The sequence below is a fragment of the Schistocerca piceifrons genome, chromosome 4 (genome assembly GCF_021461385.2).
Source record: "Schistocerca piceifrons isolate TAMUIC-IGC-003096 chromosome 4, iqSchPice1.1, whole genome shotgun sequence".
Taxonomy (NCBI): Eukaryota; Metazoa; Arthropoda; class Insecta; order Orthoptera; family Acrididae; genus Schistocerca; species Schistocerca piceifrons.
In genome coordinates, this window is record NC_060141.1 from 423,416,576 (window position 1) to 423,704,933 (window position 288,358).

Below are 288,358 nucleotides of genomic sequence, written 5' to 3' on the forward strand. Positions count from 1 at the left end.
AATTAAGACACATTTATTGTCTTGTTAAGGCAGCCATCCTAGCCCCTATTAAGATATTTCTGTGATATAATTGAAAGATTGTGTGCAGTGTGTCAGTGACCAGACAAAGCCTGAAAATATTATGAAAAGAACATTTACTTTTATTAACTGATGGGGAGGTGGAGGGAAGGTCAGAAAAAGTTTAAACAGTTTATGAATATCCTTGCAATAATGCATCAAATTCAATAACAGTAAAGAAAACAAATATACAGTGTATTTAAAAGAATGTGTACAATTTTTTACATTAAATAGTAGGCCCCTTGCTGATCAAAATATAGAAAAAAGGTTCTTTAAACATGTGTCTGGGAAAAAAAATACTTGTTGAGGTATGGGCTATTCTGCCCTTACAATACCCATCCATGTGTTGACACTGCAGCAGATGCTCAGTGTAGTCGCTGTGCATTCTTACACATCCTTCAGCAATTCTTCTCAAAGAACCACAAATTTGGGTGAACCCACTAAGCTGCCCTCAGATTTCATCACATCCTGTAATGTGTGCAGTATGATAATGAGTGTGGAATGCAGCAATTCTTTTAAATGTCCCCATAGCCAGAAATCTAATCAATTAATGTCAAATGACAGGGAGACCATACTACTGGTCTTCTTCAACAGATTGCATTTTCATTAAATGTTTGTCTTTGGTACTGCCATATGAGGTGTAGAAAATGGTGTGGTGTCCTGTCATGCATAAACTACATCCATTGCATTCCTGCAAAGGTAATGTTCTCCAGTAGGACAGAATTAGGTGACAAACAGCATCTCTTAATTTTTCCAGTAAATGTGTCTGTCACTGCTGTGCCCACACTGATACTGAAGCATACCTGATGCCTTGCTTTCATGATTGCTCAAGGATCTATGTTTACCCACACATGAACACTGTCGTAATTCATTGCACCCCATGTGTGAATCCTACCTTGTCTGTAAATAAAATATAACCTGTGGTCTGTGAATCATGAACACTCCATCTTAGAACCCATTAGCAGGAATGTGGTGTGGCTTGGTGGTCTTGTGCCCTGAGAGCCTGCATGTGCTGTAAGTGCTATGGTCATGTAGGAGCGCAGTTTCTGCATTCAGCAGCTACAACTATTTGCACACTTGTTTCAGCATTACTGTCTAGTCTTTGCAACACCCACTGTTTCATATCCAACAGATCTACTATGTGTTATATTAATTTTAAAAAATACATATAATAGAGGGAAACATTCCACATGGGAAAAATATATCTAAAAACAAAGATGAAGTAACTTACCAAATGAAAGCGTTAGCATGTTGATAGAGACACAAACAAACACACACACACACAGACATTTCAAGCTTTCGCAACACACGGTTGCTTCATCAGCAAAGAGGGAAGGAGAGGGAAAGATGAAAGGATGTGGGTTTTAAGGGAGAGGGTAAGGAGTCATTCCAATCCCAGGAGCGGAAAGACTTACCCTAGGGGGAAAAAAGGACAGGTACACACACACACACACACACACACAAAACACACACACACACACACATCCATCTGCACATATACAGAAACATGCAGCACATATATAAGTGATACATTATGTGTTTTTTAAAAGTGATAGTTCCCTCCCCAGGGAGAAGAGACTGGTAGGTTGAGGGAGGTTAAAAGGAAGGAGCAAGTCACTCATACCTCTTGAAATTACTGGTGTCTCTATAAACATGGCTCACAGTCTTAAATAAATCTCCTATATGCAACAATCACAATTTATTACTCTATGATATTACTCTTCCAGTGACAGCATGCCATAGTGTGGACAGGGTAATCAGCTCACTGCTTTGAGCACAAAATTATGAATATTGGTCATGTGGCATTGCAACATACACAGACCATACCAAATCAGATAACAGCTACCTTCATATGTCCGATGATTCATAGCTTCACCATTACAGACATTCTCATATGAGCCAGCCTGCCACTACAACCAAGCAATGTCACTGCTTGACATGTGACAAAATATTATGTCCACTACATGTTTGACATTCACCAAAGGCAGTAAAATTTTGTGCCACAGTTTCTACTGTTAATAGCTTATTACCATGTTAATTTTAGCATCATATTGATAGCACTTTTTGAAACACATGAAATTATATAAAATATAAAATTTAGAGCTTTCATGAGAAAGTCAGTAAAAGACATTTTCATTAGGTAAAAGTGAGTGAAAAAGTTTGACGATGTATCCAGTCTTTCAATAACACTATAAATCATTTTTCTATAATATGCAATAATTTGCATTTGTATTGACATTATGATTTATGTGAAAATAATGCCAATTTAAGTTATTTTATTGCCTGAGTGAGTGTGGGACTAAATGTATGTAATGTGATAGGTGAATCTTTGTAATTGTAAGTAACTGGCTCTATAAGAGAGTGAGATTGTGGATACGTGTTATGTATTTGATACATGCACATCAAGGAAATTGTGAACTGTAAGAAACCGGTTTACGGTATTTTTGAATTATAAAATGTACTTCAGTAGTTCAGAGATTTGTTTGTTTATCTGAAACATATTATTTAACAATTTTGTCTAAAGTATTTGGTAATGCAATTGGTTTACGACAAAAAATGTTGGATGGTGTAAACTGAAATCTAAAGCTGATTGGCTACGTTGGGATTCAGCCAATCAGATGTGAGTGATTTTGTGCACTGTAGGAGCAGGATTTGGTGTGTCAGTCTTGGGGTTTAAGTACTGAGCTTGTGTTATGATCGGATGTGTTGCACTGAGTTCTGTGAAGATGTACTGATTATGAGTAATCATGAAATTTAGGAGACTGAAACATATTGGAAGCAGATTAACAATGAACATAAATGATGATTATGCAAATTCTGTTTTTTTTCTGTGCAAACTGTGATTTTACCTAAAATTCAGAATGGTGTGCTAACATGACTGAGAACTTACAGTGTGAAGGGAACATTTTTCAACACTGTAAGGGCATTCTAACCATAGATATCTGTGTGTCTTTTTAGTAACAAGTCAAGAGAAAACTTTTAAAGTGGTTACTAGAGGGTGCACATGTTGTAGGTGAGAAGGTTGTATTGCAATGTGTAAATAGAATGGACTTGGTAGTATAAATGTGTACTTAAAAATGACAAGGTATCAGTTTTTTCATTCAATGACTGTCATTCAAAAATGGCTCTGAGCACTATGGGACTCAACTGCTGAGGTCATTAGTCCCCTAGAACTTAGAACTAGTTAAACCTAACTAACCTAAGGACATCACAAACATCCATGCCTGAGGCAGGATTCGAACCTGCGACCGTAGCGGTCTTGCGGTTCCAGACTGCAGCGCCTTTAACCGCACGGCCACTTCGGCCGGCAACTGTCATTCATTTGGTAGTTAATTAGACCTGTAGCTTCAACCTTTTTGTGCCCTATTGACACATGCAGTGCAGCTAGCTGTTGCAACAACATTATGAAAAGGATAGGTTGTTATGCACTGTAAATATGACACATTGAGTTGCAGACAGGCACAATGAAAAGACTAATGCACACAGCTTCAGCCAAAATCTTCTTCAGAAAAGAAAACAAAACACTCGCACAATTACACAAGCAACCACACCTCACATATACATGACTGCTCTCTCAGGCCAGAGAGCAATAGTGTAGTGTTGAGTGGAAGTAGCAACTCGGCAGGGGGAGGGGGGGAGGGGGTGACACAGCAGGGCATGATTGGGGAGATAGAGGGGTCAGAGTGCTACCTGATGGAGCATGCAGGGACTAGATGGTGGTAAGATAAGGCAATGTAGCATGGCATCGGGAGGCTGTGGTGGACAGGGGGACTGAAAAGCAGCAGCCAAGGGGAAAGACCGGTGCCATTGGCAGAGAATAGAGCATGATGAGCATGGCAATGTGAATTGTGAGAAGGTTATTGGACAGATGGGTGGAAGCTTTTGGGTGATGGGTGTAGGGGCAGCAGGTTACTTTAGGCTGAGGCTGGGATGATTTTGGGTGTGGAGAATATGTGCAGTTCAGAGAAGCTGTTGGTTGCAGGCTTTCAGATAATAATGATGGCGTGGTGTGACCCTCAACTACGTACCCTCTGACTCAGAGTTGAAATATTAAAACTTTTGGCTGGTTTCGTTGTCTAGGGTCTGGGGTATGTAGTTGCCACGTCACTGGCCAAATACTGCTGAGTCTGCAGTATACAATATGAATATACACATGAATCGAATTGTCAGAGGTTCCTATCCCTTGGCAACTGTGAATTTTGAATGAATAGATGATTATAAATGAAAGATTGCACTTAAATAAAATCTGCAGGTGCTATTCTTAATGACTTTAAATGATGAGTATGATAGCAGACATACTGATAAGAATGCCGTTTATTACTACAAAACACTTATCGGTGTTGATGGTCCAGCAATTAAATAAAATTTAAGTTGAATAACAGGGAAACAATAGATTCCTACTTCACATAATTAGTTAGAAGCAACGACACAGCTTGCAAGATATTCACATCTAAATGCATACTATGTCTTCACTGCAGAAGCCATGGAAATCTCACAAGCGCACAGGTCAGCACTATGAAATATTTCTATGTCTCGTGACCACACGCAAACTGCTCCACTCTCCAAGTCTTTCCCGCGACTGTACATCTGTTGTCCATACTGTCCAGAACTCCTCATGTCCTGTGTGACTGTTCAGAACTCCTCATGTCCTCCATACATCTGTCCATGTGTCCCTTTTGGAAACGATCACTGTGATTGGCTAGAGCACTCCCACACTGTCTACAAGCCAACTCACACTCACAAACATAATGAAACTCGTTCAAAATACTGGATTTACATTTAAATAACTTGAAATTAAATAAATATTCCTACGAATGGATCATAAACATGCTCTAACACACATTATTAAATACATAAACAAATTAAATAAACATATATCAAAGGAGTAGAACAGAAGTAAGCCAGTAGACTAATGCCTCTGTGCTTTCTAAACCACAGTAAATAATTGACCAATTTCTTCATAAGCAATATAAACAATAAATATATTTATAAGGAATAAATATATTTGTAAATAATATATAATATTATATATAAACGACGAATAAATATATTTATAAGCAAACTGCTACCATTTTTTTGTGTAACTGTGGAGTACTTATGGCCTGACATGATCTATAGCAACTTTGACCTCCAATAACTCATGCACTATTCAAGTTACATGCCTGTAATTTATACCGATTTAGGTTTACACTGTGCTCTGCTCTCTGTGAAGACCACTGGTCTTTTTCCCTCACTACTGCTCTCCTTTAACACTCCTAGTCCCCCAACCTCCCCCCTCCCCCATAGCCTCCCGATGCTGTACTAGGCAGCCTTGTCTGGCTACCATCCAGCCCCTGCACTGTCCTTTAGGTAGTGCTGACTACTCTGCTCCCTCTCCCCCCACTCATACCATGCTATCCCTTCCCCTTCCCCGTCTCACTCCAGACTGCTGCTTATGTTCAACATGACACCACAGCATTCCATCAATAATGGCCACAGAGAGTGGTCATGTATGCTTAAGGTGTTCTCGCTTGTGGGAATGTGTGTGTTTTTTCTTTTCTTTTCTGAAGAAGGCTTTGACTGAAAGGTGAGTGCCTAACAGTCTTTTGACTGTACCTTCCTGCATCTCAAAGTGTCACCTTCATGGTGAGTAATAATCTATCGTTTTTATAATATTGTTGATATTCCAACATGGACTTCTTATTATTAGTTTTTATTACAGCTTTTCTATTTGAAAACACTGTATATTCTGCCAGTACTGTTGTGTGTCTACAGAGGAAGTCTTTAAAGGTGTGTGAATGTCGTCTGCAAGGCAAACTGTGACACTACAATCAGAGGAGTATATTATAGTCCCTGACTGAGTCATAATTGTCATGAGTATGTCAAAAGTTGTTCCACCTGTATGAAAGGGAGATGAGAGAAGATACGGCAGCTTGGTCACCTCTGCCTGAATTTAACTGACATCTTTTCATCCAATGACTCTTAATTGCCTTTCATCCAGTAAATGACGCCTTGATGCCATTTGATGAAACTGAAGATACCTGCTGTTTTCTCTTACTCTTACAGTACTAACTTCCAGCCTACTCTCCACCTAACAATAATATGACAGTTGATGCAAACAGAGTGCAGCATTACTAGTTTATATGTTGTTGCTGTGGTAACAACATACTATAACTGCATGTCAATATTAAGTTGTTTTTTGACTTTTTCCTAATTCATGGAGGCTGTGTTTGCATTGTTATTCTTTCAACACATGTGTAACTGGATGAATTGGCACTTTTTAACAAGGCATAAGTGAAGTAAGTTTTTTCTTCTTGACTTCTAGCATATTTTCTTCAGAAGGAGTTCATATTCCCAACAAAAATCTGCAACAGCATGCTAATCTCCAACTGTGTACTTGGCACACATTATTTTATTTTCAGACTTTGTTATGAAGCTGAAATATGTGCATCTGTGATATTAAATTTTTAAAATCTCTGTTGTTAATAGATCTCCCTTCAGGCACATTTATCCAAGCATTATTTCTACCACATCTGTTGTCAGAATAGGACCTGCCTTTAAGTAGTAATATATTTTGGGTGTTAATGATGAGTGATTTACAAACTAATCTGAAAGACTACAAATATTTCCCCAACCTTTATTGACATATTTTACAAACTTCATCAAAAATATATGAATCACAGAGGAGTATGATTGTGCATGAGTAATTTTCTAAGATAGCATTTCAATTTTGCACTTTCTTATTCAAAGATTAACGACAGATTTCTGAAGAAGAGACTTCAATACCAGGTGATTATCACGATACAGACTACATTTCAATACACACTTCCTAAAATTCTTCTAACATATTATCAGATGAATCATTAGCTACTTCTGCATAATCCCTTTCAAGTGCTGCTAGATCTTCACGAGCTTCACCAAATTCACCCTCTTCCATTCCTTCTGCAACATACCAGTGAACAAAAGCACGTCTGTTGTACATCAAGTCAAATTTGTGATTCAACTTTGCCCAAGCTTCTGCTATAGCAGTTGTGTTACTTAGTAGAGAAACAGCTCTTTGGACTTGTGCAAGATCAGCTCCTGGCACTGCTGTTGGAGGCTGATAGTTGATGCCAATCTGGAAATAAAATTGTTTGTAGTATGTATATATATATTTTAAGTGTACATTAATTTTTTTGCCTGGTTGCAGACAGACTAATAAAAATTGAAAATATTTGTAGTCATTTGAAAGCAATCAGTTTCATCATGAGTAATTACGACCAACATTTACAGAGGCAATTGACATGTTAGATGAAATGCTTCAAGCATCATTGACCATTGTCACTAAATAATCAGTAACTTGTGTATTGTGGCTGTAGTTATTTATAATGAGAGCACAAACAAAAGTGTACCCAGGACCTAGGACCAAAACTGGGAATGGTGTGGGTAGGGTGAGGTGGGGTGGGGAGGGGGAAGTTAAGAGGAGGGAACTTACGTTATATTAACAGTGAATGACAAAACAGTCTTGAGCTCTTATAATCAGTGGCTCTGGGTGCACTTGCTGCTAGTCAGTATCCCTATACAGATCCCCACTGGGAAATTTTGAACTGGTAAGAGGAATGTTGATTCCTTGCTACACTATCTGCAGAGAGCAGCAAGCAGTTAATAGTCTGTAGTAACTTCAACGTAAATTTTCTTAAGGATTCTAAAAGGAAGAATGAGCTGGAATCCTTATTTGGATCCCACAATTTGTGCTCAGTAATTAACTTTTCAACACAGGTGTACAAAGACAGTAGGATTCTAACTGATAAAGTTTTCTTTGGCAAAGCTCAAAGCAAGAAAACAACTGTTTACCCAGTAACAAATACTCTCTCTGATCATGATGCACTGTTAGTTAGGATAAATAAGAGAATGCCTTGCAGAATCGATACTCCTCAGTGGAAATCAGTTAGAGTAATTAATGACTGCAGGACAAATGTTTCTATGAGTAGCTTACAAGAAATGATCTGGGATGAAATTTGTAATGAACCAAATGCTAACATAAAATTTAATCTATTCCATGATAAATTAATATCATTATTTGAACATAGCTTTCTGTATAAGCTAATCAGAAAGAACATTAAACAGCCACGTAAAAAACCGTGGATCAACTGAGGGATTAAAGCAGCTTGTGAGAGGAAAAGGGAAAGATATCTGCTAGCAAGGTCAAGTAGAGATCCAGCAGTATTTGTAGACTACAGAAACTACTCAAAATTACTAACAAAGTTATTAGAAATCAAGGAATATGCACATTGTATCAGAAATAAGAAATTATGACAACAGACTTCAGTTTTTTTTTATTTTTTTATTCTACAAAAACTGATAGGTTGCAAGAAGTAGTTACTAGAAGTTAAGGAACTCCTTTATTTTAATAATGCATTTCAAGTGTGCCCCATCATCAGATGATCTGCTAAATTAATAAAAAAATTTTAAATTACAAATGTGAACACATGCAGAAATGTATTTATTCAGGCACAATGATTTGAAACCAAAATTCATAATTTACAGAAATATGCACTACAATGCATATGAATACAATGCTGCGACAAATAGTCTTTTGACTTATAAAGACATGAAGTTACTATATTCAAGTAAAGACAGAAATACTGATATGACATTTAGACAGCTAGCAGAGAAACAAATATAGCAACTTGTAAAGGGACATCCTCCTCTAGTGTTACTTTACCTCAACAGAAGTAGTTGATACCAAAAATATTTTTGATTTTTAAAACAGTTCAATATTGTCTCAGCTGTTTTTCTAAAAAAAATTCATATGATTTTGTATATGATGTATTTTAATTCAAGTTAAAATCCATAAAAAGAAATTTTATTTGTTACAATCGATACTTACTAGCTCTGTATGTAGTTTTTTTTTTTTTTTTTTTTTTTTTTTTTTTTTTTTTTTTTTTTTTTTTTTTTTTTTTTTTTTTTTTAGAAATATTTGAAATTACAAGATATTTGGCACACTTAAAAATTCTATTATTAACTATGCAATTTTGTGCTACTTATTATGTTTATTTCTGGATTCATTTATAAAATAACAATATAAATTAATAGAAATTCATTTGTCAAAAGAATTTGTAAACACTTGGAATACTGTTAGTACTGCAGAGCAATGTAGTATTGGGCATGCCTCTGACGTGATCAGACATGTCTTTGTAATTTGGAATAACAATGCAATTTCAGCTTTGTTTATGTGAACATTCAATAGACAGTGTGATATAGAAAAATATGACACAATAAATTATTGTGAAGAAACAAAAATCTGAACAGACTTACTTCAAAACTTATTATGTCAATGGAAATCATGAGAACTTATAATGTTATAATGTTTAGCTTTAAAAATCAGCCCCTAGATGTGAAGAACTGGAGACAACTATGAGAAAAGAAGATAAGTAAAAAGGTTACTGTAAATCTTACTTCTCTCATAGCTTATTAACAGACTTAACCATAAAGACAGAGACAATCGACAAGTGATGTGAGTAAGGGGTAGGTTACAAGCTCTCTACACTGCATAAGTAAACTTGCTTACACTAGATGGTAGGTGGGTCATAGTGCTATAGCTTGACAGTACAGGATAATACACTATTACTTTTTAATAAGATTTATTTTATGGTACAAACAGATATTTACACAAATTTAAAGTGGGGTGTATTTCATGCCAACATATAGGCAATGAAACACACACTTAAGACAAACAGTAAGAGATAAAAGTTCAAGTAAACCTACAGACAAGTGATTTAATTCTGTTTTTAAGTATATAATCAGTGTTGCAATTCAGGATAAGTGTGAATGTTGCCATAGGATAGTTAAAGAGGGAGTGGTAGGTGTAGATTGGAGTTGGAATTTTATTGTGGTGACTATAGTGGGCAACTGAGTGGGAGACACAGTGAGGTTGTTCCATGGTACTGTAGGCTATGCAAAAAAGACAAGAGAATCACTAAAAGGAGGCATAGATTTGTGCCTTTCAGGCTTAATTCAAACATGTGAAATTTTAACTAGATAGGCTGAAGAAGGAAGAAGATCATGGGAACTGGGTAAAGGTAACAAGCAATGGGCAAAAGGGGGACAGCCCCTTCAACTTTTTCATCTACATTTGAGCTCACAGTAGAGAATAAATTTGACTTGCTACCTGAAGTAGGAGGAGAAGAGCCTCATCCAACTGTACGTCACAGTAGTGTGCAACAGACTTCTTGCAAAGAAACCTAGTCTAGGTTGGAATTAAAAGATAGTAGGAAGAAAAGAATCTCACCACTAGGTAGTAGCCGTAGGAGGGGTGTAGGCTAGATGGTACAGGACAAATCAGGAACAGGATACCAAGTCAAAAGTATTGTGAAGCCAAGTGCTAGCCTCAGACAGGTGACAGAAGAGTGGGGATTTTAGGCAAGTATTTTGGCAAAGAGAAACAGGTTACTGTAGTAAGTGGAGTGGGGAATATACTGGCCAAAGACAGAAATTACAGCATTAGGGGTGATCTGTATGAAATAGGAGTAACAACTACACACATAGCAATGTGAGTTTTGTGGAGCTCCTGTATTTCCATGACCATCCATAGGACAACACTGCTGAGAGTTGTGTGAACACTAAGTTGAGCAGACTGCTGCTGACTGAAATAAAAACTCATATGAGTGTGGTGTTACTGCTACAATTGGGAGATGAAGATATACTAGAGACGGTTCACACCTGAATAACACCCATCTCACAAACAAAGATCCCTGTGGTTACTGGTGTCAGAGAGTCACCTTTTTAGGTTAGGATCAGGATTAAGGCACATTGTTTTGAAAGAAGTCAAAATAACACAAGAGTCCCACAAAATGCTTAAGAATGCACAGAAAAGTAAGGTTAGCTTATTTCATCAAAATATTAGAGGACTGAGTAATAAAGCAGAAGAGCTCCTTGTCTGTTTGGAAAATTTAGAAAGTTCTGAAAAGATGGATATCCTATGCTTATCTGAGCACCACATAATCACAGGGTTAAATATGTTACATCTAAAAGATTAGACTCGAGGAGCTTACTCATGCAGAACTAATATGGGAAAAGGAGGAGTTGTTACATATATTGAGATGGGATGTAAGTTCAGAAACATTGAGGCTAATAGAGCCTGTAGTGATCAGCACATAGAAGTGTGTGCTTGGGAATTAATGCTGGAAATAATTAACTTTTAACTATAATCATGTATAGATTATCACTGTGGAATATTAAACTATTCTTGAGGAATCTGGATTCCTTACTATGCTATCTGTCAGACATCAGCAAACAGTTATTAATCTGTGGTAATTTCAATGTAGATTTTCTTAAGGTTTCTGAAAGGAAAAATGACCTGGAAACCTTATTTGGATCCTACAATTTGATCTCCATAATTAACTTTTAAACATGGACAGATAAAGACAGTAGGAAACTTACTGATAATGTTTTCTTTGGTGAAGCTCAAAGCAAGAAAATAACTGTTTATCCAGTAGCAAATGCTCTCTCTCATCTTGAAACACTGTTAGTTAGGATAACTAAGATAGTGCCTTTCAGAATGGATATTCCACAGCGGAAATCAATTAAAATAATTAACGACTGCAGGACAAATGTTTTTATGAATGGTTTACAAGAAATGACCTGGGATGAACCAAATGGTAACATAAAATTTAATCTATTACATGATAATTCATATCATTATTTGAAAATAGCTTTCTGCATAAGCTAATCACAAAGATTAGGTCCAGCAATGGCTGTAGACTACAGAAACTACTCAAAATTACTAAAAACATTATTAAATAGTCAAGAAACATGCACATTATGTCACAAGTAAGTAATTCTGGCAACAGACTTAAGCCTGTATGTGATGTAGTGAAGTCAGAGACAGGACAACCAGCCACAGACATGATAACATCACTATTGAACTGAATGTAAGGGCTTACGAGTCATAGGCAGAAAATATATTTCATAATCATTTCTTAAATGTAATAGAAAGCACAGGGACTAATAGCTTAAGAGAAGAATCACAGCAATATGTTGAGAAAGCATGTGTCACAGAATTCAGTCAGATGAATGTATCAACAACTTCTCCTTTTGAAATTAAGAAAATTACACTTTCTCTCAAAAATAAAAGCTCATCTGGTTCTGGTGGTGTTTCCAATAGTGACTAAAAATTTGTTCCACCATATAGTAAGCCCTGTCTTATCTGAAATATGTAACGTGTCACTAACATAAGGCACTTTTTCAGAGAGACCCCTCTATTAGAAAGGTGATACGAGAGGTGTCAATAATTAGCAACCAATTTCATTGCTGACATCATTTTCCAAAATTTTTGAGTAGATGATGAATTCTAGAATAATATCTCTCCTCATCAACAATAATATCCTCAGCAAATCACAATTTAGATTTCAGAAGAGTTGTTCTGCTGAGAATGCCATTTACATGTTCTCTTGAAATGTGCCAATTCTCCATCCCTATTCCAATCCTAGTCCCAATCCTGCATCCAATGGGCCAATCCCCTGTGGTCAGCCCATGTGCAAGACCTGTCCCATACATCAACCCACCACCTCCTGCTGCAATCCTGTCCCAGGCATTTCTTACTCTATAAAAGGCAAATCCATGCATGAAAGTAGCCATGTTATGTATCAGCTATACTGTGGGCATGGCAAGCAACCAGTTGTCTAACTGCAGGAATGTTCACTGCCAAACTGTGGCAAACCACAAACTTGACCATCAATTTTCCAAACATGCTGCACACCACAACACAAATGACTTCAACAGGTGCTTCACTATGCAGACATTTGGGTACTTCCTTCCATCACAAGTTTTTCTGAACTACACAGAAGGGAACTGTCTGCTCAGCATATCCTGTGGCCTTGCAATACCCCTGGCCTTAACCTCCAATAACCTCATCCCACTGCCTCACCTTACCCTTTCCCTTCTCTCTTCTGCCCACACCACTTCTTCCCCACCTAGATAGTGCACTACCTTCTCCACCACTCTTCCACCTCCCTCCCCCTCCTTTCCCCTCTTTCCCTCCTTTTAACCCCTCTTCCATCTCTTGCTCCTCCCTTTCTCCCTCTTCATTGTCACCTTCTTCTCCTTTTCCTGCTTCCTTCCTCCTTTCCCTCTTGCTACATCTGTTTTTGCTGTACCCTCTATACAGTTACAATTTTGTTGTGGAGTCATTGAGTCATCTACCCTGAGACCTGTCTCTTTCCTGTTACACCCTCTATGCACCCTTCCCTACCACCTCCACATCTCCATCAGCTCAGGCAACTGCTTGCAACACTTGGTTATCAATAATCAGCCTTACTGTGGCCATAGGAATGTGCGTCTGCTTGTCTGTTTGTCATGTGTGAATGTGTGTACTTTTGCTAAAAATAAAAAAATAAAAAATAAAGAAAGAGCTTAAAAACTAATGTGAATGCTGTTCCTGTTACAAGTTTCTGTGCTTCACACATTGGTTTGTTATATGTGAGTGCTTCTTGTTTCATTATATTACTTACGGTATTAAATACATTATAACCATTATTTTTTCTATTATAATGTGTATATTTTAATAACTTTTCCTAATATACTAGCAAAATATAGCAGATATTGTACTACCTCCTTATATAAGTTTACCTCTGCATATATAAAAAAAAGGATGACCTGTATGTAATCTAGAGACTACGCTGATGGGAAAAATAAAAAATAATTAATATAGAGTAATGAAATTTTGGGAATACACTCATGTAACTAACATGTTTACTTGATTAACACTGGAAGATTGCAGGTTAATATACGGGTGAGACATGCCATTGCAAATGTGGATTGCTAGTACATCCATAGCCAGTGTAACCACCAGAATGTTGAAAGTAAGCATGCAAACATGCTTGCCTTGTGTTGTACAGGCGCAAGATGTCAGTTTGTGGGATGGCATTCTATGTTTGTTGCACTTGTTTGGTCAGTACAGGGACGGTTAATACTGTTTGTGGACGATGCTGGAGTTGTTGACTGATAATGTCCCATATGTGTTCAATTGGAGAAGACCTGGTGACTGAGCAGGCCATGCCAACATATAAACACTCTTAGAGCATGTTGGGTTACAACAGCAGTATGTGGGTGAGCATTGTCCTGTTGGAAAACATTCCCTGGAATGCTGTTCTGAATGGCAGGACAAAAGGTCAAATCAATAGACTGACGTACAGATTTGTGGTCAGAATGCGTGGTATAACTACATGAGTGCTCCTACTGTCATACAAATTTGCACCCCACATCATTACTCCAGCTGCAGGTACAATGTGTCTAGCACACAGACAGATTTGTTGCAGGTCCTCAAAATCGTGTCCTCCCAACCAACACACAGCCATTACTGGCACTGAAGCAGAACCAGATTTTATCAGAAAGCACAGCAGATCTCTACCCTGCCCTCCAATGAGCTCTCACTTTACACCACAGAAGTCGCAAAAGGCAGTGGTTTTGGGGTCAGTGGAATGCATGCTATGGGGCGTCTGGCTTGGAACTGACCTAGAAAAAACCAATTTTTAACAGTTCATTGTATCACTATGGCGCCTGCTGCTGCAGATGCAGTACCATGCACCAGACCCATATGCCAAACATGATGGTCTTCAATCTCTGTAGTGCCACATGGATGTCTGGAGTCTGGTCTTCTTGTGACCATACATTCTCAGGACCACTATTACCAGCACTCATGTGCAGTGGCTACCTTCCTGCCAAGTCTTTCTGGAGTATCACAGAAGGAACATTCAACTTTTTGTAGCTTTACTAGACGATCTTGTTCAATTGTTCAAATTCACCAAGTTGTCGATAATGGCATGCCTTAAAAGCATTCTTGACTAACATCAACTCACCATGTCCAGTTTCAAAGGTAATTTACGCTCACAACAGTTTGTATTTAAAGCAAACCTGATTTGCATCCTCATAGTAGTACTTGTAGCAACAGTCTTATGAAACTGGTGTGAAATTTGAAGTGACACTATCTTTGAGATATAGAAACATGCCTATCAACTTTTGTTATGTCACACAACTCCTTCTTGGTGTTGCAGTTTTTTTCTGTCAGAGTCTTAGAGAAATGTGGAAAAATGAAAGATAATGTCATTGAAGTAGATATGTTGCACCACCATCCAGTGGTGCAAATTTCTTTTGCCTGTAAACAAATAAGAATAGAATATTGTTTGCCTATAAACAAAAGAGGAATAGTTAAACCAATATCCAGCATTCAACAAAAAGAAAAAAAAGTATTCTATTTCAAATTCAACCACCAACTACTAATCACAGTCACAGTCACTATTTGTTATTATTGAGGATGGAGGCTTTGATATGATTTTTGCGATTGATTGAATAGTACAGGAGTACTGTGAAAATATTCTCCATCCACAAATACCATATACACTAATTTTCATAGTGATCAGCTGAATGGTATAGAAGCTGATGTGCTGCAGCACAATCTAGTGGTGAGTTACAGCAAAGCAGATAGCATCATATCCTTCTCTATGAAAAAATACATACACATTCGAACTTCATGGTGACTGGTCAAACATTGTCAAAGTCTATTAATATCAAACAGACATACCAACATCCATTTCTATACACAAAGTTGAGGTAATTTTTGTGTAATGTAAATAGTATGGGGTCTATGCTTCATATGGCAAATACATAAATTATCTTTATCCATTTACAAAATTATATTAATCTCTTCAGTAATTCAGTTTTAAAATGGGATTACTGAATAATTTTTTTGAGAAACTATGTCCAATTATTGTTACAGAATGCCATTCATTTTACATCAGTATTTCCTTAGTTAAACACCACATGTCAATCTAACTTTTGCATCATGTTCTTGTTTTGCATAGAAATGACTCAGCCACTACAGTTTTCTTTTTTACTAGTTGTCTTTAAGGCCTGATAAGGCACTGAAAATGATGTAAATACTTTTTCTCAAATAGAACATTGTTCAGAAAAGAGTTCCAAGTGGGAGACCTACTAACTTTGCATACAAAATATGAAAAATTTACACCTAAGTCAGGCTGTAACAGCTGAATAACATTTCCAACTTGCTTTTTCTTTCAGAATCTTTTAAGTAATATTCACCAACTATTAACTGTTTCTTTTTGTCTTACATGTAGCTTCAAAAATGAATTTAAACTTTACATAAATATCTGTAAGTTCCCCAGTGTTGATCTATGAGAACTTGTAATTATAATAGTTCTATTCTTCAATAAAAGCTCAGAAACAGACATTTCTATACCTTCATCTATGTAAAAACAGAATGTTCAAATACTTTTGACTTCACATTCTATTTACAAATTTTTGGTAACTTATTCTCTTTCTGTGCTGACTCCATTAGAAGATGTTGCTAAACTAAAAGCACTTGTAATTTATCTTTTATAAGTCTGTGGTTTCATGATATGATTCTGTAATTCTTCTAAACAAGTGGCACATCAAGTTTTTTCTCAGTCTTTATTATTCTTGCCAGATAGTGATATGGAGCATCTGGCTGTGGTTGTCTCACCACTGAGAGCTCTACCAGCATAAAATTGAGACATACACTGCTGTACATCTAATAGCCAACACATCTGTGGATGAGTAATTTCCCTAAAATAATTAAGGCAAATATTAAGAAGGTTTCTTTGGAAAGGACAGCTGATTTCCTTCCACATACTTTCCCAATCTGAAACTGTACTCCATCTCTAATAACTTTATCATTGACAGCATATTGAACCCTGATTTTTCTTCTTTCTTCCTTTTATCCATGGATAAAACAGCTGGCTCAGTAAACAACAGTCAGTGATATATTTACTATTGAATATTACATCTTCTTAAAGCCTGAGCCAGTTTTCTGACCTATACTATGAAATCTGCTTTCTACCCAGATTTATTTTTGATTGGTTCATGTTAAATTAGTGTTTTAATTTGTGTTACATTCTTGGACTTTCTTGGTATATTCTTATATGGGATTATTATTTAATCTATGATGGTCTGGTGTTCTTAATTTCATATCATATGCATCTGTTTAGGCCGACCCAACGCTATCATTCAATAATTTATATTCAGTTGTTTAGTGCAAATATAAAATTGGTGACTATATATTAAGTGATGATTGTAAAGTATGTGCATATGATTTAATAGTGTAATTAATGTCCAGGATGGCACTGGAACAATTATTAAGCTGTCACTTCCGTCATGCAGCCCAAATCCATCACCTGATTCTTAGTCCTCCAGAACAGTACTTAATCAAAATATACCATAGACAAATGACAAACCAATCTCATATACACAAATAATGTGATTAGCAATCAGTGTAAATGTCAGTCTCCCAGACAGCTAAATTTCTTTTAGATTGTTTCAAGACACATTACATGGTTAAATTTGTTTCTGTTACCATAAATCTGGATGTATGCCCACAGAGTACTTATGATGACCTCAGAAAACAGATGTGGCTCTGACATACTGAGTGGGATGCCACAATGGCTATCATACAGGACTTGCATTTGGGAGGATGGAAGTTCAGATAGCCATCCAGCCATCTGATTTAGTTTTTCCATGATTTCCTTAAATTTTTCAAGGCAGATGGCAGGGTGGTTCCTTTGAAAGAGCATGGCCAGTTTCCTACTATATCTTTTCATAAGCTGAGTTTGTTCTTCATCCCTAATGGCCTCACTGTTGATGGGGCTCTAGTCTTCCTTCTTTCATTATTGGCTATGCCATCTTGGTGATATGAGGTAAAGAACATAGTTCTGGTCCAGGTCTAGAAAAAAAAAAAAAAAATGTTCTTGGAAATCTAATCTTGGGGATGGGGGGGGGGGGGGGGGGAGGTGAAAAAAAAAGACTGGAGTGTAATAGAAGCTTGGTAAGGATGCCCCTACCTATTGTCAATGAAGATTTATACCAGTCTACTGGATCACTAGTGCTGCACATGACATACTGTACACTTCTTACCTATAGTGAACAAACTATTCCAGAAATAGGGAAAACAGTCATTTCCACAAGCCATAAGAAAGTTACTTGCAAATTAACAATACTAACAATAGCAAATCCTAAGATGTCCAAAATTTTTCATCTAGATATCTTCATCTTATTTGGATTCTAAGTTCAAGATGCAGTTAGTCTCGGTTCAGAAGTCTCCCCTTTTGTCAGTCTTGAAGCTAGAGTTCAATATATTTTCGAATCAAGTTTGGGTTGTGCCAATAAATCACATCATGTTGAAATCATCCACATTATTATGCTTTTGTATAGCTAAAATATTTTAATTTGTAACATGGGATAAATGAAGTAAGGAATTATGCTAAGTGGATAAACATATACAAAAAAGGCAAGTATGTGTACATAGAGACACATTTTTCTCCATGTCCATCCACTGCCATTCAGTCAAGGTTGTGGTGGCAGTTAGTGCTATGTATCCTACAATTAGTAAGGGAGTTTGGCTGCAGTGGGTGAAAGTAGATCAGTGTGTGTGGTAAAAATCAGTTTCTCACACGTTTTCTTTAAGAACAGCATCTACAATAACACTATTATCAATAATTGCAATAATTATTAATAATTATAATTATTAAAAAAGCTATTAGGGTGCCCATTGTACACTGTGGACTGGCAGTACACCTGTGGACTGTTCACTCAACTATTAATAGAATTATGTTGTTATAGAGTTAATTATTTTAAAAAATTATGACTTAAATCTTTCACAACTTTTTAAAATTATTGTGAATTTTCTAGCAAGTTCAAACATTTGCTCCCTTGGAAAATTCTGAAATGTTAAAAAAATTTTAGATTTTCATTCTTGAAGATGTGTAAGGCTTAATTCTCATGAAATTTCTTCAGTTTCTGAACTCAAACATATCTGAATGTTGGAGAAATCTAAATCTAATACATCAAATTTTGATCATTGATGTAAGTTGCAGGTTGGCCTGTTTTGCCAGTCACATTTTAACAACTATCAAGAGAGGATGAAAGTGAAAAGTATCAAAAAGTAAAAAGTGAATATTCAAATAGTAGAGCGATTTTGAAAAAAAAAAAAAAAATTGTATATTGAAACAACTAAATTAGTTTGAGACATGTACACACACACACACACACACACACACACACACACACACACACACACACACACACACACAAATTTGTGTTCAGAAAAAACAATTTGAAAGACTAGAGATAGGATGTTCAATTCACAGGACATGTACTGCTTGGCTATAATTAAACTTCCATTGTTCAACACGTTAAAATATGGAAACTAATTACCATATGAGTACCAAACTCAGTAGCAGTAATGTCCAGAGTATGGGGTGCATGATTTCCATACATCACAGTGCCAGTGTCCAGTTCCAACTATGACCACCAGGTGCTGTGATCAGTCATTGTGATTCGGAGTCTCACACAAATGACCAGTTGTAGTGCACTTGTCGACATATCAACACAAGCTTGGAGAAACAGAGCAGGGCATTATTGGTGAAGCTCTGTCATCAAAATAACAGTAATGCTGCTGCTCCACATCGAGATTACAGAAGGGTCCTCTTTCTCCATCTGCTGAGTGGAGCACGATGAAGAAGTCTGAATCAACTGGAGGACTGGACATTGCTCTGGGACGAGGCCGATGACTGGTTGTACCACAGGTGGTCTATGAAATTGCTATGGCTATGGCAGAGAATGCTGCACACAATTCTCAAACATCAGGCATTGAGTGTGCTGTGTCACGACACTTGAACATCCTGTGGTCCACCATATGGAAGGTGCTTTGAACAATTCTCAAATGGTATCTGTACACCATCCATATCATACAGCAGCTTGCACTACAGGATGCAAAAGGAGGTGTTGACCTCACTCTCCACTTTTTCACAAGGACTGAAGTTGATGAGGACTGGCTCTGGACCATCCTCTGGACAGATGAAGCTCATTTTTCTCTGATGGGTAAGGTGAACACACAGAACTGCCGGGTCTGTGGATGTTCACCTCCTATCACTGTGCATAAAGTTCCTCTGTATGGCGAACATGTCACCGTATGTTGTGGCTTCATGGCTATGTTCATCATTGGCCCATCCTTCTATGAACAGGTTGACACTCAAGGATCAAAGACATTCAGTATGACTGGCCAGCATGTCACACCCGTCCTATGGGAGGAAGACGCATTGTACTCAACAGTTTTCACGCAAGGTGGGGCCTCACCACACATTGCTTGTGAAGTTCACTTTCTTCTCCAAAACACATTTGGAAATGACTGAATTATGAACTGATCATTTCCAAATGCTTAGCGAGCACCATCATCTGATCTCACACCCTGTGGTTTCTGGTTGTGGGGCTACCTGAAGGACAGGATTTACCAGGGGAATATTCACACATGTGCTGATCTGAAACACAGCATATCAAGAGAGGTAGCCAGCATACATACAGATATGCTTCATTCTGCAATCTTGGGCTTTCAGACTCTTCTGGACACTGATGAGCACCATATTGAGCCCCTTTTGTAGAAATGGTAATGGTATGATGCACCACAGCAGCATATTAAAAGTGTTTCAATTGAATTGATTCTGCACATTAATGCTACCAAGTTTGGTACTCACATGGTACTTAGTTTCTGCGTTATAATATGTTAAATAGGGAAAGTTTAATTATAACCACCTGATACCTTAGTATGTTCTACAAAAATGATTAGTATTTGAAACATGATGGCCTGCGAATTCAAGGTCAACATCAAAATCGTGATGCAACACCACCATCTGGTAAAATGTGCCTGTGGCTCTTGTTGTCACAATAAACTGAAGATAATGTATCAGTGTGACTTGAGCACAAGTGCAGGATGCCTTGCAGGAGTGGGCGTGAACTGTACCATCAAATCAGTGAGTTTAAAAAAGGGCACATTATTGGCATGAGAGAATGTGATGCATCCATTCAGAAAATTGCTGCTCATGTGAAATTTTTTGACAGTGTAACAGATGTGTGCAAAATGGTTCACAGGAGGCTGTAGAACACGATGAGATGGGTCAGGTTGCACCAACCAGACCACCCCACTTGAAGATCAACACCTTGTCTGTGTCCTCTTTAGCTCTGACACAACAGTGGAACAGTGTAACACACTGTTCACTACCACAGGTGAGTGCTCTCACTGTTTATTAAGGCATGGGTTACGTGCGCCTTGTCCACTTCTCTGCCTCCCTTTGACAAATGTGCAGAAAAATGCTAGATGGCAATGGTGTATAGAACAACATCCCTGGGCACAGGAATGGCATCAGATAGTACATCCAGGTTCTGTTTGTTTCAAAATGATGGCCACATTTTGATTCATTGCAGACAGGTGAAGCGGTATCACAGTGACTGTATTCGCACAAGACATACAGCACCAACTCAAGGCCTTATGGCATGGGGGTGCTATTGGGTACAGCCACAAATTAGAAGTAATCCATGTCTAGGGCACTGTGATTAGTACGACCTATGTGAATGACATCCTGCAACCATAGCCATACCCTTTCTACACAACACCCTAGACACCATTGTTCAGCAAGACAATGCACGACCATATGTTGCTACATGACCACATGCCTCCATGGCATCACAGGATGTCAGCCTTTTGCCCTGACCTGCCAGACCACCAGACTTGATACCAATTGAAAATGTATGGGATATGGTGAAACAATAGGTGTAGCTCTGTGACTCATTGCCAACCACCACAGATGAACCTTGGAACCAGGCGAATGCAGCAATGATGGCTAAACCACAGGATGCCATTCACACATTATATGCATCAATGCCACCATACATGGAACAAGCCATCAGGGACCATGGTGGACCCTGTGCCTAGTAGACAACAGGACACATGCTACACTGAGGTCACTGAAATGCTGATCATTTCTGCAGAGCACACTGATGTACATGTCCTGTGAATATGAACGTCCTATCTTTAGTCATTCAAGTTGTTCTGTTTTTATGTGTTTTGTGTTTTGTTAAAAATTTTTTCAAGTGAGTATAAAGCTTTTTTTTTGCTTTTACTATTTACTGGTAATGACTTACTTTTTATGAATTTAGTTTTCAGAGTAGTTGTATCAAATAAAATTCCAAAGTGTAAGACAGTGTTTACACAATCTTATGTGAATTGATAAAGAAGAAAAGCTGCACATAGAAACAAAACAGGAGAAGAAAGAGAAAGACATGCAACAAATAAGAAAAAGTTGAAGAGAAGAACAAAAAGCAGACATTAGCAAAGAGGTGTGAATTATAGTATGTTTAATTAGAAACCATGCATCAACTAACTGACATCAAATTCAAACATAATAAAGAAAGAATGGGCATTCTATGTGAACAAAATTGGCATTGTTAACAAGACCATCCAAAAGATGATTCCAGGGCAAAGAAAATTTACATGTTGGTCGATATCACGACTGATGAAAATGAAACTGTAAATTTCCCTACTGATTTTTTAAATTCATTGTATGTTTCAGGAATGCCATTACACAGTCTCAAATTGAAGGTTGCTTCACCACTTATTTTACTGTGGAATCTGAATTTGCTGAAAATATGTAATGGTACAATACTCTTAATCAAACAACTGGAAAATAGTATCACTGAAATCAGTATATTGACTGGCAAAGAAAAATGTCAGACAGTATTTATACTGGGAATACCTTTAATATCAACAGGATTGCCCTTCAGTTTAAGGTGATTGCAATTTCTATTAAAGGTGGCTTACAGCATAATGATCAACAAAACACAGGGCTGGACAGCCAGATACTAAAGTGTTAATGTATGGGAATCATGCTTTTCACACGGCCAGTTGTATGTTGCTTTCTCATGAACTGGATCACATCAAAATTTGCTCATTTTTAGTCCAGGCAATAAAATTACAAGTATAGTGTACAAGCAAGTGCTGTGAAAAAATCAAAATATAAATATGTACACGCAATGAAATATTAAATTTCTTATTGAATTAAGTAAATTTTGATTCTGACCTGTTTTATTTAACTAATAATATTTTATTGTATTGTTGGTAATTAATTAGAACACAGTATATACAGCATATGCTTAGAGGAATATACATCTCTATATATCTGATAGGGAAAATGGTCCTCATGGCATCAACTGCATAATACATTCTGACCCAAGCGAAACAATGGTCCTTGCCATTGGTCATCTTCTTTAAGGCAAATTGGTAATTGTTAATCAATGAAAATTACAAATTGAAGTTCGACAACAATATTAAATGATAGATTGCTAGTCAACACAAAGAGGATGCATTGATTATTACTCATACACACATAGCTACAGTCTGCAGCCACTCAGGCCTGACTGCCAATTGTGCCTGCATCTGACATGAGCACCAATCTGGAATAGATGGTGAAGGTAAGGAGGAGGCATGTGGTGCAGAGGGGTAGGTAGCAGCGTAGGGATGAGTGAAGATGTTGTGCTGCTGTGGTAGCAAGCAGGGACATGTTTGGGACAAGGTAGAACAATTAGGTGCAGAGATGGAAGCCTGGGCTAGTGGAGTGGGAGTGGGAGAGAGGGAGAAGAGACATACAGAAGAGGAAAAGGCTATCAGGTGCATTGGTGGAATAGAAGGTGTTTATAGTACTGGAGTGGGAACATGGAAGGAGGTGGATGACAATGTCTAACATGGGTTGAAGCCATGTGGCTTCCGAGAATGAAGGATATGTTGTAGGACAAATTCCCTTCTGTGCAATTCCAAAAAGCTGGTATTGATAGGAAGTACCTACATCTACAGCTACACACATTCCCCACAAGCCATGTACAATGGGTGGCAGAGGATAGCCTGTACCATTATTACTTATTTCTTTTCCTGTTGTGATTGCAAAGAGAGTGAGGCAAAAATGACTGTCTATATTCATTTGTACAAGCTCTAATTTCTCTTATCTTATCTCTGTGGCCATTATACGAAGTTTATGTTAGTACTTTAATGGCTGTTAAATCCTTCTGTAGTCAAGCTTCAAATACCAGTTCTCTAAATTTTCTCAATAGTGTTCATCAAAAATAATGTCACCTTCCCTCTAGATGTTCCCATTTGAGTTTTTGAAACATCTCCATAATACTTGCATGCTGTTCGAACCTACAGGTAACAAACCTAGCGGCCTACCTCTCGATTGCTTCAATGTCTTCCTTCAATCAAAACTGGTATGGGTGCCAAACACTTAAGCAGTAGTAAAGAACGGGTTGTGCTAGTGCCCTATATGTGGTCTCCTTTACAGGTGTACCACACTTACCTAAAATTATCCCAACAAATCAAAGTTGTCCACTCCACTTTCCTACAACAATCCTTCATTGCTCATTCCATTTCACATTGCTTCACAGTGTCGTGCCTAGATATTTAATCGATATCACTGTGTCAAGCACCACACTACTAATGCTGTATTTCAACATTATGAGTTTGTTTTTCCTACCCATCTGCATTTTTCTACATTTAGAACTAGCTGCCATCCATCACACTAACTAGAAATTTTGTGTCAATTAGCTTGTATCCTTTAACACTCACTCAATGACAACACCATCCTGTACATCACAGCACCATCTGCAAACAGCTGCAGATTGCTGCTCACCCTGTCTGCCAGATTATTTATGTATATAGAAAATAACAGTCATCCAATCAAATTTCCCTGGGTCACCCATGATTCAGATGGTGCAGGCTGTTAAACTGTCATTGATGTTAAGCACATCATGTTAGGCAGCATGTGCAGCAACTGTATGGTCCAACTGCCTCTTGACCATAGTCTGACAGGGGCCATTCATCCAGATTGATAGCTTGTTAGTTGTTATGCCCACATAGAAAGCAGCACAGTGGTTGCAGCCAAGATTGCAGATTACACAGCTGCATCCTCAGGTAGCCCTGCCTTTGATAGGGTAGAAGATGCCTGCGACAGAACTAGAGTAGGTGGTAGAGAAAGGATTTATGGGACACCTGTTGATCTAGGTTTGTTGCAGAGATGCAAACCATGAGGCAAGGGGTTGGGATCAGGGTTGGAGTAGGGATGGACAAGGATAATGTGTAGGTTAGTTTGTTTTCATAGGTTGCCTTGTCTTTGATGGGATGGGAGATGCCCATGACAGGACTGGAGTACTTGGTAGTGGGAAGATGTATGGGACACATATTGCATCTAGGGCTGTTGCCGGGATATGAGCCATGAGGCAAGGGGTTGGGATCAGAGGTGGAGTGGGGATGGACAAGGATACTGTGCAGGTTCAGTGGGTGATGGAATATCACATAGTCCTCATTTCAGCACATGACTGTGTGGTACTGAGTCACAAGAGGTATGTTTTTTTGTGGATGGACAGTGGGAAAGTGGAAGTGGAAGGTGACTGGAACAACAAGGCTAGGGAGATTTGTTTATGAATTAGGCTGGAGGCCTGTAAAGGTCTCAGTGAGAACAATATTGTATTTGGAGTGGGACTGCTTCTTGTAACATATGTGACAACCGTGGTTGGGTAGGCTGTGTGGAAAGGATGTATTGGTATGGAGCAGATGGCAGCTGTTGAAGTAGAGGTACTGTTGGCAGTTGGTTGATTTGATGTGGACAGAGATAATGATGCAGCCATCCTTGAGATATAGTGCTGAGGCCCTGGCCATTAGGGATGCTAGTGCACAGGGATTGGTGTGAGGTGGTAAGAGGATGGAACTGTGAAGACTCAGTGGAGAAAATGGATGGTGTCTCTGATATAATAGGGTAGGTTGTAGGTAATAGGCTGAAGGTGGTGGTCCACAAGAACAGAGATTCTCTCAAGGAGAGGGGCAAAATAACTGGTCATAATGTGGCATCCTGGGTGGTTAGGTTTATGAAGTTTAGGAAGCATGTAGAAAGTAGCAGTGAGGGAAGGGTTTGGCACAACAAGAGAGATAGACACAGAAGAGAAGTTCTGGGATCGACCTACAGGTTTGAGGAAGGACTGGCTATCCTGCTGTGTTTGTGGAATGTTGTCACTGTGGCAGGGTTTGTAGGCAAATGTATCTGACAGCTAGCAGAGATTCTTCACCAGGTAACACATGTTACATGCTTTGGTTTGTAACAAGAATGGTGAGCCCTTGTCAGAGGTATGATTATAAGGTTAGGATCAGTTTTTGGTTGGTGGAGTGCAGTTTTTCCTGCAAATGTAAGGTTTGTTTCCATGTTTAGGGATTTAGGTATTGATGGTGAGATAAGGTTTGAGATTATGAAAGTCTGTGAAGTTAACAAGGGGTAATTTGGGGGGCAGTGGGGCTGGATCATGTCTGGATGGAGGAGTGAACTGAGCCAGGAAGGGTTCAATATTGCTTTGAATTGTGTCTGACCGGTAGAGTTGTTGGCAAAATAGTGTTCCCACTATAGGAATCAAGAAAAGAAGAGAAGGTCTTTAGCAAGTCCAGCATGACTGAGTTTCAGAGTGGAACAAAAGGCAAGATCTCTGGAAAATGATGGTACTTCTGGTATGGGACAGAGGCTATTGAAGGACAGATTCATTACAGGGTTTCATGTCTGTTTCAGTTCTGTGTTCTGTATAGTCATGGGAGGGAGTTTCTGAGTGTGTGGTAAATGTCAGCTATGAGGGCAGGAGGGAGAGGTTGAGTGGAGGCTATTTCGATGTGGTGGACAGTGGTAACCCAAGGTGGAATTAGGAGGTTAACAGCTGGAGAGTGTGTATTGTGCAAAGAAGTTTGGCCATGATTTATATGGTTTTGCAGGACTGTCTTGGTGAGGGCTATGGACAGGCAGAATTTGAACATGGAGAGGTCATTGGGGCAGGTAGGGTTGCCTGCCTGACTCAGTTCACTCCTCCAGCCCACAGTGATCCATCCCAACTGCCCCCAAATCTTCCATTGTTAATTTTCCAGAATTTCCTAACTTCATACGGTGCCTCACCATCACAATACAAACCTCTAAACATCCACAGAAAAAACTGCACTCCACCAACTAAAATATGATCTGCCTTACTAACATACCTGCCAACAATGGCTCCACCACTGTGGTTATGAACTGCAGGGATTACCTGGTGGAGGGCCTCTGCCAGTTGCCAGATACACCCAGCTACCAAGCCTGCCACAGTGACCCCATTCTGCAAACACAGCAGGATCACCAGTCCCTCCTCAGATCTGTAGGTCCATCCCCAAACCTTCCCCCTCAGTCTGTCTCTCCCTCAACTTCTACTACTTACCTCACTCCTGTTTTCTCCATGCTTGCTAAAGTCCATAAACCCAACTAGCTAGGATGCCCCTTTGTGGCCAGTTACAGCGCCCTCTATGAGAGAACGTTTGCTCTTATGGACCAACACCTTCAGCCTACTACCTGTAACCTACACTTCTATACAAAAGACACCAATCAGTTCCTCCACCGATTCTCCACAGTTCCTGTTCCTTTGCCACCTGGCCTCCTGCTTATCACAGTCAGTGCCACCTACCTTAGCACTAACATCCCCATTGCACATGGCCTTGCCAATCCTGAACACTACCTCTCCCAACACTCAACTGATTCCAAATCTACAACCTGCTTCTTGGTCACCTTTAGTGACTATATCCTCATGCACAATTCTCCTTTGAAGGCAGCACCTACAGTGAATTACAAGATACAGCAATGGGCATCTGCATGGCACCATACTGTGATGACCCGTTCATGGATCATCTGGAGAAATCCTTCCTAACCACCCAGAATCTCAAACCTCTCACCTGGTTCAGATTCACTTATGAAATATTCGTGATCTGGACTGAGGGTGAGAACACCCTATTCCTCCAGGACCTCAACACATTTTCCCCCATTCACTTCACCTGATCCTCCTCAACTCCACAAGCCTTCTTCCTTGATGTTGACCTGCACCTCAGGGATAGCTGCATCTCTACCACCATCCCATCAAACCTATCAGTCACAAACAATATCTCTACTTTGGCAGCTGCCAGCCATTACATATCAAGAATTCCCTTCTGTACAGCCTAATCACCCATGGCTGATGCATTTGTAGTGACAAGCAGTCCCTCTCCAAATATGAGTAAGGTCTTCCTGAAATCTTGACAGATCTTCCAACCCTGTCCAGAAACAGATCTCCTAGACCTTGTATCTCCAGTCACCAACCATTTCCACATTCCCACTGTCCAGCCACAAAAGAGCATTCCTTCATGACTCAGTAACACCCAGGACTGAAGCAACTAAATCACATTCCCTGCCAGGGTCTTGGCTATCTCTCGTCATATGCTGAAATTAAGAATATCCTACCCACTATGCTCCCCACCCCTCCTACAGTGGTATTCCAACACCCACCAAACCTACTCAGCATCCTTGTCCACCCCTACTCCACCTCTCATTCCACCCCATTGGTTCATGGCTTGTATCCTGGCAAAAGCCCTAGATGCAAAGATGCAATACATGTTCCATACATCCTCTCACTAGCACCGACTCCAGTCCCGTCATGGGCATCTCCTATTGCATCAAAAGCAGGGCTAGCTGTGAAAGCACCCATGAATTGCCTGAGTACAAATGGCAGCTCCACCAATGCAGTGCCTTTTCTACCTTGTATAGGTATACGACCACGATCTGTGTATGTGCTTATGACTATCCCATGACTCTTTGTCATCTCAGTCTATTTGCCTTCTAATTATTTGGCCACTTTTTCTTCTGGACATAGACTTGCATAGGTATATATCTCTGAACATGAATTTGAACACTGAAAAGTTCTGGATGGAACAGCAATATGAGAAGGATAAATTCGTACTCACCACATAGAGCAGACAGAGAGTCGCAGACAGACAATTAAAGACTGCTAATTTTTTAGCTTTCAAGCAAAAAAGTCCTTCTTCTTCAGGAACAGAAAACATGTAAGTATGATAGTCTCTCTCTCTCTCTCTCTCTCTCTCTCTCTCTCACACACACACACACACACACACACACACACACACACACACACACACATGGTGCTGTCTACAGCTGCTTTGGCCTGATTGTAGGCAGGGCCTGCATCTGACATGAGCAGTAATCTGGGGTGGGTGGTAGGATTAAAGAGGAAGCACATTATCCTCATCCATCCCAATTCCACCTCTGATCCCAACTCCTTGCCCCATGGCTTGTAGCATTGCAACAGCCTTAGTTGCAAAACAGGTCCCATACATCCTCTCACTATCGCCTACTCCAGTCCTGTCACAGGAATCTTCTATCCCATTAAAGGCAGAACAACATGTGAAAGCAGCCATATGATTTAGAATCTAAGGTGCAACCACTGTGCTGCTTTCTGTGTGGGCATGACAATTGACAAGTTGTCTGTCTGCATGAATGGCTGCCACCAAACTGTGGGTAAGAGACAGCTGGACCACCTAGTAACTAAACCTGCTGCCCAACATGTTGTGCTTCATATGAATGACTGCTTAGTAGCCTGCATCATCTGGATCCTTCCTACCTACATCATCTTTTCTAGCTTTGCAACTCTGCAGTCCTATCCTGTCCCCGCCGCATCCTCAATCACTCCCACAGAAAAACATCATCTTCTCCCACCCCTATCCTGCTCTCCTATCCCTTCTCCACCCCATGCTTCCTCTTTAATCCTACCACCCACCCCAGATTACTGCTCATGTCAGATGCAGGCCCTGCCTACAATCAGGCCAGAGCAGCGGTAGACAGTACCATGTGTGTGTGTGTGTGTGTGTGTGTGTGTGTGTGTGTGTGTGTGTGTGTGTGTGTGTGTGACTATCATACTTACATGTTTTCTGTTCCTGAAGAAGAAGGACTTTTTTGCTTGAAAGCTAAAAAAATTAGCAGTCTTTAATTGTCTGTCTGCGACTCACTGTCTGCTCTATGTGGTGAGTACGAATTTATCCTTCTCATATTGCTGTTCAATCCAGAACTTTTCAGTGTTCAAATTCATGTTCAGAGATATATACCTATGCATGTCTATGTCCAGAAAAAAAGTGGCCAAGTAATTAGAAGGCAAATACACTGAGATGACAAAGAGTCATGGGATAGTCATAAGCACATACACAGATCATGGTCGTATACCTATACAAGGTAGAAAAGGCAGTGCATTGGTGGAGCTGCCATTTGTACTCAGGCAATTCATGTCCAATGTGATTATGGCTGTATGATGGGAATGAACAGTCTGTGAATGTGGAATGGTAGTTGGAGCTAGACACATGAGACATTCCATTTTGGAAACTATTAGGGAATTCAGTGTTCTGAGATTCACAGTGTCAAAAGTGTGCAGAGAATATCGAATTTCAGGCATTACCTTTCACCATGGACAATGGAGAGGCCAATGGCCTTTGCTTAACAACCAACAGCAATAGCATTTGCATAGAGCTGTCAGTGCTAACAGATAAGCAAAAATGTATGAAATAACCACAGAAGTCAATGTGGGACATCCGATAAACATATCTGTTAGAACTGTTTGGCAAATTTGGCATTGATGGACTATGGCAGCAATCTTTCCTAACAGCATGGCATCACCTGTAGTGCTTTTACTGGGCTTGCGACAATATCAGTTTGACCCTAGAGGACTCAGAAACTGTGGGCTTGTCAGATAAGTCCTAGTTTCGGTTGGAATGGGCTGATGGCAGGATTTAAGTATGGCACAGACCACATGAAGCCATGGACCCAAGTTGTCAACAAGGCACTGTAATGGTGTGGACTGGACTGGGTCCTCTGATCCGACTGAACTGATGATTGACTGAAAGTGATTATGTTTGGCTACTTGGAGACCATTTAAAGCCATTCATGGATCTCATGTTCCAAAACAATGATGGCATTGTGCCATGTCACTGGGCCACAACAGTTCGTGACTGGTTTGAAGAACAGTCTGGCCAATTTAAGCAAATGATGTGGCCACCCAGATCACTCAACATGAATCCCATCAAACATTCATGGGACATAATCGAGAGGTTAGTTTGTGCACAAAATCCTGCATAGGCAATGCTCTTGCAATTATTGATGTCTATAAGGCAGCATGGCTCAATATGTATACAGAGAACTTCCAATGGCTTACTAAGTCCATGCCAAATTGAATTCTGCACTAAGCTGGGAAAAGGAAAGGATATCTGACATGAAATTAGGAAGTATCGCATGACTTTTGTCACCCAGAGTATTATTCAAAGACAGACTTGGAAAATGCCTATCTGCAATTATTTCAAAAAGGTAATAGTTATTTATGCCTTTTTTGTGTCTATCAAGACATCTCATTTGGAGTTGCAAAAGACCCTGCAGTGTGTCAGTGCTATTTAAAGCAACCAATACATAAAATTCCTGTGTCCAATCTATTTTGGTGACATCATTGTAACAGAACAACTCAAGAAAATTATATGAAAAGACAGAAAATCAATTTGCACTTTGTAAATCAATGGTTTCAACTATAATTTGCAGACATGCCCTTTTTTCAACCTATAATGGAATATATTATGCAGAAAGGTTTGTGACAATATCAGCAGCAGGTAAAGCAAATGACAAACTACTTGCCTCCAATAATCTTGAAGAATTGAAATTGTTTTTCAGCAAGGTGCTGAAGTTATTCAGATATCTCTTACATCAAAGAAGTAAAAAAGATGCCAAATTTTTAAGGTCTCAGGACTGTCAGAAGCTGTTATGCAGCTTACAAACTTGTATTAAATCAGCTCATCATCTAGCCTTGTTTAACCAAAAGAAACATTTCATTCTAATGGTAGATGTGTCCAAGTACAGCATTGGAACAATCCTTTCACTCAAAACTGAGAATGGTTCAGGACAACCAATATCATATGTATTAAAAACATTAACAATGCCGAGAATTGAAAGATAGACTACAGCACCTGGATGTTTATGGTATTTTTATAAGACACAAAATTTTATGTCTTAGGACTGCTTACCCATCATCTACTTGTTTGAAACATACACCTACTGTTAGAGAAAATGGTTCAGAAAATGGAAAAATGGTGTGCTACCTGAATAAATTTTAATATTCCATTCATTATAGCAATGTGGTTCAACACTTCAAGCTCATGCCCTATCACATCTTCCAATGAGTCCAGATGTTGAGCCTGATGCTAAAGAGTGTAATAGGACACCGTCCTCTAACATTATCTTTTTCTTATAGAAATAACAATACCATGTATACTATCAATTCTTGTATAGAGGGACATTATATCAGCTGTCTAACTGAATGAATATCATATGATATTGTGTACAATGGATGTTATTTCAGACTAAAATGTATAAAAAGAAATTAATTTGTTACAATCAATATGTACTAATGGTTAAAATTACTTTTCTTTTAAAAATATTTGAAATTATGAAATTTCTGGCATACTTAAAATTCATATTATTAATTGCACAATCTAATGCTAACTACTAAATTTATTTCTGAATTCATGTATAAAATAATGATATATTTTAGTGAAGATTCTTCTTTGGTCAAGAAAGTTTGTAAACTCTTTTAGTTTGTAAATTCTTTGGAATATGGTGAGATCGGCAGAATGTTAGGGGTAGTGGATATGCCTCTGATGAAAGTAGATGAATTTCTGATCTTGTCAATGAATTTCTAATCTTGTCAACAACAATGTGAATTCATGTTCTGAAATGAAATTGTAAATTCAGTGTGATATAAAAGAATGGAATAAAATAAAAAGATGTTCATAGCAACAGGCAAGTCTTCATCAGTTATTCAGTTCAACAAGTACCTGCAACATTATAAAAATTACAGCCTCAAGAATTCACTCTAGACGCAAGAGTTGGAGCCAACAATGAGATAATGAAGATAAGTAAAAAGTTTTTGTTTTTTATACCTTACGCATCTACAAACTTCTGAAACTAATGAAGACACTAAGAGAATTTTAATAGTGATTTGTGGGAGGGTAAGATTATAAGTGCGGGTGTCAGCCATGATCTGTTGACTGATAATGAAGTCTAGTCTGTTGCAGAAGAAGATAAAACAGTAATTTGTATTATTTCCAGTTTTTAAGCGCTGGCAGGTCGATAGACACACAAACAAACACAAACATACACACAAATGTCTGCTTGTGTCTGTACGTGTGGATGGATATGTGCGTGTGTGCGCGTGTATACCTGTCCTTTTTTCCCCCTAAGGTAAGTCTTTCCGCTCCCGGGATTGGAATGACTCCTTACCCTCTCCCTTAAAACCCACTTCCTTTTGTCTTCCCCTCTCCTTCCCTCTTTCGTGATGAGGCAACAGTTTGTTGCGAAAGCTTGAATTTTGTGTGTATGTTTGTGTTTGTTTGTGTGTCTATCGACCTGCCAGCGCTTTCGTTCGGTAAGTCACCTCATCTTTGTTTTTATATACGAGGGTTATTCCAAAAGTAAGGTCCGATTGATTGCCAAATTGAAACCACAGTGAACATCAGAAATGTTTTACTTGTAACAATTAGCTACACCTTTCAGCTACTTCTCTACGTAGTCGCCGTTCTGACTTAGACTTTTGTCATAGCGTTGTACCAACTTTTCAATAGCCTCATCATAGAAGGCAGCCGCCAGTGCTTTCCGCCAATTCTCCACGCTGGCCTACACCTCGTTGTCTGTGTCAAAATGTTGTCTTCAAAGACAGCGGTTCATGTGACCAGAGATGAAACTCAGGGGGAGTCAATTGCGGACTGTATTGTAGGTAATCTAACACTTCCATTTGAAAACGATGCAGGAGCATCTTCATTGCCCCTGCAGAATGCGGCTGAGAATTGTCGTGAAGACGAAACAGCACGACAGTTATGTAATGTTGGCTGCATAGCTTCAGGCGAAATTTCTCACCAGGCCCTCGTACTTGGCGGCAGACACTATTTTCTAGACATCTTTACGCACTCACTGCGAGCTCAGAAATGAGAAGAGCGACGTGATGCTAACTGGGGTTATACTAGAGACACTACCCAACACATCTGTGCAAAGCTTTATCGGATTTTCATAGTCGTTTCCATTTCGCGACCGATCGGACCTTACTTTTGGAATAACCCTCGTATAATTTTTCCCACGTGGAATGTTTCCTTCTATTATATTTCCAGTTTTTATATACATTTGCAAGCTCCAATCACTTTATGAAAGGAGACGTGAGGGCTACCCAACAAAGTTGTATCAACTGTGATGAGATAATATCAACAATGAAGGACTGGATGAATTGAAAGAGGACTTTACAACTATTACAAAGGAGATCAGAAAAGATAAGTACAAATCTATCTCTCTCCCTTTTTATTTATTTTTTACTTTTTTATTTTATTTTTTTTTAACTGTAGGACATAGCCTAGACATGTTTGAACCAAGTGAAAGTGTAGTCAGCAAAGAAACAGTGAAAATCAATATTTTGCAGTTGATTTTATTAAAATTAGAGGAAAGGAAGATGGACAATGATAGCAAATTTAGCACAGTTAATTATCAGTTAACAGGAATAAAAACAGATAACAATAGCAAATTTAATGCAGTCAGTGATCAGTTAATGGAAATACGAACTGAAAACAATGATAAAATGGACACGGTAAAATACCAAATAGACCAACTTAGTAATCAGGTTTCAGAGCTAAAAGATGGGTTGTCAGACAGATTAAAAAGTATGAATGGAAAAGTTGATATATTAGAAAATAAATTTATTGTTTTGGAAAATGAGGTAGTTGCACAATCTGCAAATCGGAGAAGAATGTTAATGACATCACAGTTCAATAGAAGGCTGTAGAGGGAAAAATGGAACAGGTCTTTAGTTGTTTAGATCAAAAAATTTTAACTGTTGAAAATGGTATGCCAACTAATGTGAATGTTGTAGACCAAAAAATTTCAATAGTTCAAAAAATTGTATTCATAACAACCTGTACTCAAATAATGGCATTGCATGGTCCAACATTCCAATCAAAAGTTTTCCATCAGACAATTTACATCCAGTGGATTTTCTACACCACTGTAGAGATAGTTTTGACTCAGACATGAATGACGATCAAAAAATTAAATTTCTTAAAAGATGTCTTGAAGGTGAAGCTCTGTCTTGGGTAAATCTAAATTTAGGTCAGTGGGAGACATACCAAAGTTTCGAAAAAAGTTTTTTAAATAAATTTTGGTCAGAAGCTGAATAAGGGAAAATTGAAAGTGAATTTCTGAATGGTCCAAATTATAGGAATAGGGATGGTACAATGAAAGAGTTCTGCAAGAATCAACTTAAAAAATTAATTCATCTTGACAAACTATTTGATGAAATGACATTGATTGATGCAATAAAAAGGATATTACCAGAAATGGTGCAGTGGGATTCAGTACATGGATGTGACGATTGTCTTGAACAATTTTAACAATATGTTGACAGGGTGGATAGGGCAATAGAAAGAAACATGTACCACAATAACCAAAATGATAGAGACCACAATGGTAACAACTACAGAAACAGAGATGATGGTAACTTACATCAGGGTCAAAATGGTAACAGAGACAGAAAATTTGAACATCAGCAGAACAGGAACAATGGGGATAACCATGGGCAATTTAATAGGAGAAGCAATCATAGAGTGGCCATTTGGGAAACAGTGTTCCGCCTCAATGAAGGGCCACAGTTTTGGGGCAAGGAAAAACAGCAAGAACAGGGCCCCCAATTTACACTTACAAGTAGACAATAATAACAGTATTAATAATGTGGCACATGTATATGAAGTTGGACAGAAGGAACATCAGATTTCTCATTTATGTTTTGATCAAAAGTTTTGGAATACTATGCTTAATTGTAGTGATACAGGTGCTAATCATAAATGAGAATGTGAGAGTAATAAGAATTTTGATGTAGTGTGTACAAATGATTTCATCTCTTGGTCAGAAAACAGTTGATGACTGTGTTGGATCTGAAATAGGTGGTATTTTGATACAGATGTGAATAAGAGCTGTGAAATGACTGAGGTTGGTAAGTCAGAGACTGGTAGCTTATTGCAAATGAATGTAGGTGATGTGTGTGACTTCAATCGAGATGAGACTTGTGGCGTCGATGATGTTATTGAGGAAGTAAATTTGGAAGAATATGATGATAATAATGTTAATGACTATCAGGTATTTGTGGAGATTTAAAATAATGAAGTTTCAGAGTTATTTGCGAATACAGGTGACGTAAGTGATGTATGTGATGATGTAAGGGAGAGACATGGAATACCAGCCCAGTCAAAACAGTTTTTCATTAGTTTCATGCAGAGTAATGATCCAAATAGTAAAGGCAAGTAATCTGTGAGCCTAGAGAACAAAGATGAAAATGTTTTGAAGTTTGTATGGGACTATATTGATGATAATGTAGATGAATGTGCATTCTGGAGTAAGTTAGCTGTGGTTAGTCAAAATTTGTATCCAGATTGGTGGAATGAAGTGAAAGAAGATCTAAGTAGGAAATCTAATTTTGACAGTAATATATTTTGTGTTCTTTCTGTAATAAGTGATGCTAGTTGTGCTATGGAATCTGTTCAGTGTGTTCAATCTTTACCTGACAACATGAGTAACCAAAGTAATGCTATGATACCAGTAAAGTTCATAAAATCCTGCAAAAACAGTGTAGATACAGCATTTGATGAAATTGAAAGTGATCTTTTGCTTGAGGTATCTAATAGCAGAGAAGATGATTCAGTTTTTGGATGTCCTTAAGATTGATCAGTGGGAAGGGAACTGTTTGACTGATACAGGTAGTCCAATTTGTGACATACTGTATCTGAGCAAATTACAGACAAGATACAGTATAGCAAGAATTTTGTGGAAATGTCCATTGCACTTGTAAAGATAAGAGGAGCCACAGGTAAGCAAAGCAAGTATGTAAAATGTCAAGTACTGTTAACGTTTAGTATAGAGGACAAGAGATATGAACACGTATGCACAATGATACCTAGTCTAGAACAAAATATTGACTATGTCTGCAATGTCTTTCCACCATTCAATCGTCCAATGTTTACATTCCTTACACCAAACGAGGCATCATTTGGCATTTACCAGCGTGATATGTGGCTTATGAGCAGCCGCTCAACCATGAAATCCAAGTTTTCTCATCTCCCACCTAACTGTCATAGTACTTGCTGTGGATACTGACGCAGTTTGGAATTCCTGTGTGATGGTCTAGATAGATGTCTGCCTATTACATATTATGACCACCTTCAACTGCTGGTGGTCTCTGTCAGTCAACAGAAGAGATTGGCCTGTACACTTTTGTGCTGTACATGTCCATTCACGTTTCCACTTCACTATCACATTGGAAACAGTGGAGCTAGGGATGTTTAGGAGTGTGGAAATCTCACGTACAGACATAAGACACAAGTGACACCCAATCACTCGACCATGCTTTAAGTCCGTGAGGTCTGTGTAGCGCTGCATCCTGCTCTCTCACAATGTCTAATGACTACTGAGGTCACTGATATGGAGTATCTGGCAATAGATAGCAGCATAATGCACCTAATATGAAAAACATGTGTTTTTGGGGGTGTCCAGATACTTTTTATCATGTAGTGTGTCTGTGTGTATTATTAGTCCATAATTTTCATTTCATTTATCTCCATTTATTAACGTTTCATATACTCTCTTTCAAATTCTGAAGGTGGCAGGGGTAAAATACAGGGAGCAAAAGGCTATTTACAATTTCTACAGAAACCAGATGACAGTTATAAGAGTCAAGGGGCATGATAGGGAAGCAGTGGTTGAGAAGGGAGTGACACAAGGTTGTAGCCTATCCCCGATGTTATTCAATCTGTATATTGAGGAAGCAGTAAAGGAAACAAAAGAAAAATTTGAAGTAGGAATTAAAATCAATGGAGAAGAAATAAAAACTTTGAAGTTCGCCAATGACATAGTAATTCTGTCAGAGTCAGCAAAGAACCTGGAAGACCAGCTGAACGGAATGGACAGTGTCTTGAAAGGAGGATATAAGATGAAAATCAACAAAAGCAAAACAAGGATAATGGAATGTAGTCGAATTCAATTGGGTGATGCTGCGGGAATTAGATTAGGAAATGACTATAGTAGTAAATGAGTTTTGGTATTTGGGGATCACAATAACTGATGATAGTCGAAGTAGAGAGGATATAAAATGTAGACTGGCAATGGCAAGGAAAGTGTTTCTGAAGAAGAGAAATTTGTTAACATCGAGTATAGATTTAAGTGACAGGAAGTCGTTTTTGAAAGTATTTGTATGGAGTGTAGCCACGTATAGAAGTGAAATGTGGACAATAAATAGATTAGACAAGAAGAGAATAGAAGCTTTCGAAATGTCGTGCTACAGAAGAACGCTGAAAATTAGATGGGCAGATCACATAAGTAATGAGGAGGTATTGAATAGAATTGGAGAGAAGAGAAATTTGTGGCACAACTAGACTAGAAGAAGGGATCAGTTGGTACGACATGTTCTGAGGCATCAAGGGATCATCAATTTAGTATTGGAGGGCAGCGTGGAGGGTAAAAATCTTAGGAGGAGACCAAGAGATGAATAGACTAAGCAGATTCAGAAGGATGTAGGTTGCAGTAGGTACTGGGAGATGAAGAAGCTTGCACAAGATAGAGCAGCATGGAGAGCTACATCAAACCAGTCACTGGACTGAAGACCACAACAACAACAACAACAACATGTGAATACTTTTTAATCTCACATGACATAAATCCCATACAACTGACTTTAAAAGTTATTAAGGAGAACATATCTCATGTGATGTGAACAAGGTATGGAATGGCATATTTAGCACACAAAACAATGTTTCAGGATTTGATGTGAATTCTAGTCAGTTGGAGCATGTGATGAGAACTCTAAGGAGGAGGCTGAATGATATTGGTGGGTCCACTTTGCACACTGCTGTATGGCTGTACCCTGCTGTCCCAGTCATCTTGCAAGAGATTGTGGGTTGCTGAGTAATTTAATCGAGCATCTGTTGACTGGATCTGTGTTGTGACTGATATTTGTGAATTGTTAGCCAAGACTGCTAAAGACAATGTCATTCAGCATAAATGCATGCAAGGGGGAGTGACTTTCCAATAGGTTATGTTACTTTAAATTGGTATGTATTTTTTTTTTTTTTTTTTTTTTTTTAATCAGGTGTAAATGAATCTTCTAGGTCTTTCTGCATGTAGGTTAGTTTGCGTGGACAATTAGTAAGTAGTGTGTAAGTCATTTAATAGTGTAGACAATAAAACAAAATGTATACATGTGTGCTTTCATACACTGATTTTGGTCCTCAAGTTACTGGATTGTGTCATCATTCAAAGCTGTTTATGACTATGTTTACCTGAATTTATCCTGAGTATTGCAATACTGTATCTGATTGGAACTTGAGTTGTGGGCAGACTCTTGCTTAGCACTGTTTTGGGTACCCCTGGACATCATGACTGTGTGTGTGTGTACTCATGGAGAGCGTACAACCATTGATCCAGTCTAGATGTTTCTTACAATTACTCTTTGCTTATAACTGGACTTATTGATATGATTATGAACTTTATTGATTTTGTTGTGTCCAAGGATTTTTTGCTGGTCGGTCGCCACATCGTAAACTCAGGCCCTAATATTTTTCCATTAGTTTGTTCTTTCATGAGTCAACATATCTGTAAATACTATGGTTTATATGGCTGATTGATTCCTGCTCATGATTGAGTATATTCTTCTGGTATATACCCATTGTGAGTTTTTCGAGTTGGCTCACTCGTCGTACACTTAGGCTCTGAAATTTTTTTCTCTTCCCTTTTGAAAATTCTGAAGCTTTGATTGTATGGATGTTAGTGTACAATACATAATTATAGTAATTTACATTGTCTCTGTAATTATTTCTGTAGTATAGTGGTGTAATGTAGTTATGACTTTGTATTATTTGTTTTGTGATGGTATGTTTCACAGATCTGAAAATCTGAATACCATATCCTTATATATGTATAGATTATGGCTTTTATAGTAGATATTTTTCTTGTGTTCTCTGTAATATGTTATGTATCAGATACTCCTATACATCTACCTGCTATCCTAGGCATCATTTTGTACACTGTTTGGCAAACTTTATAGTCTGTCACAAAATATTATAAACATCCTGTTTCCAAATTTTGTGAGGGAGATATTGTAAAGGTACACCCTCCTCTAACATTATTATTTTTTTATAGAAACTAACTGATACCATGTATACTATCGGTTCTTGTATAGGTGAACATTATATCAACAGCCTAACTGAATGAACTTCATATGATTTTGTACACGGTGGATGATATTTCAGACTAAAATGAATAAAAGAAATTAATTTGTTTCAACTGATAAGTACTAATGGTTAAACTTACACTTCTTTTAAAAATATTTGAAATAACGAAATTTCTGGCATACTTAAAATTCATATTATTAATTGCACAATCTAATGCTAACTATTAAATTTATTTCTGAATTCATTTATACAATAATGATATATTTTAGTGAAGATTGTTCTTTGGTCAACAAAGTTTGTAAACTCTTTTGCTTTGTAAGCTCTTTGGAGTATTGTGAGTTCGGCAGATTGTTAGGTATAGTGGGCTTGCCTCTGATATTGTTGTTGTTGTGGTCTTCAGTCCTGAGACTGGTTTGATGCAGCTCTCCATGCTACTCTATCCTGTGCAAGCTTTTTCATCTCCCAGTACCTACTGCAACCTACATCCTTCTGAATCTGCTTAGTGTATTCATCTCTTGGTCTCCCTCTACGATTTTTACCCTCCACGCTGCCCTCCAATACTAAATTGGTGATCCCTTGATGCCTCAGAACATGTCCTACCAACCGATCCCTTCTTCTGGTCAAGTTGTGCCACAAACTTCTCTTCTCCCCAATCCTATTCAATACTTCCTCATTAGTTATGTGATCTACCCATCTAATCTTCAGCATTCTTCTATAGCACCACATTTCGAAAGCTTCTATTCTCTTCTTGTCCAAACTATTTATCGTCCATGTTTCACTTCCATACATGGCTACACTCCATACAAATACTTTCAGAAATGACTTCCTGACACTTAAATCAATACTGGATGTTAACAAATTTCTCTTCTTCAGGAACGCTTTCCTTGCCATTGCCAGCCTACATTTTATATCCTCTCTACTTCGACCATCATCAGTTATTTTGCTCCCCAAATAGCAAAACTCCTTAACTGCTTTAAGTGCCTCATTTCCTAATCTAATTCCCTCAGCATCACCCGACTTAATTAGACTACATTCCATTATCCTTGTTTTGCTTTTGTTGACGTTCATCTTATATCCTCCTTTCAAGACACTGTCCATTCCATTCAACTGCTCTTCCAAGTCCTTTGCTGTCTCTGACAGAATTACAATGTCATCGGCGAACCTCAAAGTTTTTATTTCTTCTCCATGAATTTTAATACCTACTCCGAATTTTTCTTTTGTTTCCTTTACTGCTTGCTCAATATACAGATTGAACAACATCGGGGAGAGGCTACAACCCTGTCTTACTCCCTTCCCAACCACTGCTTCCCTTTCATGTCCCTCGACTCTTATAACTGCCATCTGGTTTCTGTACAAATTGTAAATAGCCTTTCGCTCCCTGTATTTTACCCCTGCCACCTTTAGAATTTGAAAGAGAGTATTCCAGTCAACATTGTCAAAAGCTTTCTCTAAGTCTACAAATGCTAGAAACGTAGGTTTGCCTTTCCTTAATCTTTCTTCTAAGATAAGTCGTAAGGTCAGTATTGCCTCACGTGTTCCAGTGTTTCTACGGAATCCAAACTGATCTTCCCCGAGGTTGGCTTCTACTAGTTTTTCCATTCGTCTGTAAAGAATTCGTGTTAGTATTTTGCAGCTGTGACTTATTAAGCTGATAGTTCGGTAATTTTCACATCTGTCAACACCTGCTTTCTTTGGGATTGGAATTATTATATTCTTCTTGAAGTCTGAGGGTATTTCGCCTGTTTCATACATCTTGCTCACCAGCTGGTAGAGTTTTGTCAGGACTGGCTCTCCCACGGCCATCAGTAGTTCCAATGGAATATTGTCTACTCCGGGGGCCTTGCTTCGACTCAGGTCTTTCAGTGCTCTGTCAAACTCTTCACGCAGTATTGTATCTCCCATTTCATCTTCATCTACATCCTCTTCCATTTCCATAATATTGTCCTCAAGTACATCGCCCTTGTATAGACCCTCTATATACTCCTTCCACCTTTCTGCTTTCCCTTCTTTGCTTAGAACTGGGTTTCCATCCGAGCTCTTGATATTCATACAAGTCGTTCTCTTATCTCCAAAGGTCTCTTTAATTTTCCTGTAGGCAGTATCTATCTTACCCCTAGTGAGATAGGCCTCTACATCCTTACATTTGTCCTCTAGCCATCCCTGCATAGCCATTTTGCACTTCCTGTCGATCTCATTTTTGAGACGTTTGTATTCCTTTTTGCCTGTTTCACTTACTGCATTTTTATATTTTCTCCTTTCATCAATTAAATTCAATATTTCTTCTGTTACCCAAGGATTTCTACTAGCCCTCGTCTTTTTACCTACTTGATCCTCTGCTGCCTTCACTACTTCATCCCTCAAAGCTACCCATTCTTCTTCTACTGTATTTATTTCCCCCATTCCTGTCAATTGCTCCCTTATGCTCTCCCTGAATCTCTGTACAACCTCTGGTTCTTTTAGTTTATCCAGGTCCCATCTCCTTAAATTCCCACCTTTTTGCAGTTTCTTCAGTTTTAATCTACAGGTCATAACCAATAGATTGTGGTCAGAGTCCACATCTGCCCCTGGAAATGTCTTACAATTTAAAACCTGGTTCCTAAATCTCTGTCTTACCATTATATAATCTATCTGATACCTTTTAGTGGAGATGACATTGAGATGTGAATTGGGAGGGGGTGATAAGACAGAGGAAGAGGAAACTGTTGGGTAGAGGATGTGGTGACAGTGGGTTAAAGGAGATCAAGGACATTAATGTTATGGGAGCAATGGATGTGCTACAAGGATAACTTCCACCTGTTTGGTTTAGAAAAGGAGGTGATTGAGGCAAAGCTTTAAATGGAAAATTATAGCTTCTGGTACTCACCCAACCCTTCAAAATTTGCTAGACAGGCTCAATGGGATGTTGCTCTGCAGTAATTTTTCTTTTACAACTGGAGACTTCCTCTGCTGATTGTGTTCCAGTTTCCAGCCAGGATTTCACATATGCAAGTGGTCAAGTTCAGAAAGAGGAGACCCAGTTAAAATGATGAATGTCAAATCACACACCTGATTCACTAAATGGGCATTTCTTAAGGGGGTTTCAATAATCTTTATGGAGCTAAATGAGCATTTTCACTCAGCTATTGATATAGCAGTAGTGTTGGAAGCACAAAGCAGTGGTAGTAGATCATGAGGCTTCTGTTCACTATTTTTATATTCCTTGTGCTCCCTGAAAGCTCTTATAATTTTCTTGTTACCTGAGATTCTAAATTGTTAGGAGAGATGGACTACAATTTCTTCTCCATACATTCTATCCAGCTTCTTGGGCCATTCATATGTGCTTAACATTGTTAGGAGACAGAGGAGATAATTGTAGCTACTACTATTTTGTAAATCTTGACTCATTTCACTGTAATAAGACTAAGTAGTTAACAATCTTGATTCTAAATTGGCAAAACGACTCCTGTAAAACTACCTGCATGAATGATTTTTATGTTATTGGATATTAATGAAGAAACAGATTTGAATTTACTTAATTTGGTCACACTGTTAGCTACTTTGACATAAAGGCCAGGCTTTTGCTGTAATGACTGAAATACTCTAACAGCACTATTTATCAGTTATCTGCAGTTGGCAGTGTCATTTCCCCTTTTTGAAGATCATATGAAAGATCAATTAATTCTATCAATGCTTCTAATATTATCCCTAAATTTTTCACAAACTCTGCAGTTCCAAAATACAGGGTGACAATTACTGAACTATATGAAATAAAATTGTCATATCTTTTCAACAGTTTATGTTAGGATGTTTAAAGTGCACAGTTGGCCACAGGGAATGATGAAAATTAGAATAGTTTGGTTTAGCAACAAAGCCCACTTTCATTTGGATGGGTTCATCAATAAGCAAAATTGGCACATTTGGGGGACTGAGAATTCACATTTCATGATCGAGAAGTCTCTTCACTCCCAACTGGAGACTGTGTGGTGTGCTATGTCTAGCCATAGAATATTCAGTGCAATATTCCTTGATGGCATGGTGACTACTGAATGGTAAGTGAAGGCTTTGGAAGATGATTTCATCCTCATTATCCAAAGTGACCCTGATTTCAACAAGATGTGGTTCATGCAAGACCTATTGAAGCAGAAGAGTGTTTGATGTCTTGGAGAAGCACACTGGGAACCACAACCTGGCTCTGGGGTACCTAGAGGCCACTGGCATGGGCCTCGATTGGCTGCCATAGTCTCCAAATCTGAACACATTCAACTCCATTATGGAGGCTATATTACAGACAAGGTGTACAGCAACAATCCCAAAACCATTTATGAGCTGGAAACAACCATTCAGGAGGTCATCAACAGCACCGATGTTCCGAGACTTCGGTGGGTGATGCAGAATTTTGCTATTTGTCGGCAGCACATCATCCCCAATGATGGCAGGCATACCAAAAATGTCATAACCTAAATCAGAATATCTGTAGTGACATTCACATGCTGAATAAAGTGTGTGTAGTTTGTAACTAATTTATGTTCTTTTTCATATAGTTCAATAATTGTTACCCAGTATTTTTGTAAAGCAGAATATTTGGCTCTTTCTTTCTGATTTTTTGTAATATCATTCTTAGTCATATCAAATTGGGATAATAAACTTTCAGAATTTTTCCATATAAGTTGCAGAGTTCTTTTAGTTAATGAAAGCGACCAAATAGTGAAAATTTTACCAATATGCAACATTTGTTGTCCCATAGCTTTTGCATAGGTGTTAGCTCTCTTTGATTCTTAGGAGAGTGACTGTATAGAACATACAGCTTTTTTCCACAAATATATGAAAGTAATTTGTTTCATGGACTTCCCTGATGGAATCCTACCAGCTAGCTCTGTCTGTGGTTGGAGAAATGCCAGATTATGACAAAGAGAAATAATTTTTGAAGTTTTCCCTGTGCCCCTAATTCTGCCTATCATCGCTACACCACCATCACATGGAAAACTTGTAAGCCATTCTTCTAAATATTCAAACCACAAACCACGGAAAATCCAGGATGGAATAATGACACTATTATGAAAAGGACAGATTGTTACTCATCGCTTACGGGAGATATTGAGTCACAGACAGGCACAACAAAAAGACTTTCAGCAAAAAGGCCTTCTTCTACAGTAGACAACACACACACACACACACACACACACACACACACACACACACACACACACAACAGAGAGAGAGAGAGAGAGAGAGAGATAGAGAGAGGGAGAGAGCTCTAGATGCAAGGACAATTCACACGCTCAGTGCCTTAGCAGCAAGAGACAGTGGTCATGTGTGTGAGAGTTGTGCTACCATGTGTATTTGTGTGTGTTTGTTTGTTGTCTGCTTTAGAAGAAGGCTTTCTTGCTGAGAGCTCACATTTTAGCAGTCTTCTTGTTGTGCATGTCTATGACTCAACATCTCTATGTGATGAAAATTTGTATTCAATTCAAACCATGACCATGAAGAAAATTTACTTGCTTATATATGTCAGTGCCTCCCCCATGAACCATGGACCTTGCCATTGGTGGGGAGGCTTGCATGCCTCAGCGATACAGACAGCCGTACCGTAGGTGCAACCACAACAGAGGGGTATCTGTTGAGAGGCCAGACAAACGTGTGGTTCCTGAAGAGGGGCAGCAGCCTTCTCAGTAGTTGCAGGGGCAACAGTCTGGATGATTGACTGATCTGGCCTTCTAACACTAACCAAAACGGCCTTGCTGTGCTGGTACTGTGAACGGTTGAAAGCAAGGGGAAACTACAGCCGTAATTTTTCCCGAGGGCATGCAGCTCTACTGTATGGTTAATGATGATGGCGTCCTCTTGGGTAAAATATTCTGGAGGTAAAATAGTTCCCCATTCGGATCTCCAGGCAGGGACTACTCAGGAGGACGTCGTTATCAGGAGAAAGGAAACTGGCATTCTACGTATCGGAGCGTGGAATGTCAGATCCCTTAATCAGGCAGGTAGGTTAGAAAATTTAAAAAGGGAAATGGGTAGGTTAAAGTTAGATATGGTGGGAATTAGTGAAGTTCGGTGGCAGGAGGAACAAGAATTTTGGTCAGGTGAATACAGGATCATAAATACAAAATCAAATAGGGGTAATGCAGGAGTAGCTTTAATAATGAATAGGAAAATAGGAGTGCGGGTAAGCTACTACAAACAGCATAGTCAATGCATTATTGTCGCCAAGATAGACATGAAGCCCACACCTACTACAGTAGTACAAGTTTTTATGCCAACTAGCTCTGCAGATGACAAAGAAATTGAAGAAATGTATGATGAAATAAAAGAAATTATTCAGATAATGAAGGGAGATGAAAATTTAATAGTGATGGGTGACTGGAATTCGGTAGTAGGAAAAGGGAGAGAGGGAAATGTAGTAGGTGAATATGGATTGGGGCTAAGAAATGAAAGAGGAAGCCGCTTGGTAGAATTTTGGACAGAGCATAACTTAATCATAGCTAACACTTGATTCAAGAATCATGAAAGAAGGTTGTATACATGGAAGAACCCTGGAGATACTGACAGGTTTCAGATAGATTATATAATGGTAAGACAGAGATTTAGGAAGCAGGTTTTAAATTGTAAGACATTTCCAGGGGCAGATGTGGAGTCTGACCACAATCTATTGGTTATGAACTGTAGATTAAAACTGAAGAAACTGCAAAAAGGAGGGAATTTAAGGAGATGGAACCTGGATAAACTGACTAAACCAGAGGTTATACAGGGTTTCAGGGAGAGCATAAGGGAACAATTGACAGGAATGGGGGAAATAAATACAGTAGAAGGAGGATGGGTAGCTTTGAGGGATGAAGTAGTGAAGGCAGCAGAGGATCAAGTAGGTAAAAAGATGAGGGCTAGTGGACTCTGACCACAATCTATTGGTTATGAACTGTAGATTAAAACTGAAGAAACTGCAAAAAGGTGGGAATTTAAGGAGATGGGACCTGGATAAACTGAAAGAACCAGAGGTTGTACAGAGTTTCAGGGAGAGCATAAGGGAATAATTGACAGGAATGGGGCAAAGAAATACAGTAGAAGAAGAATGGGTAACTTTGAGGGATGAAATAGTGAACGCAGCAGAGGATCAAATAGTTAAAAAGACAAGGGCTAGTAGAAACCCTTGGGTAACAGAAGAAATATTGAGTATAATTGATGAAAGGAGAAAATATAAAAATGCAGTAAATGAAGCAGGCAAAAAGGAATACAAACATCTCAAAAATGAGATCGACAGGAAGTGCAAAATGGCTAAGCAGGGGTGGCTAGAGGACAAATTTAAGGATGTAGAGGCTTATCTCACTAGGGGTAAGATAGATACTGCCTACAGGAAAATTAAAGAGACCTTTGGAGAAAGGAGAACCACTTGCATGAATATCAAGAGCTTTGATGGAAACCCAGTTCTAACCAAAGAAGGGAAAGCAGAAAGGTGGAAGGAGTACATAGAGGGCCTATACAAGGGCAATGTACTTGAGGACAATATTATGGAAATGGAAGAGGGTGTAGATGAAGATGAAATGGGAGATACGATACTGTGTGAATAGTTTGACAGAGCACTGAAAGACCTGAGTTGAAACAAGGCCCCTGGAGTAGACAACATTCCATTAGAACTACTGACAACCTTGGGAGAACCAGTCCTGACAAAACTCTACCATCTGGTGAGCAAGATGTATGAGACAGGTGAAATACCCTCAGACTTCAAGAAGAATATAATAATCCCAATCCCAAAGAAAGCAGGTGTTGACAGATGTGAAAATTACCGAACTATCAGTTTAATAAGACACAGCTGCAAAATACTAACACGAATTCTATACAGACGAATGGAAAATCTGATAGAAGCCAACCTCGGGGAAGATCAGTTTGGATTCCATAGAAATGTTGGAACACGTGAGGCAATACTGACTCTACAACTTATCTTAGAAGAAAGATTAAGGAAAGGCAAACCTACGTTCCTAGCATTTGTAGACTCAGAGAAAGCTTTTGACAATGTTGATTGGAATACTCTCTTTCAAATTCTGAAGGTGGCAGGGATAAAATACAGAGAGTGAAAGGCTATTTACAATTTGTACAGAAACCAGATGGCAGTTATAAGAGTCGAGGGACATGAAAGGGAAGCAGTGGTTGGGAAGGGAGTGAGACAGGGTTGTAGCCTACCCCGATGTTATTCAATCTGTATATTGAGCAAGCAATAAAGGAAACAAAAGAAAAGTTCAGAGTAGGTATTAAAATCCATGGAGAAGAAATAAAAACTTTGGGGTTTGTGGATGACATTGTAATTCTGACAGAGACAGCAAAGGACTTGGATGAGAAGTTGAACAGAATGGTCAGTGTCTTGAAAGGAGGGTATAAGATGAACATCAACAAAAGCAAAACAAGGATAATGGAATGTAGTCGAATTCAATTGGGTGGTGCTGCAGGAATTAGATTAGGAAATGACTATAGTAGTAAATGAGTTTTGCTATTTGGGAAGCACAATAACTGATGATGGTTGAAGTAGAGAGGATATAAAATGTAGACTGGCAATGGCAAGGAAAGCATTTCTTAAGAGGAGAAATTTGTTAACATCGAGTATAGATTTAAGTGTCAGGAAGTCGTTTCTGAAAGTATTTGTATGGAGTGTAGCCATGTATGGAAGTGAAACATGGATGATAAATTGCGTAGACAAGAAGAGAATAGAAGCTTTCAAAATGTGGTGCTACAGAAGAATGCTGAAGATTAGATGGGTTGATCACATAATTAATGAGGAGGTATTGAATAGAATTGGGGAGAAGAGGAGCTTGTGGCACAATTTGTCTAGAAGAAGGGATCGGTTGGTAGGACATGTTCTGAGACATCGAGGGATCACCAATTTAGTATTGGAGGGCAGCGTGGAGGGTAAAAATCTTAGGAGGAGACTAAGAGATGAATACACTAAGCAGATTCAGAAGGATGTGGGTTGCAGTAGGTACTGGGAGAAGAAGAAGCTTGCACAAGATAGAGCAGCATGGAGAGCTGCATCAAACCAGTCACTGGACTGAACACCACAACAACAACCTCTCCCTCAAAGGAGTAGTTGGGTTTGGCTGAAGGATGTTGGAAGGAGTAGTGTTTGATACCAGAAAGGCCATGAGCATGAGGGATGTTGGTGTATAAAAGGTGGTATTAACAGTGACAAGTGTGGGTCCCAGGAGTTAAAGAGGTGGGTATGGTGAAGAGTCGGTGAAGGAAGTGGTTAGTATCTTAGATGCGAGAAGCTAGGTTACAGGCAATTGCTTCAAGCTGTTGGTCAACAAGATCAGAAATTCTTTCAGTAGGAACACAATAACCAGCTACAATGGGGCTCCAGGATAGGTGGTTTAATGGATTTTGGGGAGCATGTAGAAGGTGGGTGTGTGGGGTGTCATTAGGATGAGGAGGGAAGTGGACTTAGGGGAGGGGTTCTGGGATGAGCATAAGGATTTCAGAAGGGGTTAGAGATTATGTTGGACTTCTGGAACAGGATCACTATGGCAGAGCTTGTACATGGAGGAGTTAGACAGTTGACAGAAGCCTTCTGACAGTATTCACAGTAGTCACTGTGGTTCATCAAGACAGCTGTGGAGCCTTTGTATGCAGGGAGGATGATTAGGTCAGTAGTATCAAAAGTACAATCGTATGGGTTATGAAGTGAAATATGTGAGTGGATTGGGATTCTTTGGTAGGGAGAATGCAGCATACTGTCTTTGATGGAGAATCATTGTCAGATGTATAAGTAAATTCAGTTGTGCCCCATGGAAGTGCACTAGGACCCTTGCTGTTCATTTTATCTATTAATGACTTTGCAGATAATATTAAGAGTAACCTCAGACTGTTTGCAGATTATCTACAATGAAGTATTGTCTGAGAGAAGTTGCATAAATATTCAGTCAGAACTTGATAAGACTTCTAAGTAGTACAAAGATTGGCAAATTGTTTTAAATGTTCATAAATGTAAAATTGTGCATTTTATAAGATGAAAAAATGTAGTATCCTCTGATAAAAAAAACTACTCACCAAGTGGCAGCAGGAGAACACATATATAAAAAAAAACATTTTAGTTATGCAAGCCTTCAGAGCCAGTGGCCCTTCTTCTGGCAGAAGGATTGAAGGGTAAAGAAGAGGGGTACAGGAAAAACACTGGAAACGTTTAGAAAAAGGGGCAGGGTTTGTAAATGTCACCCAGTACCCTGGATCAGGAAAGACTTACCAGACGGATTGGGATGGGAAGACTGATTGTTGGGGACTGCACCAGATTATTTTCATTGTTATAGTATCCTAAGACATTTTCAATTACTCACAGTTGTAATCAAACAACCCATACAAATACCTATTTGTAGCTCTCTGTAGAGAAATGAAATGAAATAGAACACTAGTGAAATACAAACAGTTTACATCAGAGATTGCTTATAAATAATTCACATGACCCATTCTAGAATATTACACATGTGTGTGGGACCCATATCACTTAGGATTAACAGGAGATATTGAACATATAGAGAGAATGGCAGCATGAATGATCAGGTTTGTTTGACACATGGGAGAGTGTCACAGAGATGCTGAAGAAACTGGAGTGGTAGACTCTTGAAGATACATGTAAACTATCCTGAGAAAGCCTGCTAACAAAGTTTCAAGAACCAGCTTTAAATGATAAGTCTAGGAATATACAACAACTCCCTATGTATTGCTCCCTTAGGGAACGGGAAGACAAGATTAGATTAATTAAAGGACGGATGAGGCATTTAAACAATCATTCTTCCTGTGCGCCACATGTGAATGGAAGTGGAAGAAACCATAATAACTGGTGCAATGGGATGCAAAATCAGCCATGTACTTCACAGTGGTTTCCATAGTATAGATGTAGACGCATCTAAAATTAGGTTACATTAAAAACAGAATTTTTTTAATAGCAGTAGCAGTAGGTACTACTTGTTAGGAATCAGATGTTATGTATGTGGTCATGAAATAAGAAGCAAAATGAGTTTACTAAAATGGTTAAAACAAAATTAATGTGGTGAAACTGGTGGAGGTGAAAGTTATATTGCAAAATTTTGAATAGGGGTGAGTGAGGATATTGCATGGGAAATCTCTTTGTGGACATGAAAGGGAAGCAGTGGTTGTGAAGGGAGTGAGACATGGTTGTAGCCTATCCCCGATGTTATTCGGTCTGTATATTGAGCAATCAGTAAAGGAAACAAAAGAAAAATTCGGAGCAGGTATTAAAATACATGGAGAAGAAATAAAAACTGTGAGGTTCGCCGATGACATTGTAATTCTGTCAGAGACAGCAAAGGACCTGGAAGAGCAGTTGAATGGAATGGACAGTGTCTTGAAAGGAGGATATAAGATGAAAATCAACAAAAGCAAAATGAGGATAATGGAATGTAGTCGAATTAAGTTGGGCAATGCTGAGGGAATTAGTTTAGGAAATGAGACACTTAAAGTAGTAAAGGAGTTTTGCTATTTTGGGAGCAAAATAACTGATGATAGTTGAAGTAGAGAGGATACAAAATGTAGACTGGCAATGGCAAGGAAAGCATTTCTGAAGAAGAGAAATCTGTTAACATTGAGTATATATTTAAGTGTCAGGAAGTCGTTTCTGAAAGTATTTGTATGGAGTGTAGCCATGTATGGAAGTGAAACATGGACGATAAATAGTTTGGACAAGAAGAGAATAGAAGCTTTTGAAATGTGGTGCTACAGAAGAATGCTGAAGATTAGATTGGTAGATCGCATAAGTAATGAGGAGGTATTGTATAGAATTGAAGAGAAGAGAAATTTGTGGCACAATTGTGTAGAAGAAGGCATCAGTTGGTAGGACATGTTTTGAGGCATCAAGGGATCACCAATTTAGTATTGGAGGGCAGCGTGGAGGGTAAAAATGGTAGAGGGAGAGCAAGAGATGAATACACTAAGCAGATTCAGAAAGATGTAGGTTGCAGTAGGTTCTGGGAGAAGAAGAAGCTTGCACAGGATAGAGTAGCATGGAGAGCTGCATCAAACCAGTCTCTGGACTGAAGACCACAACAACAACCTCTCCCTCAAAGGAGTAGTTGGGTTTGGCTGAAGGATGTTGGAAGGAGTAGTGTTTGATACCAGAAAGGCCATGAGCATGAGGGATGTTGGTGTATAAAAGGTGGTATTAACAGTGACAAGTGTGGGTCCCAGGAGTTAAAGAGGTGGGTATGGTGAAGAGTAGGTGAAGGAAGTGGTTAGTATCTTAGATGTGAGAGGCTAGGTTACAGGCAATTGCTTCAAGCTGTTGGTCAACAAGATCAGAAATTCTTTCAGTAGGAACACAATAACCAGCTACAATGGGGCTCCAGGATAGGTGGTTTCTTCTTAAGAAATGCTTTCCTTGCCATTGCCAGTCTACATTTTATATCCTCTCTACTTCAACCATCATCAGTTATTTTGCTCCCCAAATAGCAAAACTCCTTTACTACTTTAAGTGTGTCATTTCCTAATCCAATTCCCACAGCATCACCCGACTTCATTCAACTACATTCCATTATCCTCGTTTTACTTTTGTTGACGTTCATCTTATATCCTCCTTTCAAGACACTGTCCATTCTGTTCAACTGCTCTTCCAAGTCCTTTGCTGTCTCTGACAGAATTACAAAGTCATCGGTGAACCTCACAGTTTTTATTTCTTCTCCATGTATTTTAATACCTGCTCTGAATTTTTCTTTTGTTTCCTTTACTGCTTGCTCAATATACAGACTGAATAACATCGGGCATAGGCTACAACCATGTCTCACTCCCTTCACAACCACTGCTTCCCTTTCATGTCCACAAAGAGATTTCCCATGCAATATCCTCACTCACCCCTAATTCTCCCACCACTCCCACAAATCAGCTATGAAGGAATGCACCTCTCATCACCCAGAATCACCCTGGACTGGAACAACTGAACCATATCCTTCGCCAGGGATTCGATTATCTATCATCATGCCCTGAAATGAGAAAAACTTCTACTGAAATTCCTTTACAACCATCCTAAACTGGTGTTCTGTTGCTCACACATCCTACATAACACCATGTTAATCCTCGCACCACCCACACTCCCAACCCCTTGCCACAGGAACCATATTCCTGTGGAAGACCCGGGTACAAAAACTGCCCAATCAATCCACCAAGCAATTCCTACTTCAGTCCTGTCACAGGCTTGTCCTGTCCTATCAGATAAAGGGTCACCTGTGAAAGCAGCCACTTCATACACCAACTCTGGTGTAATCACTGCACAGCTTTTTATGTTAGTATGATAACCAAACAGGGTTCATCAGAAAGAATGGGCATCATCAAACTGTGACCAAAAACAATGTTGATCACCCAATGGCACAACACGCAGCTGAGATCAACAAGCTTGATTTCAATGGCTGCTTCACATCTGGATAGTACCCTTCATCACCAGCTTTCCTAAGTACATAGATGGGAAATATCTTTGCAACACATTCTTTGCTCTGTTAACCCTCCTGACTTCAATCTCCATTAACCAACTGCCTCCACCCCCTCCATCCAACAGTTTCCTCTTCCTCCATCCTGTCATCTCCTCCCAGTTCATGTTTCCATTCACCTTCATTGTGCACCAGTGGATCTGACACCTGTACATCTTATGCCAAGCCTGTGCACCTTCCACCCAACCCTCCCAGAGTCCTAGCAAGAAAACTACCTGCCACCCTCCAAGCTATTAGCTGCCAACCCTAAACTCTCTTCTTGTCTTCCACCTCTCTCCCCTGATTTAATGCTTCTGTTTTTTGATGAGTGGTCTCCTATACTCCCAAGGTACTTGTGTAAAATAAATAAAGTATTTATTCTGCAGATGTGAGTAGTAGGAAAATTGTGTGAAACAGCCACTCATATGGCAGAAGTCTCTTTAAGGATATGCAACTCTCTCTCACTTCCCGGCCTACTTACTCCTTAGTATTTTTCGTGCCTGGTAACAAAAATCTCTTTTGACTACACAAACCCAGTACGATGCGCAAAAATAAATTTTCATGTCTAGGGTTCAGATAGGAGTCATGTACCATAGTGGAAAGATATTCAACAAGTTCCCACCTAGCATAAAGCAAGATACTGTGTTTCCCAATCAGTTCAAAAGAAAACTAAAAACATACCCTTAAGCTACTCTTCCTACAAATTACACTACTGGCCATTAAAATTGCGACACAATGAAGATGAAGCGCTACAGACGCTAAATTTAACTGACAGGAACAAGATACTGTGATATGCAAATGATTAGCTTTTCAGAGCATTCACATGAGGCTGGTGCCAGTGGCGACACCTACAACATGCTGACATGAGGAAAGTTTCCAACCGATTTCTCATACACAAACAGCAGTTGACCGGCATTGCCTGGTGAAATGTTCTTGTGATGCCTCGTGTAAGGAGGAGAAATGTGTACCATCATGTTTCTGACTTTGATAAAGGTTGGATTGTAGCCTATTGTGATTGCGGTTTATTGTATTGTGACATTGCTGCTTGCGTTAGTTGAGATCCAATGACTGTTAGCAGCATATAGAATCGGTGGGTTCAGGAGGGTAATACGGAACACCATGCTGGATCCCAGTGGCCTCATATCACTAGCAGTTGAGATGACAGGCATTTTATCCACATGGAGGTAATGGATCATGCAGCCATGTCTCGATCTCTGAGTCAACAGATGGGGATGTTTGCAAGACAACAATTATGACTGCATGTTGCAGGTCCTGTATGGGCCTTTCTGGATACAGAACAGTTTGATGATGTTTACAGCAGCATGGACTATCAGCTCGGAGACCATGGCTGCAGTTACCCTTCGCGCTGCATCACAGACAGGAGCGCCCGAAATGGTGTACTCAACGATGAACCTGGGTGTACAAATGGCAAAACGTCATTTTTTCGGATGAATCCAGGTTCTGTTTACAGCATCATGATGGTCGCATCAGTGTTTGGCGACATTGCGGTGAACGCACATTGGAAGCGTGTATTCGTCATCACCATACTGGTGTATCACCCGGCGTGATGGTATAGGGTGCCATTGGTTACACATCTTGGTCACCTCTTGTTCGCATTGACGGCACTTTGAACAGTGGACGTTACATTTCAGATGTGTTACGACCCATGGCTCTACCCTTCATTCGATCCCTGCAAAACCCTACATTTCAGCAGGATCATGCATGACTGCATGTTGCAGGTCCTGTATGGGCCTTTCTGGATACAGAAAATGTTCGACTGCTGCCCTGGCCAGCACATTCTCCAGATCTCTCACCAATTGAAAACGTCTGGTCAATGGTGGCCGAGCAACTGGCTTGTCACAATATGCCAGTCATTGCTCTTGATGAACTGTGGTATCGTGTTGAAGCTGCTTGGGCAGCTGTACCTGTACATGCCATCCAAGCTCTGTTTGACTCAATGCCCAGTCATATCAAGGCTGTTATTATGGACAGAGGTGGTTGTTCTGGGTACTGATTTCTCAGGATCTATGCACCCAAACTGCATGAAAATGTAATCACATGTCAGTTGTAGTATAATATATCATCTGCATTTCTTCTTGATGTAGCAATTTTAATGGCCATTAGTGTATCTGAGTATCTAGAGTTAAGGATTGAAAACTCCTGTTAGCTACATAGCAAGCAGCAATATTTACTGTAAAGCTTTTTGAGAAGTCAGTTTCTGTAAACATTATCGGTAATTTAAACTTACTTAACTATTTTGTTTTGAAAATACCAGTATTATCAAGTAAATAATAAGCTAAAAATAGGAAATAAACATCAGCTACTAGTATAACTGATAAGACAAAAACTATTTTCAAAGTTGTAACTTTTTTTAAATTTATATGATTATATTTAGCATAAATAGCATAGTGATAGTTTAATGTAATTTGATAGATAGAAAATCTACTCACCAGTGGTAGCAGGGGAACCCACTAACAAAGGTACTGAAATCTGTGAGCTTTCAGAGATAGTGGCTCCTTCTTCTGGAAGAAGGACTGAAGGGGAAGGAAAAGGGGTGAAGGAAAAGGACTGGTAAGATTCAAGAAATGGGGAGAATTTGAAAAAGTCACCCAGAACACCAGGTCAGGGGAGACTTCCTGGATGGGATGAGAAAGGAACACCAATTTTTGGGGATGGCACCAGATGAGATTAGAAAAACTGAGAGCTTAAAGGTGGAAGATAGGGTAATAATCAAAACAGAGATTATTGACAAAACATTTTGCAACAGCTAGTAAAAGTGGAAAACTAAGTGCATTGTATGTGGTAGAGGTGAGGGATGGGGAAAAATACACAGGTCAGAAAATAAAAGAAAACTAAAAGGGAGTGAAGAAAGAAATAGTTACAGAGAATGTATGTTGAGACCAAAGAAATAAAAGTAAAGTAAGGCCAAGTGGGTGGTGAGAACCAAGCACATCATTAGACAAGTTCCCATCTGCAGAGCTCTGAGGAATTGGTGTCTGAGGAAAGAATTCAGGTGGCACCTGCGGTGAAACAGGCATTGAGGTCATGACTTTCATGAGCTTGCTCTGCAACAGGATATTGTGTGCTGCCAGTATACACCCTCTGCCTATGCCCATTCATCCTATCTGATAACTTGTCGTAGTCAAGCCAATGTAACAGGCCAAACAGTGTTCACATAGCAGTTGGTACATGAAACGTGTCATTTCACGTGTTGCTCTCCCTTTGATAGTACGAGGGTTATTCCAAAAGTAAGGTCCGATTCGCCGTAACTATTGAAATTTGGCGCCAATGACAAAACACGCATGCGCGCCGACTCCCGGCAAGCCTTGCGCGTCAAACGCCGCCATTCGCTTTGTTACTGTTGCTGAGTGTAGTTCACAGTGTCACTTTACAATGTTTAAGACAATTGATCAGCCCGCCGATTGTGAAGTAAGGGCAGTGATACGGTTTTTGTCTGCAAGAAACAATTCAGCGGCGGAAATCCATCGGCAGATTACTGAAGTGTACGGTCCTAACATAATGAGCGACAGTAAAGTGCGCAAGTGGGTGTGAGCTTTTAATGAAGGACGGGATAATGTGCACGATGAACCACGGTGTGGCCGACCATCAGTGATTTCAGACGATTTGGTCAATGCGGTTGACAAAGAAATTCGTGAAGATCGCCGATTCACTATTACAGACGTAGACATGCATTTTCCGATTGTGAGTAGAACAACTTTGTACAGAATTGTGTCTGAACATTTGAAGTTTCACAAATTGTGTGCCCGTTGGGTTCCCAGGCTGCTTACTGAGCCCCAACGAATGAAAAGAATGGCTTTTGCTCTTGATTTTTTGGAGCGATATCATAAGGAAGGTGACAGTCTTTTAGACAATGTTGTCACAGGGGATGAGACATGGGTTTCTCACATCACTCCAGAGTCTAAACGTCAGTCAATGCAATGGCGTCACACGTCATCGCCAGTCAAGGTCAAGGTTATGGCGACTGTGTTCTGGGATAGACGTGGAGTATTGTTAGTCGACTTTATGGAGAGAGGAACAATGATTAATAAAGCCGCCTACTGCGCTACCCTGACTAAACTTCGACGTGCAATCCAGAATAAGCGACGTGGTCTTTTGTCGTCTGGAATCTTATTGTTGCATGACAATGCCAGACCCCACACTGCAAATGAAACGCAAGCTCTGATCAAGAAATTTGGATGGGAACAGATGGACCATCCTCCTTACAGTCTGGACCTGGCGCCAAGTGATTTCCACCTGTTCCGTTACTTAAAGGAGTTTCTCGGCGGCAAGCGCTTCGACACAGATGATGAAGTGAAAGAAGCAGTTAAGGACTGGTTATCGTCACAGGCGGCCGATTTCTATAACATGGGCATTCAAAAGCTTGTTGAACTATGTGACAAATGTTTAAATAAGTATGGAAGTTATGTAGAAAAATAGATAAAGATGTAAGGAATGTAAATAAAACAATTGTTTTGAAAAAACATTTTAGTTTTGATTTTTTTTTTATAACCGGACCTTACTTTTGGAATAACCCTCGTATATGCTTTGCCAGTTACAGGGCTGGCATAGGTGGTGGCAGGATGGTGCTTAGGCCAAGTCTTAAGTTGGGGTGGTCACAGGGGTAGGAGGCATGGACTAGGGAAATGGGTGCAGAAGTAGTACAGGTTCTGACAAGGATACTGCTGAGATTGGGGGCAATGAAAAGCTATTCTAGATGCAGTGGGCAAAATGTCAGACAGAATTGACTGCATTTCAAGCATGATTTTAGAAAGTCATAACCTTTTTGAAGTAGCTGATTAATATATTCAAGACCAGACAATAGTGACAGTTTGTATAGATTATGTTTCTACAATATGCTTGTCTTTTGTTAATGTATACCATTTAAACATGTGGTACAGACTTGGACTTTTTTTGGAATACTCTTATACTTGATTGTGATTCATCTTACAGAGTGTCTGCTGTTTGAGGCTTCATACTGCTGGTATTTGAACATACTCATGATGAGGTACCACCAATGAGCATATATAAAGTTGTATAGTGCAAAATCAAAACAAACATCCAATGGTTTTATTCATTCACTGAAACATGGTGTTCTGAAAATCTGCATGTGAAGGAAGGTTGTCTGGGGTATGGTATGAGTCAAGTTATACATCAACAGCCAGGTGTAGTCACTTCTGCCTTTGTCAGTAAACTAACTGCAGTTTGTAATTAGTGGGAATCTATTTATACTGTCAATTACTAGAATTACTTTTAAGTTATTTTATATATTTACTCAAGGAGAAAAATAATTTTTTTTAGAAAAAAAGGTAGTGCTTCTTCTCTTATAGTGTTAAATTTACTTTACTCAGATAATGATCAGCTTCTTATACATTGCCAACATCAAGAATTGTTTAATACAAACATTAGAGTTTTGGAATTCACAACTTATACTCATCGGGGACAATATGAATTGACAGCAAGTTCAAAAGATGTTTCATATGTTGAATTGATAATACACAAACAACAAGAGTGTGCACACACCAGGCATATACAGGAAGTTAACTAAACGAAGTTGAAATGGAATTCCCCAAAGAAAAGAGAGTGTGTCAAAAACCCAAAAGCTGCTGCAGAGCACTCCTCCACCCACTGGCAGTGGAGAGAGCACAGGGGAGGTCCAGAGGTGAAGGAGCATCTGACGGTGGCAATGACAGTCAGTCAGGAGCCACAATGGTGCAGTGACCAGTAGTGACATGACAGTCTTGAGGGGGAAATGACTGGACCATTTCTGAAGGTAGGTAGAGGTTCTACAAAGACAATACAAACCATGTAGTCCTGGAGCCAATGAGGAGGGCAGAAGGGTTGGCCTGTGTGCGAAACAGGAACTGATTGGCTGCAAACCAGGGAATGTTGCTGGAGGAGAGGAATAAAAATGGTAAGGCAGCTGGTGGTGTTAATGGATGCAGACATGTTGTTCAGGGAGAATGTGGTAGGATCAAAGGAGAGAGATGCAGTTAGTGGATGGGTCATCCAAGCAGTGTGGGGCAGCATGAAGCATGAGGAGCATGCTATCACACAGTTGAAGAGAGAGATAATTGATGTGACATGGTGTAATGTCGATGGAGAATGTGATGATACTGGCGGGCATAGGGTGCAATGACTTGATGTCAGGCAGTTGAAGTGAAGACATTTTTCTCAGAGAATTAAGGAAGAGGGCACCCCTGGGGAGGACTATGTGAGGATCCTGTCATCTGAAGATAAGAGAGGTAAACATATTACATGCAGAACTTTCACTGGGAGACTCATAAGCAGACATCTGTAGACTGTGACACTAGGGGGAGGAATCACCACTGGAAAGGGGCTTGTCCAGAGCATGAGTGGGAGCAAAATCATCATTTAGTGTCCAAGGAGATTTCATCCTGTTGATGGAGACAATCTGATGTTTGCAGTGCAGACAGATGCCTATAATGTAGTCTTTTCAGCCAAGTACTTCGTACAGACCCGAACATGGGGATTGTAAAGTCACATGAACAGAAACATCTCAGAACATGATGAACTCGCAATGAGGCAAGTTTTTATGAATGAACACATGAGGCATGGAGTGAGGGTGGGGAGGAGGAATGTTTATTTGAGCGAGGTGAGAGTGGACTCTTCAAGAAGGGCGGGGAGTGTGGCCAGATGCAGTTAATGACAAACTCAGTGGGGAGAACCAGTGGCTCGCCATATAGAAGCTCAACCAATAAGGAGTTGAGGTCATCTTCAAAAGAGGTGCATATGGTGAGGACATCAGAGGGGTGCTTCTGATCAGGAGCCAGTAGGACATCAGTGCAGCTTTGAGGGTCTGGTGGCACTGCTTGATTAGCCCATTACTCTAGGGATGATAAGCCATTTTGTGGAATTTGTTGGTACCACATGGCACACAATCTGGAAAAGAACAATGTCTCAAACTGCCTCTTCCTGTGAGGTGTTTTTCTTGTTGTGGGTTAATTTTAAGGAACTGATATTTTCTGAGATGCCTAGTCTTTACTTGTTCCCTGTAGTAACAGTTGCCTTCTTTTCTGAATTCCCTGATTGCTGACTTGTTTTCTCTGATGTTGTGCTCCTGCAATGTAGTGCCATGTATTTGACCACCAACTTCTTTTCTGAATGCCGAGGGGCAAATGCTATAAGAGCACTCCCACATTCAAACAACTAACTACAAAATCAAAAACATGGTTTCTGTAATTCTTCTATATTCTTCTGGGCATTGTCATGGAGCAGAAACACCCACCGAACAGCTTCTTGAGAAACTTCACCTTGACATCCTCCAGTTATCTTGTCAGGATATTATGGCAGTATGCTCCTGCGATGGTTTGCTTGTTATGAGCATAATCTGTTAGTACACCACAGTGGTCCCTTGCTCCATGATTGCTGATCTTTACCACTTTTAGTGGTGGTAAATCCAATTGTTTCAACTGACTGCTTTGCTATTTTGTCTTAGGGTCATAATGATACAGCTGGACCCATCCATGCTAAAAATGAAATGATCATATGGCATTTTGTAGCCTGTCTGATGTTGTTTGGCTGCCTGGTCCAAGCCCTTTTATTTGATGCCATTTTGATGATTTGTGTATCAATGAAGATGAAATGGAATTATTGAGACAACACAAGCACCTGTCCATCAAGCAAAGAATATTACTAACCTGGTCAGGAATTGAACTCAGGACCTCATGATCTAGAGACAGTGATGCTACCCACTATCCATGGTGATTAGGTAACTAAAAACATTATCTGGATTTGCCTGACTCAGCAGCAAAATTTCTGATACTATCTTGCCTCAGTGAACTTTAGGGTATGCTCAATCACAGAACCAAGTGACTGGCAATTTTGACTTTATTCATAACGTCTGCAAGATGTTGAAATGTGATCCATGACTGATTTTGAATTTCTCCACTAGTGCCCTGATTGTGATACAGTGGTCTGCAATGCACCAGGGCCTCCATTTCCTTTGAAACTTTCAGCTCTTCACAAAGAGATTGTCTGCCACTTTGTTGTATATCATTCAGGCTTATGTGGCCACATGGGAAGCACCTGCACGACCCAACCATTGTTCCATACAATGGTGTATTGTTGTTGTACACTTCTACCAACTTTTCATTGATTGTTCCATCTTTATTCCCCTTCAAAAGCAAGCAACACATTAACACAGATACACCACTTTGTCAATAGTCCACACAATTTCATTTTGGCACCTCTACCAACATGATGTACTATGATGAGAGTATTTCTTTGGGTATCAAGACTCCAGACATATACCTTTGGACAAAACAGCTTTATTTATTTATTTGTTTGAGGAGGTAATTAAAAATTTATGTGTGTTTTATGTTAAATAACTCTGGGGAAGGACATTATCCGAATGCCCAGCAATGTATTCCATCTTGTTTATACGTGTACCACCTACTCTATAACTCAGCTACAAATGAGTAACTACCATTAATTCTTCCATTATTTGTATTCTACTCAGAATTTCAAGTATCATGTGAATTAATAATCCTCTTTACCAGGTCACGGTGTAGCCTTTTTATTATGTGTTGGATATCATTGACCCCTTTATGGGCCCATTTCTCTTAGAGGTAATCTCTATAAGTCTCCATGATGACTCTGTGTGACATAAACTCCTTTACTATAGATCAGGACATTGAGCAACCATATTAAAGTAGTGTCTTCCTCAAGATACTAAACAAGTTCTGTTCTTTAGATGCTTCACTGATTTTTAAGTGCCATGAAATGTCTCACAGTTTCTTGTTGTAGGTAGGGGGTGGGGGTTGGGTTGTTTGGGGGAGGAGACCAGACAGAGAGATCATCGGTCTCATCAGATTAAGGAACAATGGGGAAGGAAGTCAGCCATGTCCTTTCAAAGGAACCATCCCGGCATTTGCCTGGAGCAATTTAGGGAAATCACGGAAAACCTAAATCAGGATGGCCGGACGCAGGATTGAACCATCGTCCTCCCCAATGTTATAGGTAGGCCGATATATTTTGAAAAGCTGCTGCACTGTCTTTTCACAATCAAAAACATATTCTGGCAAGCTGTTTTTCTTCTATTGCTATTATTTTCCACATTTATTGATAGCAACGGTGACATGCAAGCCCTCTTTGTTGATTGGTTGTTAATACTTCATGGTGGCTTCCACTAAGTCAACGAAGACATTAAAAGGCTGAATACAGGATCCAATAAAGTTCCCACAGAAAGTTAGGAAAGCAAAGAACAAATCATACCAAGTCATGTGTATACGAACAAATGTAATGCTACTTGGGTTCTGTCTGGGTGGTTGTTCACCAACACTTCTTTTATCATAACAGCTGCCAATCTCAGTGGCAAACAGCTGACCTTATGGTTGAGGATTTTTTCATTTCTCATTAATGTAGTGAAGGTGGTTCAGCTAAAATCACTGCTCTCTACAATACATTCTGTTCCACTGCCACACCAAAACAAACATGATGTGTTTCTCTATAATTAGGTAAAGGGACAGCCGAATGATTGAAATTGTACATACCTTGAATCCAGTTGGGCTCCATTTAACAAACTGAATACCAGTCCTTGATTTGAGCATTTCAATAGAAGCATTCACATCCTTGGGTACAACATCCCCTCTATAGAGCAAGCAGCATGCCATGTATTTTCCATTGCGAGGATTGCATTTAACCATCTGGTTGTCAGGCTCAAAACACTCTGCAGTTATCTCAGGAACTGTCATTCCACCATGGAATGACTTATGAGTACACAGTACAGGTGCATATGCTGTTAGTGGAAAGTGGATACGTGGATATGGCACCAGGTTGGTCTGAAATCAGTTTGTTATACAAACTTTGAAATAACATGTGAGTCAAAAAACATTTTAAAACTGATTAAGGTTAATTAATAGGCAGTAAAAATTAATCTAACATATTAAAAGACACAACAGGTCCAACAAGATAACAGCTCTTTATGTATGAATGTATGTACATCTTAATATACAAAAGAAAACAACAGTAAAAGGTCAATTATAACTCCATTAAAAGATCTATGAAAACTGATGGTGGATTATATTTTACCTGAATATAAACTGAACAATAACAAAGAGGGGCCGGCCGAAGTGGCCGCGTGGTTCTGGCACTGCAGTCTGGAACCGCGAGACCGCTACGGTCGCGGGTTTGAATCCTGCCTCGGGCATGGATGTGTGTGATGTCCTTAGGTTAGTTAGGTTTAACTAGTTCTAAGTTCTAGGGGACTAATGACCTCAGCAGTTGAGTCCCATAGTGCTCAGAGCCATTTGAACCATTTGAACCAACAAAGAGGGTAAACAGATAGGCAACTGAAAGATTAAAAAATTTGCTTTCTATCTGGGCTTGACGTCCAACAAGCTGTCTGTCCGCATGAAAGGCCACCAACAATCGGTGGCCAACACAGCTGGACCACCCAGTTGCCGAACATCAGCCCAACACAATGTGCTTCACTTCAAAGACTGCTTTACTGCCTGTGCTATCTAGATCCTTCCTACTAATACCACCTTTACAGAATTGCACAGGTGGGAACTCTGCAATGCATCCTATGTTCCTATAACCCCCGCTGGCCTCAAAATTCACTAGTCCCTTTCCTTCATTCACCTATCCCCTTCACTCCTCCTATACCAGCACTACACAGCCTTCTATTTCACTAATGCACCCGCTAGTCTTTTTCCCCATCTCTACTTCTCTCCTTTTCCATTACCCCCCATCACACACAGATTGCTTTTTCCATCAGGTGTAGCTGCTGTGTGCAGCCTAGCCTCAGAAGCCAGAACAGTAGTCAGGTATGTGTGAGCTGTGCACATCTGAATGTGTGTGATTTTCTACTTTAGAAGAAGGCATTTTGGCTGAAAGTTCAGATGGATAGCAGTCTTTCTGTTGTGCTTGTTTGTGACTCAGCTCCTCTTCTATATAATGAGTAGCAATCTATCCTTTTCATAATGCAGATATCCCAGGACGAGCAACAGAGATTCATGTAATTAAACATTATTTGAAAAAGAAAACAGTTACAACCCAGCCATAATTGCTGACTACTGAAGATCAACAAAGTGTATTTGATAGTGGGGCGATAATAGGAGTAAAATATGCTAGCAGGTTACCTCCTTTATTTCATGATTGTGTTCATGCTATCTTGCTATAATGAGGAATATGGCATGTATTGTACAAAAACAACTCATTTTCTCAGTTAACGTATCATGATAATACTTATGTGCTTTATATTTGTAATTGGGACCACTGATTCTTTTCTTAATGTCATGAAGAAAGTGTCAGGAGAAACAGGTGGAGAAATATAAAAATACTGATTAGAGACATTTTTAAAGAACATACACTTTTCTCACTATTGATTTTCCAGTTTCATATTTGGGCTTACTACCAACAGCTGACCTCTGGATCATTAACATGCATTTTCGTTCTTTCTGTATAATAGTACCTTTTGATTCAATTAGGCCAAGAGTCAGCCATTAGTTGTAGCCTGTCAGCCAAACCAGAAGCTTAATTTCATTGTTTGTTAGCTATTTACAATAATAGACACTAGGAAATGGTTAATAGATTGGAGACTGGAAAAAAGGTGCTAGGTGATGCATCATATAAGCCAAATTCAGAGGACAGAGAGGAAAGTACTGAAGATACTTATTAAATATGATGATTCATATCTGTAGTTTCAATTTTATGGACATAATTAAAATAGATTTATTAAACTATCTGGCTGCATCACTGTACAGTAGTGGTGATTTGATGGTGCACTAACTTTTTTCCTCTGTGGCAGAACTGCCAGAAAATATTAATATCTTGGCTTTTTTGTACTTCGTTTTACTTACTTTGGTTGTTGACTAGTTGGTGTGACACATTCGTCATGGCTGTTACCGTGATTGTCAAAAACTATTTCTTTGTGTTTTGATTTATCTTGTGCCAATAAAAATATTACATAGTGAAAGTAAATGGTGTTTTCGGTGTTATAAGTATAACACATGCCATACTGGGGACCTCCGACGCGCAACATACGTCCGATTCGACAATGTGGCCGTTTACTTTGACATCTCCACATTGCTCACCTTCCGCTCCTTTCGGACTACAACATGATACTAATGGTGCCTCTACACAGTCTTTCCACGGTTTCCTATGCACAACACCACCAACAAATGGGATAACATTGGAAGATAAGTACAACGCTGTGAGTTTTCTCCATCATTAACAATGCCGTTGTGGACTCTTTCAACATCATCAGTGATGTCACCTGCTATGAAATCTCTTTCTACGTTCGTCTATAACAAACCCATCATGAGTGCTGTGCCTAAATTTGTGACTCACAGTGTGTCGTATGTACAACCTCCTGTTACATGTAGTGTGCAACAGTGCCCCAACACTATGAACTTCACAGACTTTTCGAGCCCACAGATTACTTGGAGCTCCCCATATATTGCTGACAAATCGGTTTTGGACAGTCTCTCCCCACCCACTACAAGACTCACTACAAAAACAGATGGTACAAATTTCAGTAACAACAATTACTGGTTGGACAGTCATCCCGCCCTGATTGTTTCCGCAGCCCCGGCTGCGCCTGCCGCGCCTCCCGTGCCAGCCATGTTTAAACCAGCCGCCGCGAGTGACAGCTTCATAGACACCCAGCCACTCCCATCCACTGTGCTATCAAATCTGTTACATCCACAACACAAGAGTGAGAAAATTCCTAAATTACCAAGATCACAATGGACAATCCGCATACGTGGTTTATTTTAGCAGAGACTATATTCACCGCCCTAAACATTGATTCAGACAGTGCTAAATTTATTGCTCTTATTAATGCCCTAGAGGAACATGCTGAGTGGGTACAGGACTTAGTGCTGTCGGCGGCCCCCGCAAATCGTTACGCACTGGCCAAACAACAGATCTGCGGACGCCTAGCTAAGACTATGCAAGAGTCTGTTTTATACATGCTGCAAGATGTACATGTCAAAGACTCGACTCCTTCACAACTGTGGCGACGTATCAGAGCAGTCTTCGATAGCAAAACTATGCCAGATGAAGCTTTACTTTCTTTCTGGGTTGCAAAGCTGCAGCAAGCTATCCAACTGCAGCTACTATCACACGATCAGGAACCTCTACAAGCAAAATTATTGCTGGCCGACGCCGTATATAAGATAACCAACAGAAGAAAGTTATCTACGTGTGCCCCCCTCAATATTACGCCTCCCCTGCATGGCAGAGGCTGATCTTTCCAAAACAACAGACAGAGTACACTGGCTGAGCACCAGATTCCACACCGTCCTTCACCATCCCATACCACAGCTTCAAGTGACGTCCTTCACCTGGTAACAACACAGGATCAGCAAGTTTATCCTCTCTGCTGGTATCACTCCATTTATGGTAATACAGCCAGGAACTGACGCTCACCCTGAGCAATGGTCCAAACACGCACGGCGGGCCACTATAGGTGCACCGGTCCAAACTGTGACGTCACGTCACCTAACAGATCACAGGCTAGTACTTACGAATTATTCTCTCGGACGTTCGTATATCCAGGATATAGCTTCTCAGAAATGGTTTTTAGTGGACACTGGTGCCGATGTGAGCGTCATTCCACATTCAATGGTCACTTCTACAATCACGCATTCGCCTCACCAAATCAGAGCAGCCAACAATTTCTCATTAAAGGTTTATGGTGTAACGCAAATTCACATTTCCTTTGATGATACACATAATTATGAATGGACATTTTCGGTAGTAGAAATCGACGAGCCAGTATTAGGATTGGACTTCTTAACTGCTCACAACTTTTCTTTGGACTTAATTACACCTGCACTCTGCTAAGTGGATTTTAAACAAAAATTTTCAATGAGATTTTCCCCATCCATGCCGACAGAATGCAGCTCGAATACGTCCTGTCAACAAGACAAAGAGACAGTTTCTATTCTATCTAAGGAGGTCAAAGCTGCTGTAGTGAACTTAGTTACACAACGCCTTGAATCGACCAACTGTCCGAAGACAATGCAAAGCTACTTCAAAGTTGTGATGTACTGACTGATGAATTGCGCGGGTTTAGAGAGGAGATCAAGATTAAAAGTAATAACATGCATGAAACTACATGGGACCTGCATACCGCACCGCTGTTTATACGCAGCCACAGCAGCGCATGCCACGACCTGGACAGCGAAGACGGCAACCCGCCCAGCAACCCACCACCCTGCGCTTCACTGTTTGCCTTTCTTCAAAACACAGAGGCGACAGCTGTTACAGGTGACGCCGCACATGCACGCGCAACGATTCCTTCGTGCAGTAACACCATAGTCAATGGAACCCCGCTGGCTGTTGCACAGTGCAGCTCTGTGGACAACACTGCAGCTTTCACTGAACTACTGTTCAGTGATAACGTATTTCAGGTTAGTTCCCTTTCATACTTACCGCGCACCTATGATAAGGTTGCTCCTTCCTGCGTCCTTCCACATATTTCAGCCACACCTATTCACAAAATCAAGGCCATTACTATGGGCGTCTGTCACCGGCTTAACACAACTGAGGGACCGCCCGTTCGTTCTCGCCCCCGACGCCTCAATGCAAAAAAACTTACTGCTGCCAAAGAATGTATTAATGGACTCTTATGCTTGGGTATAGTCCACCCTTTGGACAGCGCGTGGTCTTCCCCAATACATGTCATTCCCAAAAAGAACAATTCCTTTCGACTCTGTGGAGACTATAGGCATTTGAACGCCAGAACAATACTTGATAACTACCCTGTCCCACACCTCCACGATTTTTCACAATCCATGTTTGGTGCCAATTTTTTCTCTGTGTTAGACTGCAAAAAGGCATACCATCAGATCCTGATGGATGCAGAAGATATCCCCAAAACCGCTATCATCACCCTATTTGGACTATATGAATATTTGTTTATGCCTTATGGATTGAAGAATGCCGCCCAGACCTGGCAAAGATTCATTGACACCATTCTATGTGGCCTTAATTTTTGCTATGCCTACCTAGACGACATTATTATTTTCTCCACAACTGCTGAGGAACACAACCAACACCTCCAACAGGTTTTTGATAGATTGGCACGACACGAAGTTGAGATTAATCATGACAAATCCCAACTGGAGAAGCCAGAGGTTATTTTCCTGGGACATTTGGTCAATAATGAGGGCATTCGTCCCACCTCAGATAAGAGTAGAACAAATACTTGACCTTCCCCTTCTCCCTCAAACCTATAAAGAGTTACATAGATACCGCGGAATGGTAATTTTTTTTAGACTCCATGTTCCACATGCGGCATCTCTTCAAGCCCCTCTCACTGAGGCCTTAAAGGGAAAGAATACCACAGCTGACAGACACATAGAATGGGATCAGACCATGCAGTGAGCCTTCGGATTGCTTAAGTACGCCTTGATGAATGCTATTACCCTGTCTCGCCCTCACCCTGATGCCTCCCTGACAATAACCACAGACGCTAGCGATAATGCCATTAGTGCAGTTTTGCAATAGACCCTACCAACAGGTACTACACCCTTGCGTTTCTTTTCAAAAAAGCTCAACGAAACGCAAAGAAAGTGGTCTGCATTTGATCGTGAACTTTATGCCATTTATGAGGCCTTAAAGTACTTTCATACAGATATTGAAGCCCAACTTGTGACAGTTAACACAGATCACAAGCCCCTTGTCGAGGCTCTCCACAAACCAGCATTAGATGTACTACCCAGAAGGTTTCACCATATGGATTTGGTATTATAATATATTTCAGACTTTCAATATATCAGGGGTAATGACAATGTTGCAGCAGACTACCTGTCACACCTGTCCTCCCTGAAGACAGCTATTGATCCTCACCGCTTACACGAGCTCCAGCTATCCGACCCAGAGATACAGCACCTTCTCTCTGACTCTGATACTTCCTTACAAATTGCTCTACTTCCCTTCCCTAATGATGATTGCTCTTTGTATTGTGACATTTAAACAGGTCATCCTCATCCTATAGTCCCTAAAGCTCTTAGGAAAGACGTTTTTGACACAATCCACAATCTCGCTCACCCGAGCATTCGCGCGACTACGCGCCTCATTACAGAGAGATACGTTTGGCCTAATGTAAAAAGAGATTGTAATCGGTGGGTGTGAGCATGCATACCTTGCCAGAGAGCCACAATATACAAACATACTAAGCCCCAATTAGGCAAATTTACTGTGCCCTCAGGTAGATTCCGTCACGTCCATTTGGACATCGTCAGTCCATTACCGATATCTAACAACTTCCATTACTTACTGACCATGATAGATCGTACCACACGTTGGGCCGAGGCTATCCCCATCACGGACATTACAGTCAACACTGTAGCTAACGCTTTTGTCCACCATTGGCTGTCTCGTTTTGGTTGCCCTACTTCACTTACCACAGATGAGGAGAGACAGTTTGAATCTAATCAGTTTAATCACCTCTGTCAACTGTGTGGCATCAACAAATTCAGAACTGCAGCCTATCACCCGCAATCTAACGGCCTAATAGAACGATGGCACCGTACCCTGAAGGTCGCTCTCATGTGTCATTCTTCTTCTTGGACTGAGGCACTCCCCTGGGTCCTTTTAGGTTTGAGGATGGTTTTTAAAGAAGACCTTAAAGCGTTAGTTGCTGAGAGGAAAACATCACACTTCCGGTGGATTTTCTTGATGATCCTCCTCTACTTCCCGAGGATCAACTTCCCGAGTTGGTATGACAGGTTCGACAGCATATCACCAAGTTACGCTTTCCGCAACCTCGATCGCATGCTACCCCTCCGGTTTTCATTCACCCACACCTCATTTCTTGTAACTATGTGATGCTTAGAGAAGACACCGTGCGTCCACCCCTTGCTCCACCCTACACTGGCCCATACTGGGCCCTGTCACGCTCTGAAAATACTTATACGATCCTCTTTAAGAACAAACCATCTGTCATGTCCATTTAGTGCTTGAAACCAGCATGGATCCTTAACGACACCAATATACATGATAATGAATTTGTTTTGCAGGAAACTTCAGATGCCTGTCCTCTCCCTTCTCCACAAGCTAATCAAACACTCTCTGCAAGTCAAGGCCCCCCTCTTCTATACTTCACGCCAGCAGTAATGAACTAGTGTTTCAAGTGAACTTGAGTGACTATGACGTGGACTCTATAAAAATACAACTTGTGCACACTTTTCTTTTTTTATTTGAAATTCAAAACAATTCTGTGCCATCTGACCAGAAAGACATTAAGCTATTAAGTGCTTCAATGTGACTCCTGGTACTTCACAAAATGACATTTCAGCCTATGTAGATTCCAATAATGCTTTATTTATAAGAGTAACCCCCCCTTCTTCTTCGTCTTCCCCAAATCCTCCTACCCCTATTGCTATCACCCATGCTGGCCGCACCGTACGGCCACCTCTCAGACTTCAAGATTACGCCATGCCTTAAATGTTTACCTTCCCTTTATCACTTACTCCTCATCACTCCTCCTATGTGCTCCGCGCTCCTCGGGTGGGGGGGGGGGGGGGGGCTCTGTGGCAGAACTGCCAGAAAATATTAATATCTTTGCTTTTTTGTACTTCGTTTTACTTACTTTGGTTGTTGACTAGTTGGTGTGAGACATTCGTCATGACTGTTACCGTGATTGTCGAAAACTATTTCTTTGTGTTTTGATTTATCTTGTGCCAATAAAAATATTACATAGTGAAAGTAAATGGTGTTTTCTGTGTTATAAGTATAACACACACCATACCTCTTTGATAACTGATTCTAATACATTTAACATTCCCTTAGAATATTTAGAAGCAAGCCCTCCTTTCATGTACAATTATTAGTGTTTCGAATTATAAAAGTCAGTAGTTCACTGTGATGGTAGAAAATGAACACTCTTCTTAAATATGTATTATTAGTTTATTTTTTGTGTATCATTCTAAAACTGTATGTCCAATAACCCCTTGCAATTTTACTCATAATTTGAAGATCTTTGACTTTTTTGCATAGAGTCTTTAGGGGTCCTTAAATCATAATGGCATTATTGCTGCACAGATACCACAAAATTTATAGTTGCAATGCTTTTAAACACAAATATAATCTTCCCTAGAACAAACACGTTTCCTCTCATGTACGAGATAGAAGCTGGAAAGAACAGAGATTTATGTTACTTATGAGGTAGTTTTGCAACATTACATCATAACACCAGTAAGAGAGGCGAAAATTAAATGTTCCTATACTACATGGCAGTGCCCAGTAGTCCATAATTAATATGCATTACCTCACAGAGCATTACACTATATAAAACATTGTCAAAGAATAGATTCAAAAGCCTTCAACCATAAATGCCTCAAAGTACCAGAAAATGCATAAATCAAGTTCTAGTAGCATCAGTGATGAAAAGGTCTCCATTTAAATTGTGGTAAATTGATGATACGTGATTCACACTTTGCCTTGTATACAAAACTTAGCAAAATTTTGCATAACATACTAGATTCCATTGAACACTGCTAGCCATTAAAACTAAAACATCAGGAATGGTAGCAAATAACTTATTGTGCATATGTATTATAGTAAGAAGAATACACAATACATTTGTGGGCAAATGGAGGTATACATGGAGGAAAATTTAGTAAATAGAGCTGCCGTCTCTGGCAGCAAGAGCAGCTTGAACCTGCTGGGCACTGAGGTGAACCTGGCTTGTGTGACAGATGCAGATAAGTCATTCCATGCTGCTTCAACTCCTTGGCAGAGTGCATCAGTCACAGTGCTAGTGAGAAGCTGCACAGAAGTCACTCAGAAACCCATAAGCAGATTTTTGAATGGGTGAGAGATCTGGAGAACATGCTGACCAGGGCAACAGTCAAACACTCTCTCTATTGAAGTAAAGAAAGCACAGGAACATCAGTTCCTGCATTATCTTGTTGAAAGACAACATCATGTAGCCCTTGGAAAAGAGCACAACCACTGGCCTTAACATGTTAGATATGTAACCAGTAACTCCTGTTTATAAAATAGTTTAAATACCAGATTACTTAAAGTGTTAAATATTTGATGTTAAGCACATAACACCTTTAACCCTCGAGCGGGTGCACTGTTTTTCATAACACGAGTGTGTGCGCAGCTCACTTTGTACATGAAAAGAATAGCTTGCCTTATGTTACCAAGGTAAGTCATGTATGATCAAAATCACAGTTTAATCTTAGTTTACTTAAACAAGGAGAAAATAAACTTACATAATATTAGCTAAACTACTGTTTTATTAAACAATAATGAAATAAATTTTCACTATAACTCTCATTTGCCAAGGACAGGTGTTAAATTTATTTATTTATTTTATTATCCATCTTTAGGCATTAAAAATGCAATTGATGTCATCATTTGTGTACATATATGGTTTACATAACTAACAGAAATGGTGTAATACATTGTAGATCATTATTGTCTAATAAGATACAAAAATTTGTCCTTGATGCTGCACAAGGTATTTGCATTATACTTACATGTATAAGTTTAATCTAAGTGAAACTATATTAGTACCAGTACTTAAGATCATCTTTAGTGCACATTATAAACTCTTCTATTGTATAAAAAGCTTTTTCTCTAAGCCATTTCTTTGTGACACTTTTAAACTCATTCAGTGACACATTATGTGCCTCTATTGGCAACATGTTAAATAGTTTTACTCCCATGTACCTGTAACTATCTAGAGTTTTCTTTAGTCTAGCAACTGGGATGTCAATTTGCTGTTTTATACGTGTGTCATGGTGATGGATAGATTGTCGTAGTTTGTGACTGTATTGGTTTTCTTTTGTGTGTATCAGACAGTAATGATGCATTTGAAGCATTAGGCAGTGCAGTTGCGTCAGATCAGCTGCTTATTTGATCACTAATTATCTTGTAGACAACTGCCTCAATGTAGAATTATGTTGCTAGTTTGTAACTGGGGTCATTTTTTTGAACTGATTGTAAATTTTTTATTGCCTAGCTCACTTTGCATTTTATATTACTGCTGCTCACTTGGACGTATGACAATACGATTTATCGCTTTGTTGCCTGAAGCAATACTGAAGGAATATGTATAGATTTGCAGTTGTGAAACAAAAATGGAACTGCACAAAATCATTTTTTTTGCTGCACACTTTATACACAGATGCACCAGCTCAAGGGTTAAAGTTAAAGAAGCAAAATCCTAATAATATTGACTTTATAAGCCTCAGATTATTCACCCAAAGACTAATGAAAAAGTCGAAACCAAAATGTCCTCATACATGGTGAAGTTTTACATCCTGAACAGCAAACATTTAGTAGCAAGGGATAAAATTTTTAATTTCACAATTTTTTGGGTGGTGTCAGCACAAAAAAGTATTGAAAAGGTTTGCAATTAAGTGGAAAGTTAGTTGGAAGTAATTAAGTGCTCTCATTTTCAAATACTGGATGAATATTACAGTCTGGGTAATTTATATGCTATGAGTTCAGCTGCGTGTCCACATGCAACAAAAGTGGTTCCACTTTGGCTGCCACTCAAGTTGCATCATCGAAGTTGCGTGTGGAAACACTCACAATCCTGTGAGGCCACTCAAGTGATGCCACTTTTAGTCATGCCAAAAAAAAGTTAAACTCACATTATCTTTGTGATGGGACTTTCCTTCACTTCTTACACATTACTGTCATTTTGATTTCATTGATTCTGTAGCTAACACATGGATCTGATGGGGTTCTTATTCATATCAGTGTTTTAAAGGTATGCGGTGTCAATGATAGATCACATTAAAGATCTCTCCAAAATGTGTCATTTCTTTCAGTATGGTTTGTTGTGCTACAGTGGCAGGAAGTATGACTTTGGTATGCAAAACAATTATGAGTATGTAATGGTTAACTTATGTTCTGAAATTATATGATGTTTTTGTTATATGATGCATGGATAAGATTTTAGTTAGTAAGCAACTGTTATTGAGTAACTAGTGAAATGTCATTTGGAGTTTCATAGCAGTTCACATAATCTTACAAATAGTGACAGTTAATCCAATGTTGACAATTTATTCAGATTCTAGTGCTAGCAACTTCAATGATCTTAAAAACTTGTGCAGTGAATTTGGGAAAAAAGTTGCAAGGTCTTTGGTGGCAGTATAATTTCAGATTGAGTGTAGTTTTTGACAAAGAAAACCAATTACATTATACTGTCTTTTAGTACATCTGCATGGAGCATAAATCCAAAATTTAATATAGAATAACTTTATCATTTTGTCATATTTTACTGATGCAGAGTGCAAGAGTAAAAATATTATATTTCCAATAAGTTCTCAGTTATAAATATTGAACAAGTAATTGCCAGATGTCAAACAGGTTCTTGTAGTTTCACTCAAACAAGTACGCCATCTGTAATGTCAGTATCAGATGTTTCTATAGAGCTCGACATGCATCTCAACAAGTACTTGAAATTTACTTTTGTTACCTAAAAGTGGTTCATGAATGGATTTTTGTTTATGCATGCTACTTCATTTATGTAACAAAAGAAACAATACATTTCTGAAAATATAATGTAATTGGATAGATAAAAAACCTACTCACCAAGCAGCACAAGAACATGTACAAAAAGGAACATTATAATTAAGCAAGCTTTTGGAGCCAGTGGCTCCTGCTTCCAGCAGAACGGCTGAAGGGAAAGGAAGAGGGATGAAGGAAAAAGACTGGTGAGGCCTAGGAAAAGGGGTATATTTTAGAAAAGTCACCCAGAATCATGGTTCAAGGGAGACTAACCAGATGGGATGAGAAGGAAAGACTATTTGTTGGGAACTGCACCGGATGAGATTTGAAAGCCAGAGAGCTTAAAGGTGGAAGATATGGTAATATGCTAGATAGAGATTACTGCTAAAACATCATGCATGAGTTAATAAGAGTGAAAAGCTAAGTGCATTGTATGTAACAGAGGTGGGAGGGGGAGGGCGAAAAATAGACAGGTAGGAAAATGAAAGATGTAGAAAACTAAAATGGAGTGAAGAAAGGAGTAGTTACTGTGAAGAAATGCTGAGATGGAAGAAAGTAATGTAAATTAAGGCCAGGTAGGTAGCAAGAACCAAACTGGTGTCTGGGGGAAGAATGCAGATGGCAAATTTGGTGAAACAGGCACTGAGGTCACAACTGTCATGTTGTAGAGAATGCTCTGCAACAGGATATTGTGTGTTGCCATTATGCAACTTCTGCTTACACCCACACATTCTAACTGATAATTTGGTGGTAGTCATGTTGATGCAAAAGGCTGAACAGCTGGTATATGGCGTGTTATTTCACAGGTGGCTCTCCCTTTAATAATATACGAGGTGCGGCTAGAAAAAAACTGGACTGATGCTGGAAAAAACATTTATTTACAATTATTTACAATTTCATGTTATCTCCTTCAATGTACTCTCCTCCTCGGTCTCTACACCGCTCCATACGAATTTTCCACTGTTCATAGCAATGATGCAGATCATTTTCGGTAAGTCCATACATTATACTTCCGTCGCTTTTTCTTTTACTGCTTCAACAGTCTCAAATCTAGTTCCTTTCAAAGCTGACTTGACTTTAGGGAAAAGAAAAAAGTCACAGGGGGCCAAATCAGGTGAGTAGGGTGGATGATCTAAGATGGGAATGTTGTGTTTTGCCAAAAACGTCTTCGCTGACAATGCACTGTGAGCTGGGGCATTGTCTTGGTGAAGGATCCATGACTTTTTTTCTCCACAAATCATTCCGTTTTCTCCGTACTCGCTCACGTAGGGTAGCCAGGACGCTAATGTAGTAATGCTGATTCACTGTTTGTCCCTCTGGTACCCAATCAATGTGCACAATCCCTTTGATGTAAAAAAAAAAAAATCATCATTGCCTTGAATTTCGATTTTGACATTCGTGCTTTTTTTTGTCGTGGAGAACCAGGAGTTTTCCAAAGCATTGATTGGCGTTTAGTTTCGGGATCATAAGTAAAAAACCATGATTCATCGCAAGTAATAACATTTTGTAAGAAGGCGGGATCACTTTCAATGTTTTCCAGGATGTCAGAACAAATCATTCTTCGGCGTTCCTTATGTTCAATTGTGGGACACTTTGGAACCATTTTTGAACACACTTTGTTCATGTTGAAACTTTCATGAAGAATCCGCCTAACACTTTCCTTGTCAACTCCTGTTAACTCAGACACTGCTCTGATTGTTAAACGGTGATCTTATCGAACAAGTTTACCGATTTTTTCAATGTTTGCATCAGTTTTTGCTGACAATAGTCTGCCAGTGCGAGTGTCATCACTGGTGTCTTCGCGGCCATCTTTAAATCGTTTAAACCACTCAAACACTTGTGTTCGCGATAAACAATCATCGCCGTACACTTGTTGTAACATTACAAACGTTTCACTTGCAGATTTTCCTAGTTTGAAACAAAATTTGATGTTAACACGCTGTTCTTTCTGTACACTCAACATTTTCCGACGCACAGACAAAACGTCAACTACTTAAAACAGATGCCACGGGCAGACTGAGTGCAGGAGGCAGATGAAACTCGAGCAGTAGGCGGAGAGAGAGTCACGTGACAGGCCACGCGACTTTCAGTCTTATTGCATTCGTTTTATTGTTTCACTAGTACTAGTCCGGTTTTTTTCGAGCCACACCTTGTACGTCTTTCCAGTTGCAGGGCTGGTATAGGTGGTGGTAGAAGGGTTGTGGTAGGAAAAATCTCAGACAGAATGGATCTCATTTCAGGGCATGATTTTAGAAAGTTGTTGCCTTGTCAAAGTAGATGTTTAATACATTACAGATTAGGATAACACTGAGTGACAAGTGGTGTGATCTGAAGTTGATTTTTTGAATGGGTACACTGTACCAGGATTGGATTTGATGGCCATGGAAATCTGCTTTTGAACTAGGCTGGTGGGGCAATTATGTCCAGAGAATGCTGAGGTGAGAATGGTAGTATATTTCTGTAAAGAGTCTGCATCCAAACATATACATTTGCCTCAGATACCAAGGCTGAATTGGAGGACATGTTTGACATGAAAAGGATTCCAACTGTCAAAATGTAAGTACTGTTGTTTGATAGGCTTAATGTGGACAGCAGCATGTAGTTGGCCTTCGGTGAGGAAGAGATCAACACGAAGCAAAGTGGCACAGGATTTGGAATAGGGTGTAGTCTGGCAACACGCAACACCCTTTTGCAGAGCACGCTATATAGCATGGCAGTCATGAGCTCAGTGCCTGTTTCACTACATGCACCATATGGATTCTTCCCCCAGACACCAGTTTCTCAGAACTCTACAGGTGGGACTGAGCACTACAACATGTTATTGGTTCTTGCCACCCACCTGGCCTTACTTTACATTAATTTCTTCCACGTCAGCATTTCTTCACAGTAAGTACTCCTTTCTTCACTCCATTTTAGTTTCCTACATCTTTTATTTTCTTATCTGTCAATTTTTGCCATTCCCCTCCCACCTCTGTTACATACAATGCACTTAGCTTTTCACTCTTATTAACTTAGTTAGGCATGATGTTTTAGCAGTATACTCTAGATTGGATCACAAGAGTTTTTTGTGAGTAGTCTCCTTTGCAGACTGATTACATTTCCCAATAAACCAAAGTCTACAGTCTGTTTTACCTACAACTGAGTCTATGTGATCATTCCATTTCATATCCCTACTAAGTGTTATACCAATGTATTTTTATGAGCTGGCCAATTCCAGCTGGACCCATTGATATTACAGTCATAGGTCACTAATTTTTTTCATTTTCAGAAATTCACAGTTTTACATTTCTGAACATTTAAAGCAAGCTGCTAATCTTTGCACCACTTTGAAATCCTACCAAAATCAGACTGTATATTTATGAAGTTTCTTTCAGACAGTACTTCATCAAAGATAACTGCATCATCTGCAAAATGTCTGACGTTACTATTAATATTGTCTCTGAGGTCATTAACATACAGCATGAACAGCAAGTAAGGGTCCCAATACACTTCCTGGGGGAACAGTTGAAGTTACTTCTACATCTGACAATGTCTCATTATCCAAGGTAACATGCTGCGATCTCCCTGCCAAAAAGTTCTCAAGCCAGTCACAAATGTCACTTGACACCCCATATGATCATAATTTTGACAATAGGTGTACATGTGGTACTGAGTCAAATGCTTTTCAGGAATTAAGAAATACATCTACCTGACTTTCTTTATCCAAATTTTTCAGTATTCCATGTGAGAAAAGTGTGAGTTGGGTTTCACATGACGGATGTTTTTGGAATCCATGCTGGTTGGCATGGAAGAGGCCATTCTGTTCAATATATCTCATTATGTTTGAAGTCAGAATATGTTCTAAGATTCAACAACAAATTGATGTCAAAGATACTGTATGGCAGTTTTGCAGATGACTTCTACTACTCTTCTTGTAGATGGGTGTGACCTGTGCTTTTTCCCAATTACTGGGTGCAATTTTCCATTTGGGGGATCTATAATAGATTATAGATAGAAGAGGAGCTAACTCAGCTGCAAATCTAGCATAGAATCTGATAGGTGTCCCATCAGGCCCTAGAGCTTTGTTCAATTTTAACAATTTCAGCTGTTTCTCAGCACTACTGACACTAATATTAATTTAATTCGGTTTTTTGGTGGTCAAGGATTAAATTAAGGCAATTCTCCTGGGTAAAGGAACATTTGACAACAGAGTTAAGCATTTCAGCTGTTGCTTTGCTACCCTCAATTTCAGTTCCTGTCTCATTTGCTAGGGGCTGGACACTAACTTTGGTGCCACTGACAGCCTTTACATATGACCCAAATTTCTTTAGGTTTTGTGAAAGATCATTTGACAATGTTCTGCTACAGTACTCACTGAAGACTTCATGCATTGCTCACTTTGTAGCCAAATGTAATTCATTCAGCATCTCTCTATCTATAGCCTTTGTTTGACACCTGTTATGCAGCAGTCTGTTTCTTCAGAAGTTTCTTAACTGTGACTGTGTATGAAGGAGGTTCCCTCCCATTATGAACTATTCTATTGGGAACATATCTATCCAGTGCATGGTCAACTATTCTTTTAAACTTGAGCCATAATTCCAAATAATAATGTTGAAGAGGTGTCGATAGGTCAGTGTAATAGTGCAGCTCTCTCAAAAAAGCAAAAGTTTAGCAGTGCAGTGTGCAAGGAATGTAGAAAACGTGTTGGAAAAGGAATTGTGTGTGTAAAGTGTTGCTTCTGGATACATGAAAAGTGTACAAAATTGAACCTAAAGTTCATAAATGATGATTTTTTTGTGGTGCTGCTAGGATTGTTTATGTGACAAAATGGTTGATCTCCAAAGTGAAGTGAATGCAAAAGAAAGTGTTACTCAAATGCTGCAAAAAGAAACTGAGTCCCTCAAAGGAGACTTGTTAGCATTACAAAATGAAAACAGCAAACTTATGCACCAAAAAGACTGTGATTATGGGGGGCTACATAGCCAGAAATGATGGAAATCTGCAGATGTGGAGTGATACAAGCTGTGTTTCAAAAAATGGTAATGATGCGTCCTGTGAAGCAATGCAATGACAATCAGAAGTATTGCTGCCTAGAAATGAATACGTGGAACATATTCACAATGAAAACTGTGACTCAAATGAATCTCAAAAAATGATCGATGTGTTAGTCAGAGAATCCAATGAAGTGAAAATCTGTGCTCATTTTAAGTACATGCCTCCAAAGAAAAATAAGAAATCTTTAGGAAAGTTCACTGAACTTAGCATCTACTCAGATACTCATAGTTGGGCAAATGACATGTCTTGTAATGAGTTTGCAAACACTATTTTCAGTTTAAAAAGTGCCCTGAGTCTGATATAGAACCAAAGAGTAATTTTTATTGGTATACCACATAGGTATGGCCTCACATCAGCTTCATGTGTAAATGCTGACATTACGGAAGCAAACAAGCAGATACAAACAATATGCAAAGTGTTTCCAAATGTAAGATTCCTTGTTGTAGATTTCCTGGAGAGATGCAAATTTACAAGACATGCCATGAACCTTAACAGAAGAGGCAAGTCTCTGCTGTGCAAAATGATTTTTGAAATGTTACAAACATACGAAAAACAGAGTATGAGTGAGTCAGTACCAGCCACTTGTATGAACCACCAATTCGTTGCTGAATGCAACTCTACAAGAAATGACTCTGTCTTGGAGGCAAGAACTGCAGCAGCTGCAGAATCACAAATGACTGCACTTTCATTATCAAACTCAACAAAAATTGCAGCACTGACAAAACCAGCAGCATCTAAACCAACCCAAACAACAACACAAATAACAGCTGAAACACAAGCAACAGAAGTAGAAATGGAATCAATAACAACAACAACAACAACAATAGTAGTTCCACAGCAATCAGCAGAAGAAGCTTCACGAATAATAACACAAAATACTTGTGAAACCAAATGAGCTCCTGTCTGTGTGTCCACTAAAACAAGAAGAGTTCCAGAGAAGAGCAGTGACTTTTTATGGCTGGTACGAGGGAAATTGCTTTAATATCATCAACTGGATCCAGCACCATCAACGAGCAAACCATATTCCATCAGAACAAACAATACATCAAAAATAAGGTAATCCAATTAGAAATAATACCAAATAAAGAAATTCCTGATGTTCTAGCTCTAACAGAACATGGACTAAATGAGCATGAAATTTTAAATATTACCATAGCAGATTACAAAGTAACAGCTAGCTCATGTAGGAGAAATAGTAAAGGAGGGGGAACTGCTATATTAATCCATAACAAGATAAACAGAAACTGTGTACATAGTCTTGATTTATGCAAAAAAATATAATATTGAAAATGTAATGGAAGTAACAGAGCAGAAAATAATTTTAGGTACTTGTCCAAAATACATCTGAAACACCTACAGACCACCAAAAGGATGCATAGACACTTTCACTGAAATTATTGGAGAACTCTTGTATGTCATTCTAAACAAAAACTGCATACTTTTTCTACTAGATGATCTCAACATTAATTCATTAAAAGGTTCAAAGGACAATAGGGAATTCCTTAACACAATGAAAGCATGTGGCTCAAACAAGGCAATATCAAAGCCAACACACACAATTGCAAACACCTGTACACAAATAGATCACATGTCCACAAATCTTAATAATTTTCAGTACAAAAGTGAAGTTATAGAAACAGCCCTGTCAGATCATGATCCAATAAAAATATGCTTAAATTATTCCACCAGAAAAGAAAGGGTACCAAAAAAATGGGAGAGAAGAAACCTAAATGAACATCACCTAACACCCCTTAGGCATAAACTTAGAAAAGAAGGTTAGGAAAAGATTTCACACTGGATCAGAAAGTAACATACTTCATAAATGTCTCTTCTTATTACCTTCAAATAACATGCCCAATAACAAAGACCAGTAGCAAAGTCACAAGCAAAAACAAAAACTGGATAACAAATGGTATTTTAGTCTCTAGAGACAATATAAAAATACTGTACAGAATGTATAAACCAGCAATGACAAAAAATTTAAAATTTGTTATATAAAATACAAAAAAAGTATATGCCAATGTACTGCATGCAGCCACACAACAAGAAGCAAAAACCTACACAAGTAATGCGGACAATAAAAGCAAGGCTTGCTGGTCTATTATAAATATAAATCGTATACCATAAAACCCAGCAAAACACAACAAAATACAATATATGATAAGCAAAAAGGTGATAAAAGAACAGAATAACACTGTCAATCTCTTCAATGACCATTTTGCCACAGTAGGCCAAAAACTAAGAGAAAAGACAAACTGTAGACACAATAGCACATGGAATACATATATTCATGGCTCTATTTCCAGTGACAGAAGAAGAAATACTGCAGATAATAAAAAGTCTAAAACAGACAAAATCATGTGGAACTGATTGAATATCATTGATGTAAATTAAATATTATATGCAGGAACTCAAAAAACCACTAGTACAACTACTCAGCAAGTCATTCATGAAAGGAATTTTTCAAAATTCTTTGAAGACAGCATTGATAAAACCAATACATAAAAAGGGAAATGGATATCAACTGCAAAATTACAGACCCATTGCTCTTTTACCAGTCATATCAAAAACATCTGAACACGCCTATGCTCAGAGGCTCACTGCATTTTTGATGAAATATGGTGTTATCAGTAAAAACTAGTTTGGCTTCCAGAAAGATAAACTTACTATATATGCAATCATAGATCTAATTGAGAATGTCATAACCAACTTAGACTGTACTGATAAATGTGTAGGGGTATTTATAGATTTAACGAAAGCTTTTGACCACGTAGACTATAAAAAATTAGTAGAAATATTAGAGGCATATGGGATAAGAGGGATGCCAGGAAACTGGATCATGTCATGCCTGGAAAACAGGAACCAATGCACAGAAATTACAAAAATGACAGGAGGGAAAATAAGATCTGAATCAAGAATTCTACACTTCTCTGTCCCACTGGGATTCATGCTTGGCCCATTGCTCTTCATTTTATATACAAATCACATCCCAAATACTGTAAATTATGGAAATATAATTACTTATGCAGATGATACAACTCTGCTATTCAAGGCAAATAACACAGAAAATCTGGAAATAAAAGCCAACATAGAAATAAGTAATGTTATCCGAAGCTTTGCTGGAATAGATCTGCATAACAGCACTGCCGAAACACTTTGCTTAAATTTCTGACTAAAAAACCAACACAGTGGAGGTATCAACATTCAAATAGGTGGGTGCCTAACAGAAAATTACAAATGCACAAAAGTCCCTGTGATAATAATCAATGAATATTTAAACTGGGACAAGCACATAGAATACATAAGTGGAAAACTCTGCTCTAGCCCATATGTTCTCCACAAACTTTGCTTCCTAAAAGACATAAATATTATGAAAATTACATACTAATCACTAAGTCATTCCACATTAAGCTATTGCATAATTTTGTGGGGAGGCATCTCCATAACAAACTTAAATAGAGTGTTCAAAATGCAGAAAAGAGCAATAAGAATAATAGCCAACCTTCAGTGGACAGAATCATATCAGGCAGCATTCAAAACTCTCAAAATACTAACACTACAAAGCATTTACCTTTATGAACTCTTGTGCTGGACAAAATTCAAATGAGTATCTGGTACTCAAGATACCAAGCCCCAGCACAACCATGATACTAGGAAATGAAACTTCTTCCACGAACCCAGACATAACACCATGAAATTCAAAACAAAGCCATCCTATGCAGGTCCAAAATCCCTTGAAAAACTTTTTTCATACTTGAGAGAGATAAACAATAAAAATATTTTCAAAAAGTCTCACAAAACATTGTTGATAGAAAACTGTTACTATAGTATAAGTGATTTCGTGTGCATCGTGTGCATAGCAGACTAATCCAAAATTGGAATTGTAATAGTATGTACAAAAATACATGTAGATGAGTTTGAGATGTAAGAAATCTACTAAAGCAAGACAAAGAGCGATGCAATAGTGTGTACTAAATACAATGTATCTTAGAGAACCACAAAATATGTATACATTGAAAACAAAGAAAGGAAAAAAGACCCTCATATATGATATGGTACTAGAATATTGAGGTATACAGCCATAATTTGCTAAATCCTACTTATTAAGCATATTATACTACTTCAATTCTTGAGATAAAAATTTGACTTCACCCTTATAATGTATGTTGTCTACGAATCCAATGAAAATAAATAAATAAATAAATAAAAACATGCTGCTGCCCTGCGCTGAAAGTTTCAAGTTCCTCACAGAGATACAGGTTGACAATTATTGGAAAAAGAAACGTAAATTAGTTAGGAACTACCTTTTTATAATTCTGAACCAACCACAAAGAAAATGTGTTATTGAAACTTGTAAAATAATTTCAAGAATATATCAACAAAGTGAAAACTGAAATGTGTTCGCCGGCTGCTGTGGCCAAGGGGTTCTAGGTGCTTCAGTCTGGAACCATGCGACTACTACGGTCGCAGGTTCGAATCCTGACTTGGGCATGGATCTGTTTGTTGTCCTTAGGTTAGTTAGGTTTAAGTAGTTCTAAGTTTTAGGGGACTGATGACTGCATATGTTAAGAACCATAGTGCTCAGAGCCATTTGACCCATTTTTTGAACTGTGTTCATAGGTTTGATTACAATTGGTACAATAAGATCAAAGCAGTGAAGGAGAATTTTACCAGTTAAGTACCAATTATTTCAATCAATCAACATTTCTGATCTTTCCACTCTGCTCAGTGTGCTGTTATGAAGCACAAAGTATATGCCCTGAAAATCAGCAGAGGCAGAATTTAAATAATTAATTTGAATAAGTAATTATTGTGTGTGGGGGGGGGTCAGAATACGGGCTTTAGTCTGGAATGGAATGAAAGTTATGTTTCTGTGACTAAATGAACAATACTTTTCAGGTACAAAAACCAGGAAGGATGAACAAGAATTAAACATCATCAGCAATGTTAGAGAAGACAACAGAAAGTTGAGTGTAAAAGTGAATTTATTTATTAAAATATATTTTTTGCTTTGTAGTGAACAGAAGTGAAAATGACCATTTTAGGGACTAAAGAAAATTTGGAATAGGAGGAGTGGGGGACAGTGAATTACATAACAATGGGGACAGTGTAATGATTAATAACAGGGACCTAAGTGCAACAGTGAAGGATGAAAATTTATCATTTTTGGAACCTGACTTTCTTGAGAAAGACAGTTAATGGAGAGGTATGAACAACTGGACATGGAAGGAGCAAGATAGATGATTTGAAGCAATCAATGCTAGATACAGGCAGGTCGTTAAAACTGAACATTCAAAAGATGGACCATAATAATGAAGAACTGAATCAAAAGTTTGATCAAATGTCTACTAAATTGGACATGGTTGAGGTATGGGTGGGTCATTTTGAGACACAAGTGGAGGAAGCTGACAAGGGCATTACTAAAAAAAACTGAACAATTAACAGACAAACTTGCAAGTGATAGGGAGAAAACTAAAAAGTGCCTTTGATGAAGTAATTTGAAAATCAATACTGTCAATGAAAATCTAGAGAAAAATATTAACATTGTTGAGGAAAATATGAGTATGAAGCTAATTACTATTACAAGCATCCTGGAAAAGAAAGTAAAATTGGTAGATGAAAAAGTTGAACTTAAACATATAATCAGCAAAAATGATGCAAAAAACATACAAAGTAATTTTTCTGACCTAGCTAAAAAAGTAGAAAACCACAATGCAGACACTGTCGATGGCAACCTAATGAATAAAATAGTATGATGTGGTGTAACACACCAGTCAAAAAACGTTTCTGATGAAGGCACAATGCACCCTGTAGATTTTATGCAGCAGTGTAAAGATAATTTTGTGCCAAACAAGACCAACTGCATGAAAATTAAGTTTGTTAAAAAGTTTCCAGAAGGTGAAGCACAGTCATGGGCAAACCAAAATCTTTGTACTGACATGTCATCTGAAAATTTTGAAAAGAAATATTTAGAGAAATTTTGGCCAGAAACAGAGAAGGCACATATCAAAAATGAATTTTTGAATGTGCCATGGTATACGAAGGGGAGAGACAGTATGAAGCAATTTTGCAGGAGACTGGTACACAAATTAGCACATACTATTAAACATTTTGATGAACTCGCAATGATTGATGTTTTAAGATGTAGATTGCCTGCTCAAATTTAGTCTAGTCTAGCCTATGGACCAGATGACACACTTGAGCAGTGTGACGCTTTGGATAGCACTTTGGAAAGAATAGGAAAATAGCACCATATTTACCATAATTTTACACAAAAAAATGGGAATCAAATTTGGGGAAATAATTAACATAAAAAAGAACACACAGACTATCAACAACATAACAACTTTCCATCAAAGAATCACAGTAGTAATGGAGAAAACAATCAGTATCAAATGGTTCAAATGGCTCTGAGCACTATGGGACTTAACATCTTAGGTCATCAGTCCCCTAGAATTTAGAACTACTTAAACCTAACTAACCTAAGGACATCACACACATCCATGCCCGAGGCAGGATTCGAACCTACAACCGTAGCAGTCCCACGGTTCCGGACTGCAGCGCCTAGAACTGCACGGCCACTGTGGCCGGCCAGTCAGTATCAGTAGAATGGTTATCACAATATGTTTGGCAAAGGAATGACAATATCCTTTCTTTCAGGAGTGCTAGTTCTGCAGGGTTCACAGGAGAGCTTCTGTAAAGTTTGGAAGGTAGGAGACGAGGTACTGGCAGAAGTAAAGCTGTGAGGACGGGGCGTGAGTTGTGCTTAGGTCGCTCAGTTGGTAGAGCACTTGCCCGCGAAAGGCAATGGTCCTGACTTCGAGTCTCAGTCCAGCACACAGTTTTAATCTGCCAGGAAGTTTCAGTGACAATAAACACAGAAACAGACATTGGTGAGATCACTACAATTCTACAGTATACCAAGGTGCAACTATACATGAAGGGGAAAAAAACTAAGTAGGGGTCCAGTGTGCAAGCAAAGTCATAAAATATAATGAATAATTATTTTAAGGAAGTGTATTATCCACTATGTACCATTACAGTAGAGAAGAAGGAATGCTACAACCACAACAAAAAGACACAATTGACTACATACATGATAGCACTGAACATGAAGTAGAAATGAATTTAGTAGATTTTTATGAATGGGCAAAAAACAATATTTTATCAGAACAGGTAATTGAAGTATGTAATAATTTTGGGATCAGTCAAGTTCTGGAGCAACCAAGTAAGCCAGAAGCACACACTGTGTTATGTGAAAGTGACACTCATGAATCTGGATATGAAAATGATGCTATGTTTCAGAGTGATTTGAAAGGCAATGATTTTTGTAGTGATGTTTGTGTTAGTAAATGTGAAGATAATGATGATCTTGTGGAGAAAAGAGGTATTTTGTAAGTTTTAAGGAAAATGTCAAGCTATATGATGATAAGGAGCAGAATGATGTTCATGTTGATGTTGAAGAAATATCCAAAGACTTAGTTGAGAAAACGAGTAATTGTAATGATAGTGTTAAAGCTACTAAGTTCCTGAGTTTAATTTCCAGTAAAAATTTACCTCCCAATGGTGGAGATGATGATGATGATGTCCCATACTCTGAGGAGTGTAGGGGACGATGCGGGAGACCTGCATCACCAACTAGGTGGAGATACTTCACTGAACAGAAGTGAGAGTAATTATAAATTTTTGGCTGAGAATACTAATGTTGAAGTGTTCTTCAATAACTTGCAGTTAAATAGTGGGGCAGTTCATAATGATGAAAATTTTAGAAAAATGTTAATCAATGTGCGTTCAACTTTGTGTCCAAACTGGTGGCACAAAATTAAGTATCATATCTGTAAACAATAAAAGGTAAGTACATGAGTGAAGACTAATGTCAGTTGGGTGAAATTTCTTGGATAAGCGACATTCTAGGTGTGGATAGTACTAGTCATGATTTTTCTGTTAGTGCAAAGAATCTTTGCAATCCAGATAAGAACAGTACAAACATGATACAGACCATAGATGACAGTTTCAAAGAAACTGAAGATGATTAGTCACATGAAAATGTTAACCACAGTGATTATGATGAAATTTGTAGTCCCTCCATTAAAATAAAGATAGAAACATGGGAAGGTATGTGCCTTATCGACACAGGGAGCCAGAAGTCTGGACGATTCTGAGGTCTTAAGCAAGAAAATAAAGGGGGAAAGTGATAATGTTGAATTACCTGTGATTGGAATTAAAATCGGAGGTGTTACATGACAAGTGTGCAGTTTGGATGTCAAATAATGTGAATAAATTTTGTGAAGCATGAAAACTTTTCATTCATTCATCAATGGACCAGGCAGAAGAAACTTAAGTAACATTCACATGAATCATTACAACTTTACAGTTGAAAACTCATGAACCAATTTTTACAAGACCTTATAATGTAGTAATTGCCAGAGGACCAACAGTGGAGAAAGAATTACACAAAATGGCAGTATGTGGTCTTATTGAAAGAAGTACTAGTCCTTGCAATAACCACTTGTTGTAGTTATAAAGAGAGATGGAAGTGTAAGTTTGGTGTTGGATTCCAGACAAACGAATTTTTATACAGAGAACACAGACCACCCTGAAGACACTAATGCATTTTTACATAAATTTAAGGACATAGAATATATCTCAGTCCTTGATGTGATCTCATGATTTCACCTGGTACCCTTAGCAAAAGATTCAAGAAAATATACTGCATTCTTATATAGTGACCGTTGTAATCAATATTGTTTTGTACAACTTGGCTTGAGTTCATCTGTTGCTGAATTTATTAGAGCTTTGGATCATGAGCTTGATAGAGAACTTTCATTCTGACTGACAATCCATGTTGATGACATTTCAGTAAATGGAATGCTTTCAACTTTGGAAACAAGGGGGAATGACTGTTAAATTAAGAAATGTAAATTTGCTATACCAGAACTTAAGTTTTTTGGTCACATTATTACTGAAGATGGAATTCTTGCTGAATCTGAGAAAACAGAAGCCATTTCCAAGCTTCTAGCACCATGTAACAGAAAGCAGTTAAAGTCATTTTTTGGTTTATGTGGATTCTATTGAATGTTTGCCGTTAATCAAAGTTTGAATGCACCATGTTTGAGAAATTTACTAAAGGAGAATGCTGTATGGATGTGGATTGAGGAATGCCAGAAAGCTTTTGAATGAATAAGGAAAGAATTGAACAATGAACACTTTTTACACAGACCTGACTTCAATTTACCTACTAACAGCAGTGGTTATGGACAAGATGCTGAGTTGTTTCAGGAAAAAGAAATTGATGGTAAAATTACACATTGTCAAATTGCTTTTGGAAGTAGGACATTACTCAGACATGAAAAATCTTACACCATGGCTGAAAAAGAGTTATTGGCTATTCACTGGACTTTTGTCAAGTTTCAAAATTAACTGTTAGGCCATAAAATCAAAGTATACTCAGACCACAAAGCATTAAGTTATCTTCAAGAGTGCAGGTTAGACCATGAAAGACTCACAAGATGGTGCATGTTTTTACAGCAATTTGACTATGAAGTAGTATTGTTGTTGTTGTTGTTGTTGTTGTTGTTGTGGTCTTCAGTCCTGAGACTGGTTTGATGCAGCTCTCCATGCTACTCTATCCTGTGCAAGCTACTTCACCTCCCAGTACCTACTGCAACCTACATCCTTTTGAATCTGCTTAGTGTACTGATCTCTTGGTCTCCCTCTACCATTTTTACCCTCCACGCTGCCCTCCAATACTAATTTGGTGATCCCTTGATGCCTCAGAACATGTCCTACCAACCGATCCCTTCTTCTAGTCAAGTTGTGCCACAAACGTCACTTCTCCCCAATCCTATTCAATACCTCCTCATTAGTTATGTGATCTACCAATCTAATCTTCAGCATTCTTCTGTAGCACCACATTTCAAAAGCTTCTATTCTCTTCTTGTTCAAACTAGCTATCGTCCATGTTTCACTTCCATACATGGCCACACTCCATACAAATACTTTCAGAAATGACTTCCTGAGACTTAAATCTATATTTGATGTTAACAAATTTCTCTTCTTCAGAAACGCTTTCCTTGCCATTGCCAGTCTACATTTTATATCCTCTCTACTTCGACCATCATCAGTTATTTTGCTCCTCAAATAGCAAAACTCCTTTACTACTTTAAGTGTCTCATTTCCTAATCTAATTCCCTCAGCATCACCCGACTTAATTCGACTACATTCCATTATCCTCGTTTTGCTTCTGTTGATGTTCATCTTATACCCTCCTTTCAAAACACTATCCATTCCGTTCAACTGCTCTTCCAAGTCCTTTGCTGTCTCTGACAGAATTACAATGGCATCGGCAAACCTCAAAGTTTTTATTACTTCTCCATAGATTTTAATACCTACACCGAATTTTTCTTTTGTTTCTTTCACTCCTTGCTCAATATAAAGATTGAATAACATCGGGGATAGGCTACAACCCTGTCTTACTCCCTTCCTGACCACTGCTTCCCTTTCATGCCCCTCGACTCTTATAACTGCCATCTGGTTTCTGTACAAATTGTAAATAGCTTTTCGTTCCCTGTATTTTACCCCTGCCACCTTCAGAATTTGAAAGAGAGTATTCCACTCAACATTGTCAAAAGCTTTTTCTAAGTCTACAAATGCTAGAAACGTAGGTTTGCCTCTCCTTAATCTAGCTTCCAAGGTAAGTCGTAGGGTCAGTATTGCCTCACGTGTTCCAACATTTCTACGGAATCCAAACTGATCTTCCCCGAGGTCGGCTTCTACCAGTTTTTCCATTTGTCTGTAAAGAATTAGCGTTAGTATTTTGCAGCTGTGTCTTATTAAACTGATAGTTCGGTAATTTTCACATCTGTCAACACCTGCTTTCTTTGGGATTGGAATTATTATATTCTTCTTGAAGTCTGAGGGAATTTCAGCTGTCTAATACATCTTGCTCACCAGATGGTAGAGTTTTGTCAGGACTGGCTCTCCCTAGGCTGCCAGTAGTTCTAATGGAATGTTGTCTACTCCCGGGGCCTTGTTTCGACTTAGGTCTTTCAGTGCTCTGTCAAAATCTTCACGCAGTATCATATCACCCATTTCATCTTCATCTACCTCCTCTTCCATTTCCATAATATTGTCCTCAAGAACATCGCCCCTGTATAGACCCTCTATATATTCCTTCCACCTTTCTGCTTTCCCTTCTTTAGTTAGAACTGGATTTCCATCTGAGCTCTTGATATTCATGCAAGTGGTTCTCTTTTGTCCAAAGGTCTCTTTAATTTTCCTGTAGGCAGTATCTATCTTACCCCTCATGAGATAAGCCTCTACATCCTTACATTTGTCCTCTAGCCATCCCTGCTTAGCCAATTTGCACCTCCTGTCAATCTCATTTTTGAGACGTTTGTATTCCTTTTTGCCTGCTTCATTTACTGCATTTTTATATTTTCTCCATTCATCAATTAAATTCAATATTTCTTCTGTTACCCAAGGATTTCTACTAGCCCTTGTCTTTTTACCTACTTGATCCTCTGCTGCCTTCACTACTTCATCCCTCAAAGCTACCCATCCTCCTTCTACTGTATTTCTTTCCCCCATTCCTGTCAATTGTTCCCTTATGCTCTCCCTGAAACTCTGTACAACCTCTGGTTCTTTCAGTTTATCCAGGTCCCATCTCCTTAAATTCCCACCTTTTTGCAGTTTCTTCAGTTTTAATTTACAGTTCATAACCAATAGATTGTGGTCAGAGTCCACATCTGCCCCTGGAAATGTCTTACAACTTAAAACCTGCTTCCTAAATCTCTGTCTTACCATTATATAATCTCTCTGAAACCTGTCAGTATCTCTAGGGTTCTTCCATGTATACAACCTTCTTTCATGATTCTTGAACCAAGTGTTAGCTATGATTAAGTTGTGCTCTGTCCAAAATTCTACCAAGCGGCTTCCTCTTTCATTTCTTAGCCCCAATCCATATTCACCTACTACGTTTCCCTCTCTCCGTTTTCCTACTACCGAATTCCAGTCACCCATCACTATTAAATTTTCATCTCCCTTCATTATCTGAATAATTTCTTTTATTTCATCATACATTTCTTCAATTTCTTCGTCATCTGCAGTACTAGTTGGCATATAAACTTGTACTACTGTAGTAGGCGTGCGCTTCGTGTCTATCATGGCGACAATAATGCGTTGACTATGCTGTTTGTAGTAGCTTACCCGCACTCCTATTTTCCTATTCATTATTAAAGCTACTCCTGCATTACCCCTATTTGATTTTGTATTTATGATCCTGTATTCACCTGACCAAAAGTCTTGTTCCTCCTGCCACCGAACTTCACTAATTCCCACTATTTCTAACTTTAACCTATCCATTTCCCTTTTTAAATTTTCTATTCTACCTGCCCTATTAAGGGATCTGACATTCCATGCTCCGATCTGTAGAACGCCAGTTTTCTTTCTCCTGATAACGACGTCCTCTTGAGTAGTCCCTGCCCGGAGATCCGAATGGGGGACTATTTTACCTCCGGAATATTTTACCCAAGAGGATGCCATCATCATTTAACCATACAGTAAAGCTGCATGCCCTCGGGAAAAATTACGGCTGTAGTTTCCCCTTGCTTTCAGCCGTTCACAGTACCAGCACAGCAAGGCCGTTTTGGTTAGTGTTAGAAGGCCAGATCAGTCAATCATCCAGACTGTTGCCCCTGCAACTACTGAAAAGGCTGCTGCCCCTCTTCAGGAACCACGCGTTTGTCTGGCCTCTCAACAGGTACCCCTCCGTTGTGGTTGCACCTACGGTACGGCTATCTGTATCGCTGAGGCACTCAAGCCTCCCCACCAACGGCAAGGTCCATAGTTCACGGGGGGGGGGGGGGGGGGGTATGAAGTATTATGAAGTATTATACCTCAAATATACTGGCATTGTCATTGCAGATGCTTTATTTAGGTTATCGTTAAGTGGAATTAATGAATTACATGATCAGGAGGAGAAATAGGAGTATAAGATGAGATGTATGAAGGGTGTTGATAATGAGAAAGTCATTAGAGCCATGTGTAACAGAATCAGATAAATCAAAATCATGATTCAAACTGGAGGTTAGTCTAAAGCTGTTTACATAAGGGGGGTATGAAAAACTGGATAAATTTTACATAGGACACAAGGGTACTCAGTTTAGGGCAGATTCTGACACTGGTAACTGGAAGTTATGTTGACCAGAGGAGGAAGCTGAAAAATTAATCAGGTGCAGCCACAAATCATGTGGACACTGTGTCTTTCAGAAATGCATACAGAAGTTACAAGAGAACATTTATTTTTATAATATGGCTAAAAAAGTAAGGAAAGAATTGTAATCCTGTGATACATGTCAAAGAGAAAAGGTAAGTAATAGAGCATGTCAAAGTGAAATGCAAAAAACCGTTCCTGAACAACCTATGGATTAGGTTGTCATCAACTTATATGGAACTTTGCTGAGAAGTAGAGGTGGTCACAGTTACATTTTTGCCATGGCTGACATTTTTTACAAATTTATAAAACTGTACCCTGTCTGAAATCCCACAAGCAAAGAGATTATTTCTAAGATTGAGAAGGATTAATTTAAAAATGTAGGAAAACCAAAAGCCATTCTCTCAGATAATGGATCACAGTTCATATCTAAAAAGGGAAAAGCATTTATTGGAAGAACAGCAATCTTTTGATTTCCATGTGTAACCCATCATTAAACCCAGCAGAAAGATAAACGAGAGAGATTGGTTGCCTATGTCATACATTTTGTAGACATAAGCACCCTACTAGGTTTGAACACATCAATGGTTTTGAAGGCATCATTAATAGCTTACAACACAGTTCTAGTGGATTTATACCTTTTGAGCTTGTTTCATAAGAAACATGTAAACGTTCTATCAGAGTTGACTGAATACCCACTGTGTATAATTTTGTCTATACAGGAGAGAGAGGAGATTGTCAGAGAAACTATGAAGAAATAAGGAGAGTCATGAAAAAGGAGACATGATGGTAAAGTAAAAGTAACACATTTTAAATGTACTTGTGAAACCACATGAGAGATCCAAAAGCTTAACAGCAGAACTAAAAAAATTCTTTGACATATACATTGGTCCATTCAAAATTGATGACAGTAAAGAAAAGCACATTGTCAGAAGTCTTGTGTTTTTTTTTTTTAAAAAACTGTTTTTCACTGGTAAACAGAAATTTAAATGCTAAACTAGTGGGGATTGATGAACATAGATGTTAAGTCCCATTGTGCTCAGAGCCATTTGAGCTAAACTAGTAACTTTGTATGAATTTTGATGAAATTTGATTCAGGCATTTGTCTTTATCTCTATTTGTGCTGAAGCATATGCACATATGTCATCTAGAGACATGATTCTAACCCTCAGAGGGATGTACACTTCTTTGTACATTATGTGCTCGGTGAGCACAAGATTTTTAGCTGTTATAGTACTGTTTCCTGCTAGTTTTCTGCACTATAGCTCCTTCTGCTATCTTTGAACCTATCACTGTTTTATTCTGCTGTTAATGCTGTCTTTTCTTTTTGAAAATACAAATCATGAAATAACATGTATATATCTGAAAAATGTTTACATATAAAATGTTGTGGATTGATTTAACACTACATAATTAATTTACTGCAATACAAACTTCTAACCTATGCTTTTAACTGTGGTAGGTACATACTCATGAATTATTCTTCTGCAAAATGAAGTATTGGACATTTATCCAGCAGGGTGATAAAATAGCTCTTCTGAGATTGAAATGCTGAGAAACTATCTTAAAACTGAGGATGATGAAATAAATATGTTAATGATAATCTGTATGAACTTATATTAGTTTTCACCATGCAATATTACCATTAAAAGTCTCAGATGTTGTTGCATGAGCAATTTTACTGATTTGTGCCATCAAGCAAAAGGTCTCAGAAGTTTTCTCTGAGTAAATTCTCTCTTTCAGACTTTACTGACTGGTTTTGTTGGTCTGTGCCAGAAGAAATCCTTAAAGCTTCAGAATTATTCTCTTAGTGCATATTCTAGTTTATGTAACTACTCTTAAGAAGTCTCAGAAATAAGCTCTGAGCAAGTCTTTATCATTTATGCATTTGACCTCAAAATAGGTCACTGTACTGTACACTATACATCGTAAAATTTGTGAATATCACACACACACACACACACACACACACACACACACACACACACACATACAACATAACATTCTTTCACTATATTCTTGTTACAAATGACACACATTCATTTAATGTACTCAGTAAGACTTTTACTTCACTGGAAAACCAAAGTAAAAATCAGACATTATTGTCAGGAATAAATATGAGGAACAGAGGTTTGCTATAAAACTAACTAGTCTGTCAGACAGCAGAGAGGTCATTCTACATGATAATAACGTTGTAAATAAATACACTTGTGTACAGAGATGCAGAGAGAATGGAAAGAAAAAGAAAGTAATATTTTTCAAACCTGTGTATACTGAAGACTAAACTGAGAACAAAACTTTTGAGAACTTGAATAACTAGTTGTTAATTAATGGGTTTACATCTACATCTACATTTATACTCCGCAAGCCACCCAACGGTGTGTGGCGGAGGGCACTTTACGTGCCACACTCATTACCTCCCTTTCCTGTTCCAGTCGCGTATGGTTCGCGGGAAGAACGACTGTCTGAAAGCCTCCGTGCGCGCTCTAATCTCTCTAATTTTACATTCGTGATCTCCTCGGGAGGTATAAGTAGGGGGAAGCAATATATTCGATACCTCATCCAGAAACGCACCCTCTCGAAACCTGGCGAGCAAGCTACACTGCGATGCAGAGCGCCTCTCTTGCAGAGTCTGCCACTTGAGCTTATTAAACATCTCTGTAACGCTATCACAGTTACCAAATAACCCTGTGACGAAACGCACCGCTCTTCTTTGGATCTTCTCTATCTCCTCCGCCAACCCGATCTGGTACGGATCCCACACTGATAAGCAATACTCAAGTATAGGTCGAACGAGTGTTTTGTAAGCCACCTCCTTTGTTGATGGACTACATTTTCTAAGCACTCTCCCAATGAATCTCAACCTGGTACCCACCTTACCAACAATTAATTTTATATGATCATTCCACTTCAAATCGTTCCGCACGCATACTCCCAGATATTTTACAGAAGTAACTTCTGCCAGTGTTTGTTCCGCTATCATATAATCATACAATAAGGGATCCTTCTTTCTATGTATTCACAATACATTACATTTGTCTATGTTAAGGGACAGTTGCCACTCCCTGCACCAAGTGCCTATCCGCTGCAGATCTTCCTGCATTTCGCTACAATTTTCTAATGCTGCAACTTCTCTGTATACTACAGCATCATCCGCGAAAAGCCGCATGGAACTTCCGACACTATCTACTAGGTCATTTATATATATTGTGAAAAGCAATGGTAACCATAACACTCCCCTGTGGCACGCCAGAGGTTACCTTAACGTCTGTAGACGTCTCTCTATTGATAACAACATGCTGTGTTCTGTTTGCTAAAAACTCTTCAATCCAGCCACACAGCTGGTCTGATATTCTGTAGGCTCTTTGTTTATCAGGCGACAGTGCGGAACTGTATCGAACGTCTTCCGGAAGTCAAGAAAAATAGCATCTACCTGGGAGCCTGTATCTAATATTTTCTGTTTCCGGAATCCATGTTGATTCCTACATAGTAGATTCTGGGTTTCCAAAAACGACATGATACTCAAGCAAAAAACATGTTCTAAAATTCTACAACAGATCGACGTCAGAGATCTAGGTCTATAGTTTTGCGCATCTGCTCGACGACCCTTCTTGAAGACTGGGACTACCTGTGCTCTTTTCCAATCATTTGGAACCCTCAATTCCCCTAGAGACTTGCGGTACACGACTGTTAGAAGGGGGGCGAGTTCTTTCGCGTACTCTGTGTAGAATCGAATTGGTATCCCATCAGGTCCAGTGGACTTTCCTCTGTTGAGTGATTCCAGTTGCTTTTCTATTCCTTGGACATTTATTTCGATGTAAGCCATTTTTTCGTTTGTACGAGGTTTTAGAGAAGGAACTGCAGTGCGGTCTTCCTCTGTGAAACAGCTTTGGAAAAAGGTGTTTAGTATTTCAGCTTTACGCGTGTCATCCTCTGTTTCAATGCCATCATCATCCCGGAGTGTCTGGATATGCTGTTTCGAGCCACTTACTGATTTAACGTAAGACCAGAACTTCCTAGGATTTTCTGTCAAGTCAGTACATAGAATTTTACTTTCGAATTCACTGAATGCTTCACGCATAGCCATCCTTATGCTAACTTTGACATCGTTTAGCTTCTGTTTGTCTGAGAGGTTTTGGCTGCGTTTAAACTTGGAGTGAAGCTCTCTTTGCTTTCGCAGTAGTTTCCTAACTTTGTTGTTGTACCACGGTGGGTTTTTCCTGTCCCTCACAGTTTTACTCGGCACGTACCTGTCTAAAACGCATTTTACGATTGCCTTGAACTTTTTCCATAAACTCAACATTGTCAGTGTCGGAACAGAAATTTTCGTTTTGATCTGTTAGGTAGTCTGAAATCTGCCTTCTATTACTCTTGCTAAACAGATAAACCTTCCCCCGTTTTTTTATATTCCTATTAACTTCCATATTCAGGGATGCTGCAACGGCCTTATGATCACTGATTTCCTGTTCTGCACATACAGAATCGAAAAGTTTGGGTCTGTTTGCTATCAGTAGGTCCAAGATGTTATCTCCACGAGTCGGTTCTCTGTTTAATTGCTCGAGGTAATTTTCAGATAGTGCACTCAGTATAATGTCACTCGATGCTCTGTCCCTACCACCCATCCTAAACATCTGAGTGTCCCAGTCTATATCTGGTAAATTGAAATCTCCACCTAAGACTATAACATGCTGAGAAAATTTATGTGAAATGTATTCCAAATTTTCTCTCAGTTGTTCTGCCACTAATGCTGCTGAGTCGGGAGGTTGGTAAAAGGAGCCAATTATTAACCTAGCTCGGTTGTTGAGAGTAACCTCCACCCATAATAATTCACAGGAACTATCCACTTCTACTTCACTACAGGATAAACTACTACTAACAGCGAAGAACACTCCACCTATGGTTGCATGCAATCTATCCTTTTTAAATACCATCTGTACCTTTGTAAAAATTTTGGCAGAATTTATCTCTGGCTTCAGCCAGCTTTCTGTACGTATAACGATTTCAGCTTTGGTGCTTTCTATCAGCGCTTGAAGTTCAGGTACTTTACCAATGCAGCTTCGACAGTTGACAATTACAATACCGATTGCTGCTTGGTCCCCGCATGTCCTGCCTTTGCTCCGCACCTGTTGAGGCTGTTGCCCTTTCTGTACTTGCCCAATGCCATCTAACGTAAAAAACCGCCCAGCCCACGCCACACAACCCCTGCTACCCATGTAGCCATTTGTTGCGTGTAGTGGACTCCTGACCTATCCAGCGGAACCCGAAACCCCACCACCCTATGGTGCAAGTCGAGGAATCTGCAGCCCACACGGTCGCAGAACCGTGTCAGCCTCTGATTCAGACCCTCCACTCGGCTCTGTACCAAAGGTCCGCAGCCAGTCCTGTCGACGATGCTGCAGATGGTGAGCTCTGCTTTCATCCCACTAGTGAGACTGGCAGTCTTCACCAAATCAGATAGCTGCCGGAAGCCAGAGAGGATTTCCTCCAATCCATAGCAACACTCATCATTGGTGCCGACATGAGCGACCACCCGCAGATGGGTGCACCCTGTACCCTTCATGGCATCCGGAAGGACCCTTTCCACATCTGGAATGACTCCTCCTGGTATGCATTGGTTTTCTTCCCCTCTCTTGCTGCCATTTCCCTAAGGGGCCCCATTACGCGCCTGACGTTGGAGCTCCCAACTACCAGTAAGCCCACCCTCTGTGACCGCCCGGATCTTGCAGACTGAGGGGCAACCTCTGGAACAGGACAAGAAGCCATGTCAGGCTGAAGATCAGTATCAGCCTGAGGCAGAGCCTGAAACCGGTTCGTCAGACAAACTGGAGAGGCCTTCCATTCAGCCCTCCGGAATGTCTTTCGCCCTCTGCCACACCTTGAGACGACCTCCCACTCTACCACAGGTGAGGGATCAGCCTCAATGCGGGCAGTATCCCGGGCAACCACAGTCGTAGTCTGATCGGGGGATGCGTGGGACGAGCTGGCCATCCCCGACAAACCCCCATCCGGACCCCCACAGTGATGCCCATTGGCAACAGCCTCAAGCTGTGTGACCGAAGCCAACACTGCCTGAAGCTGGGAGCGAATGGATGCCAACTCAGCCTGCATCTGAACACAGCAGTTGCAGTCCCTATCCATGCTAAAAACTGTTGTGCAAAGAACGTCTGAACTAATCAACAGAGAGCGCAAACAAATCGACACAAAATTTAAACTGTTATTAAAATACAAGATTGCCTAGTAAATGCAGTAATGCTGCTACTTGCGCACTGCTGACACACTGCTTGGCGGCGGAAGGAGACTACGCGATTTTACACTACTCAGGTACTAAAACGCGATGCTACAACTCCCAAATACTATAATACACCCAAAATTTATGAATTAAACAATGCAAGTACCAAAAACATGCAAAGAAATTAAGAATTAAACTATGTAACAAATGAGTGAGTGAGGAGTATACGACTTGCTGCTGCAGCTGCTTATCCAACAGCGGCAGAAAAAGTAATAAATGTAATAAATGTAATATTGAGCCAAATTTGAGACAGAAATGATATATTTGGTTATTATAGCAAAGAAATGTTGCGCTGAGGTATGAGGAGGTTGATGGTGTTTTTGGTGTTGTTGCAACCATATTTGTGAGGTAATTTGTGCTGGATAGGTTCTTGTGTTATGGCAAAGAAAATGAAGCTTAAATAAAGTATGCAACAATGGATTCTGCACTTTGGTATAAAAACATTGTTACAGCAAAGTAATGGAGGACAGACAAAAATGCAAGTGTTACTGAAGGTCCCACCCGCTCTAAAAATTATTTATTTATTTATTTATTTATTTATTCTTCGCCCATGGACTCCAGCTGAAAATCCAGCTGAGAGTATTGGGTGTGTCATACAATAGGCTATTAACATCAAACTTGATTTCATTATATATAAATGAGACAGATAATTAAACAGAAATAGTCCATAAACATACAAAGGTATTACATGTTTCACATTATATGTACACACAAATCCAAACAACATACAGAAATGATACTTTTTAAAGGTACATTTCAGTAATGATATAACATATTTAAACACCATCTTAGTATTCACTCAAACTGTATATGCATTTCTCTGTGAGATATAGTTTCAAATGATTTTTAAAACATTTTACATCTGTTTCTTTTTTAATAATTTTGTGGAGTTTATTAAAAAACCTTTTGCCTGCTTCTTCTGGGGCAGTCATAGATAGTTTTAGATTTCTGTTTATCATGTAGTAATTTTCATTTCCTCTTGTACTGTGTTTGTGTACACCTTTATTTAGGAGATGTTTATCGCTCGACCTTACCGCCATTATGCTTTGGTATATGTACAGTGAATATACTGTCATAATATTATAGTGTACAAAAGCTTGCCTACAGGTCTGTCTTGGTAGTATTTTTGCAATGCATCTCACTGCCCTTTTCTGAATTGTGAATATTCTTTTTAGGTAGCCAGCTTGTGCACTTCCCCATATATGAAGTGAATAAGACAAATGTGGGAAGACAAGTCCATAATACATTGATCTGAGGACTTAATCATCCACAGTCTTAGCTGTTTTATGCATGATGAAGATCTGTTTGTTTATCTTTTTACAAGTGCATCTATATGCTCCACCCATGCCAAATGTTTGTCTATTATAGTTCCTAGAAAATTATAATAGACAAACATTTGGCATGGGGGGAGCACATAGATGCACTGTGTAAAAAGATAAACAAACAGATCTTACGAGTTAAGTATAGAATAACAGATACCTGGTGGAATAGTTACAAGCAGCCCACATGCTGCCTGAATTTAGAAGGAAGACAGTAACTAGTATGTCTCACTAATGGAACAAAATTTACAAAGCAATATGTCTATACTTAGACAAAAAATTTAAACAAGTGGTTAATGAACCACACTAAACACAGTGTGATGCTGTTTCTCATTTTTCTTGGTAGTAATTGTTGTTATATTATTTTATTATGTGTTTCATGCTATGTACTTTTTTGTTATTGTCATTGTTGTATTATACCTAATTCAGTGACAACTCCCTTCATGTTTTACAATCCACTGTATCTCATGTTGGCATTCTGTCCTGAAACCTATTTGCGATTGTGACTTGTGTCCTTGCCAGTTACTGGCAAAGTATCATATTTTTTTGTAACTAGCTCCAGAAAAAGTGTAATGATGGTGAAGCATTATGTGGATATGCCATACAATCAATCATTCTAAGGAATCGCAGCAGGAGAAACATGTCAAGGACGAAAGGTCAAATGAGCCCTTCATGAAGAAAAGTAAACGTTACTATCTTGTAGTGTACAAAGCATAAACTTGTAGTCAGACCAGTTTCCTTTATGTTTTTGTCAGCTTTTTACTGAGCACACAATTAATATTCAAAACAAAGCAGCGAATTTCAGATTATCAAACAGCCCATTAATAAAAAAGAGAATTCAGTCACATGCTGTAAACCAAAACTGGATATCAAGTTCAGTCACTGAGGCTAGAGAAAAACTAAGATGGTATGAGTATGCTATGTTAAATGACTTGAGCAATAAAAAATTAAAAGAAGAGTTCAAAAAGTATCAGAAATACTATGTAGACCTCCTAATTTCAGAAAAACAGAAACATTTTGAAAGTGTCATTCAGAACTCAGATAATATCTCCAAAACATCATTGTCACTAGTAAATAGAGAAATAGGTAAATCTGGGAAACATACAACTGAAAATAACTTGCTGATAAACGGCACAGTAGAAACTGATCAGAATAAGATAGCAGATCTATTTAACAATTATTTTGCTTCTGTTGACTCCAGCATAAACAATCAGCTTAAAAATCATAAATACAAATTCAGAGGAACACCAGTGTCAGGAAGTATATTTTTGATGCCAACAAGTAAAGAAGAAATAATTAAAATAGTGAGTAGCTTAAAGAATTCCCATGCAGCAGGATATAATGGTCTTAGTCTGGACACTCTTAAAAAATGTATGCATAAAATTGCATCACCTTTATCAACAGTTATCAATTCTCATATGAAAGATGGCCTATTTCCAGATGAGTTGAAAATTGCTCGAGTTGTGCCTACTTTTAAAAAAGGAAACAAGAATTTAGTAGAAAACATTTGACCCATTTCTGTTCTTCCAATAATACCCAAAATCTTTGAGAAAGTAGTATAGATAAGAATCTGGAACTTCCTGGTATGCAAAAAAAGTGATTTCTAAGGGGCAGTTTGGGTTTGTCAAGGGGTCACCCACCATTACAGCAGCATCCAACTTAATCAAAGGTGTCACTCAAGCAATAGATAATAAAGAACATGTATGTGGCATCTTTCTGGACTTACAAAAATCATTTGACTGTGTTGCTACGACCATATTGCTGGACAAACTGTGGAACTATGGCATTCGAGGCACAGTCCATAATCTGATGAGGTCCTACTTGACAAATAGGAAGCAGTTTGTGTGTATTAGCACTACAGAGGGAGCATACAAATCAAACACCACTGACATAAATTTTGGTATTCCACAGGGGTAAATATTAGGACTACTTCTTTTTACTATTTATGTAAATGATATTCAGTCCATAACAAACCATGCAACAGCTATCTTATATGCAGATGATACCATGTTAATATGCTGCAATCCAAGCTATTCACAGCTCGAAGTGGAATCCAATACTGCAGCAGGCTTAATTCTGCAGTATTTTAATAAATACAGACTAAAATTAAACATCGAACTCGGGACCTTTGCCTTTCGCGGGCAAGTGCTCTACCATCTGAGCTACCAAAGCACGACTCACATGAGTACCGGGCGTGAGTCGTGCTTCGGTAGCTCAGATGGTAGAGCACTTGCCCACGAAAGGCAAAGGTCCCGAGTTCGAGTCTCGGTCGAGCACACAGTTTTAATCTGCCAGGAAGTTTCATATCAGCGCACACTCCACTGCAGAATGAAAATCTCATTCTGTAAAATTAAACACAAATAAATCTGTCTATATTGAATTTGATCTTGGGAGGCAAAAAACTCATGAAAACCAAATCTTAATGGGTGACGAATACAATAAAAAACAATACTCGACCAAATATCTAAGCCAGACACTAGATAAGAGTTAAACTGGTCTGGTCATGAGAATGATATTTGCAAAAAGCTATGTACTACCATGTATGTCCTAAGAAAATTGGCGCCTTTTTGTAACATCACCACTCTGAGGCAAATATATTTTGCACTATTTGAATCCAATCTAAGTTATGGGATAGAAGTATGGGGATCCAGCAGTAAAGGTAATATGAAAAGTGTACTTATCTTACAAAAGAAGGCACTTAGAATTATGGGAAAGAAATGTGCCAGGGAGTCCTGCAGAAATTTGTTTAAAGAATTTAAAATACTAACTGTTCATAACCTGTATGTGCTGAAGATAATCATTATGGCAGTAAACAGTAACAAAACACTTAATAAAGAAATACACGATCACAACACTAGAGGTAGAGAGATACCCCACATCATCTCTCATAGAACAACACTTTATGAGAAAAGCCCTCACTATGCAGGCATAAAACTATTGAATTGCTTCCATCCTAATATCTCCAAATTGCCCATTACAAAACTAAAAATGAAATTAAAATTATGGCTCCTAAACAACCCTGTATATTCAATAGATGAGTTTCTAGATTTAGTACACTCATATGATGGAAGACCATCTATCTAAAAATATATGTAATCTCAGATCTTAGACTGTGTCACAAACTGTAAATATTTGAATGTCAGATATGAATACTGTGTTACAAACTGTAGATTCCTTAATCTAAGAATGGCAATAACAAATTTTTTCATGTATAGTCCATATATGTAGCTCTGTTCTCTCAACTAAATTTAGAAAAAGTTGTGTAGATAAAAGTGCCAGCCAACAATATGTAACCCTAGTAAGTAAGGCCCTGACGTATCCAGAAGACTGGAACAAAAAAAACCTTTTTTTGTAATCAGTTGATGTTGGATCAAAATAAATAAGTAAAAAAAGAAACAAGTCAGATGGAGGCTCATGTACACTTCTACATAGTGATATAAATTATGACACCAGAAACTGTTTTAATTACTTAAATGAAGAATATGTGTTTGAGAGCTGTTGTGTAGAAATAGTGGACTCACTAGCAAATGTTATAATAATATCAATATACAGAATTCCAGGGATGTCAACAACAGAACCATCCTTATCTAAGCTTCAAGTTTTGCTAGAAGACCTTTGTAGAGAAAAAAAGAAAAAAATAATTGTAATAGCTTCAAGATTCTCTGACTTAGTAAAGGAATATGGTTTCAAATTGAATTTATTTGAATCTACCAGAGACAATGGACAATCAGCAACATGTATTGACAATGTTCTAAGTAATTACGTATATGAAGATGTGTATAAATTTTGTATAGATCTAGGTATTTCAGATCACTATGCATTGTTCATTGAGCTGCCACAGACAGACAGGAATGTTTCACGTATGAGAACCCACATGGGCAGGAACTTAAGCAAAGAAAACTTGCTAACATTTAGTCAGAAGATGAAAGAGAAAGCATGGCCTTTTGATCATAGTAACTCTAGTGATGAAAACTGTGAGAAATTCCTAACTACTTTTCTTGTGGTCTTTAATGAAACATTTCCACCTAGACTCTGCAGCAATAAAATAACAAAGAGATTAAAGTGGAGTACCCAGGGCATAAAAATTTCTGGTATACGGAAAAGACAACTGCACAGAGAACTAAAATATAATAAAGATATTAATTTCATTAAATATGTTAGACTCTATAAAATCATATTTAAAAGAGTTGTGAAGTCAGCAAAACAACTGGCAAATAACAGGCTAATCTTAAATCATAAAAATAAGACAAAGGGTGTGTGGTCAGTCATTAAATCTGAGTTAGGTGTTAAAACCCGTAACAAAGAAATTTCAAAAACTGATGTTGAAGGAAATGATATTCTAAGTCCAACTCAAATACCAGAGCACTTTAATGAATTCTTTATAAATGTAGCAAAGTCTGATGTAGATGTAACAGATTATCATAACAAAGTAAATCCTTTTGGCCTAGGTGAAAACTCTGAAAATTTTATAAAATTCTTAAAAGTTTCTATGGGAGACGTAGGCAATGCTATCCTAACATTAAGAAACAAAAAATCTGCAGGTTGGGATGGAATATCCACCAAAGTTATTAACACGGCACACAATAGAATTGTAAATCCACTCGCTCAAATAATAAATCAATGTTTTAAAGAGGACTGTTTCCCAGAGGTACTGAAATGTGCAGAATTCAAACCACACTTCAAGAAGGGATCAAGGGAGATCATGGGAAATTATCATTCCATCTCAATTCTCCCAGTCCTATCTACAATATCTGAAAAATTTGCTGTTGCACAAATCCAAAACTTCATTGCAAAATAGTCTGTAATTCAAAACAATCAATTTGGTTTTCAGCAGGGGAAAAACACCATAGATGCAGTAAACAATTTCATTGAGAAAATAAGTACATCATTAGACAAGAGAAATAAGGTGGCAGAAATTTTCTGCGACCTCACAAAGGCGTTTGATTCTGTAAGCAATGCATTGCATGTTTACAAACTTCAAAAGTATGACATTAGTGGCAGTGCCCTACAATGGCTTAAATCCTACTTATCAAACAGAAAGCAAAGAATTAGCATCTCTTCAAATGGTGCTTATTATTTTTCTGACTGGAAAAAATATCTCAGGGTATTCTACAAGGCTCCATATTAGGCTCAGTCCCATTTCTCTTCTATGTTAATGACTTACCATTAAATATATACGCCCCCGTTAGCTGAGTGGTCAGTGTGGCGGAAAGCCACGCCAAGGGGCCCAGGTATGATTTCCGGCTGTGGCAGGAGATTTTCTCCACTCAAGGACTGGTTGTTGCATTGTCCTCCTCATCATTTCATCCCCATCTCTGACATGAAATTGCCCAATGTGGCGTCGAATGCAATAAGTACTTGCCCTCGGCAGCCGAACTTCCCCGAATGGGGGACTCCCGGCCCACAATGCTGTATTCTCATTTCCATTTTTTACCATTAAATATAGCTCCCCATCAGTTCTGTTCACAGATGATACTTCTGTCTTAGTTGAAGATCAGGATTCGGAAAAAATTCCCAAATCTGTGATCAGTACCCTCAGTACCTTAGAAACTTAGTTTCAGCTAAATGGGTTGAATATAAACATATCTAAGACTCACATGATGCAGTTCAAAACCAAACACTCAAATTATGAGATGATTAAGATTGTACACAACAACCAAGATACAGAAGAAGTTGACGCATTCAAATTCTTAGGTTTAAAAGTAAATAAAAATTTGAGTTGGCAGGCACACATTGAACACCTAGCAAAAAAACTCAGCAGATTTGCATTTGTAATGCAAATATTATCAACCAAAAGGGGCACAGATACACGAAAAGTAGTGTATACAAGCTACTTTGAATCCTTTATTAGGTATGGTACTGGTTTTTGGGGTAACTTGACAAACATAGTGCAGATACTAAAAATACAGAAAAAAATCATTCGAAACATGTGCATTGCAAATCACAAAGAACCATTTTGACCATTATTTAGAAAACTTAAAATATTAACTCTGCCACCCTTATGCATATATGAGTGTATATATTTTTGTGCACCAGACATGAATTATTTGAGGGAAACCATTTTGTCCATTCACATGATACTAGGAACAAAGAAAATTTTATGCTCCCCACCCACCACCTCAGACTGTATGCCCAGGGACTTTAATACATGGGAATGAAAATTTGTAATAAATTAAAAGAGGCCAAGCTGATGCAGACGAATTTAGGTTCGCTTAAAAGAAAGCTATATGACGTACTGACACTGAAGTGTTATTAGTCAGTGGATGAATTCATGCTGGACAAACCCGAAATTTGAGCTGGATACAATGTGTTACATACTCCAAGAAATATCCTTATAGTGTTATTATTAATTTAGTGCTATTAATTATTAATATAAAAATCATTGCAACTGTATTATAAATTTTTGACATGTCTCCTGTATGCAAATGAAACGGATTGCAAATGTATGTCATGAGATGAATAAAACACAATTCAATCCTCAATTCACCAATCTCGTGCTCATATTCTGCCTGGTGGGTTTGTGTAATGAAACTGATCAGACTATATCATGTTCTATGTACCAAGTGTAATTTCCAATACAAGATGTTTTATCAGCCATTTTGCGATAGCCTTTTTTAGTTGTCATAAGTTTTGTAAATATTTCTTATAAAAAATGCTCTTCACTATTTTGATGACTGTGAATGTCAGAGAGGTATGTAACCATAGAGAAATTTAATAATCTTTGACCAATGTGTTGTTTTCCATGTACCAGTATTTAAGAACCTTGGACTATTGGTAGGTAAAGTAAGTTAGTTGCTGTGGAGTAGTTTGGCAAGAGAAGTTGTGTATGGCCACATGTAATCAAATTTGGGTGAGTGGTGCCCATTATATCAAAAGAATCTTTTTTATAAATGTGAACGACAAAGAAAAACTTTTATTTAAATATATTGTGAAATGATTTCAAGGATATATCAATAAAGCAAAAACTGAAACTTGCTTTGTTTTGATTAGAATTAACACAAAAAGTTCAAACTTGCAAATACAAATAATCTGTCAATATTCAACAGGTGAGAGAGAAAGAAGAACCCTAGACGTGAACCACAAGAAACAACGAAGAAGAACCTTACTGGCTAGATGCCAATTATTTTGATCAATCAACATTTCTGAACTTTCCACCCTGTTTGTTCAGTGTGCTGTTATGAAGGACAAAGTACATGCTCTGAAAAACAGCAGAGACAGAATTTAAATAATTAATTTGACTTAGTAATTAGAGGATGGGGGTCACATTACATAGTATGCCATATGGCACCCTGTACCATAATTCCATGTGCAGGACTTCTCTTTGCTCCCACATCAAGGGAAGCTGCAACAGAGGTTGCCATACTAACTGTCTGTGTGGATATTTGTTTCACTGCAAAGGAAAAAGAATCTCTTACCTTCAGAGGCTAGTTGCATGGGACCACTGAGATTCTGCACGGTGTTCAGTATTCTGAACTCAGTGATTCCATATTCACATGACAGTTGTGCGATCTCGACCAGTGTGAGCAACAGTGTCATGGAACAATAAATTTCAGTCCCTGTAGGCCCTAGGGTTGTGACTGTCTAATTCAAATATATGCTAATTACATGTTTCTCTATAAAAGACATAGCTTACTCTTCTTGCAAACAACAAACATTCAAAAGTAATTTCTGAATGAGAAACCTGATGTGCCAGATGCCAGGAAGTGGTATTAAGCTGGATTTGAAAATATTGTCTTCTGTGATGATTTATTCTACATCGTGACCATGCTCAGAATCAGTAAACTGTCTATCTGTTGACTCAAGTGGTTCTTCCAATGCTGTGTCTGCAGCTGTAAGCCACACCATTTATCCCTGACCAACAATAGATTTGCTGTCAACAGTTATGGAAAATATTTTCATGTACCAACAAGTTATCAGTGATCATGAACAAGTTACCTAGTGAATGACAAGGGAGTGTGGGAGAAAGCATTAGTGCTGAATGTTATTATGCACCCACCATGTCATAAAGCTTACATTGCTTTAAAAATGGAATTAATTGCTCGCTGAGCCAAACTGCCAGAACAAAGGGTCAGACAAGCGCTTTACCAAGAAAAGTGAGGCAACAAAACTCTTTAAAATATTGGTGGCATCTACAAAGTATGATAAGACACACTTACACTTTTGAACAATTTGTTTTAAAAATTGCACAACCGCCACTGCCACAAGTTCAAGTAGCATTGATAGTACATGAAGGTTAACCAATTAATATGTTGATAAATTTGGCTGAAAGAGTGCACACAACACTGAAGTTGACAACAACAGTTGCCATGATGTCATCAGCAGATAATGCACCAGCTGGAAACGATGATGCCAGATTGTGTTGCCATAATGCTGTGACACTTGTGGAACATTTATGAATAGTTCCAGATTTTACACACTACAGTTGAGACACTGGTTGAAACAGTTTTGGGTGTAGCAGCAAAGTGGTGGACTTGAATAAGACTGAATAAATACTATTGTCCTAACACACTCCAGTGCTGCAACCCCAAGATTACCTGTAAAATGAGACCAACTTATAATGTTTGCTGGTATCTCAGACAATTTGGTCAATGACAACAGAGGAGCATGTTATTTACTTATTTATTTATTATTTTTTAAAAGTCGATAGATGTTCAATATAAAAATTCAGATTTTTGTAATTACAAATCAAGCTTCTTGCATGATCTGTTGAAATGGCTTGGTCAAAATCTGATATTTGCTGTTGTTACAGGATGTACAGGGTGTTGAGAACCACAAGTTGCTTTCAGTGAGTTAAAGCAAAAGTCAATAAACACAAACTATGCTTTACTTCTGACTGACCGTGTGTGTGTGTGTAGAGAGAGAGAGAGAGAGAGAGAGAGAGAGAGAGAGAGAGAGCAGACATTAGTGGTTTACTCTACAACATCAGCTCTTTGTCAGAGAGAAGTCTGCAGTAAAAGAGTAACTATTAAACTATAAAATGGAAGTTAGTACAAGTGACCCAGAAAAAAAGAAGTAAATGAGGGCTCAGGAGTTAGAAAGTCCAGGTTCGAATGAAAGCATCCAAAAGTCCAACAAGAACATGAAGTGAAAGCTATTGCCTGTTTACATGGGATACCAAATATGCTGGTGAACCCAAAAACCTTACAAGGAAAAGAACAAAGAGCAGTTGATCTCACTTATAATGATATCACAACTTTTTGTCATTATGTGAAGAGTTTAAACACAATGGACTAGGATCAACTCTTACTCAAATACATGATAGCCACATCACCAAAAAGCAGGAACATCAAGAAACAAGCAAAAAGGAGGAATACTGCTTTGACAAACTACAGCAGAAGGACAAAAGATGGCTAGATAGTATCTGAATGCATGGCAACATGTAAAGCAACAAGGGATGTCCAAAGACAGACTCTCAAATTTGGCCAATAATTGTAATAAGGAAGTTACTGACTGAAAACCAAGGTGGTGACTACAGGACTTCCAAAGGTAAGGAGGTTACACAAGCTATAAATAATGATATCAAAACATCTAAGTGTTGAGGGAGCTACTATTCAAGGAAAAAATCCAAATGACAATATTTACAATCAGAGCTGAATACAATCAAAATATAGGAACATTTCTGTAAAAAATGAGAACTTTCACATATTCCTAGTTGGTCTTTACATATTTTGTACTACTGTTCTAATTTGCCATTTAAAGCACCCTATACAGATACCATATTTATATGAATGTACTGTGCCACTGAATGTAATATGCAGCCTCAATTTTCAAAATTAAAATCATAAAAATGGGTTTGTTGGGACATCACTGGCAGGCTAGATTTATTTTATACAACAATGGATGAATACATGAACTCATTGTTAAGTGACACTGTCATTATTAGGAAAGAATGTCTAACTGATTACCTACATGACATGCAAACAAACATACAATAAATACAGGTGTTATTCATCATTATTCACTAATGTCCTTATTATTGGTGTCTTCATTGGAGTCTACATCAGAAACAGATTTACTTCCTCTTTCTCTGTCATCCTTGGTGTCATTCCAGAGTATATCATCTTCACTTCTATCTAGGGTATTTCAAAAACAGCATTTCTTGAATGATTTTATGATCACTGGTGCTTCAATGCTTTTCCAGGCAGCCAACACCCAATGGGCAATAATGTGGGGTGCAGTATGCTTAATTTTTCCTTTTGGGGTCAGTTCACTGTTTGGTTCACAAAACCATTTTTCATACTGTTTCTCAACATAACCTTTGAAAGGTTTTTTGTACTAATGTCCAGGGATTGTAATACATACATCATTCCTCCAGGAATGATAATCAGGTCATTGGGTAGGCTGTGGATCTTCTGTTTTAAATTGTCAGTGAGATGGCCATGAAATGCATCAAGACAAACCATTGATAGTAGTTTGGAAAGCCCACCAGGACAGAGTTCCCATATATTTTGGAGCACGTTAAATGTTAAAGTTTCAGCCATCCATTCCATTCTCTGGATTTCAAGCAGTGCCATCACCCCCTCACAGTTATGCTCTGTTTCTCACAACCTGATGTTTTGGTGGTAACATCTTTATTCCCCTTCTTAATATCCATGTAATTAGATGGCATATCAAACCCAACTGGCATCTCATCAGCATTACCTGTTTGGTCCATTGAAAACTTTTTCTGTTTCTGAAGTTTGATGACATACTCTGAAATTCTTGAAGTTTTTTTTCAAAATCCTGTGGAAGCTTTTGGCATATTGTCATGTAGTGCCATAAAGATAAGCTTGACCTTTCATAAAGTAATCAACCCATGAATGGCTAGCAGTAATATCTTGTCTCAGTGTATTAAAACTGCAGCCATCTCTTTTGCATGGTTTCTTATGATGTCACTAGTCACAGGTTACCCATTCTTTCTCCATTCAAGGACAAATTCTGAAACTACTTCTCCAGTGTCATGATGTCTTCCTTTGCAGGGGCCAATGAATTTCTTTCAGTAGTGGTAGTTGCAAATAATGCCAATTTCCATTTCTTCCATAAGCAAATGTTACTCTCAACTACATTGAGCTCTCATCCCGCACTCCTGTTACCACATTGTTCAGCATAAAGAACTACTTTACGCTTGAAAGTGGCATCATATGATGTTCATCTCTGCTTGCCTTGCATTTTCTGACTGCCTACTGCAAATATACTATGCAGTAATAAGCCAACAATAATGTAATGAAGCTGAGAATTGCAAAAATTCATTGTGCCATAAGGAACAATACCTAAATTTCAAGGATGTTGTTGGTGAATGACGGGTTCAAGTTTATAATGGAATGTAATGCCCCACTGAACCTTAAGCTCACCTCAATTTTGAATTCTGCATTTGATTAAAAAAAAAAATGTGCATTAAATTCACATAAATGTGGTTCATGCTTGTCAGGTGCAGCTAGAATTAGAGCTGTCTAATCTTTGTCTAGCATGTATTCATTAAACCAAGTGGTAATACCTACAATATCATTCTCATGATCAGTGAAAAGAATGAACTTTATTCAAATAGCTCTGATCAATGAATGGAATAGGAGACATTATTTCCAAATGAAATTTTTACTCTGCAGCAGAGTGTGTGCTGATATGAAACTTCTTGGCGATTAAAACTGTGTGCTGGACAGAGACTCGTAATCGGGACCTTTGCCTTTCGTGGGCAAGTGCTCTACCAACTGAGCTACCCAAGCATGACTCATGCCCCATCCTCACAGCTTCACTTCCGCCAGTACCTTGTCTCCTACCTTCCAAATGTCACTGAAGCTCTCCTGCGAGGAAGGAAGGTAGGAGATGAGGTACTGACAGAAGTAAAGCTGTGAAGATGAGGCGTGAGTCATGCTTGGGTAGCTCAGATGGTAGAGCACTTACTTGTGAAAGGTAAATGTCCTGAGTTTGAGTCTCAGTCGAGCATACAGTTTTAATCTGCCAGGAAGTCTCACTCCTCAGCAGAGTGAATATTTCATTCTTGTGACTTCCCCAGTCTGTTGCAAGCCATGTCTTCCAGAAGTGCTAGTTCTGCAGCATCACAGGTGAGCTTCTGTGAAGTCTGGAATGTAGGAGATGAGGTACTGGCAGAAGTAAAGCTGTAAGGATGGGGTGTGAGTCATGCTCGGGTAACTCAGTTGGTAGAGCACTTGCCTGCAAAAGGCAAAGGTCCTGAGTTTGAGTCCCTATCTGGCACACAGTTTTAATCTGCCAGGAATTTTCAGGAGACATTATACTTGAATGTAGAACTGTCTCTGACTGATAAGTAGTAGCTCATAATGGGGAAAACTCTGTAGCTATGTACACATCACAAAGAATGAAAAATGGAATGCAAAATTTAGAGAATGAATACAGTGTCACTGGCTGGTGTGTAATTAATCTGACAGCTGCAACAACAACACATAACACACATAGACAAAGCTTCATCAGCTTCCTTGAGGGAAGTGTAGCCTCACTGAGACAATATGGTGCATGCCATGTCTGGATTGAGTTGTGTGCACTGCTTGCAGTTCTGCATGAAGGCAGTTGTTGCACCTATGGTTGTGATTGTGGTGCTGGTACTGGAAAATGAGGTTGTCTTTGTTGGTGCTCCAGCTGGTAGTGCATCCTGGAAGATGTACACAGGCTTGATATTACCACGAGAAATGATTTCATTCTAGCCTTTCACCACAATGTCCAGTGTACAAGAACCTCTTCTCAAATCTTGGTGTGGACTATTATAAGGAGGTTTTAAGGAAGATTTCATATTCTCCATGAGTAGCATAACATGAGAGCAACTGATCAAATCATGATGCATGTAACTGGGTGGCATGCCACATCTTAGAGCTCTGTGAGGATGGATGCAAGCACTGTGGTCTTTTAGATGATGTTTGAAGTCTGGTTGGCCTTTAGTAGATGGCTGCAGAGAATTTGCATCAGTAAATTCACCTGCTAGAGATAATCCTTTGGCATAAACAAGTTTCAGTGATGAGGGCTTATGTCTGGTTTGTACATGCTCTGCAGACAAATGGGAGCTATAGGAAGAGTGGTCATCCAGTTAGCATCATGACATGTGAGTGCAGCTTTAAGGGAATGACATCATCACTCAATCATACCATTACATGCCAGATGATATAGTTGGTGGTTTTGTGGTGCATGTATCCACAGAACTTTGCAAGTTAGATGAATAACTCAGACTAAAATTGTGGCTGTGATCAGCAGTAATGGGCAGTGAGTAAACAAACTTACAAAACCATGCCAATACAAAAGCAGAAGCTTATGTTCCTGCAGAAATATTGTCTACTGGCACTGCTTCCAACCAGTGAGCAAACTAATCAATCATAATAAGAAGTGTCATTGGCTGTTTGATGGAGGAACAGTCCTATTGCATCAATATACATGTGTGCAAAATGTATAGCTGCGTCGGGGAAATCGCTAACCATCACATGGATGGGGTGAGGCACTTCGCTACATTGGTATTGCACACATGTATGTGTCCACTCACGGCTGTCTTTTTCCAATGCAAGCCAGACAAAATGCTTCAACACCAGACAAAATGTTGTGGTGGCTGTTGAAGGCTTGTCTATGAAATGCAGCTGATAGGAAAGGATGAGGTCTTCCCTAAGAGACATTGCAACACAGCATGATTTCAACAGCAGGCATGTTGACGAGCTGCAACTGTAAACAGATGCAGCATCACTTAGGAAGCTCTGGAGCTTCTGGTCATCTTCTTTTACCTGGACGAGATCTATGAAATCAGTAGGACTTCACACTCTTCTGACACATGGGAGACAATCAGCAACAACATTGTCAATTCTGAAAATGTGCTTGATGTTTGTGCTAAATTGAGCTATTAATTCTAGGTTATTATACTGATGAGATGAGCAATTGTTGCTGTTCCACTTGAAGGCATAGGTCAATGGCTTATGACCTATGTAGATAGTAAATTCCCTCAATTCTATCTGTGCCCAAAGGTCTTGACTGCTTCATACATAGCAAGAAGTTCACAGTCATAGGCAGTCCTCTTCTGCCGTGAAGGTGACAGTTTGTGAGAATAGCAAGTAACTGGTTCTCATGAGCCATCTGACAATTGTTCCAAAATTGCACTGATAGCTCTCTAACCTGCATCCACCACAAGTGCTATGGGTACATTAAACTTGGAGTGTGTGAGAAGCACAACATTCACCACACTCTGTTTTGCAATGCTGAAAGTGGAGAACATCATCATATCTGTCCTCTGAACTGGAGTACTGCCTTTGACCTTTGTGCCAGCAACTGCTCAAGTTAATGGTTCCTGTAGTTCTGCTGAATTTGATACATGGAAATGATACAAACTCAACATTCCTAGGAACCGACATAATTATTTAGCAGTGTTTGGCTTCAGTATCTGCTGGATGGCTTCAACCTTTTCTGATAATATCTGTTATAATAAAAAAATAATACTACTACTACACATATGAATGGAAAGAAAAATTGATCTAAAGTATATTACAATTGCATTATTAGTAATGTTGTGCTTATATGATTTTTGGCTAATTGGACTTTCTCTCTTACATTTCAATTGTAGATGTAGGCAGCAGACTTCAAGGACACCAGTACATGTCAAAAAAAGAAAATCCTCCTTACTTGGTTCCACTTCACTTCAATAAAAATACTTTATACTGATATCAAAACTACTCTTATTTCAAAACCATATATGGTACAAAACACTTGGATCCCATCGTACTTTGAGCCTCACTTCTTAGCAGAAACTTCTACATACAAGCAAAATCATGTACAAGGAAACATGAATGATGATTTTTTTTTCCTTCATTTGTCTGCACCTTACCGTGCATTCATAAGTAACGTCTTTGCCAATGCTTATGGCTGACCGGTGTTTCATTTTTTGCTTTTAATAAATTTTAACTTTATGATATCCTGGGGGTTTTCACCAATTGCCCCCACACTGTGTAATGTCCCACCAGTTAGTGAGCAGTTAAAAATGGTTTAAATACCTGTGAATATCTTGCATTTGGTGTCCCTCAACGACTGCATACATAAGCTAAAATATGCTTGTTCAATAAATACAGGATACCATAATGGATTTCATTACAATGACGTAGGCCACAACTGAAATACAGTAAGTACATAGATTTATTCACTTCAAAACCTGTATCTTATGAGCTCCTGATCAATCTTGGGTGTAATAAGCCTCATTGTTACCACTACAGATGGTAGCACATACTACACTAGCGATATTAAGTAGTCCAGATGCAGTAATCTGATAGAAATGCATGTGTGAGGTCCATTGCATTATTCAACATCAATACTCAACAAAGTATGAATATAAAGTCACATACCATTCTGCCTTTTGCTATATTAAATCAAACTGTTTAACACTCCAAAATAATCTGTCACTGCACTGTTCTAATATGCTGTCCAACACACGAGTTGCTCTATTGTAAATCCAGACCTGAATCATGCACCAAGAATTTATCTCAACTGTATGCACAAATCTGTCCTCTAGTGGGTGCAGCACTCATCTGCACTAACAATACTCAAGGCCGAATATTTATACTCTTCCTACAATGTACTACTGGTTATAATAATGCAAAACATAATTTATAATATGAAATAGTTTAACAACATTATCAAACACTCTATAATAATCCCTACTTTGCTAGAACAAGTTTAAGACATTTTCTAAACACATAAAAATAGCAGAAATAAGCATACTAACAACGCTAAATGATCAATTATCTATGTTTTGTTAATTTCTACCATTTACAGATGATGAGAATGAAACACATTATTCTTTTATCCAAACGTTTTACCTATATTAATTTCTTGAATCTGATTTTGATTGTTTATGGTACAAAGGGTATTGTAACTACTATTGTTTGGTATTGCTATTATCCTTCTAAAAGTGTTTTTCCTATTATTGAAAAGTAATTGAATTTAATTTTTTTCTTTCGTTTTTTTTTCTTTTTACATACCTATTTGCATCTGTTGATGGGGGTTGAGGCCCTTTATTTGTCAGATTCTCTTTTATTTAATGGAATGGATATGTCAGCTTATCCTATGTATGTTAGATCTCTACAAGAAATTAAAAGATTATATAAATTATATGATAGTCCATACATATTTGAATTTAGCATGCTGACAATAATGTTCAGTTTGCTTCTGCAGTGCTGCCATGTTTCGCACTTGTGCACTGGCAGGGCTAAGAACTAGTTACTAATGGTCAACGTGTTAGATGCTATCGTCACACGTGCATGCACTCATTTTCTTAGTGCTGATTTCACACTGAGTGTCACACTTTCACCTGAGTACCACATACTGAAGCAGTGCCACGGTGTTTGTCTTCATTCTGGATGCAGTGGGTGTGTATTTACTTTTATTGTTCAAAAATACAATGCTATGGCAGAAGATCTCCATTTTTATGACCTGGATGTCATTATTACGCACCATAGTCGCATTTTCAGTGGAGAAAACCCTGGCCAACAGCATCTGTCAACAAGGTAAGTATTGGCTCACAGAACTATAGTTCACTTAGTAACGTCTCGAGTGTTGTGAGCCATGATACTCAGAAATTATTTCATTTCACACGCATGTTAATGTCACCACACTTGATCATCCACTTGTTGAATGACACATATAGCAGTCCAAAACATAATATAAATTGCTTGTCTTTAAAGTTCATTTCTTCACATGGAGTTTGGTTTCCAATGCAAATTCATACAAGCATTGAGTTACAACAATGTACATAACATGATAGCTTATACCTATGACTGACATTCCATCCATCACTTATACTACGAACATAAATTTCTTAAGTTTTAAACTGCCATAAAATTTTCATTAACTGGGTTCTGTTACTACAGTTTGTTTGTTAGTTTTAACTTATTGTCATTCACATCACATATACAAATTAAATACATAACACATTATTATGATACAATACCCGCTTATAATACATTTATAGTTCATTTTATAGATAGATGTTTCTCACATATGGGAGCTCATTTCTTCCTTAGGTAGAGGATGGAGAAAAATACTGGAAATAGGACTAAAACATTACACATTGCTAGCCTAACTGCACTTGGCACCACCTCCTTTGTTTGGGAGAGAAGAAAGGAAATACTCATCTACTGGTTCAAGGATTTATGAGGAAATGTTACTTGTACAGTCATGGACTAGTTGCCAAGGGACTTTTGTTTTATGGAAATAATGTGTACTGACTAATCATTCACATAGTATCATGTTGTTTCTTCATGTGCTAGTACTGTTTACTTCAATTCATGTGTAGCTTAGTGTGAAATATGAAGTTTTTATCATCGTAGATTTATCTTTCTCAAATACCTGGAAATGTCATTATTCAAGCTTTGGTTTTTGCAAAAACCACATCCCTAATTGTTGATGTGTAATCTGCAGTGAATAGGTACTGATAAATGTCATGGAAATATACTGCGAGGATGTGTATTTCATTTTTGATTTGGCCTATCACCTTTGTATAAACGTCCTTATAACTATATTGTTTACTTGAGGTGCAGCCTGTTTCTTCATTTGGTACCTGCTACTCTTGACATAATTTTCTTCTTCTGCGCCATGATGAAACTCTGGTCACAGAAAGGAAAAAACTTAAAACTAACTGCATTAGGTAGCATGAAGGCCACTGATAAATTTGGTCATTACGGCCGTCTGCAGATATTTCCATACTTGGTTTAAATTCATAGACATTCATTTATTCTGTTAACCGTTATGATTATTTACCCTGCAAAGAAAATGATTTGACATTTCTTATGGTATTTTGTCATTTCTCCTTAGCTTACATGTCTCTCATATATAAAAAAACAAAGATGATGTGACTTACCGAACGAAAGTGCAGCCAGGTCGATAGACACACAAACAAACACAAACATAAACACAAAATGCAAGCTTTTGCAACAAACGGTTGCTTCATCAGGAAAGAGGGAAGGAGAGGGAAAGATGAAAGGATGTGGGTTTTAAGGGAGAGGGTAAGGAGTCATTCCAATCCCGGGAGTGGAAAGACTTACCTTAGGGGGAAAAAAAGGACAGGTATACACTCGCACACACACACATGTCCATCCGCACATACACAGACACAAGCAGACATTTGTAAAGGCAAAGAGTTTGGGCAGAGATGTCAATCAAGGCGGAAGTACAGAGGCAAAGGTGTTGTTGAAAGACAGGTGAGGTATGAGCGGCAGCAAATTGAAATTAGCGGAGATTGAGGCCTGGCGGATAACGAGAAGAGAGGATGTACTGAAGGGCACCCCTACCTTCTACCTCCTTCATAAAATTCACAAACCCAATCATCCCGGCCGTCCCATTGTAGCTGGCTACCGAGCCCCCACACAACGTATCTCTGCCTATGTAGATCAACACCTTCAACCCATTACATGCAGTCTACCATCCTTCATCAAAGACACCAACCACTTTCTCAAACGCCTGGAATCCTTACCCAGTCTGTTAACCCTGGAAACCATCCTTGTAACCATTGATGCCACTTCCTTATACACAAATATTCTGCACGTCCAGGGCCTCGCTGCGATGGAGCACTTCCTTTCACGCTGATCATCTGCCACCCTACCTAAAACCTCTTTCCTCATTACCTTAGCCAGCTTCATCCTGACCCACAACTTCTTCACTTTCGAAGGCCAGACATACCAACAAATAAAGGAAACAGCCATGGGCACCAGGATGGCACCCTCGTACGCCAACCTATTCATGGGTCGCATAGAGGAAGCCTTCTTGGTTACCCAGGCCTGCCAACCCAAAGTTTGGTACAGATTAATTGATGACATCTTCATGATCTGGACTCACAGTGAAGAAGAACTCTAGAATTTCCTCTCCAACCTCAACTCCTTTGGTTCCATCAGATTCACCTGGTCCTACTCCAAATCCCACACTACTTTCCTTGACGTTGACCTCCATCTATCCAATGGCCAGCTTTACATGTCTGTCCACATCAAACCCACCAACAAGCAACAGTACCTCCATTATGACAGCTGCCACCCATTCCACATCAAACGGTCCCTTCCTTACAGCCTAGGTCTTCATGGCAAACGAATCTGCTCCAGCCCGGAATCCCTGAACCATTACACCAACAACCTGAAAACAGCTTTCGCATCCCGCAACTACCCTCCCAACCTGGTACAGAAGCAAATAACCAGAGCCACTTCCCCATCCCCTCAAACCCAGAACCTCCCACAGAAGAACCCCGAAAGTGTCCCACTTGTGACAGGATACTTTCCGGGACTGGATCAGACTCTGAATGTGGCTCTCCAGCAGGGATACGACTTCCTCAAATCCTGCCCTGAAATGAGATCCATCCTTCATGAAGTCCTCCCCACTCCACCAAGAGTGTCTTTGTGCCGTCCACCTAACCTTCGTAACCTGTTAGTTCATCCCTATGAAATCCCCAAACCACCTTCCCTACCCTCTGGCTCCTACCCTTGTAACCGCCCCCGGTGTAAAACCTGTCCCGTGCACCCTCCCACCACCACCTACTCCAGTCCTGTAACCCGGAAGGTGTACACAATCAAAGGCAGAGACACGTGTGAAAGCACCCACTTGATGTACCAACTGACCTGCCTACACTGTGAAGCTTTCTATGTGGGAATGACCAGCAACAAACTGTCCATTCGCATGAATGGACACAGGTAGACAGTGTTTGTTGGTAATGAGGATCACCCTGTGGCTAAACATGCCTTGGTGCACGGCCAGCACATCTTGGCACAGTGTTACACCGTCCGGGTTATCTGGATACTTCGCACTAACACGAACCTGTCAGAACTCCGGAAATGGGAACTTGCCCTTCAGTATATCCTCTCTTCTCGTTATCCGCCAGGCCTCAATCTCCGCTAATTTCAATTTGCCGCCGCTCATACCTCACCTGTCTTTCAACAACATCTTTGCCTCTGTACTTCTGCCTCGACTGACATCTCTGCCCAAACTCTTTGCCTTTACAAATGTCTGCTTGTGTCTGTGTATGTGCGGATGGATATATGTGTGTGTGTGTGTGTGTGCGAGTGTATACCTGTCCTTTTTTCCCCCTAAGGTAAGTCTTTCCACTCCCGGGATTGGAATGACTCCTTACCCTCTCCCTTATAACCCACATCCTTTCGTCTTTCCCTCTCCTTCCCTCTTTCCTGATGAAGCAACCGTTTGTTGCGAAAGCTTGAATTTTGTGTGTATGTTTGTGTTTGTTTGCGTGTCTATCGACCTGCCAGCACTTTTGCTCGGTAAGTTACATCATCTTTGTTTTCAGATATATTTTTCCCACGTGGAATATTTCCCTCTCTCTCTCGCTCTCTCTCTCTCTCTCTCTCTCTCTCTCTCTCTCTCTCTCTCTCTCTCTCTCTATATATATATATATATATATATATATATATATATATATATAAAAAAAACAAAGATGATGTGACTTACCAAACGAAAGCGCTGGCAGGTCGATAGACACACAAACAAACACAAACATACACACAAAATTCTAGCTTTCGCAACCGACAGTTGCTTCGTCAGGAAAGAGGGAAGGAGGGGGAAAGACGAAAGGATGTGGGTTTTAAGGGAGAGGGTAAGGAGTCATTCCAATCCTGGGAGCAGAAAGACTTACCTTAGGCGGAAAAAAGGACGGGAATACACTCGCACACATGCACATATCCATCCACACATATACAGACACAAGCAGACATATTCAAAGACAAAGAGTTTAGGCAGAGATGTCAGTCGAGGCGGAAGTGCAGAGGCAAAGATGTTGTTGAATGACAGGTGAGGTATGAGTGGCGGCAACTTGAAATTAGCAGAGGTTGAGGCATGGTGGATAACGAGAGGAGAGGATATACTGAAGGGCAAGTTCCCATCTCCGGAATTCTGACAGGTTCGTGTTAGTGTGAAGTATCCAGACAACCCGGACGGTGTAACACTGTGCCAAGATGTGCTGGCCATGCACCAAGGCATGTTTAGCCACAGGGTGATCCTCATTACCAACAAACACTGTCTGCCTGTGTCCATTCATGTGAATGGACTGTTTGTTGCTGGTCATTCCCACATAGAATGCGTCACAGTGTAGGCAGGTCAGTTGGTAAATCAAGTGGGAGCTTTCACATGTGGCTCTGCCTTTGATCGTGTACACCTTCAGGGTTACAGGACTGGAGTAGGTGGTGTTCAGACGGTGCATGGGACAGGTTTTACACCGGGGGCGGTTACAAGGGTAGGAGCCAGAGGGTAGGGAAGGTGGTTTGGGGATTTCATAGGGATGAACTAACAGGTTACGAAGGTTAGGTGGACGGCACAAAGACACTCTTGGTGGAGTGGGGAGGATTTCATGAAGGATGGATCTCATTTCAGGGCAGGATTTGAGGAAGTAGTATCCCTGCTGGAGAGCCCCACATTCAGAGTCTGGTCCAGTCCCGGAAAGTATCCTGTCACAAGTGTGGCACTTTCGTGGTTCTTCTGTGGGAGGTTCTGGGTTTGAGGGGATGAGGAAGTGGCTCTGGTTATTTGCTTCTGTACCAGGTTGGGAGGGTAGTTGCGGGATGCGAAAGCTGTTTTCAGGTTGTTGGTGTAATGGTTCAGGGATTCCGGGCTGGAGCAGATTCGTTTGCCACGAAGACCTAGGCTGTAAGGAAGGGACCGTTTGATGTGGAATGGGTGGCAGCTGTCATAATGGAGGTACTGTTGCTTGTTGGTGGGTTTGATGTGGACGGACGTGTGAAGCTGGCCATTGGACAGATGGAGGTCAACGTCAAGGAAAGTGGCGTGGGATTTGGAGTAGGACCAGGTGAATCTGATGGAACCAAAGGAGTTGAGGTTGGAGAGGAAATTCTGGAGTTCTTCTTCATTGTGAGTCCAGATCATGAAGATGTCATCAATTAATCTGTACCAAACTTTGGGTTGGCAGGCCCAGGTAACCAAGAAGGCTTCCTCTACGCGACCCATGAATAGGTTGGCATACGAGGGGGCCATCCTGGTACCCATGGCTGTTCCCTTTAATTGTTGGTATGTCTGGCCTTCAAAAGTGAAGAAGTTGTGGGTCAGGATGAAGCTGGCTAAGGTAATGAGGAAAGAGGTTTTAGGTAGGGTGGCAGGTGATCAGTGTGAAAGGAAATGCTCCATCACAGCGAGGCCCTGGACGTGCGGAATATTTGTGTATAAGGAAGTGGCATCAATGGTTACAAGGATGGTTTCTGGGGATAAGAGATTGGGTAAGGATTCCAGGCGTTCGAGAAAGTGGTTGGTGTCTTTGATGAAGGATGGTAGACTGCATGTAATGGGTTGAAGGTGTTGATCTATGTAGGCAGAGATACGTTCTGTGGGGGCTTGGTAGCCAGCTACAATGGGACGGCCGGGATGATTCGGTTTGTGAACTTTAGGAAGTAGGTAGAAGGTAGGGGTGCGGGGTGTTGGTGGGGTCAGGAGGTTGATGGAGTCCGGTGAAAGATTTTGCGGGGGGCCTAAGTTTCTGAGGATTCCTTGAAGCTCCACCTGGACATCAGGAATGGGATTATCTTGGCAAAATTTGTATGTGGTGTTGTCTGAAAGCTGACACAGTTATGTACACTATGTACAATTATCGTGTGATAGAAAGAAAAAATTCTACTTCGCTTCATCATTCCATAAAAGCTTTATATCTTTGTGAGGGTGGAGACCCTTGTCTCTCCCTGTTTTCTCATGGACTAATCTGTACATCCCAGGGTATAGCATTTTGCAAATTACATATGGTCCTGAATAGATTAATTGCCACTTATTATTCATTTTACCAAATTTTGTCTATTTAGGGTGCATCCTTAAGAGGACTCGTTGCCAATAAAAAAATTGTGTTACATGTTGCAGTTTCTTATTATAAATGTTCTTTCTATACTCGACTCTGTTTTCTAGTGTAACCATGACTTGTTTGATTTTGTCTTGTAGTGTCATTTATGTAATGGGTACTTTTGGTGTGGGCAACTCCTGCTCATTTGTTTGTTTTGTCCAGAGTAGCAGTTCGTTAGGTGTGAAATCTGTTGAAGAATGTGGAAAGTTATTGACAAACTGCATGAAAGGAGTTATGTATACCACCCATCGGGTGTGTTTATGAGGGGTGTATGTCCTAATAAATTGATTAAATTCTTTAAAGACTCATTCTACTGGGCTTGCTTCTGGGTGAAAAAGGCTTATATGTTTCATGCCCTGTGAGGCCATAATTGTTTCCACTTTTGCCCAACGAAATATGAACCATTATCAGTTAGTAGTACCTTTGGTTTACCTACTCTTATTCAACAGTCTCCCTCAATTCTTTTTCTGATATTTGTGGCTGTTGCATTTTTAATGGCATACACATATTTGTAGCTGTTGCATTTTTAATTGCACACGTATCATGTAATATGTTTTGAGAAAATATCATATAGTGCTAATATGTATTTTACTCCTCCTTTACTTCTTGGATATGGACCAGCTATGTCCAGGGATACTATACCTAGAGGGTGTTTTGTGAGTATTGGGTGTAGCTCAGTATATTTTGACACATTGGACTGTTTTGATTTTGACATACTGCACACTTTCTTTATACCTGTAGAACTTGCCTTCTAAAATGTGGAAACTCAAGTGTTGCAAATTTTTCAGTACATTTGCCTGCCACATAATGTCCCCATATTTCAAGTGTGTGCCTTATAAATTCGTCGATATAATCTTCAGGAATACATGAACACCATTGATAATATTTCTCATGTTTCCTATGAAACAAAACGCCATTGTACTCCTGATACCATTTACTTGCCTTTCCACTTTCATCCTGCTTAAGGTTTTGCATGACTTTACTCAATCTGTGATGTTGCTGTTGTATAATTTTCATTTACTTACAAAACTTATGGTAATCAGACTGTTGTGCTGTACCTTGCATTAATAACGTTTTGATTTCTGCATCCTGCTCTGTTAATTCACCAAATTCCTCTAAAACTTGTGGTAACTAGACAAGGCATCTGCAATAACATTCTGACTTCCTTTAATGTAAATGTTTTGAAATTGAATTCTTGTAAATACAGACACAACAGAGCTAATCTACAATGCAATAGTTTACATGTCAAAGGAAATGACAGTGACTGATGGTCGCAGTAAACTTAGGTGTTCTTGCCCCACAAAAAATATTCAAACTTTTTAAATGCCCATATTACAGCTAAACTTTCCAACTCTGACACAGAGTAAGATCTTTCTGCTTCTGATAATGTACAACTAGCAAAACTGAAGACCTTGTGTACTTCTTTATCTTCTTCTTCTTGCATCTGGAGGAGACATGCCCCCAGCCCAGATGAGGCATCTGTGCATAGACAAAAATCCTTGGGAATATCAGGGTGGCTAAGAATATTTGCATTGACTAATGCCTGATTACTGTTATTAAAGTCCTCCTGACACTTATCATCCCATAAGCAAAGTGTATTTTTTCGTAACAAGTTGAGTAATGCATTACTTACTGTTCATCAGTTGCTAGTCCTAAAAAGGCTTTTAGGTGTTTTTTATTCCTTGGAGCTGGACAGTTGTGTATGGCATAAAACTTGTTTGGATCAAGTAATATACCTTGTTCTGATGCAAAATGTCCTAAAAATTTAACTTGCTCCCTACCAAAACTAGACTTTTTTAATTTGGCTGTTACTCTGTAATCTGCAAATCGTTGAAGTGCCTGTTCAATGAGCCTGATATGTTCTAACCAAGTGGGTGTGGCTATTAGCAAGTCATCTACATAAATAGTGACTTTGCTAAGCAATTCTGGTCCTAAAACTGTGTCCAAAGCAGGTATAAACATGCCTGTGCTAATGTTCAGTCCAAAAGGTAGAACACAGAATTTGTAACTTCTGCCATCACAAATAAATTGAGTATATTTTTGACTTTCTTCATGGAGCTTAATTTGCCAGTAGGACATCTTAAGATTGAGATGCAGAAAAATTTTGTACCATATAGTAAAACTTTAGAAGCTGTTCGTCCAAGTTGTCTGGTCTTATGCATACTGGTACTATAATCTTATTGATGCATCTAGCATAGAGAACTAATCTTACAGAACTATCTGGTTTACTTACTGGTAATATAGGATTACAATACAAATTAATCATATAATTCATTAAAAGCAATAGAAACTGAAAACATAAAAGCAATGGAAACTGAAAACATCCGAAAGGGGTGAGGAAACGAAAGTGGTGATCCAAAATGGAAACTGTAAATATAATGGAACAAGTGAGGCTCTTCAAAATATAAACAAACTCAAAAATTCTATCCTGATGCATCAAAATATAAATGGTTTAGCAGAAAACGTAGAAACTACGTTACTCTAAAATTTATGAACTGCAAGTTATACTTTCTGAACTGGCAAACAAAGGTAGTCTGCTTAAATGAAGACTGGCCCACAAAGGAGATGTATGAACATTCTAAATAAAATTAGTAATTTCAAACTTGCCAGCAGCTTTTGGGGGCTCCTGTATTTTACTGCGTGCCTCCTTAAACTTTAAAGTGAAAGAAGATTTTAGTTATCTAAATGAAGAATGTATTTTTGAAAGCTGTTATGTAGAGCTGCATGATTTAAATACTGTCATAATATCAATTTATAGAATTCCTGGGAGTTCTGCTATTAAATTGTTCTTAGAAAAATTTCAGTATCTCTTAGGTAAATTTTAAAAAGAAAGCAAGAAACAGATAGTGATTGTGGGAGACTTCAACTTAAATACATTAACTGAAAGCAGTGAAATTGAAAAATTTTGTGATTTAATACAAAAATCTCGTTTCAAGTTAAACTTTACTATGTGCACTAGAGAGAACTTGCACTGAGCATCCAGCATAGATAATATTATTACGAATTATCAGTTTGATGATACAAGGAAGTTTTGTGTAGATCTAGGAATATCTGATCACTCAGCTTTGTTTATAGAGCTCCCCAAAACAGAGGAACTAAAATCTGAATCTTATATAATGAGGAATTTTAGCAATGAAAATAGTTGTGATAAGTGTTATAAGCTGGCATTTAGACTGCTGTGATTCAAGCAACAAAATTTTTGATAAATTTTTAGACTGTTTTTTGTATTTATTCAGAGAAACTTTTTTCCCAAAGTGATATCAAAAGAGAGTCAGGAATAGGCGAAATTGGATTACACCAAGCATAAAAATTTCAAGTGCCAGAAAAAGACAGCTACACAATGAGCTCAAAGTAAACAGAAACCCTAAATTTGTAAATTATGTTAAGCGCTATAAGACTATATTCAAAAAAGTGATACTGGCAGCAAAAAAACTGGCAAATATTACATTCATAAACAAAGAAATAAAAGAAAGGCAGTCTGGCCTGTTGTGAAGAGTTGAGAGCCAATGTTAATAGTCAAGAAATTTCTCAAATTTGGTTTTGTGGAGATACTATTGTAAGTAATGTTCAAATGTCAAAGTGCTTCAATGATTTCTTTGTCAATATAGCAAAATCTGATGTAGACATGACAGCCCATCAGAACAATATGATTTTCAGGCACAGAGATGATATACAAAACATTTTTTTTTTAATCCAGAAAAATCACTCAGAAAGATGTGGAAGACACAATATTATCATTAAAAAACAAAAAGTCAGCTGGATGGAATGGAATACCTTCCATGGTAATCAAGGCAGTATGACATATTTTTTCATACCCACTGACTATTTTGTAAACCAGTCCTTTGAAAATGAGTCTTTCCCAGATGTCCTAAAATATGCAGAGATTAAGCCACTATTTAAAAAGGGATCACCAGATGATATGGGAAACTACCGGCCTATCTCTCTCCTCCCTGTTTTTTCTAAAATATTTGAAAAACTTGTGGCAAAACAACTGGAAAATTTCCTTACAGCAAATGACATTATTTGTAAAAATCGGTTTGGTTTTCAAAGAGTAAAAAGCACCATAAGTGCCATCAGAGAATTTACAGAAAAAATAAGCACATCACTAGACCAGGGTAAAAAGTCTCAGGAATATTCTGTGATCTAACAAAAGCCTTTGATTTGGTGAACCACCCATTATTACTTCAAAAACTGAAGAGCTATGGCATTGATACTGCATTACAGTGGTTCAATTCTTATCTGACAGAAAGGAAACAAAGAGTTATTTTAACATCAAATTCAGTTAACTACCACTGTGAATGGAAAACAATTTCCCAATGACTGAAGATACTGCATTACAGTGGTTCAATTCTTATCTGACAGAAAGGAAACAAGGTGTTATTTTAACATCAAATTAACTACCACTGCGAATGGAAAACAATTTCCCAAGGAGTTCCACAGGATTCAATACTGTTCTTGCTGTATATACATGATTTACCATTAAATATTGATGCTCATTCAGTCTTGTTTGCAGATGACACCTCAGTCCTGATAGAAAATGATACAATAGAAAAGATTCCAGATAGTATAGAAAATGTTCTGGGGAAACTGGAATCCTGGTTCCATAAAAATGGACTAAAGCTCAATGTCACTAAGTCCCAGATAATGCAATTTCTCTCTAAATTGTCAGCAACATGTCCTGTACAAATAGCCCATAATAATCAACTGATGACAGAAGTGGGCCATGTGAAATTCTAGGGGCTAAACGTTTATAAAACTTTAAACTGGAAGACATATATAGACTTCCTGGCAACTAGATTAAATTCCCTAGCTTTTGCAATGTTTATTTTATCTGGTGCCACTCGTATGGACACAAGAAAAACAGTCTACCACAGTTATTTTGAACCTGTTATTCGGTATGGTATAATTTTCTGGGGAAACTCTAGAAGCAGTACAAGGCTACTAATTCTGCAGAAGAAAATCACTAAAAAATGTGTGATACCCACAAAAGTGAGTCATGTTGCTCATGGTTCAAGAAATTAAAAATACTAACAATTTCTTCATTCCAGAATGAGATTTTCACTCTGCAGTGGAGTGTGCGCTGATATGAAACTTCCTGGCAGATTAAAATTGTGTGCCCGACCGAGACTCAGTTCGAGTCTCGGTCGGGCACACAATTTTAATCTGCCAGGAAGTTTCATATCAGCGCACACTCCACTGCAGAGTGAAAGTCTCATTCTGGAAACATCCCCCAGGCTGTGGCTAATCCATGTCTTCGCAGTATCCTTTCTTTCAGGAGTGCTAGTTCTGCCAGGTTTGCAGGAGAGCTTCTGTAAAGTTTGGAAGGTAGGAGACGAAATACTGGCAGAAGTAAAGCTGTGAGTACCGGGCATGAGTTGTGCTTCGGTAGCTCAGATGGTAGAGCACTTGCCCGTGAAAGGCAAAGGTCCCGAGTTCGAGTCTCGGTCGGGCACACAGTTTTAATCTGCCAGGAAGTTTCAATTTCTTCATTGCACATTTTTGAAATTTTCGTTTTTGTTTATAATAATCACCATAATCTTGAAAAGTTCTGTTTTAAGCATAGCTATGGTACTCATCACAAGGAAAACTTCAAATTTCATTCACACCACTTAAAGCTTTACGCTCAGACACCACTGTACATGGGGCTACAAATATATATCAAATTAAAAGGAAGAAACATATTAACAATGACCTCAGTTCACTGAAAAGTTTACTCCAAAATATTTTAATAGGGAAATGTTACTACACCATTGATGAAATCACTAAAGACAGTCTGACACTTTGAACAACAAAAATCTATAGCTAATATTGCAGTGTTGTCTGTGTACAACAAAGGAAATTGTTAAATTGTTAATTTATAGTAAATATTGTAGTGTTGTATTTATGAGCATTATTCTTAAAATAGTGTAAAAAGAATTTCTTTAAATCATTATACATTATATTTTTGCTAAACTGGACATGTCTCCTGTACAACAGATCATATGATCTGTACAATGTATGTAATGAGACCAATAAATCACATTTTACATTTTACATCCCTTCCCTCACCACCTCTCATTTTGCCCATGGAATAGGATATCACACTACACAAAATGTTTCATGTGGATAGAATTCAAAGTTATAATCATAGGCTTTGATTACTCCTGGCTCCTTACTGAAAACATTTGCATACTTAAATAACAAGTTAGAAAGTTCTTGTCATTGCATATCATTTAGTACCTGTGATTCACTTAGTTTCTGCTCTACCATTTTGTAACTAGCCTCAGTGTTTGCTTCTTGTTCAGTATCAAATTTGTTTGTGAAATATACTGCTGGAAAGGAATATTGTACAATTACGTTTGACTCTGGTTTGTTTTTATTACTTTCAGCAGGTGTTTTGACTAAATCAATAAAAAAAATCTGATCCTTTACATAAAAGTGCATGTCAATCTTTGTTTTGTATGTTCTAAACATGTCCATGCCAATAATATAATAAGCTATAAGTTTGTCAATTATAAGAAAATTCATGTCACTGTAGAATGTTCAATTTGTAGTGGAATAAATGCCTGATGTTTAACCAATTTAGCCTTACTGCCTGCAGCAGTTTGCACCTAGCAATTTTGGACAGGAAATGTTGGGAATATGCCTCTCTTCTTCAATTCACAGAAAAATACATTTGACATTATGTTGGTAGTTGAACCTGTATCTAAGATTAACTGTGTGTCAATGTTAAATATTTTTGACTTAATGAATGCCTGTATTTGTTCTTCCTGGATTTTCTCTGTTGTATCTAACTCATGCTGATACACATCATCCTTGATGTCACTTTGTTTGTCAACCTTATGGAACATGTTTGTAGTTTTGCTTTGCCCCCACTCCCAGAGAGGTCAATAGCATGGGGCTTAACTATGACCAGTTGGTGTTTTATGACGGTGTAGTGTGACTTAATTCATTACCTGGAGCAAATTCAGTTAGTTGCACTGTGTGGGTACTTCGCCAGTTTGTGTTGTTAGCTGCTGTGCTGTTATTTTGCTGCCTAAAGGTCAGCTGTTATACTATGTAAGGCATGACACTGTTGCTGCACATTGGCCACTGATGCGACTGATTGTTTCTGTTCATGTTCGGCATAGGTCCTTGTGATGGTGGACTGTAATTTGCTCATACATTGAAATTACTCCTGTTGTTTTGGAAATTTCTTTTAAATCGTTTGTTTTTTCCGTTCCCGTTACCGTACTCATTACCTCTGGGTACGTAACATTGCTGCTGTGTGTACCATCCTTGCTGTGTGTTTAGTTCACATTTTACTGGCTGGTTTATGTAACTATGTTATTGTTGTGTCTGATTTTCTGTTGCTCTATTGGGTACAGGTCTTTCCTCATAGATTATTCTTTAATGTGAAATGGTAAACAACTTTTCAAAATTTTTAACATGTCTACCTGTGATATTGGGTTCCTCCAGTAGCTTGTCTTGTTAACATATTTTTCAAAGTATCCACGTAGACTACCGTATTTGCCATTGAATTGTGCGGGGTTGGAAACCTCGTGTCTGAGTCTTTCTTGCACTGCCTCAGACCAGTATTTATCAAGGAAAGCTCGTTCAAATTGGATATAAGTGCTGCAAAATTCAGCCACTTCAGTTGCCCATAAAAGAACGTCACCTTGCATATATCCCACAACAAATCTGATTTTTTGTGCTTCCGTCTAGTTGCGTGGAAATACATGCAAAAACCACTGATAAATACTATTGTGTTCATTCTTTTACCTTCGGTAGTGAATGTAGGAAGCTGTCGATGTCTCAGCAAACCTTCAACTGCAAAAATAGAAATAGATGACATGTGTCATTTTCACTCATATTTATGTTGTTACTGTAGTTACCTGTAATTCTGGTTGTTAATTGTTCAGGTATCAGAGTTATGGGTATGTTTACATTCTGCACTCTGAAAATGTCACTGGTACCTGCTGTGGGACTTGCTACAATTTGTGGATACATATCGACATGTTTCAGTTTGTTCACTGTTGCCTGTGTTTTATTTACTTGCATATTTCAAGATCCAGTAATATTTTCTTCTAAAAGATTGTTGATCCATTTTCCGCGGCTTGTAGGTCAATGTTTACCTTGTTCACTATTTCATTTACTTTTTTCTGAGTAGCCTTTTCTACTACATCTGTGTATAACTTTCACACTCTGTTACTAACTTCTCTGCAATGGTATTACCCTTATCTAACATAACTGCTTCAGCTTAACTAATGATATCACTCAGATTTTCATCGAACTATCCTCTCTCCTTCTTAGCTCATACTGAGTCAATTTCTAATGTTGCTACCCTTAAAGTAAGCACTTCTGCAGCTAGAGATAAGCTTCATAGTCTTTATTTAGTTTCTTAATGACAGTGGTTATCATTTTTACTGCCGAACACTGTGTGGCTTCAATAGTTGTGTTTGTGTTTTTGATTTTCATTATCTGTTGCTCTACTAGATCATAATGGTGGTTAAAAGTATCTATCTTCTGTTTTAGCTCCGTAATGTTACTGTTAACTTCAGAAAGTACTTCATGCTTTACTTGTTTTTTCATACCATATCATTCAATTTTTCGTTGATTTCAGTATGAAAATTTTTGGCTCAGTCATCAGACTTCTGTGAGGCCATGTCTTGCAAATCCTTGAATACTTGTTTTTGCTCTTGTTTCATTGTATTTAGATCTTGTGTGATGGTGTTCAGATCGTGTGTCAAAGTATCAGTTTTGTATTTTGTTTTATATCACTGGAATTGGTGTTCATATTGTGTTTCAAATCACCAAACTTCATGTTTATGTTAGATAATAACTGCCACAGCAATGCTTCAGTTGTACTATTGTGGTTGCTGTCAGCTGTACTTTACAAGTTAATGTTTGTGTTGTGACCAAGTGGTGTTTGTAACGTGTTGTCAAAACTCATATTAGAGTTGCTCTCTAATGTTTCATTCGTGAGTGGTATGTCACTTTGGGAATGCGTGACCTTATCTCGTCAATCGTAGACATTGTTTCGTCAAGGTTATTCTGCTGTGGGGTGTCGCTGTCATTTGTCACACCTGTGACGCTCATCTCTGACCCATTTAAACTTTCTGCACTAGTCATGCATGGTGCCTGAACTTCAATTGTTGGATCGCGCAATTCTATGCCATCTTGGCTGATTGTGTTTTCGCTGTTGCTCTCAACAATGGCCATATATTTTTCTGCCATGTTGTGTGAATATGCAAAAAATAAAAATTTTACAAAAATGTTAAAATTTCTTATGCTATTTATTACACTTGATAATTGTAATTTACCTAATTTCAAAGACTGTTTTCTGTCTACTATGATGTGAAAACTATTGTACTGCAATTCGTTACATTTTACTGACAATATGTATCACAATGAAAAATTTCTGTAAATTTTTCACAGTAAAATTCATGGAAGGGAATGATGAGGAAAAGGCTTCTATCTACATCAAAAGAGGCACTACCAATTGTAACCATGCAAGCAACTTGGGTAGCCATCCTACCTTTGCTGCACTGAATAAAATGGCTTACTATGGAAAATTTTATATAACCTGTGTCCAATTCTTATTCCTTTCCATAATTTTCTCCCCAATTTTTGCCTTTTTGCTTTACTTTCTCCCCGTTGTGTTTCATGTAAACAGAAAATACCGAAATTAGTTTTTATGACTAATAACAATGCCATAGAAATTTCTTACTATAACAATAATTAACAAACCCTATTCACAACCGATGCCCTGAAGTCCTGGTACTCAGATCGCCAGCTGTGTTATAATAATAATAATAATAATAATAATAATAATAATAATACATATATGCATGGAAAGAAAAATTAATCTAAAGTAGATTACAATTGCATTATTAGAAATCTTGTGCTTTAACAATTTCTGGCTAATTGGACTTCATTTTAATTGTAGATACAGGCAACAGACTTCAAGGACACCAGTGCATGTCGAAAGTAATAAAATCCTCCTTACTTGGTTCCACTTCACTTCAGTAAAAAATACTTAATACTGACATCAAAACTTCTCTTATTTCAAACCATATATGATACAAAACACTTGTAGCCCGTCATACTCCAAATCACACTTCTTAACAAGAACTTCTACATATGAGAGAGTCAGAAACAAAATCATGTTCAAGGAAAAATGAATGATGGTTTATTTTTCTTCATTTGTCTGTGCCTTACCGCGCATTCATGATTAACGTTTTTGCCAATACTTATGGTTGATTAGTGTGGCATCTTTTGTTTTCAATAAATTTTAACTTTATGATATCCTGAGGTCTTTCACCAAGTACCTACACAAATGGCTGGGAGCCTGTGTAAGATATCTGATGACCAAGGACAGTAATCTCAGATTGTCTGAACACACACTTAGCTGTGTATAAGGCCATGCCATACTGCTCTAAATGCCTGAATACTTGAGTAAGATGTTGTTGGTTATGCCCCTTGTTGGCCAAGAAGATAAGAATATCATTGAGGTACGCAAAACAATATGGCAGTCCTTGCAGAATTGAATCAATGAATTGTTGCCACATCTGAGCAGCATTTCATAAGCCAAAGATCATGTACATATTCTCAGATAAGCTAATCAGTTGAATAATGCCTTTTTTGAGCATGGTGTTGAACTTGGCTTTAGTAATAGCCATGAAATAGGTTGGCAACTGCTTAGTCTCCATGATACTGGTGGCCCATCAGTAGTTTTAATATGCTGCACTATATTGTGTAGCACTTGTTTAGGAGCACCTGCAGATTAAGTTAAAGCAGGGAACTGCTGTAACAGAGAGGCATACTTACAATCATTCACTTGTGTTAGCGTTGCACTGTGCACTTGCACACACTGACAAAATCCTGCAGTAGACAGTCCAGTAACACTGTCAATGAGCTGAGCATTCATAACATCTGGCAGCAGATGGCAATAAACCAGAAGATCATCACCTATTATTGTTTCTGAGATATCAGCAACAGTGAAGTCCCAGATGAAGAAGCTATGCAGTCCAAAATCCAATTGCACTCTTTTGAGCCATACATCAATTTGGAAGAGTTGTTCATCACTGACAAACAGAAGGCCATCTGTGGTCTGTAATGATGAGCTGAAGTTTATGGTGATAAATCAGGACCAGTGTTTGCCAAATATTTTGGACCAAATCTCCTGTCGCCAATAAACAGTTGCTGCAGTGTTGGCAGGCTGTTAGTTGTGCCTATGAGTGACTACTGCTGGTGTCTGGGAAAGGACCATTTTGCAGTACTCTTTCACAGCTGTTCTCCAGGCTTGTGATGGTACCAGCATAATAGATGCTCTGTATTAGAAGACATAGTACTAGGCAATGAATGGATCCTTGATCTTCTATGCTATCACCCTCTATCATTTCTGATACTGCTCTGAGACAACCACTTGTTGATTTGTTTACTCATTAACTCAACCTTTGCTACTAGAGAGTTGTACTTGGCATGCACAACTGCTGCTGTTGTTGTTGTACTGTTGCAAAACTCTAGTGCTGTGGTACATGAGCAGGAGTGATGGCTTCTAGAATTCTGTATGCAAGCTCTGTAGTGCTGTCCAATGGCATTTCTGTTTTGGATGCTACTATTGCCTTGACTTGAGGTAGTAGGCAGCTGCTTCAAATGACATGCAACAACTTATCTGGAAGAGTACTAGTATCTACCTCGCTCCTTAGCTGCTGAAGGTACTATGGTGGTTTGCTGTCTCCAGTATCCTCTTATGTCAACACTTGATGGTATTATGTCTTCCTGTGAGGCTGCAACTGTTTGATTTAATTCTGTCTTGAGCTTGTCGTGAGAGTTTGCCACTGGTAGTGCAGTTAGGGTGTCCTGTACTTCCGCAGCAAAGCAGTGATCTAGCTGGCTCACTACTACACCAAACTTCATTGAATCAGTAGCGGTGCTGCTGTAATAAAAACTCCTTTCAGCTTGTGTGAATCACAGTAAAGGATTATGCATCCAGAACGGGGGTAAGCGCACAGATAATCTTGATACAGTTGGTTCATTTGTCATCTTGCAAATTTGTTTTAAAATTATGATTGCAGATTAATTCTAGTCAGTTTAAAATCACATCAGGGTCACCATTTGTTGGGTGCAGCTAGAATTACAGCTGTCTGACTTTCAAATAGTGTGTATTTATTAATCCTAGTGGTAGTGCCTGAAATACCGCTGTCATGATCTGTAAAAAGTAGGAACTTAAAACTGAGTAAACGCACCCAACACATAATAACTCTGTGGAATGAATATATTAGAGATGTTATACTTGAAAGCAGAACCACCCCTCAATGATAAGCAGTAGCTCATAAGAGGGAAAAACTCTGTACACATTACGAAGAATGAAAATCAGAATGAAAAAGTCAAAGAATAAACTGTCACCACTGCTGCTGCATTCAGTGTTACTAGCTGGTGCATGATTAAATCTGACAGATGTGACAACAATACACAACACACCTAGCAGAGGACAGCAGTCTGGTGTTACATACTCAAAATAAAAGATTGGTTTAGTGAAATTATAAAAGGAACACAATATGGTGAAAAAGAATCAATTAGTAACAAATCTTCTACAAACTTATTGCAAAAAAGTTCTGTGTAATAATAGAGGAGGAAAATCCAGATGTGGTTAAAATATGTTTTGAAGTAGAACAGAATCAGTTAATACCAAAGCCTCTGTAGGTGGAGTATTTTATTCAAGATGGGTTTGGCTACACAATTTGAGCATCATGGTTCATTTATCAGTAGAGGTTAAGAAAAGGATTGGTTTTTATATTTGGTTCAAAACAGGACTGAAAGTATGCATCCAAGTAGCATCTGTTCTAGTGAATTTTTCAGAAGTCTTGAGGAATACCAGCCAGAAAATTGTCTAAACAAAATTCATTTATTTCTGACTGCTGCACCAATCAAAATCAAAATACAGTAATGATGTGCATACTAATGGCCTTCATGGAAGAGAACAGGAAATTTTATAAGCTGGTAGATTATTTCCCTGTCTTTGGTCACAGGTATATGCCTCCTGACAGAGTGCTGGGTGCTGGTAGAGTGAAAAAAGACTACCAAATAAGGACGATATTCTTTCAGCAACTGAATATTATAGAGTGATGGAACAACATGGTATCGTCAATATAGTAAATAAAGAATGGGAAGCAAAGGATCTGAGGCACAGTGCACAAAAAGCCATACAGTTTAATATGCCTTTCAAAATAACTGCTCAGTGAGTAATATCCAGGGGAGAGGGACACCAGCACTACACTTGTTTTCCAGCCATGTCCTGCATTGTAGCCAGCCACAGCATGCTGGTCACTGCACAACTGCACCCAGGTAATGTCAGCAGCTGTGAATTTTTGTGACTTCCTTCTGCAAGTGCCCCGCACTGAGGAGGGGTTGGAGGGGGTTGGGATCGGTTGCCCCTATGTTAAATTCATGATGTAAAATATTACAAAGTAAGACTCTTTGGTAGTGAGTTTAGCCTCCCATAGGAAGAATATTTTTGACTCACACAGTTCATTGTAAACAATGGTATCATGCACACATGTTTCATTGTCTGTCTATATTTAGCAATAAAGTGTTCGTTAATTGCATTTACTGGTGTTCTGTTTCTTCCTATGAGCATTACCAGCTGGAATTTCCACAGGGTTTTCTGGTTTTATGTCTATGATAAGTTGCTTGCAACAGGAGCACGGAATACACAACACCAAACTGAGACTTAGACCAAGGTGCAATCTTAAACAATGGAAGTTGTTTTACTTACTTGAACATTAGTTTCGATGTGGGGAAAATGCAATATAAAGCACTACTAGTAGTACTTTATACTAATAATAACAAAATAATCTGAGGAACCAAAACATAATGACCACTGTCTACCATGAGGTGACATTGTGGGCATGTAACATGAACAAGTGATAAGAAAAGTGTAGAAGTGTAGCAGAGACACACGGAGAGTCATTCTAGCAAGATGGACTGATGTAAGTGACTTTCACAGAGGGCAGATTGTCATGACGTGATGTCTGAGAATGATCATTTTGAAAATGGTGAAGCTGGTTGGTTGTTCACATGCTACTTTTGAGAGCATCTATGGAAGATGGTTAAAGTTTGATGAAACGATTAGCAGGTGTCAGCTTGTTTGGCACCCAAGCCTCATCAGAGAACATAGAGCTTGGAGACTCTGTAAACTATGATATGCATTGATCTGTGGCAGATTTTACCATAGAGTACAAAGCTGGTACAGGCACAAGTGTTTCGGAGGACATAGTTCAGTACATGTTGTTGAACATGTAGCTCTGCAGCAGACTGGCCCTACATGTTTCTATGTTGGCCCAGTATTCTATGTTTGCCCAGTAATACTGACAATTGCAACTGCAGTGGGAATAGGATAATCAGGATTGGACCATGGATTAATGGAAGTATGTCATCTGCTAGGATGAATTGTGCTTCCTGTTACACCAGATCATTGGTGTGTTTGGATATGCCATCTTCCAGATGAACAGATGCTCAGAATATGCATTACACCATGGACACGGCCCAGCCATTGGGGGGGGGGGGGGGGGGGGAGGTTAGTAATTGAAGGGATCATGATAGCTGTGGGCTATGTGAATTTTATTGTGAATCACTTGCATCCGTTCACGCTTGTTGTCATCCCAGGCAGCTACTACATTTTCTAGCAGGATAGCTGTCTGTGCCAGAAGGCCAGAATTGTTCTACAATTGTTTGAGGAGACTGGTACTGAACTCAGCTGATCTATTGGCACCAAATTTGCCAGATATAAACCCAATGAAACACTTCTGGGTAGCTGTTGGACATCAGCTTAGTGCCAACAAACCACCAGTCCATAATTTACAGGAATTGCATGACCTAGATTTAGAAGGCTGGTGTCACATACCTCCAGATATTAACAAAGAACTATTTGAATACAAGTTTCACAGAATGTATGCGCTACTGTGTTCCAGAGGTGAACTTATACACTACTGAGCAGGTGGTCACAATGTTTTGGCTCATTCTCATGTATAGTTTTGAATGTTAGTATTTAAAATGTATGTTAGAAATCTCTGACTGAATGAACTTATAGAAAGATATCATCACTGAACTGTAGGGAACATGAATTTTTTACAGTGCCATGTAAGCTATGTATATAACTAATAATGCAAAGTTCATCTTGGTACTTACAAGTATTTTGACAATTTTTCAAGAGGAAGTTTCTAACCTGGAATTCATTTAGGTCAACATTAAGTGCACCATCAAAGCGTAGAGAAGCTGTTACTGAAGACACCACTTGACTGATGAGACGATTTAAATTTTTATATGTTGGTCTGTCTATGTCCAATTTCTGTCGACAGATGTCATAGATAGCTTCATTATCTACCATGAAGGAACAATCTGAATATTCCATGTTGCTGTGTGTCATCAGGATTGAATTGTATGGCTCAACGACAGCAGTAGATACCTAAATAAATTAACAAAAATTAAGACCAGATATAACAAACAAAGTACATGTACATATACAGTCATTATTTAAAATTTCCAAGCAGCTAGAGAAAAAATAATACTAGTCAGAAATACCTAAACTGAGAAATATCTGCTGCATAATTACTGGAAAGTAGCTGCCTCCTGTGCTATAACAAAACAAAAATGAACCAACATCACAGTGTTCTGTTTGGCCATAATTGTAAAAGTCGGTATTCTTCTATCACTCCAAGGGAAAAAGAGGACAATTCAACTTATATCATTTAGCCCTTTGATTCTTGTATTATAAATAAGTTCTTTCTAAGAGTAAAAATGAAATAATCTCATGTAGAATAAAGGAGTAACATTTGAATATTAGTAAAGAAACAGTTTTTTCTGTATCCCGGATGAGTTGCTGGCATTATTGTAGCTTGTCTGTTGATTGTATTGACCAACAGTGCAGTTATTGGAAAAACAACATATAAAATGTTATAATTTTGGAGGTTATTATTTACTTCACCGAAGAAATAAAACTTGGCAAAATGTCATTCCCCTAAGACAGTAAAACAAATGATACAGTAAAAGCTTTTCTCTGTTTTCCATTAAACATGCCATGTGCTACTGAAACTAAACAGTAAACATAGCATACAATATAACTGTCTCAAGTCAGCATCTCAGTTATTTAGAAACACTTTCTATTGATTAAATTCATAGTGAGACAGGCAAGGGCCAGATGATACAGCAGCAGTTGTAGTGCAGTATCACATACACCAACAGAGAACCATTACACAAAATGCAGGGCATATGCTAGGCAGTGATAACTTTTTAAGCCTACTGTGATGACAGTGACATAAAAAAAGGTAGACTACAAAATAGTGACAAATAAAATGGGGATGATGATGCAAATGTGTAAAGTAGCTACTGTTCTAAGATCTTCAATAGATGAAGGTAAATGATATTGGGTGGTAGTTCTGTGGATCACTTCTGCTGCTCTTCTTACAGACAAGTGTCATGCTTGCTTTTTTTTCAACTGCTGTTCACATGATTTTCAATGTATTATAGGTAACAGAGGAGCTAAATTAGATACAATTTTTTATACTATCTGGTAGATATTTTATCATGTTTAATTTTAGTGATTTCATTTGTTTCCCAATGACACTGGCACTATACCTATATCATCTATCTTTACGGTGTTGTGAGAACTAAACTTGGGTAATGCTGCTTGAACTTTATTTGTAGAGGAACATTTGGAAAAGGACTTCAGCATTTCTGATTTTGCTTTGGTACCCTCAATTTCAGTTCATGTGTCACCTGTGCTTGTCTTGACACTAACTTTAGTACCACTTACAGCCTTAACATAAGACTAGAATTTCTTTAGATCTTGTGAGTGATGTTTTGATAAGTTTTTTCTATAGCACACCAAAAGCTTCATGTATTGCCCTTTCAGCAACTGAAGCATTTCACATGGGATCTTTCTGTTTGTAATTCTGTACTTTGTTTCACACATGTAATAGTCTCCGTTTCTTCACAAATCTTTACATGGAGGCTCAATCCCATCGTGAAGTTTTCTATTAGGTACAGACCTAAACTGTGCTCAGTCAACTATTATTCTAAACTTGAATGACAGGTCCTGTAGATGCTCCTGCCCAGAGCTAAATATTTCATGTTCTTGCCTGAGATATGATGCTACTGCCATTTCATTTAGTTTACTGAACATGCAAATCTTTCTACTTGTTTTAGTTGCCTTTTCTACTTTGATAATCTTTGCTGCTACAACTCATGGTCAATGATACTACTTGGATACTACTTGGCTCACCAAAACTGGTCATGTCTACTCACTGCCATTAAATCTAATATGTTTCTGTCATGAGTATACAATGTTTCACCACTTCTTGCAATAAACTCGATTACTTAACTTTGTTTCTCCGTGAGGGGATGATATAACTGTACAATAAATAATCCTTACATTATGATTCCTGTCAGGTATTCAATTACTGTGTCAAGACAGTTTTGGTGGTACGCTAATTATTAAAATGATGTAGTCAACACGTTCAAATTACTCTTTAACTAATTTATTCTTCAAAGACAATACGAAAATCTGATATAGGTTTCATACAAAACTGGCCAAAAACTGTTATTATACTATTTAATACTGAGACACTGTGGTTCCGGTGTTGGTCCTCGTAAAACACCCAGCAATTATGAGATCACTTTAAGTATTGTTTAAATTGAACTTAATTAAACTTACACTTGAAATTTATTGGCTCTCATAAGACTGATTACAAATTTAACTTAGCAAATGATGACATCTTTCATGAAAATGCTTTGATTATTTTTCTTAATTGACCCACAATTACACCATAACTTTTGATCCTCCCATGAATTCAGTGTCTTTAAATTGAATTCTACCATTATAACTGCTGCTTTTTTTGTATATTATTCCTAGGAAGGAGGCTTTCAGTCTGTACCTACATCTGGTTTCACAAATTTTTGGTTTATAGAATAATCTTTCTACAAATTGATCAGAATGGAATACTCTTCTGCAAATATATAACTTCGCACAATGTTCACACAATGGTATTGCGATCTCTGAAGTATATGGAATCATACACTATATTTTATGTTATCCTGTTCTACCACATTTCATACTGCTCTCAAAGTATTGCACACAAGAACTGTGGGTGAGACTTTGCTGTGGCATGCATTTACCAGGATAGGAAGTTTGTTGTGCAAAATAACTTTAGCATCTATATTTTTTGGTGAAATGATGTTGCGTTAAATTCTAATCTATTGTTTACATTACATAGACATTTTATGTAAAGTACTGTTCTGACATATCTATCATTACAAAGATTATTAACACTTTTTTCTTAGAAGTGCATTGTGGATCTCCTTTCTCCTCTCCATGAACTTGTATGAACAAGCAAAACTTGTCTTTGAAGTGTCAACATTCCATTTCTCAATTCCACTACAATGTTTTGTTTTTCTCTGAAATAAAACACAGCCTCCATTATCAACAGTACACTCAGAGCATCACTACAGAAAAATATAAACAATTCTAAATGACCAAAATGCATACTTAGGTTTTACAGTTTCTGATATCCTGCAGATAAAAATTCAATGGCTCAAGTAATTGTATTATTACATGGTACAAGTATATGATTAAATCATTTATGTTTCAGACTGTATAATTTCTTTATACATACAGGTTCTTAATAACTATTATCTCTTGCTCAAGCAGTCGGGATGCACATATTGTGAGCATAACCAAGGTTTACAAGATAAAGTACTAATCAAATTCATCACTAATTAGAATGAATTTGACAGTGTCAGTATTAAATGGAGTATAAACGATTTTTTAATTCTTCTTCCAACTTTTCTTTTTTTAATCAATACCATAAAAATAACAATTAAACACTTCTATATCTTCACAGCCTTAAATGTTCTTTTTAACATGACATTTTGTTTCCACAGTGATAAGTGCTTTCTTATGCGAATATATTCCAGTGGTAAATCATTTCAGCCTAGAATACTCCTTTCAAGTAGAAACAGCTCTTCACCTTTCAGTCAACATGATGTACATAAATGTCCAAGCATAATATCTGGAATAAAAATGGCAGTTTTTTTGTATATCATGGCAATAATTACATAACTGTGCACCTACAATGTTAATAACAGACAAATAAATAGTCTCCATCATATTATAATGCTTTGTACCATTAAAGTGAATCGACACTTATTAATCACCTGAGACTGTTACCTCTGATATTATGTAAATAGTATTTATATATGGCATTATGTATAAGTAAACAACATAACAAGACTTTCTATGCAGAAACTGTGATTAAAAATATCATGTATCTCATATAACTATAGAAAATCTAGGATGGAATGTAATAACATTATGAAAAAGTAAGCTGCCACTGACCATATAGCAGAGATATGCAATCAAACATAGGCACAACAAAAAGACTGTCACAGATAATGCTTTCGGCCCATGAGACGTTCATCAAAAATAGATGACAGACTGCGTGTTACATGTTTTTGTTAGATGTGTTTACAGGAAGTAAATGGGGTTGTTAGTTTGTAAGTATCTAGTTGATATTAAAGGTATTCTTGGTTGTACATTGTTTTGGTAATGTCTGTGTGAAATGTATTGGTGCACGTAGCCTTAAATCATATAAGTGTTAAATAGACCCTCGTAACATGTACATTCGACACCTTGAACAGCTGTGAATCATCCAGGACTCACTAGAATAGTTCTTTAGATGTAATTTGAATCCTGAAGACCTAATCCTTTCAGTGATTTGCATATTCATTCTTCACATATACACTTACATAGCTAGGTTTCAAATGCAAAAGCTTATATTATGGCAACATAATGTGACACCTGTCTGCACTTATGAGGTATCTCCATCACAGTAAAAAAGAAAAAGTATCTTCATTTATAAGTGTGTGTTAACTGAAATGTGTACTTGTAGTTTGTAATTTCATGAAACACAATCTGTTAAACAACCTACAACATGGATTTAGAAAAGGGAGATCTACTACAACAGCAGTAGCATCTTTTACACATGAAATATTAAATAAGCTGGACAAAAGTGACAAGGTAATAGGCACTTTCCTAGATATGAGTAAATCCTTTGATACTGGGAATCATACCATTCTTCTGTGTAAGCTAGAAGAGTACGGGTTGAGAGGACTAGCCTTGAAACTACTTACCTCCTATTTGAAAGACAGGAAACAGTGTGTAAAGCCAACTTATCAAAATAATGAGCAGCTCCTAACAACCATATCAAACTTCAGGACACTTCAATGTGGCGTGCCTCAAGGAAGCATACTAGGGCCTTTTCTGTTCCTTGTATATGTAAATAACTTGTTTGAAACCCAAAATTGCATGATCGTAAGCTATGCCGATGACATATCCTTCATCAGCTGTGGCAGTGATATGCAGTCTGCGGCTAACAGTACCGAGATCAGTTTCAATACTCTGTCCGCATACCTTACAGCAAACAAGCTTCTTGAAAATAAAGACAAAATGGTAATAATGAAGTTCATTCACAGTTATAATGCTGCCATAACTGATACTGTATTTACATCCCCATTGGGTCTTGCATATGCAAATTCACATAAATTTTTGGGCATCGTTGTTGATGAATACTTATCATGGAGAGAACATGTAGATAATATTTCCAAGAAAATCAGTAGAAATGTGTATCTACTGAACCGGGTCTCAGCCTTCTTGGACCATGATACTTTAAGGCAAATATATTTTCAGTTAATTCATCCGCACCTTCAGTATGGTTTCAGCTTTCAGCTAACCGATCCATCATCATTCATCCAGCTGACAAGGGTTCCACGACTGTGGTACTTGATCGTCGGCAGTATGTGGCTGAGGAACTGCATCAGCTTTCAGACAACACTACATACAAAGTTTGGCAAGGTAATCCCATTCCTGATGTCCAGGTGGAGCTTCAAAGAATCCTCAGAACCTTAGGCCCCTGCAAAACCTTTCACCTGACTCCATCAACCCACTGACACCACTGACACCCCGCACCCCTACCTTCTACCTACTTCCTAAAATTCACAAACCAAAACATCCCGGCCGCCCCATTGTAGCTGGTTACCAAGCTCCCACAGAACGTATCTCTGCCTACGTAGATCAACACCTTCAACCCATTACATGCAGTCTCCCATCCTTCATCAAAGACATCAACCACTTTCTCGAACGCCTGGAATCCTTACCCAATCTGTTACCCCCAGAAACCATCCTTGTAACCATTGATGCCACTTCCCTATACACAAATATCCTGCACGTCCAGGGTCTCGCCGCGGTGGAGCACTTCCTTTCATGCTGATCACCTGCCACCCTACCTAAAACCTCTTTCCTCATTACCTTAGCCAACTTCATCCTAACTCACAACTTCTTCACTTTTGAAGGTCAGACATACCAACAATTAAAGGGAACAGCCATGGGTACCAGGATGGCCCCCTCATACACCAACCTATTTATGGGTCGCTTAGAGGAAGCCTTCTAGGTTACCCCGGCCTGCCAACCCAAAGTTTGGTACAGATTTATTGATGACATCTTCATGATCCGGACTCACAGTGAAGAAGAACTCCAGAATTTCCTCTCCAACCTCAACTCCTTTGGTTCCATCAGATTCACCTGGTCCTACTCCAAATACCATGCCACTTTCCTCAACGTTGACCTCCATCTGTCCAATGGCCAGCTTCACACGTCCGTCCACATCAAACCCACCAACAAGCAAAAGTACCTCCATTATGACAGCTGCCACCCGTTCCATATCTAATGGTCCCTTCCCTACAGCTTAGGTCTTCGTGGCAAACGAATCTGCTCCAGTCCTGAATCCCTGAACCATTACACCAACAACCTGAAAACAGCTTTCGCATCCCGCAACTAGCCTCCTGACCTGGTACGGAAGCAAATAACCAGAGCCACTTCCTCATCCCCTTAAACCCAGAACCTCCCACAGAAGAACCCCAAAAGAGCCCCACTTGTGACAGGATACTTTCTGGGACTGGATCAGACTCTGAATGTGGCTCTCCAGCAGGGATATGACTTCAACAAATCCTGCCCTGAAACGAGATCCATCCTTCATGAAATCCTCCCCACTCCACCAAGAGTGTCTTTCCACTGTCCACCTAACCTTCATAACCTCTTGGTTCATCCCTATGAAATCCCCAAACCACCTTCCATACCCTCTGGCTCCTACCCTTGTAACCACCCCTGGTGTAAAACCTGTCCCATGCACTCTCCCACCACCACCTACTCCAGTCCTGTAACCCGGAAAGTGTACACGATCAAAGGCAGAGCCACGTGTGAAAGCACCCACGTGATTTACCAACTGACCTGCCTACACTGTGAAGCTTTCTATGTGGGAATGACCAGCAACAAACTGTCCATTCGCATGAATGGACACAGGCAGACAGTGTTTGTTGGTAATGAGGATCACGCTGTGGCTAAACATGCCTTGGTGCACGGCCAGCACATCTTGGCACAGTCTTACACCATCCAGGTTATCTGGATACTTCCCACTGACACCAACCCATCAGAACTCCGGAGATGGGAACTTGCCCTTCAATATATCCTCTCTTCCCGTTACCCATAGGGCCTCAACCTCTGCTAATTTCAAGTTGCCGCCCCTTGCACATCACTTGTCACTCAACATCTTTGCCTCTATACTTCCACCTCAACTGACAGCTCTGCCCAAACCTTTGTCTTTACATATGTCTGCTTGTGTCTGTATATATGCAGATGGATATGTGTGTGTGTGTGTGTGTGTGTGTGTGTGTGTGTGTGTGTGTGTGCGCGCGAGTGTATACCTGTCGGCTTTTCCCCCTAAGGTAAGTCCTTCCGCTCCCGGGATTGGAATGACTCCTTACCCTCTCCCTTAAAACCCACATCCTTTCGTCTTTCCCTCTCCTTCTCTCTTTCCTGATGAAGCAACCGTGGGTTGTGAAAACTTGAAATTTGTGTGTGTGTTTGTATGTTTTTTTTGTGTCTATCTACCAGCGCTTTCTCGTTAGGTAAGTCACAGCATCTTTGTTTTTTAATATAAATAAATAAACATACTGAGTCTTATGTTAGTGTAGTGCTCACAAATGTTTCATTTCTACATCTTAGACTGTACAGATGGGTTAAATCTCTGAATTAATTCAGTATTTACATCATGTCAATAATATTTGTATTTATGTGTCTTCAGGGCATAATCAGTAAGTGTATATGTGACTTAACATCTCTGAACAATTTTCCCTGGAAAACGACTACATATAATTCAGTTCAAAAAATTGGACAAGTGGATCATAATAATGATATTGTATCAAAATCTGAGGAGACTGCAGGAATACTCCAAGTAAAATACCTGTCCTGATTTTTAAGCCTATTTAATAGGATACAAACAAATACAACCACAAGATGTTTAAAAAAACCTAAAAAATGATAAACTAATGTCTAATTCCAAGAATAAACATAAAGGAATCTGGCAAATTGTAAGAAGAAAAATGGGTGGAAGGTAAGGTAATAACAGCAACATTGAGCTGATTGTGAACAACAATGAACTAACTGACCCCATACAAGTGGTTAGTGCTCTCAACCATTAATTCTCAAACATAGCACAGTCATTGATAAATACACATGACAAACAGCCAGATGTAAGAGAGTACAGTCAGATTAAAAAAAATAATCTTGCAAATATAATAATCATGTATCCAGCAACACCTGCGGAATTGTTGAAAATTATAAAAGGATTGCCTAGTAAATATTCAGTTGGAGCTGATGAGATACCTGATGCTATCATGAAAAGTGGTGCAACATTTATTGTGTAACCACATCATCATTTGAGAATGGTGTATTTCCATGTAGTCCAAAACCTGCAAAGAACTGCATAAGAACAGTACATATTGTAAAATTCCTACTTATAAGCCAGTTTCATTTTCGTCAGGCTGCAGCAAAATTATGGAAAAAGTTAATAGGCTTCTTAAACAACGAAAGGCTGATAAATGACTCACAGGATGGGTTCAGAGCTGCAAAGTCAGCCCAGACTGGAACTTACCGTATTTACTCGAATCTAAGCCGCACTTTTTTTCCGGTTTTTGTAGTCCAAAAAACCGCCTGCGGCTTAGAATCGAGTGCAAAGTATGTGGAAGTTCTGAAAAATGTTGGTAGGTGCCGCCACAACTAACTTCTGTCGTCGAATATATGTAGCGCTATGCAGGCATGATTCGCGGGCACAAAGAACAAAACCTCTGCGTCAGTAAATAAATAAAAAAAAGGTGGAGGATGAGCTTTTTTTCTCCGCCCCGAGTTTCGACCATTGCATTTTCATACATTATCCAACGAAGTAAATACAAATTCCGTATTGTTCCTCTTCGAACGTAGCACCATTTCAATGTACTATGAAAATCCGACTGGCAAGACTGTTTGGGATATTTGTCAATATGGCCAACTCTGCTTTCTGAATTTTTTCCTAACTGTGAGAAGAAATGGTTGCTAATAGGAACTTTTATGAATTGTGAATCACATGCAGTATTCTCTTCACCATAAGAATAATACGAATATAAACATTTTGCCATGTATTCTTTCATGTTTGCTGCTATCTCATTTAAATCCTGTCTGCCTAATAAACTACGAAACTAGAGTGAGACAACAGCAGACGCGGAAGAATATACATACAATGTCATATTTATATTCGTATTATTCTTATGCCTAATAGTGATACAGTCAAAAATGAAGCACGGCAATTGACTAGATTTTTAAATCTAAGATGACTCTAATTTCTGTGCACAATGTAATGTACTAAAGAGGCGTCTGCAAAGATTTTCAAACGGAAAAAATTTTCGCTAAATTCTCATTCAGAACATCTTCTATCATACGCAGTCTATTATTTGATTCTTGTTGATCATTATCAAAGAAAGCAGCAGTGTAAGTAGCAACGAATAGCAGTCTCATGCCATTGTTTCGCTAATGAGATGATTCCTTTCTTTGTTTTTTTTTTAATTGTAAGCGCCGGTAGCGTGCACAAAAGCAAGCCATGCCGCGAGCGGCGATAGGCCGTAAACCCTCATTTTCAGAATGCGACAAACAATGCATGACACAGTACAGTAATGCATTTTCAGCTTTGAGTGACGGAAACACCTATAACAAAGAGAACTGCACTTGTCAGATCAAAGAAAAATAAGCAATCAATTCAAACCAGACGAAGCACGTGAAAAAGGAAGGGTACCCGTATAAATATGGACGGAGCACCTGACGCATAACAACGGCTACCTGGTAAAGCTTAACTGCTAAGCTTACGACTCGAACCAAACTACTACAGCTGTATCGTCATTCATTCAACCTAAATTGTGTCTCATATTACAATGGACCAAGTTTGTTTCGATTTGGAAGTGCGGCCTAAAACTTTTCTCTCCCCTTGAATTTCAAGTCTCAGATTTCAGGTGCGGCTTAGATTCGGGAAATTTTTTTTTTCTCGATTTCGAGTCTCATTTTTCAGGTGCGGCTTAGATTCGAGTGCGGCTTAAATTCGAGTAAATACGGTATGTCTTTTTAAATGAAACACTAACAGCAGTGAATGATAAGCAACATTTATCTGGAATATTTATTATCTTAGTTAGTAAAGCCTTTGATGTTCTAGATTATGACATTTTCTTGTATAGTTTAAGTAATTATTGAATTACTGGCCAGTCTGAAAGGTGCATCCAGTCATATCCCAACAATCAGCAAAAGATTACAGAAAAATTCACAGTGACAATGAAACACAAAATATTCTAGTTATTGCCGTAATAAGAAAAAAAAATCAAGTATGGAGTCCCATAAGATTCAATTACGGGGCCTATCATATTTCTACTTGGCTGAGGAAATACAAAATGGAACCATAGTACTCTTTGCAGATGACACTTAAATCACACATTGAGTAAAACCTGCAGGAAACTGCAACATCGGTTATGCATAGCTTAACGCAATGGTTCAGGACCAGTAGACTCACTGTAAGTTCTGGAAGAACTGTGGCAGTTAATTTTCACACAACACAAAATCTCCATCCTGAATATTCTGTTTTCATCATTGAAGGGAAAAAATGTCTCAAATGTGACTTATACAAAATTTTTACGCATAGATAGTCAGGAGCTTTTGAAGTGGGGGATACACCTTAACAATCTGAACAGAAAACTAAAAACATTTACGTAACTGTTAGGATTCTTGCTCAAAATACAAGCTGCTCATTGGGGTTAACAGTGGACCACGATAGTATATAGTCACTGCTATTCTACCGAATAATGTTTTGGGGGAATTAAAAAAATTTATCAAGACGATAAAAAAAGCTAAACATACGGATTCCTTTTTAGAAGTCTGCAAATACTACCTCTGCCTTGTCTGGGTATACATGAAATACAAATTTTTACAAATGGGAGAACAAAATCATCTTCAGACATACCTATGATATACAGGTATATGAAACTAGGCAGAAGCTGAACCTACACATTAGCACAATAAGTACCAAACCTATACAAAAGAGGCTAGTATTGCTTATTTCACTTCATACTATAATTTACTTTGTGTTGACCATGTAGTCTCACTTAATAACTATAAGTAGAAGCAATGTAGTATGTTAGTTTGTACAATTACGCACTCTGTTTATGTTGACCCTGCAGTCACAGTGACTACTGCAATCATGAATTGTACAAATAATGTTAAAAAAATTATTCTTGGACCAAATAAATAAAACTATTGTTATAATAAACATTTGTACAGGTAAGTTAGAGCATTATGCTTCAGTTAACTAGGTAATATTCATATTTATAGGAGATTAATTTGATTGCTTGGTGTAAAGCGTACATCTACATCTACATTTATACACCACAAGCCACCCAACAATGCATGGTGGAGGGCACTTTACCCAACAGTGCATGGTGGAGGGCACTTTACATGCCACTGTCATTACCTCTCTTTCCTGTATGTCGCGTATGGTTCGCGGGAAGAACGACTGCCGGAAAGCTTCCGTGGGTGTTTGAATCTCTCTAATTTTACATTCGTGATCTCCTCGGGAGGTATAAGTAGGGGGAAGCAATATATTCGTTACCTCATCCAGAAACGCAACCTCTCGAAACCTGAACAGCAAGCTACAGTGCGATGCAGAGCCTGCCACTTGAGTTTGCTAAACATCTCCGTAACGCTATCATGCTTACCAAATAACTCTGTGACGAAACGCGCTGCTCTTCTTTGGATCTTCTCTATCTACTCTGTCAACCCGACCTGGTATGGATCCCACACTGATGAGCAATACTCAATAAGTCGAACGAGTGTTTTGTTAGCCACATCCTTTGTTGATGGACTTCATTTTCTAAGGACTCTCCCAATGAATCTCAACCTGGCACCCACCTTACCAACAATTAATTTTATATGATCATTTCACTTCAAATCGTTCCGTACGCTTACTCCCAGATATTTTACAGAGGTAAATGCTACCAGTGTTTGTTCCACTATAATATAATCATACAATAAATGATCCTTCTTTCTATATATTCGCAATACATTACATTTGTCTATGTTAAGGGTCAGTTGCCACTCCCTGCATCAAGTGCCTATCCGCTGCAGATCTTCCTGCATTTCGCTGCAACTTCTCTGTATACTACAGCATCATCCGCGAAAAGCCGCATGGAACTTCCGACACTATCTACTAGGTCATTTATATATACTGTGAAAAGCAATGGTTCCATAGCACTCCCCTGTGGCATGCCAGAGGTTACTTTAACATCTGTAGATGTCTCTCTATGCTGTGTTCTGTTTGCTAAGAACTTTTCAATCCAGCCACACAGCAGGTCTGATATTCTGTAGGCTCTTACTTTGTTTATCAGGCTACAGTGCAGAACTGTATCAAACACCTTCCGGAAGTCAAGGAAAATGGCATCTACCTGGGAGCCTGTATCTAATATTTTCTGGGTCTCATGAACAAATAAAGTGAGTTGGGTCTCACACGATCGCTGTTTCCGGAATCCATGTTGATTCCTACAGAGTAGATTCTGGGTTTCCAGAAATGACATGATACACAAGCAAAAAACATGTTCTAAAATTCTACAACAGATCGATGGCAGAGATATAGGCCTATAGATTTGCACATCTGCTCGACGACCCTTCTTGAAAACTGGAACTACCTGTGCTCTTTTCCAATAATTTGGAACCTTCCGTTCCTTTAGAGACTTGTCGTACACAGCTGTTAGAAGGGGGGCAAGTTCTTTCACGTACTCTGTGTAGAATCAATCTGGTATCCCGTCAGGTCCAGTGGATTTTCCTCTGTTGAGTGATTTCAGTTGCTTTTCTATTCCTTCGACACTTAATTCAAAGTAAGCGAGTTTTTTGTTCATGCGAGGATTTAGAGATGGAACTGCAGTGTAGTCTTCCTCTGTGAAACAGCTTTGGAAAAAGGTGTTTAGTATTTCAGCTTTACATGTGTCATCCTCTGTTTCAATGCCATTATCTTCCCAGAGTGTCTGGATATGCTGTTTCGATCAACTTACTGATTTAACATAAAATCAGAACTTCCTAGGATTTTCTGTCAAGTCAGTACACAGAATTTTTCTTTCGAATTCACAGAACACTTCACACATAGCCCTCCTTTTGCTAACTTTGACATCGTTTAGCTTCTGTTTGTCTGAGAGGTTTTGCCTGCATTTAAATTTGCAGCGAGGCTCTCTTTGCTTTTGCAGTAGTTTCCTAACTTTGTTGTTGAACCACAATGGGTTTTACCTGTCTAAAACGCATTTTATGATTGCCTTGAAATTTTTCCGTAACACTCAACATCGTCAGTGTTGAAACAGAAATTTTTGTTTTGATCTGTTAGGTAGTCTGAATTCTGCTTCCTATTACACTTGCTAAACAGATAAATCTTCCTCCCTTTTTTTATATTCCTATTTACTTCCATATTCAGGTATGCTGCAATGGCCTTATGATCACTGATTCCCTGTTCTGCGCTTACAGAGTCTAAACATTTGGGTCAGTTTGTTATCAGTGGGCCCAAGATGTTATCTCCACGAGTCGGTTCCCTGTTTAATTGCTCGAGGTAATTTTCGGATAGTGCACTCAGTATAATGTCACTCAATGCTCTGTCCCTACCACCTGTCCTAAACATCTGAGTGTCCCAGTCTATATCTGGCAAATTGAAATCTCCACCTAAGACGATATAACATGCTGAAGAAATTTATGTGAAATGTATTCCAGATTTTCTCTCAGTTGTTTTGCCACTAATGCTGCTGAGTCAGGAGGTTGGTAAAAGGAGCCAATTATTAACCTATCTTGGTTGTTGAGTATAACCTCCACCCATAATAATTCACAGGAACTATCCACTTCTATTTCACTACAGGATAAACTACTACTAACCGCAACAAACACGTCACCACCGGTTGCATGCAATCTATCCTTTCTAAACACTGTCTGTGTCTTTGTAAAAATTTTGGCAGAATTTATCACTGGCTTCAGTCAGCTTTCCATACCTACAACGATTTCAGCTTTGGTGCTTTCTATCAGTGCTTGAAGTTCCAGTACTTTACCAACGCAGCTTCGACAGTTTACAATTTCAATACCGATTGCTGCTTGGTCCCCGCATGTCCTGACTTTGCCCCGCACCCTTTGAGGCTGTTGCCCTTTCTGTACTTTCCTGAGGCCATCTAACCTAAAAAACCACCCAGTCTACACCACACAACCCCTACTACCCGTGTAGCCGCCTGCTGTGTGTAGTGGACTCCTGACCTATCCAGCGGAACCCAAAACCCCACCACCCTATGGCGCAAGTCGAGGAATCTGCAGCCCACACGGTCGTAGAACCGTCTCAGCCTCTGATTCAGACCCTCCACTCGGCTCTGTACCAAAGGTCCGCAGTCAGTCCTGTTGACGATGCTGCAGATGGTGAGCTCTGCTTTCATCCCGCTAGCGAGACTGGCAGTCTTCACCAAATCAGATAGCCGCCGGAAGCCAGAGAGGGTTTCCTACGATCCATAGCGACACACATCATTGGTGCCGACATGAGCGACCATGGGTGCACCCTGTACCCTTCATGGCATCCGGAAGGACCCTTTCCACATCTGGAATGACTCCCCCCAGTATGCACACGGAGTGCACATTGGTTTTCTTCCCCTCCCTTGCAGCCATGTCCCTAATGGGCCCCATTACGCACCTGACGTTTAGATGTTCTTCCTCAAATGGTCCACGACCATATGAAAATTCTTGGCTCATTAGAAACAAAACGATACTTCATTTACAAAGTATAATATCAGGTTTAAGTATAGTTATTGTATTCATAAGCATAAGTTATGCAGCAACACCAAGTGTGATGTATCACAAATCACTGAGCTAGTAAAGCAGGTTCTATAAGAGATATGAAAAAAATTTGTACCAACATAACATAGTAACCCTGACATATAAATATTTTTGTGAGTCAGACAGTTGACATATTACAAAATGCATGTGACATGGTTCATAACAGCATACATCAATTATATCATTTCTTATTTTTTTCATGGTGTTGACATAACAAAGTAGATTCATATGAAGAAAGTAAGAAATATATATTATTTAGAATAGAATGAAAGGCAGAACAAAGGCAATGTGCTTCCATCAAAATTTTTGAAATAAGAACCAGATGGCTAGAGACTTAGTGTCTGTCATACACTTGATGCATAAAGATGATGCAGCTCCCTTAGGGTATACATTGATTCTACAAAGGCATGTAACATTACTTATATCAATTAACATTAGTTTATTACTCTTCTGTTATGACAGAACTTATTGTCAATCTTGGTTCCAAGATTACATGGTTTTAATTGTGTAATATTTCTTAACATAAATAACTTTCTTGATTGTGGATAAATTAACCTATAAACATTTGGATGAGGACTCTCAAATATTTCAGGTGGTATGATATAAATGTCAAAAAAATTCTTTATTTCCCCACTGACTGCCTTTGATTTTTCACTTAAACTACACAAGAACAATGTTACTTACTGTAAACTGTGTTTCTTTCAACCTCCTACTATGTCTCTACTTCCTAACATTAGAGTGCTCTTTCGTTTTTCCTGACTATTTATTCTTTTTACTGTGAATAAACACTTGTGAATGCAGGAAATTCTATCATTTCATTTATTAAATTAGCAGGTTTCTTGTTCACATGATCTCATAAGGTGAAAACCAAGGCAATGAATGTTGCAAACTATTTAGAATGTCTACAAAAGTACTTATATCTTCAATCCCATTTTAACACTCTATACTGCAGTAAGTCCTACATAGTCTAACCAGTTTTCATCAAATATCTTTCAATGCAGTTGCTTGATGCTGATATTAATATGTGCTTTATATTTTTCTCCTCTACAAAATTTTTTCATATTTAGAAGCGGACTGAGCTCCATTATCAGTAACAATAGCCTTTGGGAATCCTACATTTCCTAAGTAGTCCTTTTTAATTTTTAGTATTTTGTTTTACTGGTTGATTTCTTCATAGGATGCAATTTAAGTCTACCATAGCCCCCTTTTGCTTATGGCAACTGCCTAAACAAGTTGACTCCTATCAGGTGTCCAAAACACTCATGTAGGCCTACATACGTTATTAGATTTGCTATATACTGTTCCAGCCACACAGATTCCATTTATCATTGTCTGGACTATTTTACCTAAGTAACACTCTCTTGTAGATTTTATAATATTGTTCCACCTTTCCTTTTTGTTTTTTTCCTAAATAACATTATAGAAGCTCCCGATTTTCATAATGGTTTTGGTTTCTCCTTATCTTGTTACAAATCCCTTGATTTCTTTTATATTTATAATTTCTTTAATATACATAATCCTGGAATCCCTTTCTCCTTGATTCCAACTCTTTCCATGTTCACTTCCCAATGATAATCTAGATGATGCACTTGCAATAAGATTTTCCTTAACTTATGTGCATTTCGTTGCATAATCAAGAAAAAGTGCCCACCATTTAATTCTACTGTGATATAATTTGGACTCCTGCAAGTAACACAAAGACTTGTGATCAGAATGTACAATGGTTTTGTGTTCCAGTTAATAATGTCTAAAGCTGGTGAAAGCCCAATGTACAGCCAATACCTCTTTTTGAGTCACAGTTTAACTCTTCTCAATCTTTTAGAATGTTCTGCTTGCAAGGGTTATAGAATAATGTTATAGTCAACCATCTACTACTTTCTCTTGAAATAAATGAACTACCACTCCGCATTACTACTATATGTCGTAAGGCAATTAGTAATGTCAAATCTGGTCTGTGCAAAATTATGCAATCACATAACTGTCTCTTTATGTCAGTGAAAGCTTGCTGATACTCATTAATCCATATCCATAATACACCCTTCTTTAAAAGATTATTCAGAAAAGGTGTGTTCAATACATAATTCCTTACAGATTTCCAAAAAAATTGATTATCCCACGTTTTTTGACTTAGGGGCAGGAAAATTTGCTATGGCAAAATTCCACCCTCAGTAATGCAATGGCCAAGAAATATCAACTGTTTCACACCAAATTTGCACTTTTACATCTTTAATGATATATCTCCTTCCCTTAAGTTTTCCCCTCCTTCCTGTAGTAATCCCAAGTGCTCTTCCTAATTTCTACCAGTAACTAAAGTATCATATACATAAATTACCAAACTGGCAAGTCATTCCTTACCTGAAAAGAAAAATCTAAACCTCTTATAAACTCTGCTGCAGAAACATTTTATCCAAATGGTACAACACACCACTGATAAGATCAGCCACTATACAGAAATGCAGCATACTTCTTAGAATTGGGTTCTAATGATATCTTATGAAAACTAGAGGTTAAGATAAGACTAGTCATGTAAGTTACAGCTCACCTATATTTTCAGGATGGTTAGTTTCTCTCTGTAATATTTTGTTTAAGTGTCTGAAATCCAATGTAAATCTTATCCTGTTGTCTCTTTTACATACCACCATACTTCTTGGGTCCTTATTTGTCCAACAGAATCCTACTCATGCTCAAAATAATTTCCTCACTCAAATTAGGTATCACAAAACTTTCGTGGACAAATTATATGTTGTTAGTTTTAAATGACAAGAATACAAGTTTGTTCACTATTTTACTATGTTTCCCAGTCGCTCCTCTAATCTTAATTCCTATTACAAAAAACTCAACAAAACTTGGACTGTGTTTCATTCCCTCTCTCTTAATTTTTCAGACACTTCACAGACAGGGCTCCCTGTGTCAATCAGTGTCAAGATCATTCTTAAGTCTGTGAATTGTCTTTTATTTAAAAGAAAGCATCAAAAGGCAAGGCCACAATGAACAAAGGACTTCATATATTCTTTAAACAGCAACCAGCTCATATTAGCAGCAAGACATATCAGCTGTGTCCTTACATTAAAAGGCACATGTTGCTTTTGATTACTACAATCTTTTTCTTTAAATATCAACAATCAGTTACCTTCTCTCTTATGTTTCAGTATGAAGGCATGCATTTAGCTCAATAGCAATGTTATATTTGTTCCCTTATTCACACAAAAGATTGTTTTCAGTTTCTTTGAACTCTATATATCTTGTACCTGAACTTGGTTTGTATGTATTTCCACTCTTGGTTGTATGGTATCCACAGACATGTCAGTCTTGTTCTGAGTTCTCTAAATTACCTGTTGTCTCTTAATACCATTCCAGATGCAAGCTTCCACAACCTTTTTCATTGTATCTTTTATTCTATTATCATTGCTTTCATTGCCATAATGATCCTAAACAACCATTAAAATTTTGATATTTGTACATCTTTCACACTCCTTCCCATCTTTACAACTGTTTACTGTTTCATTGATATCAACTGGTGAAGTCTTTCTTTCATTTCTACCACAGTTCTGGCCTCCCTGTAAGTGTACATTGATGTACCCTTAAAAATCTTCCTCTAATACTCCATATTTAATTATTCATAAAATTCAATCTCATTTCCTATTTTCTCTTCAATATCTTCAACAACATCTTCACTATCTCATAACTATTGAATGTCACATATTTTTCACTTTTTTATCTAAGACATCCTATTCACTCTTCTACCATTACTACCTATAATAACTTTAGGTTAGGTTTAGGTTAATTATTCATTCCATAGACCCACAATAGAGGGGATCCTCCTGGGTGTGGAACATGTCAGATAAACACATTACAAACTGTAACTAGAAAAACTTGAGTTTCATTAATTTTAATGATCCTCAGTCAATAAACTGTAATATTATGTACATGAATTAAAATTAAACTTCTAATATTTACAGGTTTAATACTTACATCTGCTTTCATTAAAGCCATAATTCACACAGTAGCTAGTTACTTGGCTATTACGACCTAGTATTGTCAAAAATTAAACCAAATTATTCATTTCAATGATCCTCAGTCAACAGAACCACTGTCAAGTAATGACATTTTAGCTGAATGGCATTATTTCATATGAAGAAGTATAACATATGCAAGGAACATAGGTGACCATGTTATGGTGCCAGTAAGCCTGAACAATTCTGGAATGAACCAAGTGAGCCTTCTGAAGGGGTTTGTAATAGCTACACTGGAAGTACTCAATGGAAAAGACAGTGATGGGTCAATAATAGATCATAATGTCAAGCAAACTGTCAGCACATTTGCATCACATAGCATAATTATTCATTTAAAGGGTAATGGTCAGTCAGCCATGGAGTTATTGTTAGTGCAATACAAAGATTTATTTAATTTTGAAAGTCCATTGCCAGTCATAGCCACAACACAGCATCAGATTCCAGTGTGCCATAAACAAAATAGGTTACTGAAGGCCCTCCAGCCATCGAAAGAATAGTTTGTTGATCAACAGCTTGAAGAATGCATAATAGAACACAGCAACATGATCAGCAAGCATAGTAACTCGATCGAAAAAGTCACTTGATGGAACAAAAAAATGTCAGTTATGTTGTAATTACAAATGTTTAAATGGATGTACAGTAACCGATGCATATCCAGTTCCTAAAAGAACTGAAACTATCGATAACATGGAACCATGTAAATTCTTTTCCACATTAGATTTAAGGAGTGATTATCATCAAATTAAAGACCCTACAGGTCAACTAACAACATGGTGATTCAGGTTAAGTGAGTTTCTGTATGATCCAGCTCACAAGTGTTGTGTGAACCACTCACATGTGGACACACTTAATAGGAAAACTGCAGTGTTACAAGTATCTGGATTAAGACCAACAGACTGGAAGAAGGCAGAAGCAATGGACAAAGAATGCCAATTATAGAGCTATCAGTCTCTTACGCGTGAAGGTTCAATGTTTATGTCAACAAGCAGACCACATGTTGTCTTTCCTGCAGCACTCCAAAGCAAAGTGTTACAATAATCACATGACCAAGCAGTGTCTGGACAAGGAGGTAAAAGAGCTGGTGACAGACAAATTGCAGAGAGATTTTGGAGGAGAACTTGAAATGGTGATGTGGAGCAATAAATTAGAAATTGTGTCCCCTTCTAGGTACATGACTGTTAAGTTCACCAGCTTCAACATTAGAAACAGCAATTTCTCCTTTTGCATCTGCTACATCCTCAATCACTAACTTCTGTAACCCAAATTTGTCAAAATTATCCTCAGTTCCACCCTCTCCCATTAAAAATTCATTATTTTGTACAGTGTTAAGGTTTGTTAATGATCCTGCATCTGGTTCTACTTCCACATTATAAGTAACTTTTTCTGATCTTTTGCACTCATATCAATTTCATCACTTTCCTGTCAAAATTTAATCTATCCATTTCATGTTTATCCATATCTCATAGCCTGTAGGGTCCAAAATTTCTCCCTCTCTCATAATTTGCTTCGTGATAAAAAGACTAATTTCTTCTATTTTTCCTCACCTCCACCTGCAGGCTCCCAAAGGGTCAATCCCTAATTTGCCTAATCATTGTCCTTATTCTCATATCTGTTGTGATTAAATGATCTTTTATTTCCTTCCCAAGATCTGTTCCTATTTTCATGTATTCCACTCACACTTCTGTTTCAGTCATTTCACTGTAGTTCTGTTCTGTCACCTCCTACCTGATAATTATTGCTATAATTTCTTCATTCTCTTCTTCCATAATTACTTGTATTACTGCAGTTTTGATTCCATTCCCTATTCTTGTTTCCACCATGTCCTTTCTGGTTAAAATTATACCTATCATTCTCTTTAATACCCTGTCTAGTTCATATACATACTTCAAAATTTGTTCATTATGACCCATAAATCAAAACTTGCTGCACTTTCCCTAGTAATCTCCTCTTTAATGCATTATTTGTGTAAGCTTATCAAATGTTTCATTGAAGTGGATTAATTGTCTCTGTTACTTCTCACATTATCTCTCTCATACTACCATTCCCTTCTCTGTAAGTTGGTCTATTTAAGCATTCACTTTTGATTCCAGATTGTGCAATTTATGACAAGAATTATCCAGAAAGTTTTTCTAAAAATCACAAAAAGTCATGAATGTGTTGGTTTATTTAGCACAAGAGAGTGCTTCCTCATTCAACACTTTTTTACAAACTTTGTCTTAAGCAAATCAGTCATACCACTAACAAAATTATTCTGACAATGTTGCAGAAAATCATGTGGATGAAGTTTATTATCTCCTGGAAAACTTTTAATTGGCACATTGACCCACATCCCACTATAATCACTATTGAAACTTTTAATAGCAAAATTTTCTTCGAATTCAGCTAGTCCAAACATTACCTAAATTACTATTACATGCATCCACATTGCTAGTTACAACTTTTTCCACCTTCAGAACTTTACTGTTAATTACCAAAATTTGATTTGCAGTTTCACTTTGCAAATTACTGATCTTGTTTCCTATAATTTGATTATTTTGATCAGTTTTGGATCTTAATACATGATGCTCTTGTTTTATCACATTCTGCATTATTTCAAAACTTTTGTCAATATCCTCAACTGTATAAGTAAAATTTGTTTTATATTCAGCTACTTCACCTTCCACTGTACTAACCCAAGAGTTGATTCACTTGTTCTCTGACTCTACAACTAATTTATATTAACTGAGCAGCTCTCTTATTTAAGACACTTGAATAGCAGTATTTAAAATTTCATTCCTTAACTCTTTCAATTCAGTACTTGTGGTATTGATTTCACAACTTAAATCACGTTTTGTCTCTTCAATTCTTCTTCCCAAATCGTTTTTAAGCCATTTTTGACACCTGATTCTTCTGACCATGTCTTTATTCTGATTACTTAATTCATTTTTTATTTCAGTCATTTCTTTAATTTGATTCTTAAATTGCTCCTTTGTAAAGGTCATTAGCTGTTCAAAAACATTAATATTGGGTCCTAAAGGTTCTCTGTGACTAAAATCTCCAAACTGACTGCAAACATTACAAACATTCTCATCCACTGCTCCTTTGTCATGACTCTTAGTTCTACAGTATTCTTCTAAAGTATTTCTGCCACACCAAGACTACTGCTAAGTTCCATATTGTCATTTAAAACTGTTTCATTGTTAACCACTTCTTCCTGGTTTTCCATATCTAATTTGTTTAAACATTTGCAACCCCAAAACAAGTATTTCACATGACCTAATCAGTGTTTTTCACTACAGTACAGAAAAAATATGAAAATTACAGAACTTATCTTAATGATTAATGGAAAATCTCATATAAAGATGTGAAACAAATACTAACAAAGAGATAGAGGGGCTGGCCAGTACTTACCTCAGCTCAGTACAGCTGATAGATACACAAAAAACAGAACCGAAAATTTACGTTCCTAGCTTTCGGAACAAATGTTCCTTCATCAGGGAGGAGAGAGGGGAAAGAAAGGGAAGAAGTGGATTCAGTTACTCACAACCCAGGTTATGAAGCAACAGGGAAAGGAAAACAGGGAGGGTAGCAAGGATGGAGACATGGTTGTCAGAGGGAAGCCAAAGATATTCTACTGTAAGTACTGTGCCAGCTTCAAACCAAAGAGGCTACATACAGAAGTAAAGAGGTATATACACTCCTGGAAATTGAAATAAGAACACCGTGAATTCATTGTCCCAGGAAGGGGAAACTTTATTGACACATTCCTGGGGTCAGATACATCACATGAGCACACTGACAGAACCACAGGCACATAGACACAGGCAACAGAGCATGCACAATGTCGACACTAGTACAGTGTATATCCACCTTTCGCAGCAATGCAGGCTGCTATTCTCCCATGGAGACGATCGTAGAGATGCTGGATGTAGTCCTGTGGAATGGCTTGCCATGCCATTTCCACCTGGTGCCTCAGTTGGACCAGCGTTCGTGCTGGACGTGCAGACCGCGTGAGACGACGCTTCATCCAGTCCCAAACATGCTCAATGGGGGACAGATCCGGAGATCTTGCTGGCCAGGGTAGTTGACTTACACCTTCTAGAGCACGTTGGGTGGCACGGGATACATGCGGACGTGCATTGTCCTGTTGGAACAGCAAGTTCCCTTGCCGGTCTAGGAATGGTAGAACGATGGGTTCGATGATGGTTTGGATGTACCGTGCACTATTCAGTGTCCCCTCGACGATCACCAGTGGTGTACGGCCAGTGTAGGAGATCGCTCCCCACACCATGATGCCGGGTGTTGGCCCTGTGTGCCTCGGTCGTATGCAGTCCTGATTGTGGCGCTCACCTGCACGGCGCCAAACACGCATACGACCATCATTGGCACCAAGGCAGAAGCGACTCTCATCGCTGAAGACGACACGTCTCCATTCGTCCCTCCATTCACGCCTGTCGCGACACCACTGGAGGCGGGCTGCACGATGTTGGGGCGTGAGCGGAAGACGGCCTAACGGTGTGCGGGACCGTAGCCCAGCTTCATGGAGACGGTTGCGAATGGTCCTCGCTGATACCCCAGGAGCAACAGTGTCCCTAATTTGCTGGGAAGTGGCGGTGTGGTCCCCTACGGCACTGCGTAGGATCCTACGGTCTTGGCGTGCATCCGTGCGTCGCTGCGGTCCGGTCCCAGGTCGACGGGCACGTGCACCTTCCGCCGACCACTGGCGACAACATCGATGTACTGTGAAGACCTCACGCCCCATGTGTTGAGCAATTTGGCGGTACGTCCACCCGGCCTCCCGCATGCCCACTATACGCCCTCGCTCAAAGTCCGTCAACTGCACATACGGTTCACGTCCACGCTGTCGCGGCATGCTACCAGTGTTAAAGACTGCAATGGAGCTCCGTATGCCACAGCAAACTGGCTGACACTGACGGCGGTGGTGCACAAATGCTGCGCAGCTAGCGCCATTCGACAGCCAACACCGCGGTTCCTGGTGTGTCCGCTGTGCCGTGCGTGTGATCATTGCTTGTACAGCCCTCTCGCAGTGTCCGGAGCAAGTATGGTGGGTCTGACACACCGGTGTCAATGTGTTCTTTTTTCCATTTCCAGGAGTGTAGTATAAAGATAAACACAACTATGTAGGATGAAAAGATGCGTGAATGGCTAAAGAGGAAAGGGAAAAAGGAGAAGACTGAAGAGTAAATGGGAGTGAGGTTGTTTAACGTAGGTTCAGTCCAGGGGGATGGCGGGATGAAAGGATGTGTTGGAGTGCAAGTTCCCATCTCCGCAGTTCAGAGGGACTGGTGTTGGGCAGGAGAAGCCAAATGGCACATACGGTGTATCAGGTTCCTGGGTCCCTTGAATTATGCTGGGTATTGGACATCTCCTAGGCGGACAGTCAGTCCATCAGTTCTGCTGATGTAAAAGGCTGTGCAGTGCAGGCATGTCAGCTTATAAATGACGTGTAGTTTCACATGTGACTCTGCCTTGAATTGTGTATGTTTTACCAGTAGCGGGGATGGAGTAGGTGGTTGTGGGGGGATGCATGGGGCAGGTTTTGCAGCGGGGTCAGTTACAGGGGTAGGAACCACTGGGTAGAGAAGGTAGTCTGGGAATATTGTGGGGTTTAACAAGGATGTTACAGAGGTTAGGGGGGCGACGAAAGGCAACTCTGGGTGGTGTGGGGAGAATTTTGTCAAGGGATGATCTCATTTCAGGGGTTGACTTGAGAAAGTCATATCCCTGGTGGAGTAATTTGTTGATGTATTCGAGGCCAGGATAATATTGGGTGACAAGGGGGATGCTTCTGTGTGGTCTGGGGGTAGGAACATTGTTGTTGGATGGGGAGGAATGTATCGCTTGGGAGATCTGTTAGTGGACAAGGTTTGCAGGATAGTGTGGGAGATGAAAGCATTGGTCAGGTTATTGGTGTAATTGTTGAGGGATTCGTCACTGGAGCAGATACGTTTGCCACAAATACCTAGGCTGTAGGGAAGGGAGCATTTGATGTGGAATGGATGGCAGCTATCAAAGTGAAGGTACTGTTGTTTGTTTGAGACCCAGTGTTGAACCCTGTCTAGAACAGTTCCGACCACCTTCTCAAAGGGATCCTCCTCCCTTCCCCCAAAACCATCCCTTGCAGACATTTCAGGAATTCCTCACATCCAGTGTTGCCTCCCAGTCCTTCTTGAAGAACATCCCGACAACCCCCAACATCACCCCAGCTGAATACCGTGCCATTAAGGAGCTGAAAACAGACTGCTCTATTGTCATCCTCCCGGCAGATAAAGACTCCACAACTGTGGTACTTGACCGTGTGGAGTACATGGCAGAAGGACTGCGTCAACTCTCTGACACCTCAACCTACAAAGCTGTTACCCAGGATCCCATTCCCCCCATCCAGACTGTGCTGCAGAAAATCCTAAAAATCCAAGGTCCCTCACAAGGCCTCACAACGGCTTCCCTAGACTTACTCACTCCACCTGAGCCATGTACCCCTCCTACCTTCTACCTATTAGCCAAAATCAACAAAGAGAACCATCCTGGCCGTCCCATTGTAGCAGGCTTCAAAGCCCCAACATAACGTATCTGAGCTCTGGTAGCCCAACACCTCCAACCTATCACCTGCAGACTCCCATCCTACATCAAAGACACAAACCACTTCCTAGAACGCCTCAAATCCATTCCCACTCCTCTCCCACCTGAAACCTTTCTTGTCACCATAGATGCTACATCCCTTTACACAAACATCCCACATACCCGTGGTCTCTCTGCCCTTGAGCACTACCTCTCCCAACGCCCACCCGAAGATCTTCCAAAAACCTCGTTCCTTATCACACCTATCAACTTCATCCTCACCCATAATTACTTCACTTTTGAAGGCCAGACCTACAAACACATCAGGGGAATGGCCATGGGAACCAGGATGGCTCCGTCCTATGCCAACCTCTTCATGGGCCACATGGAGGAGGCTTTCCTGAAGACCCAACAGCTGCTTCCCCTGGCCTGGTATAGGTTTATAGATGACATCTTTGTGGTCTGGACTCATGGTGAAGAAACACTCCTTAATTTCCTCCATAACATCAACTCCTTTTCGAATCTGAATTTCACCTGGTCCTTCTCCAAAACCCAAGCCACCTTCCTGGATGTTGACCTTCATCTTGTTGAAACTCACATCCACACCTCTGTCCATATCAAACCCACAAACAAACAACAGTACCTTCACTTTGATAGCTGCCATCCATTCCACATCAAATGCTCCCTTCCCTACAGCCTAGGTATTCGTGGCAAACGTATCTGCTCCAGTGACGAATCCCTCAACAATTACACCAATAACCTGACCAATGCTTTCCTCTCCCGCAACTATCCTGCAGACCTTGTCCACTAACAGATCTCCCGAGCGATACATTCCTCTCCGTCCAACAACAATGTTCCTACCCCCAGACCACACAGAAGCATCCCCCCTGTCACCCAATTTTATCCTGGCCTCGAATACATCAACAAATTACTCCGCCAGGGATATGACTTTCTCAAGTCAACCCCTGAAATGAGATCATCCCTTGACAAAATTCTCCCCCATACCACCCAGAGTTGCCTTTCATCACCCCCCTAACCTCTGTAACATCCTTGTTAAACCCCACAATATTCCCAGACTACCTTCTCTACCCAGTGGTTCCTAACCCTGTAACCGATCCCGCTGCAAAACCTGCCACATGCATCCCCCCACAACCACCTACTCCAGCCCCACTACTGGTAAAAAATACACAATTCAAGGCAGGGCCACATGTGAAACTACACATCATTTATCAGCTGACATGCCTGCACTGCACAGCCTTTTACATCGGTATGACAACAACTAAACTGGCTGAGCGCAGAACTGACGAACTGTCCGCCTAGGAGATGTCCAGTACCCAGTAGCAGAGCATGCCCTCCAGCATAATTCTAGGGACCTAGGAACCTGCTACACTGTATGTGCTATTGGGCTTCTCCCACCCAACACCAGTCCCTCTGAACTGCGGAGATGGGAACTTGCACTCCAACACATCCTTTCATCCCGCCATCCCCCTGGACTGAACCTACGTTAAACAACCTCGCTCCCATTTACTCTTCAATCTTCTCCTCTTTCCCTTTCCTCTTTAGCCATTCATGCATCTTTTCATCCTACATAGTTGTGTTTATCTATATACTATATACCTCTTTACTTCTGTATGTATCCTCTTCAGTTTGAAGCTGGCACATTACTTACAGTAGAATATCTTTGGCTTCCCTCTGACAACCATGTCTCCATCCTTGCTACCCTCCCTGTTTTCCTTTCCCTGTTGCTTCATAACCTGGTTTGTGAGTAACTGAATCCACTTCTTCCCTTTCTTTCCCCTCTCTCCTCCCTGATGAAGGAACATTTGTTCCGAAAGCTAGGAACGTAAATTTTCGGTTCTGTTTTTTGTGTATCTATCAGCTGTACTGAGCTGAGGTAAGTACTGGCCAGCCCCTCTATCTCTTTGTTAGTAGTTGTTTCACAGTATTTATCTTGTTTGTTGTCCATAATGATAATGTCTCACATAATCAATTTTCAGTCAGTAAATTTGTCACTTTGTTTTGGTTGCTTGTCCACCACATTCTCAGCCAGAATTATGCATTTTGTTATCCAGATCATTCCATTTAATTTTATTTTTGTTCTGCTTATCAACATATATTTTCTCCTTCAGACATAAAACTGTAATTTAGAAAATATACCAATCTTGATGTTTCCAGCAAATTTCCATTTCATCTCCACCATTTTACAATGTTCTGCTGTTTCTGTGAATGATCTTGAATACTTAGCTTTCGTAGTAGTTTCTCACTGAATAGGGGATGTAATTATACAATAAATAAATACTCCATCCATTATAATGCATGCGGGATAATTCACTCGGTGCATCAAGACAATTTTTGTGGTACGCTAATCACTTAAATGATATAGTCAACACACTGGAATTCCTCTTTCACTAATTTATTTCTTCAAAGGCATACATCAGAATTTCATCCAGGACTAACATAAAACTGGTGACAACTGTTGTAAAAATACCACGTAGCTAACTGGCAGAATACTGAAGCACTACAGATATCTTTGGTCGTTATATAATAATGAATCATTATGAGATCACCTTAAGTATTCCAGAATGAGATTTTCACTCTGCAGCAGAGTGTACGCTGATATGAAACTTCCTGGCAGATTAAAACTGTGTGCCGGACCGAGACTCGAACTCGGGACCTTTGCTTTTCGTGGGCAAGTGCTCTACCAACTGAGCTACCCAAGCACGACTCACGCCCCGTCCTCACAGCTTTACTTCTGCCAGTACCTCGTCTCCTACCTTCCAAACTTAACAGAAGCTCTCCTGCGAACCTTGCAGAACTAGCACTCCTTTCTTTCAGGAGTGTCTCGGTCCGGCACACAGTTTTAATCTGCCAGGAAGTTTCACCTTAAGTATTGATTAAATTGAATGTAATTAATCTTAAAAATGAAATTTACATGCTATTATAAAACTAGTTACAAATTTTAGCTTAGCACATCATGACAACATCTCTCACATAATTAGTATGTTGAAATACCTTCATTTTCAAATTGAAATTTCATGAAACATACTTTGATCATTTTTGTTAACTGTTTCATAATTGCACCATAACCGGCTTCATTGAACCACAGCCTTTGGTCCTAACATGAATTCAGTGTCTTTACGTTGTTTTCTATCATTATTACTACTGCTCTTTTGTGTACTATTCCTACAAACAATGTTTTCAGTGTGCATTTACATCTAGATTAACATATTTTTATTTTATAGTAAAATCTATCTATTGGTTTAATTTCTTCATAAGTCAATCAGTTTTCATAAATATAGTAATCAATCAATAGAATAATTGAAATTTCTGCATGTAAATAACTTTGTGTAAAATTCACATGATAGTATAATGCTGTACCTTTGGGAGATTGTAATACTATCACTGCTACACAACAAGCAATCAGTTCTAAGCAGTACTCAGAAAAAGTATTTAATATTATTTTGCAAGATTTCTTGCCATGCCCACTAACTAAAAAGCTGTAATTATCTGGATTTGCTGTTGGATGATTAAAGCCTCTTCCAATGACGAGAATGTCATCATGACGGTGGTCACCTGAGGCTTCCTTTAAAGTTTTCAGTTACCTCTGGGGTAAGTTAGATGTCTGACTTGTCTGACAGAATGACCCAACTGTAAGTTTATTTCTACACTTCATTTTGTCTACTGTGACGGATACCACCTCTATTTCTCATTAGCTTATTCTTTCAATATACGCTTGGATGTACTGCAAAAGCTCACTGCTATTAATTTTGGGTTTTAGCTATAGTAGAGTCAGCAAAAGGAGATGCCTGACAGTCTGATGTGCTGTTTCCAGCTGACACCTGCAAAGCAAAAGTGCCTACAGGCGAAAACACTAAAACAGTAATCTATAGAGCTTCAAATAAACTAAGGCACTGCCACAGAGACATATACAAAGTCAGGTTATGTTGAAGTGGCAGTGCAAAGCAGCCATACGAAGCCCATTGCAACTGTCAGGAGTCTTCTATCACTGACTCTACTATACTATTACATGACCTTATTGCTTTTTAAGAGTGCTTAAGAAACCTATCAATTGCTGCAAAGACTTTGGTGACCGACCAGATAATTAGGATATTAATAGTTCCATTGGTGGGGGGGGGCAGGGATTTCTTTTTTCTTACACCAATATTTAGGGGCATCCTACACATATCATTATCTAGAATGGATGGAGAGGTGACTAATCTTAGTCACCCTTGTGTGTGTTACACACGCATTCAGTTACCTGCATAGCAACTTCTGACATTAGTGTGCCCCTGAGCCATTTGGCAGCCTTACATTAATGTTATACAGTAAATGCTACTAAATAAAACTGCTTATGTGAAATGTGGGATCCAGTTCAGTAACAACAAAAATGAAGTCAACAAACAGGTGATGTAACAAAGAAGCTTATTTTGGAAATAAATGCTTTTACAATTGTCATTAGTTGTATTGTAATTATGGAAATTTCTGAATGGAGCAATGTATAAAATAAGGGGAGGTAACTACTCATCTATAGCAGGCTGGTGCACGTAACACAGAGACACATAACAGAAAACAGCATTCACATTAGCTTTTGAGCAATAGCTCTTTTTCTAGCAATAATATACATACTCACTCACATAAGCACACAGACACCAGAACACACATTTCCATGGCCATGGCAAGACTAATAATTAATACCTGATTATTGAAAGCAGTTGCCTGAGGTGAAAGGGGTGGGGAGGGATTAAGGACGGATGCAAGGAGGGTGTAGAGGAGAAGAGGCAGGTCTCCAGACAGATGACTTTGTGGCTTCACAACAAGATGAACAGAGTATAGATGGTACAATAAAAAGAGGCATAGGAAAAGGGAGAGGGGTGTAAGTGAAAGGGAAGGGATAAGAGAAAGGTGAAGATGAAGAGGGAGAAAGGGAGGGGAGAGAGAAGTTAGAGGGGTTGAAAAAGCAAAGGGTGGGAGACGGAGGGAGAGAGGGAGAATTCCTGCATGGTGAGGGATGTGGGTGGGAGGAAGAGTGGTGGGAGAAGGTAGTGCATGATCTGGATGAAGAAGGAGTGGTGTGTATAGAAGAGGGTAGAAAAAAAGCAAAGTGAGGTAGTAGTACAGGTTAGCAGAGTTTTAGGCCAGGGGAATTGTGAGAGCTTGGGATGTGTTGAAGAGACAATAGCCATCTGCTTAGTCCAGAGAAACTTTTGCAGAAAGGGTCTACGTAAATGCCCCACATAGTAAACCAGTTGTTGAATTGATTTGTGTTGTCGTGTGCAGCACGTCTGGCAATAGGATGGTAAAGTCTGAAGTTTGCTCAATTTGGCAGTGGCCATTCATGTGAGTAGACAGTTATCATGCCCACATAGAATACTGTACAGTAATTGCAGCATAGCTGTTATATAACATGGCTGCCTTCACATATAATCCTGCCTTTTATCAGATAAGAAATGCCTGTGACTGGATTGCAGCAGTAAGTGGTGGGTATGTGTATGGGACAGTTCTTGCATCTGGATTGGAATATGGATAGAGAAGGATATTCTGCATGTTGAGTGGGCAGTGGAATACTACTTTCAGGGATAAAGGTAGGATTTTGGATAGAATGTTCCTCATCTCAGGGCATAATGAGAGCTAATGGAGGCCCTGGTGAAGGATTTGGTTGAGATTTTCGAGTCTAGGGTGACACTGGGTGATTAGAGCAGCACTGGTTGGTGGCTTTGGTCATGACAAGTTGTCCACTCATGTGAATGGACAATGTCAAACTGTGGCAAACCACAAAACCATACTGTAGATATTTTAGCAATTACAGTAATCCAAGGTAAGATAATCAAACAAGACATCTATAAGTGTAGGAAATTTCCAATTCATGAAAACTTTACAAATAGTACCTAATGTTAATATGCAAGTATTTTTGGTATTGATTGGTTATTTAAATATAAAGTGATGCTAGTTTTTATGCAGAATTACTGTCTTTGAAGCAATAGCGTTTAAAAAGAGACCAGCAAATAAATGAAAAAAGTGTAGTGGTAAACAGTACACACCTAATTTCTGGTGTGCAATTGAGAAGCAAAGAAGAATTTATAATTGATGTACAGAATTGTAAAAATCAAACACACAATAAAGCTTATGAATCCTACCTCTTAAGAGATGAGCATAATAAAGAATTATACAGTGTTCTTGGACACACCAGCAATTATAGGAGATTACATTTGTCAATTTAAAACAAAAGATGAAACACCATTCTTTTGTAAATATTATCCTGTAACTTTAAGATCTGCAGCACATGAGGAAATAAAAAAGATAATACACAGTAAAATTGTTGCACATGCTGTAAGTGTTCACAACAATTGACTGTTGGTCATAAAGAAAGCTACAAATCAAGTGTGACTGGTCTTAGATGCTTGTACTCTCAACAGACATATTAAAACTGAAAGAGATAGACCTAAGTGTACTGATGACTTGGTAGCTTATTTGAACAATCCAGATATTTCAGTTCCATGAAGTTGACAGCTAGACATTGGAAAGTAAGGTTATACAAAAATTTGAAGCACTATACACATTTCTTGTTTGGCAGAAAGTCATATCAGTTCAGAGTACTGCTTTTTGGGTTAAATACGAGGGCCGTTCAGAAAGTAACCTCCGGTTCATTTAAAAAAATACACTCCTGGAAATGGAAAAAAGAACACATTGACACCGGTGTGTCAGACCCACCATACTTGCTCCGGACACTGCGAGAGGGCTGTACAAGCAATGATCACACGCACGGCACAGCGGACACACCAGGAACCGCGGTGTTGGCCGTCGAATGGCGCTAGCTGCGCAGCATTTGTGCACCGCCGCCGTCAGTGTCAGCCAGTTTGCCGTGGCATGCGGAGCTCCATCGCAGTCTTTAACACTGGTAGCATGCCGCGCCAGCGTGAACGTGAACTGTATGTGCAGTTGACGGACTTTGAGCGAGGGTGTATAGTGGGCATGCGGGAGGCCGGGTGGACGTACCGCCGAATTGCTCAACACGTGGGGCGTGAGGTCTCCACAGTACATCGATGTTGTCGCCAGTGGTCGGCGGAAGGTGCACGTGCCCGTCGACCTGGGACCGGACCGCAGCGACGCACGGATGCACGCCAAGACCGTAGGATCGTACGCAGTGCCGTAGGGGACCGCACCGCCACTTCCCAGCAAATTAGGGACACTGTTGCTCCTGGGGTATCAGCGAGGACCATTCGCAACCGTCTCCATGAAGCTGGGCTACGGTCCCGCACACCGTTAGGCCGTCTTCCGCTCATGCCCCAACATCGTGCAGCCCGCCTCCAGTGGTGTCGCGACAGGCATGAATGGAGGGACGAATGGAGACGTGTCGTCTTCAGCGATGAGAGTCGCTTCTGCCTTGGTGCCAATGATGGTCGTATGCGTGTTTGGCGCCGTGCAGGTGAGCGCCACAATCAGGACTGCATACGACCGAGGCACACAGGGCCAACACCCGGCATCATGGTGTGGGGAGCGATCTCCTACACTGGCCGTACACCACTGGTGATCGTCGAGGGGACACTGAATAGTGCACGGTACATCTAAACCGTCATCGAACCCATCGTTCTACCATTCCTAGACCTGCAAGGGAACTTGCTGTTCCAACAGGACAATGCACGTCTGCATGTATCCCGTGCCACCCAACATGCTCTAGAAGGTGTAAGTCAACTACCCTGGCCAGCAAGATCTCCGGATCTGTCCCCCATTGAGCATGTTTGGAACTGGATGAAGCGTCGTCCCACGTGGTCTGCACGTCCAGCACGAACGCTGGTCCATCTGAGGTGCCAGGTGGAAATGGCATGGCAAGCCGTTCCACAGGACTACATCCAGCATCTCTACGATCGTCTCCATGGGAGAATAGCAGCCTGCATTGCTGCGAAAGGTGGATATACACTGTACTAGTGTCGACATTGTGCATGCTCTGTTGCCTGTGTCTATGTGCCTGTGGTTCTGTCAGTGTGATCATGTGATGTATCTGACCCCAGGAATGTGTCAATAAAGTTTCTCCTTCCTGGGACAATGAATTCACGGTGTTCTTATTTCAATTTCCAGGAGTGTACATCAAGTTAAATAAAAATATTTTAATATATACATCTTACAACTACATCTTTGCACTATTTTTCTACATAGTCTCCATAGCGATTGAGGCACTTATCGTATCACTTCACAAGCTTTGAAATTCCTTCTGCATAAAAATCACCCGCTTGTGCCTGGAGCCAGCCTGTGACCGCAGCTTTGAGCTCTTCGTCGTCATCAAACCGCTGTGACCCGAGCCATTTCTTCAAATGCATGAAGAGGTGATAATCACTTGGCGCCAGGTTTGGGCTGTAAGGTGGATGGTTGATAACGTCCCACTTGAAGGACTCAAGAAGGGCCGTTGTTCTGCGAGCAGAGTGAGGACGGGCGTTATCGTGCAAAAAAACGATACCGGAAGTCAGCATATCACGGCGTTTGTTCTGTATAGCCCGTCATAACTTTTTTATTGTTTCACAGTACACGTCTTGATTAATGGTCGTACCACGTTCCATGAATTCAACCAACAACACCCCTTTGGCATCCCAAAACACCGTTGCCATCAGTTTTCTGGCAGAAAAATCTTGCGAGGCTTTTCTTGGTTTGGTAGGCGAATTTGAATGTGCCCACATCTTTGATTGTTCTTTTGTCTCAGGGTTCACATACTTAATCCAGGTTTCGTCACCAGTCACGATTCTGTTTAACAATGGTTCTCCTTCGTCCTCATAACGTGACAGAAAGTCTAATGCAGAGGCCATTCTTTGAGTTTTGTGGTGGTCGGTAAGAATTTTGGGCACCCATCGTGCACAGAACTTACGGTAACCCAATCTTGCTGTCACTATCTCGTACAAGAGAGTCTTAGAAATCTGTGGAAAACCAGTAGACAACTCCGACATTGAGAAACGTCGATTTTCACGAACTTTTGCATCAACTGTCTGAACGAGTTCGTCGGTCACCAATGATGGTCTACCACTCCTCTCTTCATCATGAACGTTTTCTCGTCCACTTTTAAATAAACGTACCCATTCACGGACAACTCCTTCACTCATAACTCTTGGACCGTACACGGCACAAAGCTCACGATGAATAGCTGCTGCAGAATATCCTTTGGCTGTAAAAAACCTTATGACAGCACGCACTTCACATTTGGCAGGGTTTTCTATTGCAGCACACATTTCAAACTGCCACAAAAACTAAACTAGCGCAGGTACGACGTTCACTCGACCACGGCTTGATGCCGACTGATCTGTTGAGTGCGTGAACGCACAGATGGCGTCGCCACTCCCCCCACAACCCGCACTGTGACCAATCGGAGGTTACTTTCTGAACCGCCCTCGTATTTCAGTTTCTATATTTATTCATGTGTTAAATGGAACTTTGAGGAAACAACTGTTGCAGGAAGTAATTATCTTCATAAATGATATTTTAATATTGTCCAAGACATGGAAAGAGCACGGCACTCTGTTAACAAAAAATCTGCAAAGTTTTACGAGAAAGGTATTAACATTAAACTGTCAAAATCTCATATCAACAGGAATGAATTAAAATTTTCAGGACATCTTGTAGGGGTACAAGGTATCAAGCCCATCCCTGAGCAAAAAAAGATTCTCCAAAAGATGAAATGTAAAACAATTATTCTCTTTCCTCAGACTAGCAGGATTCTATTGAAGATACATGCATGGCCAACTAATGAATGATCCTAGACTATGAACGTTATGAAGGCAAAGAGCTTGATGGATATGGGTGAAGAAGCATCAGAAGCTTTTAAGAAAATTAAAGAAGCATTAGCAAATGCACCTATACTGAACAGTCCTGTGATCCATGAGTGATTTTCAAGGGGAATGGAATCCTGAAGTTTGGGGACATAAGACTATCACTATCACTAGTCTTACTACACATGAATTAAACTACACAGCTACAGAAAAGAAGATATTAGCTATTGTGTGGAGACTTCAAAAATTCCAAACACCAATTTGAGGATCAAGAATAGTTATTTACACTGTCCATCAAGCATCAGCATTCTTAATGGAGAGTAGATTATTATAGAGGGCGATTATAATTAAAGTTAAACTTCCAAAACGCTGTAGAAATAACACCACTGGTCAGAATGGCACCAAATTGCAGTGGAATATTATCGGAGAAGGGAGAAAATGTACGGCAGAAGAAAAAAAAAGTAGTGTGAAAATTGATCAACAGATGGCATTATGTGCATCAGAATACATAAACAAAACCACCCATCATGTGCACGACCCATTGAATTGATAAAAACACACCAGGCACACGGCTTTTCCTCCTTCTGTGTCTGCGATGTTCGCCATGACTGTCTCAATGCAGAATCGCACTCTGCTTGTAAAGCTATGCTACAGGAATGATGACTATGCACATGTTGCTCTTCAGAAGTTCCAGACACTGAAGGGTTTGAAAAAAGGTGTTGGTCTGATGAATGCTGCGGGTGTGAAGAAAATTTTTCAGAAATTCACAAAGACAGGTCCTTTTGGTGTGACCTGGTTGAGGGAGGAAATGAATTGATTCGACGTCAGTGGAAGCAGTGGCCACAGGAATGCAGGAGGAGATGAGTGTTGGTGTGCAAATGTGTAGTGCACGGAGAATTGCCCATGAGCATGGTGCGTAAGTCCTATGAAACATCCTTCTTTTCTATCCATCCAAAATTACCCACGTGCACAGGTTGCCTCCTGTTGACCTGCCAGCAAGAGAGACCTTTGCTTTAGCATCTCTTGCTTGTATGTAAGTGGACAATGATTAGCCGTGGAAGATTTTGTGGACAGATGAAGCCCACTTCCACCTGACAGGATATGTCAATACGCAGAATTGTTGAATATGGGCAATGGAAAATCCACACACAAATCAACCAGTACCACTTCATCCTGCAAATGTCACTGTGTGGTGTGAGTTTACGGCATCTTTTATCATAGGGCCATATTTTTTCAAAGAGGCAGGTGCTTCTGGTCTTGTTACCTGTACCATCACTGGTAAGTGTTATGAGTGTCTTTTGTGCTACCACGTCATTCCAGCTCTCCTACAGTGTGGATATGAGGATGGGATCATTTTTATGCAAGATGATGCTCTTCCGCACATTGAAAATCCAGTTAAGCAGCTACTGAAGTACAATTTGGGAAATACTAGAATTATCAGCTGCCATTTCCCTACAGCCTGGCCATCCTGATCACCTGATCTTAATCCGTGTGACTTCTGGCTGTGGGGCTACCTGAAAGATGTTGCACTCAGTGTTCCAATTGCAAACTTAGCTGCACTGAAGGCATGCAATGTGCAACACATCTGAACGTGACCACGGAAACACTTCAATCAGTTGTGGAACACGCTGTTTCTCAATTTCAACTTGTTGCAGAAAATGGTGGACAGCATATTGAACATGTTTTGTGCCAGTCCCATGGAAATTAATAATCCAATTTGATTTTGATTGATGCTTTTTGGTCTCAGAGCAATTAAAACTGATGTGATTGATGCTTTTTATGGAGTTTTTGGCATCAGGACAAGTAAAAACCGATTTTTCCCATTCGATGTGATATGACCTTGCCATGGTGGATGTGTTTATGTTACTAACAGTACCACACCTGTACACGCATGCACACTGAGTGGTACAGTTTGTTAAACATCAAATGTACACCTTAGGCATTGTTGTATGATTCATTTGTCATTTGTAGTCGACCACTATTAAATTATGGTGCTCACATCGCCATCTATTGCTACATTTTTAACTTCTTTTTTTCTGCCATACATTTTCCTCCTTCTCTGATAATATTCCATTGCAATTTGACATAATTCTGGCCAGTGGTGATATTCCTATAGCGGTTTGAAAGTTTAACTTTAATTATAATCATCCTGTACAACAGTTTATTGAGGTGGGAATTGTTTTTACAAAAATTACAAATAGACATTATTTACATAAAGGGTTCTCAGAAGCAAGATGCCTATGTATTGCCAAAATTACCTTTAGATATGAATTAAATGGACTGAGGGAGCTGGTGTCATTTTTGAAAACAATTTTCTTATATTAAGTTATGCTAATAATGAGATTAGAAACCTAGCCTTAAGAATAAAGCAGGAAATAGAAAAAGATGAAAAAAAAAAAAAAATGAAATGATCATATGGCATTGTTGGCTGGGATGTGCCAGTCGGGTTTGGTCACCAAGTGCACATCTTATTTCAGTTGGCACCATATTGGGCAATGTGCAGCTGATGGTGAGGATGAAATGATGATGAGGACAACACAACACCCAGTGCCCGAGTGGAGAAAATCTCCAACCCGGCTGGGAATCGAACAAAGGTCCAGCGCATGAGAGGCAAGCACATTACCACCCAGCTAAGCTGGTGGACAAAACAGATGAATATTTTTGCATTAAATCTCAACAATGTAAACAGGCATTGCTGTTACCAGCTTAGACAACGTTGTGGATGATAAGTGATAGTTCCCGATTCTGGAGATTAAATACTACTGCATCCAGCTGGAAACTGTGCATACCTCAGTGCACTAAGGAAGATCTGATATGGTTTATCATAAAGGATATGGACATTTTGCTGTTCATAAGTGCATAAGGCATGTGAATAAATTTTATTGCTTTAAAAACTTGTGAAGTACACGATTTTGTTAAAGATGACAATAGACATCTACAATACAAGTTAAATCTAATAATGCCAAAAGGGTAACACAATTTAACTGTTGCTGGTTGTTTTGGACAGTTACCTGTGGGTCAAGCAGGGATCACTTACATCTTTGTATTGACAGAATGTTGGTCGAAGTGCATGAAATTTACCCTATCGAACAAGCTAACTCAGATACTCTAATAAAATGTTTATAAGACTATTTAAAAGGTGAAGGTAAACCTCACTCACTCCTCGTGGATAATGGATCACAATTTACAAGCAACAACTTCAAAGAATTACTAACATGGGAAAGATTAGAACATACAGCTATTTCAGAATATCGCCTGCAATCTGATCCCAGTGAATGAGGAATGAAGGGACTGGACACATGTGTAGAACATATTGTTCTAACAAGCATATCACATGGGCTGAGTTGATTCCTGTGTTACAAACTATTTTGAATAAACTATCCTAAATGTCTACAGGTTGATTACCACTAGGAATTATGAATAAAACTTTCATTAGTGAACCACTATTAAAGCTGTTTCAGCAGATACCTTCAATAGAAATTAAAGGGGAGGACTTCAGTATACAGGGAAGGAACATTTACAAAAACAATCCAAAAACAAGTTACAAAATACAATAAAAAAGCAATTATACCTGCATTCCAAGTTAATGACTTTGTATTAGTTTATATCATAGTTCTAATTTGAAGAAGGAACTAACCAAATTTTTTCCACACTATCAATGACCTTTCAATGTGCTAAGCATACCTCATCTGAAAGCCGTATTCTTAGTAACTCAGAGACTGGTCAAGAAAAGAGATTACACAATATTAACATGTTATACAAATTCATATCCTCAGGAAAATCTTCGTAGATTAGGGAGGTTCACATCTATCGGGTGTCCAAGTTAACTGTTTCAGTATTTGATATTTTGTTTCCCCTGGAGCAGTTTGTTCCACTCTTATTATCCAGTTGTATTTAATGTAACTTCATCTTGTACTGTCCTATCCTAGATGTAAATATGACGTGAAGGTTCAGTGTGGACCTAAATAGTGTAAGGTAATAATAAAAGAATGTTAATTAAGATTTCAACATGTCAAGATATGTGATAGGCACACCAAATAAATGTCAAAGAGGGAAGGAAAGGAAACCATCCCCTATGTGGACTTCAATATGCTAGCGTGCAAGAAATAATTTGGTGAGTGAATTGTTTTGCTGCTGTCTCTATGACTATGTTTCATGTAAGTAAACACTCTGAATAGCAATTTTGCATTGTTTATGATGTGGATAGAATGTGACTGCTTTGATAATAAAGAATAAAAGTAAACCTTATAATCTATTAGGTTTGTGCATAAGTTCATAGTGTTTTTGTTTTGCATATTGGTATCCCAGTTGCTATGGGTTTATTTATTGAGTGTAATTTTTTATTTGTAATTCACTGACACTATTTGAGTTAACATATTTTCATTCTGACATTTGGGGATGGTGAGTGGAGTTGTGAACACTACAAAATGGAGTGCCAAGTGGAGAAATCAGAACATTTCTGCCAGACTCTTCTGTTCAAGTTCAATAGTGGAGTGACAGCAGTGAAGGCAGCCAGAAACATTTGAACCAGGTATGAGGATGATGACATTGGATGCAGTATGGCAAGAAAATGGTTTTCTCATTTTAAAGAGAATCATTTTAACATTAGTGACTCTCTGCATTGAGGAAGACCTTTGGGGTTTGATGAATATAATTTAAAAGCATTAATTCACAAAAATCCACATCAGTGTACTGGAGAATTGGTAAATGTGATGAACAGTAATCATACTATCATGAAGTAATATTTGCATGCAATGGGGAAGGTTCCAAAATTGGGTGTATGGGTACTACATGCTCAAAGTAAAAATAACAAAAAAATCAGTGGGTACTCGTATGTTCATCTCAGCTTGCTCGTCATTTAATTTGCCCATGAACAACACCAACCATTCCTGTCCTGTATCACTGCTGATGATGAGAAATGATATCTTTATTCTACCATAAGGTAAAGGAAGGAATGGCTGGGCCCAAAAAAAGCAGCAATTCCCCATACAAAGACCTGCATGCATCCACAAAAGATAATGTTCTGTGCCTGGTGGAACATTGTTGGTGTGGTGTATTATGTATTACTTCCCTGGAGTGTAACCATCACTGCTGACATTTACTGTCAACAACTGAGATACCTTGCAGACACAATCCAAGAACAACAATCAGGAAGATTTTGTGAAATGATGCTACTCCAAGACAATGCCCACTTGCATTCTGCTATACTGACAGAAATCACTATACAGGAGTTGTGTCATTCCACATCCACCTTATTCACCTGATCTTGCACACTCAGATTTTCATTTGTTCTGCTCTCTGTTGAACAACTTCAATGAACTTCCTTTCAGGATGAAAGTACACATCAAACATGGCTCAATGAGTTCTTCGCCCCAAAACCATATGATTTCTACTGTTGCACAATGAAAAGTTACCCCAGCATTGGCAGACTGTTGTAAATGGTGAAGGAGAATAGATTATTGATGACTAAAGTCTCTGTTAAGTGTGTCTGTCGTGTTTATTAAACTTATGGAAAAATGATATGAACTGCACCAACCCAATAGTAGCAATGAATAGATCCCTGGTGGACAGTCATGATTAACAAGTATTTGTTGTAAGGTGAAGACTACCTGGAGAAGCATTCATGACTGTTATTAGTAACTACTGATAGAATGAATGTAGAAAGAATAACATGAGAGGAAGCTTATTGTTAGATGATTTTATAGGATATATTTAAGTTGTGACATTGCAAGAAGCATAGGTAAAAAGGTACAAAAAGAAGGAGTCAGAAAACATAACTGGGTAGAATAAACATGTTGTGGAGAAACTTTGTCACTGGTATGTGTAAAGATAAGTGTCAGACGCTGTGCATATTGTTAAAGATTGGAGAAGAGAATGATAGGCGAACCCAGGGAAGGGATGCTCGATCCTTTGTCAGGTGAATCCATAGATGGAATGATCTGAACTGTCCCTTTTTTTTCATGGAGGAATTAGAAATAAGGGCGCAGCATTGAAAGGAAAAAAGATATTTACACACTATCTGCCCATAAAAGAAGGTATAAGTGCAGCTCTTATAGGGATGGGAAGCTGTGCAGCAACTGCTAGCCACACTGTTGAAGTATTTTCCAAAATAGTTAAAGGAAAATTGACTTACATTAGCACTGATGATTCTTTGCATTTATGTTTCTGCACATGTTTGACTTACTGCAGATCTCAGATTTGAAATTATAGTGTGTGGTGCACATTTCAATGTCAGCATAAGGGAAAGATGAACCTAACCATTTTCTCTCTAAATAAATTTGAGAAGCATATGCTGTTCATCAGTGAATTAAAAGCACTGTAAATGCTGTTACCTTTGAGTAAGATTACTGTAATAATGATACAGCCTGATCAAGAAATGCAAATATCTCTCAGATTCAGATCTACGAAAAGGAAACAGTGTACATATACAATAATTGGGTGATAGTACAAAGGGAATAAAATACAAATAGAGCAATAAATTGTGACTGACACAGAAGGGTGAGAAGAACAGCCTTGTGCATGGAGTTTCAATAAAGCTACAATTTGCAGCATTGTCTCCAGACCTGATCATGGCTCTTTGGCTCTGAGTCAAGAGGAAGGATTGAACCAGAGACTTTGAAAGTTCTGTGACAAGCTAGGGTGCAACTTCCTGGACTTGCACCACAGGGTTGAGACTTGAACCACAGGACTGAGACTTGCACCACAGGGTTGAGAACTGTAGGATCCCCCTAAATGGGTAAGGTGTGCACTACACATCAGAGGCTGCTGCTCAGGTAGTTGACTGTGTGTGGGGTGCACACAAGGGATTTTTAGATTAGGTGACACTCCATCTAAACCAGATAATGATAGCTGTAGGAAACCTGAAAAAAAATAAATAAAAAAAAAAAAAATTGCTTGCCACAGGTGAGAATATTAAAATCCTAATGATATATTGCCTAAGCATTTGCAACAAAGTGTCACTGTTTGAAGTGCTCATGAAAAGTAGTGAAGCTCATATAATACTAAGTATAGAAAGCTGGTTGAAACCTGAAATTTATAATAGTGAGATTTTTGGGGGAAATTTAAGTGTATATTGAAAGGATAGGAATATGAGTAAAAGGAGGCGATGTATTTGTTGCAGTAGTCAAGAAACTCAACTACCAAGATTAGAAATTGAAGATGCATGTGAGATTGTTTGGATAAGATTCAGTATCAGGGATGGGCATAAAATGGTAATTAGATCCTTATATCACCCACCAAACTCATCTCCTGCTGTAATCAAAAATTTTAGACAAAAGCTCAGTTCACTGATATGTAAGTTCCCCAATCATACTGTAATAATTGGTGGAGGCTTTACCATCCAACAATCAAATGGGAAAATTACAGTTCTGTTAGTGGTGGATGTGATAAGACATCATGTGAAACATTACAAAATTTTTTCTCTGAAAACTTTCTAGAAAAGATAATTTAGAACTCCATTCATGATGGAAGTACTGGATGTAATGGCAAAAAATAGACCTGACCTCTCTGAGGATGTCCACATCAAAACTGGTATCAGTGATCATGACATGGTTGTGGCATCAATGATTACCAAAGTACAAAGAACAAGTAAAACAAGAAGAAAGATACATATGTTCAGTAAATTAGATAAGAAATCCATAGTGTCATATCTCGCTGAGGAGCTTGAAATTTTCAACATGAGGCAGGAACATGTAGAGGAGCTATGGCTCAGGTTTGATGAAATAGCTGACCATGCACTGGATAGATGTGTGCACCATAGAATAGCTTATAACAGGAGGGACCCTCCTCGTTATACAGTCACTGTAAGCAAACTTCTAAAGAAACAGACACTACCACATAATAGATGTAAAACAAAGCATAGTACAATATATATAGAGACATGCTGAATGAAACAAGTTTGGCTGCCAAGAGAGCAATGCATGAAGTCTTCAGAGACTACCATAGCAGAATACTGTCAAATGATCTTTCACAAAACCCAGAGAAATTCTGGTCATGTGTTAAGGCTGTTATCAGCGCCAAAGTCCAGTTCCTAATGAATGACATCGGAACTGAAACTGAGGATAACAAAGCAGAAGCTAAAATGCTTAACTGCATTTTCAAATGTTCCTTTAGAAAGGAAAACCCATGAGAATTGCCCCAATGTAATCCTCATAACACTGAAAAGATGAGTGAAATAACTATTTACGTCAGTGGTGTTGAGAAACAGTTGAAATTATTAAAATTGAACAAAGCTCCAGGCCACAATGGAATCCCTGTCAGATTCTATATTGAATTTGCAGCTGAGTTAGGCCCTCTTCTAAGTATTCTCTATTGTAGGTCCATCAAACTAAAAACCATGCGAGTTCTTGGAAAAAACCACAGGTCACACCTGTCTACAAAAAGGGTAATAGAAGTGATCCACAAAACTGCTGTCCAATATCCTTGACATCGATTTGTTGCAGAATCTCAGAACATGTCTTGAGCTCAAACATAATTAGGTATCTTGAACAGAATAACATCCTCAATGCCAACCAGCATGGATTTTGAAAACATTGATCATATGAAACACATCTCACACTCTTCTCACATGACATACTGAAAGCTTTGAATAAAGGCATTCAGGTAGACATGGTATTTTTTGATTTCCAAAAAGTATTTGACTCAGTACCACACCTCTGCTTATTGTCAAAAGTATGGTCATATAGAGTATTGGGTGAAATTTGTGACTGGATTGGGGACCTTTTGGTAGGGAGGACACAGCGTGTTATCTTGGATGGAGAGTCATAATTGGATGTAGAAGTAACTTCGGGTGTGCCCCAGGGAAGTGTGTTCAGTCCCTTGTTGTTCATGCAATAGCAGATAATATTACTAGTAAAATCAGGATTTTTGCAGATGATGCAGTTATCTATAATGAAGTACTATCTAAAAGAAGTTGCATAAATATGCAGTCTGATCTTGATAAGATTTCAAAGTGGTGCAGGGATTGGCAACTTGTGTTAAATGTTCAGAAATGTAAAATTTCGCACTTCGTAAAACGAAAAATTATGGTATCCTACAACTATAACATCAGTAAGCCAGCTTATACAAATACCTGGGTATAACATTTTGTACAGATATGAACGGCCAGTGTCGGTTGGTCACAGCCAGTGAGCTCCCTGCCGCCGTTGGATAAGCAGCAGCCAGTAGCAAGTCGTACTCTGAGCTCACTTATTTGTTTCATAGTTTAATTCTTAATTTCTTTGTGTGTTTTTGGGTACTTGCATAGCTTAATTCATAAATTTTTGGTGTATTATAATATTTGAGACTTGTAGCATCATGTTTTAGTACCCGTATAGTGTAAATTCGCGTAGTCATCGGTCATCTGCTTGTTTTGAATGGCTTGTGAGATAAAATAGAGGAAAAAAATGTTAGCGATGGATAGGGACTGCGCATGTTGTGTACGGATGCAGGGGAACTGTCCACCATCTGTAAACAGCTGGAAGCTGTGTTAGCCATGGTCAACAGGCTCCGTTGCCCTGGGCTGTGTTGACATTGGGACACCTGAGGTGATCGCTTTGGCACCTCTGGAACCTGTAGCATCGCCTGGGGTCTCTGATGATGCCACTGAGCACTCAGATTTGGATGTCCCTGCCTGTCAACACTTGCCTGACAGTGATTGGCGAACCGTGGCAGGGTTGCAAATCCCTGGGCAGAAGATGAAAGTTAGTGCTGGCCCCAAGGCTGTACCCTTACACCTTCATAACAGATTTGAGGTGCTGTCCACTGCTGAAAGTACTTCTGAGCCATCAAGGGTGGCCTCGTCTGTTGCGGCAGTGCCCGATCTTCCTGAGAGGTCCGGACAAGTGCAGAGGGTGGGATTACTTGTCATTGGGAGCTCCAATGTTAGGTGGGTGATGGAGCACCTTAGGGATATGGCAGCTGAGGACACTAAGAAAGCCAATGTGCACTCTGTGTGCATACTGGGGGGAGTAATCCAAGATGTGGAAAGGGTCCTTCCAGATGCCATGAAGGGTACAGGGTGCAGCCAACTGCAGATGGTGGCTCATGTCGGCATTACTGATGTGTGTCACTATGGATCTGAAGAAATTCTCTCTGGTTTCTGGGGACTATCTGAGTTGGTGAAGACTGCCAGTATTGCTAGCAAGATGAAGGCAGAGCCCACCACCTGCAGCACTGTCAATAAGACTGAATGCGGACCTTTGCTACAGAGCTGAGTGGAGGGTCTGAATCAGAGGCTCAGACAGTTCTGCGACCGTGTAGGCTGCAGATTCCTCGACTTGTGCCATAGGGTGGTGGGGTTTCGGGTTCCACTAAATAGGTCAGGTGTCCACTACACACAGGAGGCGGCTACAAGGGTAGCAGGGGCTGTGTGGCATGGACTGGGCAGTTTTTTTAGGTTAGACAGTCTTGGGAAAGATCAAAAAGGGCTCCAGTCTCAAAGGGTACAGGACAAAGAAACGACGAGAATAGACCTAGCAACAGTCAGTATTGTAGCTGTAAATTGTCGTAGCTGTGTTGGAAAAGTACCAGAGCTTCAAGCACTGATAGAAAGCACTGAATCTGAAATCGTTATAGGAACAGAAATCTGGCTAACGCTGGAGATAAATTCTGCTGAAATTTGTACAAAGGTGCAAACCGTGTTCAGAAAGGACAGATTAAATAAAGTAGGTGGTGGCCTGTTTGTGTCTGTTGGTAATAGTTTATCTTGTAGTGAAGTTGAAATAGACAGTTCCTGCGAATTACTATGGGTAGAGGTTATACTCAACAGCCGTACTAAAATAATAATTGGCTCCTTCTACTGACCCCCTGACTCAGATGATATAATAGCTGAATGCTTCAAAGAACTTGAATCTCATTACAAATAAGTGCCCCACTCATACAGTTATAATTGGTGGAGACTTCAATCTACCCTCAATTTATTGGTGAAAATACGTGTTCAAAGCCAGTGATAGACAGAAAAAAATCTTCCAAAATCTTTCTCTGAGAATTACTTTGAACAATTAGTTCATGAGCCCACACGAATTGTAAATGGTTGCGAAAACACACTTGACCTCTTAGCCACAAATAATCCTGATCTAATAGAGAGCGTCATGACAGATACAGGGATTAGTGAACACAAGGTCATTGTAACGTGGCTCAAAACCATATCAACCAAAACCACTAAAAATAATTGCAAAATATATCTATTTAAAAAAGTAGATAAAAATTTGCTGGATGCCTTCCTAAGAGAGAGTCTCCATTTCTTCCAAAGTAATTATGTAAGTGTAGACCAGATATGGCTCAAATTCAAAGATACAGTATCGACAGCAATAGATAAATTCATACCGCATAAGTTAATAAGAGAGAGGAATGATCCACCATGGTACACAGAACACGTCAGAACACTGTTGCAGAAGCAATGAAAAAAGCATGCCAAATTCAGAAGAATGCAAAATCCCAAAGACTGGCTAAGTTTCACAGAAGCTCGAAATTTAGTGCGGACGTCAATGCGAGATGCTTTTAATAGTTTCCACAATGAAATATTGTTTCAAAATATGGAAGAAAACCCAAAGAGATTCTGGTCATATGTAAAGTAGATCAGTGGCAAAAAACAGTCAATACTGTCACCGTGTGATAGTGATGGAAATGTTACCGATGATGGTGCCACTAAAGCGGAGTTACTAAATACCGTTTTCCGTAATTCCTTTATGAAATAAGACAAAGTAAATAATCCAGAATTCGAAAACAGAACAGCTGTTAGCATGGGTGACATAAAAGTAGATATCTTAGGTGTTGTGAAACAACTCAAATCGCTTAAGAAACACAAGTCTTCCAGTCCAGATGGTATATCAATTAGTTTCCTTTCAGAGAAATCAGACACAATAGCGCCTTTCTTAGCAATCATATACAACTGTTCAATTGATGAAAGGTCTGTTCCTAAATACTGGATAGTAGCACAGATCCCACTATATTCAAGAAAGGAAACAGGAGTGACCCACTGAATTACAGACCCATATCACTGACCTCAATTTGCTGTAGGATTTTGGAGCGTATACTGTACTTGACATTATGAATCACCTTGAAGAAAATGACTTACTGATACATAACCAACATGCATTCAGAAAATATCATTCTTGTTCAACACAGCTAGCTCTTTATTCCCATGAAGTAATGAGTGCTGTCAACAAGGGCTCTCAGATCGATTCCATATTCCTAGATTTCGAGAAGGCTTTTGATACCATTCCTCACAAGTGACTATAAATCAAATTGTGTGCATATGGAGTATCATCTCAGTTGTGTGTCTGGATTCATGATTTCCTCTCCAAAAGGTCACAGTTCATAGTGATAGACGGTAAATCATCGAGTAGAACAGAAGTGATATCTGGTGTTGTGCAAGGTAGTGTCATAGGCCCTCTGCTGTTCCTGATTTACAAGGTGATAATCTGAGCAGCCCCCTTAGATTGTTTGCAGATGACACTGTAATTTACCATCTAGTAAAATCATCAGATGATCAATTCCAATTACAAAATGATCTAGAGAGAATTTCTGTATGGTGCAAAAAGTGACAATTGGCATTAAACAAAGAAAAGTGCGAGATCATCCACATGGGTACCAAAAGAAATCCAATAAATTTTGGGTATACGATAAATCGCACAAATCTAAGGGCTGTCAATTCAACTAAATACCTAGGAATTACAATTATGAGCAACTTAAATTGGTAAGACCACATAGATAATATTGTGGGGATGGTGAAACAAAGACTGCACTTTGTTGTCAGAACACTTAGAAGATGTGACAAACCCACTAAAGAGACAACCTAAATTACAATTGTCCGTCCTCTGCTGGAATATTGCTGTGTGGTATGGGATCCTTACCAGGTAGGATTGACAGATGAAATAAAAAAAATGCAAAGAAGGGCAGCTCGTTTCATGTTATCGCACAATAGGGGTGAGAGTGTCACTGATATGATATGCGAGTTGGGGTGGCAATCACCGAAATAAAGGCAGTTTTCTTTGCAGCGAGATCTATTTACAAAATTTCAGTCACCAACTTTCTCTTCCGAATGCGTAAATATTATGTTGACACCCACCTACGTCGGGAGAAATGATCATCATAATAAAATAAGAGAAATCAGAGCTTGAATGGAAAAATTTAGGTGTTCCTTTTTCCCACACACCATTCGAGAGAGGAATGGTACAGAAGTAGTATGAAAATGGTTTTATGAACCCTCTCCCAGGCAATTAAGTGTGAATTGCAGAGTAACCATGTAGATGTAGATGTAGATATAGAAATGGAATTATCACATTGGTTCAGTTGTGGGTAAAGCAGGTGGTAGACTTTGATTTATTGGTAGAGTACTGGAAAACGGCACTCAATCTACAAAGGAGATTGCTTACAAATCACATGTGACTGGTTCTAGAACATTGCTCAAGTATGTGTGGGACCTGTAACAGATAGGACTAACAGGGGATATATTGAACATACACAGAAATGGGCAGCACAACTGGTCATACAGCAAAGGGCAGCACAAATGGTCACAGGTTTGTTTAATCCTTGGGAGAGTGTCACAGAGATACTGAAGGAACTGAGCTAGAAGACTCTTGAGGATAGACTTAAACTATCCTGAGAAAATATATTGATGAAGTACCAGAACCAGCTTTAAATGATTACTCTAGAAATTTACAACAACCCCCATGTATCGCTCACACAGGGATCACGAGGATAATTTTAGAATAATTAGTGCACACACAGACGCAGTCAAACAATCATTCTTCCCACACTCCATATGTGAATAAACAGGAAGAAACCATAGTAACTGCTACAATGGGATGCACCCACTGCCATCTGCCACATGTTGGTTTTCAGAGTACAGATGCAGGTGTAGATTTATGTATAAGAAGTGTTTTGGTATTAGGGGACCTTTAGTGAAGATAACAATAACAATAATTGAATAAAAGTTAACAATATTTTGAAAAGTATAGATTTGCTACACACCATAAAGATGACACGGTGAATTACACACAGGCACAACAAAAAGATTGTTACACATTTAGCTTTCAGACAGAGCCGTCTTCAGAGAAGAGAACACACATATATTAAAACACACATACATTCATACAAGGTAGCACATCTCATGCACACGTGGTTGCTATCTCCGGTCACTCTGTTCTGGTTTATGAAAGCTTTTTCTTGTTATGCTTGCTATATTCTCTCTGTTAGTTTGTAGCCCTGTATTAATTGTGCTGCATTTTCTTTTGTTGACTGATAATATTTAACCGCACAGTTATTGAAGAATTTAACTACATTATGCCTAATTACTGAAACCTACTCTGAGGTTTGTGTAATCACTTCTACAACAATGATTTCTTATTCATTATGTTTCTATTTGAAGTGACAAATAGTTCACATTGAAATATTGTTTTGTATGTGTTAACAGTGTTTATTAACAACAAGGCAAATACAATGTACATCTATCTTTACGTAATGAATACACTCGTGGCATGGAACTGTGTGACTGCAGTACACACATATTTACTTATTGCTGAGAGTTCTCTCAACACTGTCAATACCATCAATATAAATCTACCACATTCCAAAAATATTGTTTTCTAGTGATCAGTGACACTAGGACATAATATGTGCATATTGAGGGGATGATGCAGTGTTAGTGATTCATTTGTTGCATTCATTGGTCATCAGGCAGGATCAGGAGGCCCATCTGTGTGCCCTGTGAGTTTAAAAGTGAATAGTGTGTACAGTATTAATTCCAGGGTACATCCATGCTCTGCTGACAAGTAGGTACTCCTGCTGAACAGCCTCAGACTTTTGAATGGAGTTGCATTGTGGGTCTGCAGGAGGCTGGATGGGCATACCAAAAGTTCCTGCATACATTGGACACAATGTATCTATAGCGTGTTGCTGCTTTCAGCAGTGGTCTGCAGAACATTCCCACACCCATGGACCCAGTTCTGGACATCCTCATAGTAGAGACACACAATGCGATTGACACTTTATGTGAGTAGTGGTATCCAATTGAACATCATTCAGGAAAGAAATCTGGGCATTGCACCTACTGCATCACTGACTATTGGGAACCACCTGCTTGCTGCAGCATAAATCTGGCCATGAAAGAGTCAAATGGAGAATGGAATGTCACTCTGTTTTCTCAGTGATATAGGTTGGTGAGTGTTGGGTGCATACACAAATGACGTAGGCCTGGAGAATGGCCTATTCTACAATGCAGTCTCCCATGACACACAGGTCCCACCACAGGCTTCATGGTGGGGGTGAGGGGTGAGGGGTGGGGGGTGAGGGGGAGGGGGGCTATCAATTACAACTTTTAGTCAAATTTGGATAAAGGGCCAGTGCCCACTATGTACCACAGGTTGTTATCCCCATTCCATTTCCATTTCTTCAACAGGAAGGTGGTGTGCTTTTTCAGAAGGAAAATGCTTGTACACATATGGCTGCTATGATGCAACAAGCTTTTCGGTGTGTGCAGAAATTGCTCTGATGAGCAAGATCGCCAGATCGCTTGCTAACTGAACTGATGAGATGGGAATTGCTCATTCTGCAGAGCCTGCAAGAACCCTTGCCAAATTGTGACAACATTGTTTCCAAAGACAGGTGCATAGTGTATTGATGAGATTGTTTGGAAACCCTGTACTGTGACAAGTGTGTTTCATTTGGTCTGAATTTGTTACCATATGTACCTACATGAGCAACTGCCTGCCACATCACTTGCCAAAAAAATGGCATTATCCTTGAGGCTGTTTCATTTTTTCCAACAGTGTAGTTGAGAAGTCAATGAATAATGATTATTCTCTTGACAGAGCAGATGTGTTCTTAAGCTTTATATTGGAAATAAAAATCTGTATGGAATAATGTTATGAGGAACAGGTTTTACTCATTTCCAAGAAAGTGTTGGCTAGTGAAAATATTATTGTTTCTAGGAATGTTTTATTTGCAGTGAAGTTTTAATGAAACAGATATTGATACATATTTTCATGACACTGATATTAGGTGAGAGGTAACTCACCAGAAGTAGTGTGTCTCTGTGTTCTAGTAATTTAAACCCCTAAGAGGATGGAATGAGGAATTGAAATTTTTATGAAAGTAAAAACTAAAGAAGTTAAATAGGGGTTAAAAGGTTTTTCGAACATATATTGCTGCTATGGCAATTTTGAAGCTGGAATGATGAAAACTGGTGCTTGGTTTCTTGATCAGAAATAATTAAACATGTGTCTCAGCATTTTTGGAAATTCAACTCCTAAGGGGGGTAAATAGTAGATGAAAACTTTTTTATGAGAAGAAATCATTGCTACATCTTGAAAACTGGTATTTGAATTCTCAGTTAGAAATGGAGAAATATGTTTTAGGGGATGAAAATTTCTATGGAAATAAAAGCACAAGAAAACAAAATGGCAGGATTCCAGATTCACTTTTTTGTCAGAAGTACATTCAGAAAAGAACATGCTTCAATGGCTTTAATTAGCATTACAAGTTCTGAAGGTGTAGCAATCTGTGAATTTAATTAAAGAAAGCTATTTACCAGTCACTATGATAAACTGGCTTTGTCAGAATTGCATAGAAAAAGAAAGGGATCTTTAATACATTAATTTTTCAGTAGGTCTAATATAAGTTTATATAATTATTTTTGTTGTAATTACTATGCAGACTAATCATTGCTGGTGACAAAACAAATACAATGTTTAAAAATCCATTTGAGTTGAGAGAATTCAGTACCAAGTGTAAAACTGGTGCTAATGACTATAGGACCACTTATCTTATTTGTCTCTCTCTCTCTTTTTTAACTTGCTATATGAAATGAAATTAACCTATTAGAACACTTTAATTATGCCAAGATTACCGGCCATTTATAGGGTCATAAACTCTTTTCATTAAATACTACAACCTTATCTGCAGCTTACTTTGTGTAGGCTAGTTAAATTGTTTGCACAGTTTGTAGATTTACCCATGAGCAATGGGAATCATAACATACAAGTTTGATTAAAGAAAGGAAATAAATAAATAAAATAAAATAATATCTGTGCAGTCCACACATTCTACATGAGTGAAGCAGCGTGTGCTAAGCTAGTATGGTATTTACTTAAGAAATACACTGAAATTTTGTGACTCTCTTTGAGTACTTCATTCAATCCACTATTGTTCACAAGTATTGTGAAGAACCAACTTGTATATGTAATGACAGATAAGGAAGTGTTTCTGACAACAAACGTATAGTGTAGAAAGTGGTAAAATGATGATCATTTTTTATTTATCAACAGCTACTACAACAGCAGTAACAACAAGGAATGCAAAACCAATAGTAACAGAAGAACCGGGATGTAGTGAAGTGAACATAAGAACAACAGTGGTGATGGGAGCAGTGTCATTACCACAAACAAGTCAGGAAGCAACAGCTACAGAAGCGGCAACAGTAGAAGATATATCATGTAGCAGTGTGAACAAAAAAAGATCTGTGCCTCCTTCCCATCTAAAGGATTTTTTAATAGAAGGAAGGAAGAAGAAGCGCCCAAGATAAGTAACTATAATTACTTAACAATATTCCACCAGAATGTTCAGTCAATGAGGAACAAAGTGCAACAGTTAGAAATTGAACTAGAAGCCATAGATAGCTTGATAGTCTGCATTACTGAACACTGGTGCAAAGGATCTGAAATTGAATACATAGTTTTACCTTCTTATGAATTAGCATGTTATTATAGCAGAACATTAAATAGGGGTGGGGGCTCATGTATTTATGTGAAAAAAGGACTACAATTCATAGTTAGGAGTGATATGATTTCTTTGAGTGAAGAAAAACATTTTAAACTTTCAGTAATAGAGTTAAAAAAACAAAATACCCTTAAAAATGGTATATACTGTGCTTATATAGGTCTCCTAATGGTGATGTCGAAATCTTTTTCACTAATTAATACAAGTGTTGGACAAAATATGTAATCCTAAAGTACATATTATTATTTGTGGAGATTTAAATATCAATATGCTGAAAATGGGTGAAGTCAGCATGAGGTTCTTGAATATCTTGTACAGTTATGGTATCTCACAATGGATAACAAATGCCACAAGAGTAACCAAACACTCATCTTCAATAATTGACCATATTCTAACAAATGGCTCTGAGCACTATGCGACTTAACTTCTGAGGTCATCAGTCACCTAGAACTTAGAACTACTTAAACCTAAGTAACCTAAGGATATCACACACATCCACGCCCAAGGCAGGATTCGAACCTGTGACTGTAGCGGTCGCTCGGTTCCAGACTGTAGCGCCTAGAACCGCACGGCCACTCCGGCCGGCTATATTCTAACAGATATTAACGATAAATGCTGTGAAGTAACTGTTAAAAACCTTGGGATATCAGACCACTTTGGTCAAAGTGCAAAACTTAAAATATCTACAAAGTTACAAGCAAATGTGCTTAGCTACAGAAGGGTTTTTTGTAAACCAAAAAGGTGTGAATTTGCAACACAGATGACTGGCCAGATATGGTGAGAAGTATATTCAGGAACACATGTAAATGAAAAGTTCAACAAATTCATGAATATATTCAAGTTAAAATTTGAGGAAACATTTCCTAAAGTAGTACTTTCTGTTGGGGGATCTAGTAGGAAGACTTGGGTAACAAAAGGTATCAGAATATCCTCTGAAACACTCAAATATCTGAGATCTATCAAAAATGATAAGAATGACCCAGCCTTCTTACAGTTTTTTCTTAGGTACAAGAGGACATACAGAAAACTGTTGCAGGAAGCAAAGAGAATCCAAAATGAAAAGACCATACAGAACACAAACAATAAAAGCAGAGCCATTTGGAATATAGTAAAACAAGAAACTGGTAACTCAAAATCAAAGCAGATGGACATAAAAATTAGAAATAAAGGTAGTTTAATAGATAATTCTAAGGGCCTGGCTAACTTTATAAACAACTACTTTAGTAATATAGCAATAAAACTGCAAGAAAAGCTTCCTAAAAAACAACACACAATGGCGAAGAACTATGTATCTCACACAATGTAGCATGGAGATGAAATCAGTAGCATTGTACATAAATTCAAGAGTAAATCATCCACAGGTTTAGATGAAGTTTCAATACGTGTACTAAGCAGCATAAAAGAACCCTTAGCAGGCATTATAAATGAGTCGTTCTCACCAGGTTGCTTCCCTAACTATCTAAAGCACGAAAAAATTCTTTCCACACACAAAAAAGGTGATACAGAAAATATAGAGAATTACACACCAATTTCATTGCTGTCTTCTTTTTCAAAAATAATGGAAACTAGTATGAAAAACAGACTTATGGACTACTTAAATAAATACCAACTCCTATGCAAAGAACAGTTTAGTTTCAGGACTGGAAAGGGAACAGAAGCAGCTATAGAAAAATTTACAAGAGTAGTTCTAGAAGCCCTAGATAAAGGAGAACAAGTAACAGGCATTTTCCTAGATCTCAGCAAAGCATTTGCTACAGTTGACCATGAAATACTACTAGGTAAACTTGAAGCACTAGGAATCAGGGGGGTTGTAAATAAATGATTTAGATCTTACCTTACAGACAGAGTGCAGAGGGTGGAGATATCTCAAATTTCAAGTAGCTCAAATTATTTAGTGAAACATCTTTCAGATGAAGAATATTTGAACATTGGAGTACCTCATGGGAGTGTGTTCGGCCCAATACTATTTCTTATTTATATTAATGACTTCCCACAGTGGGTAACGCAAGGAGAAACAGTGTTGTTTGCTGATGACAGTAATTTAATAATTACAGACAGGACACCAGAAATGTTAAATGTAAAAGCTGAAAAGGCACTTAAGGAAGTTCACAACTGGTCAAATAACAACAAAGTAGCCCTTAATGTGAAGAAGACTAATAACATAAACTTCTATATAAAGAAAAAACCGAATATGACAAAACTTAAAGTTCAAAATGAAACTGTAGAGTGTGTAGCCAGCACAAAATTTTTGGGTATGTATATTGATCAACAATTAAAATGGGATGAACATATTAGGATGCTTGGGAAAAAATTAGCACATCATGCTATGCCTTACGAATATTAGTCACTGTGTGCAATAGTTCATGTCAGAGAATGACATACTCTGCACACATCCATTCTATAATAAGTTACGGCATAACATTCTGGGGTGCAGATGCCCAAAATATGAAATATGTGTTCAGATTGCAAAAACGAGCTATCAGAATAATGAGCAAGAGTCACAAAAGAGCACACTGCAGTGAGCTATTTAAAAAGTGGGGTATTCTGACTATCCCAAGTGAATATATCTTGCAAACTACAGTTTTTATGCACAAAAATATTGAGCAATACTTAGCAAACAGCTGCATACATGATCACCAAACCAGAAACAGTAACTGCTTGCACCTAGACAGAATGAATAAAACTAAAACCCAAATCACTATGTTTTACCAAGGTGTCAAGATATACAATAAATTGCCAAAAGAAATCAAAAGCATAAAGGAACTATGTAAATTTAAAGCATTCCTTATAGAATATTTATTAAAAAATAGTTTTTACTCAATTAGAGAATTCATGCAGCATAAAATTTGCATAAATAAATAATCAGGTTGATCAATTATAAAGTGGATATTCTAGATTGTAATTTACCCATACGTGTATTACAGGAGACTTGTGATATATTTCTTTTGATTGAAGCAGGTTCTTCAGCATTACGTAATTCAACAATAAATTGTGTGTGTAATATATACACACACACACACACACACATATATATATATATATATATATATATATATATATATATATATATATATATATATATATATATATATATATATATATATATATATGGTTATAATAGAGGGAAACATTCCACGTAGGAAATATATATCTAAAAACAAAGATGATGTGACTTACCAAATGAAAGTGCTGGCAGGTCGACAGACACACAAACAAACACAAACATACACACAAAATTCAAGCTTTCGCAACAAACTGTTGCCTCATCAGGAAAGAGGGAAGGAGAGGGAAAGACGAAAGGATGTGGGTTTTAAGGGAGAGGGTAAGGAGTCATTCCAATCCCGGGAGCGGAAAGACTTACCTTAGGGTGAAACAAGGACGGGTATACACTCGCACACACACACATATCCATCCACACATATACGTAGCTTGTATATCATTACCTTATATGACAAAATAATGTACAACTCAGCCCATAATGTGCTCAAAACGTTAAAATCTGTTAATAATACAATACATAGCGACTGTGAAAAGAAAGAAGATCGTATAATAGACTGCAAAACTTCAGAAAACTTGAGCACAACAAATAATGCTTTTACTGTATATATACTTGCCGACAGTCTCGGAAAAAGACTTGCAGAAACCCTACATAACTCCGTATGCAGTGTTACTAATGTAATAAAACCTGATGCTCCACTGAAAGACATTGTCAATAACTGCGAAAATCTGAGTATCAAGATAAAGAAAAACGATTGTGTTCTAATCCTAGGGGGCGGAGTAGATGTCTGCTGCAATGATGTATTATCAGCAAGACGAGCGCTAAGAGAGATGCTTGAAAAGTTCAAAAATGTACATGTGATGGTAACCAGCATTCCATATGATTTTTTTTAAAGAAATCTCATGTTAACGAAGAAATAAAAAAAACTAACAGACTGCTTCAGAAAATAACAAAGTGCTACCCAAATTCAACATTTGTCCAGCTAGATTGCAGAAAACAACATTTCATAAACAGTGGAGATCTCCTAAACAGAGCAGGACAACCGTATGTCTGTGCTCAAATTATGACAACAATCAATAATCTCAATGATAAACACAAACTGCCTGGTATCCTCACCATAGCAGTAACTGAGCAAATGGAAATTTGCAAGGAAACATCTAAGATGAGAGAGATACCTAACATACTCTTACCAGTATCGGAAGGAGTGGTAGAATATGGGGTACCAGCAGAAATGTCAGGAACATCCAGCAGAGTTGAAGAGGAAACAATTTCTTCAGATGAGAAAGCCTACAAACCTAGTGTAAACTCATGTGCACCTGAAACCTCCAAGAATGAAGCTGTCAGCACATTCGACGCACTTAATGCCTCATGCTCACTTGTAACTAGGACTGCAACTACACCAATAGCCAAGAACCATTCTACTAGATCCAGAAATTCATCAGCTGTTCTGCAGACATCTCAAAGGAAGAGCCTCAGGATAAGAAGAGCTGCTGTGCATAGTGACTATTTTCTATAGGATCTTCGCAATTCGAAGAAGAAGAAAAGGCTGAATCTTTACAGTGTCAGCAACAAGAAAGTTCAAAAGGTAAATAGTGCAGCAAATCCACTACATGAAACTTTAACAGTTGTATACCAAACTGTGCAGGGACTAGAAAGTAAATTAGCTGAAATAGAAGTTCTATTAACTGACTATCTAAAAGACATTAACATACTATGCATAAGTGAGCACTGGGTAAAAGAAATGCAAGCGTCTAGCATAATTATTCCAAATTTTGAAATGATTAGCAAATTTTGTAGAATCAACCATAAAGGGGATGGGACATGTATTTATGTTAGGACAGGGGTAGAATCAAAAGAAATAAAATGTACACTAAAATGTATAGAAAAAGATTTTGAATACAGTATATGTGAGCTAACCAAATTAAAAATTACTATTGTGTGTTTGTACCGATCACCATTGGGCAACTTTGCCATTTTTTTGGAAAACCTTGATGGACTACTGAATGAACTTAAACATAATGTAATTGTTCTTGGTGATTTTAATGTTAACTTTAAGAATGATTGTAGTAAACAATAGCAACTGTGCAATCTGTTTTTGTGTCATAATATGATGGCAACTGTAAATGAAGTTACCAGATTCAGAAATATGTCTGAAACTATAATAGATCAAGTATTTATAAACAAGGACAAGAGTGAATATAACACTGAAGTAATTGACACTGGTTTCTCGGATCACAAGGGTATCAAATTGAGTTTAAATGTCACATCTTACAAGGACCCTGTTATCAATAACAATTACAGAGAAAGGATATTTATAAATGATGACAGCATAAGAATTTTTAATTACATTCTGGAAAATAACAACTGGGGTAGTGAATAAAGTGGTGATGTCAACACAAAGTTTGACTCATTCCTTGACAGCTACAAACACTGCTTCGACGTTGCCTTTCCTATAAAAAGAGTCAAAACTAAACACAAAACCAAAACATGGGTTACACAGGGAATTAGAAAGTCATCAGACACTCTCAGAAAGTTAAGTAAATCAGTCAGGAAGAATGTAGCACTGAAAGCACATGTGAAATGTTATACAAGCCTGTACAAGAAAGTAATAATTGCACCTAAGAAGCTTGATAATGATTAATATGTTGAGAAAGGTAACAACAAAATGAAGTCAACTTGGGAGGTAATAAGTAAAAATATAGGTAGACACAAAAGAAAAGATATCAGCTTTGTCATTAAAAGTGAGGGTAAAACTGTTAAGGACCCACTTCAGATTGCCAACATATTTAACAAACATTTCACAAATATAGCCATAAATTTAATTAAAACTAAATGCAATTCCAATAGCAAGGTAAAAATCCCCATGAATGACATGACAATGTTCCTTTATCCAGTAACTGAATCAGAGGTATTAAATGCTATAAATAAGTTTTCAGATAAGATAATCAAGTAAGGTTTACTGGTAGCCTACTCAAATAAATATATTACCTTCATTTGTCAGTTTCTAAATATGATATGTTATAGGACTCCCTGAAAACTTTTTATTTCTAGGATAAAAAGCATATTTGAGTCCTGATGTAGCATGTATGCTGCATGTTCCAGTATTATAGAGAATGACAATAGTTTTTTAAATTTAGTATTTTAGTCTTCTTTAACCCAACAACACACTAACTACCATATAAACTTCTCATTCACAGTATCTATGTTCAAGACTGAGGATGTTATACAAGGTGTCCCAAAAGAATACTGATAAGCTTTAGGGGCAGGTTCCTTACACCAAAACAATAAAAAAATATCTAGTAAACCCAGGCTCTAAAATGCTATGCTATGCTATGAGCTATGAGCATTTGTTCAGTAGAAAAGATCTGTTTTCATAGCTCTTAGAGTATGCATTGTAGATGAAATGTTTACTGGATACTTTTTTCTTGGTTTTGTCCATACTACCTCCTCCAAAAATATGGAAAGCAAAGTCCTTGCAGTAGAAGAGATCTGTTTCATAGCATCAAAGATGAACAAGTGCTCATAGCTCTTGAGGTATGCATTTTAGAGCCCATATTTACTAGACTTTTTTTCTAACAATTTACATTCCATCCTGGATTTTCCATTGTTTGATAGACATTTTTTTCTTTTTTTGGTGTAAGGGATCTGTCCTTGAAGCTTGTTGGTGTTTTTATGACACATCCTGAATACTCTAAAAGGCATTGTAACAACACAAAACATAAAAAAAACAGTACTGTATTCTGGTAGCCGTTTACCTGTCACAGAGAACTGCGGCTCCAATCATTTACATTCAAGCTGATGGTGTGTATGTGTATGAAGTGAAGATGACATTTGACGTCTTCTGGGTTCTTCACTTTATTTTTTGTGCAGTGCAATTCTTTTTTTCTGTTCTGAATACTTAACTCAGTTTGCAGTGTCTATCATACAATTTTTCCATGTCTTTATTTCTTTTTCTACTATTGCTCTAACATTTTGTTGATTACTTGTATACTGCTCTGTGTGTAGTTTACCTATGGTATCTTTTCTACTCTCAGTTGGTTGTTCCTTTATTGTGACATAAAAAGATCCATGTTGTTACATTCCATCCTAATACTGTTACAGTCCATTCTGGTTTTTCCATTGTTTGATCTATAGTTTTTTGTTATTTTAATCTATTTTGATTAGTTTTACAGTTACCATTATCACCAAATGCTGATTGTACTATTGCAACAGCACACAATGCTGGTTGTGCTATTACAACAGCATATAATGCTAATACTGCAATAATAAAAAATACAATTATTCCAAATATAAAAAGGCTCTTTTACTACTACCACCACCTTGATTTTCTACAGCAGTTACTGTTCCTGCATCTTATATTACTAATACTGACACTAACAGCCAATACTACTAATATGACTACTTATGATGATGTTAAGATCATTAGCTCTTAGAGAACAGTTAAGCAGCATTTTGTCATATGTACCTTCAGTGTTTCTCTTCTCTGTATTATGACTTGGACACACACAATTTACAACTGTCAAAATGTATCTAATTTCTCTGTATGTTTCTTACCAGATGGACCCCATGGCAATATACTACTGCCTCCAGATAACATGGCGATGGCTTGGAGTGCATCACTTACCTTAGGATGATTCTTCTCATACTTCTTAGATATGCTTGCAACTACTTCCATTACTGCTTCTGTTACAGGGTTAAGTGATCATAGAGGCATGGAGCTTCATTCTCATTCGCTGGTGTCATCAACAGACATTGCTCATCCCTGCTGTGGTGTTTGCTGGCTGTAGGTATGACCTGTTTTATTCTGAGACACCATCAGGTATAAGATTTAAGGTGTCAAAGTTTTCTTCTGCTCTATGCTATAAACATTTTTACTCTTAAAGTCTGCCTAACAGACCTTGCTTTCTACTAGGGAGACACCCCAATAGGGCATGACACGGAGAGCCGATTTTTCCACACTTACAGGTGGTCATTGCCTTCTTACCAATTCCATTCAGATATTTAGGATATGACCCATGTTCAGAAAGGTAGTGGACCACTCCTCTGCTTGGCTCAAAATGTGTTATCTGAAGCATTTTTGATTACATCCTGTGCCGGAGGAATTCCATCTCTGCTGCCATTCTGTGAATATTAAATTCTTAATTGCTAACAATTTGTTGGTGGTTCCCCAAGAATGTAATGTATATTTTTGTACTGTTCTTTCTTCAGCTAATAAGATGGCTTTTTCATATTTATCAGTCCAGGGGACATATGCCCCTTATTACAGTTAGTGCGTGTGTAGATGTGGTCCTAGGGGCTCCATAGGTTCGTAGTAGGATTCCTTGCTGTATTTTTCTCAGTGCAGCAGCAGGTCTGAATACTGATAACCTATGCTTCTGAACCATGCACCATAGCCCATAATTGCAATTATTATTGACTCAGTCCAATTACATCCAGGAACAACTTCTTTGACCCATATTAATAACTGAAACCATTATACAACTACCCCTCCATGCTACAAATTATACATTGACACTGATTGTCCAGCGTTCATTTAGGCTCCGGGAGAACTGTAGAACTTCATGGAAGTTATTAATCCGCAATCTGGGCACCAGGCTGCAGCAGCACAATGCCAATAGGTGGTCAGGCCTGCTGGTGGAATAATATTGTTCTTTTCTTTCCTGCATACTAATTTAACTATCTCCGTATATTTCAGATGTCCATCTGTGAAAATAGCCAAAAAGAAAATCCACTGGAACTGGAACAACGATAACATCTGAAGGAACAGTCCAGAGGGCTTACCAGTCATGGAAGAATGGGAGCCAATGATTCCTGCCAAGATCTTGGAAGTACAGCACTGCCCCTAAGGCAGACGAATAAGAAAATTGTAGAAAAGTTTTCTGAAGGCTGTCATTCGGTTAATAGCTCAAGAATATTTAGTCAGTATGTGACATGTCTCTAACCCTAATGTACATGCAGTGCGTAACTTAATGTACTCTGCTGGCAACAACATGAAGGCGGTGTGCAACAAATGCCAGAATTAGCAGTAGACATAGTACTACATTCTTGGATATGCAAATGATTGGCATTTCATCACAATGGCAAGAACTATATAGAAGTAATGTCACAAACGTACTATATGCAGTGAGTATTTCATTCAGAAATCACAAATGAATGTTGTTGTTTGAGAGAATGTCATGTTATGCCCTGTGTAAAAAGGAGAAAGGAGTGATAGCATGTGTCAGGAGACTGTAGTTAATTGTTTTGTGATACTACTGCTATCATTTGGTCGGCATAAAAATGCGAATAGGGATTCTATGGATTCAGGAGAGCCATATAATGGGTGTATCAGAAATGTTATGACAGATTTCGAGGGGCTATAGAGGATGTCTTGAGGAACGAATTGAGGCTAGGTACACGTGTGTAGAAATGCCATCCAATGACGCTACAGTGCGTCAACATTATAGGCATTGGAGTCTGCCACTAGGCCACCCCTACGGCAGCAAATGTGACTTTGTACTCTGACGGATCAGAAGCGGAATGTCTCCCAATGTTGGTTAATTACTGATTGCCACTATCTCCAGTGGAGAAGATGGAGCTAATTGTTGCATAGAAAGGTCATGTCTACTATTCTCTGTTGCCTCAGTGGATGATGGTTTTGGATACAGGTTTCCATCTGCAGATTGTTTTTCTTCTGGAACTCTCTAAAATCTCCATTGTTGTTAATATGTAGGAGAAAGATAAACTGCGCAATCACTGAATAACAAACAACATTGCGAGGCACTCTGCTTATGACCTGCCAGCTTACAAATCGATGTGATCTGCCGAAGAGGTAGCCTAATGGCTGGTGTCGGTGCCTATAACTTCGATGCTCTGTGGCTTCATTGGATATCTGGACACTGGTTCTTATCTTCTAATTGTTCTCACAACACCCTCTACAACGCATCAAAGTTTGTTGCAACAGTTGTGGGACACCCTATGTAATGTGAAACGTAACAGCCCATAATGCCTATTTAAAATGAACATTTCCCAGTCTAATTCAGGATCACACATGTAAACAAAATATGTAACTCGTCTAGAAAAACTTATAACTGTGAAAATAACTGTTTAATCTATTTCAGTTAGAAGTGTAGATGCTCTGTAAATGAAGGAAAAAATTCCTGTGAAGGGAGTCTCCAGTAATTAATAAAAAATATAAATGAATTATTGTAACTCCTTATTTGAGAGTTTGTTCTCAAATGAAATAACAGACATGTACTAATATCGTAGTGTACTTACTGTTCTGAGCAGACATACATTTATATATGTATTTTCAGTATTTATATGTAAATTTTAATGGTTAATTAATCAAAAAATGATTTTAAACAATGCCACGGATTGTTAAGAAATTATAAATAGTGACTGCCATATTGGCATAGGGAGTCAGTCTGGTTTTAGTTTTTGAGCAGTGAGCATGTAGCTGCTCCTTTTGTATTGTAAGTATTGTTTGCCTTTGTAATAATATTTTTAAATTGTTTTGAAAGTATAATAAAAATGAATAAAACCAATACAAGGTTAAACTTAATCAACTCTCCACTAGTTGTGTTACAGTGACCTTAATGTTCTCAAGACCAGGACTGCAGCAGATAAAGCATAACTATAATCAACTCCATTATTACGAGTAGTTAGAGAAATGTTATAAATGCCATCCAGGATATCAATGGGCCCATTACCTACAACAATACGAACATCCTTGTGGATAGTATCACAACATCTACAGCACCACGGACTGTCAGCACAGCGACCGTTGTCGCTGCTTCCCTCTGTGCGGCAGCAGAGAGAGGCATGCTGGCAGTGAGGCACTTAATGACAACCCTGTACATATGACTGGCACCTCGTCATCTTCTCAGGCGCCCAGTTCTGTGTGTAGCTTTACAATGGAAATATCAACATTTGGAGGCTCCAAGGAAAACGAACATCGCCAGATTTCATTCTTCGTTGTAATGTGGTCCCACCATCTGGGGTGATAGTATGACATACCATTGAACTTACAACACTATCACTGCTGGTTCACATAGTTGGTAATCAAGACAGCAACCATTACATTTATCGATGCATTAAAACCAGTGGCTCTGCCTTCGGGGTCTCCATGCATTATCTTTCCACAAGAAGCCATGTTCCCTATGCTGTCATGATCTACCCTGGTATGGAGATTATTCTACTGTTGCACTGGCCAGGGTGTTCTTCAGATATCTCACCTACAGAAAACACTTGGTCATCAATTGTTGAGAGAAGCATATGCCTCTATTCGCCAGTCATTGCAACTGATGCATAAAGTTGAAGCAGCAGTGAATGGCATAAGTGTACGTCATCCAAGTTGAATTTGACTCAATGTCTAGTCAGATCCCCAAGAAATTTCATAACATATTCTTTCTATTATAATGAACAAAGGGTGGGGCAAATAGAAGTGGCCTGGAGAACAGAGTTCCATGATGCAAAGAAACACAGCAGAGGAAAGGAAATTGAATACCAACCTGACTATAGCAGATGTTGAAAGTTACTACCATTCATGTCTTGGCAATTTTTGGCCCTGGTCTGCATATTCCTGAAGACGGATCGAAGGTGGACTCCTGTAATTGCTGCAGTCTCATCCGAAATGTTCTGCTACAATTCTTGAAGACCATGAGGATTGTTGTAATACACCTTAGATTTGAGGGCTTTCCACACAAAGTTATCACACATTGATGGATCAAGTGAACTGGGTGGACAGCTAGGGCTGCGACCAGCCTGCCCTCTGCTAATAAATCTGTCAGATGTGAATATTGTGTAAATGTGCTCCAGGGTTCGGTCAGCTATATGGACAGTTGCTCCAACCGATTGGAAGTATCTGTAGGTCTTTTCCTCCTCCGTTAATGCCGCCAAAAATGGTTTCAAAATGTTGGCACTACAACATGTCAAGGTCAGCGTATGATGAAAGAAGATCAGACCAGTAATGTAGCTTGCAGACACTGCACACCAAACCCCAACCTTCTGATCATGAAATGGTGTTTCACAGAAGTTCTGTGGATTCTCTGCCGTCCAGAACCTGTGATTCTGTGAGTTGACAGAAACACTCAGGTGAAACTATGATTCATCAGACATAAAGAACACATCCATGTCCAAACCATTCAGTTATCTCAGTGAACAGCCACTCACAAAAATGAAGGCACTGAGGATCGTCTGCTGGGTTTAGTGCATGAACAACAGACACTCGGTAGGGATGCATCTGCAGGTCCACATGGAGTATCCATCTGCATGATCGACATGATATGTCAGTTTCTTGTAACAGGTGTCAGATTGATTTAATAGGACTCTGAAGCATTTTCTGGTGCACATTTTCTGGTGTTTGTGCACGTTTTGTAATTTTTTTTTTATTTGTTCAAAACAGGTTCTGCCTGAAGCCATTTTCGGACTAAGCATTTCATAGCACTATCTGCTGGCACTTTGACACCATTAAACTTCTCAGCAAACTACTAACCATACTATTTCTACGACTTTGTTGTCACATAACTTTCCACAACGAACACACTCTGCTTCACTGTGAGTACCATCCTCCCCTTTGCGCTGCTCCATCCACACTGACACAGCCTGCACTACGCTCTGAACCGATGTAGGTCACATGGCAAAAGGACAAGTGGTGTGCACGTCACAGGATGTGGTTATATTTATACATTCACATCCAGTTGCGTTCACTCATTTGGGCCACTTTTATCCCCCCCCCCCCCCCCCCCCTTGTATATTCTTATGGTGTTACAAATTTAATGCACAGCAGTGTATGAATAAATACTGCAAAATATAGTGAACAGAAGGTACCCTACGATTGCGATTTTGCTGTTGAAGTGCGTCTTGTAGTTTTATCCTTGGTATAACAAACCGTAAGGGAACTGGTGTCTGGAGTTGTGGACACCAGCGATTTGCAGACACAACCAGCTCACGTGCTGAAGGATTTACCTTGTCCCCTCCTTCGCCTTCTGAAACTGCACTCTTATCTACCATGATAGACAAAGCGAAAACGCAAATTGTTCGAATAATAATCCATATTTTCTACTTTATACACAAGCAGAATGCGTTGTTTAGCTTCAGAATATGCCTGAAATAGTATATACGTATCCTCTGTGTCTTTGTACAATATACACACATCAAAAAAAGTTTTTGCACCACCTCAGTTCCCAGAACTTCTGAAGATAGACGTTGACTGTGGATACTGTATCACAGACACAGTTCCTTTGACTGTTCAGAGATGTCACTAAACCCACGCAAAGATGTAAACAACCCTGCATGAGCGGCACCTATTAGGGTATTAGTCGGAAGGGGTCCGATAGCCGATCAGTTCCAGTCTTCCAACACAGAGGTGGTATACGGCTCGTGTTGTCTGTAGTTCAACCATGTGTAGACGGTCAATACTGCGGTTCGATCGCGTCCGCACTGTTACTTTGTGCCAGGAAGGCCTCTCAACAAGGGAAGTGTCCAGGCGTCTCGGAGTGAACCAAAGCGATGGTGTTCGGACATGGAGGTGATACAGAGAGACAGGAACTGTCGATGACATGCCACGCTCAAGTCTCCCAAGGGCTACTACTGCAGTGGATGACTGCTACCTACGGATTATAGCTCGGAGGAACCCTGACAGCAACGTCACCATGTTGAATACTGCGTTTCATGCAGCCACAGGACGTCGTGTTACGAACCAAACTGTGGGCAATAGGCTGCATGAACCCTATCGAACATGCCTGGGATAGACTGAAAACGGCTGTTTATGGACGTCGTGAGCCACCGACAACTCTGAGGAATCTACTCTGAATCGCCGTTGAGGAGTGGGACAATATGGACCAACAGTGCCTTGATGAACTTGTGGATAGTATGCCACGGCGAATACAGGCAAGCATCAATGCAAGAGGACGTGCTACTGGGTATTAGAGGTATCGGTGTGTACAGCAATCTGGACCATGTGTACAGCAATCTGGACCACCACCTCGGAAGGTCTCGCCGTATGGTGGTACAACATGCAATGTGTGGTTCTCATGAGCATGATGTTTATTTCATCTCTGTTCCAATCTTCTGTATAGATTCGGAACTCTCGGAACCGAGGTGATGCAAAACTTTTTCTGATGTGTGTATTTCAAACAAAACAAAATCTAGTTCCTCAGAATGAATTTTTTAAATGTCATTTTGGTTTCATTTTAAATATTGAACACGGTTTTAGTGTGTAGGATTAAATCATGACGGTATCCCACACTGCGGTTGCGGAAAACTGCTTCCCCTTCGAACATTACTAGTATTCATACATTAATTGGTATCTGAAAAGAGCAAGCTAGACTAAAAAATTATAACAAATCGTTAAGAAATTTGGACATTCTCCTGTAGCAAAGTTTAGTTATATGCTGATAAAAATTCATATCTGTGTACACAGGGTGTAACAGGTATAAGTACAGATATTTCTACTGGTGACAGAACAGTAGATTGTACTACTTTTATAAAATAAATAACGACTGCCTTCAGTCACAATAGTGAGTGTATTTCAATGCACGATCCATTTCGGGCCCTGGGGGCTCATCCTCAGGTGCTTTGACAGTCTACATTTTTTTCAGATTTAGGCTAATTCTGGTCTGGTCCAGTATTGGATACATTGTTTTGAATCACAATTTAAATAAGCAATGTTTATGTACATATATACATTTTCCATTCTACAACACAGTCGTAACCACAAATCTTGTTTTGACTTGTGGCTGCAGTGTTTTGACTTGTAGTTACAAATGTGCTGTGGAATGGGAAGTACGTACATGTACATAAAGATGTTGATTCATATTGTGCTTCAAAACAAGGTATCCCATGCTGGAGACAGATCAGACTTAAATCTGAAAAAAAATTGATGTAGGCTGTCAGAGCATCTGAAGATGAGCTCGGAGGGCTTGAAATGCATAGTGCATTGAAATAAAATCACTTTCGTAACGGAAGGCGGTTGTTCTTTATTTTGCGGAAATACATTTATATTTTAATCAATCTACAGGGTGGTTCTTATTAACGTTTAAAAACACCCGAAGCGAAGTAGATGACGCCAAGACAAATAATTTAATATAAGACACGTGGGGCAGCAAATGTCGGGAAACACCCCAAAAGTCGATAACAAATGTTGAATATGTGACGTCACTAGACGATGTGCCTCACTGCACGTGCAGCGGTTGGGCTCGCCGATCCTACCCCCCGCCGCTTGATGGCAGTGCTACGCGTCACTCCATTAGGTTACTCTGTTTTCATTCTCGTATTATCAAATGTGACACGATAGTGCTTGCGTTAGTGGTAACAGGACACTACGATGAAACATTTTACATTTACGAAAACAGAGTAGCCTATCGGAGCGACGTGTAGCGCAGTCCCTTACCAGTGACAGTACTATCAACAAGCCCAACCGCTACACCTGCGAGGTATGTCGTCTGGTGACGTCACATGTTCAATATTTGTCATCCACGTTTCGGACATTTCCCGACATTTGCGACCCCATGTGTCTCATATTCAATTACTTGTCTCAGTGTCGTCTACGTTGCTTCGGGTGTTTTTAAAAGTTAATAAGAACCTAAGAACCTTCAACATCACAGCACGTCAGCGATCGTTAGTTAATATATTAAAAAACTAAAAACCCGCCTCGATTGCGAAAAAAGCACCTTGTGTTAACCCAGGTTTCGGCGTAGATAACTACACCTTCTTCAGAACAACAATAAAACCCACAAGTGCCTAAGAAGACCTTTGTCATTGACAAGTATAGTTTTTGGTGTATTATAGTTTTTGGTGTATTCTAGTGTTCATCCACCTCGTTACACAGGTAGACACAATACAAATGACTTTTCTGTTGAGAAATTTCAGTTACTTCTAACCATTTTTCAAATGTAATTTCCTCTCTAATTACTATGTTTTCTTTCTCATTTCTCTCACGTGGCATCCGGAGACATCCAATATCATTCAGCAAAGTAAAGTGGAGTATGTCGTTCTTTTTTCTCAAGTATTCATATAACCTATGTTTGTTATTGTTATTTGACAGCAGTAGTTAATAAAATAACAACAAAAGCTTAATGGCTCTTTGAAATCTGGTTTCTCGAAATCATGTTTCCAAATGAAAATACTGGCATAACTTTTGGTGGTGTGATGGTGGTTTCACTATATTGAAGAACTGATAATATATAATAATTAATAAATATTGAACATGTGAAGCCCCTTATATACTGACTGTGCCTGGAAAGATAAGAGCACGAATATTTTAAAATGGAGATTTGCAGACACCTCCAGCCTGAGGAAGGCCTTTCGGCACCCCAAGCAATCGGTACACAAATTCCCTGACAAAACTGGTGGCCTCAAATTTCCGGAAAACCCTGTTGTGCGCATATCTCTGTGTCCAAATTTCTCCGGCACTCTAGGGAATCTCCGTGTACCTAATGGTGATACAGAGGCGCGATACTGGTGTCACACGTTGCGCATTTACCTGCGGGGCTGGGTAGACGACGAATTCGAGCTTGGTCTTCTTGCGGAAGGAGTCGGCGAGCCGCTGCATGAGCAACGACGTGAAGCCAGAGCCAGTGCCGCCGCCCAGCGAATGCGACACGATGTAACCCTGCAGTCCGTCGCAGCGCTCCGAGAGTTTGCGCACGCGGTCCATGACGGCATCGATCAACTCGGCGCCCACTGTGTAGTGGCCGCGGGCGTAGTTGTTGGCTGCGTCCTCCTTGCCGGATATCAGCTGCTCTGGGTGGTACAGCTCCCTGTACTGTCCACTGCGCACCTGGTCTGTAGACCAGTCATCTCTCACCACGTTTTTCTCTCAAGTGCGCATGTCCACTCTCTCTCTCTCTCTCTCTCTCTCTCTCTCTCTCACACACACACACATGCTGCTGCAGGACCTTGTGTTCCCTTCCACACTGAACGCTGACGGCATTTTCCCATCTTATTTTCAGCACGATGGAGCCCCTCCACACTAAGGCACTGGTGTCTATGAATGGAACTGCCAGGGAAGTGGGTTGGTCGCTGTGGTCCCATGGAGTAGCCGCCCAGATCCCCTGACTTAACGCCTCTTGGTTTTTATCTATGGGGACATCTTAAGGAGATAGTGTATGCTGAGAGCATCCGTGATTTGAGACACCTGCAGGAACGCACACATGCTTGTGACCAAATTGCAGGAGACACCCTCCTCCGTGTGCAGTCAGAGTGGTTGCGGCGACTACAGTTGTGCATTGCACAGGATGGACAACACGTAGAACATGTGTTTCAGCAGTCGGTATGAAGGTAATTTCCCAACTTTGAATATTAATAACCTCTTAACTGTACAAGATAGATAAAAACAAATTGCACCACTAAATTCCAGAGCTCAAGTGAGTGTTAATTGATGTGTCATACACCCCCCTTCCCATTAAAAAAAATGACTTGAATCCAAAATGGCGGATGTCAAGATGGCGGCCATGAATGACATTCGCTCCAAAAGTTGCGGCCCCACAACAAACCTATATATATACACTCCTGGAAATGGAAAAAAGAACACATTGACACCGGTGTGTCAGACCCACCATACTTGCTCCGGACACTGCGAGAGGGCTGTACAAGCAATGATCACACGAACGGCACAGCGGACACACCAGGAACCGCGGTGTTGGCCGTCGAATGGCGCTAGCTGCGCAGCATATGTGCACCGCCGCCGTCAGTGTCAGCTAGTTTGCCGTGGCATACGGAGCTCCATCGCAGTCTTTAACACTGGTAGCATGCCGCGACAGCGTGGACGTGAACCATATGTGCAGTTGACAGACTTTGAGCGAGGGCGTATAGTGGGCATGCGGGAGGCCAGGTGGACGTACCGCCGAATTGCTCAACACGTGGGGCGTGAGGTCTCCACAGTACATCGATGTTGTCGCCAGTGGTCGGCGGAAGGTGCACGTGCCCGTCGACCTGGGACCGGACCGCAGCGACGCACGGATGCACGCCAAGACCGTAGGATCCTACGCAGTGCCGTAGGGGACCGCACCGCCAACTTCCCAGCAAATTAGGGACACTGTTGCTCCTGGGGGGACGAATGGAGACGTGTCGTCTTCAGCGATGAGAGTCGCTTCTGCCTTGGTGCCAATGATGGTCGTATGCGTGTTTGGCGCCGTGCAGGTGAGCGCCACAATCAGGACTGCATACGACCGAGGCACACAGGGCCAACACCCGGCATCATGGTGTGGGGAGCGATCTCCTACACTGGCCGTACACCACTGGTGATCGTCGAGGGGACACTGAATAGTGCACGGTACATCCAAACCGTCATCGAACCCATCGTTCTACCATTCCTAGACCGGCAAGGGAACTTGCTGTTCCAACAGGACAATGCACGTCCGCATGTATCCCGTGCCACCCAACGTGCTCTAGAAGGTGTAAGTCAACTACCCTGGCCAGCAAGATCTCCGGATCTGTCCCCCATTGAGCATGTTTGGGACTGGATGAAGCGTCGTCTCACGCGGTCTGCTCGTCCAGCACGAACGCTGGTCCAACTGAGGCGCCAGGTGGAAATGGCATGGCAAGCCGTTCCACAGGACTACATCCAGCATCTCTACGATCGTCTCCATGGGAGAATAGCAGCATGCATTGCTGCGAAAGGTGGATATACACTGTACTAGTGCCGACATTGTGCATGCTCTGTTGCCTGTGTCTATGTGCCTGTGGTTCTGTCAGTGTGATCATGTGATGTATCTGACCCCAGGAATGTGTCAATAAAGTTTCCCCTTCCTGGGACAATGAATTCACGGTGTTCTTATTTCAATTTCCAGGAGTGTATATATATACTGTGTGAGTCACGTAAGACGTAACACCTCTTTTATTTCGGGAACGGTTACACATCCCGAAACGCCGTTTTCAGCAAATGTTAAGAGCATCGAGGGGCATCGAAGGGCACATGTTTCTTTTTTTTTTTTTTTGTTTGGTTAATGTTTTTAGGGTTCGTATCAACGGAGACATTCAAGCAAGTATGTTTTTTTATGTGGAACCGTGTAGCGTCCAATGCGACCGATACATCGTTCAGTAACACTTTGATTTAAAAATTCCTGCACTTCCAGATGCCAGTGTGGCGGGGCCCCATCCACTCGGTAAATGAAGTCGTTCGACTCTGTTTCCAACCGTGCGAACATAAAATTCTCAAGCATATCGAGATATGCACGTACCTCGATATGCTTGATAATTTTCTTCTGTAACAGTCGGTTGTGTCAGACACTCGGGGGCGGCCCGGCGATTTGCCTTTACACAGACAACCTGTTTCTCGAAATTTTTTATGCCATCGCCTAATGCTCTGTGCTGTAGGAGAATCCACACCGTACCTAGTACGCAAGTCATTCTGAACAGTTATTACTCACTCGCACCGCGCAAAATGTAGAACACAAAACGCTTTCTGTTGTCCCGACACCATTTTTACTAGAACTGAAGTGGGCGCCCACTGCTGTTACCTAGCGGGAACCATGTAAAACTCGAGAGTTTGCTGTTTCCAAAGGTATGCTGTTCGCGCACATATCACAAATAACATAATAATTATGATTTTTGCAAAAATATACGCTGTACTTTTTTATGGTGAATGTAAAAGAAATGCCGTAAAAATAGTACAGTGGTATTGGGCTATGTATCCGGATCACCAGGGTCCGCCGTGCCAAGCAGTTGCATGAAATATTAAGACGGACAGGCTGTTTGAGCGTCAAAAAGAGAACTGGAAAGAAGATTGCATGCAACTGACAGAGAACAGGAAAAAGGTGTTCTGACTATCACCTAATAGCGTCCGCACAGTAGTATCACAGATATTGCCAAGGAATGTAGAATTATCCAGACGAGTGCCATTCGCATCCTGCATCGACAAATATTCCATACCAATCATCTGTCACTAGATCAGGTACTCGACGACGGAGTGATTTCGAACGTCGTACAGAAATTGATAGGTTTGCCGTTCCGTTTGCCATTCCATCGTGTGCACTTTACCAATGAAGGAACATTTACTAACGACGCTAATGTAAATTTGCACAGCATGCCCTACTAGGCAGCCGAAAATCCACATTGACTTCGTCAGGTGCAACATCAACGGATGTGGAACATAAAAGCATGGTGGGGCATCATAGGAAATTACATTGTGGAACCTTATTTCATCTTAGGCGTTCTAAATGGACATTCGCGCGCACACTTTCTGAAGAACATTCTGTCGTTTCTTCTAGAAGAGGTACCACTGGATATTCGACTGTGTATGTGGCTGCAACACGACTGTTATCCAGCTCACTCGTCCCGTGTTGCAACGGAAATACTGAATGGGAACTTCCTGGACGTTGGATAGGACGAAATTCTGTTGTCAAACCGTTGTGACCGAGCGGTTCTAGGCACTTCAGTCCGGAACGACGCTGCTGCTGCGGTCGCAGGTTCGAATCCTGCCTCGGGCATGGATGTGTGTGATGTCCTTAGGTTAGTTAGGTCCCATAGAGCTTCGAGCCATTTGAACCATCAATTACCTCCCCAGAAATTGCAAAATGAAGTTGACACTTGGAATACACGAAAGGTGGTGCTATTGCACATCCTGATATGCAAGTGTGAATCGCACGTTGCTTGTAATCGCGATATGATTGACGTACTACGATGTAACAAACGCTATACTTATTGCTGTTTACACTGTTATTACGTATACTGGGAAGAATACAGATGTACAGAAAGATACAATGTAAAATAAGGAAAGGGTTTGCTCATTCGTGCTTTATTAAGCTTTACTACAACACTAGAATGGCGTAACAGTAACAAAAAACCCATTTCGTCAGCCATGATAAACATTAGTAGTGGGACAAAGTAGTCGTCACCCCAAGTACCATAATCCAAAATGGCGACGATGACATCATACAATATAGCGACTGTGGCGTCATCTGATGACGTCATCCAAGATGTCGGATTTTGGCGAGAAGATAAGTCAATTGGGATACCTCCACTAACCGAACCCCTCCCCCCCTCTCCCACCTCTCCCCCTGAAAATGGTGGGAAGTTCAAATTCCATCAGGACAATCCAACACACCTCTACGAACCTAAGAAAATAACGCGAAGATAGGGCACTTGGGCTACCCCCACTAACCTAAGTCATCCGACCGCCACCTCTTCCTAGGCATTGCCAGGAAAAGGACTCGGCCTGTGCTGGATGTGTCTTCATTTTGCATGCAGTCTTTATTTAAACTATTTGATCCAGTACAGCCATCCAGTGTATTCACCACGAGGTCTGGAGTCCAACTGACCTAGTACATAATACCACCACCAGGGGGCGCTGTCGTCTATTCCGTGACATAATCCAAGATGGCAGTCTGGCATGGGGGGAAATGGCAGGAAACAGTGTGGCCGCCATAGGTCCAGAGTCCAACTAATCTAGTACACATTACTGCCCCCAGAGGGCACTGTCGTCTGTTTCATGACGTAATCCAAGATGGGGGGAGGGGATGGATGGAAAAAGTGTGGTCATACAATGAAGGCTTTCACGACCGGATGTTTCAGCTGACAAGAATTCTTCCGGGTTGTATGGCCATGGTCCAAAGCTATGTTGGACATCTTCGGAGGCGTTCCTGGTTGTGCTGAGTCTTGCCAACTGACAAGTCAGACATCAAAGAACGGCCTAAATATCGTGGAAAGTGGGTGTGGTTTGTCAAGGATAAAATATAAAAATCGAACGTAGTATGTCAAAGAAAAAAACTTCTCATTGATTCTGTAATGCCTCAGTCCATATATTACTGAGTTTCATAGCTTCTTCTTTTCTGTTAAAATAATCCACATGTTTATATATTTCGATAGCTTCTCTGTATAGCAGTGGATAATAGTTCGTCATAGTACATAAAACTTTAGTTTCCGAAAATTTCACTATGTGATCACCTGACTGAACAGCAGTCAGCCATGGTGGAACAAGGTCTTCAGTTGGGTAATCACGCAGTGAAATTTTCGTAAACTTAACTTTTATGTACTATGATGAACTATTATCCACGACTATACAGAGAAGCTGTCGAAATATATAATCTGGGGATAATTTTAATAGAAATGAAGAAGCTATGAAACTCAGTGATATATGGACTGTGGCGCTACAGAATCGATGAGAAGTTTTTTATCTTTGACATACTATGATTGATAGTTATATTTTATCTTTGACAAGGTTTATCTCTGCTATAATGTTCTATCCAGACCACACCCACTTTCCACGGTATTTAGACCATTCTTCGACATCCAACCCGTCAGTTGGCAAGACTCAGCAAAACCAGGAGCAACTCCGAAGATGTCCAATGTAGCTTTGAATGAAAGATCAGGGATAGAAGAGTTCCATAGACCACAGCCATGGAACCCGGTAGAATTCTCAGCAGCTGAAACAGTGTGGTCGCCATGGGGTCCGGAGACCAACTGACCTAGTACACAGTATTGCCACCAGAGGGCACTGTCGTCTGTTCCATGACATAACCCAAGATGGCTGCCTGGAGGGGAAAATGACTCAGCCTGTGCTGGCCTGCTGGAGAGAGGAGGGAGTGTACCTTATTTATTTTGGAACAATCTATTTAGAGATGGATTTTAGATAGTATATTTATCACACTGATACAAAACACACACTCTCACATGCTTGGGATCACGCCACACAGCCTACAGACCTTTAAACTACTTGTAAATTACTGAAAAACCCCCTGCAGACACACAGACAACTCCTAAATTACGGAAATAATTTCAGTACACAGCACACTGACACGCAAACTTTATGTAAATAATCCAATACACTGATGTGCAGACACAAAATCAACTCGTAAACTGTCAAACAACGAATAGCTCAGCCTACAGACCTGCTCGCAAAATAATGCAAGAGACATGCAAACAAAGTGTGCAGGCACCGTCCGCCCCCCCCCCCCCCCCCATCCCATCCCGTCCACTGGACTGCACAGGAGGCTACTGCATATGCTCCCAGGAGTCGGGTAGCATCGGCAGCTGCCAAGCCACGTACAGGCGCCTAGTTCGGGTCTCTCAAGCATGAGGCTTTGACGTCCCTTTAATACTTGACACCTGAGAAATTCCTCTAGAAATACGTGACAGGGGGCAAAATCAGAACAAATACACTAACAGAATTCGAAACACAGTCTTACACAAGAGAAAAAATACCCAGAATTTTCGGTATCCTACAGCTACAGGTCTGGAGATGTCCTATTGCCACAGTGGCGGATGAGTGACGTCATCCCTGCCAGAGATGCATGGTCTGCTTCAACTTCTCATTGAACACTTGCTTTCTCAGAACTTTCCATACATACCTTGCCTCCATCTTGTTTGAATCAGTTTGTAGATGCTCCTACATCCTGGCACAAAGCATATCTTGTGAAAGAATAGAGCATTATAATTGTATTTTGTACTAATCACCATATCACACTGACAATTAAACCCTGCAAAGTGGCCTACAGATCGTCAAATATATAAAGACTGTTATTCAATTACACTGCTCTCCTACTGAGGACAGGAGCTTGAATATTAGAGCGCAAAACAGATCTCCAACCCAGCAATATCTCACCACGTACCATGTCAATGTAGTAAACATACAATTCGTATCCTGCACCATACAAAATCAGCCCTTTTACATCATTTGTACATATTATTTGAAGACAGATAGCACCGTATACACTTCTGACAGCACTAGATATTTCCCTGCGAGGTTGGCTGTCATCTAACCCAGACAGGTGACAGAGCGCCCTCAGTGGACCAAAGTCACTCTCAGAACAGTTCTACAAATTCAGGCTCATTCCCCCTAGGCACAAACACGTTACTGTTTTGGGTCAGACGTGCTTGCTTTCTCTACACCCATCTCCAGACTCTGGGATTACAAGAACACATGTATTTTTGCATGGTTTGTCATAATATTATACCATTTTTGCGGTACCTCTTGATATCAAGCACACAGCAGTATGCTACCAATCACTTGTGCAACATAATTCCGAAATGTGGACTGTAAATTTTAGCTCGATGGGGCATGCTGTAAACCACTGACTAACTAGAAACTTGTCATGTCTGCGAAGACATTTACGCGGAAACTCGAAAAAATAGGGAAAACTGATATTTCTAATTGCAAATAATGATGTTGGTGATGTAGTAGATTCCAAATCATCACTATAATTTTCAAGGTCAACTAAGGTGTTTCTCATGCCTAGAGAACCGGCAAACTTGTCTTCCACATGCTAGATGCACACACCACAATCAATCTTCTCACAACTAAATAAAGGTGCGAAATGTGCAGAAGCAGTCAACAGCTCAGATTGGTTCAAATGGCTCTGAGCGCTATGGGACTTAACATCTGAGGTCATCAGTCCCCTAGAACTTGGAACTACTTAAACCTAACTAACCTAAGGACATCACACACATCCATGTAAGAGGCAGGATTTGAACCTGCGACCATAGCAGCAGTGTGGTTCCGGACTAAAGAGCCTATAACAGCTCGGCCACAATGGCCGGCTGCAGAAGCACTCAACTGAACAATTGACATGGGGGGGGGGGGGGATAATGGTCCAGTGCAAACGCACCTCCATATTCAATCTTCTCAAACTTCCACACGATCACAAAAGCTATCCAACACATACTAAGTATTAGTTCGCTATTCGGTCGTCTAGAGGGCAACGTGGTTATGTCATCTACATTGATACATCCCAACAGGCCTCTCCATTCGGACAACTCCTACTGTAACAGGTCATCGCCAAGCACACACAGGTAGATCATCATCCTAAGAAATCGGTCACATATATATTTCATCCCTGTACTTACAACTAAATGTTATGATCACGGCCTCAGCTGAATGACATTTGACAATGAGGGAAGTAGTGTGAGTGCTACCACTGCGTCTTAGAAAGAGAGGTTTAACCGTCTTACAAACCGCCAGATGTTAAAAAAACCCGATCCCAACAACTACTGTATGTTACTGTCACAAGAGGTCTTGGTTCTACATGTGCACACTCGTATCCATGTTAAAAGCTGTATCGGCTTTATAAATCCATGTATGGCATTATCTATGAATCACGTGGTTTTTTCAGACAAATACCGAGACTGTGATCGCTGGAGTGTATATTATCAGACCAGCAGTCTGGTTACACGTAGCCCAATGTAAGTGAGAACTGAGTAAGAATCAGAGGAAAACTACACTCCTGGAAATTGAAATAAGAACACCGTGAATTCATTGTCCCAGGAAGGGGAAACTTTATTGACACATTCCTGGGGTCAGATACATCACATGATCACACTGACAGAACCACAGGCACATAGACACAGGCAACAGACCATGCACAATGTCGGCACTAGTACAGTGTATATCCACCTTTCGCAGCAATGCAGGCTGTTATTCTCCCATGGAGACGATCGTAGAGATGCTGGATGTAGTCCTGTGGAACGGCTTGCCATGCCATTTCCACCTGGCGCCTCAGTTGGACCAGCGTTCGTGCTGGACGTGCAGACCGCGTGAGATGACGCTTCATCCAGTCCCAAACATGCTCAATGGGGGACAGATCCGGAGATCTTGCTGGCCAGGGTAGTTGACTTACACCTTCTAGAGCACGTTGGGTGGCACGGGATACATGCGGACGTGCATTGTCCTGTTGGAACAGCAAGTTCCCTTGCCGGTCTAGGAATGGTAGAACGATGGGTTCGATGACGGTTTGGATGTACCGTGCACTATTCAGTGTCCCCTCGACGATCACCAGTGGTGTACGGCCAGTGTAGGAGATCGCTCCCCACACCATGATGCCGGGTGTTGGCCCTGTGTGCCTCAGTCGTATGCAGTCCTGATTGTGGCGCTCACCTGCGCGGCGCCAAACACGCATACGACCATCATTGGCACCAAGGCAGAAGTGACTCTCATCGCTGAAGACGACACGTCTCCATTCGTCCCTCCATTCACGCCTGTCGCGACACCACTGGAGGCGGGCTGCACGATGTTGGGGCGTGAGCGGAAGACGGCCTAACGGTGTGCGGGACCGTAGCCCAGCTTCATGGAGACGGTTGCGAATGGTCCTCGCCGATACCCCAGGAGCAACAGTGTCCCTAATTTGCTGGGAAGTGGCGGTGCGGTCCCCTACGGCACTGCGTACGATCCTACGGTCTTGGCGTGCATCCGTGCGTCGCTGCGGTCCGGTCCCAGGTCGACGGGCACGTGCACCTTCCGCCGACCACTGGCGACAACATCGATGTACTGTGGAGACCTCACGCCCCACGTGTTGAGCAATTCGGCGGTACGTGCACCCGGCCTCCCGCATGCCCACTATACGCCCTCGCACAAAGTCCGTCAACTGCACATACGGTTCACGTCCACGCTGTCGCGGCATGCTACCAGTGTTAAAGACTGCGATGGAGCTCCGTATGCCACGGCAAACTGGCTGACACTGACGGCAGCGGTGCACAAATGCTGCGCAGCTAGCGCCATTCGACGGCCAACACCGCGGTTCCTGGTGTGTCCGCTGTGCCGTGCGTGTGATCATTGCTTGTACAGCCCTCTCGCAGTGTCCGGAGCAAGTATGGTGGGTCTGACACACCGGTGTCAATGTGTTCTTTTTTCCATTTCCAGGAGTGTATATCTACCGCCTTCTGCAACCCGTGTAGAAACAGGCAAAGCTGAGTTACTGTGACAGAACTGTTTTTTGCATTCGACAGAAATGAAGCCTGCTCCTGCAACAAGAGGTAGTACAAAGGACAGTACATGAATTGGTGGAAGGGCGTGGATTCTGTTACTGCATTGAGGTGCTTCTCCAAACTACAAGCAGGTACTATAGATCCACGTCCCTCAGGGCCCATTCACGTCTATCACCCCAATGTTCTATCGTCGTTATTTTATTCCATCCACCAGAAAAAATTATGAACTAGAAAAGCTCCACTAACTTCATCAGATAGAGGACTCGATAAGATTTTTACCGCATCTCTCCTCCCACATATATCGAAAACAAATACCGCATGCATGCTGGCATCGAGCACATGTGACAATCCTATTAAATGTACAGGTAATGATACACTGCACAGACCAGTTTAAAGTTTCATCACCTGTACTGTAGGAGGATGACCGTATCTCGCAGACCACACTGTAAGTCGCAAGAGACACTCCCTGTGACCCTGCGTCATTGTTTGAAACATTGTTTTTTTCTGCTGTAACACGCTTTGTACACTGCCATACATTTTGTTTTTCCGCCACAACTTCGAGGTCTGTGTCAGGTTCTAAACTGACATTAGCATGTTCTGATCCATTGCCTTTTGCAGAAAACTATATGTCGCATGGTGTAAATCATCTTGTTACTCCAGCTACCATACCATGCCACACACACACTGGATGATTTTAAATGAAAGACAGTTACAACATAAGGAAACTGGAAGAGTTTGACTGTATTGTGGAGAGTTTCCAAACTGCTGTGCAAAAGTGATTGACCACCTCTAGATTTAAACTCATCTGTCACAGTAACAAAATATGTGATGGCTGCACATTCCATTTCGACTGATTCCTCTCACATTACAGTCATGTATGCGATCACTGTTTCTGTGCTATCCATCCCAAGAAGGTGTTGTCCCTCCACCAAAACTCTTTCTCCAAGTCAAACAAGCGATCAGTCAATCATTATGTGATAACCAACAGCGTACCAGTGGATGGATGGGATGGGATGGAAAAGATACCCATGATATACTGAATTAATAAGCATTACAGAAGATTGTGTGAACAATTTTACCAATTTTACAGTAATTTCAACAGTGACCAATGATGTGACAACATGTTTCCCAATTTCGGTATCATAGCGAAACCAACCCCTCCCCACTTTGCAAGTATCATTACAAATGTGGATAGATGACTGTGCAGTATGTCCATGTATTGTTAATTCTCGAACACATCTAGCATCAAAGTATATCAGACAACACACTACTTATTTCTAACACCTTGAGCATAGTGCTTAATATACAATCTATCTCTATGCTGATGGGAGTCACAGAGCATTCTGACAGTCTTAGGGTAAAATTAGAGGCTGAAAGACCCCCTTCACACTGTCATTGACCAACCCACCCTGCAGCACTGTTACTGATTTAATCTGCAATCGACCAGAAGTAGATTGCTACATTCCACATCTCGTGAATGAATGGAGCTTGCCAAGTCCTCGCCCATCCAAGGGCACAGGATTTCTCGAGATTCGCCCATGTCGAAGAGGTTAGCACTCCTTGTCGATGTATAATAACAGATTTGGAAGTGTTGTTATGTAATAGCAGACAGTTAAGAAGAACAAGAAACGGGTGATTTTTGTGCGTGATGGAGCTCCAGACAGTTGGTGTTCGAAGTATTTTTAGGTAAATCAACCAAGCTCTCAATTTTAAAGTATTATTCCAGAGTCTAGGATCAGTAATTGGAAGGTACTGGTAAGAGAGAACATAAACACACGCACTCTTAAGGCTACAACGTGCTGCACTTAAAACGGGCTATAATATTATACCGCTTGCATTTCTGACCTAATCAGTCATATGGAATGTAGTGCTGTTAATATTCCAATGTAAGAAATATATTTCAAGCGCGTGACATACATCCTTCTTCCCAGTTTCTCTACTATGAACTACGTTATCGAACCATAAAACGAGAAAGCTACTTCCTTAAAACATTGGCTCTGTGTGATATGAGGAGAATATAGCTTTCCAGAGATGTATAGCATCCACTGTTCACACCCGATCGCGCTTCAGAAATTGTACTATGCCTGCATCAGCCCTATAAAAAATTATGGTTAGTAACGGGGAATACCTCTTGCAAAGAAACAGACAAACACATACCAGCAGCGTCCTACATGTGAAAATTACAAGTCATTCCGCCACTAACTCTGTAAACAGCACATCTGTCATGCAAATGTATACACGAGGATTGCAGTGCCCCACAAGCACCTATCGCTAACTTAGTTATGAAACTGAAGTCTTGATTTTACACCCAAGATGCGACAAGGGGATGGAGTACATCGCATAAATCATAGTTCGTTTTGAGGAATGTGTCACGTTTCATCACACATGAGATAGAAGTCCTCTGATGACAGACAGGTTCACCATTAACGATCACAAGTAGATAGTGCTTTAAATCACGTACAGAACATGTGGCTGTATTTGAGTCGAACGCAGGCTATGTCACGTGACTGATGCATCCTGACAGAACAGTGGAAATATTGACCTACAGCATCTATGCTGGAATATGTCATTTGGTATCTTTGTAATGAAGGGTATGACAACAAAGTGCATAATTCTTGTCACATACTGGCGGGCACGGAATCTTCATTCAAAAATAGTTCCCCACATCTTGGTTTCTGGAATTGGAGGGAATCGCTGATCCCTGGAATCTTACATCAGATCGTGTACAGGACGTTGGCATTAATCTGGCTACCACTGATAAAGGTGAGACTCATCGTTGAACATCGCACGAGGGCACTCAGTATCCCAGGTGACCCTGGGTTTGTATGTTGCAAATCTCTGTTGTCTGTGGTACAGTGTCAGTGGTAAGCGACACTTATCAATTCGAGATCTCAAACCAGCTTACAGCAATCTGCTCCTCACTGTTCGTGGTGACACCGCCTGTAACCTTTGCCCAAATTTCAACTGTGTCACCTCATCAGAGCCAATCTAGTCGTGGCGTAGCCCTTCTGGAAGGACCTACACCTACTCTTCTTGCCACAGTGCTATCCCCAGTCCAACTAGTCACCACTCGTTCTGCAGTTAAGGCACTACAGTGCGATCTGTCGGTATGATACTTCCAGGCCCCTCATGCCAATGAATCGATCTTTCTCAGAGTCCGAAAGATGGCGATAAACTGCACATTCCCGTCCCCTGGGTAATTTGTGTTGTGGCCCAACGTTAGGCACACTCAATAGGCATCATGTACTCAACCATTCCTCATCTTTAGGCGTAGCGATTTTGGTGTGCTGAAAATGAACTCGCATGAGTATGAAACTTCAGCCAACGTATCCCACAGAAAGGGACAAGACAGAGTGTGAGTTTGGTAGAGTTTGGTCAAGGTGTTCATAGTGTAACAGTTCCCATTTCCGTTAGTGTAGTACTAATTAACAATTAGTCAAAGAGCCATTTGATTAGTTTTGTATTTAGTATGTTAGAAAACGGCTGGGAAAAGAGGAAAATAAAACAAAAAGGTAAGTAAAACCGGATTAAAGTACTGTCTGTAAAAAAACAATTTTGAAGACTATCTTTATATGTGCGTTGCGTGACAAAAAAAGCGAAGCATTCACAAAGGGAGGAAGAAACGAAATGAAACTTCACAGTTTGAGATGACATGTAATTATTACAAAATAGAGTCAATTTTGTAAAGAACTTGGCAGTATAATCCTACTTATCAGTACGGCGTTGCACTCCTCCTGGTTTTGATGCGTTGATGTAGTTGAAAATAATGTCATAAAGTCTCTATATTCTTTCTTGAGGCAATCTGGTTCATAACTGTTGTAGATGGACATTGATATCCTGGATATTGGAACGGGGTTGGAGTTGACGTCCAAGATAATCCGATACATATTCTGTCGGGGACAAATTTGAGGAATTTTCTGGACACCACTGTACCTCAACATCGCACAGACAGTCCGTAAAGAGAATTACCATGTATGGACGAGCATTGTTATATTGACAAATGGCACCACCATACTGTCGGATGAGAGGTAACACATAAGGACGTAGGATGTCCATGACATACCATTGTACTGATCTCTCTCATTACTGGCCATGACCGAAGTCATACCCAATGGCTCCCCACACCACGCTGCCAGCAGTAACTGCAAAACACTGGAAGAATAAGGCCCCTCACAGGTCGCCTCTATACTCCCCGAAGACGGTCATGAGGGTAGCACAAAACCGCCATTCATCACTGAACACAATGTGACACTATTCATCAGCAATCCATGCTTCCTAGTCATAGCACCTCTCCAGAAGCAGCCATCTGGGTTGCAATCTTGACGGCAGCCTATACATGGGACAATAATTCCCTAGTAGGACGGGATCGTCATCCCTTCACATCATCTTTCAAAAAACGACCAAATCAGTCCTGTGATAATATCCAATAGTTCCCCACATCTTGGTTTCTGGAGTTGTAGGTTGGTTTTTTGGTGCACAGTAGAGCGATCCTCCCTTGTGGTGGTCACATGTGATCGACCGGAACGTTAATGACGAGTATTTTTGCTCTCACATTGATATGCAGTCCATTGTCATGCAGAGCAACATTGGGTCACTGTCACATCCGAAGACCCCACAAATCTGGGTATCGCACAATTCGACCAACCACCCAAAAAGAGACTCATAATGAGGCCCCTTTCATATCCCATCAGGTGATGATAACGCTGTTTCACATTAGAAGGCGGCATCTCCGTGTTCTTCATAGTGATCACTCAATATCAACGCTGTTCAGGTCCATTATATTAAACCATATCAGGCCTGGTAACAACACTAAACTTTAACAATATTAACGCACTTTGTTTGCCGTTCTACATGTTACAGAGAACCGCAGCTCTAATCATTTACATACCCATCGACGATGTTTACATGTAGGAAGCTACACTGACATCCAATCATGTCTTCTGGGTGGTTTACTTTGTTCGTAAGGCAGTGTATATAAAAAGGAAAGATTACTGTCAGCGTGCTGGTAGTTCTGGTTTATGGCAGCGAGACACGGAGAACCGAGGATTGAACAGCGCACAGTGGAGAGATACCTCTTGAGATTTGTCAAGAGTAAAGGAAAACTAACTAATTTATCAGGGAACAAACTAGGATGGAAGTCATAATTATGATTGTAATGAAAGGGATGTAACTGGGAAGGACATATAACTTAGCACATTTATGGTAGAAGTACCGAGAAGTTTTTTCGTAGTGCTGACTACTCAATATAAGTCGGGTAGATATGCTGGAGCAAACCGGCTCCATGTACGTCGTGACCATGACGCGTGGAGAAGTCTGTATGAGACGTTTTGTCCAGCAGTGAATGTAGAATGGCTAACGAGGATGTTGATGACAACGAATCTCAGAATATAACCTACGAATAGCGTATTCGAGATTAATAGACAACACTAACGTGTGGCTGTGAGGCTTACGTAGCCAAAAGCCAAATGAAAAAAGAGTTTCCTGTATGCAGATGACTTGGCCCTGGCAACTCAAGAGCACAAACTTTGAGACTGTGGAACAAAACCTCAGTATTGCCCTTGAAGTCATCTCCAGCCAAATCCAGTGAAAAGCAAAGTTTGCGCCTTTAATTTGAAGAACAAAGAAGTCTGCCGTAAGCTGTGTGTGATTTGGGAAGAAAAACAGTTGGAACATTGTAATGCTCCAGTTTACCACGGCATTACCTTGTATCGCTCTCTAATCTTCAAGACACCAACATCAAGGGAATGGTTTTATCACCCACCTTTTTGCTTCGTAAGTTAACTGAGTCTGGATGGGTGTCGAGCCTCATAAAGTAAGAGAAACTGTCCCAGCTACTCTGCTGCTGAATATGCTAGTCTTGTGTGGCATAAATCTTCTCACGTAAACTGTCGATAATGCCCTGAATGGAACCTGTAGAGAATACACAGCCTGCTTGAAGCCAAGACCTACCCAGGGGTTGTATCACTTGCAGACATAGCCCTGTCCGATATCAGATGTGAAGTGGCCGCTAATATAGAGCGGCAAAAGGTTTGTGACATCTCAGCGCATCCCATTCATGAACATCGGTCACCATCAGCTTGTCTGAAGTCCAGAATGAGTTTCTTGCAGTATTCTGCTCTGCTTCAATGAGATCCCAGAAAAACCAGAAGTGAAATATGGAAACAAGAGTATCCTGAACACGCGGAACATATCAAAAAGGAAGAAGAATTGCCGTTTCGTTATGAAGTGGAAATCCTCAAACAGACCGCGCAAAGGCACTGCAAGATCCACAGACAACTTCAAGAAATGGGGCATCGTGCGAATATGGGGAGGAAAAAACTTCTAGCCACCTCGTGAATTTCTGCTTATGTCTGGATTCGTGCACGCGGCTGGAACTGGCACTGGCTAAAAGCAACGTCACAACTGTGTCAAAATATTGGTCACAGCTCGTAGAAGTATTGTATGTAGTGTAAACATTTGATTACGTTCATTTGCGTTCTGTGTAATATTTTATATCATTATGTTTTAATTTCTTTGTTTATAACTTGAAGAGCGGCAGCAGCCTTTTCAGTAGTTGCTGGAGTAATAGCCTGCTTCATTGACTGATCTGGCCTTGAAATATCAACCAAAACGTCCTTGCTGTGCTGGTACTGCGAACAGCTGAAAGCAAGAGGAAACTACAGTCATAATTTTTACCGAGGACATGCAGCCCTGCTGTACTGCTCTATGGTTAAATGATGGCATCGTCTTGGGCAAAACATTCCAGAGGCAAAATAGCTCCCTATTCAGATCTCCGGGCAGGAATTACTCAGGAAATGGATTGATTTGACTTAGACATAGTAGGTATTAGTGAAGTTCGGTGGCAGGAGGAACAGTACTTCTGGTCAGGTGAATACAAGGTTATAAATACTAAGTCAAATAGGGGTATTGCAGGAGTGAGTTTAATAATGATAAGGAAATAGGAATGCGGATAAGCTACTGTCAACAGCACAGTGAATGCCTTATCATAGCCAAGATAGACAAGAAGTTGTTCAAATGGCTCTGAGAACTATGGGACTTAACTGCTGTGGTCATCAGTCCCCTAGAACTTAGAACTACTTAAACCTAACTAACCTAAGGACATCACACACATCCATGCCCGAGGCAGGATTCGAACCTGCGACCGTAGTGGTCGCGCGGTTCTAGATTGTAGCGCCTAGAACCGCTCGGCCACTCCGGCCGGGTAGACAAGAAGCCCACACCCACCACAGCAGTACAAGTTTACATGCCGACTAGATCACAGATGACGAAGAGATTGAAGAAATGTTTGATGAGATAAAAGAAATTGTTCAGATAGTTAAAGGAGCCGAAAATTTAACTGATTGGGGACTTGAATCCGATATTAGGAAAAGGAAGAGGAGGAAAAATAGTGGGTGAATATGGACTGAGGAAATGGATTGAAGGAGGAAGCCGCCTGGTAGAATTTTGTACAGAGGATAATTTAGTCATGGTTAACACTTGGTTTATGAATCATAAAAGAACTTGGCATACGTGGAATAGGCCTGGAGACACCGGAAGTTTTCAGATTGATTATATAATGGTTAGACCGAGATTTAGGAGAACCCACCAGGGTAGCCGAGAGCGCTAATGCGCTGCTTCCTGGACTCGGGTAGGCGCGCCGGCCCCGGACCGAAGCCGCCTGGCGGATTAACGACGAGGGCCGGTGTGCCGGCCAGCCTGGATGTGATTTTTAGGCGGTTTTGCACATCCCGCTAGGTGAATACTGGGCTGGTCCCCACGTTCTGTCTCAGTTACATGCATCACAGACATTTGAATCACATCCGCACTATTTCACCATTTACACTAGACGCAGACATTTGGGGTACACTGATTCTGTCCCGGAGGGTACGGGGTGGTGGCAGGAAGGGCATCTGGCCATCCCTCAAACTCACATTGCCAAATCCATTGTAACCACGCCGACCCTGCGATCGCTGCGGGACTATGGCGTAAGCGAAAGAAGAAGAAGAAAAAGAACGAAAGACCGAGATTTAGGAGCCAGATTTTAAATTTTAAGACTTTTCCAGGGGCAGATGTTGACTCTTGACCACAGTTTATTGGTTATGAACTGTAGATGAAAACTGAAGAAACTGGAAAAAGCTAGGAAATTAAGGTGATGGGACCCAGATAGATGAAAAGTGAAGAAATTGGAAAAAGGTAGGAAATTAAGGTGTGGGACCCGGTAAGTTGAAAGAACCAGAGGTCGTTGAGAGTTCAGAGGGAGCATTAGGCAATGGTTGATTAGAACAGGGAAAAGGAATACAGTAGAAGACGAATGACATGAAATTTTGAAGCAGCAGATGATCAGATAAGTAAAAAGACAAGGCATAGTAGATATCCTTGGATAACACGAAAGATATTGAATTTAACCGATGAAAGGAGAAAATTTTAAAGTTCACCAAATGAAGCAGGCGAAAGGGAATACAATGTTTAAAAAATGAGGCTGACAAGAAGTGCAAAATGGCTAAGCAGGAATGGCTAGAGGACAAAAATAAGGATTTAGAGGCATATTTCACAAAGGGAAAGACAGATACCGCCTACAGGAAAATTGAAGAGGCCTTTGGGGAAAAGAGAAGGAGCTGTATGAATATCAAGAACTCAGACGGTAAACCAGTCTTAAGCAAAGAAGGGAAAAATGAAAGGTGGACAGAATATATAGAGTGTTTATACAAAGGAGATGAAATCGAAAACAATATTATAGAAAGAGAAGTGGACGTAGATGAAAATGAGACAGGAGATATGATACTGTGAGAAGCAGTTCATAGAGCTCTGAAAGATCTAGGTCGAAACAAGACTCTGGTGGTAGACTATCGTCCGTCGGAACTTGGGAGACCCAGCCATGTCAAAACTGTTCCATCTGGTGTGCAAGATGTATAAGACAGGCGAAAGATCTTCAGATTTCAAGATGATTGTTGTATTTCCAATTCGAAAGAAAGCAGTTGCTGAGAGGTATACTATGTGATCAAAAGTATCCGAACACCCCCAAAAACATACGTTTTTCGTATTAGGTGCATTGTGCTGCCACCTACTGCCAGGTACTTCGTATCTGCCGCCTCAGTAGTCATTAGCCATCGTGACAGAGCAGAATGGGACGCTCCGCGGAACTCACGGACTTCGAACGTGGTAGGTGATTGGGTGTCATTTGCGTCATACGTCTGCACGAGATATTTCCACGCTCCTAAACATCCCGCGGTCCACTGTTTCCGATGTAATAGTGAAGTGGAAACGTGAAGGGTCACGTACAACACAAAAGCGTACAGGTCGACCTTGTCTGTTGACTGACAGAGACTGCCGACAGTTGAAGAGGTTCGAAATGTGTAATGGACAGGCATCTATCCAGACTGTCACACAGCAGTTCCAAACTGCATGAGGATCCAATGAGAAAACTTGGATTTAATGGTCGAGTGGCTGCTCATAAGCCACACATCACGCCGGTAAATGCCAAACGACTCCTCGCTTGATGTAAGGAGCGTAAACATTGGACGATTGAACGGTGGGAAAACGTTGTGTGGAGTGAGGGATCACGGTACACAATGTGGCGATCCCATGTCAGAGTGTGGGTATGGTAATGCGCGGTGAACGTCACCTGCCAGCGTGTGTAGTGCCAACAGTAAAATTCGGAGGCGATGGTGTTGTGGTGTGGTCGTGTTTTTGCACACCTTGTTGTTTTGCGTGGCACTATAACAGCACAGGCCTACATTGATGTTTTAAGCACCTTCTTGCTTCCCACTGTTGAAGAGCAATTCGGGGATGGCGATTGCACTTTCAACACCATCGAAAACCTGTTAATAGTGCACGGCCGGTGGCGGAATGCTTACACGACTGTAACATCCCTGTAACGGACTAGCCTGCACAGAGTCCTGACCTGAATCCTATAGAACACCTTTGGGATGTTTTGGTACGCCGACTTCGTGCCAGACCTCACCGACCGACATCGATACCTCTCCTCAGTGCAGCACTCCATAAAGAATGGGTTGCCATTCGCCAAGAAACCTTCCACCACCTGATTGAACGTATGTCTGTGAGAGTGGAAGCCGTCATCAAGGCTAAGGGTGGGCCGACACCATACTGAATTAAAGCATTACCGATGGAGGGCGCCACCAACTTGTAAGTCATTTTCAGCCAGGTGTCCGGATACTTTTGATGACATGGTGTATGAGAGTTACAAAACTATCAGTTTAATAAGTCGTGGTTGCAAAATGCTAACACGAATTGTTTAAAGATGAATGAAAAAACTGGTAGAAGCCGACCTCGGGGAAGATCAGTTTGGATTCCGGAGAAACGTAGGAACACGCGAGGCGACACTGAGCCTACGACTTATCTTAGAAGATAGGTTAAGGAAAGGCAAACCTACATTTTAGCGTTTGTATACTTAGAGAAGCTTTTGACAATGTTGACTGGAGTACTCTCTTTGAAATTCTGAAGGTAGCAGGGAAAATACAGGGAGAGAACAGCTATTTATAACTTGTACAGACGCCAGATGACAGTTATAAAGGTCTATGGCCATAAAAAGGGAGGTAGTGGTTGAAAAGGGAGTGAGACAGGGTTGAAGCCTATCCCCGGTGTTGGTCAATACGTACATTGAAACAAAAGAAAAATCTAAAACAGGAATTAAAGTTCAGAGAGACGAAAGAAAAACTTTGAAGTTTGCCGATGATATTACAATTTTGTCAGAGACAAAGGATTTGGAAGAGCAGTTGAATGGAATGGAAAGGAGGATATAAGGTGAATATCAACAAAAGCAAAACAAAGATAATGGAACGTAGTCGAATTAAATTAGATGATGCTAAGGGGATCAGATAAGGAGACGAGAAACGTAAAGTTGTAGATGAGATTTCTATTTGGGCATCAAAATAACTGATGATGGCCGAAGTAGAGCGAAGATGAAACGTAGACTGGCAACGATAAGAAAAGCATTTCTGAAGAAGAGAAATTTTTAACTTCGAACATAGATTTAAATGTTAGGAAGTCTTTTCTGAAGGAATAGCTCTGGAGCGTGGGCATGTATGGAAGTGAAACAAGGATGATAAACAATTTAGATAAAAAGAGAATAGAAGCATTCGAAATGTGGTGCTACGGAAGAATACTGAAGATTAGACGGTGTCGCTCACGTAACTAATGTGGAAGTACTGAACAGAATTGAGGAGACAAGGTATTTATGGCACAACTTGACCAAAAGAAGGGATCTGTTGACAGGACGCATCCTGGGATATAAAGGGATCAGCAATCTAGTATTGGAGACAAGTGTGGGGGGCAGAAATCATACAGGGAGACCAAGAGATGAGTACAGTAAGCAGATTCGGAAGGATGTAGGTTGCAGTAGTTATTCGGAGGTGAAGAGGAGGTATAGGATAGAGCAGCAAGGAGAGCTACACCGAACCAGTCTTCGGAATGAAGGCCACAACAACAACAGCTTGTCAGGTAAATAATTTGTCCACGTATATTTCATATTCTCTGTATTCAATGTCTGCTTTTATTTGGTACTTTTGACACGAGCAAAGGAAGAATTACGGGTGGTGGTCGTGAGTCCGCGTGCAGTGAAGTGAGGTGCTCCTATTGCTGTTGCCATGCCTAGTAAGATACTGTACAGGGGCATGAGATTTAATCCATGATGTTGATAAATAATCTGGCGATTGGTAACTTAATCCTATCATGTATTTTCTGCTTGCTTGCCAAACACTAAATGTGAAAATTTCTTCTCTCGTCAGGAGTCGAACCGCTTGCCTTCGAATCGAGTGCTTTAACGACCTAGGCTATAGAGGCAGAAGAAACTGAGAGCCATCGTGGTTTGGAAAACACTGAGTCAGAAAGGAGAGTGGAGATTTGTGGTGTTCATGTTTCACCTAGGAAAAGATAAGCAACATTAGTGTTCAGCGTCCCGTCGACCACTAGATAATCAGAGAGGGAGCGTGAGATTGGATTGAGGAAGGAAATTGGTTGTTTCCTTTTGAAGGAATAATTACTTTTCCCATCAGCGATTTGGAGAAATCCCGAAAAACCTAAATGGATGGACGAAGATTTGTATCCTCTTGTTTCAGGATACAAGTCCAATGTCTTAAACTTCTTAAAACGGGGGGGGGGGGGGGGGGGGGTGCTTCGTGACACGTGAACGCCCTAGGGGCAAAACTTAAGTATCGTCTTCAATAAGTTCAAGCTACTTCTGCTGGCAAAATAATTTGAATACTGGTAAGTCGGTGAGAGGACTAAGGTATTTTTAAGTTCAAAACTTACACAGTTAAAAAACAATATACATATATATTTAATAATTGAATCATCTTACGTTTTATAACTTGTGGAAAGTGCTAACGATCTTATAGAGGAGCTTCTTCGTGCCATAAGACAGAAATAGTAATCATGAGCCTTCTTTTCCTATTAGGTATGTTTTACTATGAGTTTATTATCTGTATGGAATCAGATATCAGCCAATACGTGACATGACAAGATATATTTTGTTTTCAAAACTGACTGTGTAACAAATGGTAAACAGTTATGGTTTGAAGCCTTATGTTCGGCAAGATTATGGAAAAAGTACATTGTAGAAGGAACTTTGAGAGGAACTCCACACGTAAAGACAACAGACATATCACGACAATTACAATCATTGTATGTCAACAATAAACTTCTTTATGACAGAAAGCGCGACGTACGACAGAAAAAAAAGTATTTTCTTGAAGATGGGGTTTTAATATATCTGAGAAAACGTAAAACGAATTACATACAGATCTTTTAGGTATTTATTAACACAAAGATAAGAAGGACTAAATAGTAACCACGGTAAATTATCGTAAGAATAAAACAGATCTGGATTGAAGATGATAGCTTAAATAAATGGTTCAAATGGCTCTGAGCACTATGGGACTTAACATCTGAGGTCATCAGTCCCCTAGAACTTAGAACTACTTAAACCTAACTAACCTAAGGACACCACACACATCCATGCCCGAGGCAGGATTCGAACCTGCGACCGTAGCGGTCGCGCGGTTCCAGACTGAAGCGCCTAGAACCGCTCGGCCACTCCGGCCGGCCGCATAAATAATTACTAACATAGTTAAATACCGGCTTTGGAATTATCCTCGAATCTTTTTGTACACTTTTTATGTCTTCTATTTGGTGCCGTTTGTTGCTATAGGCAGTTCTGAAAATTCTGGGGATACTACTGATGGAGGAGGTGCAGTAATTCAAACACTGTACCCGTAGTCGGGAGTTGCGGAGTTCAAATTCTCATCCGGTAATCCCCATTTAGATTTCCATTAAGCGCTTAGGCGTACGCTGAGATGATTTCTTCGATTAGTTTGATATTCTTCCCCACCCATTTCCAACTGCTACCGTTCTCTGTCTCTTATGACCACGTTGTCCATGGAACTACAGACGCACTCCCTTTGGAGAGAACTGTGATCTGCCTTATTTTGAATTATAGCTTCTGCAATAGACGTTTGTGCGATAAAGCGACTTTTTGCTTGACTGCGAATATTTTGTCAAGGGAGACCATTAAAATCTGAACAGAAAGCGATTTCACCTGTTACCATGAATGTTTTTTTAAAAAAGGTAGTTTTCTATGCTGTAGTATTCTTGATCCGTAAGAGTATGGTTCCTATTTTTAATTTCGCAGTAAACAGGGTGTTACAAAAAGGTACGGCCAAACTTTCAGGAAACATTCCTCAAACACAAATAAAGAAAAGATGTTATGTGGACATGTGTCCGGAAACGCTTAATTTCCGTGTTAGAGCTCATTTTAGTTTGTTCTTCCACCTACGCTCAATGGAGCACGTTATCATGATTTCATACGGGATACTCTACCTGTACTGCTAGAACATGTGCCTTTACAAGTACAACACAACATGTGGTTCATGCACAATGGAGTTCCTGCACATTTCAGTCGAAGTGTTTGTACGCTTCTCAACAAAGGATTCGGTGACCGATGGATTGGTAGAGGCGGACCAATTCCATGGCCTCCACGCTCTCCTGACCTCAACCCTCTTGACTTTCATTTATGGGGGCAAATTTGAAAGCTCTTGTCTACGCAACCCCAGTACCAAATGTGAGGCTCTTCTGCTCGTATTGTGGACGGCTGTGATACAATACGCCATTCTCCAGGGCTGCATCAGCGCATCAGGGATTCCATGCGACAGTATGTATCCTCGCTAACGGAGGACTGAACATTTCCTGTAACAAAGTGTTTGAAGTCACGCTGGTACGTTCTGTTGCTGTGTGTTTCCATTCCATGATTAATGTGATTTGAAGAGAAGTAATAAAATGAGCTCTAACATGGAAAGTCCACATACCATATTTTCTTTCTTTGTGTGTAAGGAATGTTTCCTGAAAGTTTGGCCGTACCTTTTTGTAACACCCTGTATACATCGGTTCACTATTATTCTACTGGAGATTACTGAGTCAAAAATGTGGCATAAGTGGACACATATTGTTTTAGACCCAACGATTCAACTTATGAGAGGTAAAAAGAGACGAAGAAAAGGATACGTGTATCAGTGCCCAACAATCGGATACCAGTCGTCGGCTTTGACCAGTAACGTAGGGAACGTGCGACAAACATCATGAGCAACATGTTGACCCCAACAACCTATCCACCCGTGAATCAACACACACACACACACACACACACACACACACACACACACACACACACACACAGGCGCACGCGCGGTATAGGAAACTGAGCGGGGAAAAAAGATTTGATCATTACCTATGACCGTAGGTTCTAAATCCAACATGATGGCTCTCGGACTGTGCCTCCCGGCTTCATTTTCAGAGAAGAACGAATTGTGGCAGTTATTTGAATTCGACTGACTGTCTGTAATCTTCATGGTGCCATTAGGCGTCACACCGTGTTCTAGGCAATAGAGCTCCCAACACATATCTCCCATCTGCACTCCTGCTTGGCCAATGTGTATTGAAATGCATTCCCTCTGAAAGTAAATTGAAATCATTTATTATAGAAATCGCCAAGTAGCAGTCACAACTTGATTTTACGATAGTTGTTTCAATAAACTTACCATATTGACTATTTTGGTGACTAAAGGTGAAGAATAAAAAAGAATTTTTATGTACTTGAATTGAGAAAAACGTTACGAAAAATTTTGTTGGTGTGGGGAATATGAGTTGAGCAATATTTTCACTGTTTCAAGTTTTTTCGTTTACATTGCTTTTTCCTTGAAACCAGAGATATGACACTAGAAACTACTCTATGGTTCTCAGGTTACGTGCCTTGACCATTTTCTTTGGTGCAAGATATTTTTCGCTTATTTTTGTACATTCACATCTTTGAATATAGTATCAAAATTCTCGTTTCCTTCTTAACTCTCTTTCAACATTCACTGCTGTTGATTTATTCTGAAAATAGTCATAAGATAATGTTGTTAATGCAGCGTATCTTCTCATTTGACAGAAACGAATACGAAGAGAACTACTATTAAGAATGAGGTAGCCACGTATTGTGCGTTTCAGTTATACAGGGTGTTCGGAAATTCCCGTTACAAATTTCTAGGACTTGTAGAAGGGAGTGAGCACAGAATATTTAGAATAGGAACCGGTGTCTGGGAACGTGACGTTTCCGTTCTACTACGGTTTCAATTCAGAGCTGTAACTCATCCACTTCTGCCCGAGGAACTGAATTAGGCACGACGCAATACAGTTATTAGGTAACAATTCGAAAGGAAACATAACGAAACATCCACTTATCACTTAAGCCCATTTGATTGTATTAACACTTAGACATTACATGGTTACATTATTCCAAAACAAAGAAGAACCCAGCGTACTGTACGTACAGAACAGTACTGATGCGTTACAAAGTGGGTCGATGTCTCTTCAGTTTCCAGTGCAGCAGCCGGAACTTGTGCCCGCAGGTCTTCTTCTACCTTTACAGGAATCTCGTAAATTAAAGTTTGCATACGACCTCACAAGAAGTAGTCGTAGGAGTTAAAACCTGTCTACCCTATTGCGTACCAGAACAAACAATTCCGAGGCTTTTTTCTCTCAGCAGACGTGGAATCGTTACATACTGAATTAAAATAGTCGTAGAAGGGAAACGGTACGTTTCCGGATATGGGCTCCTATTCAGAATTATGGTACTCACTCCTCTCTACACGTCCTAGAAGTTTGTATCGGGAATTTCCGAACAACCTGTAGACTTCGTTACTGTTACCTCATTGTATGTTCGTCAGTCGCGCAACTACGGGTATGGCTGTTACAGTAATTTTTATTGTAGGTTTATTGATTCCTCCGGAGCACATTAAAAAATTACAAGCGCTAGAGATGGACTTCTGGAGAAGATCGGCAAGAATCTCCAGGAAAGAAGAGATAAGGAACACCGAAATAATAAGGAGAATGGAAATAAAAGAAAGAATACATGACGTAATGGATAGGAAGAAATTACAGTGGTACGGGCATGTAAGACGAATGGAGAAAACCAGAATACCAAAATTGATACTGGAGTGGGAACCGGAGGGGAGAAGAAGAAGGGGACGACCTATGACCACCTGGCTCCAAAATGTACAGCACACAATGAGGAGAATGGGCGCAGAGGAAGAGGACACACAAGATCGAAACACCTGGAGGAATATTTTGAAAATATAGTTTAAGAACGTTTATTGTTTGTATCGTAATTTCCAAGTAAATTATTATGTTGGAGATAAACCTCTGTAATCAGGAAAAGCTCAAAATAATAATATAATAATAATTGAAACTTTTTGGTTTCATACCGTAACGAAATAATTGAAACGATTTTTCCAGAAAAATTTCAGAAATCATTAGCAAATAACATTGCTTTTCGATAAGTGTTGTTCACAGTTGGCAATACAATTCGCGGAAAGTTGTCTGTTTAATAGTTAGCTTACACTGTTGTTTAGAAATACTTTACTGCCACGAGTATTCAAGATAAATCAGCCCGTACAACTGGCCTGTAGCATGAAAGTATCTGTGATTTGCGAACAGTTCGAACACACAGCATACCTATCACAATAAATTAAGAACACGGCAGCATGGAAATGGAAATGCCGTCTGGCGAAGGCCTCCCGTAGGGTAGACCGTTCGCCTGGTGCAAGTCTTTCGAGTTGATCCCACTTCGGCGATTTGCCGTCGATGGGGATGAAGTGACGATGATAAGGATAACACAACACCCAGTCCCTGAGCAGAGAAAATCTCCGACCCAGCCGGGAATCGAACCCGGGCCGTTAGGTTTGACATTCTTTTTTCATTTTGTTCGATATAGTTCGTTGCATTTGGTCTATGCGGACGTCACAAGACATCCGTTCAAGTAGATCGTTGATACTTTTTACTCAGTTCTTTTATTACAGAGGGCAAGCAGCCCTGTGACCGAACACGCTGAGATACCGTGCCGGCTACATTCCGTCGCGCTGACCACTCAGCTACCAGGGGCGGACAGTGACAGATTAAAACAGTTTACTGGGCAGAGGTTAGAACCCGAAGTCTTGATTTACAACTTGCGCTGTCTGAGCAAGACCTAGAGAACAGACTCCACAGCTCTGAAAGAAGTTTCGATCTGACATTAATGTTTGCGTCAATTTAAAACTGATACTGATTACAATAATAACACAACTAATATTGCGGAAATCAGACGGCAACAGTAAGGTAAATGAGATGCTGATGTGAAATACTCATATTGAGAGTGTATTGGGAAAGGATGTATTGGTCGCCGAACCAATATATTTTACACGTTGCCGCACTCTTGAGATGGACGGGATTGGGGAGCGAGTTGCTATACCAAACTTACGGACTCTCGGACGACGATGCTTGTATTTACGTTGTGGAATCAATCATATAAAGAGGAGACCGTGTAGAAATTTGACTAAAGAACAAATTAGTGTATGTTTATTGTTTACCTCAATAATATACGGGCTGGTATGCAAAGCCTAAGAACGAAACTAACATTCGTATGATATGTTACTGTCAAGTCAAATAGCCCGATGAAACTTGGACCACATACAGAAAGAACTGCTACAGTTTAGTACAAAAGGCAGCTGAAGGGAATACGCAATGAGATGAACAGAAGTAACACTTTTTTCAAAGATAATACACTACTGGCCATTAAAATTGTTACACCACGAAGATGACGTGCTACAGACGCGAAATTTAACCGACAGGAAGAAGATGCTGAGATATGCAAATGATTAGCTTTTCAGAGCATTCACACAAGGTTGGCGCCGGTGGCGACACCTACAACGTGCTGACACGGGGAAAGTTTCCAACCGATTTCTCATACACGAACAGCAGTTGACCGGTGTTGCCTGGTGAAACGTTGTTGTGATGCCTCGTGTAAGGAGGAGAAATGCGTACCATCACGTTTCCGACTTCGATAAAGGTCGGACTGTAGACTATCGCGATTGCGGATTATCATATCGCGACATTGCTGGTCACGTTGGTCGAGATCCAATGACTGTTAGCAGAATATGGAATCGGCGGGTTCAGGGGGGTAATACGGAACGCCGTGCTGGATCCCAACGGCCTCGTATCACTAGCAGTCCAGGTGACAGGTATCTTATCCGCATGGCTGTAACGGATCGTGCAGACACGTCTAGATCCCTGAGTCAACAGATGGGGACGTTTGCAAGACAACAAACATCTGCACGAACAGTTCAACCACGTTTGCACCAGCAGCATGGACAATCAGCTCGGAGACCATGGCTGCGGTTACCCTTGATGCTGCATCATAGACAGGAGCGCCTGCGATGGTATACTCAACGATGAACCTGGGTGCACGAATGGCAAAACGTCATTTGCTCGGATGAATCCAGGTTCTGTTTACAGCATCATGATGGTCGCATCCGTGTTTGGTGACATCGCGGTGAACGCAAATTGGAAGCGTGTATTCGTCATCGTCATACTGGCGTATCACCCGGCGTGATGGTATGGGGTGCCATCGGTTACACGTCTCGGTCACCTCTTTTCGCATTGACGGCGCTTTGAACAGTGGACGTTACATTTCAGATGTGTTACGACCTGTGGCTCTATCCTTCATTCGATGCCTGCGAAACCCTACATTTCAGCAGGATAATGCACGACCGCATGTTGCAGATCCTGTACGGGCCTTTCTGGATACAGAAAATGTTCGACTGCTGCCCTGGCGAGCACATTCTCCGGATCTCTCACCAATTGAAAACGTCTGGTCAATGGTGGCCGAGCAACTGGCTCGTCACAATACGCCAGCAGCCGCACGGCATTTCCATTACGGCCAGAGGTGGTTGTTCTGGGTACTGATTTCTCACGATCTATGCACCCAAATTGCGTGAAAATGTAATCACGTGTCAGTTCTAGTATAATATATTTGTCCAATGAATACCCGTTTATCATCTGCATTTCTTCTTGGTGTAGCAATTTTAACAGCCAGTAGTGTAATTACACTGAAGTCACCCCGATTGATGATGGTCTCCTAGACATTAGAAACGGCGGGAAATGATTCTTAATAGGGTGTGTAATAATCAAAGACGGTAATGCATTCGGTGCAACGTGCTACGATGTTGGTCACAAGGATGGTAAGGAGTTGTTTTGGCAGTGTGTTCCATTCCTCCGTCTGCGCGGTTGCCAACTGATACTGCACGTGGACGCTCTGCGATACATCTCCTCAGCGCATCCCACACGTTCTCGTTATGTTTTTAATTGGGGGATCGGGCAGGTCAGTCCATTCGCTAAATATACTCGCGTTCCAAGAGCTTCTCCACCTGCAATGTTCGATGCGGTCGCCCGTTGTCATCCATAGAAATGAAATAAGTGCCGAGTGCACCACTTAAGAGATGCACATGGGGAACGAGTCTCACATTAACATTGACCCGTGAGAGTACCGCGTTCAGAGATTTGGTGTTCAATACGCCCATGGAACATTATGCCTCCCACCACAGCATATGAACCACAAAGTCGGCCGTGTTCGACAATTCTGGGCGTACCCTCATATGGCGAAAGGTGGTAAAACGTTATGAACCCAGGAACATTGTGGAACTTGATCGTTGTTGTTATGATCTGTTACAGTCTATGTGCTCAAATTAGTATCCAATGTTTTTAATAATCAAATGTTTCACTTCTGTAATAAGGTGATGCCTGCATGGTATGAACGCCAAGTGTCAATATCAACAACAAACTAAACTAAAAGACGAACTACATATTAATACAGTTAAACACACGTTGGCAATTATTTGTAAAATATCCATAATGAAATTTTGTTCAGTTTCCACACTTTTTAATTGGAATCGATGAATTGAGACTGACAAAGAAAAATCAGTTGTTCTGTACTTCGTTTTCTAATATTCCTTCACTAAAGAACATTAAGGAGTACTGCCCCTACTTAAGTCTGGAACCTCCGAAAAGATAAGTGATAAGTGATACACTCTTCGGTCAGTCCTTGAAGACATTTGGTGCGTTGCCTGGTGAGGAGCCTAGCTGAAACGACACAAATCGAAGGTACTCGACCGTTACTAACAGCCTTACCTCGTTGCCAATGTAGCCTGAATTCGTACGCAAGCGGCACTGACTTAGCATGACGTCTGCTTTTGTTACGAAGGCAAACGTGAGACGCATTGTTTACTACACAAGAAACAGAAGCCAGCACACCGAACACAACACAGAATGACGACAATGGTAGGGTACAGTGCAATGTGTGCTGTATCAAAATTACACAAATGTTTTGCATCATCCTGGTTCCCAGAACTCCTGAAGATAGAAATTGACTGTGGGTACTGCATCACAGACACAGTCGCTTTGACTGTTCAGAGATGTCACTAAACAGACCCAAAGATGTAAACAACCAGGCATGAGCAGCGCCTATTAGACGGAGGTGGTCCGACAGCCGATCAGTTCCACTCATTCCACCAGGAAGGAGCAGAGTTGCCGTTGCATAATATGTAAAGTCGCTAGCCGGTGTTAAAAAATCCGCTAGATATGTAAAATAACGATCCAGCCAGAGTGGCCGTTCGGTTCTAGGCGCTACAGTCTGGAACCGCGAGACCGCTGCGGTCGCAGGTTCGTATCCTGCCTCGGGCATCGATGTGTGTGATGTCCTTAGGTTAGTTAGGTTTAAGTAGTTCTAGGGGACTGATGACCTCTGAAGTCCCATAGTGCTCAGAGCCATTTGAACCATTTTTGTTAAATAACGGTCACTAAAAATCCGCTAGATGTCGCTAAACTTTCTTAAGTGTAAAGATATGTCAGCGGGGGCAGGGGGGGGGGGGGGGAAAGCCGGGATTATTATATTTATTTTCAGAGCTCTTGGGTATTTCCAGACAATAACGCCTACAACATATTTTTAATGGTCCTATTATGCTTTTATTCCAGCGATATTCTAGAAACTTTGTATGAAACACTACAAATCACATTAATTTATTGATAAATTGTACTGAAAGTTTATTATTTTCAACAACAAAATTAGTCTAACATATGCACAGTTAGAAAAATCTGAAAAAAATTAAATTTGTAAATGAAGCCATTAAATGTTCCACTCAATCGAAATTATTCGTGTCTCAAGCTTCCGATCTGTAAAGACAAAATGAAAAGTATGCTTTCAGCTATTAAAATTCTGTAGCTGTAACTTTACTCATGAGATTATTAAGGTAGCTACTCATAAACTCCAACTTTTATTATGAGACAAACCCTGAAATCGCGGAAAAAATCGGCTGTTTCAAATAAAAAGACCAATGCCACTCAAAAAATATATGGAATAGCTAATTTTTTTCGATTTCACGGCTAGCCCCATAGCAGAAGTTGTTCGCAATGATGAGTAAATTCGATTCGACTTTTGATGCAGCATGTCACGATGTATACATTACGCTGCACTTTCATGAAAGAAAACATAATTATTAGCTGAATGCTTTTACCTAAATTTCAAAATCATGTAAGAAGTCTCCGGGATCATCAATTGCGTTAACTGAAGAAGAAGTTGAAGTCTCTCCAATTTCTCTTGGTCTTCCTTTGCCGACTTGGTTAATAAGATCTTCTGGGAGATCATAAGTCGAGCAAGTCATGTTTTTAATCTTGAGTTGGTTTCCGATGAGAAGACGAGAATTTACAGTGTGTTCAGAAAGTCTGTTCCGAAGCTTATTTTTGACAATATTCATGGAGCTAAACACCCTTTCTACTTCGGCGTTTGAATGTGGTAAAGATAGAAAAGCAATAGCGAAATCACTTAAATCCTTCAAGGTGTTTATTCCAGTCACATTTTTATATTCGGCTACATTAACCCCAAAGCTAATAGTGTCCCTGTTTAGCGGATTCCAATCAACGAAGCGAATAGTTTGCCACTGCTGCAAGATTATGTCAATTTTTTCGTCAGAATATCCCATTTCCTTTACAAGATTAGTTAATGACGTGCCTTTTGATTCTTTCAAAATTTTTTCCTCTCAAGAGTGTCATTTTTCTAAAGCTTTGTAGTTGGCTGGAAGTCTTTTTTGGATTTCTTCTCCTAACTTTACGTTAAAATCAATACACCGTTTTTTTATTCCTGCAATACTAACATTATGATTTACTGGAAGCTTCTGCACATGTGACATAAAAAGATATCCGAGGTAGGGGACAGGATTAAGGTTATCTCTTATTTTGAGATCTATGTAGTCTTGATCGGTTGTTGCTGCCGTCGGCAACAGAATTCTATGGCAGACTGAACGTAGCAAAGCCGTCAAACAACAGTTTTACGGGGTTTGCTTTTTCACTCTCAAAGATTTTGATTGTCTGTTGCACCTCACCAAGAATTGTTTTCAAAAAGTACATGTAGAGTCGATTCTGCTCATCTGAGTACATATTATAAAACATCTCCACTGTGTAACATCGATCTTTAGTAGTCTTAAAATGCAATTTTAATTCATCCCACTGGGATAAAATTCTTGCTATAGTCGGTTCGATAGATAGCCATCGTGCGTCACACGCTTTCAGAATTTTTCATGGTGCATCACCGCAATTAATTAGCTGAAAAATATTTTTACACTCAATTTGGCGCTTTGACGAGTGTGAGAACCAGGTGTAGGTTTCACGGACCAAAAAATCTATGTTTCGTGGCAAAGTGATTTATGATGCGTGCGTTACTGCCAACTGTAATGAGTGACATACACAAGGTATCAAAATGAGATGTGTAAGATTGCGTTGCGTTTTCAGAATTGTATACACGCTATGGCTGGAACCAGTCATAACAGCTGCATTATCGGTTCCTATTGCAATTAAATTTTGTAGTTTGTGGCCCTCAGCTTTTAAACACTGTAAAAGTGCCGATACCATTCCAACGGCATCAGAACTCTCCAGGGGCTGCAAAGCTAAAAACGCAGACACTACTTTTTTTTAATTTAAACTGAAATATCTTACGACGATCCCGAGATATTTCCTGATGCTTACATCTGTTGATTCATCTAAATAAACTATGTTTTTGGTCACCTATATCACTTAAAAGCTCCTTTTTGAAATGAGGCGCTAGAATATAATTTATTAGCTCTGTACATTTGGTTCTATGTAATTTCATGTCGTTTGTTGATTTCGAATCCTTAAAGGATTTTTTACACACGTCAGTCAAGTGATCAATGTTGGAAATTGAGCTATGTTCAGCAACGTACAACGCTAACGTACACTCACTGGTACTGCAGAAAATGTCAGTTGCTTGTTTTGAGAAATTAGTTCATATTTTGCTCTATGTTTTTTCGTTTCCAAATGCTTTTTCAAATCGTTAATTTTTGCATACATTTCGGACTGACAACAACTGCAATAGGCTTTAGTTGAGTTACCTGGCACAGGCTTCAACCAATGTTTGAACTCCATGTAGTTTTCCCACTCTTTTCTATAACTCTGGTTGTAGACCTTTCTTTTAGGCGGCAATTCCATGATTTTTTTTATAACTCCGTTAATTCCACACAACTACTATCGTTACACAATGAAAACCGATAATTTGTAAACAACTGCAAGAACTAACGACACCGCAACACATCGATACAACTAAAATGAATATAACATTCCAAACAGTCCAGTTCCAATACAGTATTCTTGTTCTCACTCATTATTGAGTCACGAAGTTCCTACAGTTTTTCTGCAGGTTCGCTACTGCAGTGCCGCCAAGCGGCTGTTCTGTATAAACGCTGCGAAACGATTGTGCGTTTTGTAAATGAAGTGCAAAAGCACATTCAAAATAAAAATGCGGTCGTATTTCTGACTTATTATGGCACTATAAATTGCAGCAGCTTTCAAAATTATCACTTTTTCGATTTCCAAAGAATGCTGTGAGGTATGTGAATAATTATTATAGCAATTTAAAAAAATTCTCATTTTAACGTACTTAACACTTTTAGTCTTGCAAGAAAATATTAACATTTTCTATTCACTTGATTGGCATCAGAACTTTGACACTTAAAGAGAGTGGCAAAAATCTGTTTATCATCTTTTCATGACTTTACTACTACGTAAATGGCTGACCGTTTCTCATATACAAGTAAGCTTGTCAGTTGACAACTTTTCCAATCTGTACCTATTAATATGCTAGTATTTGGTTTCATACTTCAGTTTCATTAAAAAAGAAATGTAAACACAGCTGTGCATTTTTGTATTAGATTAAGGAAATATGTGGATTTTTTTGTACATAATTAAGATAGCCGTGTGTAAGTTTCGAAGAAAATTGTTAAAATTAGCAGGTCGTAAGAAAGTTCATGATAGCAACGAAGCGTTTTGGATCGCTATTGACTACATTATGCGAGTGTAAACGAAGAGTTAATTAAAGTATCTAGCGGATACTGGTGGTGTAAAATTATTTTACGGTAGAATATGCATGCGTTGAGTTTTTCTCCATAGAGTAATCTTTTATTTTCCCTCCCCACAAGGGGAATTGGGGAAGTAAAGGAATGTTAATATTTATTAGGAAGAGAAAATCAGCACAACATTGAGGATGTAGCGGTGATCTATAGCCGAAAGTGACTGAGTTTTAAGACCGACTCATATGCAAAAGATTTAAAAGGTAAGATTTAAAAGATGACTGCCTAAAAAGTCGTAGAAGTCGCTAAAACTTTTTTCCGCTAAAGCCACAATTTTGCCCGCTAAAAGTTCATAAAATCCGCTAGTTCTAGGGACAAAGTCGCTAGAACGGCAACACTGGGAATGCCTATACGGTCAATACCGCGGTTGAACCCCATCCTCATTGTTACTCTGTGTCAGGAAGGGCTCTCAACAAGGGAAGTGTCCAGGCGTCTCGGAGTGAACCAAAGCGATGTTCTTCGGACGTAGAGGAGATACAGAGAGACAGAAACTGTAGATCACATGCCTCGCTCAGGCTGTCCAAGGGCTACTACTGCAGTGGATGACCGCTACCTACGGATTATGGCTCGGAAAAACCCTGACAGCAGCACCACCATGTTGAATAGTGCTTTTCTTGCAGCCAATGGACGTCGCGTTACGTCTCAAACCGTGCGCAGTAGGCTGCATGGTGCTCAACTTCACTCCCGACGTCCATTGCGAAGTCCATCTTTGCAACCACGACACCATGCAGCGAGCGTGGTACAGATGGGCGCAACAACATGCCGGATTAACCGCTCAGGATTGGCATCACGTTCTTTTCGCTGATGAGTGTCGCATATGTCTTCAACCAGAGTCTAGCTGTGGAAGCAACCAGCTACAGGCCCTTGATGATCACCAACGCCGGCTGCCTGAGATCAGCTTTACACAACAGTTTACAACAGTATGGACAGGATTTCCTAAAATACGGGTTAAAAACAATTACTCAATAAACCATTGAGTTAATATAAAATCCCCTTTAAAAGAAATCCACCCGAGTTCGCGACTATGTGACTCAAACAACAAATGGATAAATAATGAAAATCATTTAAATATGATAAAACATACAGTTTGCCCAAACGCCACAGAGATAGTGGGATAACAGTTGTTTGTATTCTGTCAGCTGTTGTGCACAATCGCTTGAGAGCTTCTGTGCGGGCTGTATAAACTGAGAAAAAGTTCAATATTTTCAATATAATACACTCTACGTCGATAGGAAGTAGCATACTTTTTCAAGTTTTATAATCAAATGTCGTCCTATTTACCCACCTGAGGGACTGTAGGTAAGAAAGTATTATGTTGTTTTGTGAATGTTGTGTTAAAGCATTGTGTCTCTTTGGGTCTGTTACATGTATAACGCATTAGTTCCTATCAAGGTAATCCAATGACGATCCACCTACGCGCCAAGAGGTCAGCCGACGGCCATGCTCGGACGACATGCTGGAAGACATTGCCATGAATTACGTTTGCAATATTATTGCAAACTGAAACTAAATGAAGGAATATTGATTTTGTAACCTTTCTGCATTATACGTCCTTGAACGCACAATGAAAGTGCAATAAGCATATTTTGTTTTTTATACGTCATTTTTATCAGCGTGCCATATCGACATATGCTAATAAGAAAGAAAATGGTTATAATTTACGACATTCACGTTCAGAAGTCGATTATTATTCACATTGTCTTATTAAGCGAGAGACGGGAATAACGATTCTATTTAGAACTAACATCAAGCAGTGACTGATATTAATGGCATTAACAAACTTATTACGGGATTATTATGAAGAATAGCGAATAGTACTATCTTTGAAAAATGATTCAAAATATATTAGGAATTTTTACTAATGGAATCAGACAATGTGTGTGTTTCATGAAATCAACCATTTTCTTCGCACTATTATAAGGAAATGCCAGCTACTACTGGTATCAATAGTGAATCAAGAGGCAATTATGGTACCGGATAGTAAAAACAATCTCCAGAAGTTATTGATATTGCCACGTAAAGGAAGGTGTACGTAGATGAGTGACGAACACTAAGTTCACTTAACGAAGGTTTATTCCGCACTTGCACATACATGAGCGCGGAGCGAACTGCCTCCGGCTAGAACATATACGGTATATATACAGCTACAGAACATTCGATTACAATGATTCTTGCCGTTTGTGGATACTTCTAGAATGTACTCGAACCGAATATAGAAATTAAAACTGTACAGTCCAGATGAGTTTTGAACTCACGACTTTCAATGCAACAGTTTAGAACGACATCCACTACACCACGATGCCACTCAGCTTCCTGTGTGACATTGCTCGCTCCTTAAGAGAACAGCGTCCCGGTGTTACGTCGTCCTAGTCCGGGAACGAGTCATCGGTCCTGCATACTCCGCCTCCCGATGACTGATGTTCGCCCTGGCGGTGATTTTCCTTGAACTTCCCTTGCCGCTACGTTCTTCGTTGCCTTTCTACTTGTTGCCTGTCGGTGGAGCTTCGAATTTACACTGGGTTGCAGGATCCTTATAGGGCTACATTCGAAGGACGTGGACCATATCTCTGATCTTTCGTCGTCTTGTCTCGGGGCCGAAGTCTTCAACTTCATAAGTAACATCAGACAACTGTCTTACAACCTTATAAGGTCCAAAGTAGCGCCTGAGGATCTTCTCAGAGAGACCAACCTGCTGAACAGGAGTGAAGATCCAGACGAAGTCACCAGGCTGGTAGACAACAGGGCAGTGGCTCGTGTCATACCTTCGGCGATCGTTTTCTTGAGCCTGCAGCATGCGGAATCGAGCTAACTGCCGAGCTTCCTCGGCTCTGGTTAACACCTGGCCGATGTAGTCGTTGTCCACGTCATCAGGGTGTAACGGAAACACAGTGTCCATCGTCGTCGTCGCCTCATGCCCATGCACCAGGAAAAATGGTGTAAATCCTGTGGTGTCTCGTTTGGCGGTGTTGTAGGTAAACGTCACCAAAGGTAGCACCGTTGCTCTGCTCAACTTTGACGAACATTGAGAACATGTCGTTCAGTAAGCCCGTTAGTTTGCGGATGGTAGGCAGTCGTCATGTGATGACTAATGTTGCACCGACGGTTTATCTCTGTCACAAGATTCGATTGAAAAACTTTTCCTCGATCCGTAATTAACGACCTTGGGGTACTGTGTTTTAATACAATGTCTTCCACGATGAAGTTGGCTACCTCGAATGCTTCGGCTGTTTTCACGGCTTTTGTAATGGCATAGCGCGTCAGATAATCAGTACAAACAATAATCCATCTATTGCCACTAGCAGACGTTGGAAATTGTCCGAGGAGGTCAATCCCAACACGCTGGAAAGGCGTTTCGGCTGGTGGAATTGGTATGAGCCAGCCAGGTGGTTTCTGAAAAACTGCCTTTCTCCTCTGGCACTCTCGACAGTGCGACACATAGTGACGGACACTCCTAAATAAACCTGGCCAGGAAAATCTCTTGCAGATCCTATCCTATGTCTAAATACATCCTAAATGTCCGGCCTCAGGTGTGTCATGGAATTTCTGTAGAACATCTAAGCGCAGGTGTTTAGGAATCACTGGTAGCCACCTCTTTCCAAACGGATCAAAGTTTTTCTTGCAAAGTAATCCATTAACTACCTTAAATTGTCCTTTCACATCCTCTGACAGATTTAAGGCAAGCATAATTTGAGATATCTTGGCGTCCTTTTTCTGCTCAGCAGAGAGATCCTGGAGTGCAGCGAGACAGTCACTATCTTCATCAAAGTCTTGATGATCTTGCACAGGGTTTCTTGAGAAACAGTCGGCATCTTGGTGTTTTCTTCCACTTTTGTACACTATACTCTTGAAGCCGTAGCGCCCACCTGGCGAGTCGTCTGTTGGTTCCTTAAGACCTGTCAACCAACAAAGTGAATGATGGTCTGTAACAACTGTGAATGGCCTTCCATAGAGATACTGTCGAAATCTGCACATGGCCCAGATCACAGCAAGACATTCTCTTTCTGTAGTTGAGTAGTTTCTCTCGGCTTTTGTAAGTGTCCTAGAAGCATGGGCTATAACCTCCTCTTTTCCATACGAAATCTGCACCAGAACAGCACCGATCCCATACCCGCTGGCATCTGTGTGTAGTTCTGTAGGTGCTCTCTCATCGTACAGACCAAGTACAGGGTTAGTAGTCAGAGCTTTTCGCAGTACATCGAAAGAATCTTGTTGAGCACCACCCTAGATAAATCTAGCATCGGCTTTTAACAACTCTTGGAGTGGTCTCGCTTTGATACAAAACGATAGTAATAAGGACACCATCCGAGGAAGCTTCTCACATCTCTAATACTTTTAGGAATAGGAAATTCCGTTAGAGCTCTCACCTTTTCTGGGTCTGGCCGCACACCTTCGTTTGACACAAGGTGTCCAAGTATTTTGATTTCTTTTGCTCCAAAGAGACACTTTCTTGGATTAAGTTTCAGTCCGGTTGTTGGAGACATTTAAGAACGGCCCTCATTCTTTTTATGTGTTCATCAAATGTCTCTGAGAACACTATAATGTTATCTAAATAATAAAGACACATCGTCCATTTCAGGTGACTTAGAAGATTATGCATCATTCGTTCAAAAGTTACTGGTGTATTACACAAACAAAATGGCATTACCTTAAACTCATACAGGCCCTGAGGGGTAATGAATCCAGTTTTCTCACGATCAGCCGCATCTACTTCGATTTGCCAGTATCCCGAGTATATGTCCATGGTTGAGAAAAACTTAGCGCCCTTCAGATATTCTAGTGAATCGTCAATTCGTGGAAGAGGGTAAACGTCCTTTTGACTGTCTCGCTGCACTCCAGGATCTCTCTGCTGACCAGAAAAAGGACGCCAAGATATCTCAAATTATGCTTGCCTTAAATCGGTCAGAGGATGTGAAAGGACAATTTAAGGTAGTTAATGGATTACTTTGCAAGAACAACGTCCTTTTACGTTCTTATCAATCTTCCTGTAATCAACAAAAAAGCGCCAACTGCCACCCTTCTTCCTGACGAGAAACACTGGTGACGACCATGGGCTCCGCGAAGGCTGAGTGATGTCATTCTTCATCATTTTTCTCTACCTTGTCGCGAATTATTCGACGTTCCGTTGCCGACACGTGATATGCTCTCTGGCTTATTGGTTGATGGTCTCCAATGCTAATCCGGTGCTTCGCCATCGATTTGTCTAATTTGCTCTTCATCTGTGGATTGAATCATTCAGAGAACTCTTAATGAATGGCAAGTATCTTCTTCTGTTGTTCCTTAGTGAGATCTCGTGATAGTCGAGCTAGAAAATCCTATATCGCAATGGTAGCGCTAATTTCGTCCACAGACTCGGCATGCGGGGTTTCTATGACGCTCAGCTGTTCTGCAATTAACAGCGCTGCGTTTGCTATGCATATGCGTCTTGGAAGGATCTCCGGTTCTCGGCGACAGTTAACTATCCATAATTCACCGAATCCATTGTTAAACAAGAAGACAGAGGCTGGGATGACCAAGTTATTCTTCAGTGGTAGGCTTCTCTTACATTTCACTACAAGATCCATGGGTTGATGCATGGCATGACACATGACAGCTACCTTTCTAGCACTGACTGCAGGAATGATCACTTCATCCAGCACACATAGTCCCCATACACTCTTTCTGTCCACAGTATCTCATCTCGTCTAGTATAATCTTCGTGCGACCAGAATCTATAATTGCTTGAGAAGCTTTCAAAAAGTCCCATCCGAGAATGACATCATGACTACAATCTTGTAAGACGATGAATTCTGAGGGCCGTGTATGGTCACGTATACCCACGCGAATGACACATCTTCCTGTAGGTTTCACATATTTCCCATTAGCCACCTTTAGCAGAGATGTTTTGCTGTCGACGAATACGGTTTTCTGCAACTGGCGACGGTACTTCTCCGAAATGACTGAATATGATGCTTCAGAGTCCACAAGAGCTTGGGCTGGTCGGCCATCCATGAGGATATCAACTTAGTTTCCTATCATTTTTGTAGTGATCGACGGCCGAGGATTTTTCTCTTAGGCGATCTCAACTCCAAGGAAGGTCGCTTGCAGCGGCTAGGTGATCGGCTGGAGCTTCTTAATGGTGAAGGAGACCTTGATCGGCGTGTTGGGGAGCGTCCTCTCCAGCGGCTAGCTTCCTGCGATGGTGACCTACGTCGTCTTGCACCCACATCCTCTTGTTCATCTTCGTCGTCCCGGAGTTGGCGTCGGCTATGATCGGTATGCTGTCTTCTGGCGCGGGCGTCATCAAATATCCGCCGCCTTTCTCGACAATAGCGCACCACATGTCTCGGTCGTCCGCAGTGGAAACATACTGGTTGGTTATTTTGGGTCCTCCAGACATCAGTCTTCCTTGGTGTCCAAACAGGTTCCTCATGCGGCATTTGTAGGAACGTAACTTCGCCTGGGTCTCGACTTTTTTACCTTTTTAAAAGGAAATGAAGGGCGAGAGATTGGATTCAATGTCTGTTCCACTTCGTCCCTTATGACCGCTTGAAGCGTCTCGTTTTTTTGCTCGCCGTGCAATCCAAGTGCCTTCTGAACTCCCTGTCTCACTATCTGACGAAGAACACTTGTAAAATCAGTTTCTTCCTCCATCACAGACATCGATACGACGTTTGGAAGCCGTTCACACTTCTTGCGGGTAATTCTTTTTTGATACATTGTCTCGATATACTGGCACCATTTTATGAAGTCGTCTGCTGTCGAAACCTCCTTCAGGATTAGGGCTTGATACATGCCATCAGCAACACACTTCATGAGATGTGCAACTTTATCTTCCTCCTTCATTCGAGGATCCACTATTTTACACAGCTCCAAGACGTCTTGAACGTAGGTTGCTGTCATTTGTCCTGGACGCTGTGCCCTGCACTTAAATTTATCTTCAGCCTTGCACTTCTGTCGTTGTGTGTCGCCGAAATACTTGCGCAGTTCCGTTTGGAATACTTGCCAGCTTGTGAACTTCTCCTCGTTGTTCCCATACCTTTGCTTGGCAGTGGCCTCCAAGTAGAGAAATACGTTAGCCAAACACACGGTGTCATCCCATTTGTTAAATTTGGCTGTACGCTCATATACCTTCAGTCACTTGTTTGGATCTTGGCCATCGTCACCAGAGAACCCGGAACGATGTCTCATGTGGTGGTACACAGTTGCTGTCATCGTGACGTCCTCTTCTTCTTCTGTCTCCAATAGACTGCGATCTGTTGGATATGGCTCGAACTCGGGTTTCTCGCCACGTAAACGGCGGTCTCATGGGAGCCACTGTGTCGTCGATAATGTGCGGTAACACAAGTTCCAATACCCAGCGCCTCCACCAGAATAATGTCACGTAGAAGAAGGTGTAATTAGATGAATGTTGAACACTAACTTCACTGAACGAAGGTTTATTCAGCACTTGCACATACAAGAGCGCCGAGCTAACTGCCTCCGGCCAGAACAAGTACAGTATATATACAACTACAGAACATTCCAGTACAATGTCTCTTGCCATTTTTGGATGCTTCTAGAACGTACTCGAACCGAATATAGAAATTAAAACTGTACAGTCCGGATGAGGTTTGAAATCACGACCTTCAGTGCAACAGTTTAGTATCATGTCCACTACACCACGGTGCTCCTCAGCTTCTTCTGTGACAATATTGAAGACTATGTGTATATGTTCCACAATTACCATAAAATCTGGCTGAGTAGTTTTAAAAGTTACAAAACTTTTTCTGGTCACTTCTCAACTGGAAAAACGAATTTTCTGCTGAGTCAGAATTTATTGGATGGTTAGTAATCAAATGCTGGTAAATATCAACAGGTATACGAAATTGAGAAAACCGTAATGAATGTGGGTTTGTGATGTGACGGCATACGGCCATCCCATTTCGTTAACTACTTGAATACTGCCTTATCTAGCATATCTGAAATCAGAACTATGTGGTGAACATCGCAGTAGTCACATCCATTATGCACGTAGTTAACGTTACAGCGTGGAAGTTCTGTACAAATTATATGGTTGAGAAGACCGCACGCACAATGACGGTTTGGGGGAGGGGGTCTTGATGCTCGATTCCTATTTCATCTAGGCACATGGGGTAAAAAGTTTTTGGTTTAGGACGGACCAGCGGCAGTCTGTATAGCCATTCGAATATCCGTCTTACTGTAGCTTGCAAAAGATGTTAATTGGGCTGAAATTAATGGTCAGCTAATGGCATCATTTGCATGTGCACCGTTCGGATTTTCTGTGCATATACATGCCTGGGAGGTGCATCACTTCTGTATTTTAAACTTGTACAAATCGGTAAAAGCTTTGGACTATGGTAGATAAATGGATAAAGCAAAAATGAAATTTTATATCCAATAATATTTATCCGTTGTTAAAATACGTTTGTTTAAAGTCGAGTTAAATGTAACACATTAAATTCATTCTTACGTGAAGTGGATGCATGAAAACGGCTTAAAGTGATTCAAACAAATAAAAAAGGCATTCTTAGGATAAACTGAAATATCATTTTTTGAGTTTTTTGTGCACACAACTTCTGTGTTTCAAATTACGAGCAAAAACACGTTTTTCTGAAAGTTTTTTGAAACGCAAAACTTCTGCACTTTAAAGTTGTTCGATTCAGCTTAAACTTTGAGCGAAGGTAGATAATGGATAAAGTAAAAATTAACCGTTTTTATCCAATAATCCTTATCCGTTGTTGAGATATGGTGGTTTAAAGTTGAGGTAAATGTAGCAAGTAAGAATCGTTCTTACTTGAACTGAATGTGCGGAAATGATTTACAATGATTAAAATTAATAAAAAATGCATTCTTAGGATAAAATTGAAAACCTGCTTTCAAAACCCCAGCTTCATTCGGATTTTATGTGCGAAAACACTTTTTTTTGATGAGCGCCACTTATACGCTTCCATCTTGTGTGACTCGTTTCAAATTTTGGAAGAATGTAGACAGATACGTATAATTATGCTTCCGCAATTGCTTTAGAATAATCTAAGTAATTGTATAGAACGTCTCATTTTCAATATTTTCGATTTCATGGATCTCTGACATGATTTTGATAGAATCACTGAATGATGATGTGGGTAATTTAGTGTTTTCATAATTAATAACATCGACAGATGCACTTACGAGATGCACATCTTTTATATCACTTTTCGTTTCGTCGAGCGATAGAGGGCTTAACAAATTCTTCACTAGAGCTGCAGCTTTCGTGCCGACAGCATGCCTCTTTTTTCTCCGTATTTGGCTATGGAAATATTACTGAGTGAAAAACTGTGTGGCTGCTTGAATCAGGTTTTCTTCTGGGGCGGGTCTATCTAGGCTTATCACAGAATGTAGTGATGTTTGAACTACGTGTGGAGAGCGGTAAATTGCTAATGTGGGAATGAAATAAAAAAGAGCACTTAGAAACTTACGTTGTTATTTTTCTCATGTTGGACAGTAATGGAAGTTTCTAATTACATGGTTTAAACTGTATAACTGACAAATGTCTATTTTCACAATCCACGCACTGCTGCAGTCGTTTTCTGAAATTCTCATGCACCCTTTCAAGCATGTCTTCTGGTATTCTTGCAGTTTCAGCCTCAATGTTGTTCTGTAGGTCTTCCAGGGTGTTGGGTCGGTTGCAATACACCTTTGACTTCAGGTAAACCCACAGAAAAAAAATCGCATGGATCATCGGGTGATCATGCGGATCAGTAGAGATCTCCCATCTGAGAGATAAGCCTTCCAGGAAACGTTAGCCTCAGAAAATTCATGGTAATGCCCGCCGTGTGTGCAATGGCACCGTCTTGATGAAACCAGGTATCCTGTAATTGCACTGCCTCGAAAGTCGGCTGGAAAAACCTTGCAGCATAGTTAAGTAACGATCCTAATTCACAGTTACAGTGCGACGATTTTCCTGGAAAAAGTAAGGGTCAATGATGCCTATTCGTGATATGGCGCACCACACAGTGACGCGGTCTGAGTGCGGGGGTCTCTGGTGAATTTGCCTGAGGTTCGTGTCGCTCCAGTACCGCATATTATGATTGTTTACACACTCATTGAAGTGAAAAATGTGCCTCATCAGGTAAGAACATATTTGCGTCACGGGGTATGGTTACAAGAATGTCTTCACAAGATGTTCTTCATGTTATATAATCTTGTACTGACAATTGCTGGACCACGCACATTTTATACGGGTGAAAATTCAGTTCATTATGAAGAATCCGGTGGAGAGAACGTCTTGAAATGCCAAGGGCAAGTGCGTGTTTCCAAGCTGAGCATTTCGGAGATTGCAGTACTGCTGCTCTAACTCGTTCGAGATTTTGCGGTGTTGTAACGCTTTTCCCAGATCCTCTTCTTACAGATGACACATCCCCTGTTGTCCTGAATGCATTTACCCAATTTAAAATGGATTGCCGTCATGGAACACGTCCGCGCGGGGGTACAGCAAATCGCCAACGAAAAACACGCTGCACTGCAATGATAGAGCGGGAATTTGAGAAATACACTGTAACACAAAATGAATGCTCCTCACGTGTCCACTCCATTATCGCAACTGAACAACAACGGAATACAAACCTCTCGTCTGTCACCCAATCTTCCCTCTATTCGACCAACAGCGCCGTCACAACGTGAATTCTAAAAAACCAATTTACCGCGCTCCACGCTGTGCTAGTCTGGTGTTTCGAGTTATCTTTATATTTTTTGTTTTAGGTTAAGTGGCCATTTATGTCAGAACCACTCTTATTTGCATTCGAAGTTATCGTCGAAAAAATCGTGCACACTACTCCCCAGTCATGATTTTCTCTTTATAAACTGGGTATTGTTTTCAAAATCACTATTAAATGTGCATTTGGTTTTGACATTTTGCATTTGGAAACAAGAAACAGATTGTTGACATTGGGGTTTTGGGCGCTTAACAACGTGATTGTTAGCTCAATTAGTACGTTTAATAGAAGTAGGCAAGAGATACAAAAAAAAAAAAAAAAAATGGTGACGAGTAAAAAATCTTTATAAACATAAATGATAAAAACTTACGTAGGTCATTGTAATGCAGCATCTAGACTTTATATTTCCGGCACAGACGTGTGTAGTAAAATGTACACATGTACAATTGGTTTGCCACCACACAACTCTGCCGAGTGGGACGGTGGCTCGGTGCATGCGATCGTGGATTGTCGGCGGTTTCTCGTTGTTTCTAATAAAGAATAAGAGAAAATAATGTAAAGTGATCAGACGGCCCAATTTGGCCAGGACAGTTCCGGTTTTTGGAGTCCCGACGGGGTTCAGCCGGGACGCCTAAATGTTCCGGTTTTTACAATTCAGATTCAAGTCGGGGTCATGGGATGTTTCAGCATGTAACTTCTCACATTTTTACCAGTGTAAAACTGTTTTACAGTTTATTTCCATATCATATCCCAAACTTAACAAACCACATTTTAAGGTGAGGATTGAAGACAACTGTGTGAGTTGAAATGACATGTTTAATGTCGCAATATTAGCATAGAAATACACACTTTTACACAGTTTTCAATGTGAGAACAAAAAACAATTGTCAGGATAACGCATCTCATCAACATCAAAAAGTGAAATAATCCTAATCATAACAATATGAAATATTAACTCTCAGAAGGTTAAATTTACCTGAACACGACAATATTAAAGTTTAACTAGAAGTTTCTTTACAAAATTGCTCCTACACTTACGACACGAGGTTGGTCAGGATTATGAAAATCGTCCGATTCCGGTTCGAAGTTCGGTACTATTTTTAGGATGATAATCAAGTCTTCGGTGGATGGTTATTTATGTGACAAATTGAGCAAAAGATTACCCGAGGTCGCTCGAGTTTACAGTGGACACAAGCTGGTGAACCAACAAGTTTATGCCTCTGCACGCGGTATTTACCATGCTGCCATGAGCTGTCGTCTGCTAGGCCGCTCTCTTCCACTGAAATTCCTATAAATCTAATTACATCTTTGCTGAATTTTCCAGCAGAAACTTTCCCTATGTTTCTCGTTATGCGAGAGAACAAGAACTCATCCCTAGTCTTAAACTGTGAGATATACACGCACATGGTTGGAGCAGTGTGCATATTATAACGCCCTCTCAGTTCTCGCAAGAACAGTTAACTAATTGGCTGGTTCGTTTCTCCACAGTTGGAACTAAACGATGCTGCAGCTAATTTCTAGCTGGATATCAACCACTGTGAACGCAGTGTTAATGCAAATTACTCCTCTGCGTCGTACAGAGTGTTATGTGCTCCGTTCTGGACTTGACGCCAGTTCAGAGAAGAATTTCCGAAAATCTCCATCTTGTCTTACTCATAGCCGAACTGTTTCTCCACCTGGGTTCTTTCGTTCTTCAAGTCACGGCTTCTTTCTACCAATAGGAGCGTTCCTCTTATTTTGTGGAAACTGTCTCTACCAATCGCAAGGTCCCTACCATTAAACTGCATCAAAACTTTGGCTCTTTTCTCCTTCCTAGCACGTTTCCGCCAATCGGACATTTTGTGCCCGTTCCAGACGCCTAAATGCATACATTGATTCTCTCATGTGTGTACCACTTGCTGGACACATGATCGAAAATGCATCACTGGTCTTGTTTCGTATGCATATGGAATTCCGAAACGCTTTCCGAAAAGCTTTCTTCCCTGTTCTCCCTCAGATGGGCCATTATACTCCCTCTCCCCATCTGAGTCACCTGGTCAACCGTTGACTTTCCGCCTCAGACACCCCTTTAAGTGGTTTCCGTCGTTCCCCCTGTAGCACGGCCTTGCTTTTGCCTCATCCATCTGAATTCCAAACTAAAACGCCTCTCACTGCTTGTTTCAGCTTCCTCTCTAACATGCATATACGAATGGTGTCTTAATTACTGTTGATTGAATGTCATCCCTTTTTGCATTACATGCTGCTAGGCAAATTTGCTCATTACTGTCGAATTAAGTTAGGTGCCATTTCACCTTCCCATTGGAATGTATAAAGCTCTCATGTAAGGTGTGAAACTGACCTTCATTTATTCTGCCACCTTACAACATTATAGAATTCGTTTACACGACCTGTCTGCTGATGCATTCAAGTTTGAGACCTTCAATAAAAGTTGCGCTGAAGTTGGTATTCCTGAGCTGGATTTCCCTAACTGTATCTCTTTCGTGATTGTTTTGTTGGCATGTGTATTGTAGCGCTTACAGATGGTAACCAGCTTCGCAATGCCGAAACATCACTGTGTGTTCAGTTCTGAACTGCAAGAGAGGTAAGTAACGATTCATAATTTAGTGCCATAAACAATGTGGTAACTCTACTTTTAGTTAACCCTCAGATACTATGGATCGTCTCTTACAGCACAACAATTTTTTTCTATTGACTTAACAATGACGCTGTTTGTAGTGGACTTGTTGTTGTTTATGTGGGCATCTTATCTTCTTTGATAAAGGAAGTGGCGAAATGTAAAGAATGTGATGGTGTAGGCTGTTTGGAAATAATTGAACAACAAAGTAGCAGGAAGGGTTTAGCGTCAAAATTAGTTGTTCTGTGTTGATCCTGCAATAAATCTACCTTGAAAATGTCTTCGAACATTGTGCACAATTCATATGATGTGAATTTGAAGTTCGTGTATCCAATGAGCCCGATAGTAAAAGGAAAAAAGGCTGCTCAAACGTTTCATAGTTTGATGGCCCTTCACCCTCCTGCTAGTAGGTTCAGCAAGTACATAAAAATACTTTTAGGTGCCTTGCCAGTTGTATCTAAAGCATATATGAAACGTGCAGTAGAAGAAACTGTAAATATTAGTGGAACCAGGGACGTTACTGTTGGACTTGATGGGACATGGCAACATTGAGGACATCATTCCTTGAATGGTGTCGTATGTGCTCCTTCTCTGGAGAATGGAGAAGTTGTTGATGTTGAGTGCTTATCTAAGTACTGCCACACCTGGCATGGTAACACTGAAGAACATATTGAACATCAGTGTTTTAAGAATTATGGTGGTTACAGTGGAGGTATGTAGTGTGATGGAGCTCTACAAATATTTCAGAGGTCGGTGCCCATTTATATCATTAGATATACGAAGTACCTAAGTAATGGGGACACTAAAGCTTTCAATAAAATTAATGAGTTCAATGTGTATGGTGATACTTTGGTAACAAAACTGGAGTGTTGTGGACATGGGTGCTAGATTGAGAGAAATGAAAGGAAATTTGTTATCTGATGGAAAATCTCTGTCGGGCCGAGGCAGATTGACAGAAACTGAAATAGACGTTCTTCAGAGTTCTTATGGACTGGCCATTAGACAAACTGCACCTCTGAATAATGCAACAGCAATGAGAAAAGCTGTATGGGCCACCTACTTTCATAAGTTGTCCACAGAAGACCACCCTGGTCACGGACTTTGCTCTAAAGGAGCAGATTCTTGGTGTGGTTGCCAAAAAGCAAAAGGAAGTGGTCAAACATACCATCATAAGTATTATCTTCCCGAGCGTGTTATGAATGAAATAAAACCAATTTTTAGAGACCTGAGTGATCCTGTTTTGCTTAGTAAATGTCTTCATGGGGGCACTCAGAATAGAAATGAAAGTTTCAACCATTGCATATGGGAAAGATTACCCAAGAATGTTTTCTTAGGACTAAATACACTAAAAGTTGGTGTACTAGATGCAGTGATACGTTTTAATGATGGAGTGATAGGAAGGTTGGACGTCCTGAGAAATTTAGGCATAAAATGTGGCTCTAATAAGGAAGATCAATTCATTGCGTATGACAGACATTAGGAGCATGAAGCTGAAATATTCACTCCTCAAGTTACCAAAGAAGCAAGAAGTGCTAAAAGTAATGCCAAGAAGATGCTTAAAGATAAAGAAATGCTGCAGGAGACGCTTTAGAAATGTTCTGAGGCACAGCTTATTTGGACTCATATCTTCATTCACAATTTCCCACAAGTTGTGATTTGCAGAATTCAGGTACAAATATTTCCTAAAGTTTATAAAGCATGCTCAAATTTTTTTCTGTAACTTGCAATAGTCCATTCTTATGTAATGGACAAGCTGTATTGCAGAAGCAACTGAATCACGGAAAAAAATAACATTTTTATTAGGAAAAAATTATAAAAATCAAAATCTAAGATGTGATGATTTTTATCCTTTTAATATACATAATAAATGAAATTAAATAGGTCTAGTACCTCAGCCATCATGTCATACATATCTGGTAAAAACCTGATCTCCTTCAAATGTATAACACTGGATTAAATGGTACCTCAATTTTAGGAAGCATTTTGGAAAAAAAATTGCTTTCATTTGTTTGTAATTTTTGTTAATAGCACTAAACAGGTTCAAAAATATTCAAAATACTCCTAATTTGTTTAGAAAGTGTGCTGCATTACCTGAAATCAACAAAAAATCTGTAAAACATATACATTATAAACAGTGCGTGAAAGAAATAGGTGTTGATTTTTACATAATATTGAGCAAGAAAAGTACCCTGTATCCTTAACACGTTGCCTGCCGACTACGAGTTATCTCGTACGAACCAACTAGCCACTGGCGCCAACTGCGAGTTAATTCACAGGAACTAGTTTCTGTATAAAGCCAGCTACGAAAGCATTCGTAGCAAATACGTCTGATTAACCGGTTTTGTGGGTCAGGAACAGGTATAGTAAGTCATCTGGATGTGGTGAAAGAGAATTTTTATTTTCACACTTGGACAAAAAGTAAGAGAAGAGTGCACGCAGAATTTTAGTTCGAGACGGAAAAGGTATACTGTGTGTCGCTAATGGTAATAAAAACAAATTTTTTTAATTGTTAATTGTTTCCAAATTTTTTGTCCTGGCCCTGTTGTATTTTTTGCCTACCCTTCCTGAACCATTGAATTTTTTTTACTTTACAGCAGAGTATTTGAAAGTGCTAACGCCCCCACCGCTAGTTCTTCTCCTGCCTTTCCAGACTGATGACAGCACTTGCGAGAATACAGTCTTTGGCGCAGAGGAGATTCATTACTGAAGTATGTGAGCTCTGTGCGAGTAAACGTTGTCAGCCCTACTGTCAGCCTCACAGTCCGTGCACGTGAACTTTTAAAAAAAGTGATCTGGCATTACAGCTACTGTAAGTAGCAAATAATATGAAATTAAATTCAACTTGTTACTGCCACACAGCTACAGAGCAAAAATTGTTAGATCTAATCACGTTGTCAACAATGAGAAAATGAGTACAAGATTTCTAATGATGCTGCCAAGATCCCAACAGCACTTGCAGGAGGCAAAAAGCTCAAATTCTCGTGTGGCTGATAATGAGAAAAATTAAATCACTTTATGAAGTTTACACAGTATACAATGTATTTCAAGCAGCAGATTTTAACAATAATATGATAATTACAGTTTCACAGTTATATGATCTCAGCTGTCCTCTCTTAGTGAGAAGTACGTAGCTGTTTATTTTTAACTATGAACTCCAAATTTGGTTCAAAAGACGTTATCTTTATCCTTAGGACTGGTTCAACTTCCAATCGGTTTATATAAGCCTATTTATTTCTTTAGGAACACCAATGTTGAAAATCCTGATTCACACTTAATTAAGCCTATTGAATCTAAAGGCATTAGAAATTTCATAACTTGTTCTGCTGAAGCGGGATATCTTGATGACAAGATATCCAAAAATCTGTCACACGACAGCACAGTTATCGAGTCAGCATTTGAATCTGACGATTTACAGGATTCTAAATTGACTGAAAATTGGTTCCTTATCCATATTCCGTTGCTTTTGACTGAAGGAAAATATTACTTCATATTAGTGTCCACCGTCCAATCCCAGCAAATGCTCCTTGACAAGAGCCTCTATATTGTGCAGGAGTGAACCTGCTGACATGACAGTCATAAATATGTGTCAGGTTTATGTTGTCCTGTGTAATAGCTATAATAATATTTCAATTATCTCATACCAATTGTACAGGTATCCTTGAATATGTTTGTGAAATATAGAAAACATCAGTTGTTTTATGCTGTTCACAAAAAAATAATTTCTGATATATTGTTGCATTTCAGTAGCGACATCATCGAAAATGAGCACTGAATTTCCTTTTGCTTTGTCTGGAGGACGGACAGTGATGCTACCAATATATATTGCAAACTTCTTTAATATTATCCATGCTCTCCAGTAATAATTGATAATCAGGCTGGAATATCGTTTTGGAAAATGCACACACATTTTCAAAGTCATAACCTTCTGGATGAGTTAGTAGCATAATTATTATATTCATTTTACCACAATCTAAAAGACCAATAATGATTGCACATATGTTATCGGGTAGGAATGAGCCATTTCTATTACTCTTTTTTTCCTGTAGTATCACATGATCAGTGGCAACTATTAACTCTTTTCAAAGAGGTTGTTTCATCTTTACAGACATGTTGATGTCCATGCAATTACATTAATACATGTGAATTTTATAGAAATAAAAAAAACTCATGACTTATACTTTCTTCATTATTTATAAGCTTTTGCAAATAATTGGATAAATAACTGAAGTTAAATACGATCTGAGGTCTATAACTAAATGTAGTATGTTATGTACATATACATTACCACATGTTGAGGTAGAATAAATTAAAAATGTCTGGTTATACTATCTTTGGTGTGACTAAAACCACAACAAGCGATTTCTATTAAATCCTTCAATAGTATTTTGAACATTTCATATCAAAGTAATATGTTCATTGATAGCACACTGCATAGCATATCTTGCAAATATTAAATTACTAAAAGTATTTTTTAAATGTGTATGTACTTGTTCTTTTTAATATTTTTATTGATTGCTGAAAGTCTCCATCACAAACTGCATAGTGTGTTAATTGGGCTACTGGGGCTTCAGTATGGTGGCTAAACATTGCCATAATCATAAAGGTGTACATATTCATCGATGATAGTATTACTTTACTACTACAAAAGAGGATTTTCAATTATCACAACAAGGCTCAGCTGATTACACCGTGGAATTCCGCAAATGACTCTTTTTGAGTTGTTTGTATTAAGCAATGCAAAGTTTGAACATTGTTACTGCTGGGTCATCTTGTGGTACTATCTCCTTCATCAGTAGGTACTTGCAGATTGTGGTGTCACCGCCAGACACCACACTTGCTAGGTGGTAGCTTAAATCGGCCGCGGTCCATTTAGTACATGTCGGACCCGCGTGTCGCCACTGTGTGATCGCAGACCGAGCGCCACCACAAGGCAGGTCTCGAGATACGGACGAGCACTCGCCCCAGTTGTACGACGACATTGCTAGCGACTATACGGACAAAGCCTTTGCTCTCATTTGCCGAGAGACAGTTAGAATAGCCTTCCGCTAAGTCCATGGCTACGACCTAGCAAGGCGCCATTAGCCTTACATAGTTTGAGAGTTATCATATAAATGTCTCAAGAAGAATGTTGTAAACCAACAAAGAATAAAGTTAAGTATTCGAGGAGCTGCATACTTTTCTTATTAGAAGTCAATGCTTATCCTGTTCCAGACTTCACGCCAGTCGGCGTGTGTGTACGCGTGCCTTTCTTGCGGCTACCCGTCATTGTGGACTGGCTGCATTGTCAGTCCACATCATTGGCGACGAGGGAAAAGTGTTCTTTCTGATTGCTTACATTTACTTGTGTCATGGCTTCGCCAGATGTACTGTCCGAATTTTATCGCTTGCAGAATCAGCAGACGCAGGCGTTATTGGATGCCCTTGGACAGCTCGTCCAGGGTCAATGTGCCATTCAAACCGATGCGGCAGCCGCCGCTTCATCGCTGCCGCCGCCACAACATGCAGTTGCACCGCAGTTTCGCCAGTTTGACCAAACCCACAAGACCTGGACTGAGTGGTCCCGCCAGTTTGGATTTCATCTCGCCCCCTACAGAATTCAAGGTAATGAGCGGCAGCTTTCGTGTGTAGGTGTGTCCACCTACCGTGTGATAGTGAAATTGTTTCCCCGACGCGACGTAGCAACTCTGTCCTACGAAGAAATTTTGTCTGCTTTAGATGCCTATTTCAAAGAAACAGTCAATGTCGTTGCAAAAAGGTATACGTTCTTTCGTACAAAACGTACGGCCGGTCAGACTAATAGGGAGCGGGTTGCGACTTTGCAAGGACTTACTAGGGACTGTGCATTTGAATGTGGCTGTGGCCTTCCTTATTCAGATACAATGGTACGTGATGCAATTGCACAGAACGTTTCTGATGTTCGCATACGGGAGCAAATTTTGAAACTAGTTAATCCCTCCCTTCAACAAGTGATAGACATATTGGATAGACAAGACACACTTGACTGTGCTCAGGACTCTTTTGAAACTTCGCCAGCCGTGTGTAAATTGGATAGGCAAGACACACTTGACTGTGCTCAGAAATCTTTTGAAACATCGCCAGCAGTGTGTAACATTAACCGGTCCACTGGGCGTGCTGTGCGGCCCGGTACACTGCCCTCGCACACATCTGCGCAGCTGCCGCCGCGCTCTAAACCAGGTGTGCCGCGCCAGCACACAAATGCAGTGAAATCATGCCCGCGGTGTGCTACTAGACATTCGCGTGAACATTGCCCGTCACGCCAAGCTATTTGCTTTTTCTGCAGTAGGAAAGGACATATTCAAAGTGTTTGCCAGAAAAAGCTCAGATCAGACAATCACAACCATTCCAGGCCCATTGCTTCGCGCCGGAATCGAACCAAGGACACTCAGGCTTCAAAGTGTTTGCCAGAAAAAGCTCAGATCAGACAATCACAACCATTCCAGGCCCATTGCTTCGCGCCGGAATCGAACCAAGGACACTCAGGCTCGTGGACCTTCGCCCACGGACATTCATGTCGTTACTTCCACCCCGTCCAGTGCCACTTTCTCTAACAGTGACTGTGTTCGTCCCACAAAAAGTGTGCGTCGACGTCGCCGGAAATCACGTTACTTAGCAAGTGATTCTGTACCAGTATCAGTTCCAATTGCACAAAACAGTCGCTCTTGTCGTCAGCAGGACAATAAACTTTTTGTAGATTTGGACTTTAATGGCAAGGTCATACCATTCCAGCTCGATACCGGAGCTGCAGTTTCTTTGCTCAATCACGACACAAACAACTGGGCAAACCTCCGTTGCGTGCCACCAATGTTCAGCTCATTAGTTATTCAGGACAGATTATACCTGTGTTAGGACAGTGCACTCTTCTTGCAACATACAAGGGACAAACAAAACTTGTGTCATTTTACGTTCTTCGTTCTTCTACTGCAGTGAACTTGTTTGGTTTAGATTTATTTCAGTTGTTTAACATGTCTATTGTAAATCAGGTCCTATCAGTGAATCAGACTGTGCCTTCGGACAGTGTTTCTCGCTTATGTGAAGAATTTGCAGACATTTTTGCACCGGGCTTAGGTTGCGCTAAGAATTATGCAGCACATTTGGAACTGAAAGTCAACGCGCAACCGAAATTTTTCAGAGCGCGCAATGTTCCTCACGCATTGCGTGATGAGGTCGCCAGAACATTCAACGATTTAGAATCACAGGCTGTAATTGAACGTGTGCAAGCTTCTCTCTGGGCCTCACCCTTAGTAATTTTGCCAAAACCTTCCGGAAAATTGAAACTTTGCGTGGACTTCAAGGCCACAGTGAATCCACAACTAGTGACTGCTACTTTTCCTTTGCCCCGCCCGGAAGATCTTTTTGATAAACTGTGCCCGGGAAAATATTTTTCAAAGTTGGACCTAGCCGATGCGTACTTGCAAATACCGGTGGACGACGAATCCCAGCGTGTATTGGTGGTTAACACGCATCTTGGATTGTACAGATTCAAAAGACTGCCATTCGGGTGTGCATCCGCCCCTGCATTGTTTCAGCAATATTTACAAACTATTTGTGCGTCGGTCCCTACTGCAGCAAACTATCTGGACGATATAGTGATCTCCGGACAGACGGAAGAAGATCATCTTGCGAACCTACGAACACTATTTCAGGTCTTGCGACAAAATGGTCTTCGCTTGAGGAAGGACAAATGTGTGTTTTTTGCTCGTGACGTACCATACCTGGGACATGTCATCAATGCCCAAGGCATACATCCGAGTCCAGAGCACCTCCGTGCCATACAAGATTTGCCTTCTCCACAAAATGTGAAGCAGCTACAGAGTGTGTTGGGTAAAATTAACTATTATCATCGCTTTCTGCGCAATGCCTCTTCCATTTCAGCTCCGTTTCATCGCTTACGCCGTAAGGGTGTTCCGTTCGTCTGGACGACGGAATGCGAACGCGCCTTTCGCCAGTTGAAATCGGCGTTGCTTTCTAATACTGCCTTACGCCATTCGATCCCCAGAAACCTCTTTTGTTGATGGTAGATGCATCGGATTTCGGGATCGGTGCTGTGCTTGCGCACAAAGTTGGCTCGCATGATCGCCCTATTGCTTTTGCGTCCAAACTGCTCTCGTCTGCCCAAAGAAATTATTCCCAGATAGAGAAAGAAGCTTTGGCTCTCGTGTTTGGTGTTACTAAGTTCCATGATTTCTTGTATGGTCGTCACTTTACCATCATCACAGACCACAAACCTTTAACGTCGCTTTTTCATCCGAACAAGCCTGTACCTCCCCGTACAGCACAGAAATTCATTCGCTGGTCTATTTTCCTCTCGCAGTACCGCTACGATATCTTGTATCGGTCCACTGCTAAGCACGGAAACGCCGATGCGTTGTCCCGTTTGCCTGTTGCTGAGGATAAAGCATTCGATTCTTCCGAACTTGCTTGCATGTTCATTGATTCGGAAACCGATGAAGTGGTCGAATCGTTTCCGATTGATTTTCGTCGTGTAGCTACAGCCACAGCTGCTGACCCTGTCCTTGCTACCGTTTTGCGTTTGGTTGCTACGCAATGGCCTTTGTCAAAGTCTCGGATCGAGAATCCGTTGGTTCTCCGATTTTTTGCTCACAGGGAGAGACTTTTTGTTCGACGTGGTGTTTTGTTGTTGCGTTCTGATAATGATCAGTCCAGAGTCGTGGTCCCACGTTCGTTACAGTCCTCTGTTTTACGGCTTCTTCACCAAGGACATTGGGGTATAGTGCGAACGAAACAACTTGCTCGTCAGCACTGTACTTGGTTCGGAATCGATGCTGCGATTACGAATATGTGTTCTTGCTTGGCGTGTGCCGAACAACAATTCGCACCGCCGCGGAAAGTCTTTGCATGGCCAAAAGCCACTTCCCCTTGGCAACGCTTGCACATTGATTTTGCTGGTCCGTTCTGGAATGCTCGATGGTTGGTTCTGGTGAAAAAATGAAATGTCGTGTGGCTAGGGCCTCCCGTCAGGTAGACCGTTCACCTGGTGCAAGTCTTTCGATTTGACTCCACTTCGGCGACTTGCGCGTCGATGGGAATGAAATGATGATGATTAGGACAACACAACACCCAGTCCCTGAGCGGAGAAAATCTCCGACCTAGCCGAGAATCGAACCCGGGCCCTTAGGAATGATAGTCCGTCGCGCTGACCACTCAGCTACCGGGGCGGACGTTGGTTCTGGTAGATGCCTTCAGTAATTTTCCTTTTGTTGTCCGGATGTCTTCCACGACGTCATCTGCCACCATCCAAGCGTTGTCTGCTATCTTTTGCATTGAAGGTCTTCCGCAGACTATTGTTTCCGACAATGGCCCACAATTCATGTCCGCAGAATTTCGGTCATTCTGCCAGGCCAATGGTATTCAACATCTGACATCCGCGCCGTTTTCGCCTCAGTCAAACGGTGCCGCTGAACGATTGGTCCGGACTTTCAAGTCACAGATGTTGAAGTTGAAAGAGTCGCATTCTCGGGAGGACGCGTTGTTGCTCTTTTTGTCTTCGTATCGCTCTCAGCCCCGAGATGGTCGCTCGCCGGCTGAATTGCTCCATGGTCGTCCTCATCGAACCTTGATGTCTTTGCTGCATCCGCCGCCTCAGGTTCCAGTGCAGCGGCAGACTCCTGCTTTTGCTCCAGGCGACGTAGTATTCTATCGCAACTATCGCGGTTCACGGCGTTGACTCGCAGGGCGCATTCTTCGCTGCCTCGGCCGCGCGATGTATTTGGTTTTGGGGGCCTCTGGTGAGGTGCGTCGGCATCTCAATCAGCTGCGCCTCTGTCGTCGCACGGGTTCTGCCGCTCCCCGTCTGCTTTCAGCGACGGTGCCGTCCAGTCAGCGCCCTGGGGACCCATCTACTGGCTCGCCTCATCCCCAGGTGTTACCGACGATGCCTTCCATTTTGCCCCATTGCGACGCGCCGCCGCAGCCGCCGCCGCCGCCGCCTGTTCTCCAGCCGGCGCCGCCCGCAGTGGACGCTTCGCTGCAGCCGCCAAGCGCCTCCTTGGGTCACGCGCCGCCGATCGCTTCCCGTGACCAGCCGTCCTCCGCCATGGAACTCTTTCCCGCTCCGGACCCCGTGCCGTCATCGCGCCTCGGGTACCCCGACGCAATGGAGGTCGACCCTTCGGCCCCTCCTGTCTCTTTACGGGCGCATACACCGCATGTTGACGTGCACCCTGGACTAGGTTTTCAGGCGTTTCCTAGCTCCCCTCGGACCGAATGGCCGGGTGCGGGTGGCACGGCCTCGCCTGTTGTTAGGCTCCCCACCTCATCGCATACGTCAACATGGGGTCCTCCCCACGGCGGGCGGAAGCCTTATAACACGACCGTTCTCCGATTTGCGGGGGAGGAATGTGGTGTCACCGCCAGACACCACACTTGCTAGGTGGTAGCTTAAATCGGCCGCGGTCCATTTAGCACATGTCGGACCCGCGTGTCGCCACTGTGTGATCGCAGACCGAGCGCCACCACAAGGCAGGTCTCGAGATACGGACGAGCACTCGCCCCAGTTGTACGACGACATTGCTAGCGACTATACGGACAAAGCCTTTGCTCTCATTTGCCGAGAGACAGTTAGAATAGCCTTCCGCTAAGTCCATGGCTACGACCTAGCAAGGCGCCATTAGCCTTACATAGTTTGAGAGTTATCGTATAAATGTTTCAAGAAGAACGTTGTAAACCAACAAAGAATAAAGTTAAGTATTCGAGGAGCTGCATACTTTTCTTATTAGAAGTCAATACTTATCCTGTTCCAGATTTCACGCCAGTCGGCGTGTGTGTACGCGTGCCTTTCTTGCGGCTACCCGTCACTGTGGACTGGCTGCATTGTCAGTCCATATCACAGATATCATCTGAAAAAAATTACAGTAATGAACAACTAATCATATATGCCTTCATCACTAGTATATAACAATGTAATATGTACATGATTCATGTTGTGGTGGTTGTGTCAAAGGATACTTATTTGTACCACCTGAATTGTGTTGTGGTGGCTTTTTCAATAAATACTCATAGCTACCATCTGAAACCACAACAACAGTGAATAACTAAAGTTGCATACAGTGATAGTATATATGAAAGACTGCAATACTTAAATGACTTTGAAATTTTATCTATTCGGGATATTACTAGTAGTAGTAGAAGTTTTATTCATTCATAGGTCTCTTTTTACACAGATACAGGACATGTCAAAGTATTTATAAGTTTAGACCAATTTAAAATAAGCTAATTAGCATACACATAAATTTACAGACTTCTAGTTAGAGAGAATACATACAAATAACTTATTAGATAATGTAATGCCACACTGTTCACTCATATCTCACTATCAGTCACTGCATACACTATACACACATCATTTTGTAACACTTCATTCACTAAACCACAAACACACACACACACTGTTGATCTCTGGGCCATTTTCTGTACTGCAGCTTTCCACTTGCTATCCTGAAAAACTGAGTCAGCATCCCTTTATAATAAGCGAGATGTTGAGCTCAGAAAGAGGAAGAGGTGTTAGTATTGTGCTATACATAGGTCTCTTTTTACACAGATATAGGACATGTCAAAGTATTTACAAGTTTAGACCAATTTAAAATAAGCTAATTAGCATTCTGGAAAATGGAAAAAAAGGAAAAACATAGTGTGAAGGTGTTATGTGGAATAGTGAATGTTTTATAATCATCATTATTATTTATTTGTATAACATTTTTTGCCAAATCCCTACTCTGTTTTATCTAAGTAATCCTTCAGTGTATAAAATGTATTACATAACAAGTACTTTTTAGCTACCTTTTTAAATAAGTGTATTTTTGCAATTTCTTTAATCCCTTTTAGTAATTTATTGCACAGTTTTATTCCTTGGTAGAAAATGCTGTTTTGAATTTTATGTTTTTTTTTTTTGGTAAATGTAATTTGAGTCTAGTTCTTGTTCCATGCTCATTGACAGAGCTGTTTGTGCAGTAATCACCAATGTTATTTTTGATGTGTACAACTGACTGGTAAATGTATCCCCAGTGTTTTGAACAGATCTTTACAATAAGCTCGACTACTATTTTTGGTTATTATTCTTGCCACTTTTCTGGAGTTTGAAAATTGTGCTCATATTTTGTGCATTTGTTCCCCAAAAAATAATGCCATAACTAAGAACTGAGTGTACATGTAGTATGTAACTAAAAGACAATGCATGATACACACTGATTATAGGATTTTAAGGGCATAACATGCTGATGACATTCTGTTTGCAAGTACCTTCGTGTATTCACACCACTTCAACTGAGAATCACTATACATTCCTAGAAATTTTGCAGTCTATAGAGGTGCCATCTACATTTAATTTAACATTGTCATTTTCCCTCTTCAGACTGAAACTCATGGCATTACTTTTATTTATGTTCAATATAACTTTATTACTTGTTGACCAAACCTAAACTTCCTTGAGAGCTTCATTTACTTTCTCTGCGAGGAGTTCTCTTGTTTCCTCCATGACTATAATATTGCTGTCATCAGGAAAGATAATTTTTTCACCCTGAGTAACACTACTGGGAAAGTCATAGATGTACATCAGGAATATTATTGGTCCTAATATGCTAGTGTGTGGAACCCCTATGTTAATGTATTTTGGTTCTGATAAGTGTTTTATTAAATGTTTAGTTCTATTTGAAGTGTGTGTAATCTCTACTCTGTGTACCATACCCTATCTGCTAGGTATGATCGAAACCAGTCATTAGCTACCCCTCTTATTCCTAATGCTTCTAATTTATTTAATAGAATCTTGTGGTCAACTGTATCAAAGGTTTTAGAAAGGTCAAAAAATATGCCTGTAACTCCTCATCTTTGTGAAGAGTACCAAATACAACTTTTGTGAGTTTTACTATAGCTGACTCCATATTTTTGCCACTTTGGAAACCAAACTGTGATTCGCTTAAAAGATTGTATTTATTCAGGTAATTCATTAATCTGTCTTTAATAACTGATTCTATTATTTTTGAGATTGGTGACAGCAGGGAAATGGGCTGGTAATTTTCTGTCTTCTGCAGTACCTTTCTTAGGCAAAGGTACAACTCTTGCCTGTTTTAACTGCTCTGGAAATTTCCCTGATGTGAAGGATTCATTTATTATATTAGTTGAGGGGCCTTGTATAATCTCTATGCATTGTTTCAGTACACACATTGGTACTTCATCTAAGCCTACGGACTTTTTATTTTTAGTTTTTGAACAGTTTTATTGACTTCATTCTCTGTGGTTGAAAGTAATATCATTGTATTTATTGCAACATTATTTACAGGTGTTACATTTGATTTGGGGAAATTTTTCTGTGCCTTCTCTGCAATTGAAAAATGCTCATTTACATTGTTTGCTACCTTATCCCTCACCCTTAACAGTATGTTATTCTGTGTTTGTTTGCCTCACCCTATTTCCTTTTTTATAATATCCCAGACTGCTTTGCTTTTATCCTCTGCATTATATGTTACTTTGTCATTAAATGACTTTTTTGCAGCCATCAGCACTTTTCTATAGATCTATTTGTATCTAAGATAGAAATTTAAGAATTCTGGACCATTGCGACTCTTTGTCATGGAACTGAGGTATTTAAGTGTTTGGTAGGACTTCTTAATACCTGCTGTCATCCATCTGTTTTTGTGAGATGTTGATACAGACATGCATACTTTTGGAAATTACTTTTCAAAGTTCAGTTCCAATAATTTGGAGAATTTAGAGAATTTTGTATTCACATCAGTGTCCTTATCACTTCATCCCAGCTTTGTTTTCGTAGTTCTTTTGAAAAATCTTTTATTTTGGTTTCTGATAGATGTCTTTTGCAGGCTTGTTAAAGGGTATGATTTCATGCCTGATTTTACTGTTGTTATTTGACAGAGGTGGTCTGATAGCCTGAGATCTTTTACAGCTACATCACGTTTTCTGTGACCATATTTGAGGCTACATGATCAATTACTGATGCAGTCATTGTAGAAACCCTTGTTGCACTATTTACAAATAAGGATATGCCAAAACTTTGAAGGATATTTATGAGGGTGTTGTTGGATTCATTTATGATATTAGTGTTGATGTTAATGTCCCACACAGAATTATGTTGACCTTTGTACTTAAGAGTTCATCTAGAACTTCTGTTAATTTATTGAAAAAAGTGTCCACTGTACTAAGGTCATGTCTTGATTTGAACTGTGTTCCTTTTCTGATACAAATTCATGATCCTCCACTTCTTGGAGCAGTTCTGCTCTAAGAGTTTGCCCTTTCATATAACGATAATACAACATGTAAGATTTCTGTGTCTCTACACCAGTACTCAGTAACACAAACCACTGTGCAGTTCAAAGATTGGAGCTCAGCTTCTAATAGATGTATTTTATTTTTTATTGCTTGGAGTTTTAATGGAGGACTGTTAAGTCTGAAATGCCCCATGTTACTCTTTCCAGTATTTTTTTTTTCTTTGTGCCATCTGGTATGTGTGCTATTTGGAGTCTTAAAATCTGTCTTGTGAGTGATTGTTCCAACATTTTTTAAACTACTGGAGATACTCTTAAGGCAGGGGAACCTGTTGTGCACTTCATTTTCACTCTTTAATTTGTACTCTCTAACTGACAGCTGTCCGCCCCCAGTAGCTGAGTGGTCAGCACGACAGAACGTCAATCCTAAGGGCCCGGGTTCGATTCCAGTTGGGTATGAGATTTTCTCCGCTCAGGGACTTTGTGTTCTGTTGTCCTAATCAGCATCATTTCATCCCCATCGCCGCGCAAGTCGCCGAAGTGGCGTCAAATCGAAAGACTTTCACTTGGCGAACAGTCTACCTGACGGGAGGCCCTAGTCACACGATATTTACCTTTATCTTTACTGATAGCTCATCTTCATAGTAGCTATTAACAATAATTATGCGCTATCAGAATAAACTGAAACTGCATGCAGTGGTAGCTGAAACTGTGGTGTCAGTTTCGCAACGGAGCTGTAGGGTGTCAGTTTTGGGATCACAGCCGCCTGGATGCGTCAGTGCCAGCATGACTGTTCTGCTGCTACGGGGTGCTGCATTGTACTGCCTTCAGTTCTATAGTTTTCTTCCTGAGAAAATGCATTACGCAACTACGTTACAGACTGTCATTGTCACATCATTTTTTTCTTTTTTTATCGCCTGTATTTTGAAGCATTTTCTACGGTTACGATTTTTGTTGTTAATCGTATAGCTTCATTCATTGCTGCACGCACACACGCACTGGTACCCCAGAAATGTTCCGAGAAACTTCGAGGGGTTATGGAGGGTATCTTCAGGAACAAATCGACGACAGGAACCCATGTCCAGAAACGCCATCCAACGACGCTACAGAATGTCGAATGTTATAGGCGCCAGCATCTGTGCATAGGGCCACTCCTTTGGCAGCAAACATGACTTTGTACGCTGACGAACCGATTTTATATATATATATATATATATACACTCCTGGAAATTGAAATAAGAACACCGTGAATTCATTGTCCCAGGAAGGGGAAACTTTATTGACACATTCCTGGGGTCAGATACATCACATGATCACACTGACAGAACCACAGGCACATAGACACAGGCAACAGAGCATTCACAATGTCGGCACTAGTACAGTGTATATCCACCTTTCGCAGCAATGCAGGGTGCTATTCTCCCATGGAGACGATCGTAGAGATGCTGGATGTAGTCCTGTGGAACGGCTTGCCATGCCATTTCCACCTGGCGCCTCAGTTGGACCAGCGTTCGTGCTGGACGTGCAGACCGCGTGAGACGACGCTTCATCCAGTCCCAAACATGCTCAATGGGGGACAGATCCGGAGATCTTGCTGGCCAGGGTAGTTGACGTACACCTTCTAGAGCACGTTGGATGGCACGGGATACATGCGGACGTGCATTGTCCTGTTGGAACAGCAAGTTCCCTTGCCGGTCTAGGAATGATAGAACGATGGGTTCGATGACGGTTTGGATGTACCGTGCACTATTCAGTGTCCCCTCGACGATCACCAGTGGTGTACGGCCAGTGTAGGAGATCGCTCCCCACACCATGATGCCGGGTGTTGGCCCTGTGTGCCTCGGTCGTATGCAGTCCTGATTGTGGCGCTCACCTGCACGGCGCCAAACACGCATACGACCATCATTGGCACCAAGGCAGAAGCGACTCTCATCGCTGAAGACGACACGTCTCCATTCGTCCCTCCATTCACGCCTGTTGCGACACCACTGGAGGCGGGCTGCGCGATGTTGGGGCGTGAGCGGAAGACGGCCTAACGGTGTGCGGGACCGTAGCCCAGCTTCATGGAGACGGTTGCGAATGGTCCTCGCCGATACCCCAGGAGCAACAGTGTCCCTAATTTGCTGGGAAGTAGCGGTGTGGTCCTCTACGGCACTGCGTAGGATCCTACGGTCTTGGCGTGCATCCGTGCGTCGCTGCGGTCCGGTCCCAGGTCGACGGGCACGTGCACCTTCCGCCGACCACTGGCGACAACATCGATGTACTGTGGAGACCTCACGCCCCACGTGTTGAGCAATACGGCGGTACGTCCACCCGGCCTCCCGCATACCCACTATACGCCCTCGCTCAAAGTCCGTCAACTGCACATACGGTTCACGTGCACGCTGTCGCGGCATGCTACCAGTGTTAAAGACTGCGATGGAGCTCCGTATGCCACGGCAAACTGGCTGACACTGACGGCGGCGGTGCACAAATGCTGCGCAGCTAGCGCCATTCGACGGCCAACACCGCGGTTCCTGGTGTGTCCGCTTTGCCGTGCGTGTGATCATTGCTTGTACAGCCCTCTCGCAGTGTCCGGAGCAAGTATGGTGGGTCTGACACACCTGTGTCAATGTGTTCTTTTTTCCATTTCCAGGAGTGTATATATATATATAAAATTGGAAAATAAAGAAAAAAATAAATGTTCGAAGCTGTCATCCATCAAGGCAACAGAGAATCGTATTCATAGGAGACAAGGCCTGTCTACGCCATCAGCTGGCTCCATCTTCTACACTGACGATCATGGCAATCAGTCGCGATCACTGGATAACGAACAAAATTGCGAGACGTTCCGCCATCGGTTATTATATATTTTATATTATTTATTCCAATTTATTTTTCTCCTTCATATTGAAAAAATAAAGATTTTAGAGTATTCCTGGAGTAAAATAAACTGCAGATAGAAATCAGTGTCCAAAACCGTCATCCACCAAATTAACAGAGCATTGCATGCATAGGAGACAAGACGTTTCAGCTGGTTCCATCTTCTCCATTCCATATCGTGGCAATCGGTCACGATCGCTGAATAACAAAAGACATTGCGAGACATTACACCACAGTCTTTCAGTGTACAAAGTCACGTTTCCGGCACGTGTTCGTGTCCTCGATTTGTTCCTCTATACACCTTCTGCAACCCCTCGAAGTTGGTCGAAACTTTACCGGAATAGCCCGCACAAGCTACTCATTTCTCCAATACATTTGTGGGCCGGCTAAGCGTTCAAACCTGAAGCTACTTCTTTGCGCTAATTACATGGCTATCACCATACCTTTCGATTGATGACTGATTAAGGTACTCCATATTGCTTACTTTAGTTGCTACCGCCTTAGTTCGATTTTGGTAATAGAAAAAATGGCTCTGAGCACTATGAGACCTAACATCTGTGGTCATCAGTCCCCTAGAACTTAGAACTACTTAAACCTAACCAACCTAAGGACATCACACACATCCATGCCCGAGGCAGGATTCGAACCTGCGACCGTAGCAGTCGCGCGGTTCCGGACTGAGTGCCTAGAACCGCTAGACCACCGCGGCCGGCTTGGTAATAGAGTAAGGGCTGATTGTGAATTCAGATCGGCTGGAGCTACACTTCAGTTCTATATTCAATGTTACTGCCATAATTTTCTGTTGACACTTTCTAAGGTGCCACTCTATTGTTTGCTACAATAGCTTCAAAAAGGGGATGAATATAAGTGTAGTAACTGCAGACATTTATGCCTACTGGAGTTAACGTATAAGTTATATGCCAAAATCCTGAATGCGAGACTAAAAAATACCATGAAAAAAATAATATCTGAAGAAGAACCTGGTTTTAGAAAGGGACTATTAACTACCGACAAGAACGCAATAGGGAAACCCATCCTGCTGTTATTGATTATTGAAGGGCATTTGATAATGTGAACACAGAAATGTTATGGAATATAATAGCTGGAGGAGCTATTAAGAGTCTATACACAAACAGCAAAATTGTTATAGATAAGGGAAATATAGTCATCACACCAATGAACACAAACGTGCCGGCCGGAGTGGCCGAGCGGTTCTAGGCGCTACAGTCTGGAACCGCGCGGCCGCTACGATCGCAGGTTCGAATCCTGCCTCGGGCATGGATGTGTGAGATGTCCTTAGGTTAGTTAGGTTTAAGTAGTTCTAAGTTCTAGGGGACTGATGACCACAGCAGTTAAGTCCCATAGTGCTCAGAGCCATTTGAACCATTTGAACAAACAAAGGTCCAACAATTATGTTGTACTTCTCCAACACTCTTCAATATACACATAGATGATGTCTTCAGTAAATGGAAAAGGTTCATAGAAATAAATATGTTTAGATAGTGACACTAGACTAAATGTAATTTTGTATGCATATGACTTAACTCTAGTTGCAGAGAACAAAACATCTTTCAGCTGGGGGTTTATAAGGTGCAATAGAGAGCCTAATACTACAACCTAACATTGTCCATAATAAAATTACTTCAATAAAAGTAGTCATGAGTTAGTTATGTGTTCCATTGATCAATGTAACAGTAACCATTACGTTGTGGAAAACGTCAAGTACATAAGAAATGCACACATGAATCAAGGTGTTTCTTTTTTAAGCTTAAAATTTTTATTTTCGACCCCATTCTGTTAAATGGCGCAAAATGCATATATTATACCTATAGATTTATTTATTCCTATTCAAGAATTCGTCTGTGGTATAGAAGGAGTCGTCAAGAAGATACGATATCAATTTATTTTGGACTCTTATTGCTGTCTGTCAGACATTTTATTTCATCTGGTAATTTATCGAAAAGTTTTACAGCAGCATATTTTACCCTGTCCTGTGCCAAAGATAGGTTAAGTAGAGGATAGTGTAGTCTTTCTTTTATCTGGTATAATAATGAATGTCACTGTTGTTTTTAAACTGGTCCATCTTGTTGAGAACAAATTTCGCTACTGAGTAAATGCATTGTAAGACTGTTGTAGGATTTCTTAACCTTTTAGACACATGCCTACAAGATGTGCGACTATGAGCCCCACACATTATTCTAAAGGCTTTCTTTTGGTCAGTAAACACTCGTTGCCTAAGTGTCGAGTTACCCCAAAATATTATTCAATATGACATCAGAGAGTGAAAGTATGTAAAGTATGTTTCCTTATTAATTTCTACATCCTTAAAATTGGCAGTTACTGTGACTGCAAAATTTGCTGAACCTAGTCGGTTTAGGAGATCCAAAATATGAATTTTCGAATTGAAATTCTCATCTATATGTACACCCAGAAACTTAGTGTGCTCTACCCTAGCTACTGACTGCTGTTGATGTGTTGTATTCATTGAAGGAGCTGTACACCTTGCGGCAGAAATTTGGATGAACTGTGTTTTTTCAAAGTTCAGAGCAAGCGCATTCACAGAAAACCAAATAATTACTTTTGCAAAGAGATTATTTGTATCATTTTCTATTGGAGTTTTTTACTGGATTAATTATGATGCTTTTATCGTCAGCAAACAATGTCAGTTTAACGTCTTGTTCCAGATAAGAAGGGAGGTCATTCACATATTTCAAGAACAGAAGGGGACCTATGATCGAACCCTCTGGAATACCTAATGTAATTTCATGTGAAACTTCCTTACAGCATTTAAAACATATAAAGAAACTTTTTGCTCCATGTTCTGTAGATATGACTTAAACCACTCATATGCTGTTCCATTTATATCATATAATTGTAATTTCTGTAACATAATGTGATGGTTCACACAATCAAGTGCTTTGGATAAGTCACAGAAAATTCCTATTGGCGACAGTTTACTATTTAAAGACCATATTATGTGGGCAGTGAAACTGTATATTGCTGTCTCAGTGGAGCAGCATTTTTGAAATCGAAACTGTGGTTTACTAAGTATCCCATTACTGTTGACATGGCTAACCACTCTTGCATAAATTACTTTCTCAACAATTTTTTAAAATGCTGTAAGCAACGATACTGGTCAGTAATTATTGACTACTGTGGTGTCCCCATCTTTGTATAGAGGGTTGACAATGGCATATTTTAACCTGCCTGGGAAAATACCTTGAGTCAGTGATGCATTACATAAGTGACTCAGAACATCAGCTGTATTTGCTTGACATTATTTTAATATCTTGTTAGATATGTCATCTATTCCAACAGAACATCTATTTGTCAAAGATTTAATGATTTTTCCTTAAATCACAAGAGACTGTTAGGTAAAAATTAATCTAAGATATCTCAAAACTGACTCTTCCACGTAATGCCTGACTTTTTCTTTTGAACTATTCTGATCAATTTTTCACCTACACTTAGGAATGGTTGTTAAATACATTAGCTACTTGTTTACTGTTGGTTACGATGGTCTGATCCTCTTTAATAGTAGTACTACCCCTCAGTGATTACTTATCCTGTCTCCCTTCTAACAGCATTCCATACTGACTTGATTTTATTGCCTGAGCTGTTAATTTCATCTCTAACATACATATTTCTTGATTTTCTGGCAACTTTTCTCAGGATGTTACAATAATTTTTATAGTATAAAATTTCTTCTGGGTCTTTACTAATTCTTGCTGTCTCATACCGTTTTCTTTTTCTTCCTGAAGACACTTCAATACCTGTAGTAATCGAAGGTTTCTTTTAAAAGTATTTGGTGTTACATTTAGTAACTTTTTGATCAACAATGTTCAAAAAGGTATATAAATTTATCAAGAAATATGTATTATGTAACATTAGCATTTGTCTCATTATATAACATTTCTTACACTTTCTCTGAAGTGCTGTACAGGTACCGGGTTTAGCAACCTTACACTTTTAGTTAATGGTTTCTGAACTAGATTTGGTAAGTTAATCAGTTGTTTGTTCATCATGGTCTTCTTGCTGTACAAATACATTATCTATTAGGGTGCTACAATCTTGAGCTAAATTTGTAGGGAAATTGATCACTGTTTCTAAGTTATATGCCATTAATAACACTTCTAGTTCACTTACCATATCACAACTGTTTAGAAAGTTTACATTGAAATCACCACATCTTCTTTTAGTCTGACAGACAGCATAATAGGGAGCAAACTTTTTTATGAGTCACTCTTAATCTCCTAATGGAGTCCTGTACACTGCTGCTAATATCAACACTGCATTATGTAGCTGCAGTTCACATGCACCAACTTCAAAGTGCTGGTCGACATAAAATTTGCTTACTTCTACAATTTTGTGTTTATATCCTTGTTTTATGTAAATGGTAACTACTCCTTTATTCATGCTAGGTCTGAAAGTGTAAGATTCTAAATTATACCCATTTATCCTGGCACTTTCCGTTCCCACAGCTACATGGTGTTCAGACGGACAGAGTGTAACAATCTCATTCTTATTTTTGAGATCATCTAGACACCTAACAGCTCATCTACTTTATATTTTATTCCCATGATATTTTGATGATGTAAATTGATACTACACTTAGCTTTATCCTTATTTACTGTGCATGAGGCTTCTTTTATTCTATTTTTCTTGATTGTTGTCTGTCTGGACTTCGGCTTTAACCTAAAAAAACAGTCTCCCTGGTCCCATTAACCTCAGGTATCATCCCTTGTGTGACTGTAACTGCTGATAGAGAAGGTAACTTATTTTTCCTCTTCCCCCTGATCGTGTATGTGTTATATATCTCATTCAGCGACCATTTTCGATCTCTTACAGCAGGTGTGAGCAACCTTTAGTGTCTTGTGAGCCTGATTCGTGTACTAACTTAGGCTCACGGACCACATCGTCGCGTGGAAACAACGCTTCTAGTGCATAAAGTGAAAACTATAGTGTCTGTGAGGTTACTGTTTTTGCGGTTTTGCACCGATACTGTCACGCCATGCCAGCAAATTATGCCTGGTAACACGCGTTTGTGAGACTACATTCATTCTGCTCTCACCTGGAATTTTTTTCGTTGGTCAGGCCGAAACCGATCGAGTGGCGAATGCCGGAGGCCGGTTGCCCACCCGTACCTTATAGGCTCATCATCAGACCATTTTACTCCTTGATGACAGCAAATGTCGGAGGCTTGGAGCAGGCCATTCTGGAGAGTCGTGAACACAGCCTGAAATGACATATGCGATCAAGACTGCTTGTATTGAAATAATTTTATTAAAGCTTTATAGGTTGCTGTTGTCACCATGGACAAAAAATTCCTGACATTCCGTCTAGAAGAAAAGAAAGTGATCGTATTTCAGGGCAAGCAACCAGTGAGATATAAAGGAATCTTGAATAATAAAATCCTTGATAAAATTAAACATTTTTAACTTCCAAATATAACCATGACATGGACTAAGAACTACATTAATTTAATTCCAGATGTGTAATGACCATAAAAAGTGTTCAGAATAACTCCAGGAAAAAAAACCAGTTGAAATTTTATAAAGCTGCAGCGGCATTAGAAACCTTAAGTGAAGCATGGGTGACGACAGGACACCAAGGAAGTAAAATACAGGCTCAAGAAATGAGGTTTCTAAGAAGAGTGGAAGGAGGTGGAAGATCATAAGAGATATAATTATCTAAGGAAAGATTTAAGAATACATAACCTAAAAGACTATATCCGTATATTGAGCTAGCAGTAAAGGAAACAAAAGAAAAATTCGGAGTAGGTATTAAAATTCATGGAGAAGAAGTAAAAACTTTGAGGTTCGCCGATGACATTGTAATTCTGTCAGAGACAGCAAAGGACTTGGAAGAGCTGTTGAACAGAATGGACAGTGTCTTGAAAGGAAGACATAAGATGAACATCAACAAAAGCAAAACGAGGATAATGGAATGTAGTCAAATTAAATCGGGTGATGCTGAGGGAATTAGATTAGGAAATGAGACACTTAAAGTAGTAAAGGAGTTTTGCTATTTAGGGAGTAAAATAACTGATGATGGTCGAAGTAGAGAGGATATAAAATGTAGACTGGCAATGGGAAGGAAATCGTTTCTGAAGAAGAGAAATTTGTTAACATCGAGTATAGATTTAAGTGTCAGGAAGTCGTTTCTGAAAGTATTTGTATGGAGTGTAGCCATGTATGGAAGTGAAACATGGACGATAACTAGTTTGGACAAGAAGAGAATAGAAGCTTTCGAAATGTGGTGCTACAGAAGAATGCTTAAGATAAGGTGGGTAGATCACGTAACTAATGAGGAGGTATTGAATAGAAATGGGGAGAAGAGAAGTTTGTGGCACAACTTGACTAGAAGAAGGGATCGGTTGGTAGGACATGTTTTGAGGCATCAAGGGATCACAAATTTAGCATTGGAGGGCAGCGTGGAGGGTAAAAATCGTAGAGGGAGACCAAGAGATGAATACACTAAGCAGATTCCGAAGGATGTAGGTTGCAGTAGGTACTGGGAGATGAAAAAGCTTGCACAGGATAGAGTAGCATGGAGAGCTGCATCAAACCAGTCTCAGGACTGAAGACCACAACAACAACAACAACAACAACAACCTGAAAGAAAAAATAAAGGAAAGTAGAAGAAAATTCAAGGGTCATGTAGACGATGTGGGTGTAGAAAGACTCCCAATAATGGCTCTCAATTACAAATGCACTGGAAGTAGGAAGGCCATCCAAGAGGTGGAGTACCGTAACAAGCAATATGCCTAATACATCAAGTGAAGAAGAAAAAGAGGAAGAAGAAAATGACACTGACAAAGTTTCGTAATTAGTGACTACGAAAGAACATACTGACGTTTCCTTTCGACAAAGAACATTTACAAGGAGGCGTAAACTAGATGTTGCAAAGTTTTTAGATTAGATTAGATGAGATTAGATTCAGTTTTAGTTCCATACACCCAAAAAGTGAGATGATATTCATGGGTGTGGAACATGTCAGAAAGTATGACATAAGAACATAAAACGCTTGAATATAATGCTTACTGCCTTGAACATTTGTCAGGAGATACTCGAAAATAAGCTAATACAATGAAGTAAACTGGGGCAGTTAATATTTACAGAATTAACACACTGCCAGAATGAAACACTGTTATCCACTATTAATAAATTTATCATACGCAAAATACCTAATCTTGACTGTTGTGATGAAGTGTTGTCAAAACTGAAGTCTAACAGATATCTTTACTTAAGCTGACTTAACAGTCTCTGTTAAGATATTCATCTATGGAGTAGAAGGAGTTGCCCATCAAAAAGTCTTTCAAACTCTGTTTAAACCTTGATTTATCTGAAACCAAGTTTTTAATGGTTGCTGGCAATTGATTAAAAATGTGTGTTCATGAATATTGGACACCTTTTTGGACCAAGCCAAGTGATTTTAGGCCTTTATGTAGATTCTTCTTATTCCTAATATTGATACTGTGTACTGAACTATTGGTTGGAAATAGAGATGTATTACTTGCAATTTGAGAAGCAGTGGTTAGAATACAGAGTTCCTTGAACAGGTTTCTATAAGATGTTCCTGAATTTACACCACAAATGATTCTTATCACACACTTTTGCACCCTAAAAACTTTTGCTCGGTTTGATGAGTTGCCCAAGAATATGATCCCATATGACATAATAGAATGACAGTAAGAAAAGTATGCAAGTTATTTTATATTTATATCTCCTACATCTGACATCATTCTCATGGCAAATAAAGACTTGTTTAGGTGTTTAATCAATTCTGTGGTATGCCCTTTCCAATTGAATTTATTGTTGAGTTGTAATCGCAGAAATTTAACACTGTCAACGTCTTCGATCTGCATGTCTTCATACGTTATACTCATGCTTTAAGGAAATCTCTTACAGGCTCTGAACTGCATATAGGGGGTCTTCTCAATGCTTAACGACAAACAAGTAGCTTTAAACCACTTATTAATGTCAGTGAAAATTTGATTAGCAGCTATTTCTAAATCTGTACTTGACTTGCTACTTACTGCAATGTTTGTATCATCTGCAAACAAAACAAACTTAGCATCTGGAAATGAGACAAATGAGAGGTCATTAACATACACAAGAAAAAGCAATGGACCCAAAATCGAACCTTGAGGAACACCACATGTAATTAATTCCCAGTCAGATGAAGACTGACTGCTTACTGCACAGGTATTTTGCAATGACATAATTTGTTTCCTGTTAAATAAATAAGACTCAAACCATTTCGCAGCATTGCTGGTGACTCCATAATACTCTAATTTACTTAGGAGAATGCGGCGGTTCATACAGTCCAAGGCTTTTCACAGGTCACAGAAAATGTGAGTAGCCTGTAATTTATTATCTAATGAAGTTCATTCTCACTGTGAGTGTAAATAGCTTTCTCTATATCAGAACCCATCAGAAATCCAAACTGTGAGTTGGACAGTATATTATTTGCAGTCAGATGCAACCTTTTCAAATATTTTTGAGAAAGCTGGCAAAAGTGAAATTGGTCATTTGTTTGATGGTATCTCTTTATCCCCCTTCATGTAAAGAGGCTTTTACTTCAGCATATTTTAGCCACTCTAGAAATGTTCCGCTGATAAGAGATTGATTACACAAATAACTTAAGACAGAACTTAACTCGCAACTCGCATGAGGACTCATGGATTAACTTTGTTGATATTTTATCATACGCTCTCGAATACTTAGATTTTAAGGATTTTATGATGGATGCTACTTCTCTGGGAGATGTGAGTGTCATTTCCATTTTACTGAAGTTATTTTTAAAGACTGGTCAGAGATACTCCATTGCACTGTTCACTGGACCTGATAACGCCAGGCTGTCAGTAACAGAAATGAAGTAGTAATTTAAGAGGTTTGCAACACTATCTGTACTTGTTACCAAAGTTTGATTTATTTTTAGAGCTATCTGTTCCTTTTCCTTTTTGGCCCCAGCTGTCTCTGTCTTCACAATATCCCATACAGTTTTTATTTTGTTACATGATGTAATTATCTTTTTCTTATAATAAAGCTACTACGATTTCTGGATTACTTGCTTCAATAATTTGCAGTATTCTCTGTAATGCATTACAATTCTAATCTCAGAGCTGTTCTTAGATAGTAGATAGAGTCTCCATTTTGTCCCACATGATATCTTTATTCCTTGTATAATCCATGGTTTAATTTGATTTGTGTGTGAGTTGAGTTACCTTTGGGGGAAAACAATTCTCAAAAGTGGAGGCAACTTTATTAATGAATGCTTTGTATTTTCCATTTGAGTCAGATGTATTGTAAACAATTATCCAGTCCATGTTTTTGAGCAATTTCCTGAATTTCTCAATTTTTGACTCATGTATTACCCTCCTGTACTCAGATTTAATAGTTTTTTATCCTGACAAGTTTCAACATTTAACAGAAGATGCTGCATATCGTGATCCAATAGCCCATTTACTATTAGTTTTGTGATATGACTTTTTTCCCTAGATTTGTCTACAAAGATATTATCAATAGCAGTCTCAGAGCATTTACATATCCTAGTGGCAAAGTTCACAGTAGGAACTAAATTGAATGATAGTGTTACTGACTGCAATAATTGTTCACTGACAGAGCTTTTCAATAAATCCACATTAAAATCTCCAGCAACCACTATTTCCTTTTTATTGCTATGAGGTGGGACAGCAGAGCTTCCAGAATTTTTATGAAGAGGTTAAAATTTCCTGAAGGAGATCTGTATATCTTACTATTATAAAGGACTTACTATGAAATACTACTTCTGTTGCACAAGCTTCTAAATGCTGCTCTGAGCAAAATTTATTAACATCAATATTCTTGAAATCAAAACAGTTTCTGACTTCCTCTACAGAAAAAGGAGCTAACTTGAATCCTGTAACATTTAACATATCTACTGTGACATAATATTGGGTGATAGACTGTTGTTATCATATTTACGCTATAACAGACAACGTGAAATTTAATAGAAAAGCGTTTCAAAATATTCTCTTCCTACAGCAATAGTGTACAGAGCCCTGAATTGAATTATACGATGTATTACTAGAGATCATCATTTTTCACTGCACAGACCTTTCTCGAAACTTGAGTAAGAAGGTCCTGGAGTGTTGCAGGTGCATCTTCAAAGACTCTGTTCTTGGAATAATCCCAAAAGAAATAATCATACGCGACATGATGGGGTCTATAAGGTGGCTATTCCACGCCATCTAAAGCAGCTTGAACGCGAGAATTCACAGTACCCTGGTAGAGCCAGTTCAGTTTCTTGACGTCCCTATGGCGATGGAAATCACTAAATCCGATCCTTTACGACTGAATTTTGTAAGGGAAGGGATTAGCTTTCTCTTTCATTGTCCTCAAGAGGTACAACCGTGACATCCTGAGTTGCTGTGCTGAATGTCCTGGTACCGACCACACACGCTTGAATATTGAGCTCGTGAAAATAAGTACTTAATTTCTGTGATAAATGATAGTTAAGTAAACGTTACACGGTAAGAAAGTTAATTAGAGCCTATTTAATCTTATCTATTCCAAGTCGCACTTGTTTCAAAGTATTTCTCGGAAAAAAAGAAAGAGAAGAAGCACATATCCCAAGGCTCAGTTTCCGCGCACTTTCGACGCAGGTTTTCACACCAACTAAAGACGTTTGCGTAAGAATTAAGTGAGTAATTTTAGTCGTTTTCGTTACGTATATGTAGCAGCACTTTATCGATTCGGGGAATGAAAGTTTTGAAGCTCTGTCTTTCATTTCTTTTAAAACGCATAAAGTGCATATCGCGCATATGCGATCTTAGGTCTAATTTTTCTGGTATACAATTTTGAGTTTTACCTTTGCTTTAAGTGCATTACGTCACTATGTTAATAGTACAGACATATATTACTGTTCCACATACATTTAGTAACTATTGTGGTCTGTAATTAATAGAATATTATTGTTATGGTCTACATAAATTTTGTAAAAAATTGTAAATAACCATGAGCGAGAAGTGTTTTAACTACCATAAGAAAGTTAGTTTTTGGGTTCTGTGCAGCTGTTGTGACAGATGGTTACATAGGGAGAAACGTAGGTGCATGGGAATTGGGGAAGTAAATGGGTATTTCCAAGGTATTGCAAAGTATGTTCAAGAGATAGGAAAATAGCTGAACAGGAAAGGAAGATTAGAACCATTAAGGCAGAAATGGATAGTGCTAGAGAGGAAATGATGATGCTAATGGGGGAAGAAGGGTGAAAGCAGGTGGCAAGTGGTAGCACAAACAACAGATTTGCCTTGTTACCTCAGTTAACTAAGGAATAGGCTCAGGTAGATGTAAGAGTATTTAATGCTTTACAGATTTTCACCAGGAAACCAGCTGTTTCAAGAGAAGTAGAAAGTAGGTGGAAAGTTATATTGTTAGGTAGTAGCCATGAAGAGGTGTGGGCCAGATCTTGCAGGAGAAATTAGGTGACAGGTACCAAGTCACAAGTTTCTTCGTGCCCAATACACTTCTTAGCCAAGTGATAGAGGATGTAGGATATTGTGCAAGGGTTTTACAAAGCAAAGTAATGTTGTGATACGGGTCTGGGCTACAATATTAAGTGTGACCTGATAAAAATAGCATCTGCAATGAACCATACAATTTTTGGCTTGGTTCCTGATTTCATGCAGTATGATCAGCCCTGATCAAGCAGCTTTGCCAAGGGGGTCGGTATAAAGTTAGATCAGCTGATTTGGGTGGATACTTTGTCAAGCATAGGTTCGGGTCCTGTTGTTTCTTTTGATAGGAGAAACTTCACAAGTCGTTGCCTGCATCTCAACATAGGATAAATTTTCTGGGGTGATAGCAATACCTCTAAGGCAGAGGGGCACTGCAACTCACGGGAATACCTCTTTTTTAGGCTAAGATCAGTGTTGAATGATTCAAGGTTCAACGAAATTAAGTTTAATGAGAAGTTCAGACAGGCAGGTAACTGAGATGTTAAAATATCACAAGATTGACACAAAATTACAGCGAAAAATAATGTTAGTATATCGTATCAGAATGTCATGGGATTAAAAAACAAAGTAGGTGAACTACTCTTTTGTTTTGAAGATTTAGAAACTAATGGTGGAATAGATGTACTATGCCTGATGCCTATCTGAACATCATGTAGTCACAGATATGGAAAAGATAATATGGGTGGATATAAGCTTTCAGCACATGTAAGTGGAGATACTACGGAGAAAGAAAGGGTTGCCATATATGTTAAAATTCGTCACAGTGTGAAAAATGTATAAACAAAAAATATATAGCAACATACAGAAGCTTGTGCCTGTGAGCATTGGGAAATTTTCACCTATATCTGAAAAACTTGGATTCTTTGTTGCGCTACCTGTCAGACAGAGGGAAGCAAATTATTATTTGTGAGGATTTCAATGCAGATTTTCTGAAAGAGTCTGATAATAAGCATGACCTCAAAATATTACCTAGTTCTTCAGTCTGACATCAGTTATTGATTTTCCTACTTAGTTAGTACAGGAAAGCAACACACTGATAGATAATGTTTGTATAGACCAATATAAATTTGACCAGATAAAACCTTTCCCCATTAAGAATGGTCCTTCTGATCATTCCGCACAGTATGTGACTGAGCTCTATACAGTAATACAAAATAGTCCTTCTGAATAGCATATGCAATTAACGATTTAACAGTTGCAAAAAAATTTTAGGGAAAACTTGGAACAGTTAGACTGCGATGAGGTTAGATTGGGAACCGGATTCTACTTTAAAATTTAACCTATTTCGTGATACCTTTATGAGTGTATTTGAAAACGGTTTCCCAGAAAATATTGAAACATAATTGTAAGAAACCATCTGAAAAGCTGTGGCTTGATAAATGGATAAAAATATCCAGAAATAATCAAACATTATAAAAGCTACTGCATTGTATTAAGAAAAGTTATTAAAAAGTCCAGAGGTATGTGCTTTATGTTTGGGATTAGCACCTCTGATAACAAATTTAAAACAATTTGAAATATGGCTGAAAGGGAACAGGACAGCTGAGAGCATAGCAAGTCTATATTTCTATCAAACTCAATGAAACGTTTGTTAATAAAAAGTCAGATGTACCAAATTTTTAATAATTATTTTCTAAGTGTTCTAGAAAAAATGCAAGCTGTAAATAGAAGATGCAATACCTATGCAGTTTGATAAAATTGAATTTCAATCCATCTCTCCTACTGAAATTAGGAAAATAATAACTTCACTCACAAGTAAAATCTTGCATGGAATTGATGACATTTCCAGCAGAGTACTAAAAACAAGTATGATTCTCAGCCACATATGTAGCCGTTCACTGAAAGAGGGTATTTTTCTGAATAGACTGAAATATGGTATTGTTAAACCTTTGCATAAAAAAGGGGATAGATCTGATGCTTACAGTCTCACTTCTGACAGGTTTACCCAAAATTCTTGAAAAAGTTATGTATTCAAGAGCAGCTTCACGTATCTGCAAAAATGAAGTACTAAAAATGTCATTTTTGGTTTTCAGAATGGCTTTTCAAAAGAAAATGCTATATATGCTTTCACAGAACAAATATTAAATGCTCTGAATAACCGAGCATCACACATCAGGATTTTTTGAGATCTCTCAAAGCATTTTGACTACATGAATCATGAAATTCTTATAGATAAGCTCAAGTATTGCGGTTTGAATGGGACAGCGCGCAAATGGTTTAATTCATATTTAACTGGAAGAATGCAGGAGGTTAAAATTAACAGTACAGACAGTCTGGAAAATCAGTAGAATCCTCTATCTGGAGAAGTATCAAGAATGGTGTCCCAGGGGGTTCAGGTTTGGCTCCCTTACTTTTCTTAATACATATTAATTACTTGCCACTGTATATTCATAAAGATTCAAAGCGAGTTCTTTCTGCTCATGATACAAGTATAGCAGACACACCCAGCAAACAAGAACTGGCTATTGCATGGGGGCTTAATTATTTTTAAATGAAAATATTTTTAGTAGCCGTATGTCCGGATACGAAGTCTCGTAACCGGTTGGCCTTGAGTAGTATTAGTACGCAATCTGACTGCAGAGAATAACAATAAAGAATGAAAGGAAATTTCCGTTAACACAATTAATTAACTAAGTCCCCAGGAACTATAAAAGCTACGAAACAACAAAGCACAAGTGTAACTGTTCTGTGTGTGGAAGTGTGATTCAACGTACACATCTGGCACAGTTCTTCCTCAATACGACAAGATATTTTAAACACCATTTACAATGAAGTAATTAAAAAAAAACCACAAATACTATAATTGCACATAGAAACCAGAATTACAGTCTAATACATGAACACAAGCCAGATGCTTTGTTGACTGAACCTGTGACCAAGAGGCATTGTTATTTAGGAAATTTGAAATAAAGAATTTGTTACCTTCATATATATTGACGAAAAATACACTCTGATCATTACAACATCCCCAATCGAACAACATCTGCTGTCTAGCCCATCAGAACAACTGCACACGACATGGCCTCAACTAGTACAGCTATCGACATCCTCTCAACAAGCACTGCCCACAGCAACCTCTAAACTACTACTGCCTACGACATTCTCTGAACAACAACTGCCCACGGCAACTTCAGAACTACCACGGCCCAGTGGAGGCGGCGGAATCATACTCTTTGGCGCAATCTCTGGCGCTGTGACTCAGTGTAGCCACCTTTCATATGCCCCTCCTCCACGGGCCAGAATTTGATGGTATTTTTGCCAACATTGGTGGTGAAAATACCA

General features: G+C 39.7%; 1 protein-coding gene across 1 annotated transcript; it reads right to left on the reverse strand.

Moving 5' to 3' along the window:
* Nucleotides 1-6,865: 6,865 nt before the first annotated feature.
* On the reverse strand, nucleotides 6,866-240,254 carry LOC124794750 (tubulin alpha chain-like). Its single transcript, XM_047258364.1, has 6 exons — nucleotides 240,225-240,254; nucleotides 233,143-233,365; nucleotides 208,273-208,574; nucleotides 138,727-138,966; nucleotides 62,958-63,245; nucleotides 6,866-7,153 (listed from the first exon to the last, which is right to left on the reverse strand). The coding sequence occupies exons 1-6, from the start codon at nucleotides 240,252-240,254 to the stop codon at nucleotides 6,866-6,868; spliced, it is 1,371 nt and encodes a 456-aa protein (XP_047114320.1).
* Between the last annotated feature and the right edge of the window lie 48,104 nt (nucleotides 240,255-288,358).

What these genes read in the sequence shown, in the direction of transcription:
- LOC124794750 (XM_047258364.1), bottom strand. Translation starts at nt 240,254, where the DNA reads ATGTTTTCTTTCATGAAAGTGCAGCGTAAT. An exon ending in TCGTCTACCCAGCCCCGCAG is followed by an intron (nt 138,967 to 208,272) that starts GTAAATGCGCAA and finishes TAATTTATTTAG; the next exon opens with GTATCTACTGCTGTCGTTGA. An exon ending in TTGACCTAAATGAATTCCAG is followed by an intron (nt 63,246 to 138,726) that starts GTTAGAAACTTC and finishes AACTGATTTCAG; the next exon opens with ACCAACCTGGTGCCATATCC.